Source organism: Rhamphochromis longiceps, linkage group LG10, assembly GCF_057381845.1.
Source record: "Rhamphochromis longiceps isolate RC_006_pf linkage group LG10, R_longiceps_female_GT1.1, whole genome shotgun sequence".
Classification (NCBI taxonomy): Eukaryota; Metazoa; Chordata; class Actinopteri; order Cichliformes; family Cichlidae; genus Rhamphochromis; species Rhamphochromis longiceps.
In genome coordinates this window covers 3225830-3474943 of record NC_140566.1, presented here as the reverse complement: position 1 = coordinate 3474943, position 249114 = coordinate 3225830, and the positions used below count along the sequence as shown (strand labels likewise).

At 42.0% G+C, this 249114-nt stretch overlaps 11 protein-coding genes across 21 annotated transcripts in view; 8 read left to right on the top strand and 3 right to left on the bottom strand.

The window, feature by feature from the left end:
• Positions 1 to 18741: 18741 nt before the first annotated feature.
• hmgn1b (high mobility group nucleosome binding domain 1b) lies at positions 18742 to 21875 on the top strand. 2 transcript variants are annotated; one of them, XM_085419895.1, is made up of 6 exons: positions 18742 to 18919; positions 20220 to 20240; positions 20396 to 20425; positions 20514 to 20555; positions 20641 to 20748; positions 21143 to 21875. In XM_085419895.1, the coding sequence occupies exons 1-6, from the start codon at positions 18902 to 18904 to the stop codon at positions 21149 to 21151; spliced, it is 228 nt and encodes a 75-aa protein (XP_085276021.1). In that variant the 5' UTR covers positions 18742 to 18901; the 3' UTR covers positions 21152 to 21875. The 2 variants fall into 2 exon arrangements, with proteins under 2 accessions (XP_085276021.1, XP_085276020.1); XM_085419894.1 differs by having other exon boundaries at positions 18744 to 18919; positions 20832 to 21875.
• A 7775-nt stretch (positions 21876 to 29650) lies between these two features.
• slc37a4b (solute carrier family 37 member 4b) lies at positions 29651 to 42740 on the bottom strand. 6 transcript variants are annotated; one of them, XM_085419887.1, is made up of 10 exons: positions 40465 to 42740; positions 39388 to 39801; positions 38215 to 38447; positions 37025 to 37271; positions 32924 to 33076; positions 32753 to 32838; positions 31465 to 31578; positions 31318 to 31383; positions 30533 to 30671; positions 29651 to 30453 (listed from the first exon to the last, which is right to left on the bottom strand). In XM_085419887.1, exons 2-10 carry the CDS (start codon positions 39533 to 39535, stop codon positions 30287 to 30289), a joined length of 1353 nt encoding a protein of 450 aa, XP_085276013.1. In that variant the 5' UTR covers positions 39536 to 39801; positions 40465 to 42740; the 3' UTR covers positions 29651 to 30286. The 6 variants fall into 6 exon arrangements, with proteins under 6 accessions (XP_085276013.1, XP_085276015.1, XP_085276017.1 ...); XM_085419889.1 differs by lacking the exon at positions 40465 to 42740 and adding an exon at positions 39901 to 40450; XM_085419891.1 differs by lacking the exon at positions 40465 to 42740 and adding an exon at positions 39949 to 40450.
• A 72094-nt stretch (positions 42741 to 114834) lies between these two features.
• Positions 114835 to 167349, top strand: b3gat1b (beta-1,3-glucuronyltransferase 1 (glucuronosyltransferase P) b). Its single transcript, XM_085419524.1, has 7 exons — positions 114835 to 114953; positions 137716 to 137816; positions 154543 to 154685; positions 155678 to 156189; positions 157239 to 157535; positions 157881 to 157986; positions 165913 to 167349. The coding sequence occupies exons 3-6, from the start codon at positions 154574 to 154576 to the stop codon at positions 157965 to 157967; spliced, it is 1008 nt and encodes a 335-aa protein (XP_085275650.1). The 5' UTR covers positions 114835 to 114953; positions 137716 to 137816; positions 154543 to 154573; the 3' UTR covers positions 157968 to 157986; positions 165913 to 167349.
• A 315-nt stretch (positions 167350 to 167664) lies between these two features.
• On the bottom strand, positions 167665 to 179929 carry LOC146660148 (beta-galactosidase-1-like protein 2). 4 transcript variants are annotated; one of them, XM_085419885.1, is made up of 19 exons: positions 179793 to 179929; positions 179200 to 179385; positions 179044 to 179112; positions 178558 to 178653; positions 178103 to 178211; positions 177927 to 178019; positions 177764 to 177845; positions 177634 to 177698; positions 177463 to 177547; positions 176466 to 176603; positions 176203 to 176286; positions 176018 to 176133; positions 175777 to 175923; positions 173015 to 173086; positions 170994 to 171072; positions 170803 to 170890; positions 170608 to 170719; positions 169590 to 169706; positions 167665 to 167960 (listed from the first exon to the last, which is right to left on the bottom strand). In XM_085419885.1, the coding sequence occupies exons 1-19, from the start codon at positions 179882 to 179884 to the stop codon at positions 167874 to 167876; spliced, it is 1917 nt and encodes a 638-aa protein (XP_085276011.1). In that variant the 5' UTR covers positions 179885 to 179929; the 3' UTR covers positions 167665 to 167873. The 4 variants fall into 4 exon arrangements, 3 of the variants coding, with proteins under 3 accessions (XP_085276011.1, XP_085276012.1, XP_085276010.1); XM_085419886.1 differs by having other exon boundaries at positions 176018 to 176130; XM_085419884.1 differs by having other exon boundaries at positions 176018 to 176286.
• A 2261-nt stretch (positions 179930 to 182190) lies between these two features.
• ei24 (EI24 autophagy associated transmembrane protein) lies at positions 182191 to 193596 on the top strand. Its single transcript, XM_085419883.1, has 11 exons — positions 182191 to 182353; positions 183469 to 183605; positions 184978 to 185123; positions 185333 to 185393; positions 185537 to 185603; positions 185689 to 185813; positions 187959 to 188078; positions 188178 to 188289; positions 188698 to 188809; positions 192030 to 192104; positions 192188 to 193596. Exons 2-11 carry the CDS (start codon positions 183564 to 183566, stop codon positions 192348 to 192350), a joined length of 1023 nt encoding a protein of 340 aa, XP_085276009.1. The 5' UTR covers positions 182191 to 182353; positions 183469 to 183563; the 3' UTR covers positions 192351 to 193596.
• Positions 193597 to 194113: 517 nt separating this feature from the next.
• On the top strand, positions 194114 to 201102 carry stt3a (STT3 oligosaccharyltransferase complex catalytic subunit A). 2 transcript variants are annotated; one of them, XM_085419880.1, is made up of 18 exons: positions 194114 to 194246; positions 194958 to 195078; positions 195173 to 195233; positions 195323 to 195444; positions 195561 to 195706; positions 196163 to 196253; positions 196422 to 196528; positions 196614 to 196778; positions 196936 to 197116; positions 197201 to 197356; positions 197445 to 197536; positions 197778 to 197933; positions 199016 to 199204; positions 199336 to 199452; positions 199529 to 199631; positions 199824 to 200012; positions 200173 to 200288; positions 200737 to 201102. In XM_085419880.1, exons 2-18 carry the CDS (start codon positions 194991 to 194993, stop codon positions 200773 to 200775), a joined length of 2118 nt encoding a protein of 705 aa, XP_085276006.1. In that variant the 5' UTR covers positions 194114 to 194246; positions 194958 to 194990; the 3' UTR covers positions 200776 to 201102. The 2 variants fall into 2 exon arrangements, with proteins under 2 accessions (XP_085276006.1, XP_085276007.1); XM_085419881.1 differs by lacking the exon at positions 194114 to 194246 and adding an exon at positions 194384 to 194408.
• Positions 201103 to 201554: 452 nt separating this feature from the next.
• LOC146660145 (uncharacterized) lies at positions 201555 to 204282 on the bottom strand. The gene is made up of 7 exons (XM_085419882.1): positions 204157 to 204282; positions 203808 to 203888; positions 203033 to 203718; positions 202624 to 202942; positions 202473 to 202533; positions 202141 to 202396; positions 201555 to 202044 (listed from the first exon to the last, which is right to left on the bottom strand). The coding sequence occupies exons 2-7, from the start codon at positions 203847 to 203849 to the stop codon at positions 201780 to 201782; spliced, it is 1629 nt and encodes a 542-aa protein (XP_085276008.1). The 5' UTR covers positions 203850 to 203888; positions 204157 to 204282; the 3' UTR covers positions 201555 to 201779.
• Positions 204283 to 205180: 898 nt separating this feature from the next.
• thap12a (THAP domain containing 12a) lies at positions 205181 to 211272 on the top strand. The gene is made up of 5 exons (XM_085419877.1): positions 205181 to 205371; positions 206179 to 206296; positions 206455 to 206553; positions 209000 to 209036; positions 209165 to 211272. Exons 1-5 carry the CDS (start codon positions 205286 to 205288, stop codon positions 210979 to 210981), a joined length of 2157 nt encoding a protein of 718 aa, XP_085276003.1. The 5' UTR covers positions 205181 to 205285; the 3' UTR covers positions 210982 to 211272.
• A 1204-nt stretch (positions 211273 to 212476) lies between these two features.
• LOC146660143 (uncharacterized) lies at positions 212477 to 225709 on the top strand. Its single transcript, XM_085419876.1, has 11 exons — positions 212477 to 212853; positions 214508 to 214628; positions 215257 to 215364; positions 215466 to 215502; positions 215610 to 217414; positions 217516 to 217546; positions 219394 to 221162; positions 221251 to 221299; positions 221392 to 223190; positions 223392 to 223428; positions 223545 to 225709. The coding sequence occupies exons 1-11, from the start codon at positions 212759 to 212761 to the stop codon at positions 225077 to 225079; spliced, it is 7386 nt and encodes a 2461-aa protein (XP_085276002.1). The 5' UTR covers positions 212477 to 212758; the 3' UTR covers positions 225080 to 225709.
• A 4587-nt stretch (positions 225710 to 230296) lies between these two features.
• LOC146660142 (paraneoplastic antigen Ma3 homolog) lies at positions 230297 to 233365 on the top strand. The gene is made up of 2 exons (XM_085421624.1): positions 230297 to 230488; positions 230887 to 233365. The coding sequence occupies exon 2, from the start codon at positions 231647 to 231649 to the stop codon at positions 233363 to 233365; it is 1719 nt and encodes a 572-aa protein (XP_085277750.1). The 5' UTR covers positions 230297 to 230488; positions 230887 to 231646.
• A 7627-nt stretch (positions 233366 to 240992) lies between these two features.
• Positions 240993 to 249114, top strand: part of wnt11 (wingless-type MMTV integration site family, member 11) — a 10251-nt gene continuing 2129 nt past the window's right edge. Inside the window, exons 1-5 of the mRNA XM_085419858.1 lie at positions 240993 to 241242; positions 242778 to 242973; positions 245154 to 245398; positions 247245 to 247522; positions 247616 to 247908. Of these exons, the coding sequence (XP_085275984.1) occupies positions 242891 to 242973; positions 245154 to 245398; positions 247245 to 247522; positions 247616 to 247908 (899 nt within the window). The 5' untranslated portion in view covers positions 240993 to 241242; positions 242778 to 242890. The remainder of the gene's footprint in view (positions 241243 to 242777; positions 242974 to 245153; positions 245399 to 247244; positions 247523 to 247615; positions 247909 to 249114) is intronic.

Genomic DNA, 249114 nt, shown 5'->3' with positions numbered 1-249114 from the left:
ATTAATGAACTCGTCCTCCACAAAACTTATCCCAAATGAGTCTCTTAACGATAAACAAAAACGCGGCGGTACGGCCGTATTCACACTGAAGCTTGGGATCCGAACAAACTTTGATTAACAGAGAGCAACGTGGCAGTGACTTACCTCCGGCCATGCTGAAAGGAGCTGTGACCGGGGCACACATGCACGCGCCTACGTCACCACGCAGCGCACACACGCACATGAACGCACACAGACCGAACACACAGATAGGAGAGTGAGATGCAAAAAAATGACATATTTATTCCAAAAAAGAAAGTATTTTGGGTGAAATTCACAAGTGTTTAACACATATGTTACATTCACCCCCCCTGAATTTCACCAAAATCACCACACATCTGAATGGTACTGCAGTACCAAGAGGCACAACAACGCTGAACTACCATCACCTCCGGAACAGGTAACCCAAGGATCTTATCCCATAGTTCAGTTAAAAACTATCCATAAATGGATTAAAAGAAGTTGGATAGGTTGATCAGGCCTCCAACCCTTTCAGAACACAAAGGTGCAGCCTACACCTCATCAAACGTGGTCCCATAAAAACGCCCAGGGTGGGTGTCATGATGCCTCAAGCAAGTACAACACATTCATAATACACAATGGGATGACCCAAAAAAAACAGTCTATGTCAGAGGCCGAGCCTCCCGTGGCGGTAACAGGCCCCATGTAATAGGCTTCTGGACCATGTTTTCTATCAGCCTGTTGACTGACTTTACCACCCGACCTGCTCTGGTAACCACTCGGCTTCGAACATTGGCATGGTCAGAGTCATGTCTTGGCAAGTTGGATGGCTGCCCAGTATACGGCTGACCAGAGGTCTGATTGATGTCTGAACCAGAAACAGGAACAGTCTGCGGAACAACAGCGTCCCCATGACAGGCACCTGGAACAGAATCTGTGCCAGACTGTGTCGAATCAGAGGTAGCGGAACAGTTAACCGGAGTAGGAAGAGCAAAGTGCTGGGCCTGACCAGCAGGGCTTGCTGGAATGTCCGTTGTGCAAGTCTGAGAATCAGGTGGGGCATTGTCCACATCCGCACCATCACATGAACCATGCTGACGATCCGTGGACTGTGAGGCATGCTCTCCTGCCGCGGAATCCACATCCACTCCATGGCTCAAATCCGAAAGGACCCACAAAGAAGTCCTCGCTGCGGTAGACTCTGTCCCTAGACTGCCAGGGTCCTCCAGATCCCCATCAGCACTGAGATCCCCCTCACTGGAGAAAACGTCTAAGGACTGACTTCCCAACGAATCCTGGACAGGAAGGAAACTCACGTCCAACAGAAGGTTTCTGTGTACAACCTTACTCTGGCCTGAAGAGTCACTGATCCTGTAAATGTGGGTCCTGGGGTGCCTCTCCACAACAGTGTAAACCTGAGGCTCCCACTTGTCTGCAAGTTTCTTCCTGCCCCGCTCGCCTTTATTGGCAAGCAGGACGCGATCCCCAACGTTCAGAGACACACCTTTGATTTTCTTATTGTATTGACGAGCCTGATGCTCCTGCTCATTGCTGGTGTGCTCCTGGGCGATCCTGGCAGCCTCAGACAAGTACGACAGAAGAAGCTTGGAGTAGCCGTTAAAGTCCACCACAATGGGATCATGCAAAACAGACTTGAACATAACGTCGACCGGTAGTCGTGGGACACGGCCGAACATCAAATAGAATGGGGCATATCCAGTAGTCTCGTGAACAGTTGCATTATAAGCAAAGGTCAATGTCTGAATCTGCTGCGGCCATTCCTGTTTGGCTCTGAGAGGGAGAGCTCGCAGCATGTTGCCAAGTGTGCGGTTGAACCGCTCCGTGCCCCCATTCCCCATAGGGTGATAAGCTGTAGTGTGAGACTTGGCAACGCCCGAAATCTGCAGAAGCTCAGAAAATAGTTCACTCTCAAAGCTGGGACCTTGGTCTGAGTGAATACGCTCAGGGAAACCATATACACAAAAAACACAGTCCCACAACTTTCTGGCAACCTGCTTGGCAGTCTGATTCCTGCACGGGAAAGCAAAGGCCATTTTCGTGAAGTGGTCAGTTGCCACAAGCACATCCACAGAGCGCTTCTTTTTGTCCTCTGCTGACCAAAAGTCAATGCAGATGAGCTCCATGGGAACAGAGGTCTTAATGCTCTCTAATGGGGCTCGTGCTGCAGGCTCTGGAGTCTTGGCAAGTATGCACCTTCCACAGCACCGAACATGCTCCTTCACATCCCTCTCCATATTGGGCCAGAAAAAACGTTGCCTTGCTAGGTGGAGGGTGCGAACTTGACCCTGGTGCCCTGCCAAATCATGGACACCTTTCAAGGCCTGCACCCGTAAATTCACTGGCAACACCAACTGGAGTCTCTTTGTTTTGCTCACAGGGTCTCTCGTCTCCCTGTAGAGAATGCCATCTCGAACCTTGAGCCTCTCCCAGTGCTTCAATAGGGCCAGTGCCCTGGAATCCATATCATGTCTCTCACGCCTGGAAGGGCGCCTCCTGCGGGCTACAAGCGGCAGGACAGCGGAGATGATGGGATCCTGAAGTTGGTGGTCCTCCAGCTCATATAAGGTAAGTGAGGGCAGTACATCATTGCCAACTGGCTGCAACTGCTGAACAAGGTGGAGAATGGAGGCAGCTCTATTCTCCGCAGCGGTTTCCCAGTAATCATGGTGAGCCAAGGTAGCCGTGACTTCCGACGAACTGTAGAAATCTTCTGAGGCCAGAGCTGGAACAGGTTGTTGGACAACCCGAATATTTTGGACACCAAACCTGAAAGCGTCCTGCACCTCATGAGCCGCCGCACCTTCTGCATTCCGCACCAAGTGCTCGTAGGGCTCTTGAAGCAAGCGCCCACCGATAGGTTGATAGGTGAAGGGGTCACGACTAAGTGCATCTGCTACAACATTCTTTCGACCTGGGATGTACCTCAAATCAAAGTTGTAGGATGACAGCTTGGCCACCCACCTTTGTTCATAAGCGTCCAGCTTGGGTTTGGTCAATACATGAACGAGCGGGTTGTTGTCAGTCCACACTGTGAACTTGTGCCCCATCAACCAGTGGCTGAACTTTTCAGAGATGCTCCACTTTAGGGCCATGAACTCAAGGCGATGGGCTGGGTATCTCTGCTGTGACCTGCTTAGCGCCTTGCTCGCGAAAGCAATAGGGCGTGCCTTATCCCCGTCGATAGGCAATTGTGACAGAACCGCTCCCAGTCCATCCAGAGAAGCATCCACAGACAAAATGAACGGTCGTGAAAAGTCAGGATGAGCCAACACGGCACAGTTAAGGAGGTCGTCCTTCAGTTTATGAAAGGCCTTGTCACATGCAGGGCTCCAATCTGCAGCAGTCAACTTTCTGAACATGCCAGCACCCCTCCCAGCGTGACTAGTCCGTCCCTTCCTCTTCTGACCAGCCGTCAGAGCAAACAGAGGCTTGGCAATGGCTGAGCAACCAGGGATGAAGCACTGATAGAAAAAGACCATTCCTAGAAAGGACTTAATCCTCTTCACAGAAGGAGTGCAACCATCCTTCTCCATTAGAGCCTCCCTTGGCATCTTGGAAACCACTTCCACCTTAGCTGGGTCCACAGCCACTCCGGTCTGGTCGATGACATGGCCCAGAAACCTGACTGACTTCCGCAGCAGATGACACTTCTTTGGACCCAACTTGAGATTGTTGTCTCTCAACCTTTGAAAAACAGTTCGGAGCCGGCACAGGGCTTCCTCTTCAGTGGGAGCAAAGACCAGGAGGTCATCCAAGTAGCAGAGCAGACTGGTGAAGTTGAGGTCACCAAAGATGTTCAGCATCATGCGCATGAATGAAGCTGGGCTATTGCAAAGCCCTTGTGGCATCCGGTTGTATTCGTAGAGGCCAACAGGCGTCGTGAAAGCGGTGTACTTCTTATCCTCCTCACACATTGGGATGTTGTAAAACCCAGAGGTTAAGTCCATCGTGCTGAAGAAGGCATTGCCCCCAAGCGCGGCAAGGCAATCCGCTTGGTGAGGGAGTGGATGCGCATCCTTTAGAGTCCGCGCATTCAACCACCTGAAGTCCGTACAAATCCGCAATCCGCCATCCTTTTTCCAGACCATGACGAGGGGGGATGCATACTCGCTGATGGATTTGCGAATAATCCCTTTCTCCTCCATGTCAGTGAGTACCTGCCTTAGTTGTTGGTAATGAGCAGGGGGTACTCTTCTGTAAGGCATACGGAATGGGCGTTCATCAGTCAGGTGGATCCGATGTACAAAGCGTCTAGCTTCGCCACAGTCAAGCGGGTGTCTAGAGAAGATGTCCTCATACTGCTCAATTAGCTCAACGAGCTCTCTCTTTGATTGTAAGCTGGCATGGCATGAGTCAATGTCAAGATCACCCAAACCTAGGGAGCACAACCTGTCATTCAAGTCGGCCTCAGTAGCAGCTGGCCCACTGGCTGGTACCTGGGCCATACTCGCCATCTTGCAGGAGTCCTGCTGGAAATCAAGGTCCTCCACCGCAAGGCAAGATGAAACAACAGCAACCCTCGAGTTGCGTTTCAAGGTCAGTGGTTTTGAGGAGAGATTGGTCATCTTCAATGGCACCCACCGATCACCCCACATGGATGTGATCACCCGGCCAACAAGAACGTCTCTCGGCCCAGACCCAGAGGTGCACGGTTCCACGATGATCGTGCTGCCTGGAGAGACTGGCACATTGCTGGGTAGCCTGCCCCATACCAGATGTTCACACCGTGGGAGTAGTGTCACAGCACGAGGCAGTTTCACAGTGCCAATTTTGTCGGGAACCTCCTCACCCCTCCATCTGGTGGTGCACGACATCATGTCCAAGAAGTGCTCATAGTCAAGAAGCGAGTGCTTGCTTCCCACAGACACAAGCTTCCAATAGTCATCAGAATGTTTCATAACTCGCATCAGGTACTTGAGAACGTTGGAGCCAATGATGAGCTCATCACGCTGGCCCGACACTACCAAAACTGGTACAATGCATTTCACACCGTGGACAGTAAGTGTCAAGTCATAAACGTACTTTGGGTGGGTCTGCTTCCCACCACAGCCAACCAGCACAATCCGTTCGGCCGACTGCGGTCCACTCACAAGAGCCCCAGCCTCTCTAAGTGACTTCTCGGCCTCTTCACTCATAGTGCAAGCCATAGACCCGGAATCCATCATGCCCCTCAAGTTAACCTTGTCATTCACTGCAACTTGGGTGTAGAACAATTCACTAAATGTGGGCACTACTGCTGGTCCCTGAACCACGACACGGTACCCCTCTGGCATTGTTGAACAGGTGTTGACATAAAGAATTTCGAGATCCGATTCATCATGATTGAGGGTATTAGGTTCTTCCCCCACACTGCCCCTCTCCAAATGTGGGTGATTCAGTTTTCCGAAGGCCAACCCTGCCTCGCGACAGCCCCGGCCTCCCGTCCCTCACGACGACTGTGACAGTCCTTTTTCCAATGACCAGGAGCAAAACATGCAAGACAGAGATTCTCTCTCCTGCAGTGCATGTGAGTGGAATGACCAGTGTTGCCACAGACCTGACAATTCTTCTTAAGAAAGGGCCCGCGGGTAAGACGCTGCGAAGGTGTAGATGCAGGGGCTGCAGTCTGCACATTCTGACATGCAATCACGCGATCCAAGAGGCTGATCAGAGCGCGCATGCCAGTCACATCAAAAGCTTGGGTGTCAGTCGAACCAAGCTCGCAACCAACTGACTGCTGACTAGGTTGAGTGGTCACAGTGTATGTTGGTGACTGTTGGAACTGAGGAGTAGGCGTAGGCACCGGACAAGAAGACACTGATGTCCCAGAAGGATAGGTCGTCGAAACATCAGCTAGAACAGGAGTGAAGCAAGTTGCTGTGGGCGAAAGCTGACAAGCGAGGTTTGAGGCTGCTGCTGTAGGCTGAGACTGCAAGGCGACACTGGCCTGACCAGGCTGTGGCGCCATCGCTTCTTGAGGCACAACAGAGCAGTTGTGGCTAACCTCTCTCCTCTGTGAGGTGTGGGAACTGCCCTGACTGCGTGCCCTGAGTTCACGCTGGAAGCTATCAATGCGTTCTTGAACCTCAGTGGTTGTCCACTCCTCAGCTGCTTTGATGCTGAGCCTGTTCAAGAGGATGGGGTCGGGGCAATACTTGATGAACATCATCGAGACCTCACGCCCTGGGTCCTCAACATTACGCCCCTGCCTACGCAAGCACTCGTCAGCAGCGTCAATAGCATTGTTTAGCCTTATCCAATATTCCATCACTCCCTCATGTTGTAATGGTTTGGTGTTATAGAAGTCAGCCATAGGCATAGAGGAGTAAGTCAATACGCTAAAGTGCTGTTTCAGAATGTCAAATATCAATTCAGGAACCTGGACATGGTCAAGTGAGGGGTTGTGACGTAGGGTGACCCTCACTACATCCTTAGCCTTCCCCATCAACCTAGCCAATATGTCACGTGATCGCTGGTCTGTTGGTGTGTTGCGTTTTACAAAGTACATTTCCATCATCTCGACCCATTCATGAATGGAAAATTTATCACTGCCATCACCCCTGAAAACTGGTGGCTCCTTGACGTCTGATTGCAAGACCAGTTTCACCCCAGACAAATTTAGCTCAGGGGGTCCCTGCTCAGCCTTAGAGCTTTCAGTAGGCATACTGCTCCCCTTATCACCTTGCAGCTGGGCTACGATGGACTGACCAATCTGATTGGCCAAGTCTGAGATGAGTGTACTCAACTCAGCGCTGCCAGCTGTCTGCGGGATCTGAATGTCACAGGGGGGAACCTGGAGACGAGTGGAACAAAACTTGGGAGCAAATGACACACCAACTTTAGGTGTCTGAGCCCCATCCCCAAGAAACCACCCTCGCCCCAAACCAACATTAGAGGAAACCTCCTCATCAGGAACACCAGTTGCCTCCGAACCAGATGCTGGCTCCATAATGATGAATAAAGCACAATCACAAGAAACAAAATTCCAAATAGTGCAACTGAACAAAAGCAAACACAGTATTCTTAACTAGCACTTAATGTTATTCAGGATGAGAATTGAGCAGATTAAATGTCCAAGCTCATTCAAAAAGTCCCGCACAAGTTAGGAAAAGCAACCAACTTGGAACGAGGGCAATCGCGAAGAGCTCCCCACGGTGATCGAGACGACGCCGATGCTTGATGAATCCAAAGGGTCACGGCACCAATGTAACCCGTGTAATTGTTACGCCTGCTGTTCTGCGTTGTGTTTTGGTGTTGAAGCAAGAGGCAGGAGACAGTGTCGAATCTTTGGCTCTTTACTGCACATCTGCAACACAGAGACACATGTTCGATCCGTGCATGTCACGCGACTGCCCGTAACCCTCTCCTCCGGCCATGCTGAAAGGAGCTGTGTTTAATGTACATTAATGTAACGAACCAAATACAACAAATTATTTCAAACCATTGACTTAAACTCTCAAAAAACAAAAAGCACAAAATAAACAATATGTCACTAAAAAACATCAAAACAACTTATAAGAACAATAAATGAAAGACTGCATCTCCAAAACATAAAAACATCTCCATACCTGCAACACAGAGACACATGTTCGATCCGTGCATGTCACGCGACTGCCCGTAACCCTCTCCTGACGAAGAAAAAAAAGGTGCATGCTGTTACACAAAAGGAGAGACTGACGCGAGTAAACTCTCAAGCCGCTAGCGATACGGACTAGCTTAGCATGCTAGCATATTAGCCGAGTTCTCGGCTATAACTCATTATAATTGTGTATTAATGAACTCGTCCTCCACAAAACTTATCCCAAATGAGTCTCTTAACGATAAACAAAAACGCGGCGGTACGGCCGTATTCACACTGAAGCTTGGGATCCGAACAAACTTTGATTAACAGAGAGCAACGTGGCAGTGACTTACCTCCGGCCATGCTGAAAGGAGCTGTGACCGGGGCACACATGCACGCGCCTACGTCACCACGCAGCGCACACACGCACATGAACGCACACAGACCGAACACACAGATAGGAGAGTGAGATGCAAAAAAATGACATATTTATTCCAAAAAAGAAAGTATTTTGGGTGAAATTCACAAGTGTTTAACACATATGTTACACATGCATGCAAATGCTACCTCCTTGGAGAAGATAACAATGTAAATGCAAAACAGTGGGAAACCAGAGCTGACAGCTGAAAGTCAACGAGCGAAACAGCTATAGGCAGTTTAGAACTGGACTGCTGGCAAGTTAACAATGCAGGCTTTGTAATATTCCCCAAATTCAGCTTTATGAGTACATTATGAAGGAGGCATGTATTAACACACTTAATATACACCTCGTAGATACAAACAGTGCCATTTGGCAGCTAATGCTGAATGTTAATATAACTTCTGTTTACTTACATAAAACCTCCACAGGGCACCTTTGAGATGTGGTGCCAAGTTTTCAGGGATTTCAAGAGCCTCATCACACCTCAGGAACTCCGCAGAGGAGATATCCACTATCTAAAATTATTTCCTAACCTTACATCTATCATCCTTCCTGGAAAGGTAGTTTGTTAATTCGTTAATACAACAGTGAGTTGATACTAGCTAATACTGGCACAGTTTAATATAATTAACATGCTGAAGACAAGACTTTGATTGGTAATTGATCATGTTACAGTGTTGCTACTTGTACTCGACTGAAAGCACAGGATACTTCTTTCACCTTTCAGTCACTGCAATAAGTTCATGCAGTGTCACTGTCAGCTCCAACCCCAAGGTGGGCTGGAATTAGCTCAGCCAGGTTTCCACGGCATTTTTATCCCTCGTCTCCTCACCCTGCATAATAAGAAAACAAATATGTCTCACAAGCAACAGTGGCTATTAAAACCAAAGATGGTTAGAAGGCAGAACAGCGACTGAATATGGCAGTGCATGTAAAAAACAACTTTATTTTTCACTAATTGGTTATATTAATATTTATGTTTGTTTATCAGACTACTCCTCAACATTAGTAAAGGGACATTAACTCTGTTTATCTCTGATGTCCACAGTGCTTATGTCTTAATTGTTCATGGAAAGGTGATTCAGATCTGTATATGACCTTGATTTATGATTGCTTCAGAAATCAGATGATGATAACTTATAATAAATATAAGAATATTGTGCAGTTAGAATAGTCTAGTGTAAGTCTTTTCCAAAAACGTAATCTTGTCTGGATTCAGTCTCGTTTGCACAGTAAGATCAACAAACTTTAGAGATTACATAGCCGCTCATTAAGCGCTACCTAACTGCTCTAAACACTAATCACACACTTGTCTTCCTTATTGCTGCTTAGACTGTAAAAGCAGTTCCCCAGATTACCCTGTAAGCCTGCAGCATGCTTATGAATGATGGTGGGAGGTTTGTGTGTGTAGATTCTTAAAGCCGTGCAGCCTGTGGACCTGTGATACATTTCAATGAGTGTCTTCATCAACATCAAAGACATGCAGATTGCTTAGTGTTTGATTTGCAAGCTAGGGGTTTGACACTGGGTCAGTCAGGGTTTCCTGGTTGACCACTAGAGGTCACTGTGGGATCACGTTCTTCTTATATAAAAGGCTGGGGTAGAAATTGCGCATATGGCAGCATTTTACGCGCACTTACTGCTTGTTGCTTGCTTGTTAACTTGTGAACCACAGTTGCATATGTTGGAAAAATTCAATTTTCATGCATTAAAGCAGGGAAGTGAATTTTGCAATTATGAATAAAAAAATTTATGTAAAAAGTAAAATATGTTTTTGTGTTTCTGTGGATTTGGGACTTGTTTTCTATGCATGAAGATGAATTAAATATTTGAACAAAGAGGTGGCAACAGGTAATTTACTCAAATTACCTGTTGCCACAATAGAAAAAGAAAAAGAGTTTATTACAGGGCGTTTATCCAAATGTGTTCAAAGTGGAAGAACAGAAAGAAAAAGATGTCTCCCAGGTCTCAAAATTATACATAAATTTAAACCTGGCTTCTGTTACTATAGTGAATTATTTGTAGGTTGTTTGCTATACGTTTAAAATGTAAACTTTAAATTGTAATGGAGTGAAATGTCTAATATTTCCTACTGAAACGTAGTGATGGCAAAATAAACATTACACTGTAGCTATACTAGTACATTTGTTCTTATGCAGAACCTGATAAAATATACCAAAACGATCTTTCTGAAGATGAACATGTGATTGAAAGGAGGCCTTTGGTTGGAACAGCCGCCTGACTGATGGACAGCTGAAGATGCCAACATGACCGGCCTTTCCGCTTAAATAAAAGGCTGATGTGGGCCACAATTTCTGAATGCAGCAGTGTAGTAGGAGCTGGAACATCTCCAGACACAGTTGGTATTGTATAGGCATAAGTGAGCAGACAACCATGAAACACAGGAAGTAGATCGGTGGGGGGAGGGTCAACTGATCCCTGCATATGACCGACTCTGCTGTAATTCAGATGGCCTTCTCTGCCACCAGGTTTGCTCTGTCAGGGATCACCAGTCACAGTGTATCACTCATCTGCTGCTTCACTTAACTAGCCTTTTGTTTCCATACATTGTTTGCAACCACAGATTATTTCTACTTCTCACTTCCTTTATCTGTGAGAAGAAAATATGATATGACCCCATGATGGAACACATTCCTTACAAAGAAATTCAGAGCAACATTAATTACCATTGTAAGATTTGTTTTTGTTGTGTCAGCTGTCGGCTAATCAATGGTTAAAGCCGACTAAGGTTTTTTGTTCCTGAGCTTATTAAGCTATGTTGTCACTGGGACATGCCGCCGCCCTCTTTCACCTGTAAAATACTGTTAAAGGCAAAACATGGACACTCCCTTGTTTAGACTGCAACAGTTTCCTGGACAAATACAATTCAGTGTTCTTTTTTTAGAAAATATATTTTTCCATTCTCAACTGTACTATTATTACTTTCTGAATAGTTTTGAATCAATGAATCAATATAGACATGTATATTAAATACAAACAAATATGTATCAGTCAAAAGGATTTTTTAAAAAAGATTTTTTTTCATCAAAAAATATCCAACTTTATATTAAGTGTCCCACAAAAAATTGGCTTGTTACAAAGCCTAGAACATTAGCCTGTCAGCAAAGAGCGTACTGTCTGGCTACACAAACGACCTGTGCAGATGCTGTTATTGTGCCCCATAATGTCACGTTCTTGGGTTCACACTGTGAGCTCTGGTCGTGCTGGAGCCCCCCTCACACAAACTGCAATAATCTGGCTTTACCCGGTGCTCCATATGGGAAGCCTACCATTCGCTGATAGGTTAAATCCACTTAGTGAGAGGGAGAGGGAGCGACTCAGCTTTTCCTTACGTCCAGCTGACCAGTCTGTCACGTCTCTGCCTGGCTGCATCAAGGACCACATGGTAGTTTTACAGCTGAGCAGAAGTAAAGAGAAGTATGCACAAAAGCAGCTGTGGAGTCTCACCTGCTCCAATCCTGTTTACTAGACTTAACCAGCTGCTACTGACTGACTGACGGTTAGGAAGATAAACAAGTTGCCCTCTGTCAAAGAGGCTTTGGATGAGGTCACCTTTCCCTTCATCCTGTCACCCTTCAACTAGGATTATGACAGCACTTGTGGTCCAGTTACCTCTGAGAACTTCCTTAAATACAACATATTAACTGTTTGTGCCTAAAAAACAAAGATCAGAGGGGTCAGTTTGCAACGCTGCCTTCTGTGAGGTAAAACAGTCATTTTTCATACATTTGCAGTAAGACTCCTTTCCACAGTCGTCTGAGGTGTTGCTCCCTCCTCCCACTGTTCTTACAACTCAGGAGGGAAAATGAGTGGGCCAAAAGGAGGGGAAAGACAGCAACATGCAGCGGCTGTGATGGAAGGGCTCCTCCACACTCAACACAACAACACCATTGTTATTTGAGACTTACCTAATGCCCTTACCCCTCCCTGTGCCCTTCCTTCATTTTTTCACCTCCCTCTGTTATGTACATATATTACTTTAAAGAAAGACTTTTGCAGAGAGCTGCAGAATGTTCTTAAGGACATCCAGATTATCAAGTCCTGCAAAGCCAGAAGTTCAAGACAAGACAGAGCTGCAACTACTGCTGTGCAACATGCTTTTCAGTTCATAATCATGCAATAGGGAAGCCTTTAATACTTGATTGTGCTCCACACTCCTTCACTTTGAGGTTTATTTTTCTTGAAGCCAAATAGACTTTACAGTTAATCATGTTGTTCAACAAGTTCCAATTCTGCTGTGTTGGGATCCAGATTTCTTTTACTAATGCACACATTACATTTTTTTCAGAGTAGAATCTTGTTGGGAACTAAAAAATACACAAATAGACTAGATTTGTTTTTTAAGCTTAAGATGAAATATTGCAACATGCAGCTAATGCATTTGTAGCAACTGCTACAATCTGTGAGGAATGTTTCAGGCACTCACCAAAAGGTGATCCAAGAAGAAGCTAGCTAGGTGTACCTAATAAAGCATCCAGTGAGTGTACAACAACAAATACACACTGAGGACACGAATATAGAGTTTCTATCATAAAAGAATGTTGCATATTGTTATATTTTTTTAAGCATTGACAATTACTACCATTATAGCTTCTTTTCCATTTTGCCTCAGTCTGTTTTAAATGAGTCCAGCAAAGATTTCCAGGGATCTCATGTGCACATATGCAATGATTTCCATGATGGAATCATTCCTGGCTTCAATGCAGTGTCACTTGAGGGTCCACAGATCCATGTTGGATTTTTGGTTTTGTCCATTTCTGCATCAGTTTTTAATTAATGAGCTATAAGTGCAATATAATGGTTCTTCGTCCTAAATCGGCTCTGAGAGGTCCTTCACAGTGAACATAGTTTGCAAAGTGAAGCAGTAAATAGAAAGATTAAAAACCTGTGGAACTGGTTGCTGTCATTCAGTTTTATACCTTTAACAGAGAACACAAACTCCTGATGCTTCGATTAAGATGGTTGTTTAGGAAGCAAAAAAAGAGATTGCAACAGATTACACATCACTGAGTGGGGCAGTGGGTGCCAGAATACAATATAAATAGCAAACAGGAGAAATATATATAATGAAGAGGAATACATACAAAAACAATAGAAATATATATGTATAAAAATAAAATAAATGAATCAATGTCTATTGACATCACCTTCTCTTTTATCCATAGAGAACAGACGTTTTGATTCCCTTCTGTCCTGCTGTTGCCACACAAGCTACAGAAACATCAGTTCCCGCCTGTCTGGCTGTTCAAGCATGTCTCGTGGAATGAAAAGTAGACCTCGGGTAATAACACCTCTTTGACTCATTAGCTGATTTCACTTTCTCACTAATACTTGGCTCTTATACGGATAAGCTCAAATCTAACATATGGTAGCTTTTGTTAGGGCTGAGGTGTGATGTGGGTTTTACATAAACAAAAAGAAAGGAGTTGGTGAGTTCTCAAACTGCTGTTGAATGGACACCTCCAGGAAATAGCACTTCACTGTGAATCAGGACTGTTTGTTTAATGGTAGTAGCACCAATAAACAAATAGACATGTGCAGGTCCTCCTCCTGAATCAAACAGCTACAAGGCGTTGGGAGTGTGTGGTCTCTGCTGGGACTGAGATGTTGGCGGAGGATCCTTTGGGTTCCGCAGGGTTTGGGCTTTAAGCCACCATGCACATCTCGATCTGTTTGGGATCTAATAAATTGGAGTCCAGGCTGCTACTCTGGGCTCTTTTACTTTTTTGCAGTGCTCTGAGCAATTCTATTTACAATATACATGCTATACATGCTTCCTTTTATCATTCGAAAACATAGCATACATTTTTAGTTAGAAACATGGTGTCTAGCCATATTCTTACCCTGGATGGTACGACCTTGGCCTCCAGGAACACTGTGAGGAATCGTTTTGACCAGGATATGTCTGTCAATGTGCACATTAAACAAATATGTAATTTAAACAATATCTCTAAAAGTAGAAACATCTTGTCTCAGAGTGATGCTAAAAAACTAGTTCATGCATTTATAACTTCTAGGATCAACTATTGTAATGATCAGGTTGTTCTAATGGTGCGTTACAGAAAAAATCTGAAATTCCGAGTTCCCAGTCTGAATTTTTTTTGTGGAAGACTCACTCACCTCAGACTTTCCAATCTGCAAATCGAAGCAGCAAAAGTTAGCAATCAAAGATGGCGGCACTGAATGTAAACAATAGTAACCTGTAACCTTTTAATCTGTACTGCACCTGCTGTGTATCGGGCCCCTGGGACCTTTCTGAAAGGTGACTGCAGGTCTGCAGGCCCCATCTTATCTTAAAGACCTCATAGTAACGAATCGCCCCAATAGAGCACTTCAGTCTCAGGCAACGTCCACACTCGCCCAGATAGATTTGAAAATGGCGTTTTCGTTTGAAAACGCTCCGTGCCCACACTAGCGTTGCAGTTGTGCGTCCACATTGAAACGGTCAAAAACGCTTACCTTCCAGTCCTGCACATGCGTGAAGCGCAAGAAGATTCAACTTGCCTCATTTCTGTCTGCTGCTTATTTACTTTCCTTCCGGCTCTTTGAAAAGTCGCGGCAAAATGTCGAGGAAAAGCACCGAGTTTTTTAAATGGACTAACAATGAGGTGCTGTTGCTGCGGGTAACACAAAAACACAAAGTTGCAAACGCGAGTGAGAGTTAAAGAATTTTAAGTAAAGCTATCTGGAGCGTGTACATACTGAATTTAATCTTTAATAGGGCTGTCAAACTGAGAGCAAACAAAACAACTGCTGTGTAATGCCCTCCGTTATCTTAGTTTAATTGGTCACATGACTGCATCACATGACTAACATGCCTCATCGTTTTAGAAAGTCTGTGTTTTCACTGTACACACTGCGACGCAAAAGCACCGTTTTCAAATGTATGCGTTTACGAGAGCGTTTCCAAAACGCTGCGTTTTCCATGAGCAAAAGCGCCGTCTCAGTGTGGACGGGAGGCCAAAACGGAGAGAAAATGATGCGTTTACAAATGAAAACACACGTGGACTGCTGGTTTACTTGTGGTTCCTCGGGTATTTAAAAGTAGAATTTGAGGCAGCGCCCTCAGCTTCCAGACTCCTCTTCTGTGGAACCAGCTTCCAGTTTGGATTTGGGAGACAGACACCCTCTCTACTTTAGGCATAAAGCCTTCCTTTCTGACAAAGCATCTAGTTAAGGTTGGATCAGGGGACCCTGTATCCTTTGTTATGCTATAATAGACCTACGCTGCTGCTTTATCTTACAATATAAAGTGCCTTGACACAACTGATGTTATGATTAGCCCTTTATTGTCATTGTTAATGTACAATTTGAAATGAAATTGAATGAAATAATGGTTTCGTTGTACATTCTGAAAACTGAATTGAATTTACAAACACATTTTACAGATGTCTGTTTACACTGAATAATAGATATAAATAGAATGTAATGAAATACTCCAAAGGAAATTCAATTTCCAACAACAAGACTGCACAGCAATACATATGGCTGCAAACCGAGCACTTTTACTTTTGATCTGTTTTGCTTAGTTAGAATTTTAAATGCAAGGTTTTTTGTTGTTCAGAGTATTTTTACATATTGATATTTTAGCTTTTACTTAAGGAAAAAACAAAATACTTATTCCAGTATAATTTCATACACAGTGTGCTCTACAGTGCAAAATACATTATTGCAGCACACAGAGGTATTACACTGGTTGTTGCTTCTTTTACAAATAATGATGCAAAATTGGAAGAAATTGTGGTGTTTTTGCATTTACTGCAGATTACAAATATGAAACTATTCTAGGAGAATGGTAACCCTGCTGGACAACTTTGTGCCCAGAACAACATGATTAACAGCAAAGTGTTTTTGGCTTTGGGGCAGGCATAGTCAAAATAGTACATAGTGCCAACCAGAGATGCGCAGTAACGCATTACTGTAATCTGATTACTTTTTTCAAGTAACGAGTAAAGTAAGGGATTACTATTGCAAAAACGGTAATTAGATTACCGTTACTTTCCTGTAGTACCTCTGCGTTACTAAAACTGTGATTTTTGCGAGAATGTCTCACGACAGTGACGTAAGCGAGTGCGCAGTTAGGCTACGTTCACACTGCAGGCGAAAGCGCATCAAATCCGATTTTTTTGACCCTATGCGACCCATTTCCGATCCTGGGCTGACAGTGTAAACGGCACAAATCCGATATTTTCAAATCCGATCTGGGTCACTTTCGTATGTGGTACTGAATCCGATGTCTCAGAAAGCGACTGCTGTGTGAACGGTCAAGTTGCATTAAATCCGTCTTTTACGTCACTGACACAAGACAGAGGCCAATTATCAGCGCCAGAGAAGACACCGTGAACGCTTCCTGGCCATCCAGTGAAACTGCTGGGAAGACAACGTTGGAGAAACGTTAACATTTTATTTGTACTGCATAACCTGCAGGTTCTGACAGAAATCTGCAACTATCCTTTGAAGCACCGCTCCTCTAAAACAGCAATAAGGATCATTATTAGGTTATCTACATTATTATGTAAATAACAAAATAACTTAAAGCAAAAATCGGGAAACATGAAGTCCGAAGTCTTTATATTAAGGCCATCAGTCAAACAATATAGTTTGTTCTGGGTCTAAACAGAGCGCGTTGTGTGTGGCGTCTTCTTTTGCGCATGCGGCTGCTTTGAGCGTTCACACTAGAGCGCGTTTGCTGTCGCATTTTATTTGTAGTGTGAACGAGCAGACAAAAAAATCGGATTTGATCAAAAAATCGGAATTGAGCATTAAGACCTGCAGTGTGAACGTAGCCTTAGTGACAACAGCTGTGTGCAGATCAACAATGGATCACATATCGATTGTGGGAGAGAGTATGAGCGTGCAGCGTTTAAAGCGTGGAAGTACTGACCTTACTTTGAGTTTGATTCCATAAAAAGTGACAAAAACATTAGTGTCCGCTGTGCGTGGGAAGAAAACTTCTTTTTACAGCGAAAAAAACCCCTAAACTTCTGAGCAAGCACCGAGTAGCTACGACGTAATGGGAAACTCACAGAGAAACTCGCGGATTCTTCCACTGACCGCGGCACACCTGCACCAGGGTAAACCTCCGCCTACCGCAGTCCTGCTTTACAGGTGAAAATAGAGCAACAGGACCGCTGAGTCTTTGACTTTATTTATTTTCTGCTGTGTTTTACTTGCATCTATTTGAAAGAGTGAGTGTAAACACAAAAAAATATTTTATTTTATGTGCTGGAATGTGCAGAAAATAAGTTTAAATGTTAAACGAATTTATTCAAGTCAGAGAATGTTGCATATAATTAAATTTTTGTTTGATGCATAAAGTTAAAAGATTAAAACTAATAAAACAAGTTTTAAAAAGAGACTTTTCCATTTGATTACATTTTGTATGATGGATTATGCAGAAAAAGTAGAATTGGGCTGAAAGATCTATCGCTTTATCACCTCTTCAGGTTGTAAATCGTGTTTTTAAAAAGTAACTAAGTAATTAATTACTTTTGAAAATAAGTAATCAGTAAAGTAACGGGATTACTTTTTTGGGTAAGTAATCAGTAATTAGTTACTGATTACTTTTTTCAAAGTAACTTTACCAACACTGGTGCCAACAGTCCCGTGTCCATGGCCTGACACGTCTATTTTGGCAGCACAGGGTGCACCTACACAATATTGTGCAATATAATATATACCATATTATGGTTATGCTTCCTGATCACTGTATCTAGGGAATTATTGTAATTATCCCGGTAATACACCCAAATGCAGTGTTTGTATGCTAAATTTATTTCAATTCTCTATTACAGTAGCCTGTCTAGAGACATTATTCTTTGCAAAATTGAAGAAAATTCTAATAGGAAGAGAGTCTAGAAATGGGATAAATTAACAATTATTAATTTAAGAAATTACAGAAACGGTTATGAGCTAAAAAAAAAAAAAAAAAAAAAAAAGTAAATAAATAAATCATTTGTCACTTACACACAGAAACAGTTTAGTTTATCATAGTATTCATCTGTTCCAGAAAATATTTAAACATTTCCCATGTATGTAGTTGATCATGAGCAGTTGTATTTTTGCAGCTGTATTTTTCTCAGGGCGGTAAAGAAGTAAGAGGTAACCGTGTCAGGGTAGTGTCATTCACTCAGGGGAAATGAATAAATGTCCCCTGCCGAACCGTGAGAAATGACTTCAGCACAAAGCCAACGCACTTGTTTCCAGTGAAGTCATGTTTGGACTGTATGCACACCATTGAGCAAGTGGACGATGACTGCATGAGAAGGGCTGCACAAGAGCACACACAGAGGCAAGAAGCTGTACCCACACGTATCCTGTCGCCATTTTCCCAAGCTAAACTACAAAGACTTGGCTCGAGGAGTACACACCCCTCTCACAGTCATATGCCAATGGATAGTCTTTCCACACTAGCACTGTAAACGCAAAATGTGTTTTGTTTTCGCGCACATAGACATAATTCAAAGCCGTGGAACGTTTAGAGAGAAAATTAAGACGTTTCTGGCCAGCTGAAAGACGGCTTTAATGACAATTTTGCCTTGTTTAGCAGACGGCTGCACAGAAAGACAAATACCTCACCATAATCGTTGACTGACGTGTCACGTATCCACACGGATAAGGGCACAGATTTGAAATGGTGTTGCCGACTGCTGTGTTCTCCAATCAGCGTGCAGCGTGGGCGGGCAGAAGCGCCGTCAATCATGCAGGAACTATAACTGTTTGAACAGGGAGGTAGGGGGAGAATCCAATCCGGTTTGAGCTAGTTTTTCTTCCAATGGAACATTAACGTCTCCCTGCGCTGTATTAGACTGTACTGGCAAAGCTTTATCCAGAATATACCACTGTACTTTCTCCTGTATTCAGTTACATTTAGCTATTTTTAAACCCACAAACCAACCATGCCTAAAAGGAGCAAAGTGAGTAGACCATTATCTTTCATGCCTTTAATAACACAGTATTTATAACCCACAACTAAAATTTGTTAAGGGGCTTGTGGCGAGAGTTGTTCAAACGTTGCTGCAATATGTCCGTTTTATGTACCAAGTGAACGTCAACAGCAGTGTTGTGTATCGCGGAGTTTAGTTAGCATGTAGTGTCTGTTTTGATTTTGTCAAGCGGCTAATTATTGAAGCTTCTCTTTCGTGCAGTGACTGTCGGCTGCAAGTGGTTGCCCGTTTTATAGCAGAAAAACAGTTTGTGCAGCTGCATCGAATTCATTTACCGTGCCGATAGATGGCTTTTCTGCGCAGAAAGTTGGCGGCATATCGATTGTTTTCTGTTGGGGTCGTCACCCTGGATGCGAAAGTTTTCCTGAAAGAAGACCCAGTAGCGAAAAAAAAAACGTACAAAATTCCTAATTGGTTTATTATTCTGTGGCGGTTGGCTGTAACGTTATTTTTAATGCGGGCACAAAGTGGCCTCTGTAGTTCTTTTGTTGGACAAAACAAACAAACACATAATACGCTTTGATTAGCGATATTGTTTTATAAAGTTAGTGTGCAGGCGTTGTTTATTAATGCACGGCAAGCGAAAACGCAGTTCTTGGAAGGCGTACGGCTCGTTAGCCGAGAGGCTTTCTGTGTATTGTCGGCTCAGGCCAGTTGTAGGTTATGCAATGGCGAGCCTCCGTCAGCACAGCGCTGCTCCTGTTGCTGGGGGTTCTAGTAGATTCTGCATGCAGACCGACAGAGTCGCAGAGCATCTCGGAGATATTCTTTTTCAAATTCGTGGCGGGAACACTGGCTACGCTGCTCGGGTTTCTCCGGCCACTGGCAATCCCATTTATTACCAATGAATGAATGTGTCGTGAGGAGGCGGAGTCGGCCCCCTCCTCCACTGAAGTATTACTGTAGGCAAATCACTAGCAGGAGCTGGGAGAGCAGCACCACGTGACTCAGTTTAAACTACATTATGCTATTATATTGCCCTGACTTTTGTAGGCCAGCATGTTACAGGGCACTTTATTCCTGCTCAGTTATCGTTGCGCTGGAAAATGTAGTTCCTGAAGGAGTAGCATTTAGTGTTAACATGCTGATTAAACTGCTTTTAGTTTTTAAATGGCCTTGCATGTATTACCTTACTCAACTCAAATAGGATAATAACTTATTAAAAAAAACTGTCCTCACCCAGTACCAGATAAATCAATCAGAGGCACAGCAGAATGCAGACAGTTATCATAATCTGATTTATTTACTTTTTCTCTTGTTCTCCTTACAGGCAGGTGCAGGTGACTCAGAGGTAAGCAGTCATTTCTGAATTTCTTGTTTTTTGGTTTTAGATATTTTAACAGTTAGCCTCCACACTCACCAGGGGTCAGTAATATCTCATCTTTCAAAGCCATTGCCTGAGACTGACTGTTAAAAGTAATCACTATGTTTGTTTATTCTCTGCAGCCCAAGAGGAGATCTCTCAGGTTGAAAGATGTAAGTATGGAGAAGCATAGATAAAATGCTGTCTTTTTACTGTGTTATTTTTTTTGGTTTAAAAGAAAATGATCTTCTTTACTCACAGAGACCTGAAACTGCAAAGCCAGAGCCCAAACCTAAGCCAAAGGTAGGGTCTCATTTTAATTACTTCTCATAAGACCTGAACTGTTAGCATATGGTGGCTAATATGTGGTTAATATTTGTTTTTGCAGAAGGGACCTGCTAAGCCTAAGAAAGCTAAGGAGGTGGAAAAGGCCAAGCCAGAAGAGAAGGCGCCGGAGGCTCCTGCTGAGAATGGCGAAGCCAAAGCTGAGGAAGAGGTAAGTGCTGCGACACGTTTAAACACATCGAAAGATAATAGTCTTCTTGGCGGTGCTGTTAAACTCTGAATGTCATCTTACAGGCACCCACTACAGATGGAGCTGAACAAAAAGATAAGGCAGCAGAATAACATCTCTCAAGCCACGTCTTTTACCAGTGCTCCCTGTACCTCTTTTCTTGTACAATTCAGGGGAATATTTTTATCAACTATTTTCTAAATACAGGTTTTTTTAGTAGTTTGATTGTAGAGAACACTTTTTTAAATGAAAGAGGGGAAAAAAACAAGTCAATTGGAGACGGGGAATTTCATCACATCTCACAATTGTGCATCGCCATGAAAATTGCGGTCATTGTTGTTACTGTCAGTGGATTTTTTTTTTTTTTTTTTTTCAGTTTGTGTAAATGTGAAGGAGTGGAGGGTGCGGGACAGGTTACCGTGTCGGCACACAAGCATGACGTTCACAGGAGCTGGGGAAACAACTGGAAGAGCTTGCCTGCGTGGATTACATTCCATATGCTTTATAAGGGACAGTGTGTGTAATCTGTGCCGGGGTGGGGCTTGACAAAGTCACAGGGCACCTCATTCTCTTATTGTTTTTATTGAAGAACAGTGTTTTAGGGTGTGTGTAAAAGCTTTGTTCCTATTTGTTAACTCTTGTACTGATGCAGTTTTCTTAACAAATCTGACCAATAAACCTAAAACCCCTAGTACTGCGGCTCTCTCTTTCAGAACTGTGCATTGCGTGTGTTGGTTGTGTCTGTTCTGTGATAGCATTGCAATGAATTTGTATAGTTGCTGTGAAAAAGGATTTCAATCTTTCTGTATGCAGTGTGTAATGGTACTTTGTAAGGATGGTAAAAATGGAATTTGTTCCTCTTTTTTTTTTTCTTTTCTTTTTGGGCCACATTAATGTGGTATGTAACCGTTAAAAAAATAGATTGGCTTAAAGGCCAACAAACTGTACATTTATTTGAAATGTCAAATTCATACCAGCAGTAGCAATATTCATGTGGGTTTTAGGTATTTGTGTCAAGTACAAGTGTGCGGTTTCTCATGATTTGTTTATAGATGTAACTGTGTATGATTGTTATCAACAAACCAATAAAACTCAGTTGGTAGTTGTTACACTGTTTTATTCTAAGAGCGTAATAATGCAGAAAAAAACAAGAACTAACATTCAATTCAATCTATAACAGCAATAAAATATCTGATAATTAAACTTTAAAGCTGATTAAAAAAAATGATTAAAACAAAACCTGTTTAACAGATTTTAGTAATTGGATTGTGCAAAATGAATTACAGCTTTTGACGCTTAACTAAAATCTGTAAGACAAGTATTAATACCACCATAAGTGATGTTGTATTATCGATTTTAAGGATTGTTGCTTTAATATTGACACAAATCAACATTTTTCTTTTAAATAATATTATAAATAATTTGTATATTTAGAAAAGCTAACTTATTCTTCTAGATAATAGAAAAAAAAATAATAAAAGGGTGGTTTCAGAAGGAATCCAACTAAAGTATTTGCCAGCTCAGGTTTTTCATTCCATAAGTTGTCAAAAAACAAAAGAGAGAGAAGGTAAAGGCAGTTTTCAGCACCACGGACAGCTCCGCACCACGGTGGGCTGTTCTTTATCCTGCGCTGCCCATTTCATCCATTTTACGAAAATAATATTAACTCGGTGTTAGCAAACAAACTGATAATGTTTGTCCTGACGTGTGAATGACGCACTCGCGGCCTCGCGTTCTGATAGGTTTGCACAAACCGTAAAAGTGCGGGCCTTTATAACGTGTGGTGTTACACACCCAATCACCCCCCGCCCCCCAGTGTTGTAAATGTTTAGTAGTTACTTACATTTAAGATTCCACCTACAGCAAGTGAATATGGAGACAACACGTGACAATTCAATAATGGATTCGCGAGCTTTTAATTATGGGTTTTTAATTAAGCCTTATTCATTACTGATCGGAAAAGTGACATTTCTATTTAAATTTAAAGCTTGATTTGACTAGTGATTCCTGCATTTGCTTTTAGGTCTTTCTGATCACTGAAATAAATGTGCATTCAAAACATTTTGTAAAAAGCCCACGTAAATGCATAGAGGTGTTTTAAGATGGCTATAGGGTCAGGAATTGCTTCTGGGAGAAGTTTGGCATTACTGATGCATCATACTGGGCATATCAGGCCAGTGTGGCCAGAGACTGAGTAGATTCACTTTTTGTTTTTCCTCTTTAAGACGCTACTGAAACACACTGATACAAATATGATACTGAACATGAGTTTAAAAATACAACCCAACTCCCAAAAATGTTGGGACACTGGCTAAAATGTAAGTAAAATCAGAATACTACGATTTGAAAGTTTCATAAGTTTCATATTTTATTCAAAGTAAAAAAATAGAAAACATATCAAATGTTTAAATAGATACATTTTACTAGTTCATAAAGAGCAATTAGCTCATTTTGTAATTTATGCCAGCAACATGTCTAAAAAAAATGGGGAGCAGGTAACTAAAGCTCACAAAAAATAATAAATAAAAAAAACATTTTTTCAATGTATTAATACACATTACATGAGCGATTTAAGATGACATAGCAACAAGATACAGCCACATTGAGTCTCTAGTTCAATTTGGGTTGAAAGTGCAGACTTCAAACTATACACGTTTTAAATTGTGTGGATGTTGTGGAAATTGTGTTCCCACCTCTCTGGGGACATCTCAGGCTCTCCGAGTTATGGAGGCCTGTCTCCCCTCACCACACTCCCTGCCAGTGGCTGATGCCCTCAGACGTTGGTGTGTTGGTGGTTCTTGGTGTCTGGGCGCTCATTTATGTACCGACTCACTCCTGGTGGCCGATTGGCGGGGCCTGGCGCCTGTGGCCCGGCTGGGCCTCTTCCAGGGGGTGGGGTGCCCTCAGGCCTGTGGCCTCTGGGCCCGAGGCCTGGTCCTCTCTGTCACAGCTGGCTACCGGCAGAGCCCACGGGCATGTCACTGCAACCCCCTCTGGCCTCTGCTCCGTGGCTGCTGAGTGACCTCTCATTTGGGGCTCTCCTCAGCTCTTCCCAGGAGGGTGGCACAGTTGCCCCTGTGGTGGTCCTCCTTGGGTCCTCGTACTCTGGGGCCGCTGGATGTCTGGGGCCTGGATCTTCTTCATACCTGCTTCATGCCCTGGGGGACGGGGCTATGAGTCCCCACACTCCCTACTAGATCGATACATGGAGAAACCTTTTGAATACAAGCATGCTGATCCACACAAGTGTTCACAGACACAAACTACACCTTTCTTGGCTGCTACCTCAAAGCACATTGTGCGCTGTCGATCTTGTGTGCTGCACAATAACATGTAATATTAGTTAGTTGATATTAGTATCTACTGTTATCTACTGTTAGCTAGTATATTGTGATGGTGTTGTATTTATTATGTTGCTCTTTCTTGTTTGTTTTCTCTTCTGTTTTTTTCTCATCTCCATACAGGTGATCCAGGTGTTTTGTTTGCTTTTCTTTCTTCTTCCCCCCTTTCTCACCGTCTCTTCTCTCCTCTGGTTTTCTTTCTCTCCCTCTCTTTCTTTCATTCTTTCTCCCTGTCCTATCCCCCAGTCATGTCTGTCCCGTTTGTAGCAACTGAAAATCAAATCAAATAAATACATAATTATAATAAAGGTCAACCAAACGACCAATATGGCAAGGCCATGATGATCCACTTGGTAAAGTAAATCCGCTTGGCATCTTTCTTGGCCTTCAGACAACAATTCTGATGGCTAAAGATCCAAACGGGACAGGTAAAAATAAATAAATAAATAAATAGTGTGGATGGACCACGTAAAACCAGAGTTATGATAAAAATAAATATACTCAATCCTTTTTCCTCAATACTATCGTCACTTTTAGTGTGGGAAGAAACGATAAGAACGGCATTTTCTAAGAGCAGCGTGGGAAAACGCAAGAAAAGAAAAACACAAAACCCCTTTCCTATGCAGGAAAACATTGTACCATGTCGACTAATATACTGATACACCTGCTGTCAGGCTCATGATGTGCTCCTCTGTCTTGTGGTGGACAGAAACTATTTTTTGTAGTGGCACAAATGATTTGTGTGCCATCTTATTGTGACACCTTATTGTATAAATTTACAATTTATATTTGAATTCCTACATGTTTGTTGTTTTTACACTAATAAATATTGTTTTTTCCTACTCTGATTTTAGTTTGTGTGTGTGTGTGTGTGTGTGTGTGTGTGTGTGTGTGTGTGTGTGTGTGTGTGTGTGTGTGTGTGTGTGTGTGTGTGTGTGATTTTAGATCAATTGTGCTCATACAGCATGTCGAAACACAAATTAAATTCAGACATGTAAAATAAAATGAAAGTAGGTTGTCTTTAAAGTTAAAATCAAAAATAGTAAAAAGACAGCCAGTTATACCCTGAAGTCCAGAAGTTGTAAAATATTAAGTAAAGATGGATAGAGGTTCACAAATCTGCAAAAAAAAAAAAAAAAAAAATCAAAAAAATCAAAATAAAATCTAGAAATTGTGAAACTATTTCAGAACAATTTTCCTGTAGTGGTTTGTTGTTAATAAACCCTCAGACAGGATGGGATACAAGGCGTATTCTCAGTGGCAGGGGAACAATATTAGAACAGCTCCACCAAGACAGGAGATGGAGAAATAGGGGAAGAGCATACTGAAGAAGGACAAAACCCATAACAGCAATCCACAGTGGCTAGTGGATCTAAGAGCAGATCACAGCAACCTCCCTGAACCGGATCCAGTAAGCATCACAGTGGCAGGCATCTAAGAAAGGGTCTCCAGTATGATGAGCTGGATAGCATCACATGATGATTGACATCAAGACATGATTCACGCCTACTGGCTGAAGAGCCGGACTGCACTCCATGAAACATACAGGGAGTGCAGAATTATTAGGCAAATGAGTATTTTGTCCACATCATCCTCCACATGCATGTTGTCTTACTCCAAGCTGTATAGGCTCGAAAGCCTACTACCAATTAAGCATATTAGGTGATGTGCATCTCTGTAATGAGAAGGGGTGTGGTCTAATGGCTGGAAGGCTGAAAGACGACCACCACTGAACAAGACACACAAGCTGAAACGTCAAGACTGGGCCAAGAAATATCTCAAGACTGGTTTTTCTAAGGTTTTATGGACTGATGAAATGAGAGTGAGTCTTGATGGGCCAGATGGATGGGCCCGTGGCTGGATTGGTAAAGGGCAGAGAGCTCCAGTCCGACTCAGACGCCAGCAAGGTGGAGGTGGAGTACTGGTTTGGGCTGGTATCATCAAAGATGAGCTTGTGGGGCCTTTTCGGGTTGAGGATGGAGTCAAGCTCAACTCCCAGTCCTACTGCCAGTTTCTGGAAGACACCAGGTCGCTGATTTGTTTTTGTTTTGTTTTTGAATGTCAGAAATGTATATTTGTGAATGTGGAGATGTTATATTGGTTTCACTGGTAAAAATAAATAATTGAAATGGGTATATATTTGTTTTTTGTTAAGTTGCCTAATAATTATGCACAGTAATAGTCACCTGCACACACAGATATCCCCCTAAAATAGCTAAAACTAAAAACAAACTAAAAACTACTTCCAAAAACATTCAGCTTTGATATTGAGTTTTTTGGGTTGTTCAATAATAAAATTATTCCTCACAAATACAACTTGCCTAATAATTCTGCACTCCCTGTAAATTAGCCAGCTGCTAGTACACTGGTACTGGCATACCAGTAGCTGATGGTTTCTACCACAAATCCAGCTCCCTGAGACTGTATGCTAAGCAAAAGGAAGGAGGACGAGGACTAGTGGGTGTCAGAACCACTGAGACAAACATCTATGAGTACATCAGCAAGATGGCCACAACTGACCGCATGCTTATTTATTTATCTCAGGCGGCAGAAACCGGAGAAAGAAATGGAGCAAGGAGAGGAACCATCGTGGAAGGACAGGCTGCTGTACGGTATGTACAGCAGCCTGTCAGTTAGAAGAAGTGGCTGACATCCAGAAATACTACCAGATCCTGTGGGACTTCCAGATACAGACAGACAAACTGGTGATGACTAAGCAACCGCACATAGTAGTGATGGACAAGCAGAGGAAAGCAGTTGTAGTGATACATGTAGCTTCATCGATTGATAGCAACATCAGGAAAAAGGAACATGAGAAGCTTGAGAAATACCGAGGCCTGAGAAAAGAGCTCGAGAAGATTTGGAGGGTGAAGTTAACAGTGGCAGTAATCGGAGCACTCGGTCCAGTGACTCCCAAGCTGGGTGAGTGGCTCCAGCAGATCCCAGGAACAACATCCAAGATCTTTGTCCATAAGAGCGCAGTCCAGACGTTCACCAACTTAAAACGTTTGGTACATAATGAAATCAAAGATACAGGACCAAGCTAAAATCCTATATCAGACAAGACTAGCACAACATCTCCCAAAAGTCAAGCTAGTCTTCTGGGAGTTCCCCACTCCCAGAAGTTTGATCCCAGAAGTTTGTTGTTCAAAGAAGAGGGGACAATACACAGTGGTAAAAATGGCCCCCGTCCCAGCTTTTTCTGAGATGTGCTGCTGGCATGAAAATTTACAATTACATAATTTTTTTAAATCTACAAAAAGTTCTGTTCACGGTAAATATTTCTATTCCTGTTTCCACAAGTTACTTCCTTTACCTTAGTTATCTCTGTGCCTTCCTCTTTTTTTCTCATTGTTGTGTTACTGTGTGTTACCTTGGCACACATTTGTTAAGGACCACACCTTCATTTAATTTTTTTACCTCCATATGGGACAGCAGTTACACTACTAATCCTTTCCTATCCTCGGTTAACAACTACGTTTGAAAGTTAATTATTAGCATATTTTCTTATTTTTCCTGTTGCGAGTAATTCACCTTTGTTCCTCATGTTCATTCACACTTTTGAAAGTTAAAAAAAACAACATATAATCAGTGAAACATAATTTGATGGCTTTATTTTTTCATACATTCTCACTGCATACTACCCTAAACCTTCACCTCTGAACCTTGTGGTTAAAAGAATACTGCAAATAATATTGCAGCTTGTTCCACATTTGGTCATGTTACAGCCTTATTCCAAAATGGATTCAATTCATTTTTAACCTCAAAATTAACCACAACACCCCATTATGAAAAAGTGGAAAAGGTTAGTTTGAAATTTTTGCAAATGCATAAAAACAACAAAATATACCATATATAAATATTCACAGTAGTTGCTCAATACTTAACTATTATAGCATTAAGTCTTTTTGAGTATGAAGCTACACGCTTGGCCACACCTATTTTTGGGCAGGTTCTCACATTGTTCTTTGCAGAACCTCTCAGGCTCAGGTTGGATGGGGAGTGTCAGTGCACAGAGTCTGGGCTCTCGCTGGGGCAGTCAAGGACCTGAAGCCACTCCTTTGTTATCTTGGCTGTGTGCTTAGGGTTGTTGTCCTGTTGGAAGATGAACCTTTAAGGTTTTCCTTGGGTTCTTGGCCACCTCACTAATGCCCTTCTACCTTAAGTACTCAGATTGGCCAGTATCCAGCTCTAGGAAGAGTCCTGTTGAATCCAAATTTCTCCCGTTTATGGATGATGGAGGACACTGTGCTCACTGGGACCTTCAATGCTGCAGAAATCTTTTGTACCTCTTTCCAGATCTGTGCCTCGAAACAATCCTGTTTCTGAAGTCTGCAGACAATTCCTTGGACTTCATGTCTTTGTTTTTGCTCTGACATGTGTTGTTGGACTTTAAATAGACTGGTGTGTATCTCATGAAATCATGTGCAGACAACTGAATATACCACAGGTGGAGTCCAATCAAATTGTAGAAACATCTGACATGTAAATTACGTTCGATATGGTTTCTTGGCATTTTGTTTTTCCAAGATCAACTTTGACCTTGGGCACCAACAGTGAAGGTCAAAGTCAAATGCTTAGCCATCCTAAGTACGCATGTCCCCCAAGGCCTCATGTATCATTGTCAAGTTTGAAGACGACTCATTAAAAAAAAAAGTTTTTACCCGATTCTCGAATTTGGGTTAGGACCGACCTTTACCCAATTCTCACCAAAATTATATCAGCTCAAACTGTTACTGGTGTCTACCGTCACTCAAAATATGGCTGTAAATAAAATAAGGTTGTAATGTGACAACATGTGGAACAAGTAAAGAACTGAAATGTACCACAGGTAGCCCTGGTTCAGAGTCATAGTTAAACGTTTACCAAGACTTCTTATTTTTAATATCATCCCATTTTTAGTATTATTTTTTTCTTCCAATTATCCACAAATTATTCTCCAAACTCAAGCAGCTGCTATCTGGTTCACTCATTAAAATAAATAAATAAATCAGTAAGTATGAAAGCATTCCCACATCCCACCATTTAGAAATACTTACAAACGTGTCTTTGCTCTAACTCACTCTATTTAAATTAAACCTTGGGTTATCATTAAATGTAATGGCTGTGTGTACTTATTGTTCTTCGAGGGATCAGGTGGGATTCAAACTGGTAACACTTGGATTGGGGGCTTTTTGCAGACCACGTCCATCCCTTTATGTATTCATTCAAGCAAAGGCGTCTGTTTTTACTCCGCATTTGTTCCTGCCCGTTTTTTGGACTTTTACCTGTCAGACACTGAAGGTGCAAAGGTCAACAACACTTTGTAGATAAAGAAAATGAAGCTTTTATTAGATCTTTACCTCTTTGAAAACCAGCACAACTCCAGTAAGACATGGCAAAGCAACACGTGCTGTAACCTTTCAGTTGACAAAGATCAGGTGGTCGAGAGATTTTATTAACAGTTTATAGTCCAGATGATATGTACTTTGTTTATCCCAAAAATTAAGAAATCTGCTCCACAAAACTACAATGGCAGTGACATTATCATCTGTATTTATCTGTTCTAAAAACAAATAAATAAACATGCCAGATCAGAAAAGCTGACATAACCAGAGAACAAACTATCATTTAGCAAACGACTGTGTAGAAAAATACGGTCTCCAAATGCTTCATGTCAGTGAACACGTTAATGAAAAGAAGTTTTACAAATACTTGAGGTATAAGTGAACAATGTTACCTTTAATGTACAGACCCTTCAGTCAACATTCACTGTGTTAAACAGAAACGACCTGCACTGTAGGCAGGATGTGAAAATGGGCTCTACATACGGTTCAACTCAAGAAAACCGACTCACAGCTTTTGATACTTTGGTGTCGGTACGTTTTCTGAAACATACATCTTTAGACCATTTGTAAGCACATCGATATGAGAAACTTTTTCTATTGATTGGCTGATTAAGTTGAAGTGTTAAAACAGAAGCTTTTGATGAGCATGGATCTACAGGACCTTTGTGCACTTTAATATTAATCCATGCATGTGGGATTACCTGGGACTAAATAAGTGATTCCATGATCGGCATCAGCCCTGAGGATGCCGTCAAAGATTTCATGATTAGTCTTGTTTTGGCTGGTCAAACTGGATCTGTATTAATGTGCGGTATTTTGCATATAGAGTCACCAGCAGTACCAACAGGGACTTTAGTCCACTTTCTCTGTGATCCGTCCCATTTTGGTGCGCATGTTACGTACAAGGAAGAATCCGATGGTGGTGACGCCCATTATCACCTCAGCTACCCAGAACGCCACGTCCCAGCTGTGCTGCTTGGCAATAGTGCTGAAGGGCAGCCCTGCCATGAAAGCTCCCACTGCAACAAAAAGAAAGCTTGTGTGTTCATATCAAAGGGTCAAAACCTGAAACATGACAATGATTTTACTGCAGCTCACCGTTAGCCATTAGAGCTACAACAGCATGAGATGTTCCACAGAAGTTTGAAGGAGCACTTTCACTGGCTATCACCCCGAACAGGGCGACTGGTCCATAAGAAGAAAATCCAAACATGGCACCAAGCAAGAGGATCCAAATCTGTGAATGAGAGAAAACATACATAAAATAAAAGCCTTCTGGTGGAAAAATAATTTTCTAGGGTGTCCACAGGTACCGATACTGAAACTGGGACATTTTTAAACCTTTAGGTGAATCTTAAAGTTCATTTGAAGCTCAAAAGAGAATGAACTCTTTTAAAGTGAACGGGTAAAAAGGTAAAAAGACATATTTTGGTTGAGTTTGTCCAAATGCTGATTTTCCCAAATGAAATCCCAAATGTTGCAAGCTTGAAAATTTATTTTATGCAACACAGTTTGCTTCAGAAGCAGTTTCTTTTAAAGGTACAGGTGTTAAACACCAACAACATTTGCCATTAAACATCTATTGTCCCAGTTCCACAGACTAATAAATGCCTTTTTCTTCATCAGCTTCAGGGTTTCCATCACTGCAAGCTGAACGGGTAACTGGGCCCTAACTGGCCCCCTGCTGGGCCGGAGTGTAACCCACATCTCTTCCCAGAAATAGTCAGTGGATGGCACTGTAACACTGGGTAGTGTGTCTGAGTCTGCTGTAGAGAACAACATAGAGCCGCTATGCTCGCTGTTCAGAACAACTCACCAGCTAGCCTTTTGATAAGTAGCTACATTGTTTTTATTCACATGGAATGATTCTTTCCGGAGCATACCTCTTTCTCTGACACACCAATGAGGACGGATACAGGATGAATGACTTGGACCCAAAGTGGAGGCTCCTGAACAAAGACATTTACTCTTAGAGTTTTTTGAGGACTGAAAGGTATACATTTCACGTGGATTACAAAATGATGAATTACCTTTGGGATTTCAGGTGTGATGGTCACTCTGAAGAGGTACATTGACACATACATGCCAGCCATCATGACAATAAGCAGGCCATGGCGAGGGTTGCCATGGGTGCCCAAGCCTTTCTAGAAAAAGGCAAAGAAAGGAGCAAAACACTAAAATCAACACCCTTCATACTGAAACATGTGATGTATCAAAACCAGGTTTAAGTCTAAAACCTAAATAAATAATAATAATTTAAAAAAAAAAAAAGTCAGACTTCAACCTTGGAAAATTCGAGCAGTATGTTAATTTGAAATCAACCCTAACCCTGCTTATTCTCTCACTCATAAAATCAAACTGTGGTGAAAATGTAGCCACAAATGCACAGGAGGACTCAACATCACTGAACAGGCCAGTCGCAATAGTTGCGAGCTGCATTGACACGCAGTGCAGTTACATTTCTATGGAGGTGCACATCAGGTTACGGTGTTGGGCTTTGCACTTATTGTGTAAATATCCTGCTACATCCCCGGTAACCTGATGTGCACCTTCCAGAAATGTCACCAGCTGTGTCTGTGTCGACACAGTGCTTTCAGTGCTCAAGTAAAGAACCAGTCCATTTAACTATTGGATTGGCCTGTGCATCCTGAACTCTACAAAGATTCATAGCAGTAGGTTAAAGAGGGCCTTAGATGAAATGTAACCATAGGTAAGTTACATTCTAAGGTTTCAGAGGGGTTTGCTGTTACAATGTAGCTACAGTCCGACTGTGTGGCTGTGCTGAGTGGGAACTCCCACTCACAGCCGAGAGGCTTGCTGGAGAAGGATTTTGGGGGAAATAGTGTGCAGTGTATTTATAGTTTAGGCATCAGAAACTGCGAAATAAACTACATTTTTTCTGTATTTGCTATATTTGCTAACTGTTAATTCATACTTGGCTAACAATTTAATTGCTAGCCAAATGTTTAGCAAAATATTTACTACTTTTATTCACAGTTTGGCAATAATAAGATTTCAAGTGTCTATCCATTTCTGTTAGCTTTCGAAGAATTTGTTTTTTAATGAATTTCAAATACCAGTGATACCTTAAGCAGAGAATTCCAACTATTTCTTTGTTAATATTACATAACTTATGGTTATTTCCGTTACTTTTAGTAGAGCTTTTTGCTTAAACTTTTTAAAGGCTCATTCAAGCCTTTAATTATTTGAAATAGTTGAGCTAACTAATCCACTTAACCAATCGCTACTCGTATGCTTGTTCAAGAATCCCTTTAACTGACCCAAGTTGTTTTAATTCAACTCCTATCGGTTACTCACCCGAGCCACAGCTCTGTCTGAAATGAAGCCTGACGTAAGGCTGCCCACAAAGCCTCCAACCTCCAAGGCACTCATGTAGGTACTGCCTGTTAGCAACAGAGCTTCCGTCATCACCCACAACCAGTCAGATGACGTGAAAACTATGTGGGAAGCAACAATGAACACACGCACCCATGAGAGCAGTCTGGCCTTTCTCCTGCATGAGGAACAGCTGTCCCCAGTCGGTGGCAGCCGTCTTCACTCCAAACACCACCAAGTAACCCAGAGACAGCACCCACAGGAAAGGAGACAGGAGGAATTCACTCAGGGTGCTTTCACTGCTTCCTGGTGAGCACGGACACAAAAAGAGCTCATGAATACTTAACAGTCCAAATAATGTAAAGAATGAAGTTTTTTCAATTATTCTACAAAGCATGCCTGTCACATGGTATGGTCATAAAGGGATGGACATATTCAGCAACTGTGGCATTTAAACAATGATCAATTGGTGCTAACATACAAAGTGTGTCAAGAAAGGGACCTCCAGACTGCTCATCCAAAGCAGGATGAAGCCATGCTTTCATGATGTTTACACCAAATTCTGACCTTACATCTGAATGTCACAACAGAAACGGAGAGTTTTTCAGTTTCTGATGACAAGTCACATGTTCGACATAACTTGGTTGTAACGAGTGGTTGAGTTACTGAAGCGTTCCTATTGGATCAGTCTGAGCATTCGCCTTTGAATTCCCACATCTATCCAGAGAACTGCCGCTCACTGGATATTTTCTCTTCTTCACACCATTCTGTGAGGATTGTGCAGAAAGATCCCAGCAGTTCAGCGATTTCTGAAAATACTCAGACCAACTCGTCTCGGACCAACAACTGTGCCATGTTTAAAGTCAATTAAACCACTTCTTTCCCATTCTGATGCTCAATTTCAACCTTTAGCAGGTGCCCCTCACTACCCGACTCACTGGACCCTCTACAGTTCGCATACCGCCACAACAGGTCCACTGATGATGCCATAGCCCTGACACTACATACTGCCCTGTCACACCTGGAGAAGAGAGACACGTATGTGAGGATGCTGTTTGTAGATTACAGCTCAGCATTCAATACCATCGTTCCCTCGAAGCTGGACAGGAAACTGCAGGATCTAGGACTGAGCAGCTCCCTCTGCAGCTGGATCCTTAGCTTCCTGTCTGACAGATGCCAAGTGGTCAGACTGGGCAGCATCACCTCATCCCCCGTCACACTGAACACTGGTGCTCCACAGGGGTGTGCACTGAGCCCTCTCCTGTACTCACTCTACACCTACGACTGCACAGCCACTAACAGCTCCAACATCAGTGTGAAGTTTGCGGACGACACTACAGTGGTGGGTCTTATCACCAACAGTGATGAGACAGCTTACAGGGAGGAGGTCAGCGCCCTGACCCACTGGTGTCAAGACAACCATCTCACCCTCAACGTCGCAAAGACAAAGGAGTTGATAGTGGACTTCCGGAGGTGCAGAGAAGTACACACCCCCATCACCATCAGCGGCGCTGCTGTGGAGAGAGTGAGCAGCTTCCAGTTCCTTGGTGTACATCTGGCTGAGGATCTTACGTGGTCAGTACACACAAACAAAACAGTGAAGAAGGCGCAGCAGCGCCTCTTCTTTCTCAGGAGACTGAAAAGATTCGGCATGAGCCCCCGCATCCTCAGGACCTTCTATCGCTGTGCCATTGAGAGCATCCTCACTGGATGCATCACCACCTGGTATGGCAACAGCACCGCCTACAACTGCAAAGCTCTCCAGCGAGTAGTGCGGTGCTCTGAACGGATAATTGGAGGTGAGCTTCCCTCCCTCCAAGACATCTACAGGAAGCGGTGCCTGAGGAAAGCGGGGAGGATCATCAAGGACTCCAGTCACCCCAGCCATAAACTGTTCAGACTACTTCCATCAGGAAGGAGGTTCTGCAGCATCCGGTCCCGTACCAGCAGACTGAGAGACAGCTTTTTCCATCAGGCCATCAGACTGCTGAACACTTCATAGACACCTCAGCTTCACTACTGGAACTTCAACATTATGCACTCCACACTGTATATAAATGCCACTGTTTTGCACATGTCTCACTCTGTATATTTTATTTTATTTATTTTATATATTCTATTCATTGTTTACTCTATTTAATTTGTAAAATATGTGTACACACACACACACACACACACACACACAGAAAAATATTTAGTATACACATCCAGAAATGCATATACTATTATATATTGTACATATATTTATTAGTTTCAGATGTAGCCATTCTTGTATTTTGCTTGTTTACATTATTGTATTTTGCACAACTCTGTTGCTTGTGAAGCTCGCACACAAGAATTTCACTCACATGTGCTGTACCAATGTACCTGCACATGTGATGTGACAATAAAAGTGATTTGATTTGATTTGACTACTGTGATGGCCTCAACCACATGTTGGTAACAATCAGTCCAGACACTCACCTCATTAGTTTGTTTTGTGTTTAAACATTTATTTCAGGAATGTCATTCATTCATTTATTTACTTAAACCTAACAGTGACGTTATGAAGCGTGCACATATTAGCACTGTGTGATTCTGTTATATTAATTATGTTTCTCTTTCTTTTGAGTTTTCTCTTTGGGCAAAAGGCGTGGCCAAGGGCCGAGGACTATGAAAGCCAACCACACCCCCTACAAACAAGGTGGGTGTTTTAGGTTTGGTTAAGTTAATTTGTGCTTAGATAGTCTTCATGTTTAATTCGGTTTCCTCTATTGTGTCTAAATGATTTGGCCAAACCACTATAAAAAGTTACCCGCCTGTGTCTTTGCGTTTAAGTCAGTCTGTGAGTTAATTCTGTATATTTTGTTTGCTTAGTTACTTTTATGTTACTTTTTGAGCAGAGTTGTATTTAGTTGACCTCTTTTATGGGCCCATTAATTATATTTTGAACTTTGGTGTGGAATAAAAACACACCATGAAGACATTTTTCCTGTGTCCTCTATGCCTTTACTGCTTGATCCCTCAAAAATGCATACCTAAATGCAGTGAGCTGCTGTCATGTGACCGGCTGATTAGATATTTATTTTAACTAGCAATTGAACAGGTGTACCTAACAAAGTGGCTGGTGAGTATAAGCGTACCAGCAAGTGAGAGTAACATCTACAGTACGAAGTTTACAGACAGTGAGAAAGAGAAAAATATTTTTACAGTAATAGCTACTGCAGCAAAAAGAGCTAATGGGCACAGTTGTGAGTGAAATGTTAGCATTCAGCTGTACACTGTGTTCATCGCCTGCAGAGGATCAAAGTTCTGCTGGTGTAAACTTCTGATGCCTCACTTGGATATAAGTTGACCCAAACCTGAAAGCTAGTGAGCAGCTATGAGCCAAGCTCAGAACACTAAGCATCCGCCAGAGGTCTCTGTACTACAGAGCTGCAGATCTGGCAAAAAAATCTGCCATTATGACACTTATGTGCACATGAAAAAAATATGCTTTCCATATGGGTTGCAAATGTGTACGATATCCACAAGTAATGATTTGTCCACGTCTGTTTCACACTGGGACTTGAACCCAGCTTACCTTTATGAATCTTTGCAATGCCGGCAGCATTAAACGTGCCTCGAAACCCCACGTGGGCACGCGACGTGATCAGTTTGTCCACATGTATTTAAGGTTTGGTGAGCAAGCGAGAGCGAGGTTTCATGTAGTTCTACACATTTGTACACACAGAAAGGTTTTTGAAAGTGTAAATTATCAGATTCAGAGCTGAACTTAATAAATGATCAGTATTTATTCTGGTTTGGATGTATGCGTTTTGTATAATAGTTTCACGTGTGGTCAGGCTGCTTTGTATTTGTGTGTGGATTGAAGCATGTACTATGAGTCCTATAAGTTACACACAAATCATTACACACAAGCTTAGTTTATGCTTGTAGATCATACTGTATGCATTTGTAACTCTATTGAGACGTGTTTTCCCATATTTTGGGAGTCCTGTCCATCTTTGGCTCCACATACCAATGCAAGCAGGTTTTTGCTCTAATTGTCCAATACAGTTCACCTTCATGAGCATCAAAGAAATTCACTGTAGGAATTCTGACAGGGATTCATCCATCATCCATTGGTTCAGGATAATAATGTCACTACTTAAAAAAGAGGAAAATTAGCTTACAAGTGAGTTGTTTGCATCCCTGAACACGTCCCCGTGTGACTGACATGATGATCGTTTAAAGCTACACAGGAAGTGACCTTTCTGTTCTTGGTTCTCTCACCTCCTTTCGCTCCCTTCTTGGCCGCTGCCTCCATGCTGGGCAGGCCCACATCCTTTGGCTCATTCTTTACAAACACTAGACAAACAAATGAGAAGGCAGCACAGAAAATGCCCGACATGGTCAGGATGGTCCTCCAGTCGTAGTAATGCAGCAGCACTGAGACCAAGATTGGACCCAGACTCCCAGCCAGGTTCATGCTGCAGGACAGCACAGACCACCATGTTCCAAACTGGGAAGGCTCATACCACTGACGGAGAACAGACACAAAGAATCAAATATTAAAGCCTATTTAAGCACAACTTGAAACCACATATTGCTCATATTAGCTACTTTCCATTTGCTGAGGCAACCCACAAGTTATGGAACTAAATGTCACTGAGTGCAGTTTATCTTAAAAGATTATATGTGAGCTGTGCAGAGAGATTATTGCAAATCTAATAATCAACAGAATTGTAGCACAATGACAGCACAGACAAAAAGCGTAATCTGTTTTTGACATCAGAGCCACACGCCCTCAAGACGTAATCGACCTAAACGCGACCATAAATAGTCCTCATACCGTACCCCTGAAAGATTGTCCTGTAACTTCAGAATCTACTGGGCAAATATTTAAAGTTGATTTAAATCTTTTTCTTCTCCATCGCGTGTGAATGTAAACTCAAGTATGGAACACACTTGGAGGGATGAAACGTGTTTGCTCTGACTGGGGATGGGAAACTCTTCTGAACAATGTTACTATTCTTCAAAAACATCTCCTGAGGATCTTCCATAAATACATTGACCTGTAATCTGATCCCCTGCCACATGCTGAACATATGCCAAAGCCTATTTATTGCCCAGCTGTTCCTAACCGCTACGTTTAAGAGAGCTTCTTACTTTAAGATACCTTCCAACGTATCTCAGAGTCTAATGGATTAGCATTTGCTCGAACATATGACTGTAGGACCGTAGTCCTACCAAAGGTGAGTCCTATATATGTCAAGGAATCCAATTACTGCAAATAAAATAGGAAATATACATGTTTAATGCACCGGAGTAAAGAATCCAAACACACAACATACAGGTAGTCCTCCCCTGTAAGTGATGTCTTTTCACTAGTTGCGAAAGCATTACAAGCATCATGGGCACCCTGCGTGCTGACAGCATTACACTTATACTGGTGCACGAGGTGGCAGACAGGATGATATTACCTTGCGGAGCACTTTCCCACATGGGGGCCAGCCACAGCCTTGTCCCAGGCCGTTGATGAACCACAGCAGAGAGAACATGGATACAGTAGAGGACCAGGAGAAGACCACATTGATGCCCCCTACCAGGAAAAGGCCAATGGAGAAAAGCCAGCGGGCGCTGATCTTATCTGACAGCACGCCGCTGATGAACTTACTGATGGCATAGGCCATAGTCTGGCTGCTGGTGATCAGACCTGCAGAGACACAGTGCAGATTGCTATTTCAGTATGATGCAAACTGTCTACTGAAGAAGATTTGGGTTGCTACAAAGTATACACATTAATAACTCAGTATCACAACATTTTACTTTTTTCTTTACCTGTGTGACTGAGCGATTAGCTTGCTCTGAATTAGGAGCTAGCTTTGTAAAGCTGACGTTTTGGTTGAGCCGACTTAATTTCAGTTTTCTTGTGTAACGTTATCTCGGGATGGTGATGAGATGAGGCCCCTTGTTCATAGCATTCCCTGACATTTGGTGCTCCTGTATTGAAATGCAAAATATCACTATGCTACGTTTTATCAATTTTTTCCCCAACCATAATCTATAGTCACAAATTGATGAGCTTTTGAGTGGATTTACAGAAGGAAAAACATCCTTCCCACTTTGAAATTACTCATGCAATATCCACAGCCCAGAGGCCTCGAGTGAGGAGCAGGATTTTGTCTTATCCAGGTAACTGTGTGTGGAGTCTCAGAAGTGTAACATGACCTGTTCTTATCAGGTGAACTAATTCATCATTTGTATAAACAAATAAACAAAAAGCATGTCCAATGTGCTTTTTCAACAGGAAACATGAACGTGTGTAAAGCTGTTTCTAAATTCTTCATGCTGTGGGTTGGACCAGCCCTTTGTGAACACCACAAAATAAGCACAAATTGATGGACATGTTTATAAATGTTATCTTTTTGGGACCATTTTTAAACCAAAACTCTCCCCAGTGGAAATTTTGAGGTCAAATCAGTGCAAGTGACATAATAAGCACTCTGGTGGGTGTAGCAGCAATCAAACAAACACTTCACATAGCAACGCTTGTGCAACTGCTTGATTAAAGGCTTAAATGCTTGCTAAAGAAGCTTTTCCTTACACTCAACAGCCTAAAAAATAAAAGCATCCTGTTATTGTTTCCATCTTACCCAGATCATCTTTGTCCAGTTCTATCTCCTCCATCACAGAGGGCATGACAAATGAGAAGGTCTTTCTGTTAAAGAAATAGAGCGAGTAGCCGATGAACATGCAAATGAAGATGACTAAACGATAGTAGCCGTAGCCTGTAGCCCCCATGATTACAGTCAATGCAAATAATTATAATAATAATATTTGTTCTTCAGTGGAGTCTTGTTTCTGGGCCCTCTGGAATCAGCTAGATGCTGACACTACTGGTAAAGGGTTGTTTGCAGCAGGAGGTCTAAAATAAGATGTAGCATGGGATAAAATATTCTCCATGAGGTGACGCTCTACAGCAGGCTCCGTGCTGGCTGGTAGCTTTGCCTATCTGTGAGGCTGCTGCTTGGGGACACCGGGACGGAGGACAGGAACTTTAAGGCAGCCTGAAAAATGAGAGCAAGAAAACACACATTATTTTAGACAGAAGCAGCTTCATCAGGTCATCCAATTTATTACATCAAGCTGGAATGGCACAGACTGACTATCTGCAGTTTCTTTTCTTCAGGTCAAAAAATTGCCACGGTGCTGACCAGGTCAGGTGCAGGAGCTACAGCCCAGCTTGCTCAGTTTCACTGCTCTAGCATGCTGCCCTATAAATGTCAGAGTTGAAGGCTCCAGTTAGCAACCCTCAAACTATCAGATGTCAGAAAACCTGCAAGACTAGTCAGCTTGTAGCACACGGTACGATACGAAAAGCTTAATTGTCAAATACTTAGAATTCCACCATAAGCTCTGTGGTTTTACACTTTAATGGCATTCTGTACGTGTCCATTTAAACTCACTAAACCCTGGCTGCTGACGCCTAAAGCGTCTTAAACAACCGAACAAGTCGCTAATAGCAGTTGAATTACTCAAATGGCAGCGGTCTTGCTAACAAACATCGGCGAACTGATTTGTGGGACTTTCCGTGTCTGTCAACGCTCCCCGGGCTCCTTTAACCAAACCCCGACGTAAAGCGAGCTATAACCCCCGTCAGTGCCGCGGGGCACAGCAACCTAGCGGCTCGCTGAAGCGCTGAATGGAGAAATGCCGGCAGAGCCCGTTACCTTTCATTCGTGTCCCTCGTCCGTGCTGAAACACGGTGCGCGTTCGTGAATCTGCAGTCCCGGGAGCGCGGCTGCGCGACATACATGGAGTGGGCACATCCACGACACACAAAGACAACACAGCGTGGCAGGTTATCAGTTACTATGCTGCACTGCCAGTCACTAAAACAGACAATATCAAGTATTCGCACTTAGGTAGAGGTCGGTTTTCATGCCGCCAAACTCCAGTGAAAAATATCTGAATTTAAGCTTGTGATGCCTCGCAAAACAACTAGCCCCATATTACTGTTGAGCTGGCATATCTTAGGAATCACTCGGGCCTGCAGAATAATACGGCACAGCCAGCCTTCTATTATTACACGAAGACATCAATATTTAGCTCGCATTGCTCACTACCGCCCTCCTCTGCAAACTAGTGTGAAGAGCAACTGAAAGAGGGGGTCTAGAGAAATTCCTCAGATCCCCACAGAATCTTTATTACATATAAAAGTCTCACATTCACTAGTTAAAGTACACATTCTGCATTAAAATATTTGTTTTTGACAGTAAAACTAACTTTATATGGAGAAAACAAAGAGTACTGACAGAAACATGACAAGGCCAAAATACCCAGTGCTGCTGGCATTTAGACATGTAAAGATGACCTGTTCAAAAGGCACATCAGAATAAGAAGGAAAGATGAGATAAAAGACTTTGAACGTGCCATTGTTATTTTCACCAAGCATGCTAGGGTGAGTATTTCATAAACTGCTGATCTAATAGGATTACAGTGAATGGCTATATATATCCTTGTCGATATTTGAAGTCAGAGGAGAATGGCCAGACAGCTTCAAGCTGAGAGTACAACCAATACAACCATACCTTTGAACAAAGGTATGGTTGGTTCACCTCACCTTGGTTGTAACATTACAACCAAGGTGAGGTGAAGAGCATCTCCGAATCACTGCTCCGAATCTAGTTTTCAGTCCTTCATTCGTCCTCATATGACGACTGAAGGTTTGCAAAATCGCTCATGTCAAGTAGTCAAAATAGCAAAATGATATCTAAGTGGGATTTCAGTGTTTTTAAAAACATGAACTTCTACAAAATAATTTGCTCCTCTATGTGCTTTGATTGCAGCTTTATGAATGGATGGCCAACATGCTCATGAATCAGAATGTCAGCTAGTTTGTTCAGGTGCAGCAGGAGGGGCGGAGTCAGAGAGAAAGTCAGAGTTTGTTGAAGAAAACCTGACAGTGAGGCTTAGTTCACAGTCTGTAACTGACTCGGAGTTGAAGTGAACTCTCTTACTTAACAGAAAACCTGGAGCTTTCCCTCTGCTCGCCACTCTGTTCTTCACTCACTGTTCTGTGTGAGGTTACAGACACTCACTGGTCGTTTGTATAATCACAGCTGAAGCTTCGTTATCAACAACATGCCATTAACATTATTTTTTCTCAATTGGGGGGAATCTTTTCCTGTACACACTGCTGGGTTGACACAGGAAGGAAATATCAACAGGATATTGTTTCAAAGATTTCTGAATGTGCCCTCGTCAGGCAGTACTCTCTCACGATGCAATTCACGTAGAGAACGAAGGAGCCTCTAACAGTGGGGGGAAATGAGTGTAATTATAGATAGTCCTGGAGCTGTTTCACTATTATCAAAGAAAGTGTAAAAAAGCGCTGAGGATTATATGGCAGTGACAGCTACAGATGTTCTGTGCCAGTATTTTTTTAGCTTATGAAGTGGAGCGTAAAGATTTCCCTTATGCAAAGTTTTTACTACAAAACACCGATAACATGTGGAACAATAGATGGTGTGCTGACAAAACACTTTTTTGTGATTTACATTTTATTAATTTTATATATAAATGTTTGTGTTGTGCTTGTACATATGCAGGTAGTTATAGAATAGAACAGAATAGAATAGGCTTTTACTGTCATTGTCTATGTACAGCAAAATTGTGGATAAATTATTATAAACTGCTCCAAGTGAGCTGTAAGCAGGTGAAGGTGGTTGTCTATTTGGTGATTAATGTGTCCTATACTGCACTGCAGTAAAAAGACACGCAGCATTGTTGTGATTCATTTCATTTCATAGCAAAGCTGGAGATGAGAATGAGTTTCAACTAAAGCACTGTTACTGAGTCAGTGATATTGGATTGTTATTAACGCTGATGAAAGATTTTTGATGAGGTGGACGACACTTAACCTGTGTCAAAGTTCTGCCAAGAGCGTCCTTTACAGTTTTACCTTATGGATGTGGGATAGTTGCTGTGGTTCAGGTTAAGTCCCACAGTAGTGCATTTCAACTGTCACAGACACACGATATACAGTAGAGTAATGCATGCACAATACTGAAATCCTGAAATCCTGAAATTCATTAGCAACGTCAAACACAGGCCTGAACATTATGAACAATTAATGTTTAACAACGTGAACTACCCTACACAAGCATCTTTGATTGGGTGCTCATTTGCTCTCACCTCAGGCCTCTGTGAGTGATTAATCCTTGAGCAGAGTGAGAAAAGAAATAATCTATGTAATGGCAAAAACAGGGAAAAGGAAACCTATTTCCCTGGATTACCTCAGTTTATCAGCCTGAAGTAACAATTTCCTCTAAATCACAACCTCAGTGTGTTTCGGTATGAAAAGACTGCTTCTTTCTAATTTGGTACTCTTAAATATATTTCTAATATATTGTAGAATAGTGGATTCTGATCTTTACTTTGAGCTCTTTTTATCTCTAGTCTAGTCAATCAGTCAAGCTCTAGTTATACAGTTTTTTTTCATACAAATCAAATGCAATTCGAAAATTCTGGGAAACTCAGGTGTAAAAAAATACACACATCAAAAATGACAGAACTCACTTAAGAAGAAGACACCAACTGAGGTAATCAAAAATAATAAAGAAGGAAAAACAGCAACAAAAATAAACCATAGTGACAAAGACATGGCCCATCTGAGTGTATTATAAAGCACATTACACACAATATTGTATGAACATTTATGAGCCGACAAGTCTGTTGATGTCCAGTGATTCCTTTTGTCAGTGGTACAAAATAAGTTGACCTATTATTATGAGTTTGATTCATTTATTTTTTGACAAATTGCACGAATTCGTAGTTTAACATTGTGTTCCTGTTTTGAGATTTCAAACCAGACAAATGAGCAATTGGAAAAGAAGACTAAAGACAAAAGAAGCACCATCAGTGCTTCAGCACACTTCCTGCCAAAAGATGGAGCTAAAGTAACGTGTTCATTGTTGCCGATGTACTAGACTGCAGTCATTATACAGTCTGCCTCAGAGAGAGGTAAAAGCTGTTTTGTGTCTTCTAGAGACAGATGCTGTTGTATTAAACATGTCTCTGTTCTCTTTCCTTGAAATGCATTTCTGTGTGGTACCTCTTAAGCAGTTATACTGGCAAAAGTGAGGGCTCGCTGTGTTAGGACACTGAAGACATTTTAGAGCGTCTCGTTACCACTCAGCTGATGTTCATAAGCCAGCTTTTATGTTTGCAGAGAACAGCAACATGCAATACATGATACATACATGATCCTTTTTCATTCTTTTTTTCTTGCAGAAAAAATGGATTTAATGCAAAAAAATCTTCAGAGTGCCACACAGTGTTGTCTTCTGCTGCTGTAGCTCTGTAGTAGCTTTACTGTTTATTTGTGTTGTCAAAGCAGTGGAGTCCCATCATTGCAAGCAAGGCAAACAGTGCTTATCTAATGAAATCTAAAAATAAACATCAGTTACAACATACCAAAGTGAAATGGATCTTTCTCCTTTCATCTCAGTGTTCTGCGAAGCTTCTCAAAAGCCTGTTAGTGTCCACAACAACACTCAGGAACAGGACAGCAAGAGAGTGTCAGTTTGTTTTAATGTGGTCCAACTGGTCTGGTTGAATGAATTTGTTTGTTTGTTTGTTTTTGCTTGCCTTTTGCATTGCCCCCAGAGACATCATTTAGCCCTTGACTCTGGATTTACTACTGCTGACACCTGTCACCACTGTCAGCCATACGAAATGGTCTGAGATCGTCAATAAAACCAAAAGGCATCAGTAGATGTGTGACTTCAAATAATTGATTTGGCTGTTATGATATTCTGATATATAATATATATGCAAAGTATAAGAGTGGAATAAGAGTCTCTCAAAGCTGGTTATCATTTGGCTCTGACTGTCCGAGTGATGGCAGAGGGCATCCTTTTATAAAATGATATTTTGACTGGGCACTTCTTTCCTTCCTAATTCATGTTTCTTTGAGTCCATGATCAGTTGTTTCTGGACAACGGCGCATTAGCCAGGGTGGTTAAAAAAGCAACAACAACAATAATAAAAAAAATAATAATAATGGATTGCATTTATATAGCGCTTTTCGGGACCCCTCAAAGCGCTTTACAATTCCACTATTCATTCACTCTCACATTCATACACTGGTGAAGGCAGCTACAGTTGTAGCTACAGCTGCCCTGGGGCAGACTGACAACAACAAATCAGTCTTCTTCATCAGCGTGCAAGCACTGAAATATCCTGAAGTGGGTTGCACCAACATTGCAAATAAGTACACAGTAAGAACTGGGAAACAGCATGTGGCATAGACCAGTTACAGGTGTCAAGAAAAAGGTAATTGAAATCCATAACAGGATCATTTTCATGACCCTACAACGCCTCTGTGGTAATGACCAATTCTGATCCAGGTCCAAACAAGAGTTATTATTTCTTCCCTGTTTAGTCTTGTGAAGTGCAGTGTGCTTTGTTTGTGCTTTTTGGCTGTGTTCGTAAAAAAGCTTTTATTTTTAAAATAACAAACTAGCTACTTTCAGTTGTTCCCTTATTCACATGGTGGTCGTCACAGCAAGTAGGTCCACATGATTTTTTTTCCCACACTAGACGCCTTTCCTGACACAAGCCCAAAGGGATTTGTGTCTCCTCTCTGAATCAAGAATGAACAGCGCCGCTCATTTCCATAACTGTTCAGTAAAAGGTTGGTTTTTTTAATGCTTTTAAAGTTTTATTTTGTATAATGAAATTAAATGTCATTTTGATTCTTTACTATTTTTATGTTAACTCTTTTCTTTTTGTGGTTTTGCTTTAACAAACTTTGCATTGTGCTTTCAGGTCCATCTCAGACCTAATAACTGTGACTGCAGAATACAAGCCAGTTTGGTTCCTCTGGAGACCCTCTGATATTTTTAATGACACTCATTGTTGTGACACTATTGATGTGTGTGTGAATGGGTGAATGACTGAATGTAGTGTAAAGCGCTTTGGGGTCCTATGGACTAGAAAAGCGCTATACAAATGCAGGCCATTTACCATTTACCATATTAACCCTTGTGTGGTGTTCGTATTTTTGTTACTCAGCCAGTGTTCATGGGTCTGGTGGACCCGCTAGAGTTTTGGCTTTCCAAATTAACACTATCAAACAATTTTATGTTAAATTACTCAACAGATGTTTACTTCATCCCAATTACAAGACATATGAACAGCAAACATGGTTAATTTTTTCCCTTTACCTTTGTTAGATCACATTTATGAATTAATGTGCTTCTCGTTTTTCTTTTATATAAAATGTTATAAATAAATCAGTTATAATCAAGTGGAGTGAGTGGAAAGACACAACACATTTACACGTGAAAAAATAATTAATTGTTTAATTTTTCTTTTGAAAAAAACTGAACACGGGTCTCACAGACCCGAACACCATACAAGGGTTAATAATGATCGGCTTTGTCATTAAAGAAAATGTGATTGTCCTCCTTTGTATGCTTGATATCCATTTAAAGTCATCGGCAGCTCAAATGTCAAAGCAGCTTGAAAGAGAAAAATAATGAGTCTGGGACCGTTACGCCCAACCAGATGAGCTACAGCTTCTTCAATCACTTCTTACCAACAGCAATCATAGTTTCTCAGCAGGAGAGACGGGCCACAGAGCAGGATTTAGCTTTGCGTCGCAATTAATGCATCAAAACCAGCCTCAGAGGCTTGAGACAGGGCCTTTACAAATCTCCATTTTTCCATTCTTCTCTCACTGTGTTTGGGCATGGAGCTGCCCCCTGTGGTTACATGTACTGTACTCACTGGGCTTCACCTGTCTGCAGTACTCACAGCTTTTCTCTTACAATCGTTATAACCATATTTCTGGTGAAGGGGGAGCTGATGAAGGCTTAGAACAGTTATGCATTCATCATCATGTTCAGATAGGCTGACGTAAGTTGTAACTGTCCATGGGTGGATATCTAACAGACTGATCATCTTGCTCCTGCCAGATCAAATACTTGGCCTTGGGCACAAGGGCTAAGAAGCCTTTGACTACTTGAAATTACAAGCCATCTTTGAAAGTGTCTGATATTTAAAGTGCAATGGTCAACAGAAAACTTCATTCATTGTCTGTGTAACCAGCTGTGCAATGCATTTTAGTAGTGCTGCATTTCGACAGACTCAGAATCAGAATACTTTATTAATCCCAGAGAAAATGATGCAAAGACAGGGAAGAGACAGGGCATCAAGTTGTCTGCGGACACAGTGCCTCTGGAAACTCAAAATCTCTGAAATTAGTTGTTATCAGTCTAAAATAAAAACAGATTCAACAGCTGGAAGCCTTTCTTCTCAGCTCTTCAGAAACACATGAAACTTGACTAGATCCAGGCAAGTGTGCTGCCGTGATGGTTTCAGTTTGATACGCAGGAGCAGTCAGACACCACGAAGTGTCCGTCCACTCAAGTGAGGCACAGTGTTTTCATGCACTTGTATGATATTCTAGGAGAGGAAGAACACCTGTCAGTTAACTGCCATTACAACAACGCTTTGGTTGTTAGCATTTAAGCTGAAGACACTACACAATCTCCAAGCATAGTTCACTCTCTAGCTTTGCCAACTATCCACAAAGCCCTGTGCAGAACATCTGCTGCAGGTGTAAATACTTAAAGGACACATTCAGTTACATATGTGCTCCCCAAACATGCTGAATATCCTGGACATTTAGTGCAGCCATAGTGTCAGTGTGCCAACATCACAGACAGGATGGCAGAAATCAAAGGGCTGCAACTCTAGTGAGTCTAACAGACTCTCCAAAAGAACTTGAACAACCTAATAAATGTGAGTCTCTGATGGATAGGTGGGTCAGCTCCTGCTGGGATCTGTAGCCTGCATCTTCCCACAATCACAGTCCCAAATCTCATGATGGTGCTCTAAACATTCAGTGACTGGCTGTTGTTTTTCATACTGAAACAGGGTTTACAGCTGGGCCAAGTTCAGATGTTGTAACCAACCTGAGCACTCTACGAACATCCAACTGTTCCCAACTTCTTGTTAACCACATTCTCATCACTGCTATTTTATGTTAAATGCCACTACATTGACCCATCATATGTGGTATTAGTGGACACAGATAGATAACGGGTTCTAGTTTAAATAGAAAAAACGTCCATATTTGGAGTTTGGAGCAGGTGAAACGAAATGACTCAAGTTTGCGAAGCAGGAGACCAGAGTTTGTGTCCCATCTGGGATTTTATTTACCTTCAGTTTTACTTGTTCGTGCTTTCTTCTCTCTTTAGTACTTGGACCGGTTTTTGAAGCAGAGGTGTTTATGTGAGAATCTTCCCCACCGTAACAATCAATTCTGTCACGGTTGTGGGTCTTTGACCCAGTGTTTTCTGTTTTGGACTTATGAATCTTGTGTTTTTTACTGTTTGATCTTGAACAGTGGGTTATGTTTCATAATTTAGTTTTCTCGTGCTTGTGTGTTTCTGATTATGTTGTTTATCTCTGTTGATTCAGGCTGATTTTAGGTTCCCTTTCTGTCTGGTCCTCAGTGTCTTGTCTCCATGCTTATGTTCCTCCCTGTGTCTGTATCTCGCTCCCTCTCAGTCTGTCTCGCGCTCTTTCCCTGTGTCTCTCTATCACTCTCTCTCATCCCAGTCATGTCTCATTGTTCTGTCTCCTTTACCTGTTCCCATGCTCTTTTCTCTGTGTTTCATCCTTGTCCCCCCCAATCTGTCGTGGGTTTACATGTTGTTTCACTATGTCTTATTATCAAGCTCACGAGTTGGTGTCTGTGTCCTGGTGTTTGTACTACTTCCTGTTTTATTTTGATAGTCCTTGTCTAATGTTAACTCCTGTGTCCATGTGTCCATATTTAGGTCCTCCCCTCAGCGCCACACAATCTACTGCCACAGATCATGAATAATGGAAAAATCCTCTGTGCTTTAATGTGATGCTATCCCACACACAGGTGTTAGAGTGTCTGTGTCTAGGGTCTGGTTGGATCTCAGTAGCACTATTTTGCCCTCACCTGGTGTGTGCGAGGGTCAACACAGATGTCCATCTGCCTCCCAATTTTTGTGACCATGTGGACTCTTTGGAGACTTTAAATTACAACGTACCAACTATGCATGTGGTTCAGGCAGACTTCAAAGAAATATAGCAGAAATAAATGCAGTTCAGTTATGGTCTCCAGGTGTCCATGTCTGCACAAGAGTATAATTGAGGCCTTACAGGCATCCATGTTTATTTAAAGAGTGTGAGACTCGGCTTGCTATTACCATAACCTGGTGTATTGCTGGATGATGCCAGAGGCTTTGCCACAACTGCAGTATTTGACACCCAGGGGAAAAAAGTGTGCAGTAATGTAATGGGAGAGGAGAAAGTAGCAATTTCTACCCAGAGTGGAAGAAGCCCACCAACAAGCCCCAGGTTCCTTTGCCATTAGTATAAACTCCTGTTTTGGCTGGATGCATATCTGCTGGCTTCTACATTATATATTCATTATTGGAAAGAAAGCAAAAAATATATCTGCATTTATAAATTATTTAAAAACTCAAACATAGTTTTATATCAAAAGGTACTCACTGAAATTGATACTAGCTCCTCCAAGTAAGTACCTAAAGCTGTAGGGCAGAGAGCAAAGGGAAGCGAGGAAGCAGAGGAGCAAAGAAAAAAGACATCCTCACATAAAGATGGAAATTTAATAAAAATGTAAATTTCTTTCAACAGCAAAGAAGGAGTTTGAGAATCTCAGAGCAACTTTTGTATAATTGGTACAAGTGTGCAGATGGGTTTCAGTGATTGTTTATTGAATGGAGGCAGCAGAAAGCCGGTCTTGGTATTAGATCCACGGGCTGGTAAACCCTACTGTGTAAGATGCAACATGCAATCATCCCAAGAGAATTACCAGTGACATGGACAAGTGGCCACATCAGTGAAACACTGACATGTATTGAAGGTAAGTGTGGCCACCCACTCAGTGTGATCTGGTTTTTTATACCTACTGTCTAAATTCCTCTTTGTAATAACTGTATTCCACAAAACTGAACAATACTGCAATCACTGGCTGTCTGCACCATTATAAATTAGGTAACCTTTGTTAAGTTATTCAGCAATAGGTTGACACAAGATTTATGTAAATTTTAACTGAATAAATGCAAATATCATCAAAGTGGACTAGAGTGGGAGGGAAGGAAAGCAAGCAATAATAAAGGAAGAGGGAGAAAGAAAGCTGCTGTCTCTTGACATGTACAAGCCCACTTTTCCACAAACTTACAAAGCATAATTCATAATGAGCGCTCAAATAATTTTAGGCTGCCAAAATGTACTTTGTAGTGCACCAATTAGGCAATCAATCTCAGTGAAATTTATATGAGAGCTCGTTCCAAGTTTAATAATCATAAAGAAGTGAATCACTGTGTGCAGAGAGAAAGGATATTGTCATATAATTACTGATTAAGTCAGATGAAGTCTCCATCACACTAATCAAACAACAAGGTTAGTTTAAATGTCAGTAGAGAGAGCGGATTGACCTGCCATGGAGTGCCTTATAGTGTTGTACACTATGTTAGCCGTGCTAACTCGAACATGAGAGGCTGAGTGCCACATGAACTCCATGGCTGTTAAACTGACAAATTACGCCTGCCGATTTTTGTCCAGGGGCGGCGAGCTGACATTTATGTAGGCTCTTATACAAGAGGAAAAGATTTTTCCTTTTATGGTGTCACTCTTTGTAAAATGTGTTTGAAAAGTGGGTTACATTTGAAATTTGCATTTCAACACAGTGTCCTTTTCAAGTCTTCTACAGCCATGCTTGCAGCTCTGTGGGACTCTAAAAACACACAGTATTTCCTAAACGCTAATGTTAGCATGTTCAAAATGCCAATATATATTGTTTACCATGTCCGGCAGCTCTGTTTACCACTAAATACAAAGTAGAGCTTTGTTCAGTTTTTGGAAAACAAGTACAATTCAGTTTAATTTATATAGCATCAAATCATAACAGCATTTGCCTTAAAGAGCTTTGTATTGTAAGGTTGAGACCCTACAATAATACAGAGAAAACCCCAACAATCAGACAGCCTCCTTTGAGCAAGCACTCGGTGACAGTGGGAAGGAAAAAATGCCTTTTAACAGGAAGAAACCTCTGACAGAACCAGGCTCAGGGAGGGGCGGGGCCATCTGCCACAACAGGTTAGGGGTGAAGGGAGGAAGAGGGGACACAGCCAGAGATGAATAGTAACTAATGACTGAATGCAAATTGGTATTTAAACACAAAGTCAGTGAAAAAAGGTGAACGATGAAGAAACACTCAGTTCATTAAACCCCAGCAACCTTGGCCTATTGCAGCGATACTAAGGGAGGATCTAGGGTCACCTGATGGATACAAACTAAATATTTTGACCAAAATTAGTGTATTCATTCAGATCCATGGGCTCCATGGCAACAAGTGCTCCAACCAATCAGTTATTTGGTCTTGCTATTGAAATAACTCACGTATACATTTCTGAAACTATTTAAAGGAATGTTTTAAGAATGAGTAACACAGTCAGTCACAGCGGTATGTCTCATGGTTCTGGGTCATTTTGACCCAGCGTTTTGAGTTTCTTGTGTTTTGGTGTCATTTTGTAGGTTGTTGTGGTTTTAGGTTCATTAGTTGTCTTAAGTTTAGTCTGTTTTGAGTTTCTTATATTCCCTGTTTGGTTCCTTGTGCATTAGGTTCCCCTTGTGTCTCTGTCCTATGTGTCCCACTCTGTGTGTTTATGTGCGCGTGTGTCCTTGTCTCTCGTTTCCCTTTCCTGTTCCCACGTTCCCCTCCGTGTGTTTCATTCCTGGTTTCCCCGGCCCTGTCATGTCTCTCTCCCTTGCACTCTCTCATGTTTTTTCACCCTCTCTCATCCCCTCTCGCTCTCTTGTGCTCTCTCTCCCTCTCGGTTCTTTGCTCCCTCGTTCACTCTCTCTGTCTCGTCTCCCTTTACTGTTTCTGCGTCCCCCTCGTTGTCTCCTCCCGTTGTCTCCCAGCTCCGTGTCATGTTGTCATGTTGTGTGAATTAGTTTGCGTCTCAGTGCTTCGTGTTTTACTTTGATAGTCTCCTGTCTGGTGTCCGTCATGCTCAGTTTTGTTTCCCCCGTCTCGTTAGCTAGATTACGTACAGCTGTGTTTTCTCCTGAGGTTCGTTTCCTCGTTTGCCCTTGTGTGTATTTATGTCAGGCTCTCCCTCTGTTCTGTGGCGCGATCTCCCTCATTCCTAGCTGTGTGTTTCCATGTATTCGTTTAGGGTCCAATCCTGTCTGTCGCACACAGCTACATATGACAGCACGAGGTTCACCTAAGTTGTCTGTAAAGGTTCTCAGTCATCCAGGTCATTGTAGTCTAAGGAGCTTGGAAAGAAAAAGCGTCTGGACTTCTTCAGATTGCTTGTTCCAACCAGGACAATAGAGTGTTACACCGAATGTGATAGACGCGACCAGAGCTTCAGGTTTACATGTAAAGGAACGCGATGAAGCGGATTTGCGTCGCAAAAACGCTTTTCTGCCTGATTTAGCAACCAAGTAGCGCGACTGGCATGTTTGAAGCGCGAAGTAAAAATACGCGCTGCAGTTTTTGTGTTGTATTTTGTGCATTCGTGCTTATCACATCTACCACTCGAGTTGGAAAAATCTGAACTCCAGCGTCAAGTCGCGCCACAACAACCAATCAGGAGCCTGGTGACGTGATGCTCTGACCTAGTTCAAAGGGTCCGGCCAAAGCCCTTCATTCTAGCAATGAAGTAAGCTGTAAGCTGGGTCCTTTTTATTCCTGTCTCTCTGTAAATAGTTATATTTTATATATTTATGTTTAATGTTTTTCTGTTTGAACATCTTAATATTATTTCAAATACATTTTTGTAATGACTACTGTGTAAAGGGTCCTCTACGCCGCTGCTCTGCTCTCCACAGTGAACAGAGAAGGGAGACTCTCTCTTCAAGCCCTATACCGACAGCTGCCGTCTTGCAAACATACTGTGTGGCACTACTTCCTCCCACATTTCCGCTTCACGCACGTGAAAATTGCATATTTTAAAGCGCGACCAGATCGCTTTGGATGCGCTTCGAGGTGCAAATGTGCACGCGACCAGCTAGGGGAGTGTGGCGCTTTTTGGTCGCGTTTACCCCGTTCGAGGTGAACGCACCGTTATTTGGGCCGATTTTCAAGGGTTTTTTTCTGTTTTTGTTTTGAGTCAGTACCACTTCTGGTCAGACCAAGTAAAAGTACTTAGTACTTTATACTGAGTACATTTATTCTTCTTCCCAGTAATGTTAGATATTTAACAAAGAGAGAAAGAATTATGGGATAGATTTATGAAAATAACTTGTGCAATCCGCTAATAGGTTTTTCAGGAGATTCACAAAAGTTGTGCTATTTTCTAAACACAAGCACAGTCAGTTCATTTCTTTTTGATATCAAGCTTAAAAAATAAGACGTGTTTTTCTGTGTTAAACACGAGCACATCAACAATAAATTCAGCAACGTCAGTAAATCAGTTTGCGTGCTTGATTTAAATATTCTCCTCTCTATTTTGTGCGCTTTTGAGTTCCCTTCATGTCACTTTGCTTTCTTTGACCAACTAGTTAAACTGCCCTGTAAGTGTTAAGGAAGCAGGAAGATCTCTAAATCAAGAGCCTCTATTACCAAAGAACCAAAGATTATTCCAAGAAGGGTTTTCCAAAGGCAAGGTGGCTACACAAAGGGATCTCCAAAAGGTTTAGTGGTAGGTAGGGAATGAAAACAGAATGAAAAGATGAAAACACTGGAACCTGGAGACCATAATAATGGAAGAGTAACAGCACTGAAAGAATCCTGAATTTAAATTGATGGAATAAATCTGCAACAGAAAATATGGTGGCAGAAATATAATGTTCATGGTAGAAGTCCATTAAGTGAGTGAGAAAAGGCGTCTCATCTTTTACTCTCACAGCAGCTTCTTCTTCATGCCTCTTTAGTCCACAGGTTCTAAGAGGCAACCAAGCATCAGCGAATGGGGTTGTTTTATGTGCCGACATGTTTGGGTACTAAAAATGCTCGGTGCTTGAAAAATGTTAACTGATACATTTAAAATAACGATGAAATGGTTCTGAAATGGACATTTTGCCTCTCTGTCCCCAAGTGAATTTAACTTACACATGTTCTCACTCGTTTTAATTGAAAATAATGACAACAATCACCAGATTTCAACGAATCTCACAAAGTAAGTTGTAACGAATATAAAGGCTGCTCTTTGTTAAAGGTTTTGGGTATCACAGTCTATCCATTTGATGCCAAATCGCAGAGCATTATCAAAGACTCAAAGAACAGTGGTGAGCTTGCTGTGAGACTGACACAGAGCAGGAAAGAAATATTTAATTCACTTTAATTTGCTCCTGATTTTTTTATTAACTTCTTTTACCCAAATCTGCACATTACTTATCACTGCCTTCTTAATCATTTAAAAGACTAACACGGGAGGAAGCACTTCAGCCGTTTTACCACAAAGCAAAGAAGGTTCTTTGTCAGTTCGTCATTTTCTTCTCGTCTTTATTGATAATAGTCCTCTGCTGAGGGAGTGCTGCAGCAGATGTTTGCTTGCTTTCTGGAATAAGCAGGATGACGATCACTAACCATGAGTCTACTTTCACAGGCCCCGATTAATCATCGAGTCCCAACATATCTATTTGCATGATATGCACTGAATGTTAAATGCCAGAAAGACTCATTATCACTTACATTCTTATTAAAAGTGAATACCACTGATGATGCTTTCCTCATGGGAAATAAGAAAGTGAGTTCTTACACTGTATAAATGAGCCGTCATTTCAATTCCAGCAGCTCTTCCTTGTCACGGATGTGAGAAGTTGGGAACTAATAAGAATCTGACACCCACACTCATGACTGCTTGAATATGCATGAATAAGACATTCTGTGGGTAAGTTAAAGGTTGATGAAATGTGTGTAGTTTATTTAAGACTACACAGAGATTTATTTGTGCATTTTCTGGATCTTCATTAGAGAAAAAAAAGACTTTAATAACGCTGGCTGCTCATTTATACACCGATCACTGCTCACGATTCACAGTACCCGGTCTCTGAGTAGCACTTCTTACTGTGTTATAAGAAGATGAAGTATCTTTAGAAGGTGCGTTCACAGTTCAACCATCTGCTCAAAAGTGTTTTCAAGCATGAACAAGCCTTTGAGGCTGTCTGTGCAGGGCGTTTTTCTTTCTGCATTTGAAGCTGTTAAATACTAAAGAGTATTAGGGTCACGTTAAGAAAAAAACATTGTGTCCATTTTGAGATTGAAGTCTAAATTTTCTTGATTAAACTGGAAATATTAATGAAAGCATGGAAATCAGATTTTGTGAGTAAAGCTGACATGTGCAGATTAAAGTTGCTGCTTCAAGCCAAACAACTGCCACACAGTGCTCTGTGTAGATCAGCCATCTTCATTGTGTCTTGTGATACAACATACATCCTCTTTTTTTTGCACGAGGGTGTAACCACCAGTATCCTCGCATCTGTCCACTGCCAGCCATTTCATTTCTACAAATTTTTGTGTTTTTTTCTTCTGACCAGATTCAGTTTTCTGCTCCATCTTTTCAGCGTCCTGATACTCATCACCACACTGTGTTTGTAATAAAAGAGAAATAATTTCCTTGTAACTAAAACCAATTCTGAAGTATGATTCACATTTAACTCAGCTAAAGGCATTTTGTGGAGGGTATAGCAGCCGTGACAGTTTGCCTTGAAACAACTTTAATCTTTGTATTTTGACTTTTTTCTCAAAATAAAGAATTATTCTTTTTATGTGGCCCTAATACACGTTGGTAAATAAAAGCACAATTCTTTTTATTATTTTGCTTTTTTAAAATTTTTAAGTGGAGGCCTCTCTTGCCACACTTTTAATAACTGTCTGCATTCATCTACAGTATTTGCCTCATAATGTCTGATTATTTCAGTGTCAGTGCTCCTTGAAGGAACGTCTAAACTTCATGTAGAATTTTAAATGTAACACACATTTCACATACTGTTTATTTACTTTGCAGAATAAAACTAAAATATTCTATTGTCACGATACGTACGTGTGTTTCAGATCTTGATTTAATATTCTTTGACTATTGTTATTCCTGGTGATCTTAGTTCTCTCTCCTTTGTATTTTTCTTAGCCTGTGTTTAGTCTCTGTCCTCACGTCTTCTCTGTGCTTGTCCTGGTCCCACGTCTCATGTCTATGTTCCCTCCTCTCCTGAGTCAGTAATGTCTCAGTATGAAGCCCGTGTCTCTGAGTATGCATCTTTGTCTCGTGCTTCCTGTTTTATTTTGATAGTCCTTGTCCTATGTCAGCGTTTTCTACTTTGTTCCCTGTCTCGTGATGTCTGAATAGCTCCAGCTGTGTGTCCCTCCCATTTCCCATTCCTTCATTGTGTATTTAAGTCCTGTGTCTTCCTCTGTTTGTTGCTGGTTCGTCTGTGTTTTCTCCTGCATTTCTCTTGTGTATCACCTGCTTTCTTCATGTTCCCGGATTCCTTTTTTTCAGCATTGGTCTTCATGTTCCATGTTTCTCTGTCTCAGGTTTCATGTCTAAGTTTCTAGTCCCAGACTTTAGTTCCTTTGTGTTAAACAGGTGCTCCCAGATACACCTGCATCCACACACACACGCACACACCCACACATACCTGCCAGTACACAAGCATGGAACACAGGAACAGCAGCAGTGCAGAAGACACACACATCAAATAATCACAATAACAATAATAGTAATAATAATAATCAGGGATGCACCGATACCACTTTTTTGGAAACGAGTACGAGTACTTGCATTTCAGTACTCGCCGATACCGAGTACTTAATAAAAACATGATTTAAATTTGCAGGTAACAGCTTTAGTCCTATAATTTAACAACAAACAAACAAGGGACTAGTTTGGAATTAAGAACATTTATTTAAAATGAAAAGCAACTGGTTTCATAAAAGGTAGGCACTCATCAACAAATACACGTAGATTACTTAATTTGATAGACTACTCATACAGTAAAAACTAGAGATGGCACGATACCACTTTTTTATGTCCGATACCGATATCATAAATTTGGATATCTGCCGATACCGATATGAATCCGATATAGTGTTTTTTAATCAACAAAACTGTTTTTTAAATATCTTGCTGCATTTTGTATAAGTTCATACTCAAGTTTAAAACAACAACTACACTAAAGCTATTCTGTTATACCTGTATGCAAAAAAAAATATTTCATAGTTCAGCAATACTGATCAATCTAATAAACTTAAACCTACACCATCCTCCCTATTCTGGTATTTTAAAGAGTACTTAGCATAAATATTAAGCAACCTAACTAATAGGGTTCCAACTCCCAGCAACAATAAAAATAAATAAATAAAAAATAGGGAACCACCCCTCACGCTCCACCTCATGATGCTTAATCGACGTAATCAACCTTAATTTGATGCAGTGTGAAAAAAAATGCACAGAAATCAATTATTTTTCAAGAAATATTAAATAGATTCAACATCTTTCTTCAACAAAATTGCAGACTGCACAGATGGTACCTTCCCAAAGGAAAAAGTACTATAGCTTACTAGGGTATATATATATATATATTAGACTTAATAGTCACTATATACAGTAATTGACTTCTATTCATTTTGCATCAAATTAAAACTTTGGGTGTCAGATAATTATTTATTAAAAGCTAGACATTTTAAATGAGAATAAGAAAGAAAAGTATGTCTTTGTGCCCCCTTTTCCCTGTTCATGCCCTATCGGCCCCCCTGGCTAAACTTTGCTAGATCCGCCCCTGCACAGTTACCAGCGTCAGCTACGTAGAAAAAGATCCTGGAGTAGAAAGTAATATTAAATAAATTCTAACAATAGCTGATCAAGCTTAAACGTGCTGCTGTTGTTCAGCCGCTGGTTTCCTCTTTCTGGTGCAAAGTGGGCCAAAAGCAAACTAGAGTCACGGACTCGCGACAGAAAAGCCGATCAGCTGATCGTTAAGCAGTTTCATGATTGAAGTAGCAGCAAGAAGAGGCAGTCGTTTGTTAAGCTTAACGCAGGAATGCTTTACAAACATTCAGAGATGGACTTACACACTTGCTTTACTTCTCTCGGGATAACTTTATCGGAGATGAAATGCCGGGTTGCTAGCGAAGCTCCACATGCTATCCAGACCACTGACAGCATGCCACAGCCGCTCCAACGTGCTAACGTTCTGAGGTGAGTTACGGGGTGTTGCAAGTTTTGTGAGGTGCTTTCGTGATATTTAATGGATCGGATTACATTTTTTATTTTTCTCCGATATCCGATCCAGTAATTTAGGTCAGTATCGGACCGATACCGATACGTAATATCGGATCGGTCCATCTCTAGTAAAAACCTAGAAACTACAATATTCTCTTTAGACGCATTTGACAGAGTTAACTGGAAATTTCTATTTGCAACTTTACACAAATTTGGTTTTGGATCCTCTTTCATAAACTGGTTAAAAATATTATATAATTCCCCAACAGCTTGTGTTAGAACAAATGACCAGACATCCTCCAGCTTCTGTCTCTTGAGGGGCACCAGGCAGGGATGCCCACTCTCCCCTTCACTATTTGCAATTTTTATTGGACCACTAGCAGCAGCAATTAGACAGAAGTCAGTAATTAAGGGCATAAAATGCAAGAACGTGGAACATAAAATCAGCCTTTATGCGGATGATGTGTTACTCTTTCTCCAAAATTCACAAACCAATATCTCTGGGGTGATTGAATTGATAAACTCTTTTGCAAGAATATCAGATTACTCAATTAACTGGTCAAAATCTACAGTCCTACCGATTAATTGCTCCCTCCATAATTCCTCTTCTACACCACTGCAATCGGGAAATATAAAATATTTAGGTATTAATGTTTCTCCCAAGCTTGCAGATCTAACTAAATTAAACCATATCCCACTTTTAAAGAAGGTAGAAGATGATCTGGCTAGATGGAAATGTCTACCCATATCACTCATGGGAAGGGTTGCTGCTATAAAAATGATGGTCTTACCAAAAATAAATTATTTATTCTCAAAGATCCCAACTAAACCGCCACAAGATTGGTTCAGATCTCTAGATTCATGTATGTCCAAATTCCTTTGGAAAAATAAACCCCCACGTATAAGCTTAAAAACACTACAAAAGACCAAGGATAAAGGAGGACTAGAACTGCCTAACTTTCAGCACTACTTCTTAGCCAACAGGCTTCAGTTTATCTCAGGATGGCTAAAACATACCCTCTTAGATGAACCTTGGCTAGATGTAGAACAAGCACTCTGCAATAATCTAGAGATCTCAGACCTACCATTTATCAGCTCAAACATCCAATGACATGAATGCTTTAAAAGCATCAACATCAGCTCTTCTCTGACAGCATGGTGGGAGTTTCTAAAATTGACGGCGTCTTCATTAATCCCATGCAAACGTACACCTATCTGGAACAACCCTGACATATTACAAAACAATAATATGATAAACTTTTCAGATTGGAGTGATAAAGGAATCAAATATTTAGAACATATACTAGAAGGAACAGAATTTATTTCATTTGACGGACTAGTTACACAATATGGGATCAACAAGAAAAGATTTTTAGAATATCAACAAATTAAATCCATAGTAAAAAAGAAATTTAAACCGGGTCAAGTTGAACTACAAACACCACCAAGTGTGGTTCAATTTCTTACTCTTAAAACCCCCAAATTACTATCCAAAATATACAGAATGCTTTCTAAAACAGATGAATCAACATCACTTCCTATTGCAAAATGGGAAGCGGATTTATCAGTTAACTTAGACCTAAACTTCTGGTCTCAGATTTGCTTAAAAACCTTTCATCTAATTAGAAATCCCAGTCTTCAATTAATTCAATACAAAATATTACATAGAGTGCACTATACAGGTCATCGGATGTTCAAGATGGGCTTTACGTCTACCAACAACTGCTCACACTGCCAAACCAATTCACCGGACAATTATATCCACGCTCTTTGGTTCTGTCCACCAGTTCAGAAGTTTTGGCGCGAGATATGTGAAGACTTATCAAAGTGTCTGAAATGTAACATTCCAACTTCCCCCTTAGTGTGTTTGTTGGGCAGCTTAGATAATGTCACTTCAGAAAAGAATATCGCCCATATGGTTTTCATTGCCCTATGCATAGCCAAGAAAACAGTCCTCATGAACTGGAAAAATAAAAATAATCTTAATTCTAACCAATATAGAAATTATCTATTAGATTACATTAGTCTTGATACAGCCTCTGCCACCACATCAGATCAATTGCTCTGGGCTCCTTTGATCAGCTCCATCACCTAGTGGGGGTGGGGGGTCATAGTTTGGTCCCGCCTTCACTGTTGTGATTGGTGTGGGGGTAGGGACAGGCTTAGGGCATCGGGGGGTTCCCCGGAGGCATCTTCCTTGGGGGGCTCAACCCGGGGTAGCGGTCATGTCCGGTTAGGGGCTCTGTTGGCTCTCAGGTGACTGTTTCCTCGCGGCTGCGTGCAGCGGGGCTAGGGGAGGGTCTGTGCTGACGGACGTGGGTTACTGACCTGGTAGCCTGGCTGCCCCTGGGTGGGTCCGGGATGGGCGTGAGGTTCTGGGGGCGCTCCGTCTCTGGGCTGGGGCTCGGGCCGGGCCTCGGGGGCTTGGGTCCTGGTTGGTGTGTTGCCGGGGTTGTGGGCGGGTGGGTGCATGGGGGCCCAGCCCTGGAGCAGGGTGCCGCCGGTGCATCGAGCCACCTGGGGGGCTCTTCAACTGGTGGGGGAGATTGTCACAGAGGTGGGACCAAGTCATTGTTTTGCAAGTCTCAAGTAAGTCTCAAGTCTTTATCCTCAAGTCTCAAGTCAAGTCTCAAGTAATGTCAGGCAAGTCAGAGTCGAGTCTCAAGTCACTGGTGTAAAAGTCCGAGTCAAGTCACAAGTCTGAAACTTTGAATTTCAAGTCCTTTCGAGTCTTTAAAAAAAAAAACGAAAAAATAATGTTGCAGTTATGCTAAATGTAAATATTAGACCATGTAATTTTAAAATCTGTGTTTTTCTCAACACATGACAAAATAGTGAACTTAGAAAATATACACAAATTGTGAAATTGCACCTCTTTAGAATGCAGCTCAATTAAACCTAGCTCCAAGAATAATTTTCACCGACAGTTCTGAGATAAGCTGCATGTTATTCTTGGATGCGGTTGTAGGACCGGCTTTAAAATCGCATGACAAAAATATCATACACATTAAAAAAAACTGTATCACCAACGTAGCCTGGACAACATTTGCTAGTTAGATGAAGTCAGCTATCTCATTGTAGCACATTTATATGCATATTTATAATCATACGGTTCTTGGAGTGAGTGCATACACTCGTGAAGTTTAGTAACTTCAGGTCACTGCAACAAGCCCAGGTACAGTTTACCGACGGATGGGTGCAGGACCTTGAAATGCACCGTGTAGAAAGTAAAGACCATCGTACATATCATAAGTTTACCAGTCTCACAAATCGTCGTCATAAATACACATTCCTTAACCGTTTATTAATAGGACCTTTGAGCTCAACGGTAATTAATTAGTAGTGGAAATAATTTCTGGTAGCATCACAGAAATGTAGCAGTGACAATAATACTGTATGCTGTAATCGTACTGGGCAATTAGTGATACAAAAAACCTGTTTTATCCTGTGAATAAAAGTATATGTTTTTGTCAATGTACCATAATAACAGAAGCGAAACGCAATATTGTGTCAGGACAATTCACTATTTATGCACAATAAACAAAGGAGCATAGCGCGACAATTTCTGTTCAGCGCCAGACTTGCTTGTAACCTATATCACCAATTATGTTATGAAAATGACGTATTAAGTACTAAAAAACACTGACCTTCGTGTAAATGCTTGGAGCAGACTAACCTGTGAGCTGGAGTGTTCGGGGACGTTATATTTGATCTTTGAATGGCTGCAATCCAGGCCATCCGTCGCGTCTTTGTTACTTCGGAAACATGGCTCGAACAATTTCTCTTCAACGACGTAATCCGATAACAACCGATCTCTTTACCCGTCGGCTTCCCGTGGCTGTCATGCGACCGGCTATTGCAGTTAATAATACAACAGCTTCTTGACATTTTTGTGTTTCTTTTTATCACTGTGTAACTGATTTTAATTGAAAGCCTGCGTGCGCTAGTACCGCTTGCCACGAGTTCCCAGAATCCTTTGCGGTTCTACCTGTGAATAACGTCACATTTTCAATCTCTATATAATATGCATGTTAAATTTTATATTTGGGGTAAAATATCAAGTCTTTTCAAGTAAACTGGTTCAAGTCCAATTCAAGTCCCAAGTCATTGGTGTAAAAGTCCAAGTCAAGTCACAAGTCTTAGAACATTTTTTCAAGTCAAGTCTAAAGTCATAAAATTAATGACTCGAGTCTGACTCGAGTCCAAGTCATGTGACTCGAGTCCACACCTCTGGATTGTCACATCTTGCAGGAACTTTCCTCTCTTCAGGAGCTCCCTCTGCAGGAGGGGGAGATACAGGAGAGGTGGAGGAAGATCTCAGCCTGGGCGTTTATTGTCTTATGTAGTCTGGAAGATGAGTGGATGGTGGGGTGGGTGCAGTTTTCTCTGTGGTGGGGTTGGGTGGACTGTCCTGGGCTCTGTGGGGCCGGGAGGTGCTGCTGCACTTGGCCCCGGTCTGGATGGGCCTGGGCCCCCTTTCCCTGGCGGGTCACGGAGTATGGGGGTGCCTACTGAGGTCAGCGGGGGAGCTGGCCCCAGGGAGGGGTCACTTGCCCCTCCCTTCCTTCCCTCCCCATCTCCAGCTACCTCCCTCTTCCCGCTACACATGCAGGACCTTGGAGTAGGGGTATGTCACCAGGGTGCAGAGGAGGCTACCCCCCCCCCCCCCCCCCCCCCCGTCCCCTTCTGGCTGCCTCTGCCTCAATTTTATCCCACAACTTAGACATTCACATTACTCACACTCTCATAACACATACATATAGGATCTTGGGGGTGGGCACGATACACGGAGTCCAAATTACCATCAGGGTGTACACCTCACCCCTGGCGTCGTTGCCCACCTCTCAATTTTATTTTTTTATTTTTTTATTTTTTTTTATTTTTTTTGGCCTGTCCCGTTTGGCTCTTTTGCCATCAGAATTGTTGTCTAAAGGCAAAGAAAGATGCCCAACGGATTTACTTTACCAAATTGACCATCCCAGCCTTGCCACAATGGTCCATTTGATTCACCTTTTATTGTTTATTTTATTTTCACTTACTGAATATGGGACAGACTTGACTGGGGGAAAGAAGGGGAGAAAGAAAGAGGGAAAGAGAAACAGCTGAGAAGAGGGACGGGGGAGAAGGGCAAAAGACAAAAACTAACAGAATGAGCAGAAAAAAAAAAAGAAATAAAAAATGCATATATCAATCACCTGGGTCACCTGCTGAGAAAGAAAAAAGAAAACAAGCAGAAGAGAAGAAGAGTAATAGAATAAACAACATCACAATGATATATGGGAATATGACAGTAAATACTAAATATTAAACATTATTGTGCAGCACATAAGATCAACAGAACACAGTGTGCTTTGAGGTAGGAGCCAAAAAGGGTGTAGTTTGTGGGTGTGATCACCCGTGTGTACACCTGTGAGCATGGACGCGTTTGTTTTTTGTTTTTTAAAAGGTTCCTTCATGTAATGATCTGCTAGAGGGTGTGGGGGGGGGGGCCACAGCCCCATCCTCCAGGGCATGAAGCAGGTATGGAGGAGATCAAAACTCCAGACATCCAGAGGCCCCCAGAACACAAGAGACCAAGGAAGACCAACAGAGGGGCAGCCGCGCCACTGTCCCAGAAAGAGCTGAGGAGAGTCCCAGATGAGGGCTCACTCAGCAGCCGCGGAGCAGAAACCAGGGGGAGTTGCAGTGACGCGCCCGTGAGCTCCGCCGGCAGCCAGCCGTGCCTGAGTGACCGAGCCCCAGGCCGAGAGGCCGGGGGCACCCCACCTCCGAAGTGGCCCGAGCAAGCCCCAGGCTCCAGGCCCTGATAAGCGGCCGCCAAGGAGTGAGCCGGTGTGTACCTGGACGCCCATCCCCGGACACAAAGAACCTCCAACGCACCGATGTCTGAGGGAGTCCGCCACTGGCAGGGGAAGTGGTGGTAGGGGGAGATAGGCCTCCATACCTTGGAGGGCCTAAGATGTCCCCAGAGAGGTGGTGCCTGACACCCAACCTGACATATAGACACAGACATACAGGCACACACAGACACAAACATCCATTCCCACCCTCATGCTCTCATATACACTTACTCCACACTCAACCAACGTGGAGACAGACATAAAGAGACGCTGTACACACGATCACACTCCCCAAGCGTACTCTAAGCCCCGGGTCTAGGTACCCTTGCCCCTGGAGGGGGGGAACTGCCCCCAGACCCAGGTGGTGTTACCCTTTTCCCTGCGGTGGGGGGAGGCAGACCGCCCCGACTCCGCAGCAGCAGGGAGGCCCCACACTCCAGACCGCAGTCGGACGGCCAACTCCTCCTCCTAGCCCCCCCGCTCCAGCAGGTCGCAGAGAATGGGGGTGAGAGAAGACTCCAAACCTCCCTACACCCGCTCATTGTAGTGTTGATGCATGTTTGTTGTAAGGTGCATTTAAAACCCAGGAGGGCATGGAGCTACCTGCCAGAGAGCAGCAGGTAAGCGCATGGTCCCTCCTGCTGGCCCTCAATGTCTACGTGTATTTAACATTGAGAGGTGGGCAACGATGCCAGGGGTGGGGTGTACACCCTGATGGTACTTTGGATTCCGTGTATCGTGCCCACCCCCAAGATCCTATATGTATGTGTAATGAGAGTGTGAGTAATGTGAATGTCTAAGTTGTGGGATAAAATTGAGGCAGAGGCAGCCAGAAGGGGACGGGGGGTGGTGGCCTCCTCTGCACCCTGGTGACATACCCCTACTCCAAGGTCCTGCATGTGTGGGTGGTTGTGGTGGAGCGGGAAGAGGGAGGCAGCTGGAGATGGGGAGGGAAGGAAGGGAGGGGCAAGTGACCCCTCCCTGGGGCCAGCTTCCCCGCTGACCCCAGTAGGCACCCCCATACTCCGCGACCCACCAGGGAAAGGGCCCCCTTTCCCTGGTGGGTCCATTCACATTACTCACACTCTCATAACACATACATATAGGATCTTGGGGGTGGGCACGATACACGGAGTCCAAATTACCATCAGGGTGTACACCTCACCCCTGGCGTCGTTGCCCACCTCTCAATTTTAAATACACGTAGACATTGAGGGCTAGCAGGAGGGACTATGCGCTTACCTGCTGCTCTCTGGCAGGTAGCTCCATGCCCTCCTGGGTTTTAAATGCACCTTAGAACACACATGCATCAACACTACAATGAGTGGGTGGAGGGAGGTTTGGAGTCTTCTCTCACCCCCATTCTCTGCGGCCTGCTGGAGCGGGGGGGCTAGGAGGAGGAGTTGGCCGTCCGACTGCGGTCTGGAGTGTGGGGCCTCCCTGCTGCTGCGGAGTCGGGGCGGTCTGCCTCCCCCCACCGCAGGGAAAAGGGTAATACCACCTGGGTCTGGGTGCAGTTCCCCCCTCCAGGGGCAAGGGTACCTAGACCTGGTTCGTAGAGTACGCTTGGGGAGTGTGATCGTGTGTACAGCGTCTCTTTATGTCTGTCTCCACGTTGGTTGAGTGTGGAGTAAGTGCATATGAGAGCATGAGGGTGGGAATGGATGTTTGTATCTGTGTGTGCCTGTATGTCTGTGTCTATATGTCAGGTTGGGTGTCAGGCGCCACCTCTCTGGGGACATCTCAGGCCCTCCAAGGTTTGGAGGTCTATCTCCCCCCACCACCACTTCCCCTGCCAGTGGCGGACTCCCTCAGACATCGGTGCGTTGGTGGTTCTTTGTGTCCAGGGATGGGCGTCCAGATACACACCGGCTCACTCCTTGGCGGCCGCTTATCGGGGCCTGGAGCCTGGGGCTCGGTCACTCAGGCACGGCTGGCTGCCGGCGGAGCTCACGGGCGTGTTACGTAAGGCCCAAAATGGCCTCCGTACAAGAAAGTAGTAGTTCTAATATTGACCAGTAACGAACCACCACACGCATACTGTAATGGGTTACACAAGATTTATTTGTTCTTTCTACGGGTAAAACTACTGGCTGAAGACACAACTCTGGCCAGGAATCCAAGGCCCAAAGCCACCGCGGTCAGGGTTGTTAGCCTGGTTACAAACAGGGGAAAGGTGGTCACTTGGAAGAACAAGCAGCCAAAACGTATCAATCCTGCAGCTTCCTCAAAAAGGCTTGCCACCCACCTTTTCAGGCCTGACTTCGTTCGAGGCTGGGTCTCCACATCACATCCTGGGAGCTGGAACTTCCCCAAAACTGGTCCAGTTTCCTTGTCAGGGGCACAGAGAGTCTCCAGTCCAGTGTTTGTTTTCCTGCCTTCCAGCACATCCACTCACATCCCAATAAGAATGAGTCCTCCCTCCAACATCCTCAGTTTATTTTAAAAGCAAAACCAGGCCAGGTTAAAAATCTTTTCCATTAAAATGTGCACACTTCATCCTGGATCTTCGAGGCTTCCCTGCTTCACCAGTGTCCTACTAAAAAAACAACGACAACCCCTACTTCCTGTTTCCTCTCCCCTTTATAGAGAAGGGCTCCAATCCTCCCCAATCAGCTGCTCCCTGTATTCAACTCCAAATAGCTGGCAGCTGGACTAGAGTAGAATCTCCACTCCCACATGGGTGTGGCCCACACCTCACATCAAACACAAAAAAAACACCAAAGCATGCAATTAATACAAAACAAAATCTAAAGAAATGCCAACCCAAAAGCTTAGTGGGGGATTCTCTCCATCCTTTTCCACCATGCTATACTCTGTAACAGGCGCGTCACTGCAACTCCCCCTGGCTTCTGCTCCGCGGCTGCTGAGTGAGCCCTCATCTGGGACTCTCCTTTTATTTCTTTTTTTTTTTTCTGCCCGTTCTGTTGGTTTTTGTCTTTTGCCCTTCTCCCCCGTCCCTCTTCTCAGCTGTTTCTCTTTCCCTCTTTCTTTCTCCCAGTCAAGTCTGTCCCGTATTCAGTAAGTGAAAATAAAATAAACAATAAAAGGTGAATCAAATGGACCATTACGGCAAGGCTGGGATGGTCAATTTGGTAAAGTAAATCCATTGGGCATCTTTCTTTGCCTTTAGACAACAATTCTGATGGCAAAAGAGCCAAATGGGACAGGCCAAAAAAAAAAAAAAAAAAAAATGAAAAGCATGTTGTCTGCAACATATTACAGAATAAATAATTTAAAAAAAAACCCAAAATTTAATTTTAAATTTGTTCGTCTGTTTCTCTGTTTAGAAGTCACACTAGCACAGTCACAGCTGGGATGACATCAGAGGCTAGTGCATCGGAGCTGCTCCCTTTTTTAGTTATTTCCTCAAAGGGGGCGAGGATGGCAACAGTTGTCTCCATAAGAGCCCATTGGTGAGCGGTGAGATAGTCAGGGAGTTCGTGCACTCGCTTTTGCTCAATGAGGGACTGGAGCATGTAATACGTGCTGTTCCAGCGCGTCTGTACGTCCTGCTGCAGTCTCTTTCTTGGCTGGTTGAGCTGTCCCTGAATGTCCTCGAGGCGGGAGTAGGTAAGGCGGAATGTTTAAAATGCCCAACTATTTTCCGTCCCACTGCTATAGCATCAGCTATGCTCCTCTGTGCTAATAAGCGTGGGTAAATAAGTGTGGGTAAACTCTTTGTACTCGTTGTCGTGTTGGGATTTTAGGTGCTTGATTAAATTACTTGTGTTAAATGCGCTACCTTTAGAGCCTCCTCTGGACAATTTCGCTGAGCACAATTTGCAGTCCGCCTTTGTTTTCGTGTCTTCATTCACTTGGAAATAGTTCCACACAGCTGTTGGGCGATCGTGGCTCAAGAGTTGGGTGTTCGTCTTGTAATCGGAAGGTTGCTGGTTCGAGCCCCGGCTCGGACAGGCTTGCTCGTTGTGTCCTTGGGCAAGACACTTCACCTACCGCCTACTGGTGATGGCCAGATGGCGCGATATGGCAGCCTGGCTTCTGTCAGTCTGCCCCAGGGCAGCTGTGGCTACAACTGTAGCTACCTCCACCAGTGTGCGAATGTGAGAGTGAATGAACAATGGAACTGTAAAGTGCTTTGAGGGGTCCTGAAAAGCGCTATATAAATGCAATCTATTATTATTATTAATATGTCTCGCCTCGCTTTCTCCCCGCTCTGAGCTGCAGCCGGGGCCTGGGGGCGGGCACTCGGAGCCTGTGATTAACCCCTTACATGCCACTCAAACATAGACAGGTCTCAGACCGTGGTATCGGTCCTCGGAATCGGGGGACTTTTAACGAGTACGAGTACTTTAGAAAATGTGGTATCGAGGCCGATACCCGATACCGGTATCGGTGCATCCCTAATAATAATAATGATAATAGGCCCCACTGCTCACGGACCCCGAGTCCTCGGATCCGGGTCCGTGACACTGGGACAGATTTGCAGCACATTCTGTGTTTGTGTGTACGTGGGTGGTGCAGCTGGTGCATAAATACTGAACAGGAATCACTGAGGTAGGATTATGTTATTTTTTTCCACTTTAGGATATTGATTTGTATGTATTGGTTTTCATTCATTATCATGCAAAACTGCCAGTTCTATCTGCAGTAAAAGTAAGCCCAGTATCACAGGAAAACTGCTGAACTAGACTTCATATTTTAGTCTGATTATTCTAGTAAACAAATAAGAATTCATCTCACAGTTCTTCCAAGTTCAAAGTTTATGAATTTTGCTTCTGACTTTTTAAAGATGTTATCTGCAGCCCACTAAGGTCATGGCAGTCAGTCCATACAGGAGATGCAGTATTATACGTGGACTGGGGAAAAAGACAGATAAGACCTTAAAAAAATTAACTCAAGGAAAAGATGCTCTGAAGCTTAAGAGCACTCGCGCCGTGCTGCAGATCAGCGATCTGTGACACACCAGCAAGTCCACCTGAATGGCTCAAAAAACCAAAAACAATACAAAGGTTTTGGTTTGGGGCAATTACCTTTTCACATAGGGTCAGGTAGATCTGTGCTTAATAAATGAAATCATTTAAAAATGCATGTTGCATTTACTTGGGTTATGTTTTTCTAATATTAATATCTGGTTTGTTTGAATATCTGAAATAATTAAGTGCGACAAAAATGTATGCCAAAAATAAGAGACCACGATGGGGGCAAATACTATCTCACAGCACTGTAAGTGAACTGTACTTTGGGTTACATAGCACACATATTCAAACCAGGTACAATGTTTCTCCTAAGTTAATCAGGGAGCAACATAGCAAGACTTTAAATGATTTATCAGTTATTTATTGCCTACATGTGTGTTCATTTGCATTACATTCATCCTTTACTTATCCAGCTGTCACTGAGTGAAAACCTGGACATAGAGATAAACCATTTACACTTAAATTTGCCCCTATGAGTCTCTATTTGTACCTCTGAATGAGCCCCCGAGTGGTGCAAAAGCAGCGACATCAGTCAATATAGTTTTGATCAATAGTCATTGTTTTGTGATTTTCCAGGTGCATGTATCCACATGAGCAGCAGGCTCCACATTCTTTGTAGAGAGAGTCCTTTAATGAAAACCTTAAAAACCTTCTGCCTCTACTTATCTTATCTTAATGGAGCCTCACAGAAAAGCTGCAATGATGAAAGAAGAAAACGGTTTTTATCTTTTCATTTGCCATTAAAGTCACTGCAGTCAGAGCTGGAGCACCAGAGTACGTCCACATTTTTCATCCATGTGATGGAAAGTCTCTCGTCCTTGTTTCAGATTGATGAGGTTTGTACACGGCCCTTGAAAAACTATTTTAATTGAGCGGGAGAATGGGGAAATTACTTCTGGTGTAAAAACTCATATTTGGACACATAAGTGTGTCTTTAAGAGCATTTCACTTACACGAAAACCCGTAGCAGGTAGCCCACAGGTTTATATTGACTATATGGGGTTTCTGTAATACATCTGGGTTCCTTCCCCAGTGATTCATATAAAGTGTCATAAAGTTCTAGCAGACTGAAGGAAAATATTTTTCCAATAAAGTGTTTCACTGAGGGAAGGATCACGGTGTCACTGTGAGAGAGGAACGTAAAATATCAGGCAATCAGCAATCTTGGGTTATTTTCTGGTCACCTGGTGAAAAGCATTTAGGTCAACGCTTTCACAGAGGGACCGATTTTGTTTTCAAGAGCATTTTCAAAGTAAAATCCTGTGAAATGACCTGCGGTGATGTGTGAGCCTTTTCACAAGCCTCAGCTCAGCAACATTATTTCCTGGTCATATACAGCGCTCACCTGTTGAAGCTATTTATATGACAGCTTCATTAATGTCCGTGAGTGGAAAGCAACATCCTATCTCTGAATAATGCTGTGACATGTTCATTAATATTTATTTATTTATTTTTTTAAATTAATCAAAAGTGCCTGTGATAATAAAGGGAGGTGGTGTTTCTCTACACACCCTCTGTGGAAATGTACAATCTTTTCTCCAAGCTTATATCAAACAGGCCAATAAATTCATTAGAGGGTTTGGTTGCTGTGACAACCACATCGTTTCAATACGTGGTGTAAATATGTTTGGTTATATTCAGCTCACTCGAGAAGAGAGACAGTACAACAAATATTTTATGTTACGTATTTGAATGTGCAAACTACATGTAAGTGTATAATGTGATCATTTTTTTGTATTTATAGTATTTATGCAAGTATAAAACATACATAAATTCTGCAAAATTATCAAAAAAGTTGTGTTTCAAATGCAGTCCCACCCAAACATTTAGTCTATTGAACTCTGAACACAGAGCAAAATCTCCCCGTGCTGTGGTGCAACAATGTTATTGATTGATGGCATCTCCTTCTCACATCCAGCTGAGAAGAGCTCTTCTCCTTGTTACCATCTGGCAGACGTTACAGGAGTCTGTCTACTCGGACTACAAGACTTAAAAACAGTTTCTACCATCAAGCCATACGACACCTCAACCACAACACTTAAACACACACACTCCACAGGACGCACTCAGAAGCTACCCTGCAGCTTCACAAGTACTCTGTTTAATCCGCACTGGTCACTCCACTTTACTGATATTTATATTTTTTTAAAAAGTGCAGTACTGTAACAACTGCCACAAAAAACAAAAACTTTTGCACTGTTTAGTTGTACTGCTGCTCATTCCTGTGCAATATCCCATCTGCCCCCCCCCCCCCCCCCCCCCCCCACATTCCTATTTAAGATTTTCTTTATTTAATCACTAGTGTGTACATATATTTATATATACACACATATATATATATATATATATATATATAAATATATATTTAGTCAGTTAACTGAAAATCTCTTTTTTCTTTTACTACATCTTATTAATATTTTGCTCTTACTATTTTTCTATTTATTTTTATTATTTTTTTCTACTGTACCATTCTGCTGAGTGACTGTCTTCTGCTCGTCAAATACATTTCATTGCGATGTTGTCCCTGTGCTAACTTGCATATGACAAATAAAACTGAAAACTGAATATGTTGTTGCACACAAAAGCAATGCATGGTTCACAGGCACTAAACACACCTTGGTCTGAACTTTGCCCCAGCATCATGTTGAAGATTTTGGTGTTCATTTATTTATTTAGTTGAAACGAATTAATATTTCACCTAATATGTTCTAGCAAGTTCCTTCTGTTTCAGGCTTACATACTTGTGATGATGCACTGCTGCATCATAGCAAGATGTTCTGCATTTCACCCTTCCTGTCATGGTTCTGGATCTTTGACCCAGCGTTAAGGTTTTTGACATTATTGTTGTATTCTTAGAGTGACTTATGCTTCCTAGTTTAGTTTTCTTGTGCTTATGAGTTTTCTGCTTATTGTGTTTATCGCTTATGGTTCTGATTTAGTTCCATTAGGGTTTCTCTTTCCCTGTGTTTTGTCCGCAGTGTCTCCTGTGGATGTCAGTCTTGTTGTCATGTCTCATCTGTCATGGTCTTCTCGCCTTCTGTTAACTCCTGTCTTCACGCATCTGCATTTGGGTTCTCTCTTGGACTCGCACCATCTGCCTGCTTCAGATCTTGACACTCCTGAACCTTTGTGTGCCTAGTGGACTTTGTGCCGTTGTTTCTTTCTGTAATCCAAAAGCATGCATGTTAGGTTTGTCTGTAATTTTCAGTTGGCCATACTATAGGTACATCTGTGAGATGATCTGTCACTAAGACTAGAAAAGTGATATACAAATGCCATTTCCAAGTGTACAAAAGATTAAAAGTGTACAATAACAATTATAAACTACTCCTGCACTTTTAAATGTTCTACTTGCCAATATTTTCAGAGGTTCCTATAACGGTACAAAAAAGTACCCCCTGTCAAGATGACAATACCTTAGATACTAGCACACCACTAACAAGGCCTTGTAGCATGAAATGCATAATGGCATACTTCCTTTTCTAAGGTTGTCCTGTTACACCCCCCTCGCCTGCAACGTCTAGGAGACACAAAGAGTGTAACACAAAGTGTCAGCAGTGCAGACCATAGACTGAGCCTCCAAACAAATTATCCATGCGTCAAAGGAATTCATGTAACAATTTTACAATGAACTATTTACAATTATTGAACTATGTACAATTACCCAACACCATAAAATTAATAGGAGGGGGAAAAGAAGCAAATGAGCATCACGGTTTCCAAGGCCAAAATAACAAACCCCGACTCTTACTAGAAAGAAAAGAAACGTCTCCCGATTAAAACCAAACATATACTGCCTAGTCTCCCTGGCAGGCCACAAAACAGGACAAAAATATATACTTTCAATTCTATCTATCACTATATATCTACATACAAACACTAATCCAGCAGCCACACACTTCTCAGAGCCCAGTAGCCAAATGGCTACTGGAGCTATATGTGAACCTCTCACGAATGATCTGAACGGTGTCCAGCTGTGGAAATCAGGTGTGGGAAATCTGGAACAGAGATGGAAGTAGAAAGCAGTTTTCTTTCAGATAGAGGCCAAAAAGGTCAGTGAATGTAGTATGTCCTAAACAACACTGACACTCCTGCTAAATGAAAAACAGGGACCTCATTAAACTAAATGAAGAGGCTGTTTTTTTCTGACACATAGCTGAAAGCAGTATGAATGTAGCCTGTATAAATGATTTTCAGCACGATCCCACCTCCCACCAACTTTTGGATGAACTGGGATGGTAAAGACTACGTAGCAGCATGCTTCATTTGTGTATGCAGTAACTCCCAACGATCTTTGGGTTTGCTCCAACCACAAGCTTCGCCTCAAAGGCCCTGGTCCCACACAGCTTTCGACTTCATTACTGGTCTACCATCTTTCTCCGGGACGACCGTAATCCTCTCCATAATAGACAGATTCTGAAAATCCGCACATTTTGTAGCCTTGGAGAAATTGATCATGTTTTCGGTGTTTTCAGGCTCCATATATTTCATAATCCATCCATAATTTCCCCCAGGGATCAATAAAGTATTCTGATTCTGATTCTGATGGCATACCTCTGGAGATTGTTTCAGACAGGCACCCTCAATTCACCTCCCAAGTCTGGAAATATTTCTGCACTGGGCCAACCTGAGTTCTGGATTCTGTCCGCAGACCAACGGCCAAACTGAGAGGCTCAATCAAGAGCTAGAATCGGGCATCGGCTGCATTACAACTCAAAACCTAGCCACCTGGTCCTCACAGTTCCCACGGGGAGAGTACACATACAATTCACGTATTTGGGCACGTATTCAGGAGGCCCCACTCCACACCGTCGATTGGCGGCACCACTCTGCGGATCCCCTCTGAACACCCACTCCCAGATATGAACCTGGACAGAAGGTGTGGTAAGCAGTGAAGGACATTCCTCTAAAACCCTTCTCGTAAGCGCACTCACGGTTTATTCAGACCGTATGAGATCGAGGCCCTTTGGCAGTTAGATTCAAGCTGCAAGCATCTATGCGCATCCGCCGCACATTCCCAGGTCAAGCCCGTCTACAACAGCCCATTGTGCCGTCCATCCGACTCCCCGCCATCCAGCTGGCTCGTTGACGGTCGCCTGACCTACACAGGATTGTTTTTGCCTATTTTGTGTTCTGTGTTTCAAGCTGAATTAAGGTTCATGAACCTGTCAAGTCATTTTTAATCCAGGTAATAAAAGAGAGCAGATGTATTACATTTTACTACAAAGTAAATGATCTCATAATAACTAATAAAATGTTTAATGGACCTCATCTTAAATTGTACCTTAGTAGATAACAAACAAAGCTTATGGCGTCATTTAATGAACAGAAGGAATATACTATACTCTTGATTTGGTCAAAAAATTATTTATGGCAGTTACGGATGGAAAGGGAGGCTGCTTGGTACTACAGGAGCGTTAGCTGTGCTCTACAAGTGTTCAGTGGCTTGTGTGGACACATAAAGTGCCCTTATAAAGTCCACTCGTCACATTATTACTGCCACAACATGCTAATGTGGTAATACTGCACCTACTGAGAGCTTCCACATCATGGAGCCTCTTCTTAATGGATAAAATAATAGCTTACTGTGCAAAATCTGAAACCCTCGGAGCGATATATAATGCAGTCAGAAGAGGGATGAATCATTTTGACAGTGATGCAGTAGCGCTGTCATGTCCAAAGGTGTCCTAAACACCCATTGCCTGTTTTGTGCTGCAAGATGTATTCTCATGTTTCTTCGAATCTGAGCCCTCTCAGTTTGACAATGTTATTTGTTACCTACGTGTGTCAGAAACTCAGATGGAGAAGAATGGATCACATGTGTGGGGCTGGCAAATAATGTGTTTCCCCCTGATAGAGATATTCGCTTTGTTTTATCGAAACAACAGCAGCTTTGGAAATAGAGGCTGCCTTTGTGTGGCCTTTAAATTATTCTAGATTCCAACTGTGGGTGGAAGTTTGCTTTGTTTACTTAACTAAAATTAGCACTCTGTGACAGTGCTTATGTAAATATATACAAATCCTTCATAAAAAATAAAAAGGAAAGCAGCATTATATTTACAATATAAGAGAAATACATTTCCAGTTCTGAAAATGTTGAACATACTGTGTCTAGATTTGCACTTTGATGTCATGTTTCAACTTCTTAATCTACTTGTGTTTAGATATGTGGCTGAATTTTACAAGTATCCAGTGATGATGCTGATGATAATAATAATAAACATAAACAATATAAAGCAGGACATTTAAATTTGTCTCAAAATTGGACAGTGCTAGAGAAAATGTACGGTTGAGAAAAATGTGTGTGCTCAATGTGAGATTAGTTGTGTAGAAACAGGAAATGTTTCCACCTCTTTGTGCTTATTGTGTCTCTGACATGGTTTCACAGGGTTCTGCATCTCTGTATTTCCCTTTGGTTGTTAAATTGAATTTCTTCTTCTTTCTCATCGGTGTATTTATTTTGCATTTCTGCATGGCTTCAAAAACTCTATATCTGGCTTTTTTGCGCCTCATTGTTACTGTAATGCATCTTTTTGTTGTTGTTTTGCATATCATTGTGTTTATTTTGTATCTCGTTGCAGCTGTTTTGAAGTTCTCTTTTGTTCGTTTGCTCTCTTTGTTGTTGTTATTCATCTTCTGGTGGCTGTTTTGTGTCTCTTTGTTGTTGTTGGATCTTTTTGAGGCTGTTTTGCACCTCTCTGTAGTTGTTATGAATCTCTTTGGTTGTTTTGGTTCTTTTTGTAGTTTTGCATCTTATTGACTATTTTGAATTTTGTTGTATCTCTTTTGTATCTATTTCTTGCCGTTTCTCATCTCCCTGCTTTTATGCATCAAATTGTGAGTATTTTGTATGGATTCTTTTTTTTTGTTGCTTGTTTTGAATCTTTTTTGCATAATTTGCCTGCTCTGTATCATTTTATCTCTTGAGGATTTTGTAGTTTTTCTCACGAGACATATTAGTAGTCACTTCAAACCTCTGTTAACTTATGTGTGAGTTTAAAAAACTAGTGTGTGTGTGTGTGGGGGGGGGGGGGGGGGGGGGATAAAAACACACTTGACATGACATGACAGCTGTCACAAGAGCTTCTTTCACATTTGACAGATTACATTTCAATTTCAGTCCGTGTTTGTGGGAGGCTGTCAGTGTGAAATAGTCATACTAGTGATATGGAGACATATTTATCTTACATTAGCCTCCTAGGACCTGGCGTCCACATGTGTGGACATCACATTTTGGGTTATTTAGACTAAAATACTCAATTTTGCTCTACAAGGGCCTGATATCCACTTACGAGGACATTATATGCTACTGTTCTATCAAAATTTTAAACGAATATCCTCATATGTGGCTCTCATTTTTCTTAAAAACAAAAATAAGGTAAAAAAAAAAAATCTGGTAATTCTTTGTTTTTACATTCATCGGGCCCCAATATGCCCAAATATCAAAGAGAAATTAAAAATGCATGCTGTGGAAGAGTTCGGGTCTTAGGAGGTTAAAATCCCTGCTGACAGTATGAGAACTGCATTAGATGATTGTCGCAAAGAGGAGAGCGTGACAAAAATGCTGTAGGATGAATGAGTTAGATTGTTGAGTTAAGGGATGTTATTGAAATGACAATAACAGTTCAAGCTGTGAGGCTCAATAACATCAACAATTTCCTGGAAGCTCGATAATAGATTGCCAGGGTGATGATAATGCAAAATAGTAGATGATAAACATGTGTTCCTGCAGCGAACCACATGCAGTAGGAGGAAAATGTCAGGTTGATTTCTGGACCTGTTTTCACCATTGATAGCAGAGCCATTTACAAAACAGCAGGGGATACTCGCCTTGTCAAAAATAACCCACTTCTCAATAGCTGATTACAGCCAAACTTTCAAGCTAATTTGCAATGAGCTTCTGATGTCTCGAGCTCTTCAAGCAACAGACTCTTTCAACATTTTTTTATTCGAGAGCTGAGGACTGTACTGAAATCAATATTACATTCTCCTCTCATGACCACATGCTGTTTCTAAGGAAATGTGGAAAGCTGTGTGTTGCCTGTTTTTCTGGACTGCAGTTTTATTAGAATCATATGTGGCCAAAGGTAGTTATTGCACGTAAGCTACAACAAACTATAAAGCCATCCTCCACATTAAGCAGCCACGCAGCTGTGCGCCTCTATTTGTCATGGTAAAGTGGCCTAGATAAAGGCGTTAACCTGGCTGATCTAATATATGCTGTGTGAGCTGTCAAAAGATAATGATCACGCCTCCCTTTTTGTTGGTATTCATAAATTATCCAGACATGGTGATTTATTGCAGGCTGCTCCAGTGACACGAGGTGTGCCGCAGTAATGTGACACAGCTATAGCATTAAATGAACATTTAACTCCAAGTTGATGATTTTACAAAGATGACTTATTTCTCCTCGTTCATGTCTGAGACGCAGTTTAAGTTACCGTTGCTGTGTAAATTCTGTTTTTCATTTAAGGTGGATTTTACAACAGACGCTATAGCAAATTCAAATCTAATAAAAGAAAATACGAAGAGTAAATGCAAGCACAGATCCAGTACTTCATTAAAAGCAGTCTGGTTTTCTATTATCGACTTTGCTTTCCCGTTCTTTGAAAACAGTCACCATTGTGAGCAAGCATGTCGAACTAGACAGCAATGTCAATTTAGGTAGAGGAGGAGGTGGCTGGAAAGACTGCCAGGGTTGTGAATCAAGGATGTGAAAAGATGCCAGCCCTGTCCATGGTGCCCATGGTGGTTCAGTTAGAAAAGTGGGAGTGGTGTAAAGGTCTTGGGTTAGGACTCTTGCCTGTTTGATTGGCCAAATCTCATCATACTGACCTCTTATCAGCATTTATATCGAATGCTTTATGTCAAATCCAAGTGCCAGTGGAGAAGGAGAGATTAGGTCTGATGGCAGCTTTCACTCATGATCTGGAAATGGTAGAAGAAGTGAAGGGGGTGATGCAATCTAAATTCGCCTTAACCTGGTTTACAGTCTGTACACCTAAAAAATTGTCTACCACTAAATCTGTGCCTTGAATATGAACAGAAGAGAGAATAGAAATTATATTCAAACAGAACATTTAATTTCATGGAAACTCAGGTTCTTACACAAAAAGAAATGTGTCCAAAACCACCAATTAACCTAACATACGTATGAAGCCAGAGAGCCCAGAGACAACCCACACAGTTACAGGGGAGCACTGAACCTTCTGCTGTGACAGCATGGGTGAAACTGAGTTTATTTTTTATTGAATTTCGTTATTGTCCCTGTGGTTTTTACCCTTTGTGAATAGTTGGCTCCACCAGGATATATGGCTGAGTTCTCTCTCGTTATGTAAGGTCAGTTTGTTTTGCTAACTAGTATTTTTGAGTAACACTCTGATTAGTAGGCCTACTTAATCCTTTGAATAATGCAATTGACTGTTCAAGGTTAGAGAAAAAGACAGCTGAATACTCTTTCTTCACTTATACCTTTGGAGAGTCTAGAAAGCACAAGTAAGCCTGCCATCTGAAAGCAAAGTGCTCTTTTGGGCTATTAGGAGATTTTTTTTAGATTTAAAAGCTTTAGGTTTTTACTTTGCTAACCTAACATCTCCCTATGCTCATAAAAATATCTTGTCTTTCATCTCTGACCCCACGCAGCAGATGGCCACGCCCCTCCCTGAGCCTGGTTCTGCTGGAGGTTTCTTCCTGTTAAAAGAGAGTTTTTCCTTCCCACTGTCGCCAAAGTGCTTGCTCATAGGGGGTCATATGACTGTTGGGTTTTTCTCTGTATGTATTATTGTAGGGTCTACCTTACAATATAAAGTGCCTTTAGGCGACTGTTGTTGTGATTTGTTGCTGTATAAATAAAACTGAAATTAATTTAATTTAATTGAATAAAAAGAAAAGAAAAGAAAATTTTGCCAACTTTGTTCAAATCATCTGTTTTCCAGAAAGAGGGGAGGATGCATTATTAGATCATCTGTGTTTATTATTCATCTAACAGAAGAACCGTCTCATCCAGCTGTTAAAGTTTTCCTCCCCAGTTACATGATCATTTCAATTATCCAAATGTACCTGTATAAGAAAAGAGGTCACTTTTAAGCCATGAGGGCGTGATATATATTCCAGGTATGAAGTGAGCATTGCTAAGTTTTGTTTGTTGCTTAGAGGCTTTGTTTGCTCAGGTATGAGATTATACTTCCTGAATCCAACATCAAACAGGAGCCGCTAGGATATGTTTTATTAATGAGCCTCTAAAGTTAAATCCATGCCCCTGTGTCCACAGGAAAAGACAGGAAATTTGTGCTTGCTGTGAATTTCCATGGCATTAGTGAACAAACAGACAGAGTTGACTCATTGTGGGGCAACTACAGTGTTATGTTTTATTCAAATTAAATATTAAAAAGCAGATGTAGTAGCGGGAGCTTGCTGGGTCATTTGTCTTTTAGTACAGTGAAATCCAATTTAGAGTTACACTGCAATAACAGCAGCAGCTTTATTAACCAGAAATCCATCATCCATCATCATTTTCCAGGACAGTAGCGCAGGAATGCTGGGTCTATTGATTTTATAACAACTCTGCCATTTGCTGAAACGGCGGACAATCACAGTCAGGTTGATATCAGAGCTTTATTAAAGTAAACATGTGATCCCATATGGAAAAGAAATAGTAAAAACTTATATGATTTACTCATGAAAGTGGCCACTTTCTCATTACTTTCATACATTGTTTTAGTAAGTATCCAAAACATACAAGTTTCATTATATAATTTTTCAAGGGATCTTATATCTGTTTTCACTCTTATATGCTTTTCATACAAGTTTCACACAAGACAGATACAAACTTTATAAGATTTATATATATCTTTTCCATATGGGATGGACTGCAGGCATATAAAAAGCGACGTGAGAGTGAAGAAGGCAATAAAACATAAAATATTTATAATCTTTGCACAGAACAGTGACAATTATGTTAAACAGTCTTTGCATTATAACTATCCACTCAGCATCTACTACTGAACATATTTAAAGCTTTTCTTTCTCATCACATAAAAAGAAAAAAGAAAACAAAAATATTCAGGAATTAGAAAAAAAAATCAAATCACTAGAAGAAGCCTACGCGTCCCACCAAGATCAGGAAACATTGAACAAAATACGCAAAACAAAACTAGAATTAAATGAGATAATTGATAAAAAAAAACAAAATTCTTAGTACAAAGACTACGCCTACAAAATTATGAACATGGTAATAAATCCGGTCAATTTCTAGCAAACCAGCTAAAAATAAAGAAAGAAAAAACAACTATATGTGCTGTTCAAGATTCATCTGGGAACACAATATATGAACCGATACAAATAAACAACATTTTCAGGGATTTCTATAAAACGTTGTATTCACCACAAATAAACCCATCTAAAAAAGAAATTGATCAGTTTTTGGACAACATAACTCTTCCAAAATTATTGGACACTCAAGCAATGGCACTGGATTCACCACTGACACCAGGTGAACTCCAGGAAGCCCTGATAAGTATGCACAATAATAAGGCTCCAGGTCCAGATGGCTTTCCTGCAGAATTCTACAAAGAATTCTGGTCGATTCTAGCACCAGTTTTCTACAGAACGTTGTTGGAAATTAAAGAAAAGGGCAGACTTCCATCAAATATGAATTCTGCAAACATTAATCTCCTGCTAAAACCAGGCAAAGACCCTGTATATCCCTCAAGCTATCGTCCAATATCCCTTATAAATGTAGACCTTAAAATAATCTGCAAAGCTCTCTCAAAGAGACTGGAGAAAATAACCCCCCTCTTAATTCATCCTGACCAAACTGGTTTCATAAAAGGTAGGCACTCATCAACAAATACACGTAGATTACTTAATTTGATAGACTACTCATACGATAAAAACCTAGAAACTACAATATTCTCTTTAGACGCAGAAAAGGCATTTGACAGAGTTAACTGGAAATTTCTATTTGCAACTTTACACAAATTTGGTTTTGGATCCTCTTTCATAAACTGGTTAAAAATATTATATAATTCCCCAACAGCTTGTGTTAGAACAAATGACCAGACATCCTCCAGCTTCTGTCTCTTGAGGGGCACCAGGCAGGGATGCCCACTCTCCCCTTCACTATTTGCAATTTTTATTGAACCACTAGCAGCAGCAATTAGACAGAATTCAGTAATTAAGGGCATAAAATGCAAGAACGTGGAACATAAAATCAGCCTTTATGCGGATGATGTGTTACTCTTTCTCCAAAATTCACAAACCAATATCTCTGGGGTGATTGAATTGATAAACTCTTTTGCAAGAATATCAGATTACTCAATTAACTGGTCAAAATCTACAGTTCTACCGATTAATTGCTCCTTCCATAATTCCTCTTCTACACCACTGCAATCGGGAAATATAAAATATTTAGGTATTAATGTTTCTCTCAAGCTTGCAGATCTAACTAAATTAAACCATATCCCACTTTTAAAGAAGGTAGAAGATGATCTGGCTAGATGGAAATGTCTACCCATATCACTCATGGGAAGGGTTGCCGCTATAAAAATGATGGTCTTACCAAAAATAAATTATTTATTCTCAATGATCCCAACTAAACCGCCACAAGATTGGTTCAGATCTCTAGATTCATGTATGTCCAAATTCCTTTGGAAAAATAAACCCCCACGTATAAGCTTAAAAACACTACAAAAGACCAAGGATAAAGGAGGACTAGAACTGCCTAACTTTCAGCACTACTTCTTAGCCAACAGGCTTCAGTTTATCTCAGGATGGCTAAAACATACCCTCTTAGATGAACCTTGGCTAGATGTAGAACAAGCACTCTGCAATAATCTAGAGATCTCAGACCTACCATTTATCAGCTCAAACATCCAACGACATGAATGCTTTAAAAGCATCAACATCAGCTCTTCTCTGACAGCATGGTGGGAGTTTCTAAAATTGACGGCGTCTTCATTAATCCCATGCAAACGTACACCTATCTGGAACAACCCTGACATATTACAAAACAATAATATGATAAACTTTTCAGATTGGAGTGATAAAGGAATCAAATATTTAGAACATATACTAGAAGGAACAGAATTTATTTCATTTGACGGACTAGTTACACAATATGGGATCAACAAGAAAAGATTTTTAGAATATCAACAAATTAAATCCATAGTAAAAAAGAAATTTAAACCGGGTCAAGTTGAACTACAAACACCACCAAGTGTGGTTCAATTTCTTACTCTTAAAACCCCCAAATTACTATCCAAAATATACAGAATGCTTTCTAAAACAGATGAATCAATATCACTTCCTATTGCAAAATGGGAAGCGGATTTATCAGTTAACTTAGACCTAAACTTCTGGTCTCAGATTTGCTTAAAAACCTTTCATCTAATTAGAAATCCCAGTCTTCAATTAATTCAATACAAAATATTACATAGAGTGCACTATACAGGTCATCGGATGTTCAAGATGGGCTTTACGTCTACCAACAACTGCTCACACTGCCAAACCAATTCACCGGACAATTATATCCACGCTCTTTGGTTCTGTCCACCAGTTCAGAAGTTTTGGCGCGAGATATGTGAAGACTTATCGAAGTGTCTGAAATGTAACATTCCAACTTCCCCCTTAGTGTGTTTGTTGGGCAGCTTAGATAATGTCACTTCAGAAAAGAATATCGCCCATATGGTTTTCATTGCCCTATGCATAGCCAAGAAAACAGTCCTCATGAACTGGAAAAATAAAAATAATCTTAATTCTAACCAATATAGAAATTATCTATTAGATTACATTAGTCTTGATACAGCCTCTGCCACCACATCAGATCAATTGCTCTGGGCTCCTTTGATCAGCTCCATCACCTAGTGGGGGTGGGGGGTCATAGTTTGGTCCCGCCTTCACTGTTGTGATTGGTGTGGGGGTAGGGACAGGCTTAGGGCGTCGGGGGGTTCCCCGGAGGCATCTTCCTCGGGGGGCTCAACCCGGGGTAGCGGTCATGTCCGGTTAGGGGCTCTGTTGGCTCTCAGGTGACTGTTTCCTCGCGGCTGCGTGCAGCGGGGCTAGGGGAGGGTCTGTGCTGACGGACGTGGGTTACTGACCTGGTAGCCTGGCTGCCCCTGGGTGGGTCCGGGATGGGCGTGAGGTTCTGGGGGCGCTCCGTCTCTGGGCTGGGACCCGGACCGGGCCTCGGGGGCTTGGGTCCTGGTTGGTGTGTTGCCGGGGTTGTGGGCGGGTGGGTGCATGGGGGCCCAGCCCTGGAGCAGGGTGCCGCCGGTGCGTCGAGCCACCTGGGGGGCTCTTCAACTGGTGGGGGAGATTGTCACATCTTGCAGGAGCTTTCCTCTCTTCAGGAGCTCCCTCTGCAGGAGGGGGAGATACAGGAGAGGTGGAGGAAGATCTCAGCCTGGGTGTTTATTGTCTTATGTAGTCTGGAAGATGAGTGGATGGTGGGGTGGGTGCAGTTTTCTCTGTGGTGGGGTTGGGTGGACTGTCCCGGGCTCTGTGGGGCCGGGCGGCGCTGCTGCACTGGGCCCGGTCTGGATGGGCCTGGGCCCCCTTTCCCTGGCGGGTCGCGGAGTATGGGGGTGCCTACTGGGGTCAGCGGGGGAGCTGGCCCCAGGGAGGGGTCACTTGCCCCTCCCTTCCTTCCCTCCCCATCTCCAGCTGCCTCCCTCTTCCCGCTCCACCACAACCACCCACACATGCAGGGCCTTGGAGTAGGGGTATGTCACCAGGGTGCAGAGGAGGCTACCCCCCCCCCCCGTCCCCTTCTGGCTGCCTCTGCCTCAATTTTATCCCACAACTTAGACATTCACATTACTCACACTCTCATTACACATACATATAGGATCTTGGGGGTGGGCACGATACACGGAGTCCAAAGTACCATCAGGGTGTACACCCCACCCCTGGCATCGTTGCCCACCTCTCAATTTTAAATACACGTAGACATTGAGGGCTAGCAGGAGGGACCATGCGCTTACCTGCTGCTCTCTGGCAGGTAGCTCCAAGCCCTCCTGGGTTTTAAATGCACCTTAGAACACACATGCATCAACACTACAATGAGCGGGTGGAGGGAGGTTTGGAGTCTTCTCTCACCCCCATTCTCTGCGACCTGCTGGAGCAGGGGGGCTAGGAGGAGGAGTTGGCCGTCCGACTGCGGTCTGGAGTGTGGAGCCTTCCTGCTGCTGCGGAGTCGGGGAGGTCTGCCTCCCCCCACCGCAGGGAAAAGGGAAACACCACCTGGGTCTGGGTGCAGTTCCCCCCTCCAGGGGCAAGGGCACCTAGACCCGGTTTGTAGAGTACGCTTGGGGAGTGTGATCGTGTGTACAGCGTCTCTTTATGTCTGTCTCCACGTTGGTTGAGTGTGGAGTAAGTGCATATGAGAGCATGAGGGTGGGAATGGATGTTTGTATCTGTGTGTGCCTGTATGTCTGTGTCTATATGTCAGGTTGGGTGTCAGGCGCCACCTCTCTGGGGACATCTCAGGCCCTCCAAGGTTTGGAGGCCTATCTCCCCCTACCACCACGTCCCCTGCCAGTGGCGGACCCCCTCAGACATCGGTGCGTTGGTGGTTCTTTGTGTCCGGGGATGGGCGTCCAGGTACACACCGGCTCACTCCTTGGCGGCCGCTTATCGGGGCCTGGAGCCTGGGGCTCGCTCGGGCCACTTCGGAGGTGGGGTGCCCCCGGCCTCTCGGCCTGGGGCTCGGTCACTCAGGCGCAGCTGGCTGCCGGCGGAGCTCACGGGCGCGTCACTGCAACTCCCCCTGGCTTCTGCTCCGCGGCTGCTGAGTGAGCCCTCATCTGGGACTCTCCTCAGCTCTTTCTGGGACAGTGGCGTGGCAGCCCCTCTGTTGGTCTTCCTTGGTCTCTTGTGTTCTGGGGGCCTCTGGATGTCTGGAGTTTTGATCTCCTCCACACCTGCTTCACGCCCTGGAGGACGGGGCTGTGGCCCCCCCACACCCTCTAGCAGATTATTACATGAAGGAACCTTTTAAAAAACAAAAAACAAGCGCGTCCATGCTCACAGGTGTACACACGGGTGATCACACCCACAAACTACACCCTTTTTGGCTCCTACCTCAAAGCACACTGTGTTCTGTTGATCTTATGTGCTGCACAATAATGTTTAATATTTAGTATTTACTGTCATATTCCCATATATCATTGTGATGCTGTTTATTCTATTACTCTTGTTCTCTTCTGCTTGCTTTCTTTTTTCTTTCTCAGCAGGTGATCCAGGTGATCGATATATGCATTTTTTATTTCTTTTTTTTTTTCTGCCCATTCTGTTGGTTTTTGTCTTTTGCCCTTCTCCCCCGTCCCTCTTCTCAGCTGTTTCTCTTTCCCTCTTTCTTTCTCCCCTTCTTTCCCCCAGTCAAGTCTGTCCCGTATTCAGTAAGTGAAAATAAAATAAACAATAAAAGGTGAATCAAATGGACCATTACGGCAAGGCTGGGATGGTCAGTTTGGTAAAGTAAATCCGTTGGGCATCTTTCTTTGCCTTTAGACAACAATTCTGATGGCAAAAGAGCCAAACGGGACAGGCCAAAAAAAAAAAAAAGAACATATTTAAAGCTGCAGTACCCAACATGTTTTGTGAGTAACTGGACAAAAAGTCCATAAAAAATCTTTGGCTTAATGAGAAAGGATTAGACTTCTGCTCTTAGTTGTGACAAAACTTTCAAACAATTTTTTTTGTTAATTTCATTCAATCTGTTTACATGTTTTGTTTTTTGCACAAAGTACCAGATGATTGTTCAGGAATACAAACAAAGAAGCACTTTAGGAAACCTCACTTCAGTGTAAGCACTTTTAAAAGAGCAAAATGACTTTGTTATTTTAGATCTGCATCTTTTTAGTTTACATTTTACATTTAGTTTACAATTTTTAGCTTTTTGTTATGTATGAAAAGAAAAAAAAATGGAGCATTATTATTTAATAAATGCTGACAATTTATTTTGACAATTTTTTCAAGTACATCTACAGTTGTATCTTAATAAAAGTAACATGTGTGACATCTGGGACAAGTACCTTTGACCAAGAACTCTCATTTTTGCTCTTACTTTATGGGACTAAAAAAATATCGAGATATATATCTTATATCGCCATCCAGCTAAAAAATACCGAGATATGAATATTGGTCCATATCGCCCAGCTCTAACCAGGACAAAAACCACATAGTTCCACCTGTATCCGAGGTTCGACTAACGGATGGACTCTCCTTTCCAGCACCCTGGCATAGACTTTCCCAGGGAGGCTGAGCAGTGTGATTCCCCCTGTAGTTGGAGCACACTCTCCAGTCCCCCTTCTTAAAAATGGGGACCACCACCCCAGTCTACCAGTCCAGAGGTACCGCCCCTGATCTCCACGCAACCTTGTAGAGGCGTGTCAGCCAGGACAGCCCTAAGACATCCAGAGCCTTCAAGAACTCGCGGCGGATTTAATCCACATCAGGGTCTCTGCCACCAAGGAGTTGTTTAACTGCCTCAGTGACCTCAACCCTGGAAATTGGCGAGTCATCCCCAGACTCTGCTTCCTCCTCGGAAGACATGTCAGTGGGATTAAGGAGGTCCTCAAAGTATTCCTTCCACCGCCCAACAATTTTCTCAGTCGAAGTCAGCAGTGCTCCACCAGCACTGTACACAGTACAGGGAGAGCACCACTTTCCCCTTCTGAGTTGCCTGACGGTTTGCCAGAATCTCTTCGAGGCAGTCTGAAAGTCTTTTTCCATGGCCTCTCCGAACTCCTCCCACACCCAAGTTTTTGCTCCAGTCACTGCCCGAGCCACATTCCGCTTGGCCTGTCGGTACCTATCAGCTGCCTATCAGAAATCCCAAAGGCTAATCAAGCCCAATAGGACTCCTTCTTCAGCCTGGTGGCTCCCTTCACCTCTGGTGTCCACCATTTGGTTCGGGGGTTACAGGCACCAACCACCTTGCGACCGTAGCTCATTGCAGCAGCTTCGGCAATGGAGATGCTGAACATGGTACATTTGGACTCAATGTCCCCAGTCTCTCTCGGAATACTGTTGAAGCTCTGCCGGAGGTGTGCGTTGAAGATTTCGAACTGGGGCCTCTGCTAGGTGTTCCCAGCGCACCCTCACTATACGTTTAGGCGCATCGGGTCTGTCCAGCGTCCTCCCACGCTATCTGATCAAACAGCTCAGCCCATCTCTTTACCTGAGTGTCCAAAACATATGGCCGCAGGTCTGGTGATACAATCGATGAAAAATATCCTGCTAATTTTTTTACACTTACTCTCTATCAATACCTAAAAGATTAGGAAAGATAGAATTCTGACTTTTTTCCCAGAATTCTTTTTTCTCAGAATTGTGACTCAGAATCAAAAATAGCATTTTTCCCAACATGTTGCAGTCAGTCTGAGTCCATCTACACTGATGGGTATAATCGCATACATGTTGTAATGCATGTTTTTGCAGTAGGGCACTTGACTGGTTATATTCCAAATGCCAAAATATTACAGAACAAAATAAAATTTGCTGTCCTTCAGGCTAGAATGTAATTAGTTAATGTAATTTTTTCTATTTAATGTGAATTTCTATTTGTGTCGATGGAACGAGATTTGCAACAGACAGTCCCACATTTGCGATTTTTGCAGATTTATCACAATTTATTGCTGTGTTGTCTCAAAGAGATTGCTGTAGAATACTGTAGAATTAGGTAATGATCAATTACAGTGTATTGGTAATATATCTGTATTATTAACTACATAGCATGTACTTGCAATTGTCAACCATCTGTCTGAGAGTGATTGCAGCCAGCCCGAAATGCACCTCAGCTGTTTGGTGATGCATTGCAATCACCTGTGCAATTTCCTTGTGATTGAAAGTGGTGTGAAAGTTACAAAAATTCAGTGCAATCATCAGACAACCATCAATTTTACCTTGACGCACGGTTGCCATGGTATTTTTATTCTAGTATGACTGAGATATAATGCAGGTTTGTCATGGTAACAGGCTAATAGGTTATAGAACAACTGATCCCACTTATTTTACATCACACTAACAAAACATAACAGATCAGACTTTGTTTCACATCAAAACTACAAATTTACAAATGTTCTTTCTTAGAAGTAAACACACACTGAGGGACTATAACATCAAATTACTGTTTTTGGACACTAAATCCTGATATTACTCCAAAAGCTGTTTTGGGGACAGCCTACCTGTCTGATTTATATCAAGTGCCCATCCAACCATTTAAGTGGGCAGCACTTGATTGGTAATAATAAAAAATCATGTTACATGGAGTACCATGTCTCCAATGTCAAAAAATGGTGTGAATGACTCTTTGAGCTGTAGTGTGATTTAAGAAATAAATCTTTTAAGAACATAGACAGCAATGCAAGGAGTCACATCTTACACTTAAACATGTCTATTTAAATTCCTTGGTAACCACGTTTGCTCCTATAGAAGACTTAAACTTGTGTAGATATAAAAAAAATTGCTCATAAGCTCACAATAAATGGCAATTTCGGACAAAAATCATAAAAAATATGATGCAAAAATGAAGAAGAAAAGAAACAGGTGCAAAAACCCCCACTTAAATTCAAACTCAGAATGGCTCAAAATGTAGTTTACTTATCAAAAAATTCAGTCATGAAAAGTTTTGTTTTTTTAAAATATTGATTTGTTACCTAGGGCTTGATTCTTACACGATCCCAAAACGACAACACATCTACATGGACAAGACAGACACTGTTTCTTATTGAATAATGAAGCTAGGCCATTTGGTTCATTAATAATTTATCCTACAATAGAAAATAACCTTGGGCTTAGCCTTGGCTAAAAAGATGAAATAAGAATGTCAGCTGGATTGTGGTTTTACTGCAGCAAACACAAGAGGCAGAGCCAACTGAAAACTTCTGCATTTGGCTTCTTTTTAACACCAATACCTTTTGAATATGTGTAATTACCACTCCAATTAAATTTCATCACTTTTGTGGAGCTCTGCTTTAAAGTTAAGCACCATTTTTCAACCAGAAAAAAAAATTATGAGTGCCAGGAAACAGACTCAGATGAAACAGCTACACAGCATCCTGAAAAATAAAAGAACATTCACAGAGGTGAAACCGGTTGTGTAATTTAAAGCTCTTCAAATGAGAAATAAAGATCAGTGTTTCTGAAAGCTTGGCTGCAGGGGTTTTGCACATCCTAACGCAGCCTAATGTTGTTTTAAGTGTAAAGCGACAGCCTGACAGAGACGTTGCAAAACCCTAAACTTTTTCCAGCAGTGCTTGAATTTGTAAGCTGTAGATGCTACGTAGTGTTAAACTAGACTTCAGTTTTTATCATTTAGCTTATTTTAGACCAACATGTTCAATTCTGAGATGCTTGAGCAAAGAAAAAATAGACACATTGCACATACTGCTGGGAGCAGAGGCTGTATAGCAACTATATTACTGTGCATGTCATTAATAGCTGTAGTAGAAAATAAACAGCATGCACACAAAAAATAAAACAGTTTTATACCAACGAGACCCACAGTGACTCTGTTTTGCTCTGTTTTGCTTCCAAGTGTCTACTGTACCAGGGAAAAACTGCTCCTTTAATCACATACTCGTTATTATGCAAAGAAAAGAAAAAATGTTGGCACTGTAGGGATCAGCCAATAAATTCATGTCAACATCAGGTAAGCAATTAAACTACCAAGTTTATTACAAAATCACCACTTTGTCTGTTTACTGTATGCAGCTTTAGCATTGTAGCTAAAGAGCCAGTTAGCCCAGTGTTTCAGAATGTGCAGCACTTTTACTGGAGCACCACTTTATATCTTAGCTGGGACTTTAGCAGCTTTGTATGAAGCACCCAACCTAGGTGAATGGAAAAGTGTTATATTTTTGTGACAAGACAGATGTTAGATGATTAGATAATTAGGTGATAGTCCTATTGAATATGGATGGATTGTGATGGTTCTGGGTCCTTTTGACCCAGCATTTTGTGTTTCTTTTGTTTTTATGACTTGTTGTGTTATGATTTATTATTCTTTATTAATCTATTCTTATCTAGAATAATCTCGGGATTACCACTATGTTTACCGTTGTACATTTAGGCTCCCCTCATGTCTTTGCTCCCTATCTGTATTTGTATTTGCGTCTTGTTCCCCCTCCTTGTGGTTTATCCATGTTTCCCCAGTCCACCATGTCTCGCTCTCATCTGCCTCTTCTTCACTCCTGTGTCATGTTCCCCAGTTTCCTGTTTTATTGTGAAAGGTATTAGGAGCTGGTGTGTTTATGTGTGGCGTTCTTGGGCTTGTTTTTCTTTTTCGGCGCAGGTAGGCAGGGCTGTACTTTGCGGGATCCCCGGCACGCATCAGACGTCATCAGAGGGAGAGTTTTTAAAGAGCTCTGTGACGGACGTCTGGTGTCGGTGTATTGTTGCTTTCACAAGTAGAAACGTGTTTTGCATAAAGACTCTCAAGACTGACGCTACATCTGCTAAGTATTCAGGATTCGTCTCCTTGCCTGTGTTTCCTTGCACTAGCCTGTCCCGCTACCCGCTCGCCTGCCTGTTGCTTTGGAGATTGTTTTCCCTGAACTAAAACAGAAATCTACCTCGCCTCTGCCTGTGGCTGCAGAAGGTCACGGTCCATGTCTGTATTTTCAGTGTGTCAAGTAAGCTCTCCAACTCTCCCTGTTGGCACACGTTTTGTGCTCGGCTTTCGGAGTCACCCCCTTAACTCTGTTTTGTCCTTCTTCCTTAGATCGCTCCAGTACGCCACCAATCCTCCGACACACCCTGGCTCTGTGTTTTGCTTTCTCCCCGTCCCACATGTACCACTGTAAATAGCCCCAACCCTTGTAAATACCCCTATCACTGCAAATAAACAACATTCACTGCAACTTCCTGAGCCTCTGTGTGTTTCTGCAACTTGAGTCCACCCGTTAGAGTCACCTAACAGAATACTCCAACCACTCTTTGATTCAGGTTTCCCTGCTCTTTCAGCATTTCCCTCATGCGTTTTCTGATAACACCTCCAAGATCTTGTGTGTGGGTTCTCAGTATTGAAGATCTTGCATATTATCGGTGCCCTCCATGATCGTGCTCTGAGTAGGGCCGAATTGTATCTCGCCCTCTATCTTCTCGAGACTGTCACCTATGTACAATTTGTTCAGGGTTTTAAGGCCGTGTTTCCTCATCGCTGCGCACTGGCGAAGCCACGTGGCAGGTGCTCGGGCTCCGGCAGGGCAGTCAATCGGTAGCCGAGTTTTCCATCAATTTCCGCATTAAGTCGCTGGCTCAAGTCGCTGCCCACAGTCACTCACGAGACTGAACCTGTTTCATTAACACGTTCCAGTAATCATCGCAAGCTTCTCTGTTTTGTTTTGTTTTTCCTCCCTTGAGTTTCCCGTCGTTTTAGGTTACCCATGGTTCGAGTGCCATAATCCCCACATTAACTGGTCCACCCGCCATATTGAGAGTTGGAGTAGCCCCTGCTTGTCACACTGTTTACAGTCTGCCTTACTACCTCCACCTGTCTTCAGTTCTAAGCTGGAACCTGAGACTTTGGATCTTTTGTCCGTACCAGAGGTGATCTGGGGCCTGTTTTCTCTCACTTCCCCCTCACCGTTGATATGACTGTTCCGTTGAACTGTTACTTGGAGACCAGCTGCCTACCAGTCGGCCTCTCCGACCCTAAGAAGGCGGCCACGGACAGGTATATCACGGAGTCGCTGGAGGCGGGCTTAATTCGCCTGTCCCCTTTGCCTTTGGTGGTTTTTTTCTTTGTAGGAAAGAAAGATTAATCTCTCAGGCTCTGTATTGACTATCGGGGTCTCAGTGTAATAACTGTGAAGAATAAATATCCCCTCCCACTGATCTCTTCTGCTATTGAACCTCTACAGGAAGCCATCATTTTCACAAAAAAGGACCTTCGGAACGCATATCCAGATGAGTAGAAAATGGCCTTCAACACTCCTCGAGGACATTACGAACAGTGTTGGGCAAGTTACTTTGAAAAAGTGATTAATTATAGTTACTAGTTACTTCTTCAAAAAAGTAACTGAGTTAGTAACTGAGTTACAATATGCTAAAAGTAATTAATTACTTGAAAAGTAACTATTGCGTTACTTTAAAAAAAACGTTTAACCCTCTGGGGTCCAGGGTATAATTGGCCATTTTTAACTACTTTTGATTTTCCCTCCACATTTTAGCTTTAAAAACGATTTACTTTGTCTTGTTTGGTGTCATTCTTTTCAGCACAACCTCACATGTCTGAATTTACAGTTATGTTTTCATTTTGACTACTGTGTTAACACAATTGATCTAAAATCAGACAAAAAACATAAAATCAGAGTAGAAAATTTATATTTTTACTGTAACAACCACAAACATGTTTAATGAATCATATTTCGTAACTTTCAACGCAAAAATAAATTGTCAATATTAAAATCCTATGCACAAGTTTTGCAAACAAAGTTATTTGCATTCAAAGGAGCTTGCAAAAAAAAGTGTCTTGACTTCTTTACTTACTTCTTTTCTTTGCAAGCTCCTTTGACTACGATGACCTGGATGACTGAGAACCTTCACAGACAAAGTTATTTACATCCATTTACCTTTTACCTTGATTTTTTAAATAACCATTTCAAACTATTTACAGAACAATCAGCTGTTCTGCATTCAGTAAGATGCCGCACAAATTATTTGTGCCACTCCAAAAACATAATTTCTGTCCACTATAAAGGAGAACATCACAGCCTGATTCCTGCAGGTCTGACAGCAGCAGGTGTCTGTTTCTACCTGGAGACAGCAGTCGCCTCATTGTTCTGACACACAACACAAAACTGTCCACAACACTACACACTAATTACACAAGACAACACATTAACTACACACTCCAAACACGCTAAACGTCACAAATCTCTCACATCTCAAAACTCTCTCTCTCTCTTTTTCTGCTCTCTCTCTCGCCGTCACTCCTAAAACTTCCCGTTTTTAATTTTTGCTCATAAGCAGAGAGGTCTCGCTGCGCTGTCCTTAGACAGTAAACGTGACGAAACTATTGAGGAAAAACAGGCGCATATCTTGTTTATCATGACTCTGGTTTTACGTGGCCTATCAACACAGTTTATAAACTGGTATATGTCACCTTGTTGCTTTGTCTTGAAGTGGTCATGTGATTGTCTTACCACGACTACTTTATTCATCGTCAGTCAAACAGCAGCACTCATGCGATTGTTTTGCCCCCTGAGCTCCAGGTGTTGTGCTAGACAGTGATCGCGATTACCGTCCGCGGGAGCGCGAAGCTGCTCAAAGCTGTAGCGTCCACATTACTTACAGCTACTTCTGTGCAGCTGATATAAGATGCAGCAAGCTGAACACAGCTTCAATCGTCTGTTTGTTGAAAAATAGCAACAGAGCTCATTTTCTTGTTAGTAACTGTAACAGCATTGTAACGATAGGAATAGTAATTACTTAGATTACTCGTTACTGAAAAAAGTAACGCCATTACTTGTAACGCCATTATTCCCATCACTGATTACGAATACCTGGTAATGCCTTTCGGTCTGACTAATGTACCGTCAGTGTTTCAGGCTTTGACTAATGATGTGTTACAGGACTTTTTGAATAATTTTGTGTACTTGTATCTGGATGATATTCTTATTTTTTCCAGATCTTTTGATAAAATTGTGCAGCAGGTGCACAGTGTGTTGCAGCGGCTTTTAGAAAACAAATTTACAGTCATAGGTAATGGCCCATGTGAAAAACGTCACTCCCCAGTAACATAAAAAGGTTTGCTAATCATAATTACCTATAATGATCATTTCCTAACTCAAACCAAGTCATTTTTGACTAATTAGCTGTGCAGCCCAAACCAAAGTGCAACTGGATCCAAAACTTGAATGAATCCTTTGTCAAAACGCTTTGTCACTTACCTGTCTGTGAAGGTTCCCAGTCATCCAGGTCATCGTAGCCAAAGGCGCTTGAAACGTCTTCAAGCAACTTAAAGAAGTCCAGACGCTTTTCTTTGCAAGCACCTTTGACTTGTCACTTACCTGCATCTCAGTAACAACTCATGATGCTCATTAGAGTAGTGTGAACTAAATCAATAATAGTGAAGGAAAGTAAAACATCAAAACAATAAACTGATGTTAAAACAACTGAAAATGAATGAGGTGATGACAGTGGTTTTCTGAGCTACTATTAACTTAAAATAATTTTATTGCTGCAGGAAACCAGATTAGACCAGACTCTGACTAGAATGTGGTTTAGCAAAACGTTAACCTTTAGCATTGTTTTATGGATAACTTAATTAGCACTAAATAAGAGCCTATAAAAATATCCACTCTCTCACACAGTTATAATAAAGACATTTTTAGAGCTATATCATAATAAATTAAGCAGCAGTGCTCCCAAAACAGATATTAAATGAGGATTTATGAATGAAATGAAAGAGTGGAATCACAGGCTGCTAACAGCTAATTAAATTTTACTTAAATGGACTGCTAACGGCAGAATAGTTTACTTCATCTCAACACAGAGGTGGTATTTGTCTCAATATAGACAGGAAAAAAATTATATAGACTCAAAACGAGGACATTCTGTTTGTGTGTGAGGTATTTCAATCAAAGCGATCCCTGAGTAAACCGCACCTTCAACTTAAATCTGTTTCTTATTCCGCTGCTCATTTCCCTACACAAAGACCTGAGAATCATCCTCAGAATACCAATGGAGAGGGAGAGAAGTGATTTGTTTGCTGGTTTGGGAAAGCCTCGCTTCAAGGCTCTTTGTGAGGGATGAATTAACACACATTGTGGGCTGCCCATTGAGACATGCAGAGACAAAATACCCGGCCTTTCAGCAAGGCTGAGCCTTTTTTTCCCCTGCAACTTCCTTTTCCTTGTTCTCTCTCCAATGCAGCCCCTCTTACCACCATTGCTCCAGTTTGTGCAAGCTGTTGTCCGGTAACAGTGGCAAGGTGGGTTTTGCTTTTAGTGAGGGACTAGAATTAGCAATGCAATGATTGTACCGTACTTACAGTAACACAATAATAATGATGCGTATCATCTCTCAACAAGCAGATGAGTGCTTCAGCGATTCATGTGTATGTCTTACCTTAATGAAGCTAGCCTAGCTTTATCACATTGAGCATTTATTTCCCTTTATTTGAAATACTTTCATGTTCCCAGTTTTTTAATGCATTAGCTGAAGGAAGGAGATTACTGTGCAGGGGTTTGCCCTAAATATTGCCTACACCCCTCTGGAGACCAACTTCCAGAAGATCTGGAAGTCTGTCAAAATGCTTACAGAGTCCCGAGGCGCTTTGACCTACTTGTTCTTCTTGCAAGGCAAACTGTAGAGACACAGACACACTGAAAATATTCCACAATTGTAAAGCCATCCTTCACCACCACCAGCACTCTAAAAAGAGCAATATGATATTATTCTGAGCTAGCGTGAACACAACACGCTGTACGCACTCAAACCTTCCTCTCTGAACACAACTAGTAATTTGCTTTTTTTCCCCTTTAAGAGTGAGATTAAAAAACTGTTAGACATATATTTATTGGTGAGTAAGTGAGGTGAGTTATTATTTAAAATAACTTTAAAATGACATTCTGACTGTGTTTGGCCCGCTACAAACTGTAATCAAATATTTAAAAGGTTTAATATTGAAAAATCCAGAGCAGTCACTTGTTTTAGCCAGTGGCCACAGGCTGACGTTTATATAATACTTTTCTTTCATTATAAACAATGGTTTAACAACTAGAGGCCTCACAGCTGAAAAAAAAATAGCAATTAGGTTTTTAGCTCCACACAACCAATGTCAGTAAACGACTGCAGCTTTTCTTCTTTGCCTTGCAAGACAAGCAGTGTTGGTCAAGTTACTTGAAAAAAGTAATCAGTAACTAATTACTGATTACTTCCCCCAAAAAGTAATCCCGTTACTTTACTGATTACTTATTTTTCAAAAGTAATTAATTACTTAGTTACTTAGTTACTTTTTAAAAACACGATTTACAACCTGAATAGGTGATAAAGTGATAGATCTTTCAGCCCAATTCTACTTTTTCTGCATCATCATCATACAAAATGTAATCAAATGGAAAAGTCTCTTTTTAAAACTTGTTTTATTAGTTTTAATCTTTTAACTTTATGCATCAAGCAAAAATTTAATTATCTGCAACATTCTCTGACTGGAAGAAATTAGTTTAACATTTAAACTTATTTTCTGCACATTCCAGCACATAAATTTTTTTTGTGTTTACACTCAGTCTTTCAAATAGATGCAAGTAAAACACAGCAGAAAATAAATAAAGTCAAAGACTCAGCGGTCCTGTTGCTCTATTTTCACCTGTAAAGCAGGAGAGGGGTAGGCGGAGGTTTACCCTGGTGCAGGTGTGCCGCGGTCAGTGGAAGAATCCGCGAGTTTCTCTGTGAGTTTCCCATTACGTCGTAGCTACTCGGTGCTTGTTTGGAAGTTTAGGGGGTTTTTCGCTGTAAAAAGAAGTTTTCTTCCCACGCACAGCGGACACTAATGTTTTTGTCACTTTTTATGGAATCAAACTCAAAGTAAGGTCAGTACTTCCACGCTTTAAACGCTGCACGCTCATACTCTCTCCCACACTCGATATATTATCCACTGTTGATCTGCACACAGCTGTTGTCACCAACGTCGCACTCGCTTACGTCACTGTCGTGAGACATTCTCGCAAAAAAATCACGGTTTTAGTAACGCAGTAACGCAGCGTTCCTACGGGAAAGTAACGGTAATCTAATTACCGTTTTTGCAATAGTAATCCCTTACTTTACTCGTTACTTGAGTAAAGTCAGGGATTACAGTAACGTGTAATCGGATTACAGTAACGCGTTATAAGTAACGCGTTACTCTGTGAGTTACAAGTAACGTGTTACTGCCCACCTCTGAAGACAAGTGAAGTTGATCACATTTAGTCTTACTTACGAATCTCTGTGACTGGGGACAAACTTTAAAGTTCAACATTCAAAGTTTGAAATGCCACAGCTGTTGCACTGTCCAGGCTCATTTTGATGAAACTAGATGGATGATGCCTGTGCTGCTTTAAAAAGAAAATACACAACCAGACAGAGCACAAATAACAACTACTCGTGACATTTTATTTTGGAAACTAAGCAACAGCCTTGTTGGACATGTATTGCCATAATAGATGGAAAAGACAATCATTTAGACTCTCATAGATGTTTAAATGCTTCTAGTCAGAAGTGTGTGTATGTGAAGCGAAGCAAAAATGGCATCAGAGTGGAAATATTTCACAACGTGACTGATGGCTTTAGGAGAGTTATTTCACCTCATCGCTTCCAGACTGGAGCGCATGTCTTCTTTAAAGCAACATTGTTTTCTTGCGTTTAATAAATATACATGACTGAGTGAACTAAAGTGCACACAGCTGTGGACTTACAACTGTCGAAGCGAACCTCTGGAATTTTCATATTGTTTTTCAATTACTGAGGTGTCACATGATTCACAGCCACAATCCATTATTTAGTAAAGGTTAGATTCAAGTTTAGTGGCTAAGCATTTCTTCTAAATGTCACACCTTTCAAAAAGAGGAAAAGTAGCACTTAAGGGTTCCAGAGAGGTGATTCTTCACTGTCAAAAAATGTAATTGTGTCCAAGGTAATTTTATGCTTCTTTAAATCACCAGCTCCTCATTGTGTGCACCTTAGATCTCGAAGACACGGGAGGCTCTTTCATTCTCCTCTTCTTGTACGAAGTCGGCTGTTCATCCCTCTCTGATACATGCCAGTAGCTGTTTGTCTCAGAGAGGATGGTCCTTCCCTCAAAAGCAGAGATTCTCCTTCAGTTTCATATAAATACTCTCTCACAGATGGCTTGCTTCAAGTCGTGTCTGCCTCTCTCTCACGTACACCGTCTTGCTGGAATAAGACAATTACTTACACTCATAATTACAGCAAGACAAGAGGAAGCCGAGCAGTTGCTTTGAGGGGAAAGGCAGGGGATAAAAAGGTGAATAAGAGAGGAGACAGTGACAGAGAGAGGAACGGGAGGAGAGTAGACCAGAGGGAGGGTGGGATGATAATGCCAAATAAGCTGCCCTCTCTTCTTCCACGTCTCAGTCTGTGAGCGCTGGAGCACGCCATGAGCTCTGGCAGCGCTCTCCCGACATGTACACCTGTAAGCTCTATTCATTCATTCAGGGTTGCAGCGTTTGTGTATGAACGGCAGTGACTGCAGCAAAGAGTGTCTGAAATCTGCTTTGGCAAGATCGTTTGAGCTTGGAAGCAGAAGCAGTGCAGGAGAAGGCAACACGCAGAGAAGTGGATGCTGAGCAGCTCCGGTCTGCAATTAAGGTTTGAACCCTTTTTATCTTTTCTCCTTTGAGTCATCCATCTTTTCAAATATGTAGGATCAACAGATAAGACACGTTTTCTGCATGTTTATAGGTTTTTCACGCCGTGTCAGTGCTTATCGAACTATAGACTAAAGTGTAATAGAGATCATCTTGACAAATCCTCCGGTGCTCTGAATAGCTCAAATACAGAGAACTTTTGAGGATCACAGGTGCGTCAGTTAGGAGTTAATGGGGTCAATGTTTTATACTTTTACGGATCATTAAATCTGTTTTGATTCTGAAATAAAGAGTGACACCGAGTGATTCGTGTCTTGTGATACAGTCTGTCATCTTTGACTGCACAGTACTGCTGATATCTACGTCTGTTAATTAGACTTTGGAAGATATTCAAGGAGTCTTAGCTGCCAACTTGTCTTTCTCAAAATATTGTCACTGATGAATATGCAGTATAACGCTTAAGCATCTTTTACCGTTTCACAAAGCCTTGCAGCATTTTAGATGTACTATTATAAAACTATATTGCCATCAACTGTGTCTTAACCACTGGCATAAACAGCACAGTAAAAGCAATAAAGATAAATAAAGAAAACTGCACTAAAAATGTAAATCAAACTGAAAAAAAAAAAGATATCATCAGAGCTAATTAAGATGTTTTATTCAAGTCAGTGTTTCAGTTTTGCTCATTTGCAGGTTTGAAACTTTCAGTTTTGCGACATTAAAGATTAAGTTGGCTTTAATGGTTTCAAGTATCACCAACAATTTATCAAATGATGGAGCAAATTATTAGTGTGCTGATTACTTGAGGAAAACTTGTTGTAAAAAGTTACAGTACATTATTATCTTTATTGTAACCAGCAGCACGTTTAGAAATAAGTTATTTTACGGGCGACAAACACTGAGCATGACACATGAAAGAAACACAGACTGATTAGGTAATACGGTAAAAACATATGAACTAGTGCTGTCAACGTTAATCTCATTAAAATGACGTTAATGCCATAACTGCATTAACGCGGCAAATCTCCGTTAGCGAGTTATCGTGTTAAAACAAGCTAACCCCGCTAACGCTTTGACGCCGTGCAGCTCCACGCACGGGCGGTTATGGCATTAATGTCATTTTAACCAGATTAACGGTGACAGCACTAATATGAACATAATATACAGGAAAATCCAAAGAATTTATATTAAATTTATAATTATTAAAATATTTATAATTATTAAAATATTTATAATAAATATTTGAATAATTGTAATAATAGTTCTTTTTAAAAACACAGAGGTGTGAATAATCGCTGTACTGGTGACTTGAACAAATTTCCACACTGAATGTGCCAAGTGATACAAGTGGACAGTGTAACATTGAAGGATGATGAATATGAATCAATATAAAGATTTTTGTAATAACATATAGATGTTAATCATCGCTGTATGTGTGACGATGTTCTTGCAAACTAGGATTCAACCTTTTAAGTAGGAGATAGGGTGCATGTATACATACATACACTACTATCATCACACTAAGATTTGTAGCGATGTTCAATATTTTACCTCGCCATTTGTGCTTCACCTTATGTTGTCGAACAAATGAGTCTTGTTGAAAAATCTTCACTGGAATTAAGATTTGTCTGGAAATTTAATAATAATAATGGATTGGATTTATATAGCGCTTATCGGGGCCCCCAAAGCACTTTACAATTCCACTATTCATTCACACGCTGGTGGAGGCAGCTACAGATGTAGCTACAGCTGCCCTGGGGCAGACTGACATAAGCGAGGCTGCCATATCGCGCCATCGACCCCTCTGGCCATCACCAGTAGGCGGTAGGTGAAGTGTCTTGCCCAAGGACACAACAACACAGACTGTCCAAGCCGGGGCTCGAACCGGCGACCTTCCGGTTACAAGATGAACTGCCAACTCTTGAGCCACGATCGCCCCAATGGAATGACATTTCACTTTGAAATCCTCCTGAACTATTTTGAGTTTGCATCAACTTGTGTTAGATCGGTATAAAGCAGAATTAAGGGTAGCTCTGATGGATAGGCCATTCAGAGGGTAAATCATTACCCTTTGAACCACTATTGGAGGCTTGCTTTTTTTCTGCACACTCTGCTACTCTATTGATGTACATTACAAAAAAAAGTGCCTTTGAGTCAGATTGTTTTTACCCACTTGAAAGTTGGTTCAGATCAGAGGCAAATTCTCACACGAAGTAGAGGGAATAGTGCATGAGCAGATCAATACACAGAGCGGTTCCTCGCCAAACCAGCACTATCACGCTATGAAGCAGGATGCCAGGTCCTCTGAAGTTTACTCTGAACTGTACTCTCTCATGTCAGATACACTGAAAAAAAAAGTGTAGACAATAGAGTGCTAACTGAGTGAGCGTTTTGTGTGCAATGACTACGAAGCAAGAGCACAGATCTATAGAATTTTGGACAATGACACTCTTTGCAAAATCAAACAGTCACAAAGTGAATGTTGAGCTCAGAGGCTGAAGAAAAATCCTGCACTCAAGAATACTTTGAAGGAAACTGGCATATTATTGTCAAGGTCTACATCAAAAGGGTGCATTCATGAATGGATATACAAACGGTTACGACAAGGTGTAAGGTGCAGCTGTTTTCACTCTTAGCCATCGGAAAGCGAGTTATGAAACACTTTATTGGACAGAGGAAATAATATAACCTGTAAAACATGGTGGAGGCAGTGTTATGGCATCAGCATATGTGGCTGCATACAGCAGCGTAGTGGAAGTGGGTCAGCGAAGTAGCAAGATTATTTTATTAGTGGTGGGTCCAAATTTATTGAGATGTGTGCTTGCTGTTGTGTTATGTTTTGCTGTTTCTTCTTAGTTTATCATTTCCTTGAGAGGCTTTGCCTTTTCCAGGCCACCATTCTGACATAAGGTCAATCACTTCTTCACAATTTGTTGACAGCTTTAGTTAATAAGGTTCAATTTTTTTGTCTCAACTCCATCATGTACTTTTCTGTATAATTAAATGCTCTCAAAATAGGGCTTCCCCATAGTTCTTGTAGAGTATGAACCTGATCACTGCTGAAACTGTGAACCACAGTTTGTGAGGGCGCGATTTCAGAAAGCAAACACTGTACCTGGTTGTCCTTTTGTGAACAATTGTAGGTGTAAATTTGTTATTAATTACGATATCAAAATAACTTTTTTTGCATTTTATTTTGGAGAAAAAAGTTATGGGGAGTCATATCTGGAAAGTGGTGTGAGCACTGAGCTTGAATTGTATTAAGGCCCAAACATGCCAGAGTTCATGTTATTTTCACTGGAAACTTTTCCTCTGAATCTTTGAGGATGTTACAGGACATTTTATTGTTGACAGCTGGATGACAGCATGTTGACTGAGAGTTCTGTGAGTGAGAATGTGACTGTCAAAAAAACACTTTTTTGTTTTTGTTTTGTAAATTGCAGGCTGTGCCCTAAAAACCTTCTCCTTGGTCCTTGAGTTGTAGCTGGCTAGCTTTCTGGAAGTGGCTAGTTATTTTAGTTAGGTTGCTAAAGTACCCGATTTCCCTTAAAACAGTCAACCTACAAAAATAACTTTGTGTTATGGTAAGAAAATAGAAGCAAAACTTGAAGATATTTGAAATTTAAATACATTATTGTAAAAAACAAACAAACAAACAAACATTTCCACTGGTGTTAAGATGGAGGAAGGAGCTGAGTTTGCATATTCTGACTACAAATGGCAACCACCAATTGCATACTTAGTGCTGGAGATCAGAGTATGGTTCAGGTAACATACTGACAAGCTAGATAGCCCTCACTTCCTCCAGAACAATGCAAACCTACAAACCCGACTGACTACGCTAGCAGCAGCCAGAAAGCTTTGTAATTCAATTCAATGCATTTTATGTTAGACTTGGACGATATAAGAGAAATGCATTTCTTTTGTATTACACTCAAATTTGTGCAGCATTCTCCATTTGTACTGACACTAAAGTGTTCAGCCCGACTGTGACTCAGTCTTACCAAATGCCAAGAAGATACAGAACGTCATCCTGCTGATTCATGATGAGCTAACGAGCTTCACACATGGGAAGACAGAAAATGGGCCTTTTTCTGAACGTGAGCAAATGTCTTACTAAAGCTGACTATTTCTTTTCTTATTTTATTTTTACACGCTCTTTGTGGGATGATTTTATAATATGACTGCATTATATTGATAACAATACATGGCTGGAGACAGGGAGAGTCCTGAGACAAGCAGCTTGCCACTAAAGTTGTGAGGTCTTATGGTAAAACTGCACCCACTTTACCTGCTAAATAGAAACAAAGCAATATTTTAATCTAGGCTAATGGTATTGCAGTGTCTGATACATTTCATACAGGACATGCTGGTGCTATTTGGCTAGTGTTTTTGTAGTTCACAAAATGGATCACTAACACAGAAAACACAATATTTGGCACATTTTGTTATTGGGAACTGCTGATTGGCTCATCATTGGTTGTGTCATTGCACATTTTCTGGCTGATGATTCCAATTAAAAGTGTTGAAACCGAGCAACAACATGTATATTTTCACACATCCAAATTAAACATAGGCATAACATACTGTAAGTGTAATGGTGTGATGCGTTTGCCAAGTCTTGTTTGAGTTTATTTCAAACATGCTGCAGTTTTCAGCCCCTATAACTACACTCTGCCCTTTTCTTTAGAACTCAGATTTGATTAAATGTAACATCTCTGAAGTAATTTTGATTCACAGGAACAGAATTACACAAGACTACAAAACTACATGTGTGTATCATATGCTCATAGGGGATCAGCTGATCATTGGGGTCTTTAGCCTGACTTGTTATTTTAATATTGTAGTTTTGCTACATTTACAAATAATTTATTACCCAGCCCACTTCTCAACTTGTTCTTTTTTTTCGAATCATCCATATTTTAAAAAAATAAATGAATTATTATTAGGCCAGTTGTTATTCATTATGTCAGCATGATAAAGTGTCATTTGGCAGTTTCCCCATAGTGTTGTTGCCCCTAAATACCAAGCTGCTCTGAGGTCACATAACATTATAAATCGACCAAATTTTCCCACACTCAAAAACGATCCAGATACTTATAAATGATTAAACATGAAACAAACGATAAACAGATGCTGCAGTTTATCAGCTGCTTTGTGATACTGTGTAGTGCAGTAATAGCGCTGCATTAAAATGATTCTGCTTTTCCAAAAACAACATTGCAGCAGCGTGTCTGTTTGCCAAGCACATCCTCCACATCCAGTTAAAGCTGAACTTGAAGGAGCCGGGGCCTGAATGGGATAAACCCCCTCTTCAGTATCGGTGAAGTGGAGCAGCAGTGTGTCCTTCTTCCACTAAATGACCCATTCTGGCATCTGAGATCGGTCTACTTAAAAGTTATTGCACTACTTTTAAAGTCCCCCCCGAAGCAATCGCAACAACCGGGAAACTAGTAAACAAGTTAATGTATGCATATTGTGTATCTATGTGTTTTTGTAATCAGGATGAGTGGCATGGATAAAGTGGCTGTATATAATGGAAACGGCTGCGGCTGTGTGCATACATTTCCTTCTTGATTGTAGGATGATTGTATATGTGCTTCTGATTGTTTTGAGTCTATTTTTAAAGCCACTGAAAGATAAAATTGCCTCTATGTGTGGATATCGGGGGTGGGGACAAACTTCCATTCAGCGAAATGTGAGTGAATGCTAATTTATTTAAATTTAACATGAGGGTTGTACACACATGAATAATACATGTGGTTTTATCCCTATAGTTTGACTTTTCCAGTTGTTTTAAGTCTGTACTTCATGTTGATTGCACCACTCTCTTTTTAAAGGTCGGGACAGCACTGGTTTTTAATTCATCCCAATCTGCACTGATCTCCTGTTAGAGAATATTACCAGTTATCTTTCAGATGTAAAGACAAGCATGTTGTGATGTCACTTCACTGCAACTCACTAGCTGCTAAATGAGCATAAACCACTTGCAGAGACTTGTTGTTTCTCACTTTGATCATAAGAATAATTGGATTATCTCATTACATGTCTTGCAGAATATTACAATTCATGTATACACTGAGTTTTGATGGAACTGATTGTCATTTGCCTCTGGCTGCTGATTTGATTTCCGTTATAAGAATGGTCACATAAGTAGCTTAAAATAATTACTACTTCATTAAGGCCATATTAAATTAATTGATACACCGATAAGACATGAATTTTGATGAATACTGATTGCCTCGGGGAAAACAAGCAGATAAATTTTTACTCCGTCATCAAATATGCAAGTATGCAAAACAGCAAAAAAAAAAAAAAAAAAAAAAGGGAATATTAACAGAAGGACTCCAACTAGAGGCTGTAATCGGATTATGGTGTGCCCAAAACCAAAGTGAATGAGAGTAGGCGTAGACGGTGCCAGTGGTGATTTTGTGGTTGCATATTATGCTGACAACAGTTGCCAATGTTAAACATATTTTAAACATACAAACTCTTTAAATTGCAATCAATCAATCAATCAAGGCTTTATTCGCCATGTGCAGGTTGCCCTGCAGTGAAATAGGGCACCCCCCCCCCCCACAACACAGACATCACATGGGGATACAGGTCGGAGATCGGTAGCGTTACAGAAAAAAACACTGAAATATACACTACAATGGGAAAGTACAAGAGGAAAAAAAGAGACCTCTACTCATGCTGGGCTCCTGGGAGGACAGCATGAGAACAGGAAACAAAAAAACTCCTCTGCACAAAAAGCACATAAATGTCCACAGCACAACATTATGGAACGCGTGACAAGTCACAGGGTCGGGTGGGGGGTGAGGAGTAATCCGAAGCAAACACAGCAGCCATCCTGCCCAGCGCTACCATTCCAGCGTGGGCTCAGACCCGCCGTGTTCCCAGGAGGGAACAAGCATCGAAGGAAAGGGAGGGGGGGATGAGTGTGTGCATATCAGTGTATATGTGTGTGTGTGTGTGTGTCCAGAGTTCAGCTGAGACAGTGTCCTTCGCCCTGCTAGGCTAAGTAAACAGTCTTCCAGCCAACCCAGGTGGCCTTGCATGGAATGGGAAGAACAGTCTAAACACAGTCGTTATCAGGGTGTTTTTGTTCGGCGCCAGCTGCGGTCGCAAGGCGGGAGCCGAAGGGTCTCCGCATGAAGTGATGGTGCTTTTTACTTTAGTGCGAACAGCTCATATGAATTTCAAAGCAGTTCTAACAGTCCAACACTGGTCTCTCAATCTGCCGTTGGAGAGCCGTGAGCTTCTCCATGATGTTATCAAACTTGCGCTCAGTGATGTTGTCATTCTTGTGCTCAAAGAGCCGATTCTGAGAACTCACGACCACAGTGAGCCTCCCCAAGATGTAATCCAGTCTGCACTCAGAGATCTTATTCTGAGTATTCACGGCAGCTGTAAGCTTCTCCAAGATCTTATCCGTGCTGCACTCAATGAGCCCGTTTTGAGAAACTCACGCCTCGTCCATCGTTTCAATCCCAGCGGGCAGCCTTGTGGAGGTTTGAACAGCCGGTTCCGCTTTCTTAATTCTTTGATAAGTCAGGGCCAAGCCAGCTCCGATCAGCAAGAACCCTGTTACCATGGTTCCAAATAGGTAGATATCTTCAGCAGTCAGGCTCACCCAAGCCCAAACTTCTCGTTGAGAAAAGGGTGTCAATTGCATTTAGGGACCAGTTGATCAAATCCATAATTCCTCTTTTAGGTTTTAGAGAACAGACTGTGAGAGAGTGTTCCAGGGAAAAGTAATACAAAAAACACGAGACTAGACAAGGACATAAGAGGCTAAGCAGGAAAGCTAAGTTAGAGGAGGAGGAGAAAAGTGCGACCGCCTTCGTCAAGAGCAAGAGCTGGCATCAAGGTCTTGCTGCTATTTGACAGTGTAACACTTTCACTCCTCATCTTCTCATTGTTAGTGTCAGTGGGGTGGCCTCGTGCTTTGCCCAGGCAGCACAAGAAGGTTGTTCAGCATTCTCTATAGAGAGGAAATGAAAACAGACAACAATCTAAATCCACATTTCATTTCAAATGACTGTATAAATCTTTGAACGAATTTTATTAAGAGTGTTTGATGAAGGTTCCCCATCATGCGAGGATGAGACTACATAAAGGTATTGCAGAGAAGCTCGCTCTCCCTGAGCTCTCAGTTAATTCCAGCCTGAGGTGTGACAACTGCTTTGGCATCTTATTTTTGGTACATATGATTTTAAATGGCAATTATATTATTACAATGCTATGTGGGTTTTTCACAACAAACTGTAGATGTAGAATGGCATGTGTACAATTTGCCTTGATATGTAGGACTGTAGTGGCCAAAAAGTACTTGATTGCCAAGTAGAGTTGGAGTTTTTGGCTTGCTGTTTATATCAGGCTCCAAAGGCTGATAGCTGGCAATACATTACTCTATGAGGAGGCTGGTCGTGTGCATAATTAGATACAGTAACAGTGCAGCATGTTTCCTTGTTAAATGGTGGACAGAAAATGAATCCTCAGAGCCGCCAAGGCTTCAGATCTCTAATGTTATAATTACAATTTCAGGCTAATGCTTCCTTACTGTTCTTTAGAATTTAGCTTAAATTTCACGCTATTGTGCATTTACACATTACACCTACAGGAGCTGCTCGTCCATGAAAACTCATGCCAAGGTGTCTCAGGACACCGCTTTTGTGCTGATGTTAATACCACAGGAGGTTTGGAGCTCTGCAATCATTGAGTCAGCAGAGTGTTGGTGACAGTTCAGCACAGTGACCCTGCTCTGTAACTATGAGGTCTGCCACTGAGTTGCTGGGGTTCCTAAATGCTTCCACTTTGCAATAACACCACTTAAAGCTGATGCTGGAATAACCAGGAAGGAAGAAATGTCCCAAACGGACTAGTTGCAATGGTAGTATCCTATTATAATACCACTCTCAGTATGTTCTTTAGAACACGTTCTTTCACAAATATTGTAAAGACTTCATTTATTAGTGTCACGGTGTTTATTGTTTAGTCTATATTTTCTTATAGCAATCTCAGTATCATTATGAGCTGTGATATATACATCTCATCGGTTCCCGACTGCAGGGTGTATGGTTCCAGAGTTGATGATTTTCTAATTAAACTAATAAGATGATGCTTGTTGCAAACACAAACTGTGCTGAAAGTAGGAACATTTTGCCTGTCTGAGCTGTGAAATGTACTGTTGGCACAGCACTATCCGGTACTCATTAACGCTTTCACTGAAATGTTAGACTTCACACCGTCTGTACTTGTAAACATCTTCACAGTAGAAAGCTGTAATCACATACACCCACATATAAAATTATTAAACTCTCACTTGCTACACTTTTTTAATAACTCATATATACTAAATTCTTTTAAAACTATTTCTCAGGTTTTAGATATCTCAGGCTTATCTGATTTATTTTTCCCCTCCAAACCCAAACATCCCACTTGCTGATGTGAAATTCACTTTAGTAATTCTATTTCATCTGTAGAAAGTTTGTGTATGTGGAGGTCAGAGTTAACGGCTTCATCTATCAGGTATAATCAGAATAAAGTCAGTGCAATGTAGATTCAGCAGATCAGGATTTCAGGATGCTAAACTTTTCATAAGTCCTTAATTGCCTTGTGATTTGAACAGTAATGCGATTGTTCATTATCACTTGATTTAATACAGTCACCATTTAACTGCCCATTCATTAGCCATCCACAGCTGCAATCAAAAGCATGTTATTGTATAGTGTAAGTTTTCAGTGAGTTTAAAAAAGCAACAGTTGTGTGCACAAGTTGAAAGTCATTAAAGATGAAAAAAAAAAAACAGTTTAAAGACATCATTCAGACTTTGCACCTTGGTTTCTGACTCCAGCTACTGGTGGCATTCCCATGCAATACTCATCCATCCTATGTTGTTGTGTTTAATTAAGTGAAATTACTTTCTATACATCAACATGTAAGCATTTTTATTTTAAGCATAAGCTTTCTGATATTAGTATTTAAATTACATTATCAAGTCTATCAAGTCTATGAAAATTCCAAGTCTGTCCATGTAAGTCTTTGTTATTGTCTTTTCAAGAAAATGCACTGCTATCCTTGAAGATAGCATTTCTACAGGGGCATAAAATGCATTGAAGTTCAAAAAGAATATTTCTAGTTCTTGACAAAAGGTAATATAGCTGCTTCGTTGCAAAACTCAAATCCTAAAACTGTAACATGAATGGAGTCGTGTGAGTCTGTTTGCCAGGAAATGTAACTCAAGCTTTCTGCATAAGCATAAGAAAAATGTATTACTAGGAAATTTTAACATTCCGGATTCCCTGACTTTTGTTCTAATGCTGTAATTGGATTAATTTTGGTAAATTAACAAAAATGTAAAAAATAATAAAAAAGTGTCGATTCAATCATGCAATCATTCATAATAAGGCTTCTGAAGCAGAAACCCAAAAATGAATACCCCCTCCAGCGTCCTGCAACAATGAAGCTAGATTTGTATGTATGATGCAATAATTACGTCTCTGCAAACCAATAAGTGTTTATACAAATTCTAAAGCAGAAAAAACACTTTCAGAGGAAGAAATGTTGCCATTAAAAGCACATGTCAGTGTTGTCATGGCCAGCTTAAGAAAATATTTATTGAATGTGAGACTAGGGATTTATGTTTTAATACTGTATCAAGGCTTCTTCTTTCTCTATATGACACCTTTGAAATTGTATCACAGTATCATTAATCTGATCTGACAAATTCTCACCTCAGGAATAAAAATCACAGGATGTTACATTCTTTCCTAGCAGGTTAAACTTGTGCATACTTTTACTCAACTTTTCCTTATTAACAAAAACCTTCTCAACATGCCAAGCACAGTGAAATGTCAAAAGAAGAAAAGAAAGAAAAAAAGACAGTTTTTTTCACACTCTTGATTGATGAAGAGAAGCCCACATCAAGAGGACTGAGATGTGTTCTTCTCTGATTAGTCTGTTTATATGCGCACATTATTTTGAATAGTTTCTTTTTCTAAACACCATCATCTGCTCTCTAATAACATGCACAAACACACAGGAAGGTGTTTCCAGCTGAAAATGAGGCTGACACACATAATAAAAATCCAAACAGGTGATCATCTGTACACATTTCTAAACAGTCTTTTTAATGAATAAGAAATATTGTTGATGACTGAATGGAATTTGATGCAGGGATACAGACACTGAATATATGAAAGGTTCATTCACTTGAAATTAAACTGAGCCTGAATACTGCTGCCTTATATCTTCAGAATGAATAATTTTCATATTTAAGCTTGCCAATGAAAAGGATAAATGATAATTCAGCATCAGTTGTTTGACCTGAAATAACAATCTAACTTTAATCTTCATGTTATAGTGTTTCAACCTTATTCTCAAAATGAACAATACATTTTTATTTCTTAATGTGGTCCTAATACTCCATCACACTCTTAGGAAAGCTTTCTCGTAATTCCTTAAAGCAGACTTCAGGAATAGTTCTCCAGGCTTGTTGAAGGACATTCAAAGCTGGTCTTTGTGCCAGTCTATCAAGATGATCCCACGCTGCTTCAGTAATGTGGAGGCACTGACATCCATCCATGTTTTTGCTGCATTTGGATTGTGTTTCGTGCTAAAAAATGAAATTGATGCCAATCAGATTTTTTCCGAATGGTATTGTATAGCAGATATTGTCTTCATTTAAATTTGATCTATATTGACTAGGTCGCCAACACAACTGGCTGACATGCAGCCCCAAATATGACCAAACTTCAACCATGTTTGACAGATACGCTCACTGTTGTACCTCCTCTTTATATGCTGATGACAATTTGAACTAAATTTCAAATTAAGATTCATCACTCCATAAGATCGGTTTTCATTTCAGTTCTCGTATAAACTAGCATACGTCATGCTTTTCTCCTGGTTTCCCTTCTTTAAGAATGGCTTCTTGAAAGCCGAGAACTGAGAGTATTTCTGATCAGGCTTCAGTAAACAGTAGATATATCAATTGAAAATCCAGATGTATGTAGATATGACTTTCAGATACTGTTCATCAGCTATTGATAGTTAAACTTGCCAACTGACCACCACTTGTCCGGTTTCCTTGAATTTTTTAGGGACACCCTGCTAAACCTTTGACTAATTGCTCTTTGGGAATCACCTTAGTGGTGCCACGATACAATTTTTGTCAAGTGCGTGCAGGCAGGAATGGTGGACCCAAAGTGCAGACTAGGGCTGGGCTATATCATACCGTTCATGATAATACCGGTGTAATGTTGGTCAACGATAGGAAAATGAAATATGGCGATAGCATATGGGTAAAACGCACATGCGCAGTGCCTTTGCTTTCATACGCACATGGCGGCGACGCAGAATGAGAAGAGCGAAAGTGGATCGTTGAATGAAACAATGAACCAGAACTGGTTTGTAAAAATGCTGCAGCTTCACTGGTGGAACTGGTTTAGCTTTCGTCCGTCAGATACACAACAAAGCACTATTTTTGGTAGAGCATGCTAGCGGGCCGTCGTTATTACCGTGTTGTTTGGAAAATACGGCACACTTAAAATCAATCCTTTGATTTTTCTGAAAGTCGACAGAGCCCCTTATAATCCCGTGTGCCTTATGTATGAACTCTGGTTGTGTTTACTGATTTTATGTGCACGGCGCTCGAAAATCTGTCAAATGTTTCAGTACAACTTTGCTAAGCTACGAAGCCGCACCGCTTGATGGATTGTCGGAGCATTACGGCTATCGTAGGCGGAGCCTCGCGGAGTGATACGTACTGTGCTTCAACATAATCTGTCACGATCTGGTACAGGGATTCAAACGCAGAGCGGTAAGGTATCTCCAAGGTGTAGTTTATTTACAGTGCCAGTGCAATATATGTACAGTGAAGGGATCCAAAACTCCGGGGGAATCACAGGGTAACTCGCTCACGTCTTCTTCGCTCACACTCACACACGTTCCCGCAGCAGGGAGGTCGCAGGTCCCGGGGGGGGAAGATCTGAGGCAGACGAGAAGGCAGGTCACCAACTAATCACAAATCACGAATATGAAGCACAAGAGCTGTGAGAACACTAACGTTAGGGGTACAATCATCCAGCGACGAGAGGATCTGTGTTCCAGCCTCAAATAGTGCTCCCGGTGATGATGGGTGAGTGTTGTCAGGTGTGTGTGTGGGCCAAGGGCGGGAGCCCACAGTGAGCTCCGCCCAGGCAGAGAGGGAGAGAACAGAAACAGCAATTGTAGCCTTGTGGGGCCGACCGGGCAGGCACGGAGACCATGACATAATATTACCGTATTGTGTGTGTATAACCCCTTTTTAAGTTTTGTGGATGTTATACATGGTTATGCTGAGGATATGTCGGCCAGTTTCCACTGGAAATGCCTTTTGGTTAAACTGTCAGCGAGGAATTTGCATTTGCACTGTTACATTTTTATATAACTTTAATGCACATAAAAAACAGCTGCTTGTTTAAGTGAAAATACATTGATGGGGTTTTTTGCACTAATAAAGTTGTGGAGTTGTAAAGTATTTTGTCTAGTGTCAGTTATATCGTTATCGCAAATTTTCAAACGTATATCGTGATAAATACTTTTGGTCATATCGCCCTGCTCTAGTGCAGACTCACGGAAACAAAATGACAAAACACAAGTCCACAAGAAGCCGAGGAGCTCAAGAAAACCAAAAGTCCGTGAAGAGCACTGGAACTCAAAAAACTGTCCATAAAGCTCTCCGGGGATTGCCCGGAGCAACACAGGCGAGGCAAATCCGGGATTTTTACAAACCAATTCTGGTTCATCAGTTACATTTAACGATCCGCTTACGCTCTTCTCATTCTGCGTCACCGCTATGTGCGTATGTAAACAAAGGCACTGCGCATGCGCGTTTTACCCATATTCTATTGCAATATTTCATTTTCCTATCGTTGCCCAAAATTACACCGGTATTACCGTGAACGGTATGATATAGCCCAGCCCTAATGCAAACTGGGGGAGCTAGGGATCGAACCACCAACCTTCTGATCAGCAACTAACCTGCTCTACGTCCTGAGTTACAGCCAGCCAGGTTGTGGACCAGACGACGGCGTGGCAGCAGCAGGACCAGATGAGGCAGGACCAGACTTAATTGATTAGTCTCTGATTGATTTAATGTTCATGTAATCCAAACATACAGTGTCTGAGTTTGTTGGTTCGGGCAGAACTGAATCCCGAGAGGAAAACAGTCTGATTCACAGTGAATGAAATGTCAGAAGGTTCGGGACCGGGATGCTCAAGCGGAACATTCAGCAAACAGTCACTCTTACTCACCGATGAAGTTAGCTCAGCAGCCCTGGAGTGACAGCGGCGTGAGCGACGCCTTCCCTTGTGGAAGGGGGAGGCGGCGAGAGAGAGGACGGACCAGTTCGCAAGTCATCCAGCGGATTGAGCTGCGACTGCTCCAGTTGATCGGGCTGCAAATCCTCCGGCTCCTCACACTGAAGCGGTTAACCTCCAGCAGAAACGCCGTCCTGCTGTGGCAAACGCAGCTGCTTCACAGAGAACTCTGTCTGGTGCTGCTGTGTTGGCGTGGAAAGAAAGATAGCTAGCTCACTGGCTCTTACGTGCTCCCTCCATGCAGCTATGGTGCTGCTCAGTTTAGTGTTCAAGGAGAATTGATGAAGCCGGGGTTGTTCTTAATCATTGCGTCCACTGCGCTCAGTCCCACAGACATAGCCTGTAAGCTATCGGCCTGAGAGATGCGGTCCAGCAAATTAACCAACCTCTCCATTTCGGAATCAACCTCAGAGGCGGAACAATCTGCGGGGTCCATGTTCTGGTCATGATCTTATGTCAAGTGCAGGTGAACTTAAATACAGCTTTAATGCTGGACGGCAAAACAGAAAACTGGCTGCATTAGAATACAAAATAAACAGAACACACAGTACAGAATGAGGGTAGATCGCGACACTGACACAGAGAAACACAAGGCTAAAATACACAGAGGGAGCTTTCTGGGAATGAGAGACAGAAGCGAAACACAGCTGGGACAAATCATACATGACGAGACCAAAGGGAAGCAAAACTCAATACATTAACCCAGACTTTCAAAGTAAACCAGGAAACATAACAGACTGAACTTGTATACATAGACTCACAGGCAGACACTGAAACCATAGACACTACAAAGGGAACACGGAAATCACAACCAAAACCTAAGAATTAATAAAGAAATATATTTAAAAACAAAATACTGGGTCAGCGACTCAGGCACCCCAACAATTTTACCCCTGTGAATCTGTGTCTTTGACCTTTTTTCTTAAACTGATGTGAACAAATGCTGGGTGTAACTCAGTTAAATTTAATAAATTCTGTTTTCATGGATGCCTGGATGTTAAAGCAGCAACACTGATCATTTTATTAAAGATGAAAGAATTTAGCCAGTGTTTAACTCTCAGTGATGCCGCAGTGTTCGTTTGACTTTGGGACCTGAAGGTCGATGGAGTTTAGGACCCAGATTACTCAGCGAGGCTCCATCACGCAGTGCCACCAAAGTCGTACTAAAACATTTGACAGATTTTTGAGCGCCATGTAGCACATAAAATCAGTTTGAGGTCAGTAAGCACAACCAGAATTTATACATAAGGCGCACCGGATTATAAGGCAAACTGTCGATTTTTGAGAAGATTAAAGGATTTTAAGTGTGCCTTATTGTGCGGAAAATACGGTACTAAGGTTTTCAGCATCTCTGCCATGGCATCAGACTACACAGGCCCCCCTTCCCAAGTTCATCAGTGAGTCCTGATCGCCTAAGGCACTGTCACAGGTTTATCAGTTGGACCAATACCTCTGTTTACTTGTAAACAGACCTAACTGTTGTTGATGATGTCTGTTGATTTAAAATTAGCTTTTGCCTTTTATTTAAATGCAGTTGTCCATAATGAGTGGTTTTCACAAAGTACATGGCAGCTCCTGGTATCTTCCAATTTTAAGGCTGAACTAGTAAGTTTTTTTCCTCTTGGCTAATTGCATCTGTGGTTTTACTGATATTGCCTGAATGTGGCTTTACATCTGGGATTTTACCAATGTCATGTTTCCCCATACATTTTCTTCCCATAGTGTATGTGTAGACAAACGTGTATGACTGCAGTGTCCCATGTGTGATGTCAAAAGACTTACGCAGGCTTGAAGTTAGAGTCTCTTGTCTAAACCACCTGCTGTAAGCACCATCAGCCATGTACCAGTCCTCCTTAGTTCCTGATATGAGCGTTCCTCAGATTGTAGGCATATTTTTACCCTATTTCTCTTTAGGAGTTTTCAAGCAAAAAGAGTCTATTCAAAGTGCACTCCTTTCATACGCCTGTCAGGAAATGAAAAGAAATGCCCTTACTGTCTGACTAGTGGGCCATGTGACTAGCTTTTTTTTCTTTTGCCTTAGATAAACAACTCTCAGTTTTTTGAAATCCAGCTTCATCCCCAAGCAAAATTTCCATTTGTGTGGCTGTGACATTTTTTATGTGATTTATTCTATTGTCCCGAATCCCCCGGCCTTTGCTGCCCCTCCACCTCGTCCCCTTGCCATCAGCTTGACAATCCCAGCCTTTGTTTTTGCAATGAGAAGCAGCATTCTTCCAGAGGGATGACCTCCTCTGTCTCTATAGAGGCTGGCACTGGGGACACGACCCTCCCCGATGATTGGATAGCACCCGCCGGATGCTGTGAATGAAATCCACTAGTTGTCACCCCAATGCTGCCCACATGTGCGCCAAACACAAGCTCATTCCCGAGAAAGAGAACTCGAGGGATCCCTCTGTTCATCCCAGCTGATGCTCCCAAGCCTCAGCACCGCTATCAGGACCATTAGCACAGAACACAGGATCCAACTCTGTGGATCATCATTCGTTTCTGTGAGTATCCATTTGATGCTTTTTAACCGTAGTTTTTAACAATATACTTTAGAGTCAGGACTCCAGTGATCATTATATTATTGTTCTTAACAACTGCCAAGCAGGGCAAATTAATTTCTTCCTTTTTAGAAGAAAAGAAAAGAGGAGGTTTTAGCAGCACCATAAGAGGAGGCTGAAATGAAAGGTACTGAAGTGAAAAACTATTTCAGAGAGACTTAAAATCCCAAAGCACACTCATTATTAGAATTCCAAGCCAGCAGTACATCAAGGCACCCAGCTCAAGTTTTATACCTCAAACCAGCTGAAAGGGATGAGTGCAAACACAGGAACATCAAAAACCAGAAACAGTAATGCATTAGGCTACCTGCAGCGATGCAGGTATCTGTCATACACGGACACCTGCACAGATCTGGATTCAGGTTATTATGCAGTTATGTAGGTAGGGATAAGTGAATTTACTTTGCAATACCTGTATTGTACTTTTATTAAATACACAGCACATAATAACTGTTGCCGTTATGGCTGTCTGTGTGCCACCTGGCTTGAGGACTGTAGGGTGGGAATAGGAACTGCTTTGTAATGAGGATTTGCCGTGGATACATGGATGCTATAACACAGAGTTAGCTGGGCATTCACAGAAATGCAAAGCTGTGGTCAATGGTGCTATTTATTGAAATTCCATATCATGAGTGTATCTGTGCGACACAGTGCTTGTAAGGCTTGTTACCCTTTAAATTGTGGCTCTTTCATCAGTATGCCTTCAGTGTGTACATGTCACATAGCCCCCAGCAGTGCCTGCCATTTGACTCTCATTAGCACAAACAACATTTGTATGGATTTCCCAGCTGAAACCGAATTTATGTTTCAGGGAGTTTTGATACCAAGAGAGACCTATTTATAGTGTTTATGAGCTCGTCCATACATTTTAAAGACATGGTCAGACACTTTCAATCCTTTTAAGTGCGGCATGAGGCCTGCCTGTCCTCCTTCCACTCATTGCTCTTTAAACCAGTCAGAGTCTATCAATAATGAGCACTGCATTAGAATCATTTGGTTTGATTTGTAGATGTGCGTCTCTTTCCAGCACAGCTTTACTGCCAAGTCCCATTATGTACTTGAATTGATTTACAGCTATTCTATCATTTCTTATAGGTAACGCCATAAAAAAGGCACATTAAAAGAACACAAGAAGATTGCAGTCACATTAAAACACTGGTGCCGTAGTAAATGTGTAGTAGTGGTCAGTTGTGTGTTATATAAACAAACTATCAGCCTGTTGTTGCTGATTGGTGTTCTAACAGGCACAATCATCGGCATGCTTCAGTGCTCGCACACAGTGCTATTGTTCACGGCTGAGCTGAAGAAAATAATACTACATTATGTAGATGGATCAAAAATGAATCATTCCATGAAAGAACCTTCAAATTGTTAAAAAATTGTTTTATGTCTGAGTTTCATGCAATGTTCGTGTGCTGACTCATCTGCCCCCAGCAAAGGTCATTAGCAAGTGGCAGACCCGTGTGCTTAGTGATGTGTATGGACACGGGTGCTGCGCCAAGAGGATTCTGAAAACCAATCAAGAGAGCACTTTCTCAGCTGATGGGATTTAATGAAAAAATCAATTTGAAACAAACACTGCCAGCACGACCCATGTTATTTTATTTTCTCCTTATCCTTCAAAGTGCTTCCAGTAGCGATGGTAGCGGTACTGTCATGAGCCATGTCTTTGATTATGCGCATTTTCATCATGTAAAATTATTCAATAAGAAATATTGTATTTGTCATTTTTTTAATGTTTTCTTATCAGTCGCAGTATTGGGTCGATTGCCTGATAGTTTTATAAAGACAGAAATATCATTTGTTAACTCTCTTTTTCCTAAGATAATTTTTATTTGACATTGTTGGCTCTGTTTGTCAGTTGTTGGTGTAAGGAAACAGGAAACAGGGAAAGGGTGTCACGGCGAGTGAGATGAGCCGTATAAAAATAATAAATGAGGATCCAATTGCAGGCAGTAGTGGAGGAGTGAAGGTGGTTTATTGGACACGAAATAAATATAGACAAACAGCAAATGGAGCACGAACTAAACTAGACTGGAGACAACTAAACTACTGAGTACAAACCGGAACTCAAACATGAAGCAAGGTGGACGACGGTACAAGATGGTGACGGCAGGGAAACACACAGATGACGCAGGGTGGAAACACAGACAGACCAGCCACAACAATGACTGAAGACATGACTTAAATACACAGAGAACCACAGGGGAATTACACACAGGTGGTGGACACAGCTGGGAATAATCAACAAGACGAGACAAAGGTAAAACTGAACACACTCACATGAGACGCAGACCTTCACAATAAAACAGGAAACAAAACACACTTTACTAAGACACAGACTAGACAGAGACAGACTTGAAATGACATATGAAACTAAACCCACATCTTAAACCCAGATAAACAGAACATGGAACTCTAATAATAGACATAAACATTACCATAACACGACAAGAGAACAAGAACACAATCCCTGATGCAAACTTAAATCAAAACACAATAAACTCAAAATACTGGGTCCAACGGACCCAGAACCGTGACAAAGGGTATGACATGCAACCTGCTGGGAGGAACAGTGAAAGCTGCAGGCACAGCATGGGGTATGTGCCTTATCCGTTAGACCAATGCACACTTTCAGCTATTTGATTTTAATTGCAAATACTTGTAAATACTTAAACGTTGTGGGTTTAACATTAGTAAAGGGACTCAGGCAGCTGGAAACCATATATCTATGTATGGATGGATGTATGGATAGATGAGGTGTTTTGTGATGTTCTCAAATTGATCTCCCTGTTGGAGCTCAGTCTGGGGGAGTTTTTTTTCTCCTCGTCTTTCCTCATGTTGTGCAGTTTCCATTGTTATACCTCTCTGACCTGCCTTCCCCATGTGATGTTTGTGTAATGTATGTATGGTCGGAAGGGTAAGATGGTGCTGGCAAGGCTGGCAGCCTTAACCCAATTTCCCTCGGGATGAATAAAGTATTATCAATCAATTAATCAATCAATAGCCTGGCTGCAATTACACTTTTTCAACTTTATATTTGAGCTTGTAACAGACATTTATGCAATATAATGAAGGAAATGTAGAATAAACATAAAGAATGTTAAATGCTTAAATTCAAAGAGAATTTGAATAGTTTTCTTCAGTCTGTTAGCACAGGCTCTCTCCTGTGAAATGCAACTTTTTTAAAAACCTATATACTAATAGGTAAGTATACATTAATATATAATATACACTGAACAAAAATATAAACACAACACTTTTGTTACTGCTCCCATTCCCCATGGGATGGACGTAGAGACCTAAAATTCATTCCAGATACACAATATAACCATCCCTCCCAAACAGTGGTCACAAATCAGTCCAAATGTGTGGTAGTGGGCACATCTGCTATATTGAGATAATCCATCCCACCTCACAGGTGTGCCACATCAGGATGCTGATCTGACATCATGAGTAGTGCACAGGTGTACCTCAGACTGCCCACAACAAAAGGCCACCCTGGAAGTTTACAGTTTTTTGTTCTATTGTGGGTCTGGGGACCCAGAACCGGTCAGTATCTGGTGTGACCAACATTTGCCTCATGCAGTGCAACACATCGTCGCATGGAGTCTATCAGATTGTCAATTGTGGCCTGTGGAATGTTGGTCCACTCCACTTCAATGGCTGTGCGAGGTTGTTGGATATTCGTGGGAACTGGTACACGCTGTCGTATACGCCGGTCAAGCACATCCCGAACATGCTCAATGGGTGACATGTCTGGTGAGTATGCTGGCCATGCAAGAACTGGGACATTCTCAGCTGCCATCTGCCCTGAACAATGTGAACCATGATTCATCCGTGAAGCGCACACCTCTCCAACGTGCCAGACGCCATCAAATGTGAGCATTTGCCCACACAAGTCTGTTACGGCGACGAGCTGGAGTCAGGTCAAGACCCCGATGAGGACGACGGGCATGCAGTTGAGCGTCCCTGAGACGGTTTCTGACAGTTTGTGCAGAAATTGTTTGGTTGTGCAAACCAATTGTTCCAGCAGCTGTCTGGGTGGCTGGTCTCAGACGATCTTGGAGGTGAACCTGCTGGATGTGGAGGTCCTGGGCTGATGTGGTTACACGAGGTCTGCGGTTGTGAGGCCGGTTGGATGTGCTGCCATATTCTCTGAAACGCCTGTGGAGACGGCTTATGGTTGAGAAATGAACATTCAATGCACGGGCGACAGATCTGGTTGACATTCCTGCTGTCAGCATGCCAATTGCACGCTCCCTCATTGCTTGTGGCATCTGTGGCATTTTGCTGTGAGACAAAACTGCACATTCCAGGGTGGCCTTTTGTTGTGGGCAGTCTGAGGTACACCTGTGCACTACTCATGATGTCAGATCAGCATCCTGATGTGGCACACCTGTGGGGTGGGATGGATTATCTCAATATAGCAGATGTGCCCACTACCACACATTTAGACTGATTTGTGACCACTGTTTGGGAGGGATGGTTATATTGTGTATCTGGAATGAATTTTAGGTCTCTACGTCCATCCCATGGGGAATGGGAGCAAAAACAAAAGTGTTGCGTTTATATTTTTGTTCAGTGTATATTAGTGCTGCCAAACAATTAAAGTGTTTAATCAGATTCATCACAGGGTTACTGTGGATTAATTTTGATTAAATATCATGTTTATTCTATATTAATCAGATTTCATTTTGCATGAGCAAACAGACTCGAGAAAAAAGGGAAAATATACGAACTTAATATGTTTATTGAACATTTGGAACATTCATGTTAACAGAAACCTCTGTAAACGTTCATCCTCTCTCTCTGTCACTCCTGGGGAGGCTTCAAGTCCTTGAAACGAGGACCTGTGTAAAGGTTCTCAGTGATGTTAACAGGTCTGCAGTTTGTTGCAATCCCCTCGGCGTCAGTCGATGTGTCCGAGGTCGACTTACTGAGTCCCCGATGCTCCGTGAGGGGTTTGTCGCAATTGTGGTTTGACATATATATCTATCTATCTATATATATCTATATCTATATATATATATATATATCTCTATATATATATATATATATATATATATATATATATATATATATATATACACACAGCAAATCCAGCATGTCCAAATTAACACTGTCGGATTTGATTTCAACACTATTAAAGTGTCTATATGGGTCCACACCAGAGAGTGTTAATTTAACTCTTTTTGGAGAGTTGGTACGTTAACTCTGATTTAGTGTTAAACACCAAATCTGTCTGGAGTTGATAATTTAACACTTGGTGTTAAGAGTTTATATATTAACTCTCAAAGAGTATTTTAGTTTAACTACGTAAGAGTTATCTTCTAATTCATTCTAAAAAGCGGGAATTTTACTGTTCTGAACTTCTAGAAATTTCTTTTGGAAATAAACATTTACTAAAAAGATGCAATGGTTTTTGAAAAACATTTATTCTGAACTGTGCACCACAATTTCAAAACATTTTCTGAAAGATGTAACAGTATACATGTTCTCACTTTCATTAGAATTTTGTTTATCAAAAGGTCTGACATAGGTGAGCTGGTAAATGCAAATAACAGCATTCTCAACACTTATTTCTTCAATACAATATGCATGTCCTTCATTCATCCCTTTGTGGAACTTCAACGCACTTCTGCTCTCCCCCATGTTCCATCTTCACAAGCATATCCTGTGCGGAGATCGAATAAAAATTAGTTGACACTAATTAATGGCACAAATAATCCAGTAAACAATTGCAGCACAGTAAAAAAAAAAAAAAAAAAAAAGGAATCCTCTTTGAGCCAGGTAATACTGAACTAAATGTAAAACTTTTTCATTTTTACCTAAACCGTGTGCACAAAACTCTGGAGGGATCTATGCTAACGTAGAATCCAGTCAGGACGTGTGCTACTGCTGTTTGCTCGTTTTTTTTTTTATTATGGGCGATCGTTTTCAGGCTTCAAGTAGCACCATTACACCAACATTTCACATTGTACACATTGTTTTAGGTGTATTTGACCAAAGATTTGACTGAAAATTCACATGCAAGCTTTTTTTCAAGGCTGTGGTATTTGCCCGCAAACAATACCTTTCAGCTAGCTAAAACAGAATATTATGCTATCAGCGAGCAACATGGCTAATGCCTTTCACACAGCTTTGTCTCAACTCCAAAGAGCCACAGAAGTAAAAGCTCATAATAATAATTGAAACAATCTTTGAAAAAATGACTTACCAAGCATGGCAAACAACTCAAACATGTAGAGCAAAATGTTCTGAAACGGCTTCACTTCAGCTTCGATTGGAGCCGTGCTGGGGGCGGAGTCTGTGAATTTACTCTGTTGGTGTCATAGCCCCTGTAGGAGTTCAGAGTTAAGAGGTCAAGAGTTAATGTTTCCATTGTAACACCTCCAGATTTGACAGAGAAAGACTCATTTTTAACACTCGATTTTAACTACTATCATTTTACACCTCAGAGTTACATTAAAAGAATGTGACTCTGCTTAGAGTAAAATTAACTCTACTTTTGCAAGAAGACTATTAACACCAAAAAATGTAACACTTTTGAATTTGCTGTGTAGATATATATATATATATATATATATATATATATATATATATATATATATATATATATATAGTTAAACATGGTGAAATGTTCGTGTATTGTAGACCAATAGAAACCAAAGTGTCTCTACTGTAGCGGATTTGTGTGTTTTGCATGATGCCCATGCAAGATTATCGCAGATATAGCAAAAAGTGACAAAAAACTGCAAAAAGTGGAGAAGTTGGGGCAGAGCATCCAGCACGGCAGCCGACCTCACCGGCGCCATTTTGTAATTATGCTTAACTATATGAAGCTTATTAGACATTATGAAATAGATTGTATGTAAAAGCAAATTTTGCCAAAGTGCTTAAAAGAGTTTTTTTCCTTAGCAAATTTTCTACTTAAATTTTGTATTAATTTAACAAATTTTTGGATATCATGTGTGATTTCCATTGCAAATATTAATCAAAGTTATATTTATGGGGCTTGGCAGAAAAAACACTGGAGCGGCGCTGTGATGATATCAAGTACACTGCTGTTCCAACTGCAGAATGATCGCGCTGCGTTCTCCCGTTCACTGAAGTACAGACGAGCAAGGAAGCAGCGGACTTCAGAGTGCTTGAAACACAGAGGCCATGAGACCATACTCTCACAGTCACTGTTCACTCCATGGTGTGTGTGTGTGTGTGTGTGTGTGTGTGTGTGTGTGTGTGTGTGTGTGTGTGTGTGTGTGTGTGTGTGTGTGTGTGTGTGTGTGTGTGAGGGGTGTTTAGCTGCCCTGAATCAGAAACTGCTTGCTGTTTACATAGAGCGTTTATAGATTCACACTGAGTTTATTTTAGGTCTTTTTCTCTCGTTCAGCATTTGTTTCAGTTCTTCTTCATCTTGATGAGCTTCAGCTCCGGATTTTGCATCTTTTTTTTTTCATTTGAAAAATAAAATGTCACTGGCTCTTAGTTTTCACACTTAAGATGGCTGATATTTTTGAAAAGCTTATTCAATTAAATTAAACTTATTCCTCAAGTTCAGCTTTGAATATTTAAAATATTTAATATATATTGCATAATATATCAATATATAACTTCCTCCTCATCTGTTCTGCACAGTCGTTCTACTCTGTATCTATGCAGACTGCTCATGAACCCCATTAGCAGCTCCTTGGTGTTGGTGCTGTTCAGTTCTTTTTACTCCAGTCACTGAATTTTGTGATGCTTCAGTTTATATGCTGGCTGTTCTTTCCCACTTTTCTGACAATTTCTCACAGTTGAATAAGTTGTTTAGCGGTAACTTCAGCTTCTTCAGCAGTTTTCAGCTGAAAAAGTTTTATTTTATTATAAATTACTGAATTCACACTGCATTTTCACAGGAAATGGCTATTTTTCTAGTTGAGAAACAGAAACACAATCGTATGAATGCACTTTTGTGTTCCTGTTTCTTTTTATTCTTTAGTATTATTCGTCCTCAAGTAGCTTTCGTACTTCTGCATACTTTTAGCAATTCAAGTTTTACAGTATTTTGCTACTTCTGCTCTTTCTGGTCATATTTTCTGCTATTTCTGACTTTTTATACTTTTTAAAACATTCAGGTTTTTATGGATTTTCTGCCCCCGTTATGGAAAGCTTCCAGAAATCTGTTAAAACGTGGCTGTTTTTTAAACGTCACTATTTCCACATCCTTTCACTTAGAAGCACTATTTAAACTCAAAATGCTCTCAAACCATTTGGTTATTATGGCATAATTCAGCTTTTGCTTATCTTTTACCGTTTTCATAAAATCCCTGCTCAGGTTTTTTGTCGCATCATGATGATTTTTTATAAAACACGTGATTTGCTATGTTTTCTCTGCAGTTAAGCTAGAGTGCACAACTCTCTCTGAATCTGTTCCTCATGTCCAAATAAATTCTTCTTACTCGCTCAATTTTAACTCGTCCAACACAAATTATATACCGAAACATAGGTTTTTATGTTTTGATACATTGATGTGGGAGTTAAAGGGAAGTGATACAAATTTCACTCAAACCAGAGCTGGAAGTCTCTATTTCCAGTCGTCCCATCTCCTAAATGAAGTAGCCACAGTTGTTTTGGTGCGAAAAAGTAAACAAGCTGCTTCTGCTTGGTGGATTCAAATTCAGTAGATTCACACCAACGACTGTATAGAAGGCAGACATTGATTCAGACATGATTGGCATTGAAACACAGAGGCCACACTCTCACAATCACTGTTCACTCCATGGTGCGTGTGTGTGTCCATATTTGTAAACATTGTTTGGTGGAGATGTATACGCGTGTGCGTTTGTGTCAGAGGGGTGTTCACAAGCTGCCACCAATCAGAAACTGCCTGTTTAGAGTTTAGAGATTCAGGCTGAGCTTATTTCAGGCCTTTTTCACTCGTTCAGCACTTGTTTCAGTTCTTCTTCATCTTTATGAGCTTCAGTTCCAGGTTTTGCATCTTTTTGTGTTGTTTTTTTTTGAAAATGTAAATTTCACTAAATGCTCAGTTTAGATACTTTGTTGGCTTTATTTAGCATATTTTTCTCTTTTTTTGTACTCGCAGTTTTCACACTTAAGCTGATATTTTGAAAATCTTTTGCAATTAAGCTCATTCACCAAGTTCAGCTTTGAATATTTCAAATTTTATATATATTGCATAATATAGCAAAATATCAATATATATCTTGGTTAACTTCCTCCTCATCTACTCTGCACAGTGTCTATCTGCTCTCTGTCTATCCAGATTGACCGGCACAGTATTTTAGGTCCTGAACTTCATTAGCAGCTTCTTGGTGTTCGTGCTGTTCAGGAGGAGGCAGTTCTTATTATTCCAGTTATTGCAATTTTTAGCTTAATTTTGTTATGCTTTAGTTTATCTGCTGGCTGCTCTTGTCTGTTTGTCATAATCGGATGTGTGGCAGGGAGATTAGAACCCAAACGCAGGTCTCCAAAAATCACAAGGGTAAGTCCAAAACAGCTTTATTGCTGAGCTCTCCCAAAACACAAGATACAAAAAACTGAAATTCAATTGTAACCTGGAACTACTCGGCTCAAGACACACAGGCACACAGCTAGATGGATGACATGAGCAAGAGCAGAGGGAAATTCAGACAATACGTAAACACAGGATAATGAGGGAACAAATCCAGGTTAATGAGACAATGGAAGCAAAATTGAACATCGTACACATGAGGCAGGAGACTATCAAAGTAAAACAGGAAGTAACAGACACAGGAGCACATTAAGACACACAACTTGACCAGGGAAGACAAAAGCACAAACATGGCAGACAGAGCTGAAAGGCAGACAGAGCCAGGGAGCTAGAGACACGAGCGAACGCTAGAGAACCGAGGACAAGGGAGACAAAGAGACAGAGAGACAGAGACACCAAACTTGACATTCATAAAACAACATCATGGATAACACAGACACATGACAGAAGTGGCAGACAATTAAAATAGCGACAAAACTGACTTCAAAGAGAGACAACAATAACTAACACAGGAAACTAGACATAAGAAGACAGGAAACGCCAATTTAACCACATAATAACAAGCCTGAAAACAACAAATATAAAATACAGAACTATAATATAAGTAAACTAGAAAACTCCTGAGTAGAACTCAAAACCTTAGGTCATAGACGCAGGACCAGGACACTGCTTTTTTTAAAGTTTCTGCTATTTTTTTTTAAATTTCAATAATGTTTTTTAGCTCTGACCACAGCATCTTGTGTCATTTTTAGCTAAATGTCGTGTTTCTTTATCTTATCTGCGGGTGATTCTTTCTTGCCTTTTTAAAGTTGCTGGCAGTCTTCCACATTTCAACAACTGTTGAAATGTTCAACAACATTGCATTCTCCTCAGAGTGACAGAGCATGTTCATTATCTGATCACATGGAGAGACAGAAGAACCCTAAAATTTTAGCACCCAACATTATACAAAGAATGGCTAACATGATAATATTATCCCAAAATGTTGTGTGTGTGTGTGTGTGTGTGTGTGTGTGTGTGTGTGTGTGTGTGTGTGTGTGTGTGTGTGTGTGTGTGTGTGTGTGTGCGTGTGTGCATGTGTGTGTGTGTGTGTGTAATTCTGTTTATATGGACGTAGCATTCCCTTATAAACAGTACATTTGCACAATGACTGAAACCAGCCCACTGAATGAACAATGGGCTGTGAGGTCAGTTCCTTGATCATTAATATGCAAATTCTCATGACCATTGATCAACAACCACTGATCAAACACCATTGATCAATGATCAAAGACATTCACAGAGAGTTGGTTAACCCTTTAAAGCCGGTCGGAGCGGACACGCTTCATTTTGCGTAACTATTTTTAAATCCTGGTAGCACTGCAACCACGTAAGCTAGCGCAATAATTTTTTTTGCATATGAAACCGTCAGCTTGTCCTCGGTCACAGTTTCCTTCCACATATAGCTTTGCCAAAACTGCATAAAAAGCACTTGCAGCAACAAAAACATAATATTCCAGAAACACGCTTTGCCGATCCGATCAGCTGTTTGTAACACTTCCTAGATCCATCAGCGTGAACTATCGCATGTCCGGCATGACCTGCCCGAAACCGGAAGTGACGTCATTTTGCGGAAATGTAGTTTTTTACCATCGTGGCCTTGTGAGCCTATACTTGTGTTTTTAAAAGTTATGTTTGACTTTATGACTTTCTGTGTCGTTTCTGGGATGCTGAGGACTCATATTGCACTGCTGGAAATATTTTATTTTGATGCAGATGCTGTTATTTTGCAAATTTGCACTATAATATATTTTTTCGTTTTTCCTGCAGTATATGAAAATTGGTGTATCTCAAAAATAAAACTATGAAGACACTTAAAATAAATTTCCTTTGGTGGGAAACTAGTTTGTGCAACTTTTTTGTATTTACAGTTTTGAGGGATAAGCCTCTTAAATTTCTCTAGCTAGAAATATATGTTAAAAAAACAAAAACGATTTAAAAATTTTTTTGTAGTTTATTGCACTTTTTTGCAATTTATGTAATTACTATGCACTTAATGCAGACATATTATTAAAATTTGGGCTATAATGGTTGTATTGATGTATAGCAACTTGAAATGCTCCAAAAAATGGCTCCACAGCATGTAAAAATATACTATAAGCTCTGGCGGACTTGGTTCTATGGTAGGTCTTAAAGGGTTAATGGCTGCGATCACAGCATTGTAAGATGGCGAAAGATGTACCCTTACGGTGTGTTCACACCGAACGCGATGGACGCGAATAGAGCGTCAGGTTTACATGTAAAGTCAATGGAAAGGCGCGATGACGCGCGATTGCGGGTCCCGCGACAATTCGGAAGCAGATTTGCGTCGCGAAAACGCCAAAACGCGTGAAACGCGCGTCAGTGCAGCGCGTCTGGCGCGTTTGACTCGCGAATAAAACCACGCGCGTGAGTTTTTGTGTTGCATTTTGTGCATACGCGCGTTTCGCGTCTACCGCTCGAGTTGGAAAAATCTGAACTCCAGCGTCAAATCGCGCCGCGACAACCAATCAGGAGCCTGGTGACGTGGCTGTTACCTAGGTCAAAGGGGCAGATCCAGCCAAAGCCTTTCATACTTCAATGGAGGGGAAGGCTAATCAATGCGGTAGCAAACAACTCGGAGCTGTACAACACCAGCTGCTTTCAGTACCGAGACAGGAATAAAAAGGACCGAGCTTGGAGGAAGATATGTGAAGAGATCGGGCAACCTGGTAAGTTCATTCATTTCTCTTTTGAAAGTTTTCACTGACCCGGGGAAGCCGCACAAAAGCTAGCAAGCCACCGCTATTTTCCCACTGACGTACAAATACCGTTCTGCTTTTATGCATGTTGTCATTTAGGAATATATTTTATTGTTTATTAATAAACAGCACACAGTGGTCCCGCTGTTCATCCGTCACTGCTTTGCTTTTTCGCTGATTTTTTATTGCACAGTACAGCATTGCATTCTGCAGCCTGATTGACAAATCTCCTGCGCTTGCCAAATTTATCACGTTTGGTTTTGATAACCATCGCGTCCAATAGAAAAAACAACACAAAAACACCCATAACTATGAGCCTCATTCAGAAATAGACACCTGCACCGTGAGGGAAAAAGGCGCACGAAAGTGGCGGGCAGATGAAGACAAACCGCGGCATAATAATACTTTTACGTTTTGCAATCTACAAAGGTTTGCACTTTGAGAATCAATTGTGAGAACTGTGACCAATGTTCATGAGTGTGGGGAAAACAGTGTATAAAGTGTGTGGCCAGGGGCTAGTTATTCTGAGAACCCCTGCAATAAATGAGGGACCACTGTCTACTCTACGATTATTATATCCAACCTGTTAACATTTAATACTGTATTGATAGAACGAACTGATTCTGCAGCAGAGCATCCCCAGTCCCTGAGCTCCTGCTGCTGCACCCACAGATATGTACAGCAAGCACTGATACCTTTTTAGTCGGTGGGATTCCCTTGTGATCACCTTTACTAAATATCTACAACCAATCTGATTATATCCTGTTATTGTTTTGTTTTTTTTCTCAATGTTGAAATTAAAATCTAGTAGCAGCCTTCTCATTTCTTTGTGTTTTGTGCTGTTTTACAGGCCCACAGAGGAGGACGGCTCCGAGGCAGATGAGGGATGGGTCCCAGGACGGTCCATCGGCGGTGGAGCTGGCCATCCTGGAGTCCCTGAAGAGTCCACACCAGTCTCCAATGGAGCATTTCCTCCTCAGCCTTGTTCCTGCTCTGGAGAGCAGCTGGTCCTTTTTATTCCTGTCTCTCTGTAAATTCTTATATTTTATATATTTATGTTTAATGTTTTTCTGTTTGAGACTTTTAATATTATTTCAAATAAATTTTTATAATGACTAATGTCTCAGTTCTACTACACAGCAAATGTTGGCACACAACTTGACACATGTAGAATTTATTTCATATTATACTAATGACAAAATATACTGATACAGTGGGATGCAGAAGTTTGGGCAACCTTGTTAATAGCCATTATTTTCCTGTATAAATCGTTGGTTGTTACAATAAAAAAATGTCAGTTAAATATCATACAGGAGACACACACAGTGATATTTGAGAAGTGAAAAGAAGTTTACTGGATTTACAGAAAGTGTGCAATAATTGTTTAAACAAAATCAAGCAGGTGCATCAATTTGGGCACCACAAAAAAGAAATGAAATGAATATTTAGTGTATATCAATGTGTGTGTCTCCTATATGATATATGGGGTGCCTTTGTCTGGACGTGCTTCCCATCCAGAGCTGCACAGCACAGAGGAAAGTTCCAGCGCTCCTGGAATCCCTCTGTGATGGACAGCCAGTCTCCAGGTGAAGGCACAGCCATGAAGTCGTCCACTAGACAGTCCCAGATGGACGTCGCTGCCTGGGGGGTGATCTGACACACCGACTCTGAAACTGAACGCGATGGTCCTGAAGGAGTCCCCGGTGACAAGGAACCTGGACAAAATTGTTCAAAATCAGTATTATGTGTACTGCAGTTACAAAATACATTATTCAAATTCCAAAATACTTTTGTGATGTCAGATATAAATCACAAAACATGAATCTTACATAAAACATTTTGTAATTATAAGGATAATTACAAAATGTATATTAGATCATATCTAAAACAGTTGTGTTTTGTTTTAACTTTAACATATCATAATTTGATTGGTAGCAACTTTCACAACTACAGTGAGCCAATCACTCATAATTCCTAAACATGTCAATCAGGTAGGAATGAAGTAAGACATTAATAGAAATAAAGAGTTGTGTGTTGACATGTAGCCCTTTCCTTGCTTAAATCATTAATATTTTTGAAAAATTAATCTGTGATAAGACAGCTTATCAAGATAGAACCATGTAACTAGAGATGAATCAAACTGTTCACAGTTTTATCTAACTCTGTTTTAATAAAGGCTGTGACCCCTGCTATAGAGTCTGACAGCTGCAGGGATTATATACAAATATTCAACTATCCCAGAATTAAACCAGGTCTAAATAAAAAGGAGTGAGTATCACTACAAGGTTAACTCAGTGGTCCTAATGCTACAGTTTGATATCAGCAAACACCGAGCGCATACATTGATGTGACACCACAGCCATGCTATCATTCAAACACTGATAACAGCATAAATCGAATTAAATCGGGGCTTGATGAGAGCTTCTGAGTATCACTAGAAATATTATAAAGAGTCGTCTCTGTACCACAGTTTGCTTTCAGTAAACACCGACAGCATTCACTGTTAGCATAGCACATCCATGTTAGCAGTGTATAACTGGATGGATTAGCATATTAGCACAGATATCAATAAAGGACTACCGTATTAAATAGTTTTACTAACCTCAGGCAGACGGACAGGCGCTCTGCAGGTGGGATTGAGCGCCTGTAGTTGGTGTCTAGGCGGGCGATGCTGGGACCGACGAGGGAAAGCAGGTCCTCAAACTGGCCGAGTGAATGACGGTGATAGCGCTGGAATCGGCCGTCATCCAGGCGCAGCTCCTGGAGCAAGTGGTGAAACTCACCAAACTGCTCATGCCTCTGGAGGACCTGATGGACCCAGGTACGGCGAGGATGTCCTTTACGCCGCTACTCTGCTCTCCACAGTACATAGAGAAGGGAGACTCTCTCTTCAAGCGCTAGCTCGATAGCTGCCATCTTGCAAAGATACCGGTCTGGCACAACTCCCTCCCACATTCCTCCCACATTTCCGGTTCACGCGCGTCAAAATATCATATTTTGACGCGCGATGGATTTTTCTTGGACACGCGTTGAGACGCGAATGTACACGCGTCAAATTAGGGGCGTTTGGGGCGTTTTATTCGCGTCCATCGCGTTCGGTGTGAACACACCGTTAGGCCCCCTCCTTCATTCAGAGATGGTCTTTCCTTTTTCATGTACCAAAGTGCAACAGCTCCATAGGCCCTCTCTGATGCATCACAGAATACATGAAGTTGTCCATGTTGTCTATGAGTATTGTCAGGGAATGTGTAGGTGCGGAAGATGAGCAAGTTCCCTCTGTCAGGTCAACCACTGGTCGAGAAAGTGCTGCGGTTTAATCTGGTCATCCCAGCCTAGGTCTTGTTTCCAGAGATCCCGGATAACAATTGTCACACTGGCTAGCGAGTGTCTTATACAGTTTCTTGAGAGTAGGCGCTGTCAGGTTTCCTGGGTCGTTGACCCAGCATTTTCAGTTTTATCATGTTCAGTTTATTTCCCACATTCAGTTTTCTCACTTCCTGTTTTCTGTGCCAGCATACCGCCTGTGTATTGTGTTCCAGTTATTTCCATGTATCATTAGTCAGACTAAGTTCAGCTGTGTACTCACTGGTCTCCAATCGTCATCATCAGTCAGAGTATTTAAGTCCTCAGTTTCCTTCTGTTCACTGTCGCGTCATTGATGTTATGTTGTTGCTGTTAGGTTGTCCCAGTTCTGTCAGTTCTGTCAGTCAGTCTTTCATTCAGTCAGCCGTCCAGCCAACCAGCCATTTCCTACTTCTGTTCTGTTCACTCTGTCTACAATAAACACCAACCTTCACCCACCTGTGAGTCCAGCGTTTGGGTCCTCCTTCCCTCATCCGCACTGCAACTCCTGACAGACGCAAAGTCACTGGATTGTTGTTTATAGCCCAGTGTGAGACAGTTCCACTGCATGCCAAGGGTTAGCGTTTGAAGGCCACTACTGCTCTTTGACAGCCAGAGGTCACTAGCTGTGGACCTGGCTGCAGGTGGAAGATGTTCAGTGGTAGCGGAAATATTACAGGACCATTGACTTATCTCAAATCCTCCTTCTGCTAACAACTGTTCCAGGCTGTCCACCAAGCACTTGGCCTCTTCTGCTTTGGTCATACATTTTTGTCAACATAAAATGACTCGACTATGTTAGCCAGGTTGGTGGTTACATCCCTGCTCTCCTTGACACGGCGTTGAAAGGCCTATACTGCACAACAAGGGCTGCAATTTCTCCCTAATGTTAATACTTGCCACTCATATACGGATGGCTCCTCTTCTCTGTGCATCTCTTTCCAGAGGAAGCGCAAGAGTGGTCTGTCTTGGGGTGATAGGCGTACTTGGTGGAACATTCCTTTAATTTCGCCACTCACGGCCACAGCGTGCTGGCAAAATAAAATGAGTACACCAAGGAGTGAAGGAACTAGGGCCTTGGTAAAAGCTGGTCATCCAGTGACCGACCATGGTATTGCAATGAACAGTTAAAGACTATCCTGTTCTTACCATTATGCTGCACCATGTGATGTGCAATAAAACACGATTCCTCTGTCTGGCCAGCTTCTTTCAATGAGATCTTGGCTACGTAGTCTTCCTGTTCCAGTTTGTGGATTTCAGAGCAGCAGGAATCTGCCTGGCTGGGGGCCCAAGCAAGCCTACATTCAGTGCCGCAAAGACTAGATATTACAGCTTCCTTTGGGGCATAAAGACTGGTGATGGGTGTCCACTGCAGCAAAGGTCTGGCATAAGATAATGCAAAAGCATCAAAGGCAATTGCATCTCCTATTTTCAGTGCTGGAGTGCTTCAGATTGCACTCAACTCTGACTCGACTGGCTGTCTTGGCTGGCCATACTTCTGCTCTACATTCAAAACACGCAAGGACACTATACAATAGATAAAAACACATAATAGAACAATAACACAATGAAGAACAATAAAACAAAAGCACAAGATAAAATTAACAAACAGTGGGTTCACAGTGAATATGCAGATGTGAACAGATGGGTTTTGAGTTGAGATGTAAACTGGGAGAGGGCACCAGTGTTTCCTATATGTGGGGGTAGAGAGTTCCACAGCCTGGGAGCAGAGCAGCTAAAAGCTCTGCTTCCCATGGTGGTGAGGCGGAAGCAAGGCACAGAAAGCTGGATAGAAGAAGAAGATTGAAGTGAGCGTCAGAAAAGGTAGCGCTTAACAGGTCAGACACGTAAGGAGGTGCGAGGTTATGAATGGCCTTGAAGGTGAACAGAAGAAGTTTGTATATTATCCGGAATTTCACTGGGAGCCAGTGAAGTTCCTGAAGAACAGGGCTGATGTGCTGGTAGGAGGGGTTCTGGTGATAATGCGAGCAGCAGAGTTCTGAACCAGTTGAAGCTTATGGAGGGATTTTTGGGGGAGACCATGCAAAAGAGAATTGCAGTAGTCAATACGGAAGGTAACAAGACTGTGGACAAGAATGGACGTAGACTGGGTGGAAAGAGAAGGAAGCAATCTGTTAATGTTACGTAGATGGAAATAGATGTGATGTGAGATTTATAGGAAAGTGAACTGTCTAGGATGACACCAAGGCTCTTAACCTGAGGAGAAGGGAAAACTGAGTTATGGATAGTGAGTGAGAAACAGTTCGCCTTCAAAAGGTTGGATTTGGTGAGAATAAGGAGGATTTCAGTTTTTCCTCATTGAGCTTGAAGAAAATTAGAGCTAAACCAGGATTTAAATTCAGATAGACATTCTGTTAGAGAGAAGGTGGGAGGGAGGAATCAGGTCCGCAGGAGAAATATGACTGGATGTCATCAGCAAGTGAAAGTGAAGATCAAATTTGCGGAAAATGGTACCTAGAGGGAGGATGTATATTATGAAGAGAAGAGGGCCTAAGACTGGACCTTGGGGTACACCAGAAGTGACCAGGAATAGACAAGAGCAGAATGATTTCAGTTGAATAAACTGGGAGCGGTCAAGGAGATATGATTGAAACCAGGCTAGGGGTGTGTCAGAGATGCCGAGAGAGGAAAGTCTGTTTACAAGGACGGAAGGAGAGATGGTGTCAAAGGCTGAGCTCAGATCCAAGAGGATGAGAATGGTGAGAAGACCAGAGTCAGCTCCGATTACAAGATCATTAGTGACTTTAAGTAAAGCAGTTTCTGTACTGTGACATGAACGAAAACCAGATTGAAATCTCTCGTAGATGTTATTATTAACCAGGTGTGAATGAAGTTCAGCTGCAACTACTTTTTCAAGTATTTTAGAGATGAAGGGCAGATTAGAAATCAGACGGAGGTTGTTAAAGTTGTTACGGTCTAAAGAAGGTTTTTTCAGTATGGGAGTGACTGAAGCAATCTTGAATAAAGAGGGAACGATACCGCTGGTGAGTGAAGACTGGATGATAGCAAAGATGAGTGGGAGTAAGCAAGAGAGGCAGGATTTCCCTGTAGACATAGGGTCAAGATGACATGTGGCAGGCTTTGACCTACATATAAACTCAGAAATAGCAGATAAATAAGGAAGATGAAAAGTGGAAAACAGCTCAAAATAGAGAAAAGGTTCTGGAGAGGGGATAGACACAACATTTGAACTGAGTTGCTGGTGAATGTTATTAATTTTTGTACTAAAGGAACAGCATCAAGGAGTTACGGGTTTCAGAAGAATAGAAGTGTGGTGGTAAAGCGCTGGGGGGTTGAATTTGTTTTTTTGAGAACTGAAAACAAAATCCTTGCGTTACCCTCATAAGAACTGACAATACCTGAGTAGAAACTTTGTTTGGCCTTGTTGATGGAGTCTTTATACTGAAGTACATGGAATTTGTAGATTTCTGCATCAACAATTAAACCAGATTTCTTGTATCTACCTGGTGTCATTTTCTTTCTCTAGCTGCCGAGCTTTGGCCTTTAATGCTCGGAGGTCAGAGGTAAACAAGGGAGCAGAGCGAGCGAAGGAAACAGAGTGAGCTTTTACAGGAGCCAGAGAATCAAGGACATTGAGTAAACAATTATTATAATATAACAACAAATCACCAGGAGTAGAATAGAAGTCCGTCCATCCATCCATTCACTTCCGCTTATCCTTTTCAGGGTCGCGGGGGGCGCTGGAGCCTATCCCAGCTGTCATAGGGCGACAGGCGGGGTACACCCTGGACAGGTCGCCAGTCTGTCACAGGGCCAACACACAGGGACAGACAACCATTCACTCGCACATTCACACCTAGTGGCTCCGGCTTCCTCCCACCGTCCAAAGACATGCAGCTTGTGGGGATAGGTTAATTGGATAATCCAAATTGCCACTAAGTTTGAATGTGCGAGTGAATGTGAGTGTGAATGGTTGTTTGTCTCTGTGTGTTGGCCCTGCGACAGATTGGCGACCTGTCCAGGGTGTACCCCGCCTCTCGCCCTATGACAGCCTGGGATAGGCTCCAGCGCCCCCCGCGACCCTGAAAAGGATAAGCGGAAGTGAATGGATGGATGGATAGAGGAAAATCCTGCGGGACCCACAATGGATGTATCTCCAACAAGGCTGGAAAGTGATGTCCGGGTGGTAGTGGAGCTCTGCCGGCGAAGGGAGCGACAGCTGACCGCAAAGGCGCAGGAGCTCAGTGGCCGTATAGCGGAGCAGTCCAGCCATAGGAGCCAGACGAGCATCAGGAGAATCCACAATAGTGCCGACCAGCTCAAAAACATCTTCGCCCACATCTTGGACGATGTGGAGGAAAAGGAGCCGTGCTGGCCGGAGCGATGAATGGGTAGTCTAAAATAGCTCAAACAGTTAAGCTAGTGCAGCTCACTGGGAATAAGATGTCAGAGCACATTCAGCTGAAATAGCAGACGTTGAGGAAAATTGTTACAAATCAATATCTGGCAGAGATTGATCTGGCCTGAGTGTGAATGTCCCTTTTCATTCAAATCTGAATCCAAATAATCCAAATAATCGAAAATGTACCGGTGAGTAGCGACAGCCAGATGCACCAGCGTTGACTCAAGCCGGAAGTTCAAGTTGTGTTTGCCATTTGTAAAGCACTAGGGAGTTTTAAATGCCTGGCTAAGAAACACCTGATTTTTATACTGCTCACCAAGGTGGGTGTGACTACTCAGCAGGTCGTCCAATGCCATCTTGAGTAGAGCAAAATCACTCTCCCTTCCACTTTCAAATACCGGTAATGTAGGTCTGGGAATGCCATAAACAGAAGCAATTAGAAGTTCTGGTCCAGCGGATGGAATATGACTAGTATGGAGGGATAGACAGCATTAACCGGCAGTGTTTGAAGAGTAGGGATGATTGAAGGCTGGCCTGAACTGAACTGAACAGACTGAGCCACCGGTGGGACTGGTGCTATGCTCGCGGATGTGGAGATGGAAACCAAAGGTCCAGAGTCGATTTGCCTTGCCAAGCCAGGTGACCGAGTAGCTGAAGATGCAGCCACAGCTGACCTCCCTAGAGAAATAACTTCAGGACCCAGTGGGTGTTGTACAGAGGCCGCAGGGGTACCTCTCATGAATAATGCCAGTGGCCCAGCGGCAGGTGTTGGGACAGATGTTCCCATTTAGCAGTATTGGTAGGAACATTATGGTAAACTGGGGGACACTCATAGCAATTTGAGCATGCCCTGTCCTTATTTGGGAGGGTGAAGCTAGCGTACGGAAGCTGTCTGTGAAAATTGTGGCATTTCTGGTGAGATATCGCTCCTCTCTGACTTGAGGAGAGAAGTAAGAGGTTTGGCTCTTTCCAACTCTTTCTCTGCTTCCTTTAAACGGTGACTCCTGTCAAAGCGCTTAGTTAAGGTCTCCCTGCCCTGTGGTGCCTCCTCCTGCATTCATTGAGCTTCTCTCAACTGGGTCTAACGTTGCTGATATTCCAAATCAGCCTGAGTCCTCTTCAAACTGTTGACAGAGATTATCAAGCTCCATTTGTTTCATTCTCTCCTCCAAAAGTGCAGTCTTTTTTAGGGGAGATCTCCAGTGCATGGTAAGCCTCAGAATCTCCATCTAAACCATGCTGCTGAAGCTGAAAGGGCTGAAAGGGGGTGGCTGTGGGGTGGCTGTAGCTCAGGTGGCAGAGCAGATCAGCCACTAACCAGAAGGTCGGCGGTTCGATCCCAGGCTGCATGCCAAATATCCTTGGGCAAGATACTAACCCCATGTTGCTCTCCGATGCATCCATCGGAGTGTGGATGTGTATGAATGTTAGATACTTAGCACTTAAGCTTAGAAGTGATTGTGTGAATGAATTAGTTGTATAAAGTGCTTTGAGTGCTCAGACAGAGTAGAAAAGCGCTATATAAGAACCAGTCCATTTACCACGAAAGGGCAAACAGCCATGTGATGGCGATTAAACCTTTTGTCACTGCTAGGCTGACACCTTTATGTTATATCATTTCACATCTGTGGCTATTCTCAACCATGAGCTTAATTAGGCTTCAAATAGGGCTGCAAAATGGTGGTGAGGTGGAGTCATTGCTTTTCAGCTTGATGTGTATAGAAAATTAGCTTGTCTGTATCAATGACATGCTGTTCAAACATGACCGTATTAGTCCTGTTCTGATGTGTTAATTAGCTGGCATAACCTTTGATCTCAGACTGGGATTGATCTTCTTTAATCAAGGATTAATGATGTCTAAAGACTTGTGATTAACCAGCAGAGGATATGCCTCATGAAGAGAGGCCTAAAGAGAAGAGGAAAATGAAAGCATACAGAGTGGATGGCTGTATTGTCAGGATATCTGTGTAGATTGAAAGCTGTGGGGCCTAGACTGCAGAAAACAGTTAAAACACCCAAGTACACATGATGAAAGTCTTCTATAAAGCATTTGTTTTTGCAATCATCCATATGGACTAGTCCTCAAACATAAATCACTTCTGTTAATGAATCTCACCAAAAGCACACAAAAAATGCTAATGAAAAAGTGATTTATCTTATTTTAAGCGGGATGGTAAACATTTGGTTCACATATGGAAGTCTAGAGGGAGCCAATTATAAAATATAATCACATATGCAATGCAGCCCAAACCTTTCTAGGTGATATTCGACATGCATTTGCTTTATGCATCAAATGCAGTCAGTTCAGGTCATTAAATACTTTCATTTTAACACATTTAACAGGTTCTCTGAGGGTTCCCTACTAGAAAGTCAGTATAGTGTCTGGATGACCTCATTTGAGAACAGAGCAGGAGAATTCACAACGAGTGTCCGACCTCATATATGCTGGACACATGAACCCTTGTCCTGTTAGCTGTGAGACTTTTGAACAATGTCTAAACCCTGATCTTCCCATCATTTCCTGGCATTGATGTCTGAGAGCAGCTTTAGTTTTATTAGAGATCGCATCATTTTAATTAAAGACTTGAAATGCTGATCATGCAGGACATTTGACCAAGAATGCTCTTTAACAGATCTTTTGTCTCATTAATTTTCTGTTGTGCCATCAGTTGAATCTAAACCCTCTGTATGTTTTCTTCTTTCTAGAGTTAAATGACATCACTGAACTGCTGGTCCTCAAGTTTATGCATACGGAGTGGAGCAGCATCTGTTGTTGGAATGGTCATGTCTGTTAGCTGTAAACATAGGTAAGGTAAGAATTCGCATTTGCATTTATGGACTCCATTCATCCATAATTATACAACATACATGCATTATTTGTTGTTGTATATTTACGTATACAACATCCATTCCTACAACATTCATCCCTATTTATTCCTGTACCACACACACAAATAACTGACTCTAAACTAATGGGTTCAATCCTAAACCACAGTATTGTGACCCATTATAATAGTTAAGTAGCTTTCATACAAGGTACACAAGGTATACATTTGAGTCTTCCTACAGATAAATTTGCCTGACTTGTAGTTAGAATACTTTTCAAGTATTTCCATTATCAGACTAATTCATGCAAAATTATAAAATATATATATATATATATATATATATATATATATATATATATATATATATATATATATATATATATATATATATATATATATAAAAAACACCCAGCACGCCCCTGCGGGCGGTTTATCCTTCAAGCTCGGGTCCTCTACCAGAGGCCTGGGAGCTTGAGGGTCCTGCGCAGTATCTTAGCTGTTCCCAGGACTGCGCTCTTCTGGACAGAGATCTCTGATGTTATTCCCGGGATCTGCTGGAGCCACTCGCCTAGCTTGGGAGTCACCGCACCTAGTGCTCCGATTACCACGGGGACCACCGTTACCTTCACCCTCCACATCCTCTCGAGCTCTTCTCTGAGCCCTTGGTATTTCTCCAGCTTCTCGTGTTCCTTCTTCCTGATATTGCTGTCATTCGGAACCGCTACATCGATCACTACGGCCGTCTTCTTCTGTTTGTCTACCACCACTATGTCCGGTTGGTTAGCCACCACCATTTTGTCCGTCTGTATCTGGAAGTCCCACAGGATCTTAGCTCGGTCATTCTCCACCACCCTTGGGGGCATCTCCCATTTTGACCTCGGGACTTCTAGGTTATACTCGGCACAGATGTTCCTGTACACTATGCCGGCCACTTGGTTATGGCGTTCCATGTATGCCTTGCCTGCTAGCATCTTGCACCCTGCTGTTATGTGCTGGATTGTCTCTGGGGCATCTTTACACAGCCTGCACCTGGGGTCTTGCCTGGTGTGATAGACCCCAGCCTCTATGGATCTTGTACTCAGAGCTTGTTCTTGTGCTGCCATGATTAGTGCCTCTGTGCTGTCTTTCAGTCCAGCTTTGTCCAGCCACTGGTAGGATTTCTGGATATCAGCCACCTCCTCTATCTGCCGGTGGTACATACCGTGCAGGGGCCTGTCCTTCCATGATGGTTCCTCGTCTCCCTCCTCTTTCTTGGGTTTCTGCTGCCTGAGGTATTCACTGAGCACTCGGTCAGTTGGGGCCATCTTCCTTATTCCTTTCTGTGTCCCGCTCATGTATTGACCCATGTGCCTGTTCATCTTAGCCGATATGATGCCTGACAGGAGCTTCCATGTAGTACTGAGGCAGCTGGATAGCGTAGTGGTTAAACTACACGCCTTTGGAACAGAGGATCGCAAGTTCGATTCCTGCCTGGGGCGTCTGTATCCAGTAAGGGTCCTAAGGCTAGACCCCCTATGCTAAGCAAGCCTACCGCAGACATGAGCGAGACAGATAAATATGAAGGCATGCCGGCTCGGACGTCGCCCGGATCAACAAGGTCCGCGTCAGGTGTTGAGGAACCAGGGCACCCTGACGAAAAGTGGGCTACTGGAACAAGAAGGCATCGGTGGGCAAGGGACGAAAACAGGGCGTTGTTGGAATGCTACTACGCAAGTAACCCCGGCGGAAGGGGCTACATGAATAGGATGAGGGACCTATGGATTCTTCGATACCCAACATCCACAATGACAGCGAAACAACTAGTAGCTCAGTGTTCCAACATTCGAAAGAAGGGACTGCTCTCACAGCTAGAGATTGACGAGGTACAACACAAATGCTACGGCAAGGAGGAGTCAGGACGCCAGGTCAGGGGGGAGATATCATCACCCCCACCCGAGATTGGGTACATAGCCCCAAGTGCGATAGGAGAAGGATCGTTGAGTGCGAGAGGAGCTGACCTGAAAAATAGGATCATGGCCAAGCTTGAAACCTGGATCCCCCGTAGCCGGTTACCAAGATTACGTGAAGTACCCTCAGAAGGTCTGCTAGATGATGTTAATGCAGCACTACGGGCAATACCTACAACCACGATTACCGACACTAACAAGCTGATCTACAATACGGCAGCAGTGATCAGTGAGATGCTTGGCTACAAGTTGAACAGCCACAAGGGGCAGTACCCTCCATGGAGAAGGAGGCTAGAGGGCAAGATCAAAGTAGCACGGAGGGAGGTTAGCCATATATATATATATATATATATATATATATATGATTCACTATATAAAACTCTCCTGAAACTCAAGTTCATCTCAGTGTTGGGTTCAGAAATTTCTCCATTATCCTGAAAATAATTAGCCATCAAGAATTTTCGACTGTCCCATAGCCTGGCTCTAAAAGAGAGAGTTATTAGCTTTAACTCCAATAACAAGGCAAAACTCTTCCAGATATTCTTAGCATCTCAAAACTCTCGTTCCAAACAACAAATAAAACTGATCCTCTTCCAGGTAGAGGCAAAAGCAGAGCATGCCTTGCAGCTTCATAAGCAACCTGAAGCAAGTTTAGTTAACAGAAAAAGATTCCTTCTCCCCTCCACCAAGCTGCCAAAATGCTATCTACCATTACATGCAGCTGCCTCTTACCTCTAATTCAGTCTATGCTGTTGGCCCCACAATATCAGTTCCATTCTTAACCATTCCTCCATTACAGCTTTCCTCTGCTACCATATCTGACACCCAGATTCCAGTTTTTCAGTCCTCCATCCAACTACAGCTTCCATTATCCTACTCAAAAGCCCACTTAGCTCCAAGTGCCCTCCCAAAACTCCTGAACCCATATTGTTAGCATGCTAGCAAGATAGCATGCTACTGCAACAAAGTATAGATCAGAATGTTACATCCACCATGCACTTCGGAGACTGCACAATTTGCAGTAATTTCAACAACTTTGGATGCTCAGTGTCAAAGTGTTGCTACCTTCATTCCAGTGGCCATTTCTGCCCAGCCTGCCCACACATTCCCACTAAGCAATTACGACTTACTATTAGTATTCAACCAACGAAAGAAGCCTTAAAAAATTATCTAAACCATATTTCATCAATTTTTCAATAAAAGGTTTTTCATGAAAGACGTTTACGAGGGATTCATGATTAGGCCTTTCCTTAATCGCCTTTTCTCAACAGTTTATTAGGCACTGCAACCAAAAAAATATTCCAGAAAAAAATCATTATAGATATCAGACTCATCCCAAACAATAATAGCTTAATTCCTAGAGATGACTTTTCCCTGAAATGCAAATAATCGTAGGTCACGCTAGTCAAAATTACAAGCGCCTTCAAAGTCCTGCCAATCCACCCTGAATTCAGGTTCCTCTTTAGAATCAAATGGAAGGCAGTTTGCTATTTTAGAGTTGGGCTTACATTTGGAAAGACAGCAGCCCCAAAATGTTCAGCTGTCTTTCCAAAGCCTTGTGCTGGATAATTACCAACAAGACAACAACCAGATGTTGCCATATCTAATTTATGAAATTTCCCCTTGTGGGACTAATAAAGGTATATCAAATCATATCTGGTCCATCTGATGATTTTCGAGTTTTTATCAGCCTGGATTTATCTCCTCCCACATCACCTCCAGCGCAAGGGTTAACCACCCTGATGTCAGTTTTCACTTAATTAAGCAATCTCTTGTCAGAAGACAAAACAGAAGGCCCTTGGACATCCCTGTAGTGTGCTGGCATGACCCTCAACACTATTTGGTTTCAGGCTTCTATGCCCTTGGAGAAACTCAGTGACATTAAACCCCCCAAAAACTTTTGACTTGCTCACTCTTGCACCAAACAGCAGCAGAAAGATTAATCCTTATTCACTAAACATGATCTCTGATAACAACGAGACGGCCTACCTGAAGGAGATTAGGAATCTGGAGAACTGGTGCCAGAGGAGCAACCTCCTTCTAAACGTCAGTAAGACAAAGGAGCTGATAGTGGACTTCAGCACTAAGCAGGAGAGGAACTACCAGACCCCTGTCATCAACGAGTGCCCAGTGGAGAGAGTGGACAGCTTCAAATACCTCGGAGTTCACATCACGCAGGACCTGTCATGGTCCTGTCACATCAACACCGTGGTGAAAAAGGCTCGTCAGCGTCTCTACCACCTCAGACGCATGAGAGACTTCCAACTGCCCTCCAAGGTGCTCAGGAACTTTTACTCGTGCACCATAGAGAGCATCCTGACGGGAAACATCTTAACCTGGTTCGGGAACAGCACCATGCAGTACAGACGAGCTCTACAGAGGGTTGTGCGGTCAGCTAAGCGCACCATCCGCTCCGAGCTCCCTGACCTGCACTCAATCTACAGCAGGCGGTGCTGGACCAAGGCCAGGAAGATCGTGAAGGACCTCAGCCATCCCAACAACAGACTGTTCTCTCTGTTGAGGTCAGGAAAGCGATTCCGCTCCCTGAAGACCAACACAGAGAGACTGAGGAGGAGCTTCTTCCCGCAGGCGATACGGTCTCTCAATCACACCACCGCACAGTACTGACCCACACATAGAGTTCTTACACACACACACTGGACATTCTGGACATTGTCTTCACTTCATCTGTCCTCTGTCAGTGCGCCCCAGGGTGGCTGTGGCTACATTGTAGCTTGCCATCACCAGTGTGTGAATGTGTGTATGAATGGGTGGATGACAGGTTGTGTAAAGCGCTTTGGGGTCCTTAGGGACTAGAAAAGCGCTATACAAATACAGGCCATTTACCATTTACCATTCATCACTTAAATCACTTTAAGCATATTTGCACTGCACAAGACATAATGTGGATTGCACAACACTGGTCACTATATTCTTCATTTCCAGTTAATACTTGTACAGCTGCTGTTATTGTGTATATATATATATATATTTATTTATATTTCTTCATACATTCTTATATAGTTCTATACTGTGTATTGTGTATTTTGTTGTACAGTTATTTTATTTTCAACTTTAATTTATATATTTTCTTATTCTTTCCCAGTTAAATTTACCCTTCATTCTAATTTGTGTTGTACAGTTATTTCATTTTTAACCTTAATTTATATTTTATTCCTTCCTAGTTAAATTTACCCTTTTTAATTTTTCATATTTATTTCCTATCTTATTCATAGCCTTTTCCTTTTTTTTTCTTTAGGTCACGAGCAGTTGTCTAAGCATTTCACTGCATATCGTACTGTGTATGACTGTGTACGTGACAAATAAAATTTGAATTTTGAATTTGAATAGCAAAGGCTGAAGCAACTCCCCATCTATCATGTCCTTCATGCATCACTTTACGTGGCTGTCGGTCACCCACCAATTCTTACTCAGAGCAGATGATGTTCCAGGCCGTCTCTTGTTGTCTCTTTCTCCAGACAGATCCTTGCCCCACATGCAGAATTAGACACAATCCAAGTACTTTAATATTCACCCATAATATTTAAGATTTAAACCCTAGCTTTGCAGAGGTCATTAGCTTAATCTCAGGAAGCCATCATTAACAGCCTTACTCACAGCACTTTGCCCACTGACTGAACCTCTTGGAATTCATTTCATTCCTTTCGTTCCTGTTTCAACCTACTCTTTCCGTCCTTCAAGATCATTACATTGCGTAGTTTTTTCCTCAAATACACATCAAACCCTTTCTATCAAAATCCCCACAATAAAATCTTACCTTAGTTGCATTTCTTCTTCAAAATCTCTCACAGATTCCCCTTGCTTATTTCTCCACGTTACCTCAGCTATCACTACTCATTGAAAAACTCCAGTATCAGAAGCTCCCTTCAACTTCTCTTCATCTTTGTAATTTGACCAAATTACAAATTTCAGATCATCACCTCTACATCAATGACCTTCACTTAATCTTCAAATGTTTGCCTCACATTCTCCAAAGAAGTAAGAAGTAACCAGTCAGGGCACCCCCTGTCCATATTGTATGTCAACAGAAAGTTACTCCTGAGCCCTCTCGAGCCCATTACCAACAGCTTTAAAATGTCATCATGCTTCCCCTTCATATCCTCTGTTTACCACTAGGTATGGGCAGGTTGCTTCCTCATTCAGTTTCTCTCAAACTTCAACTTTTTTCATTGTCCCGAATTTCTCCTGATCGCTTTTCCCAACATTTTTTCTGTATGAGTACGGAGGGCTACAGGCTAGGCTAAAGCTACCACCACACCGGCTGCCTTTACCCAGCATTTTCCTCGCCAATGTCCGTTCTCTGGCAAGCAAAATGGATGAGATACGGCTCTCTATCACCAACAACAGACCAGGGTTTTAATAGTTTTGCAATTTTCATTAGTTTTTATTTTTATTTAGTTTTGACTTCAGATTTTCAATTTTATATCAGTTTTAATTAGTTTTTACCAATTGTTTGCTAGTTTAGTTTAGTTTTTATTTTTTTGAAAATCCTTAGTTTCAGTTATAGTTTTAGTTGTGTTTGCAATAATTAAGTGCAACAAAATCCCAGTTTCATCATATCAGTCATGCTCTTCTGCTTATCCTTGGGTATGTTGCTATTCAAGCTACCATACCCTGCACTCTGGACAGGTCGCCTGTCTGTCGCAGGGCTAACACGCAGAGACAGACAACTCACATTCCCACCTATGGGTTCTTTAAATAAATAAATAAAGGCAGATGAACAACCATTGATACCAGGCAAATATAAAATTTATATCTTGGCCCCAATGAGACTATTAACTCTTGCAGCACCGGGTGTTCGTAATTTTGGTTCAAGTGAATTGATAAACCTTTTGAAGGCAATTGACTCACACAGTTATGTAGATATCCCCGTCCTGTTGTCTCGGGATGCATCACGCTGCCTTGCCTGGGGTTAGCTTCTGTTTTCTGGGGATGAGGTTTGAGTGCGCTCCCTTACCTTCTCAAGGTAAGCTAGGTTAGCCTTCTTGTGTGAGCTTTTCAAGTGCACTTTAAGGTTTATGGGATTTTTTTCCCCTTTAGAAATGTCCCTCATAATTTGTCTCTTTCCACTACAAGACACTTGCTTTATCCAAAACACAGTCATCCATCCATCCATTCATTCGCTTCCGCTTATCCTTTTCAGGGTCGCGGGGGGCGCTGGAGCCTATCCCAGCTGTCATAGGGCGAAAGGCGGGGTACACCCTGGACAGGTCGCCAGTCTGTCGCAGGGCCAACACACAGGGACAGACAACCATTCACACTCACATTCACTCGCACATTCACACCTAGTGGCAATTTGGATTATCCAATTAACCTATCCCCACAAGCTGCATGTCTTTGGACGGTGGGAGGAAGCCAGAGTACCCGGAGAGAACCCACACAAACACGGGGAGAACATGCAAACTCCACACAGAAAGACCCCGGCCTGATGGTGGAATTGAACTCAGGACCTTCTTGCTGTGCGGCAACAGTGCTAACCACCGTGCCACCGTGCTGCCCCCAAAAAAACACAGTCATATTCAAAGTAATCCCAAATTGGACTCTGGCGCTTTCTCCCGACTTTTCCTGACATGATTCTGCGCGTGGACGAAGCAGCAACACAGACGACTCGACTAACGTACTGCCACCTGCTGGCATAATGAGACACAACAAGGAAAAAAAATCTGGAAACTAAACTTCATTTTCACCCTTGACTATTGTATGACACGCACACATCTACGAAAACTAAACACATTTTTGCTATAAATTCAGTTAATTTTAGTTAGTTTTGTGAACACTCATTACAGTTTTAGTTAGTTTTCCTTTTTTTTGTTTTTATTTTTATTTCCGTTAACGAAAATGTTTTTTCACTTCTAGTTTTCGTTATTTCGTTAGTTTTCGTTAACGATAATAACCTTGCAACAGACGGATTATGGACTCAAATGTCATGTTTTTCACTGAAACATGGTTGAACAAAAGCTGTCCGGACAATGCTATTGAGTTAGCAGGACGCTACACACACCAAGCCGACAGGCTAGCAGATGACTCCGGCAAGACCAGAGGTGGAGGTTTGTGCATTTATATTAACAATGCTTGGTGCATGAACTCTACTACCACTGAGAGTCACTGCTCACCTAATGCAGTGTTTTTAATGGTCAAATGCAGACCTTATTATCTCCCCAGAGAACTCACCTCTATCATACTCACTGCAGTGCATATCCCCCTGATGCTAATGCTAGGCTGGCCATGAAAGAACTTTCTGCAGCCATTAACAAACACCAGAATAAACACCCCGAGGCTGCTTTTATTGTTGCTGGCGACTTCAACCACACCAACTTAAAGACAGTCCTCCCCAGATTCCACCAACATGTCTCCTGCCACACCAGAGGAGACAAGACTTTAGACCATGTGTATTCCAACCTGGCTGGAGCCTACAAAGCAACACCCCTCCCCCACATTGGACAATCGGACCATCTCTCCCTGTTCCTCACACCTAGGTATTCACCACTCATCCAACGTGTGAAACCTGCTGTGAGGACAATTAAAGTGTGGCCAGAGGGGACAGACGCAGTGTTCCAGGACAGATTCAAAAACACAGACTGGAATACGTTCACCCACACAGACTTGGACCAGTATGCCTCATCTGTACTGGATTACATCTCCAAAACTACAGACAGTGTCACCACCCAGAAACGGATCATCATGTACTCCAACCAGAGGCCTTGGATGAACCGGGATGTTTGTCTCCTCCTAAAGGCCCGCAACACCGCCTTTAGGTCAGGAGATGCACACACCTACAGTACAGCCAGGGCTAAGCTAAAAAGGGGTATAAAAAAAGCCAAACACCATTACAACAAGAAGGTAGAAGAACACTTCTCCAACTACAACCCCCGACGCATGTGGCAAGGACTCCAGACCATTACAGACTACAGGACCACCAAACCCTCCCCCGCATCCTCTGATGTCTCCTTCCTCAACGAGCTCAACAACTTTTATGCTCGTTTTGAGCGAGGGAATCCAACAACTACAACCAAAGCAGATGTGACGCCAGACCACCACCCACTGATTCTCTCCCCCACCGATGTAGGAGCGGTGCTGAGCAGGATTAATGTCCACAAGGCTGCAGGTCCTGATGGCATCCCCGGGCGTGTTCTCAGAGCGTGTTCTGGGGAGCTTGCAGGAGTCCTGACAGACATATTCAACCTGTCCTTGACCCACGCTGAGATACCGCCCTGCTTCAAATCCACCTCCATCGTCCCGATACCCAAAAACTCCAACCCACCAAGCCTCAACGACTACCGCCCAGTAGCACTCACCCCCATCATTACAAAGTGCTTAGAGCAGCTGGTCCTAGCACACTTCAAATCCTGTCTCCCCCCACCAATTCACATACAGTCAGAACAGGAGCACAGAGGATCTCCATCGCACTGCACTCTGTCCTCTCACACCTGGACAACAACAACAACACCTGCGCCAGAATGCTGTTTATAGACTTCAGTTCAGCATTCAATACAATCCACCCCTCACAACTCATCAGGAAACTGACAGACCTGGGCATCAGTTCCCTCATGTGCAAATGGTTACTGGACTTCCTGACCAACCGCCCCCAACATGTCCAGCTGGATAACCGCTGCTCATCTACAATCACAATGAACACCGGTGTACCACAAGGCTGTGTGATGAGCCCTTTCCTCTACTCCCTCTTCACCCATGACTGCAGACCTACCGATGGTTCCAACATCATCATTAAGTTTGCAGATGACACCACGGTGATTGGTCTCATCAGTGACAACGATGGGAGGAGGTGGATCATCTGGCTGAGTGGTGCGACACAAACAACCTGCTGCTCAACACAGAGAAGACCAAGGAGCTCATCGTGGACTACAAGAGGAATGCTGACCCACATCCACCCATCTACATTAAAGGGACGGCTATGGAGCGTGTGAGCAGCTTCAAGTTCCTGGGAGTTCACATCTCATCTGGACGACCAACTGCTCTAAGCTGGTCAAGAAGGCTCACTAGTGCCTCTTCTTCCTGAGGACTCTGAGGAAGAACCACCTGTCCTCAGACATCCTGGTGAACTTCTATCGCTGCACCATCGAGAGCATCCTGGCCAACTGTATAACAGTCTGGGAACTGCTCTGTCTCGGACCGGAAGGCGTTGCAGAGGGTCGTGAAAACTGCCCAGCGCATCACCGGAGCTCCACTTCCTGCCATAAATGACATCTACAGTAGGCAGTGTCTGAAAAGGGCTGGGAAAATCATCAAAGACCCCAGTCACCCATCACATGGACTCTTCACCCTCCTGCCCTCTGGGAGGCGCTACAGGAGCCTCCAGACTAAGACCACCAGGTACCGGAACAGCTTCTTCCCCACAGCTGTCAGACTCCTGAACTCTGCCACCTGACATCTGACCCATGTCAAAATAATGGAATGAACATACACACACCCACAACCACTAGCACTTTATATAGCCTCTGTAGAAATTAGCCACATATTTCACTTATCTTAACTGCACTACTGTATAATTCTGTGTAAATAATCATTCTGTACAATACGATAATTATAATTCTACAACTGTTTATAACTGTTTATAACATGCATATTTCTGTATAGCTTTATATTTCATATTTCTGTATAGTTTCATATTTATATCCTGTTCATAGCCTGCAGATAGCTTGTATACCCACTACAGCCTGTACATACTTATAGTTATAGCATATTCATAACATACATTCATACCGTGTACATTGTAACATACCCATAGTAGACCCATTTTTGTACCCTCATACCTATAACAGACCCTCCATCCATCCATCCATTCGCTTCCGCTTATCCTTTTCAGGGCCCCCGGGGGGGGGGGCTGGAGCCTATCCCAGCTGTCATAGGGCGAGAGGCGGGGTACACCCTGGACAGGTCGCCAGTCTGTCGCAGGGCCAACACACAGGGACAGACAACCATTCGCACTCACATTCACTCGCACATTCAAACTTAATGGCAATTTGGATTTTCCAATTAACCTATCCCCACAAGCTGCATGTCTTTGGACGGTGGGAGGAAGCCGGAGTACCCGGAGGGAACCCACGCAAACACGGGGAGAACATGCAAACTCCACACAGAAAGACCCCGGCCTGATGATGGAATTGAACTCAGGACCTTCTTGCTGTGCGGCAACAGTGCTAACCACCATGCCACCGTGCTGCCCTATAACAGACCCATTTCTGTAATATATCTATATACCTATATTATTGCTAATATATATTTTGTAATATATCTATATTGGCTAAAGCACTTCTGGATGGATGCAAACTGCATTTCGTTGCCTTGTACTTGTGACGGATGCAATGACAATAAAGTTGAATTCTATGCTACAGTGGGGCAAAAAAGTATTTAGTCAGCCACCGATTGTGCAAGTTCCCCCACTTAAAATGATGACAGAGGTCAGTAATTTGCACCAGAGGTACACTTCAACTGTGAGAGACAGAATGTGAAAAAAAAATCCATGAATCCACATGGTAGGATTTGTAAAGAATTTATTCGTAAATCAGGGTGGAAAATAAGTATTTGGTCACCTCAAACAAGGAAAATCTCTGGCTCTCACAGACCTGTAACGTCTTCTGTAAGAAGCTTTTCTGTCCCCCACTCTTTACCTGTATGAATGGCACCTGTTTGAACTCATCATCTGTATAAAAGACACCTGTCCACAGCCTCAAACAGTCAGACTCCAAACTCCGCCATGGCCAAGACCAAAGAGCTTTCGAAGGACACCAGGAAAAGTATTGTAGACCTGCACCAGACTGGGAAGAGTGAATCTACAATAGGCAAGCAGCTTGGTGTGAAAAAATCAACTGTGGGAGCAATCATCAGAAAATGGAAGACATACAAGACCACTGATAATCTCCCTCGATCTGGGGCTCCACGCAAGATCTCATCCCGTGGGGTCAAAATGATCATGAGAACGGTGAGCAAAGATCCCAGAACCACACGGGGGGACCTGGTGAATGACCTGCAGAGAGCTGGGACCAAAGTAACAAAGGTCACCATCAGTAACACACTACAACGGCAGGGAATCAAATCCCGCAGTGCCAGACATGTTCCGCTGCTGAAGCCAGTGCATGTCCAGGCCCGTCTGAAGTTTGCCAGAGAGCACATGGATGATACAGCAGAGGATTGGGAGAATGTCATGTGGTCAGATGAAACCAAAGTAGAACTTTTTGGTATAAACTCAACTCGTCGTGTTTGGAGGAAGAAGAATACTGAGTTGCATCCCAAGAACACCATACCTACTGTGAAGCATGGGGGTGGAAACATCATGCTACGGGGCTGTTTTTCTGCCAAGGGGACAGGACGACTGATCCGTGTTAAGGACAGAATGAATGGGGCCATGTATCGTGAGATTTTGAGCCAAAACCTCCTTCCATCAGTGAGAACTTTGAAGATGAAACGAGGCTGGGTCTTCCAACATGACAATGATCCAAAACACACCGCCCGGGCAACAAAGGAGTGGCTCCGTAAGAAGCATTTGAAAGTCCTGGAGTGGCCTAGCCAGTCTCCAGACCTCAACCCCATAGAAAATCTGTGGCGGGAGTTGAAAGTCCGTGTTGCTCGGCGACAGCCCCAAAACATCACTGCTCTCGAGAAGATCTGCATGGAGGAATGGGCCAAAATACCAGCTACTGTGTGTGCAAACCTGGTGAAGACCTATAGTAAACGTTTGACCTCTGTAACATAACCTTTGTTGGCAATAACAAAGTATTGAGTTGTATTTTTGTTATTGACCAAATACTTATTTTCCACCCTAATTTACGAATAAATTCTTTACAAATCCTACCATGTGGATTCATGGATTTTTTTTTCACATTCTGTCTCTCACAGTTGAAGTGTACCTCTGGTGCAAATTACTGACCTCTGTCATCATTTTAGGTGGGGGAACTTGCACAATCGGTGGCTGACTAAATACTTTTTTGCCCCACTGTATTCTATTCTATTCTATCTCTGCCTCATACAAGGAGATCCTTGACCACCTGACCAAGGTCATTGTAAGCCTACCAGTTATATATTCAAAACAATTTTCAAACTCTTCATAACACTCAGTTATCACTGCTTTTGGGGATGCTGGCTCTGGTCCTTACTGAGTCCTTGCCCAAACCACAGTCTCGTCCAAGATGGTCTTCATTAACATGGTAATAACTGCTATGATGGAAAGAAGGCTTAAGTCAGCTCACTTTTAAACTATACAAATATATATATATCTATATATATCTATATATATCTATATCTATATATATATATATATCTCCTCTGGTAGAGGACCCGAGCTTGAAGGATAAACCGCCCGCAGGGGCGTGCTGGGTGTTGGGTGTGCTGGGTGTTTATATATATATATATATATATATATATATATATATATATATATATATATATATTGATATATATTGATGTAATAATGTGTAATGGGTATATACATATTCATTGTGAATTCATGACAACTACTGTCTGTCTGTGCCCACTGTGTTGAGAAGCACGGTAGCCCTCTTCAAATCATTAGCTTAATTGCTATAATAGTACACCAGTACATCTTCAGCTGTGATAAAATAGGAAGCTTAGAGCAGTCTCTGACCTATATTCGGCCTGCTCCAGCAGACTGTGACTATTTATTAACAAAATTCCTCTTTCCTTGAAGTTTGTGCCTTGCAGCTACAGCATGACAGTGTTAAATTGAGGGCCACCGTGTTCTATGCAACATACACTTCAAAATGTAATCCACCTCTAGCAAAGGGCCATTATATCTACAGACTCAAAAACCAGCTCATCCACTCATGTTAAAGAGAATCTGCTACTACTTTTGAAAGAAGGGAATGTTTGAAAAGCACTTCAAACCCAATTATACAGGGAGTGCAGAATTATTAGGCAAGTTGTATTTTTGAGGAATAATTTTATTATTGAACAACAACCATGTTTTCAATGAACCCAAAAAACTCATTAATATCAAAGCTGAATGTTTTTGGAAGTAGTTTTTAGTTTGTTTTTAGTTTTAGCTATTTTAGGGGGATATCTGTGTGTGCAGGTGACTATTACTGTGCATAATTATTAGGCAACTTAACAAAAAACAAATATATACCCATTTCAATGATTTATTTTTACCAGTGAAACCAATATAATCAGAATCAGAATCAGAATACTTTATTGATCCCTGGGGGAAATTATTTTTTGTTAGAGTGCTCCATTATAAACCAACATAAACCAACATTAAGACAAGACAGACAATACGCTAACTAAGAATAGTATAATATATACATATATATACATACATACATAAGTCACTCATAAATAAATAGCTGGAAAAGAAACGTGTAGTTGTAGCAATAACCAGTGTGTTAAGTGGATGCGTTGTACAGGGAGATGGCCACAGGCAGGAAAGATTTCCTGTGTCGTTCAGTGGTGCTTTTCGGTAATCTCAGTCTCTCACTGAACGTGCTCCTGTGACTGACCAGCATGTCATGGAGTGGGTGGGAGGTGTTATCCAACATTGTCTTTATCTTGGACAGCATCCGCCTCTCCGACACCACCTTGAGGGAGTCCAGCTCCATCCCCACAACATTACTGGCCTTACGGATTAGTTTATTAACATCTCCACATTCACAAATATACATTTCTGACATTCAAAAACAAAACAAAAACAAATCAGCGACCAATATAGCCACCTTTCTTTGCAAGGACACTCAAAAGCCTGCCATCCATGGATTCTGTCAGTGTTTTGATCTGTTCACCATCAACATTGCGTGCAGCAGCAACCACAGCCTCCCAGACACTGTTCAGAGAGGTGTACTGTTTTCCCTCCTTGTAAATCTCACATTTGATGATGGACCACAGGTTCTCAATGGGTTCAGATCAGGTGAACAAGGTGGCCATGTCATTAGTTTTTCTTCTTTTATACCCTTTCTTGCCAGCCACGCTGTGGAGTACTTGGACGCGTGTGATGGAGCATTGTCCTGCATGAAAATCATGTTTTTCTTGAAGGATGCAGACTTCTTCCTGTACCACTGCTTGAAGAAGGTGTCTTCCAGAAACTGGCAGTAGGACTGGGAGTTGAGCTTGACTCCATCCTCAACCCGAAAAGGCCCCACAAGCTCATCTTTGATGATACCAACCCAAACCAGTACTCCACCTCCACCTTGCTGGCGTCTGAGTCGGACTGGAGCTCTCTGCCCTTTACCAATCCAGCCACGGGCCCATCCATCTGGCCCATCAAGACTCACTCTCATTTCATCAGTCCATAAAACCTTAGAAAAACCAGTCTTGAGATATTTCTTGGCCCAGTCTTGACGTTTCAGCTTGTGTGTCTTGTTCAGTGGTGGTCGTCTTTCAGCCTTTCTTACCTTGGCCATGTCTCTGAGTATTGCACACCTTGTGCTTTTGGGCACTCCAGTGATGTTGCAGCTCTGAAATATGGCAAAACTGGTGGCAAGTGGCATCTTGGCAGCTGCACGCTTGACTTTTCTCAGTTCATGGGCAGTTATTTTGCGCCTTGGTTTTTCCACACGCTTCTTGCGACCCTGTTGACTATTTTGAATGAAACGCTTGATTGTTCGATGATCACGCTTCAGAAGCTTTGCAATTTTGAGACTGCTGCATCCCTCTGCAAGATATCTCACTATTTTTGACTTTTCTGAGCCTGTCAAGTCCTTCTTTTGACCCATTTTGCCAAAGGAAAGGACGTTGCCTAATAATTATGCACACCTGATATAGGGTGTTGGTGTCATTAGACCACACCCCTTCTCATTACAGAGATGCACATCACCTAATATGCTTAATTGGTAGTAGGCTTTCGAGCCTATACAGCTTGGAGTAAGACGACATGCATGAAGAGGATGATGTGGACAAAATACTCATTTGCCTAATAATTCTGCACTTCCTGTATACCTTAGAATACAAATTGAAATGACTTACATATTGGCGTGGTCCTGGGTCCTTGACCCAGAATTCAGAGTTTTGGACTGTTCATGTTTAGCTAGTATTGTGTGTTAGTATTACTTAGCATTACTACATTAAGACTTAGTTATTACAAGTAGTTGAGTTTTTTTTTTTGGAATTCTCTTTATTATTGTAAAGTTTCTGTGTTTAGTTTCTTGTTCTTGCTACCTTTGTTATCTGGTTTTCTTTTAGACTTTACTATTGTTTATACTTTGATCTTTAAAATTTGAGTTTATTTTCCCCAATATCTTTTTTATGTGTTGTTTAGTTACTTCATGTTTTATTTTGGTAATTATTTGTTTCCTGTGTCTCGTATTTCGTCTTACTTCCCTTGTCTTGTCATGATTAGTTTCAGCTGTTATTGTTTTCCAGGTGTTTCCACTAACAATAATTTGTCCTCATTGTGTTGATATATATCTAGCCCAATTTTCTTTTGTTCTTTATCTGAGTGTCTGTTAACCAATCTTCAGTTTCCTGCCTGTGTATTGTGTGTCTGTTTGAGATTTTGGATTTATTTATGGACTTTGGCATTCCAGCTAATAGAAGGCTGTTTTTTAGTTTATTCGTATGTGTCTGTGACTTCTGTTTGGGTCCCACCTGCCCACCTTTGACGTAAAATTAGTTTATGTCATAATGAATGCCTCAGTTTATTCAATGTATTAAATATAGGAAACAAAATAAAGACCTTTTAATTGGTTCAGTGAGATGCAAGTATGATCTCAGACAATTCACAGCTTTCTAGTTCTTATAACTGTGCACCCATCATGTGTTACACACCCTTGCAGGTAGGAACATGATTCAGGTCTGACCCTGGAGATGCCGAAGAGACGAGACATCGTTGCCATTATATTGATCGTGTTGCCTTGGACACTACTCATCACTGTTTGGCACCAGAGCACCCTCACTCCTCTGCTTACCACTCGAAAGGGTAAAAAAAAAATGTGTGTTGAAAAAACTTAAGTTCAGACAGTCAAAAAAGACTGAAATTTACATCTGCAGCAAATTAAACTTTGTGGCATAGTGTAGCTTAGTGTAGTATAGTATGTCAAAGGCAGCAAGACCCAGTATATAGCAGAGAAAGAGATATCAACACTGAATAAGTCAGATACAGATTTAAAGGAACAGCTGGTCTAGAGGCAGGTTACAAAGTAGCTTGCAGTTGTACAACAACTGTGAGCAGGTTATAGAACCTTAAAGCATGCATTTTATATTAGATTTGCTCATTGGAAAATCTTATATACAAGTGTTAACTGATTTGGCCTGAGCTGTGACTGCCTTTGTGGCTTACATTTTGAGTGGAATGCATTTCTCCTAGATTCTATATGTGACATATAAATATGTTTGTTATCAACATGCCGTTATTTTTGCTATTTTGTCATTTCTTACTCGTTTTACTCAAAATACCAAGAAACTGGAGAGCTACTGAAAGTGATTAAAATGTGCAAGGGTCTCTTCTCACCCAATGCATGCTCTGTTCCTAAATGTAATCATGTTTTTTTTAACAAATAGAGTATGGAAAACAAAAGTCTGTTGGAGGAAGGTCTTCTGCCTCCTAATGCAGTCTTTGTCTTTTGGAGAGAAAATACATTTTAAATGTTATTGTGAATGTATTTCACCTATACAGGAATGCATTTGTTAGGAGACCAGGTTGGATATAGTGCATATTTTTTATATTGTCGTCAAAGTTGTACGCAGGAAAGTAAGTTACTTCTAGTGTGTACCTCAGCAAGTGTTGAAAATATTACATCTCTTTATTGATGCAGCTTAGCATCTGATCAAAGAGTATTAACATTGTCTCACATAGTAAAATTAATTATCAAGAAATAAATCTTACTGTACAGAAATATACTGTAGCATGAATGCCAATCCATATTTGTGAGCACACAGAAGCTCATTGTAATGTGTTTTCTTACTGACTAGATGACAGGACTGATGGTCACTCCAACTCCAGAAACACCTTTGCTTTTAAGGAGTCATGCTCGCTTCAGAACCGGGACATTGTGGAGGTGGTACGCACGGAATATATATACAGCCGCCCTCCACCCTGGTCGGATATATTGCCCACTATCCACATCATCACTCCCACTTACAGCCGCCCGGTGCAGAAAGCAGAGCTGACACGGCTGGCCAACACTTTGCTTCATGTGGTCAACTTGCATTGGATCCTGGTAGAAGACTCCCAGAGGCGGACCAGTCTGGTTAGTCATCTTCTCCACAACACAGGGCTCAACTACACCCACCTCAATGTGGAGACACCTAGGAACTATAAGGTACGCGGGGACACCAGGGACCCCCGAATACCACGTGGTACCATACAGAGGAACCTAGCTCTCCGGTGGTTACGGGAGACCTTCAGCGTAAATAACAGCCAGCCTGGGGTTGTCTACTTTGCAGATGATGACAACACATATAGCTTGGAGCTGTTTGAGGAGGTGAGGAAATTTAATTTGGCTTTCTTAATCTACGACTTCATGAAACACTTTTCCAGTGAGTTTATGGTTTTAGTTGCTAGTTACAAGTCTTATTTATATATATATATATATATATATATATATATATATATATATATATATATATATATATATATATATACATATAAACGTGTGTGTGTGTGTGTGTGTGTGTTACACCTCACATAGGCATAGGTAACCTCCAGTAGCTAAGGAAAAAATGTGTATATCTCAAGTAATTGATGAAGGCTTGCAGAAGGTTACTGGCTTCTGTTATGTGAAAATGATTGCATAGAGGTTTCTGCACAACAAACAGGAGAAGTAAACGTTCTCAATGTTTTGTGTTGCTACACACTTCACTGCTGCGTAGCTAGTGAAAGTACCTGCAAACAAGCTAGCATTTTTCATGTTACTACAAGCAAATGTAATAATATGTTAATAATAAGCAATAACAAAGAGACTTTCAGTACAGCTTTATACTCTTCTTTATAACCAGTTTCACACTAGCAACTGCCAGAAACCGCACCCTAACCGTTTGCAGAATAAACACTTTTACTTTGGCAACCAGTGACTAGCAGCAGGTCAGTGACTGTCTCCAGCCCTGCGTTTTTGGGAGCTTTAGCAAACAGTTTCTTTCAGCAACTACTAACAGCTGGTCAGGGGAGTGCACATTTTTCCCTAGTGACTGGTGATTGCCAGATGGTCGCCGACAGGTCTGTGCGACTTGCTTTAAAACTCTTATATTTTCTAAATGATGATTCCATTAGAGTCAAAAAGCAACTAGAGGACAGTAGGCGTGTGCATTAGCACGTCATTGACAAGCACCATCCCGTGCTCATTGCAGTGTCCTCAGCTCTAACTTTTTAAGTCCCTTTTCTAAACACCAAGTTTGTGATGCAGATTTCACAAACTGACATCACACTACGTCCATTTTTTACCATCTGTGATCTTTAGCTAAATGTAATCTTTTGTATGGGTTTTTAAATGACTTGCATAAGTGGTTTATTTCTGTGTCTGTTTTCAACTAACAGATGCGTTCCACTAAAAAGGTGTCGGTGTGGCCCGTGGCTTTTGTGGGTGGCCTGCGTTATGAGTCACCCAAAGTAAACACCTTGGGGAAGGTGTTTGGCTGGAAAACTGTATTTGACCCGCACCGGCCCTTTGCTATTGACATGGCTGGGTTTGCGGTGAACCTGCAGCTCATTCTGTCCAAACCTCAGGCTTATTTCAAGCTGCGTGGGGTAAAGGGAGGATATCAGGAGAGCAGCTTATTAAAAGAGCTGGTCACTCTCAGTGACTTGGAGCCTAAAGCTGCTAACTGTACTAAGGTAAGAAGAGGAGGCTTTCTATATGTTTAAAATGTCATGCAATGCCAGTGAAATGACAATGAAACAAGCTGCATCTGGAAATGCTGGTAGAATAAGAAGACGAGTCTTAGGATCTTGTGTTGTCAGAAGAATTTGTTCTTAAAGTCATTAAACTGTCAGCTTAGCGCCAACCCTTTAAGCTCAGAGGCTCATTTTAAATATGTTATGTTCTGCGTCTGGATATTGTGTAGCAGATATGAGGCAGCCTATTACCAGCAAACAGCATTTCTAGCCAAAATGTCTGTATTAGTATCTCATCATATTGAGTATTTTTTTGCTCGTCCATGCCTTTCTCCTTACCTCTAGGTATTAGTATGGCACACAAGGACAGAGAAGCCTGTGCTGGTAAATGAGGGCAAGAAAGGATTTACAGACTCTAACGTAGAGATATGACATCCTTCACGTGACACAGGTAATAACGGAGATTTAGAAATGCAAATTACTGCATTTCAACACAGTGATTACTTTGGGTGTGCGGGAATGGAAAAGCAACTTCAAACCCAAAGAATATGGGCACCCAGAATACACACCTAATTTGAAATGAATGTCTGACCTTTGTATGTAATACATTTTCAAAGCAATTCATTTTGTCTTAGTGGACCATCAGTGCATAGACCTGAAGAAATAGTTCACCGGGGTTTTTAGTCATAGTTGCCACTATAAGACTTTAATGATAACTGAACAGATGGCTAATACGGCTATCAGACTGGCCGCTCCCTGATTTCCAAAGGGGCTGCCGCATTGGATGTCTGCCCAAGTATCTCGGCGTGGGTCTGGCACAAGAAGCTTGTGACCCCCTGAGGTTGGGTTTGTGACTATGCGGCAATTGCTCATTGTTAACCAGCTAACATTTACATGCCATTTCAGCCAGATTAACATTTATGATAACTTATCTGTATCTCATTGTTCTTCTAACAGAAGCTGTACTGACCCCCAGAATTCTTCAAACTGTTGTTCAATGTTGTTAACGTCACCAAGTTTAGTTGCTAGAGAGGAGAGGAGCTGCGTGTCTGCCTGTCTGCAGCGTGCTGTGTGAAGTTAAGTCAAATAGAAACGGCAAAGATTGCACTGTTGTTATTGATACTATTGCAAATGAGCATCTACATTTTTAGTATCTATTGGTATCTGAGAATTTTTTTTTATGACAGCCATAATAGGAACCCTGTTTCTAGGTCAAGTATCTACTTTGTTGGATGAGGCTTTTCTCTTAGCTCTGCTGTATTTTAATAAATTCAAGCCTCCAAATAATATTCTGCCCCTCCAGATTGTTATCAGTGCCAAAACAGAAATGTCACAGGAAGTCAAATTTTGCCTTAAATTTTCAATAAATTTGGTTTTCTAGAATTTTTGCAGCTATTGAGACAAATGTGTGATACATATCCATAGTTAAACAGAAGTAGTGACCTGGATGAGCTCCCTTCTCTTATATTTTCCCACGCGTGGAATCACAGATATTACAGGTTGTTTCAAATGTTTTTTAGAAGCTTTTTTAGAAGTTTTTTTATTGAAATGAAAAACATTAAAAAAAAATAATATTTAAACAATATAAATAAAAACACAATTTAAATATTTACTAATATTTTTCAAAACCTCTCAGTTTAAATATTTGATATGTTTTCTGAGTTCTATTGTGAATAAAATATAGGTTTATGACATGCAAATCAATAGATTCTGCTTTTATTCACATATTAACCTGTAATATAGTATAGTTTGTTCTTTGTTCATATTTTGCTTATAGAACTCTTTTGAGTTGTAAAAACTATTCCCACAGAAATATTTTGAAAGGCTGTTTCTCCACATTTCTCTTAAAGCTTTCACACTACTAGGGCTGAACGATATATCGCATTTGCGATAATATCGCGACATGATCAAGTGCAATTTTCTAACCGCAAAGGCTGCGATTATACTGCGATTATATTATACAATTCATGGGCTGCATCCTCCTGAGGCCGCATTTGTAGACCGATTACGTCACAGCGACGCGCCGAAGGCTGTCCAAATTACTACCATATCCCAGAATTCATAGCGCGGCCCAGCCAAACTCCAGTTTCCAGCAATGGCGGCCGCTACTAAGTTTTAAAATTACTCATACTAATCTTTCTGGGTCACAAAATAAACTTTTAACATATTTTCAGGTGAGAAAGTAGTTGTGTAAACATCAAATATCTGCTCGGTTTATCAAGATATCCCATATTTGCAAAAGTGCTTCGACGTTTTCAGAGGCGTCTGCTACCCACCAGCTCGACAGCTAGCCAGGAGCTCGAGGGTTACTGATGCGGCCGAGAACGGCACAACTCCCGGCACATCATTTTCAGATCACCGCGGAGTTTCGCTGCTCGGGTTAAACGTAATATATAAGTCACTTAGACAACCTAAAAATGTTATTGTTGGGCTTTTTTCAGTGTTTTGTTTGTTCGTGAGTAAATCGGTTTGGCTGAGATTAAAGTTATTAGATTAGATAAAATAAAACTTTATTAATCCCCCGGGTGGGTTCCTCCTTGGTTTTCACACAGCTGACTAAACGTCAAACAGAAAACTTATTAAACAGAAGTATGAGACAGTCGAGAATTTACACCAGTGTCTGGTTATATTTTAGATAGCAAGAAGCAGACGGCCGAGTTTATTAAACTCCACCGAGACAGCGGTGACGCTAATCAGAACTAGACCGTCCAATTTCACGCCTTTAAACTTTAAAGGCGTGTTTGTGTGTGTGTTTACACAATTGCTATTATGTTTGCACTTTATGTGTAATGTTACTGACTGCAGAGATCAGTAAGATGTGTGTATTTTTTATTTATTAGTTTTATTTATTTAATATTATTTTTTAATTGAATGACTGTCTAGTAGTTCACAGATGTCGAAAAACTGAGTGTGGTAAAGCCACTGATTTTTTTTATGTATATTTCTGCAATCTGCACATTGTACTGACTTTCATTTTAATGTTTACACCAGGGTTCCTTGTCAGCACTTTATGCTCAGATGTTTGTAAGCTAAAAATAAACTATTGTGTATGTTCAAATATACTGTTGTGATTGAAGAAGTTAAATAAAAATGTCAGTCATCAATTCATGCATCACCTCATGTCATCATAACAGAGGTCTGTCTTCCAGGAAAGAACAGTTTAAAATTAATGTAATATAGTATTGGCCATACTATATGATGTATTGCTTGTCTTTGTTTAATAATACAGAAGACAAAGACCTTAAAAAATAATCGCATATCGCATCGCAATCGCAATATTGGGGCAAAAAATCGCAATTAGATTATTTTCCATAATTGTTCAGCCCTACACACTACTGTTGATCACTGAAGTTGCCTTGATTATTGTCATATTGACCTTGGTTCTAATGTGGGTTTATAACTTTTGGGACATTGGGCACCATAATTATTTTGACAATATACCCTCCAACATGGTGTCATAGTTCATTCCATGGGGCTTTGCATGTCTTACACTATTTTTCTCAAACAAGTCAGACAACATATATTGAACACAGGCAGCTGACTGTTTTCTGCTGTCTACAGCATGTAAAAAATGTTCTACTGACACATTCAGTGTGACTGAAGTGAAAGAGCCAGTGTGTCCATACAGAAGAAAAGTATGATGTGAATATGTGAGTGGAGTGTCAGAAACGAAACGAGGGACAGTGTCAGCATATGTAACAAAACCACTTTTCATTTACCAAACCCAGGTTACTGAGCTGAGAGGAAACGTATGGTCTAGACTTTTGTATGAGTGTTGTTCAGTTTGTATTTCTGACTGGGTAGACTTTCAGTAAACAAACGTCAGATGAAAATTGTTGTCACAACAAAGTCCCTGAAGCCATTTCTGAGCTCTCTAAGGCTACGTCCACACGTACCCGGGTATTTTTGAAAACGCCGATTTTTCTATGCGTTTGCGCCTTTCATGCAAACGTAAACGGCGTTTTCAGTCACTGAAAACTGAGATTTTTTAAAAACTCCGGCCAGGGTGGATATTTTTGAAAACTCTGTTTTTGCATTTACGTGTGGACGAGAAAAACGCAGAAAACGCAGCGTCAAAGGTGTGCGCCTTTTTTGACGTCACACAGTGCGCCGCGTTATTGTTTCAGTGAAATGAATTTCTACAATACTGTTAATTCTACTCTCTGCAGTGTTTAAATGCTTACATATACACACAGTTACTGTCCCTCCACACATACGACTCGGTTCTGCTTCTATGTCCCAGCTTTGTTTACTTTTTCCCACCGAGGCTTCTAGACTTCTGATTGGCCAACATTTCTACAGGTTAGGAATATATCGCCACCTGTTGCTTTGGCATGTTCCTAGCACCGTTTTCCTTCATTTCTGCGTTTACGTGTGGACGGGATTATTTTTTAAAACGAAAACGGAAAATCTCCGTTTTCAAAAATACCCATGTACGTGTGGACGTAGCCTAAAATGGATAACCATTGACTTTAGCATAATATGAAATAATGTGTATTTACTGTTGGAAATGTGGATCTAATCTGAAAGTTATCCATATTTTTATTTTTATAGTTTTCCTTTTGAGTTTAGATGCATGGCCGATTCTCTGATGTATATCTGTTTCTACCTGTGCTGATGCTAGCATGGCTAAAGCTAGCCAAGCAGAAGTAAAATGTGAAGCAAGACAGAAGGATATACTCACACACACCAACGAGCACAGCAGATGTAACAAAAATATGTTGACATCAAATAGTATGTTGTTTGAAATCTATATGAAAAAATTACATATCTAGTTTTTCAAACATTATTTTCTTTTTCTTTTTCACAATGTTATCCAATTGTTCTAATTAGTGTGTGATTAGCCTTAGTGCCCTAGAAATCATTTTTATATACAACTAAAAAGGACTCGCAAATATGTTTGAGGATAATACCTCAACTTTATGATGAATTGCTAAGTCCTAAATTTGATGCCAGTGGTTGGTTTTAAAAAAGCCCCAACAATCTAAAGATCCATATGAGCAACACTTGGCAATAGTAGGGAGGAAAAACTCCCTTTTAATGGGAAGAAACCTCCAGCAGAACCAGGCTCAGGGAGGGGCGCCATCAGTGATTTGTTCACTGACAATTTTTTTCCTGCACCCAATTTTTTAACCACTATAAACTAGAGATGGACCGATCCGATATTACGTATCGGTCCGATACTGACCTAAATTACTGGATCGGATATCGGAGAAAAATAAAAAATGTAATCCGATCCATTAAATATCACGAAAGCACCTCACAAAACTTGCCACACGCCGTAACTCACCTCAGAACGTTAGCACTCGGAGCAGTATGCATCACGTGATAGAGCAGCTGTGGCATGCGGGACCTGTCGGTGGTCTGGATAGCATTTGGAGCTTCGCTAGCAACCCAGCATTTCATCTCCGACAAAGTTATCCCGAGAGAAGTAAAGCAAGTGTGTAAGTCCATCTCTGAATGTAAAGCATTCCTGCGTTAAGCTTAACAAACGATATATGGAGCGACTGCCTCTTCTTGCTGCTACTTCAATCATGAAACTGCTTAACGATCAGCTGATCAGCTTTTCTGTCGCGAGTCCGTGTCTCTAGTTTGCTTTTGGCCCACTTTGCACCAGAAAGAGGAAACCAGCGGCTGAACAACAGCAGCACGTTTAAGCTTGATAAGCTGTTGTTAGAATTTATTTAATATTACTTTCTACACCAGGATCTTTTTCTACGTAGCTGACGGCTGGTAACTGTGCAGGGGCGGATCTAGCAAAGTTTAGCCAGGGGGCCGATAGGGCATGAACAGGGAAAAGGGGGCACAAACATACATACTTTTCTTTCTTATTCTCATTTAAAATGTCTAGCTTTTAATAAATAATTATCTGACACCCAAAGTTTTAATTTGATGCAAAATGAATAGAAGTCAATTACTGTACATAGTAACTATTAAGTCTAATATATATACCCTAGTAAGCTATAGTACTTTTTCCTTTGGGAAGGTACCATCTGTGCAGTCTGCAATTTTGTTGAAGAAAGATGTTGAATCTATTTAATATTTCTTGAAAAATAATTGATTTCTGTGCATTTTTTTTTCACACTGCATCAAATTAAGGTTGATTACGTCGATTAAGCATCATGAGGTGGAGCGTGAGGGGTGGTTCCCTATTTTTTATTTATTTATTTTTGTTGTTGCTGGGAGTTGGAACACTATTAGTTAGGTTGCTTAATATTTACGCTAAGTACTCTTTAAAATACCAGAATAGGGAGGATGGTGTAGGTTTAAGTTTATTAGATTGATCAGTATTGCTGAACTATGAAATTTTTTTTTTGCATACAGGTATAACAGAATAGCTTTAGTGTAGTTGTTGTTTTAAACTTGAGTATGAACTTATACAAAATGCAGCAAGATATTTAAAAAACAGTTTTGTTGATTAAAAAACACTATATCGGATTCATATCGGTATCGGCAGATATCCAAATTTATGATATCGGTATCGGACATAAAAAAGTGGTATCGTGCCATCTCTACTATAAACATGTAGTTGTATATAAATATGATTTTTAAGACACAATGTTGAAACGAGTTAGGTGAAAAGCCAAAGCAGCCACTTTTGCTTCTTCTTTTTTTATTTAGTTTCAGTTTCGAGTTCAGATAGCTTGATAGTATAAATTTGCTGTCTGTCTTTCTTTGCAAAGAGTCATGTAGAGACAGTCGGTGGCAATAAGTCCTTTTTCTTCCTTGTCTTGTTCTTCTGTGTCTTTTTCTTTCAGAGGCTCCCGCAGAGAGTTTGTGGTCTCATAAGCTCTCCTGTGATATTTAGAGCTTGAGCTAGCCTCATAAATTAGTCAGTAGCTTAATCTGATACAAATCATGTTTTCTGTTTGTGTGATTAACACAGTCCCTGAAAGAAATAAACAATAAAGATGCAGTATCATGAGAGAAAATCTTGAGAGAAAAAAAGATGGGGAAAAACTGCACGCATAGCCTTCTGGATAAACCCTCAACTACAGAGTGTTGTAATAAACATAATGACATAGGTAAAATGAACGTTGGATGAGAGACTGTCAGAATAAAACAGGAAACATACTGAGATGCAGACTAAAACACACAGGCTTGACACTGGAACTGGGGGAAGTACAGACATGCATGCACATAACAGGCAGGGAAGACATGGAATGAAACACAAGGAGGGGAACATGGGAACAGGAAAGGGAGACGAGCCATAGAGGGAGACACGGACATAACACAGGAAACATATACAAAGGACTGACAGGCTCTCACAGGAGATACAAGAGGAACCTAATGCAAGAAACCATAAACAAGGCTGACTGTAAAACTTTAACTGAACCCATCCTTAAAATGGAAAAAGTGACAAAAACCCTGATGCATAGCACAGTTTGTCCAGCCAACATTTAAGAAGGCTGTCCAGCATACAGTGACATGGTATTGCAGACACCCGTGAAACTTTCTTTTTGGAATAATTTTTTCAACCAAGATTAGATAATGAGAAAGAAGATCAGCTGATGAACATTCAGCAATCATTTAAATGGTGAATGTTAGCTGGCACCACAAAAGTCCTAATTTATTGCATTTAAATGAACACTCCTTCAGGTGTTGTTGAAACAGCTATGTTAGCATTTGGCGCATACACAGTAAAAAGAAATCGATTGAAAATATATGCAAATCTGGTAATAATTTCACCATTATTAATATATATTAATGAGAAGAAGAAAAGAAAAGATGGAACGTTGCCATTCTTGCATAATAATATCAGCCATCTCCATCTTTTTTCAAACATAAAGGAGACTGCTAATTACCGCTTGTTAATATGTGAACCATTTGCACTTGTGAAAATTACAGGTATATAAAAATAAACCTGTAAATTTTATACATGATTTTAATGTCATATTTATGATTCTTTACGAGCATCTACAGACAAATTCCCCGAGGTAATTCTTTTCCATGCAGTGGCAAAACAACATAGCCCTGTGATAGACCACTGAGCCTGTCTCTTCCCCTACATCAGCTAGGATGCAGGCTCACATGGATCATTGGACAAGTTATGGATTACTTATAAAAACAAATTAGTTACAATATTAGAAACAGGTCATTTAAAGCCTGTGCACACAGATTATATTGCTGTATTTTTAAAGGGATTATATACAAACAGTGTTTGGCAGAACCTGTACTTAAAAATCTGAGGTTTCGCATTGTAATTATGACACATGGAAGTCAGTTTGCATGCTACTGCCATGCTGGAAACTTGGGAGTATGATATTTTGAACATCATATTGCATTGATAAAGCTTTACATGGCCTCTATCATGGCTAATAATTCATTTTCTTTTTTTCCTGATTGCACTTATTAAGTGTAAACTTTTTTGTTTCAGGGGAGGAATGTTTCTACTGAGCTCTCCCTGGATTCAAACCAACCTGAGCTCCGAAAAAGCAACAGTCACGGTCAAAAGTATTACCAGGACGCAGCAGCTGTATTTCACCACAGCTTAGCATGAAGCTACGCGTGTCCAGTTTAAGAGGCAGAGCAAAGCCATGTGTGCTTGAGCGACCACAGAGTATCAAAGCACAACTGCACAAAAACGACTGGTGTGTTCTGGAGCAGCACTGAAAGGAGTTTGCCACCTGAGGTCTCCTCTGAGATAAGGGATGTCACATGACTTAGCTGCAGGAAGAGATGGTACAGCAAGCAATAAAGAGCCTTGTGAGCGACATCAACACCAGCCAACCATCCAATCAGAACTGAATGGGGCCCTTTTGTTTTGATGCAAGTTGGCTGTCGGGGAAAGAGCTGCACAGGGAAATAAAAGAAGTCCTTGTTTCAAGAGAGTCAGCACCGACTGTTAGACAGCACTGATGGGATCTGAGCCCTCCCCCTTTTTGTACTGTACAACAGTGAACCCAGTACTAATTAGGAGCCCTGCTACTTTTGAACATACATTTGCGCACACTGAGCTGTCACACTGCTCACAGACACACATGCACACAAAAACATGGAGCAGTGGCTTATTAACAGCAGCGTCCTCTCTCGCATTCATTTACTACAAGCTTAACATGCTGTAACAGCGCTGACATGCACTCATATTTAAAAGAGGATCCAGTATTGCTGTTAGCCTGTCAAACTCAAAGACTTCCTCATAAGCTAATTAAGACTGCGCTGGGTGAAGGTTTCTTAGCAGTTATTTATTGTTTCAGAGTAATTTGTAGCATTGGTATGTTAGTTGTGAACAGTACGTGTGAGAGTCGATGGAATGTAAAGCCATTACTCTGAAAATCAGAAGTGCATTCTTTCAAATAGCTGTGTTATACATTCTAATTATTCTCACCGTGGATGGAAGGCTTGCGAGTAATGAGTTCATACTCCACTGACTTGCAGCAACACCACTTAAGAATGCAAATGTTCTGTATGACTTTGTATCGTTTTAAGAGTTCCGTCAGTTCTCAGTGTTAATTTGCAGACATTTGAAACATTCAAACACTTGAAACATTGAACTTTGACTTGACTTGATTAGGGTCTGATGCTACTGCTATGTTGCTTGTGTTTCATTTGACAGCTGCTCAAACTACAGCCTCATGAAGCTGATTTTTGCTTTACAGACCTAAGATTGCAGTAACTGCTACTTGATACATACTCAAGTATATTCACATAGGCAATACAGATTTAACAATCTGACACACCGGCCACAGCCAGACTCCCTAAAATTGTTACTCTAAGACTGTAAATTCACAGAACGTGATCATTGCTTAATAATTCTGCTGTATGTGTAAAGATTTATTGTAAATAAGGGTACTGTATGTACATAGGTTTAAACTGCTCCCATACAATCGTGACTCTGTCTTTGATTTAAAGAGTCATGTCTCTCTCTCTCTCTCTCTCTCTCTCTCTCTCTCTATATATATATATATATATATATATATATATATGTATGTGTGTGTGTGTGTGTGTGTGTGTGTGTGTGTGTGTGTGTGTGTGTGTGTGCATATATGTATATGCCCATTTCACCAGAGTTCTAAATTCGCTTTTCATGGATTTAGACACAGAGATTTCAAAATGTGAGGCAACTGCACATAAATCATATTTCCTTCGTACATCAAGCTGTTATAAAGTAGGATTAGCTATAAAATCTACCAGACTAAACTGTGCCATATTCAAAATGAATCCCGAATGAGCCCCCAATATATATGTAGGTGAAATTTATTGGATTTGACAGAATTTATTGTTTCCCTGTATTTCAATTCCTCCTGATATGATAAACACCTAGTAATACAAAAGAAATGCAAATTTTACATACATACACACATAAACACAAACATTGGAATTGTGACGTGATGTTGGTCACTGGATGTCAGCAGCCATGCCAAGATCAGCCTGATCCTCAAAGTGGACCTTGAAGTCTCCCTCTTGTTCCTCAAACACAATGACCTAATTTATTTGAGTGTGAAAAAAAAACACAGACAAGTGTTAGAGATTTGTTTGGTTTTTGCAATTATAGTACAAAAATACATTAAGAGTACAGCAGTTTACAAAGCTAGAGCCAGCAGATATTTAGTATAAAGAGTGTGAAGAGGAGGAAACGGCTAACCTGAGTCGCCCAGAAGGTAACAAAATCATCTTACAAGCAAATATGAATGAAACATACAACAAACAACATGTAAATTAGCTATGGTGATCCTAGGCTGGGCTAAGCTATTGGAAGCCTTGGAAAACCTAAACACATTAATATCGTCAGTCTTCTCGTCTAACACTAGATAAGAGAGAGCAAGTAAGCAGTGTTAATTTTGTAGACCAATAATTTTCATCATATTTTTAGTCAACAACCTTTTTTCTGACAAAAACAAGACAATAACTACATAAAAGCTAAAGTCACAGGGACAAAAACTATGATGATGTCTATTGACTCTTTCATCAATTATTAAAACGGGATGAAGATATTATAGAGAGAGAGAGAAATCCAATCAGAACTAATTTAGTTGTGTAGAAAGATGGGACGAGTGGGAGTGATCCAATCAGAAGTATGTCCTTGTGCCATCACTTTAGATGCAAACATATGGAAACGGAGAAAATAAGACACATTGTAACCTGTGTGGCACAACTTTCACTATTACAACACTTTAACAACTATTACACTTCATGTTTTAGTCAAACTACAATTTTTACTCTGAGTATTGCTATCAGTCTCAAGTAGTTATGACCAGATGGCTACACAGCCAGATCCATTCCTGGGTGACATCATGGTGGCTGCAACCATCTTTTACATAAGTCTATATTCTGTCTTATACTTTTTTAAGAAATTCTTTGTCATCTATTTCCTATTCTAGCAAACCTTTAAACCAATCATCTTTCTGCCTCCACATAGCATCATCGCCAATGATCGATGAAGCTATGTGGAGGTTTTTTGGAGGACTGCATGCAAGCACGTCTGCTTTGGCTGTGTAGTTAAAGACCTACAAGAAAGGACACAAGCGCTGTACCATTTTGTATTTATGAGAATAAAAAATATTCTAGAACAGAATATTAGCCTAAAAAATTGTGTTGCTCTACTTTTTTATTTAAATTACTTTCAGTTCTTCTGCTGTAATTCTTATATGAAATGATAATCGCTTGCATCCAGGGAAACAATCATACAAAGCCACTATTGCAAAAGCTAACTTAGTATATAAGCAAAAAAAGAAAAGAAATGAAGCAAAACAAAACACAAAGGCTGAAACAGTTTAACAGTAAATCAGGTCACGGTTGTCAGATACAGAAACAAAAGCAATAATTAAAATTCTTAATTAAACTAAGGAGAAAAAAATGTGAAACACATTTACATATTTGAACTTTTGGGATCAACAACTCATTAGAACCAACATTACAAACGCCAACAACAGCTGTTTACAATCATACTGTGACAGCAGATATCAAACTACAAGCTCGTTTTATTAAAATTAGCTGTTCTCCGACCTGAAGGATGTATCCACGGACTCTGGATGTAGCTGTAAGCGGCGCTCACACAGACTAACAAAGTGCTACAATCATCATAATTCATCATTTGCTTCTGAACAGTTATACCTGATTGATTCCACTATTGAGAAAAGGACCTGGGAGGTAGAGAGTCTGCTGGGGGCCAATGGACCAGTAGCGCCCAAGGTTCAACCCATTGATAAACACAACACCTTTCTCCCAGCCCTGCGGATCCCAGACACATACATTTATTAAAACAAATTCAAAAAATAAGTATAAACACACCTGGCTTCTTTATGTATGTTTTTAACATATTTAGATGAGGAAACATTTGACTATTTTAAAAATGCCGCAGACAAAAGATGTTTTATAGTACTTGAAGGACAGCACAAATGGTAATTCTTCAGTGGTTCATTGAATAAGATTACCAACAGATCTCAGATACTTCTGTTTAAAATGAAATAAATTACACCCACAGTATCAGAAGCTCATTTTGCCCCCATTGGCACTCCTTGTAGGAGTTTTGTGTACGTCCACCAGTACCTGCTTTCTAAACTCTCTTCCCTGTAAAATGATTCTCCTTGGTTTAAATGCCCATTCAACATTTCAGTGACACTGAAGGTTTTATTATTTTCAACCAAGTCATTGCATGACCTTCCATTTCTTCTTTCTGAGCCATTCTTTCACGAATGTGCTTCAGATCATTATCCTTTCAAAAAGGTCCACTTTCAGCTCACTTTTCAGATAAACGGATTCACATTACTGTATATTCAGGCGATGCTGAAGAATGCAAAGCTGAATCAATGCCTGCAAGCTACCCAGCGGTGAACTGGCAGTAATTTGATTTTCTTTACAGTTAATTTTGTTATTTCAAATAATTTGAAGAGCTTTTTATACCCTCTTCCAGACTGAAGACTCACAGGCAGACACTTCAACAGGATAGAGCACAAAAGATCCTAATGACAGACATTTAAAAGTCAGTTTCCACCTGCTACTCCACAAGGAGGTTTCAGTCATCGGAATTCCTTCTTCTAATTTATTGGATTTCAAGGTGTAACAATGTGATTAGTCTTTTCCGTTCATTTAAATGTCATTTACTTATTTTTTAACATAGCTGTTTACTTACTGGCAGCTTCACAAACGTGTCACTTGGATACCCATATGCAAACAGTCTGCCCATGAAAAATCCAGGGAAGCTGGGTGTTTCAGAAAGACTTTTCCAGGGTGCTTGATAAAGACTGAAATAAGGCCACATCAAACACACTATTACAGACAAAAGCAAGTAATATGCAGCGTATTAGATTTAATAAAGTCTACAAACCTATCAAGGAAGCTGGGTTTCATATCCAGGCTGTATATTGTAAAATCTCTCAAGGGGATATTGTTTAATAAAATGTCTCCCACTAGTCCTGCAAAAACACAAATCGAAATTGGCTTGCCCTCTACAAACTGATTGCTTGAGTGATTTAAAAGCAGGCAGAGCGATGAACAGCAAAAATTTCAGTCAGTCACCTTTACGTTGCTTGTCAAGCTCCCTTCCCTGGTGAACTCGTCCACAGTTCTCCACCAATAAACTCAAGGTACGACGTCCCTGTAGGGATCAATCACATTTATGTTTTTTGATCGTTTTAACAGCCAGACAGCTGCCTCTCCAGCATCCATCACCAGTGTTGGGTAAGTTACTTTAAAATAGTAACTTAGTTACATTACTAGTTACTTCTCTCAAAAGTAACTCAGTTACTTCAAGTTACTCGTTACTTTCAAAGTAACTAGTTACTAGGGAAAGTAACTTTGGTTTTACTCAGAATTCTCTTGTTAATGTGTTGCTTCCATAACTTTGCCAGTCTTCTAGCTTGCTTACTTGCCACAAGTGCACTGTGCCACCTACCAATAGAAAGGAAAAGATAATGTGCATATTTCCACGAGAGAAATCCCACGCCTGGACCGTCATTGACTGCTGCCATGATTCTAGCCTACGTCACAGTGTCATCTGCGCCTTTTACATCCAACACAAAAACTGCAGTCGTGGTGCTTTCGATTGTACTCAGAACTCGGAAATTCTGCCTTCCGAATAGGAAGATGTAGGTAACACCAGACTGCAGATGAGCTGCATACAGAGCTGGACTGGGACAAAAAAATCATCCCGGGCATTTTGACTAGAGACTGGCCCACCATTATAGGAAAAATCATAAAGCCTTTGAATGAAAACAAACGCTGTTGTGACAGTGATGTTCACTGTTTTGATGGTATATATGCATCAATCTATCAATCGTTTGTTGTAAGATTCAGATAATTATTTTTTAAAAGCTAGACATTTTAAATGAGAATAAGAAAGAAAAGTATTTCTTTGTGCCCCCCTTTCCCTGTTAATGCCCTACCTGCCCCCCTGGCAACACTTTGCTAGACCCGCCCCTGCACAGTTACCAGCTGTCAGCTACTTAGAAAAGGATCCTGGTGTTATTTGTCTCTCAGAAACAGTTCATAACTTCAACTCATTCATGTCACCTAAAAGGTAAACCTGTTTCTCCATCACCTGTTCAGCTCTGATGATCCAGTAAGGACATCTCCTGGTTTCATCTTCATGTTTCCCTCTCACCAGATAACCAAACCATATCATGACCAGCAGCTTTTTTGCAGCTGTGGCTCCAGCAAACATCAGCTGATACTAGAAATTAATATTAAATAAATTCTAACAACAGCTGATCAAGCTTAAACGTGCTGCTGTTGTTTAGTGCGACATCCGCTGGTTTCCTCTTTCAGCGCAAAGTGGGCGATAAACAAACAAGAGAGCCGATCAGCTGATCATTGATCAGTTTTCATGATTGAAGTAGAAACGGGAGAGGGAGGGGGAGAATGAAAGAAGAAGAGGCAGCTGTGCAGCGTAAACACAGAATAACTCCAGCTTTGTGCCTTTTTCATTGTAGCTGAAGTCCGGGACAAACTGTTCCTTTTCACCTCAATAAGAAACGCGTAATATTTTCTCTGAATACCAGGCGGGACGGTTGGCAACTCTAATAACTTATGAACAAAATAAAGTTAAACATCATTAACTTCATAGCACCCACCCAGCTGTATAGAAACTCCGTCATGCTAGCTAGCACGCAGTACGGAAAAAGTCAGAATAACGAAAATAAACTCCACCTAAACTTGGTTCATATCTGACCCAGAGAGACTGCAGGTCATAACTTCTTACCTGAAGTTCAGTTCACACTTGGACCGGCGGCCGCCTCGGGTCTCTTTTCCTTCTGCGTCCCCTTTCCTTCATCCACCTGCTGGCCTCCACCACTTGCTAATGTTACTGAATCTGTGGAAGCTCCGCGATAGCCACCACACGAAGTAACGAGTAACGACCCCATCTAAATCCCAGTAACGAGTAACGCGTTCCTGATTTTGGCATAATAACTAGTTACCGTGCTCGTTACCACAATAATAACGTAGTTACTGTAACGCGTTACTTAATAACGCGTTAGTCCCAACACTGTCCATCACACTGAATGAAGCCTTTCTCTTCACTGTTCAACTTGATATCATACCTTACCATCAGGAACCGCCAGCTCCAGACTCTGGCGCTTGAAAAGGCCAATGTAGCTTCTGTCTACAAACACCTGGAGTAAAAAACATTAGTGTCAAATAACTGTAGTAATTTAGTTTAAACTGTGTCCTGCTGGAAGGCACCAGAGCAACGCTCCACCCCTTTTTCTTTGAAGAATGAAATATCCACTTAAGCCGAAGTTTAATTGGTTGGTCCTCACTTTAAGAGCATTTCATGCAATAAAACTGGTAAAGACAGCATGAGTGGTCAAACCTGTCAGTTTAATATCTCAAACCAGATGTACTAATATCTGGGCCAGTGCTAAACCCTCTTTTAGGGCTTACCAAAAAGGCCGAGTGTCAGTGTTGTAGGGCAAATTAGCATGATGATGCATTTACAAAAGTGTGTCCATGGAAGTGGAAAGATCATATGGTGATGCAAACAGTGAGCTATCTTTATATCCAAAGATGCAGTCAGCTTATTTTAGTAATTACCTGACAAGAGGTGTACGAATTAGTGTCTAAAAATAAAGGCCTTTGATGAGGGAGTGCAAAAGAAGCGAATGAGGGTCTGACAAAAATAATACAATTTAAGCTAATGCTGTACACATGGTTCTTTATGAAAACAGTGTGACTATGTAGAGAAATGAAAAGAAGAGGAAGAAGAATCAGGATGATTTTCTTTGGGGGGAACTCATCTGTGAAAGTGCTAAAACTGTGTGAGTTTGAGGACTAAGCCTCAGGTGGACCTCAGGATTTATCCAGAGGAGAGCGGCGTTATGATAAACCATAACCCTGAATTAACCTGAAACCATGGGACCTGCATGATGTGCAGAAGAACACTAAACATTATTTACCAGAGAGATGTTTAGATCTCTATGTATGTGACTAAAAACACTGTTCAGTTCACTTCTGTTTGGTTTCAATTAAATAATAGACTGAAAGGGAGTCTGCAAGCATGCAGGTCGAGGACAGGGCCAAGGTTTTAGCAGTGTGCTCAGCTTTGACTGATCCAATTAATGCTTACTTTAATAAATATCTAGCATTATATGTTATATATATATAAACAATGGTAATTTGCACAACTGCAATATCCAGACAGGTCAGGAACTATAATGGAATTACAAGATTTTGTAATCCTTTTTTTATTTGTGGAAAAAACAATGAACTGTCTGAAGATTTTCTGCACACCGTAGGAGCACAAATCTCAGATTTACACAGTGGAATAGTTTGTCATAAAGCAGTCCTCCTCTGGCTCAATCCTGCGCTGCACCTGAGCTGTCAGATATAGCTGTGGCTGACATTAACTTTGAGAAAATTGGTAGAATTTAAAATTCACCAGAGAATATGTGAGGGAGAGAAGCCCATCAAGTGTAGAGACAGAGCGGGCAACTATCCCGCAGGAACAAATGAAAGTGAGAGAGGAAAAAGCTGGAAACGACATCCACGAGCAGAGAGCTGTAAACAATACATAAGAACTTGTGAAGATGGTCAAACAGATGAGTTTAGGTTTATAACTTCAGTGTGACATTTGATCACATTTGTTCAGTTGTTGAATAACGTAAGCAGTTCTGACATCGAACTGAAGTAAGCTGTTGGTAAACAATTCACAACTGAAATATGTGCCTTTAATGGAACTACAAGATTTTGTAATCTTGAGTAACAGTGAGCGAACTGGACAGAGTCACTGTTTCCCAGTGTTTTTGCTCTGCTAAGACCTCAGTCAGGGCTAAAGTGGCAAACTCTAGAGGAAAGTGTATAAAATGTATATTCCCCAACATGTGCTAGCTGACCACTCAGAGGTAGTGTTTGCAGACAAGTCGGCATCTCAGTACAAACTACAGGTGGCCCTGGCAACAGTGACCAAAGCAATCACAGCACTCAGATAACTGGTTACCATGAAGTCACTGATTGTCTTTTTCAGGAATGAATAGCTTATACTTAACAGCTTAACAACTCACAGCCGGCTGCGAAATAGTAATTTTCTTATAATGACCAGCAGTTGCCGCGTGGTTGTTAACTTGTCTGTTGGCCTGTGTGACTGATGTAAACTAGGTTAACTGTCCTCTGGCTCCTGCTTATATTTGATCGTTCAAATTTTCAGCAAGAAGGAATCATTTTGTTCTTGCAGGGTTTTTTCTTATTATTTATTTATTTGCTGTTCATTTTATGAACAATATCAAAAATGTTTAATGAATGAGCTATTAGGAGGATATTTTTAACCCTTGGACAGAGTCTGGTTAGCTGTTTTCCCATATTTGCAGTTTTTCTATGCTGACTATCTTATGCCACTAGGTTTAAGATAAGATAACCTTTATTAGTCCCACACGTGGAAAATTTGTTTTGTCACAGCAGGAAGTGGACAGTGCAAAAGTTATGACGCAAAAATTAGAATACAATAAGAATAAATACAGTACACAGCTGTACAGAATAGAATAAAATAATATACTATATACAGTAGAATAAAATAGAATAAAAATATACAATAAGATAAAAATAGAATACGAATGCTATATACAACTGAGTAAAAATACAACGATGCCAGAAAAGATTATTGCACTTAGTGTTATTGCACATGTGTGGATGTGTGTGTTTGTTCAGTTAAAGTTCAGTTCATATTTAACAGACATATATCTTTTAGCAGTAAGACATGACTTCCTTGTTTTTAATAAATTTGTTTTCAGCAGCTACAAACACATTATGGAAGCTAAGCAATTAGCTTATGGATAAATATCATGCACATGTATAGTGTGCATTAACTCACCAGGGCACGGTCTCTGACATTGTCCCCTGACTGTAACAGCCCTCCCCTCGTGATGATAGTCTCATACAGAGTGTAGCCATAGGACTGTCCATTTCTGTTGTTCACGGGTAGATTTTCCATGTTTACTGGTTTGGTGGACTTAAATGGCTGCAGAGACAATTGAAACAGTTGAACTGTCTGAAAAGCAAAATTCTTTACATTGCAGGATACGTACGTCACAGATAATCTCACATAAACGTACTCCTTCTGTGAAGCTTAAAGCATCCCATAATGAAAGGTGCTGGTACATAATGGCTGGTTCATAAGCCTCCCTGTAATGCAGGACTGGCATGTCCGGGAGACTGTCAGAGCCTCCTGCTGCACAGAGAGGCAAAGAGGTCAGTAACTGAATAAAATAATGTGCTGCATATCTCGTGTTTTTCTTACTGTTTTTGTATCGGGAAAGTAAATCCCTGAGAAGATGGTACTTTGAAGTGTATTCCCCAGATTCAGACAGAGGAGCGTCATAATCTGCGGAACATCAACAGTGTGCGAAAACTGTCATTTGCTGCCACCTGCTGGGTGTTAAGGTCAACAGTACAGAACACGACATTTTCCAGCTCTCATACGGCAGTTATTAATCACTCAAACGTCTTTGTGAATTTGCATGAGAGTCTATTTGAGACTGAGCACAGTACAAAGGAACCAACCATAGCTGGGGACTAAAGCTCTGTATGAGGGATTGGCGAGTGCTCCGCTCATGAAGCCAAAACTGGATCCTCCGTGGAACATGTACAAGTTGACAGACATGCCTCTCCTCAGAATTTCCCTTACAGTGGATACCATATCTGACAAGAAATGAGACGTGTTCACAGTGTTTAGAAAAATGGATTCATGCAAATACAAATTTTGAATCCCGAAACTCTTCTGACTCATTTTCTTAAATGCTTTAAGTGACTCATTCAAAAGCAGCATGACCCTGACATTTGCATGTCCACTGTGGGCATGTAGCTGCCATTTCTCATGCAAAAATCTACACTGGGGTGAGAAAGAAAGCACATTTACAGCAGTTTAGAGGAACTGGAGATAGAGTAGCACTAGTGAAACAGACAATAACGCTACCCTTTGATTGGTTTTACTCATATATGCATTTCTTTCAAGGGTTAGTAAAGTATTCGTAAAGTAAGAGTATAGATTTCTGTATCCAAATTTCTTTTCACAAGCAGGTTTTCCATGTTTACTGGTTTGGTTGATGTAAACGACTGTTTTTAAAACAAATTTGCTTTAAAGCAGTAATTATAAGACAAAAACCCAACAGATTTCAATTTCCAAATTTGGTTTCTGAAGCAGGAGATTTAGACCGATTTGTATTTCACTGCACAAGCTGCACACAAATGTATAAAAACGAATGAAAGACTAATAAAATAACTACAGGCAATGATTTCCACAATATTTTTCTTTTCATTTTATAAAATATAAGAAGAATTCAATTTGCACAAGACACTTTATGCCTGTTTTTTGCTAATGTAACATCACTATGTAGCATTGGCTTTCAGAGATACTAAGAGAAGGATGTGTACGCTTCTTTTACCACCTCGCTGAATTATGAAGACTCCCTTGAGCGACACTCCATTGTTAGACCACCCAGGTTGATTATGAATAGCAGGGGAGCAACATGCCACTAGCAGCACAGAGAACCCTCCTTACCCTCTGGGGGCAGCACATGGTGGAGCTCTCCCCAGATATCATACCAGCCGGTCCAGTAATCCATCACCATGGTGGGGTTGTTGGGCTGAAAAGCAGCACGCACACAGTCAGCTTGCATCTCCTTACTGTCATCAGTGATGGATACAAGTGATGTGGAAAGGTGAGACTCACCTGGATAGCAGTCAGCTCCTGGATGTTTCTCTGATTTAGCTTCTGAAGCTTCACTGTCCTGAGGGCTACACGAGATTAGGTTAACTCTGTGTGTGCATGTTTATGTTTAGGTGTGTGATTATTAATATACCTCCATCCACACCCCCAGACTTTAACGTTTTGTGCTTGTCTGATGTGAGCAGCAGTTCGCTGATCCCTCTGGATTGCAGAGCCTTTCAAAATAAAACACAAAGGAAGAAGTGAAAATAATCCTATTGATCCGTTCTATCCCATCAAGTTTCATGTGTAGTCACCTCTTTAATGAAAAGCATGTAACTCTGATCCTTTGCAAAGGAGCCATACTCGTTTTCCACTTGCACGGCAATGATTGGACCTCCTTTCTTGAACTAGAAAAACACAAACAAGCATTTTTTTTTTTAATTAAAAAGATTAACAGACTCTGCTTCAGCTGGTATGTTTCCAGCCTGACCTGCAATGGAACCATTTTTGGTATCAGCTTGTCAAAAAAAGTGTTGACAGCCTGAATGAACCCTGGGTGCGTCGTCCGCAGTCTCATGCTGCTGTCTTGGAGGAGCCAGCTGCAAAGACATAGAAAACATGCTCAGTTAACACTTAACAACAGAGCCACAGTGAGTCTAAAATACTGGACAAAGCTTGAGACACTGAGCAAGCCTTTACTTTAAACAAGATGCGACTCTTCCACCCTGATTTCATTCAGAAAGCAAAAATGGCACTTTGTGCGTTAGATCAAGTAACTCTTGTGCTGTCCGGTTAAATTCACTTAAATACAAATCTATTTACTCAGGACAGGCACTGAACAGACTTGCAGTTTAAACTAACGTCCCTTTTCATACCATATGAATATACACACAAAAAAATTCTGAATTTCTACATAAACCTACATACAGAGAACACCGTGACTACCTCGGCAGTCCTCCTAGGTCCAGCTCAGAGGAAATGTAGGGTCCTGGACGCAAAATCACCCACAGTTCCATCTCGGCTGCAAGACTGATATAGGCTCTGAAATCCAAACAGAAAAGAAAATCAACAAGCAACTTTTTCCTGTGCAAACCCAAAGTTTAGACTCACAGTGAGGCTCCATTTCTTATTGTTTGGTGAGTCTGAAAAGTGCCTGGCAACAACACTGGCAGAGGCAGGACCTCTCTCTTCGCTTATCATCGCTGTGCAGTTAATTGCTCGATAAGCTGCTTTTGTTATGGAGATGCTGCTGTTGTCAGGTGGGACTCTCTGCCTCTAGCATCTCCCCTGAGCACTGAGGACTTAGATGATGAGGAGAAAATGAAGAATATATCCAAAATACCTTAGAGCAGGTAATATTGTTAGAGAAGCTAGGAAGGTGGTGTGAAGGATGCTGTGTGGTGATTAATCATATAAGAACATTCTCCTTACTGTAAATCCAGCTGTGTCTGGAAGCTAAAAACCTCTCTTTCCGGCTGGTGCAGATTCCACGGCACATATCTGCAAGGATGGAGGGCGCCCACAGTTAACATTCAGCAGTGACAGTGCTTGTGATTCTAAACTCAATCACTGGAGCAGTGTTCGTACGTAGTGAGGGTATTAATCCCACAGGCTTTCATCTTCATCAGGCGGTCCCTCCAGTAGGCCCTGGGCACACGGAAATAGTGGATGGATCCCCCAATGATGCGGAAGGGCTCTCCCTCGAGGGTGAACTGGGACGTGTTGGCACACAAGCCGACCTTTCGGCTCATCCTCCTCCCCCTTCCCGACATGCTGGAAGAGGAGTTCCACTCAGTGTGTCACAGTCACTTAATGCCTAACACAGGCTATTGTACTCTAACTGACCACATGACATGCTTGGCAGGAATTTGCAGATGTCTTGAGTTGAGCAGGAGGACATCAGACTTCAGTAAACTCATAAGAGCTTCTTTTACATTTTCTTCATCATCCATTAGTTTCTTATTATTCACTTCCCAAAATAAATAAAGTTTCTTATGACAACCGTCAAACTGTGTGTAATACAATGACACTGTTGTACTGTTATAGAAGCCACACAAACAATATTACTATTGAGACTGTTTGAATTGTGTGTCTGTGAAAACTACATCAAGCTGAATCGTTGCATTGAGGGGAAAACAACAGCCTCTTACTGGAACATACGTAACATTTTAAGAACTTACCCAAGATATCTGTACATGATGAATCCAGCAATGCACAGGCAGATGAGTGCATATTTCCTTTTGTGCACATTTCTTATCCTGAGGACAACCATGGATGGAGAGCGAGATCCCTTCTGGCAACATAAGCAACAGTCGAGTTAAGTTCACAGCAGCATCTGTGTGCAGATGAACGCATGATGCTGGTCTGAACAGTGCACCGCCTCGTGGGAGTGCCTCTGCGCGGAGCCATGGAAATCTAACTCACCTCATTAGCAGCAGGGTTTGTCTTCGGTATTGTTTGGCTTGTAAGAACTACTACACAGCTTCCTTTTTCTTTTCTTCTTTTTTTAGAGCTTTACCAGAAAAAACAACAAACAAAATGAAAACATTTAATCCTGAAAAAGTTTCTTCCATCTTAAAAATAGTGTCTAGTAATCTAAAATATAAAAATAACGAGAAATGCGGCAAGTTATATCATATCTCCAAAGTGTTCATTATTTTATCTTCTTTTGAAACTTGTCTAGATGTGTGGAGCTAATTGCATATTGCTGCCCTTCATTCGTCATTCATAACTCATTCTATGGAGTTGGTCCTTATTTCTACATGTGCTGGGGACCATAACAACCCCACAGTGGTGCCCAGTTCATGTTCTTCACTTGACACATGTTGAAATGGGGTATTTTGCTTTGTTTGCCTCTACTATCCCTACCTTTAAGTGCCATTAGTAGTCCAATAGACTCTACACAGGCCTGTACATTTCTTAACCTCTCCCAGCCACTCACGATCCACCCAGGTTCCCACAAGCTCTGTACCACCACAACACTCATATATGACTTAGCTAGTGGCCAGCAAGCAGCAACTCTTGTAAGTGGGAAATGGCTCTTCGATCCCTTATCTTATGACCCCTGTAAATACTTTCCTGATGCGTTTTTTCAACTTTAGTTGCTACTGCTCTGGTTTCAAGACAGAAAAGATGATTATTTGTGCTCCTCAGCAAAGGAAGACAAACCAGGGTTAGCTGTTAGAGCCACTAGCTACAGCTAATTGTTTCTATTGGTTTCATAGTCGGAATAGCCCTGCACACGTAACTTTGTGGTGGTTAGTGGTCGTGTCGATTTTCAATATGCAGCTGTAGAAGCTGTTAGAGTCACGTGTGTAAACCTGCCCTCCTTTTCTTTTTGGTGTGCTCTTTCTCTTCCACTGTGAAAACACACTCACTCATAAAATTTCTCAAACTCTTAATGAGTTTTATTTAGGAAGGTTCCTAAATAATTGTCATGACCTGGAATTATCTGCATGGCCACAAGAGCTGGTGGAATTCTCTAAAAACTAAGGAATGCTGCTTCATTGCTTTCTTTCTTTCCCTTCTTTAGGAAAGTATGCAGTGGATTAATTTATAAAAGAAGATGATGTCTGGCCACAGTTCATATGTTATACACGGACCCACCATCATTACAAAGGTGGAGCAGCTAGACAACACTGCATTTTCAGTTTTAAGCAATATGCTGTTTATGTCTCTGTGATAGAAATGGCTCCTTATCAAGTTATTATAATAAAACTCCCATATTTACATTCCAAATTTATATAAAGTTCTTGGGCGCTTTATTAAAATAATCAAATCGAATTTAAGATTGATCATAACACATTTTGCATTAGTTATGTTTGTTGTTGTAGTATTTTTAAATAATTGACTGTAGGCCTCTTCTTTAGCTTTATATTCGTCCTTGAAGTTGTCAGTGCTTCAAAAAAAGACACTTTGCAGGTATTTAAGGAGCTTTAGGTCAGCGTTTCAAACGCAGCTTGCTCTTTCTCTGCCCCACTGCAGCTTCTCCATTTCAATTACAAGCTCATATGTGCTGCAGCTTTTAGTCTTTTACCTCCACCCCTAACCTCAACCTTTCTTTATCTGCTCCTCAGTCAGTTCCCAGGCTTTCACACATTTTCTCTGCATGAGGTCTCTCCAAGGCGTCCTCACTTCAAACACACACGTGAATTTGAATATGCTAACTTTCATTGTTATACAGCCCGAGGCCCAGCTGTGCTGCATTTTTCTAACACCACGTACTTTGCGTGTGAGATTTAAAAATTCCATTTATCTTGTCATGCTAATCGTTGCTTTATTCACTACCTGCTGCAGTTGCATGTGGATATGTTCTAAATTTATTTCCTTTTATTCCATCGTGAGCCGATAGCAACACAGCAAAACTTAATTCTGCAACCTTATAACAAAGCTAACAAAGCTATCTAGCTTCTCTCACAATCATATAACATCAGAGATATAGAAAATAAAATATCGCTGTCGTCTTAATAACTTATTATAAATACGTAATGAATGCTCGACACATGCGTCATAAAGTGGACACACCCCTTAGCATTTTAATGAGCTTTTACTCCACTTTCTGTCTTCGCCTTCCAGTATTGAGGACTACGCTTCCCATGCTCCTTCGAGGTTGGAGCTTGCGCAATTTGTTTTCCACGGCCCTAGCTGCTGGCAGTGGCTGTATGCTGTTTGTTGTGTTTACATTAAGGAAGAGAAAGAAAGAATTTCCCAAGCTATTGTAACACCGTGGCTGTCGCATGAGGTAAGCACCAGACCTTTGTTAAATGTGTGCTCTATCTGTCTGTTAATCATTTGTATGGACGTTATCAGGAAGAAAAAGTCTACAGTTAAATTAGTTGTTGAGCGATAATTTAGCTAGCATCACAAACAGACAAGCTAGTTGAACACTAAAGAAGCGAAAGTCATCGATTACAGGGCCATAGTCAACATGCTGAACTCTATATATGAGATTATGCCAGTTTTAGAGGATTTTTAAGCAGACCACAATGAGCCAGTTAGCCTGAGTGTGTGTTATCATCTTTTTTGCGCTAACCCACTGAGTCAGCTTGCTAGCGTTGAATAAAACAGTATCGCACAGAGACAATAGGTGGACAAACGTTTGCATCTTAAGACAAAGGAGAGGACATCGCTGGTGTATAATGTCACCATGCAACAAATAAGACGATAGCAGCGTTTATGAAACGCACATAAGCTTTGCTTCTCTTAGCAAGGCATTAGATGCTGATAGATTTTGTCCAGAAGTTATTAAGTTGTGATCTATATGAAACTCGTTAGGTATTCTGTAAGAGCACGTGTTTAGTGTGCGGACAAGTATTTTTAGAAAGATATATATCTATATCTATATAGATATAGATATCTATATGTCAAATGTTGCTGATAATGGTTTTTAAAATAAAGACTTACATCATCATCAGCTTGTGAAACACTAAAAACGGTGACCAAATATCAAAACTCTGAGAGAATTTGCCAAACATTGTATTGTTGAACTTTCTTAGTATTAGAAGGCTTTTTCTGATGTATGTAAAACACAAACTAATGGAGGTTTATTTTTATGGATGTGCATGGAAAACTACCAGGTTTAGAAAGGCTACTGTTTGTAAAAGCCAAATGATATTATTATTATTATTATTATTATTATTATAAGCTTGTTATACAGGTAGCTGATTCATTGAAGAGGTAAAAACATTAAATATTATGTGACAGTTGAGTTAACAAAAATCACAAGAAAATAGGTCTTCAAGCAGTTGTGTGTCTTAGCAAAGCAAGTAGCAAGAGCTGTTAGCATCTGCATTTCAAAGGTTGAAGGTTTTCCATTCAGCCCCTCACTTTGTTTCCTTGGGTTTTGGTTTGTTGCAGGTTACTGGGTGAGCCCCTCCCTGCCATGAGAGCGGACCACCAGGTCACCAGCCCCCCCTCCTTCTGCAGTTGATGGATCTGCAGCTGGTGCAGAGATGACAGACAGCGTCAGGGCTTTCCTCCGCGATGTTGCGACGGTTAGCAAACACAAAGACACTGCACTCATAAATAATTTATGACATAATGTGCAAGTATGTAGTGTATGCAAACTGAAACAGAAACATTCAAAACAATGGACCCATTCAGCCCTGCTGGTTGAAACAGTAGAAAGAGCGAGCTGAAGATCGTAATTCTGACTGATTTCTGTGACATACACATGATTTAGCAATCTTAATGTAGATAGTATGTTCCATCCATTTGGTGTCAGAGTTTTGGATGTTAAAGTTCTGCGAGTAGCCAGTTTTGAAACTTGGCAGCCGACATCTTGGAATAAGCCCAGACTCTCATTTTTAAGTCTCTTTCTAAATAAAAGTCGAGCGATCATTTCAGTGGTCACTGGGACAGAAAAACTGCTTGTACAGAAACACAAGTCATATTCAATAAAAACAATTTCACAAGTTTGGAAACTTTGCTCTAAGTTTAAAGAGCTTTTTTGCCTCTTAAGTTACACTGTTTAACATCATTAATGCTTCAGTAACGGTCCAGTGCAGAGCCAAAATGAACAGCTTCTCTACTCAACAAATGTCACGCTAATTCACAATGTGGATCCACAGTAGGGACATAACGAGCAGAGAGAGGTGCCTCCATGCAGCAGAAACTGTGTTGAAACCTCTGCTGTGTCCATGCATCTGCGCAAACACGAGGTTGTTTCCAGTTTCAGCACTCACTGAGTGCATAGAAATACTCATCAGAAATTGAATCTGTGACTGAAGTGTAAGAAGAAGAGAAACTCAACCAGACAAAACCTCCAAAGACACAATAATGTTTGCATATGTTTCTCTAAAGAGCTTTACTGTGAAGCAAGTTCATCATAGCCAGGTTTTCTGTGGATTAGCTGGCTTCACAAAACCTAAAACCCCAGGCATTGGTCAAATCAGGACATCATCAGCTCACCCATGGAAATGCATGCAATGAAGCTTGCATCACACAGTTTGAGCTGATGTTAATGCCAGAGGTGGATGTTGCTCTGCAGTTACTGATTCAGCAGATCATTGGCAATGTTTAGGCATTATTCAGTAAGGTCTTTAGAATGACTCATTCTTTTACAAATGTTGGTAAAACCAGACTGCATGGCCATGAGACTGACAGTGTTTGACTTCAAAGATTAAGATGTGTGGCCATGACCATGCAAAGCACAGCTGGGCTCCAGTGACGGTGTTATTAAGCCATACTTTGAACCTGTGCAGCCTGAACGTGTCCGGGTTACTTCAAGAGCCTCCAGAAATAATATTTGTCTTTGAAATAATGTCAAATGTTCTTTACTGACCTCACGGGGATCATTCATTACAGAGAAGATTTAAGACTTGTAGAAATGCTCCGACTGTCTCTTTTTGTATTTATGCTCTACAGGGGATCAAGGACTCCATATTGGGGATTGGAACAATCTCCAAGCTGGATGCTCGTATCCAGCAGAAAAGGGAAGAGCAGCGGAGGAGAAGGGCCAGCGGGGCCCTGGCACAGAGACGGGCACAGAGTGAGGAGCGCAAACCGGACAAGTAAGCACCCGAACACATTTTGGTCGCATTTTGTTTTCTTCACTAGTAAATATAATAATGTGTGAATTACAATATGTTATCTAGTTGGGGCCATCATCATATCCACCCTGCAAACTGCAGCACGCTGACAGTTCTCAGGAGTTTGTTTAGAAGCAATGAAATCAAGTCATGCGAAAGTGAAACATTAGTGTTGTTCATTTTTCTTCTAGTGATCCCAAAGTAGCCAGCAGGATTTTTCAATGCTGTGCCTGGAATGGAGGAGTGTTCTGGGTAAGCTTAAACTGTTACTGCCTCAAATGTGAAACATCATTATCCACTAAAGTATCAAAGCTGAATACCAAAGTTAAACAACCACGCTATGCAGGGAAGCACAAGTTAAAGAATAACAAAGGTATTTCTCTTTCTCTTCTCAGCTCAGTCTGTTTCTCTTTTACCGGGTGTTTATTCCACTCCTGCAGGCTCTCACGGCAAAAATCATTGGTATGTATGGCTGCTGCTCAATCTGGACCAAGTTTTCCGGTGTGTTACGGGAAGCAGATAATTAACAAAGCTGTTTTTACTCCAGGTGACCCCTCCCTCCATGGCAGTGTGTGGTCCTGGTTAGAGTTCATCCTGACGTCCGTCTTCAGTGCTCTCTGGGTCCTCCCCTTGTTTGTCCTCAGCAAGATCGTCAATGCCATCTGGTTCCAGGTCAGGCCCTTCTTTAAAATCAGACTTCCACGCCATGCACACGAGATGGTAACTTTTTTTGTCCCCTTCAGGCATCGGAGACTGTTATTACTTCTGGTGTACGATTTTCTGTAGTAGCATTCCACTTTAGCTCACAGCGCAGTAGACTATACTGAATCAGTGTCAGCTGCTGAGATTTATAAAGCCAGCGCTGCCTCAAGGGCTGCTGACTCTTCCTTTGCAATAGTTCAGACTGCTCTCTCATCAGAAATAGCCCCAAAATGTAAAGAAAGACAGAGGATACAGAGAAGAAGGGGTGTTTAATAATGTTCCCTCTAAACTGCGCGTGTGCACAATTGCGCACTGCTGGCACGGTCTCTGCGCACAGAAAATCTGCGTTGCACACAAAAAAAAATCTAACCTGAATTGAAATTAAAATTAAAACTTTAACAATTCTGTTTTGCAGTGTTAGTCAGTGAGTGACTGGCTGCTCCCGTATGGGATTACAACGATGCCACCTTATCCCATAATCCAGCCAATAATGCGATTCACATTCGTATATACGCAGCTAATCAACGTGGTTGACAGGCTATGACAGCGTCCTTATGTGCCGACGCTGGTGTTTTAGCAAAGTGGCTGATGTGGAGTGAAGCCACGTTAATGACAACGTGTACAACCATTGGAGATGTGAGCAGGACAGACGGAACAACTGACGGAAAAAGTGCACACGTCTGCTGTTGCTCACAGTGGTCCAAGTGTCCGCTCAGGGAGTTTGTGTGTTCGCTCAGACACATGAAAAATTAGAGGGAACATTGGTGTTTAATAAAGTCAGCTGTTAGATGGTATTGCAGCGCTTTATTAATAAAGAAGCTGTAGACACAGATGTTGCTTCTATTCATGGATGAGGCCATATGTGACGTTTAATTATACAGAAACAGTCTAAGGTTAAATTTTTGGTGTCCTTCCTGTACAACTATTTTTAATACAAATTTGGATATTGTGTAAAATGGAAATAAAAGCTAAATATGATTATTTGCAAATTATAAAAGCAACTATTACAAACTAAAAAATGTTGTAATAAAAAACCCCTGAAGTTATGCAATGCTGTGTGCACCTCATAACTATGTTCTTTAGCAAGAGATAAGTAAGTGTAACAGAGCATCCTGGTAAGTTAGAATGGGGTCGTGATTTTTAATAACTCAACCATACGGTTACAGAATAATGTTTCTCACAGTAAAGAAAGTCGTGATTGGTTTATGCTAGGGTCCCACAGCTTAAAAAAATAACTTTAATCAACCCAACACCAGAAGTAGCACATCCAACACACCACACTGCTGACCACCAGAGGAGACTACCAGCTCATCATCAGGTGTGATTTCCACACGTAGGAGCAGATGAGCCAGGGAAAGGAAAGAGGTCTCCAGAGCACTCACCGATTCAGCAGAACCTAGTGGCATGTGTGCATCATGTCTTTGATCTAACTGAATATGAATCAATTTGTGACTACCACACTAACAACAGAAAACCGAAAATATTGTAAAGTATTTTTTAATGGTTAAAACAGATTAATCACCCTGCTTCCACAAGAAAGGGCTAATCACACACCCTTCTTCTGGCTGATGGAACAAGCACAGTGCCACACACTGTCAGAGAAATGGCCCACTGGTGCTGCCGGCGACTTTCATTGGTCTCATACTCCTGACTCTGATGAGCAAGTGGAAACCAACTGTGCTCAATCACAGAGCTGCAGAAAGGGTGATACATGAAGAGACAGGAGAAAGCAGAAGCACTATGGGATGTAAAATAATATGGCACATAATATTATTCAAATATTCCCTCTATTAATTCAAGTCTTTGTGCACAATATACAAGGCTGAAAATCAATGTGAAATGAGCATTCTATTAAGATCTTAAAAAAGGGCATCTTTGTCAAACAAGACCGGGCTGTTTTCAGCACGATAATGCCAAAGCACAAAACCTCAGACCTGTCGATGAACTTCTGACAAACATTTGTTGTTGTGGTTATTTTGAGAGGATGATATTCGAAAATAAGAACTGGAAAACATTTCCCCAGCAGGGTCAGATGTCCATTACAGAGTTAAAAGCAGTTATACGTCCTGTTTGGCTGCAGTGACACTGATATCATTACGTTGCTCTGTGTTATAGGACATAGCTGACCTTGCATTTGAAGTGTCTGGCTGTAAAGCTCAGCCATTCCCCAGCGTCAGTAAGATCATCGCAGACATGCTTTTTAACCTCCTCCTCCAGGCGCTCTTCCTCATTCAGGTACATTTTATCCTTTCTTTAAAATAAATCTGCATAGCTGCCTGTGTTTCTCACTTTATTCCAACGAGTGTCGCTGTGTGTATTTTTGTGGTCCTCCAGGGTATGATCGTTAGTCTCTTCCCCATCGATGCTATTGGACAGATGGTTAGCCTCCTCCACATGTCTCTGCTCTACTCCCTGTACTGCTTTGAGTATCGCTGGTTCAACCATGGTGAGTCCTCTGTCAGCTTCTATACAGACACAGACTCATCTGAATTCAATGGGAACCTCTAAACCAGGGGTGTCAAACTCAAATACACAGTGGGCCAAAATTCAAAATGGAACAAAGTCGCAGGCTAACATTAATATTTATTGAAAAAAAAAATCTTCCTCCAGATGTAAGAATGAATCTTTTCTTATGGACTCAAACAAGTTTTGCTGAAAAACTGAATATGGAACAAGCAAAGCTTAATACTAAACAATATATATATTAGCTGTATAATACCAGTAGGCCAGCTCTAATAGTAATTTGGTATGGCTTCGCGGGCCAAATGTAATTAGGCTGTGGGCCAAATTTGGCCCGCGGGCCAGAGTTTGACACCTATGCTCTAAACGATGTGTTTTTTTGTGTTTGTCTAAGGCATCGAGATGCACCAGCGGCTGTCCAACATTGAGAGGAACTGGCCATATTACTTTGGCTTCGGCTTACCCATGGCTCTGCTGACTGCCATGCCCTCATCATACATCATCAGGTTAACACTGCGTGATTTTTTTGTGATCATTATTACAAGTATTATTTTGTTTGTGGTCCATTTTCCAGTCATGTTTTTTTTATTACACTTTATATATACAGTGGGGCAAAAAAGTATTTAGTCAGCCACCGATTGTGCAAGTTCCCCCACCTAAAATGATGACAGAGGTCAGTAATTTGCACCAGAGGTACACTTCAACTGTGAGAGACAGAATGTGAAAAAAAAATCCATGAATCCACATGGTAGGATTTGTAAAGAATTTATTGGTAAATCAGGGTGGAAAATAAGTATTTGGTCACCTCAAACAAGGAAAATCTCTGGCTCTCACAGACCTGTAACGTCTTCTGTAAGAAGCTTTTCTGTCCCCCACTCGTTACCTGTATGAATGGCACCTGTTTGAACTCATCATCTGTATAAAAGACACCTGTCCACAGCCTCAAACAGTCAGACTCCAAACTCCGCCATGGCCAAGACCAAAGAGCTTTCGAAGGACACCAGGAAAAGTATTGTAGACCTGCACCAGACTGGGAAGAGTGAATCTACAATAGGCAAGCAGCTTGGTGTGAAAAAATCAACTGTGGGAGCAATCATCAGAAAATGGAAGACATACAAGACCACTGATAATCTCCCTCGATCTGGGGCTCCACGCAAGATCTCATCCCGTGGGGTCAAAATGATCATGAGAACGGTGAGCAAAGATCCCAGAACCACACGGGGGGACCTGGTGAATGACCTGCAGAGAGCTGGGACCAAAGTAACAAAGGTCACCATCAGTAACACACTACAACGGCAGGGAATCAAATCCCGCAGTGCCAGACATGTTCCGCTGCTGAAGCCAGTGCATGTCCAGGCCCGTCTGAAGTTTGCCAGAGAGCACATGGATGATACAGCAGAGGATTGGGAGAATGTCATGTGGTCAGATGAAACCAAAGTAGAACTTTTTGGTATAAACTCAACTCGTCGTGTTTGGAGGAAGAAGAATACTGAGTTGCATCCCAAGAACACCATACCTACTGTGAAGCATGGGGGTGGAAACATCATGCTATGGGGCTGTTTTTCTGCCAAGGGGACAGGACGACTGATCCGTGTTAAGGACAGAATGAATGGGGCCATGTATCGTGAGATTTTGAGCCAAAACCTCCTTCCATCAGTGAGAACTTTGAAGATGAAACGAGGCTGGGTCTTCCAACATGACAATGATCCAAAACACACCGCCCGGGCAACAAAGGAGTGGCTCCGTAAGAAGCATTTGAAAGTCCTGGAGTGGCCTAGCCAGTCTCCAGACCTCAACCCCATAGAAAATCTGTGGCGGGAGTTGAAAGTCCGTGTTGCTCGGCGACAGCCCCAAAACATCACTGCTCTCGAGAAGATCTGCATGGAGGAATGGGCCAAAATACCAGCTACTGTGTGTGCAAACCTGGTAAAGACCTATAGTAAACGTTTGACCTCTGTTATTGCCAACAAAGGTTATGTTACAAAGTATTGAGTTGTATTTTTGTTATTGACCAAATACTTATTTTCCACCCTGATTTACGAATAAATTCTTTACAAATCCTACCATGTGGATTCATGGATTTTTTTTTTTTCACATTCTGTCTCTCACAGTTGAAGTGTACCTCTGGTGCAAATTACTGACCTCTGTCATCATTTTAAGTGGGGGAACTTGCACAATCAGTGGCTGACTAAATACTTTTTTGCCCCACTGTGTGTGTGTGTGTGTGTGTGTGTGTGTGTGTGTGTGTGTGTGTGTGTGTGTGTGTGTGTACACACACACACACACACACACACACACACAAACTACAGAAATATATTCAAAACTAATGAAAGGCACATATTGGAGAACAAAGTGCTCAGAAGTAGGTGCAAAGGACTTGGTCTGAGTAGAGAGTCCGTATGTGAGTGGCCTGAGTGATGGGGGTTACTAAGACCATGGCTCCGACTGGTGAAGAGGGTGGGGGGATAGTGTTTGTTAACAGTCCGAATGGCTCAGGGGAAGAAGCTGTTTGTGAGAGTGGAGGTGTGGGACCTGATTGACCTGAGGTGCCGACCAGCGAGTCAAACAGTTGTTGGGCGGGGTGCAAGGGGTCACGTGGGATGGCCCTGGTTTTCCTGAGACAGGAGGATCTGGTGATGGCCTCCAGGGGTGGCTGAGGGCAGCCAGTGATTTTTAGGGCAGTGTTAATTACCCTCAGTACAGCCGTCCTGTTCTCATTATTGTCCCCTGTGTACCAAACACCCAGGCAGTAGGAGAGCACACTCTCCACTGAGGAGCGGTGAAGGCCAGCAGCAGCTTCTGGTCCAGGTTATTCTTCCTCAGGACAGGAGGAAGTGCAGCTGCTGTTGGGCCTTCTTTACCAGCGCGTTGGTGTTGTGGGTCCAGATCAGATCAGCGGAGATGTGGCGTGCCCAGAAAACTGAAGGTGGAGACAGATTCCGCCTGTTCTGCGTTTATAATGAGAGGTGGACCTGTCTGTGTCTCCTGAAGTTCATTATGAGTTCTTATGTTTTAAGGACGTTCAGCTTTGGGTTATTTCTTGAGCACCACCGGGACAAGTTTTCTACCTCCACCCTTTATGCTGTCTCATCTCCATCAGAGTATGGCAGTGACAAATAGCAAACATCAGAGTCCACACTGATGCCTGGCAGGTGTGTTCACACGTAACAAGGAGGAGTTACTGTACAGTTTTATAGATAATGATAGGAATGATTTCCTGAAGTGTTCTTTATGGCAACGCTGTTGAATTATTCTGAGGGAGATGGAGCTGTGCTGCCTCAGAAGTGCGCAATAGAGATGGGCTGTCCATGATGGAGAGCAGTTTGTTCAGCGACCTCCTAAACCTCACTGACTCAAACGCCTCCAGATTCTGGTCAGTGATGGTTCCAGCATCTCTGGGTCTGTTGCTGACCCTTCTCCCCAGCATATAACAGCAAAACAGATGTAACTCGCTACCACAGACTGGTAGATCTCCACCATCCTGCTGCACTCATTAAAGCTTCCTGAGCTTCATCAGGAAACAGTCTGCTCATCCCCTTCACTTTGAGAAGGAGAGGAACTCCACTATTTATAATTACAATATATTACAAAGGAGTAATTAGTTATAAATAAATATAGTGAATGGTCACAAACATGTCAGAACTTTCTAATAGAGAGGAATCTGGAATTTGGACCTTCTGCTCTGTTTTTAATGGTTTTTAAATGCTATCTTTGTTTCCTATGCAGCGGTTGCTTGTTCTCCATCCTTTTCCCTCTGTTCATCATCAGTGCTAATGAGGCAAAGACACCAACAAAGCTGTAGTGAGTGTCCAACAACACACTGTAAGAACAATAAATAAAAGGATCTATTTCACAAGTGACTGATGTCGATTTCACTCTTCCAGCCACTTCCAACTGCGTCTCTTCTCCCTGGTCGTGCTGATCAGCAACAAGCTTTTCCACAAGACTGTCCACCTGCAGTCATCACTGACGTCATCTGCCTCCACAGAGAGGCTGTCAACACCTCACACCTCCCCGACCCGCCAGAGGCTGCTGCCCACCCAGTGAAGGAGATAGGATAGTCACCAACAAGCGGTTTCACTGAAAAAAATTTTTTTTTCTTTTTCTAGAAGGATCGCCCTTAATGAAGATGAGTTCAGCTGGTTCATGTGGTTCAGGACAAAGGGTTTACATGTTTTTGTGTAATCTGTGCCGCCTCAGTTACTCATTTTTATCCACATATTCTGTGTGACACAAAAATCGACTGACCTGTGCCTCACACTCAAAACACTTTAAATACTAAGATCCAGACTTCTTTTTACTTTTCTTTCTTTCTTTGCATAATGTGCCATTTGAGTGACTCTCCTTTTAATAAATTACAGCACAAGACATCACAAAGTTTTAATTTCTTTAACCAAACGTGACTAAAGAAGGATATTTTTCTCTTTGAAGGGGCTTTTTTGTGTTCAGAAGCAAAGCACAGGTGTGTTTTCTTAAAAGTCACATTCCTCCCTCACAGATCCAACACTTTCTTGCACACGGACGTGTTTCTCTATTAAATTCTGCTCTCCTCACAGTCCCGTCTGCAACCTTGTACAGTTATAAAGGGAGGCTTTTTAGTTTGAAATCCCCACAGCTTTGTTTTCAGTAGAGTACAAGCATCGTTTCAGGAGCTGCTATTAAAAGGCAGAGTGACCTTTTTGTAACGGAAATCAACCAGAAATTCACTTGTGTGCATTGACATAACTGTTCCTCTGCGTCCCATCCCAAAAATAAAAAGTCTGGATTCTGCTGTCTAACGTCACAATACACACGGCTACACCGGCAAAGGGCAAGCTTCATTAGAGCTTTTAGTGTATTGATAGATGAGACGACACTGCCAAACCGCTGCATCTTTAACTTTACTTTGACCACTTCAACGCTAAGCTCTGTCACAAAGGAGTCATGTAGCTCGTAGCTTTACAACAGACGGGTGATCAGCCTCGACTCGCTTGCTGTAGTGCCCCTTGCACCTTAAAGAGAGCTTGATGCAAATATAACTGATCCCCAAATATCATTGGCTGTTTGGTTATTTGTGCTGTACATAATGTTAATACCTCCTGAATGTTCAGTCAGAAGCCCAGCGCCACACAGTGACCCCACCCCAACCTTTGTCTCATCAGAGCTCGTGGATGTGGAGCGGGGCCATGATTTTAAACAGTGTGCAATTATTGTAAGAAGAGCATAGTGTTTGTGCAGACTGATATTTGTGAGTGAGGTTTTGTAAAAGTAATACTTCTAATTTGAATAAAATTGGTCAGTATTCAATATTTGAGCTCTTGTGTTTCTGTGTTTTTTGTTTCTCTACGACATTTCAAACTCAGCATTGCAAAGATAAGGATAGATAAAGGATTTATATCACTGAAAATCAGATTAGGTCCTTGGGTTGCACTCCAAATTGTTCATGGTTGATAAAAAAAAAATGTTTCAGGCATCTAACAGAAAGGTATCAGAGATGTTTTGAAAACTGGCTTAACACAGATGCAGATGGACTTTTGTACTTGATTGAGCTAAAAAAGACCTGTGATTAACTAATCACCAAAAGATACAGTGGGAGGATTAATTATTTTTGGGCAGTTTTATTTTAATAGAGAGAGAAAGAAAAACTTTACTCAAAAGTAACACGTTGATTTGTAAGAGGAAACAACGTGAAAAATAATGAGAATGAATCTACACCAACGAAATGAGGTGAAAGTATTTTCAACCAACAGGGGGCTGTGTTCTTTTCTCGGTAAGGACACGTCACTACACTACAGCGGCGGGGTAAGGAACAAAATCTGATTGACATCCAAAGAACCAATAAGATACGAGAAAATAAAACGTTGAATGACACATAACCAATAAGCACGCAGTATGTTCTAGTCGGGGCGGGATTAGCTCTTGGTGAGGGTTGTGTGTGAAAAGTGAGTAGCAGGAGCGGAGCGGGTAAGTGTCTGAAGATTACATATTAAAAAGCGTTAGCTTTTCCAGGACTACCAGTTTTTATTTTCTGTTGCTATATATGAAGGAGATGCAGATACTTCTTTTTAAAAAATAAGCCAGGGAGTTGGCGCGTGACTGTGGTTTTCATTAAAAAGAGGCTAGCAGGTTAGCCTAGCAACTAACACACTTTGAAGTGGATGCAAGCCGGCCTGACGCTAACTAGCAATAAGACGCTGCACAAACTACAACTATGCCTGAATGCACTTTATATGTGCAGTTGTTGAGATCTGGTTTAACCGTATTAGCTGCCGTTCATTTGCTCTTTCGGTGATGTGGGTTAGCTGTCAGCACTTGAGGCTCGTTCTGATAGTGGTGCTGTCTTGAAAGCATGAGGGCTCGTTGGAGCTTAGTGGTTCGACACTTTTCGTAAAACCTTTTTAATGCACATGTGAAATAGACGGGCACAAATCCATGCAAACGGTTTCCAGAGTGTCTACTTCCTGCTTTGTGACGCCACACGTTAGTGCGTGGCCTTATGTGGTTGGGCTGGACGTGGAAGTTAACTCCTGACATCTGGATTGCTGATTCTGTTTCTTAGAACCTGACTTGGAAACATATTCCGCGGGATTTTTATACATGCATAAACATATGTCTAAAAGTGCATTTGTAGTGCCTTTTCTATTGTGCTTAGAACCATTGTCTTTCTCCCATTAGGTAGTACGGGTAGCTTTCCCTAACCTCGCCAAGATGACTAAGCTGGGCTTCCTGCGTTTGTCCTATGAGAAACAGGACACGCTGCTGAAGCTACTGATCCTGTCTATGGCCGCTGTCCTCTGTGAGTCCTCTGCTCGCTGAATATGATAGCATGGACAACACTATACAACACACACATCACAATGATCCATGTAATCTTTCTTTTCCCTCCTCAGCATTCTCCACCAGGCTCTTCTCCGTGTTGAGGTTTGAAAGTGTCATCCATGAGTTTGACCCGTAAGTACTGTCTGCATCATCATTCATTACATTAATAGTTTTTCCTCCTGAAGAGTCCTGTCTCACCTTCACCTTAATGTCACAACCAGGTACTTCAACTACCGTACCACCCGCTTCTTGGCAGAAGAAGGATTTTATAAGTTTCACAACTGGTTTGATGACAGGGCTTGGTATCCTCTGGGGAGGATCATTGGTGGCACCATTTATCCGGGTAAGACCATAAATTGTCGTAAGATTCTCCTGTCGTGTGGAGCAGTTTGTGTGTTACGTGAGTTTTTGAAGGCTCACGTCAAATTATGATGGTGTGCTTCTGTTTTCTTTCTCCAGGACTGATGATCACGTCTGCTGTCCTGTACCATGTCCTACATTTTTTCCACATCACAATTGACATCCGTAATGTCTGCGTCTTCCTGGCTCCCCTGTTCTCCTCATTCACCGCCATAGTCACGTACCACTTAACCAAGGAGCTGAAGGTAAAAAGAAAATCACCCTATAACACAGACACATTGTTCATTAAGAATCATGTTACAGGAAAACAGAGGCGGTGGTTTACGACACCAACTGTCTGCCATCTATAATCCAGTTTTGAGATCCTTCCCAGACGCCTTAACACCTACTCACATCCTGGGCCATCTGACCTCAGGAAATCGCATGATAGGGTGGGGCCAGGTTTCCCAATGAGCTCACCCAAAACCTTGGCTGATTGTGACCCACACCCATTTTCACACCTTGGCTCATGTGATTAGGTAGAGGACCATTAGGGGGTCCATTCTCCCTCTCAGACTTAAGCTCCCACAGAGCTTAAATGAAAGTGTGTGAAAGTGGCTTAAGACTGTTAGAACAAAACTGAACATGGTAAAGACTCTTTATTGCAGGACTGTGGTGTTAACCTACACTAGTTTTAACTAAGTGTGTTTTTGTCTCTTCAGGATGCAGGTGCTGGGCTCCTGGCAGCTGCCATGATTGCAGTGGTACCTGGTTACATCTCTCGTTCTGTTGCTGGCTCCTACGATAATGAAGGTAACAGAAACTCAGTGGCTGCTCATTTTATTCATCAGTCAGAAAGTGCTTTTTCCCTGGTAAACTATGTTATATATTCAGTCAATAATGAAAGTAAAGCTGTAGCATTAGAGGATATACACCGAAAGTGCAAAACAGTATAATAAGAAAATGATCCTCCCTGCTCAGGTATTGCCATCTTCTGCATGCTGTTGACCTACTACATGTGGATCAAGGCTGTGAAAACAGGCTCAGTGTATTGGTCGTCCATGTGTGCGCTGGCTTACTTCTACATGGTGAGGAGATGCAGCTGATCTGCATGTTGTACTGAGTGCATTACGAGGTGACTTTGGTCATGAAATGGTCTCTGTGTGCATTTAGGTTTCCTCCTGGGGTGGCTACGTGTTCCTCATCAACCTTATTCCCCTCCACGTCCTGGTTCTGATGCTCACAGGCCGATTCTCACACCGCATATATGTGGCTTACTGCACAGTCTACTGCCTGGGCACCATCCTCTCCATGCAAATCTCTTTTGTTGGTTTCCAGGTAAAAAGAACAATCTCATTTCATCACCTGACACACCCTCCTTCCAGGACGGTTTTTTGTTAAAGATTAAAAAGTAGTGATATTCTCATGATGAGAAGTTTCACTTTGCTTTGTATCACACTGTTCAGTTCCTTGTCTCCCTTTTTTCATTTACCAGCCGGTGCAGTCATCGGAGCACATGGCAGCCTTTGGCGTGTTTGGTCTGTGCCAGATCCATGCTTTTGTGGACTACCTGCGCAGCAAACTCAATGCTCAGCAATTTGAGGTGCTGTTCAAGAGCGTCATCTCTCTGGTGGGCTTTATCCTGTTGTCTGTAGGTGCTGTTCTCATGCTGACAGGTAAGAGGATTAACAATAACAGTAATGAATGGGAAAACCTTTCTAAAAGCTTTTGACGTGACATGATAAGCACGTTTCTGTCAGGTAAAATCTCTCCGTGGACCGGGCGTTTCTACTCCTTGCTGGACCCTTCCTATGCCAAGAACAATATTCCCATCATCGCCTCTGTGTCCGAGCACCAGCCTACCACCTGGTCCTCATACTACTTTGATCTGCAGCTCCTAGTCTTCATGTTCCCAGGCAAGGCAGCAAAAGCACAGCGTAGCACTGGTTTAATATTCTGTAATCACTCTATATTTCATTCCAGTTTACCTTTCTCTTCTTACAGTCGGTCTGTACTACTGTTTTAACAACCTGTCGGATGCCAGGATCTTCATCATCATGTACGGCGTCACCAGCATGTACTTCTCAGCTGTCATGGTACTGCTGCCTAAATGCCCTTCTTTTATTTTCTGTAAACGCGTGTGTGTGTGTTACACATGCCATCTGAGACAGTTGTTTGCTTCTGGGATTTTAAAAGCAACCTGATAGCATCACTTTTACACCATTAAATGTAACCGAAGCAAACAAGAAATGGTGTCTAGGATGTTGTATGCGCCCCGTCTGTGTCATATGTTGGTTGTTTTTGTTTTTTTAACTGCACTGCTTGTTTCCTCCTCAGGTGCGTCTGATGCTGGTACTCGCTCCGGTCATGTGCATCCTGTCAGGCATCGGCGTGTCCCAGGTTCTAACCACTTACATGAAGAATTTGGACGTCAGCCGGCCAGACAAAAAGAGCAAGAAGCAGCAGGATTCCACCTACCCAATCAAAAATGAGGTGAGTTGGCTGACAGGATAAGCTTGCTGTGTAAGGTGGTGACAGTGACTTTTGTTATGCCATGGTCGTGTTGTGACATGAAATCTGTGCATTCGGACAGGTTGAACCTGTACAAAAAAAAAGAACTACTGATTATTTTAAATAATCCATCATTGTCAAGCTCTCAGCTCAGTGTTTTATAGTCTTGATTTTCATGTTTAAAATCTTGTCCAAGAGAACACAAACCTTTTCTTCTCTTCTTGTATTTGATATTTCATGCAACTTGAAACAGATACTACACTTAAAGGTGAATTGTTGTATAATTACTGTTAGGTTTACAAACAATTGTGGGATAGGTACACTGCATTGTTGAAGGTTCACAACCTTGACCAAATAAATGTGTTTAGTTGAGATTCTTCCTCATGATTTAGATGATTTTTCAGTGTAGCGATGGGTGCAAAGCTACACCAGTCTGACCTGCACCTGCCAAGAAATATAACTATGCATTTACACAGATCTCAACAGCTATGATAGATCTGCTTGATGGTAATATGCAGTGTGACCTCAGTGTGTTGACAGCACAAAGATGAGACCTCTATAAAACAAAATGGAATTTGCTGCAATTGCATCTAGTTTGTGCTAATGTTAGTATCCTGGCAGTCTTGATGTGCTGTTGACAAAATGTATAGACTCAGTGTTTCCTCCTTCGTGCGTCTCAGTGTCAGTAAATGTTGTTCAAAATTTGTTTGCTCCAAGTCAACATAAGCACTCCATTTTACTTGTGCCTGCAGAGCAATGCAGACACTCCCACAAAAATTATAAGTGCAACAACAACGTTACTCACTAGAGGGAATTAAACACACAAATGAGACTTTAGAAGGTTCTCTCTACACTTTCTCACTTGAGTATTTGGCTGTTTTCACCTTTGAGACAAAACTCAAAGATCAGAGAAATCTCCTCCCATTCTTTATTTCACACTCCCTCAATTTATTCCATTACCCGTTAAGTGGCCCAGTTCCTGGTTTTAAACTACCTGATCCCAAATAAAGTGTAGTAATAATGAATATAAAAGCATGTTGACATGGTCTGTGTAAACCTACCAGGTTGCCAGTGGGATGATTCTGGTAATGGCTTTCTTCCTCATCACGTACACGTTCCACTCTACCTGGGTGACCAGCGAAGCCTACTCCTCTCCATCGATTGTCCTGTCAGCCCGTGGAGGTGACGGCAGCCGCATCATCTTTGATGACTTCAGAGAGGCCTACTACTGGCTCCGCCACAACACACCTGAGGTCAGTTAATCCCACGTGAGGAAGAAAAGGTTGATCATTAAACTATAGATCGTTGTCATGAGTGATCAGCAGTCACAGCCGTTTGATCAGATTTCCCATCTACGTGTCTGAGTGTTATTTTTCCTATCCAGGATGCCAAAGTCATGTCATGGTGGGATTACGGATATCAGATAACTGCCATGGCTAATCGAACCATTCTAGTGGACAACAACACATGGAACAATACTCACATCTCCAGAGTTGGACAGGTGAGCTGGGTGACCTTTAAGGTGAAATTGTCTATGAAATGCTGCTGTGCTGACCATGCTGCCGTTTCTTTTGCAGGCCATGGCATCGACAGAGGAAAGGGCCTACGAGATTATGAGAGAGCTCGACGTCAGTTATGTTCTGGTCATCTTTGGAGGGCTGACGGGCTACTCTTCAGATGGTACGCCGCCTAATACTTTATAACTAGTGCAGCATGTAAGGTGTTGTGTTTTTAAGCTTCTAAATAAGTGAAATTGAATTTTAGGAGTTCCATTTTTTGTCAACTCATTAAACATTCAGCACATGAAGTAAGACATTGCTGTTTGGACGGTTATGAGCACCTTTCTAATTGGTGTATGTGTTTGCATGACAGACATCAACAAGTTTCTGTGGATGGTCCGTATTGGAGGAAGTACAGACACCGGCAAGCATATCAAGGAGCACGACTACTACACTCCCACCGGAGAGTTCAGGGTGGACCGCGAGGGCTCGCCAGTCCTGCTTAACTGCCTCATGTACAAGATGTGTTACTACCGCTTTGGCCAGGTCTACACAGAGGCCAGTGAGTGCTTCTAGTACCTTCTACCCCTAGTCTGATCTATTTATCACTTTATATGAGCCTCCTAAATTCCAACTGGAGGAATGTGATTCAGAAATTAAAAAAACAAAACAAATACACAGCCAGTGGTTTTTCTGATTAATTCTGGTTCCCTCTTTTGCAGAGCGCCCACCTGGTTATGACAGAGTGAGGAATGCCGAGATTGGGAACAAAGACTTTGAACTGGATGTACTGGAGGAGGCTTACACAACAGAGCACTGGCTGGTTAGGATATACAAGGTAAACAAGCTAACTTTGTCTCTATAACAGTTGTTATAGTTCTGTATTTTCATGTTGAGTGTTTGGTTCCAGATTGTTTCCATTATAGGTTTACTCATTTCAGTTTTTATCACTTTGTTTTTCTGATTATTAGAATATGAGGGGAATTATTGCTTAAAACTGAATCAAGCTTCTCACATGCTTATCTTACATTATAGTAAACATTGTTTTTAATTTAATGAAATGTTATATGACTAAACTATAAAAGCTTAAGTTTACTGATTAATGCAAATTCTTGTGATTTTACCTTTTAAATCACTCAAAGATTAGTTTGTTTGAGGACGGGCTTTTTTTGTTTTTTGTCTTTTTAATAAAGTGACCTTTCCACAGTTTAAAGTTAAACTGTGTAAACATCTAAAATCAGTTTCAGAACAGAACTTTCTAAGCTAAGTGTTCTCCTGTTCTTTAGGTGAAAGATCTGGACAATCGGGGTCTTTCAAGGACATAAGGCGCACAGACAGCAGTGAAAACGGCCTTTAAGCGCACTGAACGCCTTCCTCTGTGGTCAGCAGTTGAGCGGGAAAAGAGTACCTTTTTTATATGCCTTTTGTTTGGGGGAAGAAAATGGCATCACACATGTCTCCTTTTTCTTTATAGATGATTTTCATTTTTTTAAATTTTGTTTATAATGAAACATCTCATCTGGGATCAGAGGGAGATGATGTCAAAACGTCCAGTTTGATCTAGGAAGTGTATTTTGCCAAGAGGTGGTCATTTGTGAGCGGTTGAATTTTTACAATGTGGTCAATTAAAGTGGGATTAAATCGGAATACAACTGAGTGTCTTTTTTTTTTTTCCTTCCCCGTCACTGAAATGAAATGCAGTGTAGGCTGTAGTCAGCTGTTGATATTCAGTTGGATCAGTTTTGTTGGCTGCCCGATCCTCTTGTTTCTCACGCTTTGAACAGTAGGCTAGGAGCAAAAATGTTTGTAGAGTTTACTGCTGACCAACCACGCTTGAGCAGGTAATGGTTCATATGGAAAGCAAGAAAATGATTGGATTTACTTTCGTTTTAGTCTCCCCACTCATTTTCTGCCAGGGAACAAATTATCCATGAGCTACTCTGGAATCTCTGAAATGTGATGGTCCGACATCAGTGAACAACAGCCAATTAGCTGCCAGAATGTAGGGTTACTTATCATAATTTTAACTCTTGCTCACTTTATAGATGGAAGACAGTTTCAATTCATTACATAGGTTCTATAAAAAGATGCACTCAAGACTTCATTTTTTAAAGACAACTTCAGAAAAGTGTTTAATTGTCGTAAAGTGTTAACTTTAGAAAAGTTAGTATTCAAGGAAACAAAGCAGGACAGCATGAACATAAATACAGTAAAATATTTCATATTAGGACAATTCAATATTAAAATCATCTTTAAAGTGTCAATTAGGTTGAGTACCAAGCATTGCTGAATACACCCCCCCTTAGAAATAGTACAAATATAGGTTTCTTTAGAGGCTGGACTTGTCCGGGAGATCCGCGACGAGTGCAGTGTTCTTTCTGTAGATGTAGGCGTTAGGATTATCATCCAGCTTCACCAGCTCAGCCAGCGATGACACGCAGGGATCGTGATCGACGAGCATCTTGGGCAGCTGGCTGGATTTGTTGTGGATGCGGGAGGAGCGGCGCACAGGTGTCAGAAACTTGAGATCATTAATGTTGCTCTTTCTCCTGGATGCACTCGTGCCGACCTCGCCTTCAATTGTTTTTCTGACACTGAAATGTTGAGAGAATCATTTTGTAAGAGTTAAGAACGAAGTGGCTCAAATACTCAACTGAATAGATTTGCTAAGACAAAGTTGACCGGCTCACCTTTGCAAGTATGGCGTTGTTTTCACGCTGTATTTGATCACTGATGCATCCTCCATCTCTGGAGTCGTCTCTATCACGTCGTCATCATCACTTTCTACATAATCCATCTCCACTTTCTGATCATCGCTTTCTTCTGCTTCATCCTTCACCTGCTTACCAGCATCCTCAGGCATGTCAATCTTCAGTTCCTCCGCTTTACATTCATTTATGCTGTCCTCCATTTCACTGTTGCATTTATCTGTCAAACCTGTGAGTTCTTATCAACACAAATGACAAATATGTAAACAAAGGCATCAGATATTTAAAGAACTGCATAATGCTGATTATTTTACCATTGCTACATCTCGATGGCGTTTCCATGGCCTCCAAGGCATCACAGAGATTCACAACAATCTATAAAACAAAGGGAGATCTTTGATGTTCAATATTATACATTTTAATCGAGCTAATTAGAGGATGAAACCATGCTCCATTTCTGCTTACATCATCCACTCTGTCTTGTGACTCAGCAGACAGATCCCCATCAGAAGTTTCTAGGTCTAGTGTAGTGTTCATGATCACTGGAGTTTGGCTGGATGCTGTTGGTCCTGCCCTCTGAGTATCTCCACAGGAAACAGTGCCTACAGCAGTGTCAGCGTTGTACATTTCCAGTCTTGGCTCAGGCATGTGGCGTGCAGCAGGCTGAGTTTGAAGTTTGACGACAGGTTTTGTAGAAACGTTGGTTTTGGAGGGCTTTGCTGTCGACATGGCTGGTCTCTTGAGAGCCTTACCCTTTGAAGCCAGCCACTCAGCCAGTTTTGCTCTGTAGAAAGCACATAAATAAATTACCTTTTTTTTTTTTTTTTTTAATTGTTATATAGCAAACATCGCATGTATGTGTGGAACATCTTACTTTCTCTCTTCTGCAGTCTCCATAGTAAATCTGTATTGACTGATAGTGTTTGAGGCAAGAGGCTTGCTGACCTTCTTGTCAGGTTCTGAAATCTGTGTCTTTGGGTTGTGAGTCCCACCTGCCTTGGTGGGAGCCACAGTAGTGTTTCTAGAGCCAGCAGTGGTTAGTGTTGCTGGGACGATTCTTGCAGGTGGGCGAGCAGAGGAGAATCCAGCAGGACGACGACTGCTGGCAGCAGGCTTGGAAACCTGAGCAGGTCCATCAGACACAGACTTGGACCTCACTGGTGCAGGTTTTTGAGTACCATGTCTCTGCATCTCAGCAGCAGATTTGGACCTTCTTCTTGCCATTTTTCCAGGCCTTTGGTTCTCCATTTTCAGTGCTGATGGGTTAGGATCCATCATACCTGCACTTGCCTTCCAAATACACCCAATTTTTGACTGGACAATCTTTCCTTTATACATTCCTAGAGCATTCCTTGATAACGACACAGCAGCTGGTGCCAGTTTCTGGGCCTCAGGCACTGACCTAGTGTCAGTTTGTTTAGCCTTAGCTCTAAGGGGCTGACTCTTTGGTAGGGTCTGCTGTTTTGGGCCATTTTTCAGTTGGAATGGCACAACAGAAGTTTTCTCTCCTTTTATAATTAACTTTCTTTCATGTGCAGGCTGGGCATTTTCCTTGTTTTCCTGTTACAAAAACAACAACAACATTACATCATGATATCTTCTAAATTCAAGATGGGCTTTCAAAAAAATGTCATGTTATGTCAGCTTACTTTCTTACTGATGTGGTTCCGTCTTGAAACTGCAACTTCCATTGTGTAGCCCCTCAAAACTGCTTAAATTAGTCAGGAATGCTGGAATGTGAGCAAAGCAAGGAATACACTGCGTGATTAGTTATTAACATCATCTTGCACGCGAAGTGCTCGAAACTCAATAATTTAGTAAAACCGACGAACTTAAACTTCACTTTACGTGTTGAATACGCATATGCAGTACTCTGTCGTAAATTAACGTTAGCTAGCTAATATAACCTTAAAGAATACAAGTTGGACATAATGAAAATTTGCCGTTAGTCTCCGATAGTGGGCTAAAGTAATGCTTATATATGAAACACTGACTTACCCCTTCGTTATAATCTTCCAAGAAACCCCTCCACCTCAGCCCCACAGCTCAATCTGAGGGAAAAACACGCCTCGTTTTGCTTCTTCAGGATTTGACTTGGCGCTGCAGCGCTCCAATTGGCCACCTCTGTATCGCGAGAAACCAAAACCAACCAATAAAATATCTCCAAACTAAGCGCGAGAACAACAGATAACGTTATTCTTCCAGCCCTTAGGTTTTTATCCCCCCTTCTGTTTAAATGTTTGAACCCAAATAAAATTCCTGTAATACCGGTCCGTGCTGACCGATACACACCCAATGTTGCCCTTAAAAAAAGAAGTCGAGACAGTTAAACACCAGCTGTCAGGAAATAGAGTTGGAACAAACGAATACACGAGAGTGTGACTTATGAAAGCCTCTACTGTATTAAGCGGTGCTTTTATGCCAGTCTTCACAAGCCTTTAACTTTGTTTTCTGCACAAGTACATAAAAGCTAATTATCTTTTTAAAATAAGCATAACAGTCAATGACTGTGTGTGATATATTAATATTACGGATCCCACGCCTCAGCACAAACACAAGATACATTTGGGATTATGCCTCGGCATGTTTTCAGAGTTTGAAAAGACCGCTGAGGATTATGGGACAGAAAAGAAACGCGCGCTCATTTGATGCACGTTATTTTCCAAGTCAAGCTACTCAATAACAGCCTTCAGAATAAAGTCGTATGAGCACATAATGGCATATATTGCATACCGAGGCGGCAATTTATAATTTTATCCATGCATTTGTTATTTGTTTGCTTATATGTGTCGCGTTCTAGGCATTTTCATTAGGTCTATTTAAATTCATAAACCTTTTTTGTGCGTAAGCTAGAAATATAGAGTAGTTTTTAAAAAAGCCTTGAAAACTGTAAAGAAGTACAGTAGTTTTTGAGTTGATAAGGAACAAAAATCTTTTTCTTAAAAATACTAAAAGTATTTTATAAAATTATATAAAATTATTACCCAGTTAGCCCAAAGTATTTTATTTTGAAAGCACAACTCGGAAGCTCTTTTAAGCTTCCGCTATTGACGTTAGCAGTTCTTTTGCTACCCTCTGAAAATAAAACGATTTTTATAAAAAGGGTTTCTTTCGTAAAATATATAGAATGCAAAATCACTGCGCTGTGCCGAACTGTCCCAGTGGCAAATCTGACCCTCAGCCCCTCTTCCGGTTCCCGAATGATGCAGAAAGGTAACTGATGTTAGCATCGCAAACAGTAACCCCAAGCTAGCAAGAAGTGAGACTTTGTTATAGAGGAAACTATGGCACGCTTTTTGCAACCTTTGCATTTAACTGTTTAGTACCGTTTTTATTCAAAAGCATTTGGTAGTAAAAATGTTCGTAGGTTTGCTTTTTTGCATATTGCTAAGCACATCTGGAAGATCACGGTTTGTCATAACAGTTTGGTAAAAGCAGTGTTACAAGATTTAAGCAGGGTAGGAAATAAAGTTTTAAAAATGTAAATATCAACGAGTCAATGGCAGTTAGGTGTTCAAACTCACCGGCCAATCCTTGTAAAACTTTAATTAGTGTCTGAATTCTACCAGCAGCTTCTATAGTTTGTGAGACATATAGTCTCACAAAGAAGTATCATGTGCAGTATCCTGTGTAGAGCATGTTGGTTCACTTAGTATACAATAAAGAACTAATTGCCGATCTCCTGCATCGTTCCTCGAGAATACACAAAGCTATAACGTTGAATTTGTTACTGGAAGCTTTTGAAAATTGCCTTGTGTGATCTATATGCACTGAAGCTTCTGTGTGCATTCATAGCTTTCATATTCAAAACATTGTAAAAGCATCTCTTGTAAGACAGTCACTATACTTCTAACCCAATCTAGCAATTGTTTCCAAATTCAATAAAAATCTGTTTTTCAACATTGTATATTCAGTCAGTCTCTGTATCATTTTAATATCTGCAAATGTGCAATAAAGGATCTTGTTTAATTAGTATACAGTACTGTTGAAGTTTGTCCACAGTTTGGTTCCTTGTTTCAGGTCCAAGAAGTGGGCTGAAAAATGCCAGAGGCAAGACCTGATTGACAGATCACCAGAGCACCTGTACAGATACTACAGAGTTTGTGGGAAACATTTTGAAACGTCTTTGATTGACAGTGTAAGTACTATTGGTCCAAATTGTCCGTATTACAAGAAACAATGGAGTTTTCAGTCCTTATATAAAATCTGAAAAAATAAATTGGGGTTTCAGTTTATTTTTGTTGTAGTTCAGGTTTTACCTCATTAACGAGGTCATCGTATGTGTTTTGGTTACAGGATGCTCAGAGTACAGTGCTGAAGGATGATTCCATACCAACTGCTTTTGATATGTCAAGCCAACCTCAGAATGGACAGGCGAAGCGCACTAAACCGACGGTGGGTTAAATTAATCAGAAGTGTTCAGGGATTCCCATCAGGGATGCGAATCCCTGATAAAGTCAGACATTTTTAATTATTGATGATCTATTCTGGTTTTGCAGTATACTCAGGCTTTAATGCACCAAAGTTAAAAGAATAAATATACATGAAAATATATTTGATATAGAGCATACCAAAAACTAAACGAGCAAACCATCTTGGTGGATGGGAGGATAAATAGAGGAATATTTGTGACAGAAATGCCTACCAAAAGCAAAATGAGATAAATGCAGTTACATGGGGCACGTGACATTTAGTGTGTGTCAGCACAAAAAGAGAGGAAGAGGAAAAGCAGTCATTCTGTGCTCTCACAAAGTGAGAGAGGCATTTTGTGTTTGCATATAAGGGGTGAAGATAATAGTAGCCGTTGCATGTTATACAAACCAAAAAGAATGAATAACTACTGTATTTTTAACACAACGTGGTTCAAAAGATAGTCAACAGTTCTTGTATGGAGCAATAAGAGTGAGCAATACAGCTCCAAAATTATATCACGATATTTCCATCCTTCTTTTCCACTGAACTACTGTCAGTTATGACAGACTGCCTAATTTGTAATGTGAGTCTACTGACACACGGCCCCAACAGCACCGTTATAGTGCAATAATAAAGACACAGGAGTATATCCAGTGACAAATGTAAGCGTAGGCAGTTTTTTTGCTGCACATTTTAAGTAGAAAATAACTGCGTGACACTTAAACAGTAACTAAAGTAAACGTCTAACTCTTCAGGAGCCTGAACAATATTGTAACACAATAAAACTGGAAAATATTGGGATTAGGATGCTGTATCTTGGGCTGAGCTTTTTAACCAGCTGCTTAAAGCCCTGCATGTCCACCATTTAACTGCAACAGTAGTTTCCATGAGCCTTTTGGTCTTCCTGTCCTATGGAGTGTAACTCTCTTGTGCTCCAGCAGTGCTCGGTGGAGTCATTTGTATATGATGGTGTGTTTTTAAGTAATGTGCTTTGTTTGTAGTGAATGATCAACAGAGGCTGACACGCAGCTCTCAGACATGTCTGCGCTTGTCTCATGGTTGCACAGTATGAAATGTAAACGCATGGCTGTGTTATAGCAATGAAGTCGAAAAATGACTTTTTTTATATCACAAAAAATGTATACCAGCATTACACAAATGAAGACTTTATTCATGTTTAACATTATGTCTTTAAAATTGAGGAAAGATTTTAATATTCATTACAAAGACAGCTGAGAAAGGACACATACCTTTATTCATAATTAAACATCTGGATCTTGTAGTAATAGAATAGAATAGAATTCAACTTTATTGTCATTGCACATGTCACAGGTACAGGGCAACGAAATGCAGTTTGCATCCATCCAGAAGTGCTTTAGCCATGATATAGACATATTACAATATATATTAGCAATAATATAGATATGTGAGTATATTACAGAAATGGGTCTATTATGGTATGTTATAATGTACACGGTATGAAGTATGTTGTGAATATTCTATAACTATAAGTATGTACAGGCTGTAGTGAGTACAAGCTATGAACAGGATATAAATATGAAATAAAAAACTATACAGAAACATGATATCTCATGTTTCTGTATAGTTTTTTATTTCATATTAAAAAAAAAAAAGCATCTCATTACAGCATACATCTGTAATGAATTCCGAAAATACAAGAATTTGGTGCAGAACTTTGAATTTCTTTTGAATTTTCTTTAATTCACACAGGTTTGAAATTGGACATATTTGATTAAATAGCAAGTTTCACCTTGACCACATGCCTTTGGTAGTCATTAACAAGCATCTAGGATAGTTCTGGTAGAATATTTGATCACTCTTGGCAGAACTGGTTGGCTTCCTGGCATGGAGCTGTTTTTTACTACTATAGTCCACAAATATTCAGGAGGGTTCAGTTCTGGGCTTTGGGCCTTGCTTTTATCCACGAAGGAAGACATTCTCATGTGTGTCAGGAATCACTGTGCTGTTGATCGTACTCTGTTTAGCCACACCACAGTGCAATATCATCAACACATCAACATGCACACTCTCTTTCCTTTAGTTCACTGGGTTTCTACTGTGAATAGCTTACTCTACTAAAGCTGGGAGACTTCTGTAATATAATTGTGCTGCAAGTGTTTTGTTTCCTTCTTTTTGTTTGGTGTTATCTTCACTAAAGCTAAAAACGTGTCTGAATAACAGGCACTGCTTTTTATTTAGCACAAGCTCCTCAAGCTGGGCAGTCAGTTAAGTACTCTGTTATTCATCTTAGGAAAAGGACACTTTAAAAGAATTATTAAAGGCCTAAAATTACCATAACAATCATGCATGTTTGTAAACTTCTGACCACATGTGTATATTATGATTGTATCTCAGTGGCATTTTAAGTGGTATATATTAACTCTTTTTTTTATATCTTTTTTGGTAGACCAAAGACAATGAAATGGAAAGCAAGGGAAGGAAGAGTAAGTAGAAACATCAACACACACACAGATATTTATTAATGAAAAATGGCACTATAAACATCCCACAGGCTCATTTGTTACAGAGGAGTTGTTGAGTTTTCCTTCAAGCGTTTCCTTTTCTTTTTCAGAAATGAAAAAGTCTCAAGCAGCAACAGCTAAGGAAGACATCCCGACGTTATCAGAGGAAGAAGAATACAAAGAGTATCTGAAGTCATTATTTGAAGTCCTTCTCCTGCTGGGAGAGCAAAGCATTCCTCCTATGGGGCCTGCCAATAATAAGGACCAAGGCCTTGGGTCCAGCAGCTTTCAGGCATTGCTAGATAATCGCATCATGTGTGGAGATGAAGTCCTAAAGAAGAGGTACAATGACAACAAGGAGTGCTGCTCCACCGAACAGCTGAATCAGCTGATTGAGGTGTGTGAGAAATTCGTCCGCAGTAAGCTTGTGGAGGAAATTAAACAAAGCAGTTTTTTCTCTTTACTCACTGGTGATCCAGTGAAGATCTCGGGAGAATGGCAGCTCCCTGTCTTTGTTCGCTACGTGGACGAGTCTAACTTTCAGAGGGAAAGGTTTGTCGGATTCTTGAACTTCGAAGGAGATAGAGATATCCTTGCAGAGAAACTGCTGTCTGAAATGACTGACAAATGGGGGTTAGATATGGAAAAGTGTAGAGGACAAGCTCACTCCTGCTCAGGGACGCATTTTAATCAAATAAAAATATTGGCTGCCAAACTAATGGAGATGCATCCGAGGGCTGTGCTCACACTGAGCTCCAGTCAGTCCTTGAACATGTCGCTGGCCAGTGGGATGGCTCAGTCAGGGGTTCAGCTTGTCATGTTTACCTTTAAGAAGATTGAGTCTTTTTTCGGTCAGTCAGCGTTACTGCAGCTGGAGCTCGAGAACGCAATTTCGATTTTCTACCCTGACAACGAGGAGAAAGCCAACGAACTGAAAGAGATCTGTCGCACCGGATGGACCAGAAGAAATGATGCGTTTGAAGTGGCAGTGGATATCCTGGAGGCACTGCTACTCTGTATAGACAGCGTGCATGACAATGAAGATATGAAATGGAGTGATCAAGTCTCACAAAACGCTTTAGAGATTTCAAAAGCACTGACCGACTTTGAGTTCGTGATAGCGTTGGTTGTTCTGAAAAACGTGATGACGCTCACCCAAGCCTTTGGGAAAAATATACAAGGGAACGCAACAGAAACCCATTTAGCTGCAGCCAGTTTAAAAGCTGTGTTGCATTCTCTGAAAGAGGTGTCTGACAACATCGACGTGTATCACGAATTCTGGAACGATGAGGCTCTTACCATAGCTGCAACCATGGAAATTTCAGCGAAGCTTCCTCGGTCGTTCTTGAGGAAGCATCAGGCAGAATGTGGATCCATGCGGCCAGAGAGTTACTACAAGGAACACCTGTCTGTTCCTGTGGTGAATCACACCATCCGAGAAATGAATCGACTCTTCTGTGAAGACCACCTGAAGCTTCTCAGGTGTCTGTCGCTGATCCCTGCTGTCATAGAGCAGCACAAATCCACAGAGCCCGAAGAGGTGAATGTGCAGGCATTTAATAATGACATCCCAAATGCAGGAACCCTTTCTGCAGAGTTGCACTGTTGGTGGGTTAAATGGAACAAAAAGGGGAAAGGTGAGACTTTTCCCTCCAGTCTCCATGAAACACTGCAGCTGGCTGACGTCAAGTTCTTCCCAAACATGCTGGCGGTCTTCAGACTGATCGGTGTCCTGCCTGCCTTGGCTTTAGAGGACAACTGCAACGTGGCATACAAGCGCTTCACAATGTACATGGAGAGCACGCCTGACAGATTTAAGTCCAAAAGCCTTGCTCTTTTGAACATTAACTATGATGTTAGGTTTGATCTGGATTCATTGGCTGATACCTACGTGAAGACATACCTTGAGGTGCAGCAGGAGTCGTAGTCGGGAATCACGCTCAGCGGAGCAGAGACAGGTGTTAGATACTTCCTAACACATACAAGCGTCGCTGTGCTGGCTCCAGAAACCGAAGAAAAAATGACAAGTTCACCATCTTGTTTTGCCGATGACGGCCCTCCCTTTACAGGAAAACGGCCTCCTGTGCTGCAGCGTGGCTGCTTGGTGAACGTTGAGTGCAGCCCTGAACGCTGTTCAGGTTTTGTTTTTGTTTTCTTACACAGGTTTCCATAATTTGGATGCATTTTCTTTGTTAAAAAAAATAAAGCCATAAAATTATTCAGACGAGTGATTTCTTGCTTGAACATATCCCCTTTTACTGTGGACATTTAAAACAGCAGAAGAAGAATTTTGGCATAGTTCTTTATCGCCTTCTTCTAAATAAACCCAGTGTTCACTCCATAATAATTTAACATCAGTGACTCTTTTATGGGCGGATAGGTTAATTGGAAAATCCAAATAGGCACTAGGTGTGAATGTGCGAGTGAGTGTGAATGATTGTCTGTCCCTGTGTGTTGGCCCTGCGACAGACTGGCGACCTGTCCAGGGTGTACCCCGCCTCTCGCCCTATGACAGCTGGGTTAGGCTCCAGCACCCCCCGCGACCCTGAAAAGGGTAAGCGGAAGCGAATGGATGGATGGATGGACTCTTTTATAGCCAAACAACTTGCTGGAGTGCCTGTAGAATTGTATATATAACCTAAAAGAAGACAATTAGGTCAATTACATGCTATGTTCATTGTAAATATTACTTATAAGGGTAAAAAGCCAGTAAAGTATACTTAAGGTGAGCCATAGTCATCAAACCTGATGCTGTGTCCTCAGAAGTCTGGACTCTTGAGTGTACTTGCCAAAGAGGAACTAGCGAGCATGCAAGGACAAACTCTGCACTTTAAACTGACAAACGCCGACTGAAAAAAAACAACTCCCGGCCAATTCAAAGGCTGATTACTTTGATGGCTAAGGTCGAAGGATAGAATTAATTCATGATGCAGCACAGAAACAATTGAGTAATTAAAAATGTAAATTATTAGATATGTCAAATTTGTATTAATTCTTATTTTGGAAAACTATTCATAAATGATTTATTTCCACATTTTATTTAATGAATTGTCTGGCGTTTCACAGACAGGAGGTATTTCACTGAAATGAAAGAAACAATCAAATGTGCTCAAAGAAAAGGAAGCGCCAAGTCAAATTCAAAGAGTGTTCAGTTAGAACAAGAAAAGTACGACACCTGTGCTTGATGTTTGTGTAATGCCATTTTATTGAACTGTACCAGTAGCTGATGCATACGGAGGATTTTAACGACGCCATGCCAAAAGTTGTGAATTTAAACCTCGTTTATTTGTATATCCCAACAAAACAAACCTTACTTTTATTTAATTCCTGCGCGCATTTTCAGGCTACATCAGAATAGGGAGTAAGTCATCTTGACAATAAGGCTCTTTGGTCATGGTATTCTGCCCTCTGCTGGTGAATATTTTTATTGCAGCACTCAGTTCCTGGTTGATGGGATAACACGCTTTTGGCGACTTTGGCTCAGCACGCAGCATCAACTTTTGAAAGCATGGAATTAGTAGGTTCTTAGTCTGGCAAAGAGGCAATAAGCGAGAATAACAGTGAAAGTCAACTGTGTTGGTTGCAGGTTTTGCCCAAGGCATGACTCTGTAGACTGTCCTACAGGTTTGCTCACAGTAGGCTTGCCAGCTTGCAACCGCCAGCTAAGCTAGCTAACTTGCTTGCTAGCTTCATTGCAATCCAAAATGACTGACTGCTGCGCCGCAGCGAACTGTGATTACCAGCAGCGGGGATCCGAAAAGACCACTCCACTTTTTAGCTTTCCATTGGATCCGGAGCGGTAAGACTTATGCTTATTTCATTGAGATGCAGCTAGAGAAACGAGTCGCTGAGCATGCAGAATAAATGTGTTGGCTACAGGCTGTTAGCACTGGCGTTAGCCTAACATCATGTTGGCTAATAGTGACACAACTCGGTGGAAAATGGCGCAGACTTAACGTTACTCCTGAAAGAAAAGTCCGTGTGAAATAACACTCCGGTCACTCGTTCAGCCTCAGAAACGGACACCGACGTGAAAAACGGCCTTTTGGGAATTTCCTTTAAGTTCAGTCATTTCACACACGCTGAGAAGCCTTAGTTAAAAACTTTTTTTTGTGCTCTATTTAAATCACCATCAGTGCACAGCACTTACCATCCCAGCGGTGCGGCAATATGAGAATGACTCGCGTTAGCTTAGCACAATTAAAACACCTGTAATTAATAATGCTTTTGGTGGTGTTTTGGTTGTTGCTCACAAAGCTGCGCAGTTCCATAGTAATTTTCCATCGCAGCTCATTGTGTAGCGTATAAATATTACAATATTTAAGCAGTGTCCACGTGATCGCCCTGTGAATTAATAGTTATCTCGTCCGTCCTTTTAGCTTTTTGTTGTCGTGAATCATAACTGGCTCTGTTGACCGACTTACAAATAAATTCGAGAATTAATAAGGACTGTGGCTGAGTGACAGATGCACGCTAGCTGACTGAATCAAGGTACAGTGTCTGTGGACAGGAAGTCCTCCATGCCAGAGGAAATACTGCCTACTAGCAGATCATGAGGTCTAAGACATATTTAAAGGAGTTTGCCTTCAGCTTTGGCTTAAGTGTAAATAAGCGCCCATCTGATGTCAAAACAGCTAATAATGCACTACTAAAGCAATTTAGTAGAGATGAATAATAATAAGGCTGTGTCAGAGGGAAACGAGCGCATGTGAATCAGCCACGGCAGTCATTCACACTTAATTCATTTAATTTGTTCCAGTAGTGCCAAAGAATAAAACTGCATTGGCTGTAAGTTTCAGTGTTCATAAAAACACAAGCAGTGCAGTCATAGTTCTGCTTCACAGTGAACAGCGTTGAAGTGAAAGTAAACAGGAGCTGCTTAGGCCAGGTGATCTGAACTGTGCCACATCTACAAGGTGGACCCCAGTTTATTTGTGATCACCTAGCAGCTAGGTGAGCCTGAGCATAGCACGGGAACAGCGCCCAAACACTACACTCCAAATGCTCTTCAGCAGCTGCTGTCCTGCGTTAAGTAATTCATTAATCTATGCGGTGTGTGTGTGTGTGTGCCACTGCTTCCAGAAATGGCCTCAGTTAAACCACAATGCATAAAATCATGAACCTCATTGTGCCCCTTAAGAGAGCTTTCCAAATACACGTGTGTGTGTGTGTGTGTGAGAGAGAGAGAGGCGGGTTTGGGCGCTGTGACAAACTGTTCATTATGCTCACTGTGAGTGAAGTTCATCAGGGGAGTTGGGTGGGTGACGGCCGTGCTTGGATACAGCGCATAATTAAGTACATCCTAAGACATTTCAATGCTTTGAGAACCCAAATGATGTTTGGGGGCTTTTATGGGTTTTTTGTTTCTGCTCGGTGTTTCGCTGGTGTCCGTTTTACTCTGTATTTGTTTGTGCCTCCAACAACTGACACCTTTGTCCTCTTGTGTTTTGCAGCTGCAACCAATGGTTGGAGAACTGTCTTCGTCCAGATTTGGCTTCAGAACCTCCTGAACAGCTGCATAAGCTTTACAGACTTTGTGCAAAGCACTTTGAGCCGTCTATGATCTCTCACCAGGTGAGAAGCGGGTCTGCTGCTCATTGCTCTCAGTTAAGATCAACGAACTAAACAAAAGGCTCTTTTGCAGTAACACCTACTCGGTTTTTAGACTTTTCCATTAGGTGGTAGAACCTGGTACCGGGTACTGTTTTAGTACCTACACAGCCGGGGTTCCAAGCAAGCAGAGGTTTTTGTGCCACCGACAGAATCCAGAGGGATTGTAAGGATGTAGTATGCAAATGATGTCACAGGGCTTTCAGCCCCACCCACACTGAGGTGACACTCGGTGTGGGGCGAGTAGGTGCTAGTAGAGAATTCCAGTTCATTAGGTACACGTGGGCAGCCTGATATCATACAACAGGAGATTAAAAATCCCCATGTTTGTGCAGCTTATTGATGTCAAACACAAGTGCTTTTTTGCAAGCACATCTGTGCAATCAGCATAATGCAACTTAATAAAACTATAAAAGATTCTTCAGTTTTATCAACACCACTCAAACTATAAGTGCAAAAATCTGCTTTGTTTACAAATGTCAGATCATTTTGATTTCTTTGTTATAATCCCCTGTATTGACATTTTGATAGTAGAGAAATGCATCAGTGTGATGCTTCATATTTTTGTTTGTGTGCATGTTTGTTTTGTCAGAGTTCATCCAGTTGTGTGTTAAAGGAAGATGCTGTTCCAACAATATTTGACGTCACAAGGCCTGCGAACAATCAGTCGACCTACAGCAGGAAGCGAGCCAGAGATCCTGTAAGTGTCTGTCCAGGTCTTTGAATTGCTCTTGTTGGAATGTTTTTTAAATCAAACATTAACATCCTAAAAATGTTTAATTATCCATTTCACCAAACTAGTCAGAAGAGGATGATACTGCTGTGAAAAAGACAAAAGGTACAGTAACTGCTTCGATTCATTTTTTCGTGTATTTTAACGAATGTGCTCGTGTTGTAAACGCTGACGGACTGTTTTTGAAATCAGTATGTCTTCTCATGCTTAAGAAAACACAGCCGCAGAAGTAACGGAGGAGACGAAAGAAGAGAGCGGATGTGGAGAGAACAGCGCAGCAAGTGAACTGCAAAAAGAAAACCAAACCCAAGAGGATGCAGCCACCTCCAAAGCAAAAGAGACTCTGAAAGTCTACTTTAAGGAAATCCTGGCATTGACGGGATTCAGCATCAACGGTGCAAACATCAATGCCGACGAGCCGATCGGAGGCGCGAGGGGTCAGCGGGCGCTCAGTCAGGTCTGTTTGGAAAAGATCGACAAGAAAGAGATCCTGCAGTTCAGCGAAGGTCTGATGCGAGAGGAGATCCAGAACAGCCTCAGGCTGGCAAGGTTCTTCTCCATTCTGCTTCAGGATGTGACCAAGATAGAAGGAAAGGAGCAGATCCCGGTGTTCATCAGGTCCGTCACAGTAGCTGGGTTTCCACAAAAGCACCTCGTCGGGTTCTTGCCGTGCGACATGGATGGAGAGAATCTGTTTTACATGCTCCTGTCTGAGCTGCGAAACAAGTGGGGGCTCAGAATGGAGCACTGCAGAGGACTCACTTATCTCGTTACAGGTAGCATGTGTCAGAAAATGCGAGATCTCACTTGCCGAATTCTGCAGGAGTTTCCACAAGTCGTGCTGTCGCCAAGCGACCCGTACGCTTTCAACATATGGATCATTCGCTGCATGCCCGTGCCCTCCATCCAGACGGTTGCAGACACTGTAGAGGAAGTGGCCTCGTTACTCAGGAGAACACCAGAGCTGTGCAAGCGACTGGAGGGAAAGATCCAGATGACATACGGGCACATAAAAGGGGAAGTGGACAGGATCAAGGCAGCTATTAGTGGGAACTGGGAATACGGCACTGATGGCTTCCAGACCATGCTAGATATTCTTGAGCCATTCCTGAACTGCATCAATGAGATCATTTCAAAGGTAGATGAAGACACTGCTGAGCAGATGGCCAAGCTCAAGCCCATTTTGAAGAATTTCAATTTCATTATGACACTCGTTGTTCTGAAGAACACCCTCTGCTGTGTGAGCATACTCAACTCAAGTCTCAGGGGAATAATTAGCATCAGCAGTACTTTGCAGTACACAATTTCCAATGCCTTAAAGTTGGTAAGCAAATACCAACAAGAGCTTGCAATATTCCACAGGAAGTGGTTTTCAGACGCAGTCGGTCGAGCGAAGAAGCTGGGAGTGGAGGTCACCAAACCGGAGATGGCTCAGGGGGACGCCACCGAGACGCCGCTGGAAGACTTTTACAGAGAAACTCTGAGCCGGCCCATCTTGCAGTACCTCGTCGCAGAGGTGAAGAGAGTGTTCAGCACAGAGATGGTGAGGATTCTCAGATGGCTCTCGTTGGTGCCGTCTTACATGGCCGACCATAATTTCAGCATCCGCAGGGATAAAGTAGCAGACGCCAACTTGAACAACCTCGCGCGGCCCGACACGTTCTACGAAGAGCTCGGCTGCTGGGAAGTGAAGTGGAGGCACGCGAGCAAGCGCAGGATTCTTCCAACCACGGTCTTTGCTACCCTCAAGATTCCAGATATCGGATTTTACCCGAACGTGCAGAGCTTGCTGAGGGTCTTGGGAACTGTTCCCTGCGTAAACGCGGAGGCAGACGTGTATGGTCAATACCACATGGTGCTGGAGCGCTGCCACTCGTACCTGAGAGCCACGCCAGATGATCAAAGACAGTGCAGCATGGCGTACGTCTACGTTAACCAGGACGTGCACTTCAGTGTTGAACAAATGGTGGATTCGTATGTCCAGAAGCACCCAGACATCCTACTGATGCTGAAAATGGTGAGTTGATAAGCTGAGCAAATTTCATATCTGACTTTAATCAGTGGTGATCGTTTATTTATCCTGACATGACGTCACATTGGTGCCTGTTTGTGTTACAGGATGATGATACAAAAGAGAAGCCTCCACAAGGTGAGATTATGAAAAAGCAAATCATGAAATAATTTTCTGCTTGTTGTTCACACATTATTTATCAGCCATTGAATATAGTTAAATGCAGCTGTATATAGGAAAAGTGCTCATTGTGCACAATGTAAGTAAGTAAGTGGTCCTGTAACAGAAGTCAACTAAACAGAACTTTATTCACAACAAAATACGGTCAGCATGGTTGGCCTCTGCACTTGAACCAGCTCCATGCTCGGCCTCCTCCAAGAAACTACTGCAACGTACACGAGTCACTGACTCAACAATGTAAGCCAAATATGCACACCATCATTTAGAGAAGCGGTCCCTAACCACCGGGTCACGGACCGGTACCGGGCTGCGAGAGTTGTGGCTCAGGTGTGAAATTTATGGTTTTCAGGGTTTTTATCATTAACTCGCTTTCCCTGGGTCTTTTCCCCTGGTGTAGTTGTCTTATTTAAGAAATATTTACACGTTACCATAGCGTCCAGAGAGCATTAAGGGGCAGAGAGGAGGACGTTACTCTCAGTGTTGTTGGTGCATTTCAGGAGGGCGCTGCTAATAAAGTTACACAATTACACACTGAATTCGCATTTATTATTATATTTACAAAATACCTGCGTTTTTGTCTTGTTGTATCATTTTATTTTGTTGTATTTATCCGCGACACCTTAAAGGCCGGTCCGTGAAAATATTGACCGACATTAAACTGGTCCGTAGCACAAAGAAAGGTTGCTGGTTTAGAGTATAGAGTAATCTCATTATGTAATAAAACAAATTAACCACATTAAATCAACTGTTTGCTATTTAACTTTGGTGACTCCAAATAGGCCTGTTCGATATGATGATATGTATCTGATGACGATATAAAAACATCGTTTCATTTTACGCTATCGTTTGTTTCATGGTGTCACAAAATAAACTATTTATGGCAATATTTTATCGTTTTGATGGTCACTGCAGCAGCTATATTAATTTCTTAAAGTTCTCTCTTTCTCTTATATTTAAAATAACCACACTACGGACGGACAAGCGACTGTTTTTATGTGTTGTCGTTAGCAACAACGACGATAAACCCAGCGTGTGGCTCTGCCGTCCCCTTGTTTATTTTCCACATAAACCTTTCACAATAAAGCTGAAGATCCTGTTGAGTCTTTTCAAAATAAACTAAAATGATGACAAACGGAAAAACCAGTCAAAACAAACCAGGACCTTATTCCTAAACGAGGGGCTGCCTCTGTAGCACGGACATGGGTTGGTTATGAAAAGTCTGACACGGACCAGAAAACTGTACTCTGCAAATTATGCAGGAAGCCGGCCCCCACCTCAGACTCAAACACAGCAAACCTCTTCAACCACCTATGCAGGAATCACGTGAAAGAGTGTGGAGAGAGTTTACGGACGAGAAGCAAAAAAAAGAGCCGTCAGGTGCTCCAGATAACCTCAGACTCAAACGTTAGAGCACGCTTTTTCCCCGCAGCACGCCGTGTAATAAAGACTCACAAAGAAAATGGCTGTTAAAACTATGCTTTTTCAGACATAAGTTTGTATGCTCGACGCCAGGTACATGACGCCCAGCTGAAAACACTTCATGCAAGTCGAGTGTGTAAAAAAAAAAAAAAAAAAAAAAAAAAAAAAAAAAAAAAAAAAAAATTAAAATTTTTGTGATTATTTATCGTCGTTGGGATGATAAATGTCTTATATCAGGATGTAAAAAATTAGGTCATATCGCACAGCCCTAACTCCAAACTAACTCAATGAGGTTGAAGTGTAAAACTTTACTCCGATTACATTCATTTATATTTCAAATTCAAATTTTCAAAATCAAATCAGAAACATTGTTCCTGTTTTTTCAGTGACTTCCTTTGGAAACCACGCAGAGAAGGACACTGAGGAAGAACTGCAGCTCATAAACCTGGAGATGGATCCAGACAGGCTTGTGGAGATGAAATGTGCAGAAACCGACAGAGAAGCTCTGAAGTCGGCGCTACAGGCTGCAGTGACCTCTGCATACAGCAGCCAAAGCAGGCTCCACGGTGACGCCTGTCCTCCTCAGGATGGAGAAGTCGAGTACGTGACCAAGTCTGAAATGAAAGAAGTTCTCAGTGTGTGCGAGAACGTTGTCAGGGAGGGAATCATCATGGAGGTGGGGAGCTCGTTCTTTTCCTTGTTTATTGACCGCGTTGTGAAGCTGGGCGAGAGAGACTATCTTCCGCTCTTTCTGCGGTTTGTGGACAGTTTCGATGTCATGCGCTTAGAGCTGATGGGATTCCTCGAGGCGGATCTGGAATGCGATGTCATGGTACAGCGTCTTATGGGAATAGTCACCGTGGAGTGGCATCTCGATTTGAAAAATTGCAGAGGTCAAGCGTACCTGGGCTCTGGTGATGTTTCCTACAAGCTGAAAGCCTTTGCTTGCAAAGTGCAAGAGAAGTATCCTCTGGCTATAAGCACACACTGCTCCTGCTATTCTTTCAACACGTGGTGGTCAAAATCTATCCCAGTGCCTGCTGTTAAAAGAGCCCTGGATACATTTGAAGAGGTGTTGATGTTTTTTGGCAGTAGCGTTGCTCTAGAAAAGCAGCTCGACCACGTGATAGACTTTGGTCTCAGAGAGAGCTACGAAAAAGTCCAGGAGTTGCAGGGCAAGTTCTGTTCCTGTTGGCAAGAGAAGCACGACTCTTACGAGGTGTTTGTGCAGATGCTGGAGCCTCTGGTCGAATGTCTGGAGAAAGTCAAAAACAACCCACAGAGATGGAAAGCGTCTGTATCGGAACTAGCTGGAGCACTTCTCCACAAGGTCATGGAGTTTGATTTCATCATCGCCATGGTGGTGCTGAAGAACGCGTCCTCTTTTACCAGAGAGCTGAGTGCTGGTATCCAGAAGGACCAGTTCACTGCTGCATCCCAGCTTTGTCAGATCAGCGGTATTGTGGCCACTCTGAACCGAGTGAAAACAAACATGAAGGTGTTTCACCAGAACTGGTTCGACGAGGCCTGTGCGATGGCACAGAGTCTGAGAGTGCAGATTGAAGTGCCTGAGAACTCTTTACCACGGGACAGCATGATAAAGCCGGTCGGTTATTATAAAGATGGCCTAAGCGTGCCACTGGTAGACAACCTGATCAATACTGTGAAGGATCATTTCTCAGAAGACCACAAAGAAGCTCTGAACTTCCTGTCCCTGGTCCCGTGCTCGGTCACAGTGAGTTACGTGTTTGAGAGCTTGAAATCAAAGCCGCCCCTCTACAGCAGCGATCTGCCCGACGCTGACAACTTCTTCACCGAGCTGTGCTGTTGGAGAGTGACGTGGAAGACCAAAGTGGCGTCCGTGACCATCCCGAGCTCCATATTTCACACGTTACGCCTGTCGCTCATGCAGTACTTTGGGAACATCAACACACTGCTGAGGATTATGTCGGTGCTGCCCAGCACAGCGCTGGAGGACTGCGGCGTTGTAATGCGCCACAAGAAGTTCCAAGAGTACCTGAGGGATACGAATCCCAAAGATAGGTCGCCGTGCTTGGCTCTGCTGCAGGTGGGCACGGACTTCAGCAGAGACTTGGACCGCATGGTGACCCAGTGTTTGAAGGTTACGCCACAAGCCTTGGAGGGTATCTGTCTGGTATGTGCTTCTGTTTTTTTAATAGAGTTTGTTTTATTTTGGGTTTCTTTAATGAACACTGGAATAATATACCTCGGTATTCTTACAGGATAAGGAATCCAAGAGCTTCAACAAGAACACTGAAAATAATATGGAAGGTACGGTTGCTGTGAGACATTATGGGTTTTTTTTGCCATGTTTCTAATACTTGTCAAAGTCACTGTGTTGTTGTTTTTTTCTCGTTTATTAGTTGAATACATAAAGGTGGAGGCTGAGGAGCTCCAAATCCCCCAATCTCCAGACAAGATGGAGGAGCCCGAGCTGAAACTGGCAGATGAGAATGGGAGCAAAGGTGATAATCGTCAGAGTCTGGCAACACTTTTCCGGCTGGCTGCACTACTGGGGAAAAAGAATAGCACTCTTTGTGAGCTCTCAGAAGAAGACCAAGAACTTTTTGTCCAGGAATTAAGGATGTGTCACTGGTTTGGATGTGAGGGAAAAAACACATCTTCTATAGGCAGTGACGAAATGGTGAAGCTCCTCATGAATGGAATCAGAGACGTCATACTGAAAGAAATACAGGAGTCTCCTTTCTTCTCGCTCATCACAGACAAGGCTGTTAAAATTGGTGACAAGACCCATCTACCTGTTTTTGTGAGGTACGTTGGAGAGTCGGCTCCAAAAGTCGAGCTCCTGGGCTTTCTGCCGTTCGATGAAAACTGCCATGTTGATAGACAAGCGAACAACCTTGCAAAGATTCTCACGGAAGACTGGAGCTTGCCTATGTCGCAGTGCCGGGGGCAGGCATTCATGCAGCTGGGCCCAGGTTATCAAAGCTTGAAGAAAATGTCTTTGGAATTCCTCAGGAGCTACCCGCTTTGTGTTGTGACACCCAGTGAGTCTTGTGGCCTTGCCCATTGGCTGGCGAGAAGTGTGCCTTGCTCATCGGTTGCAAAAATGCTGGATGTTACAGAAGACCTGCTGCTGTTCTTTGACGAGTCTCCGAGTTTGGAAAGACAGTTGGCACAGGCTATCGACGGGCTTTTAAATATGCCGAGGGAGGCCCTGGAGGAAATTCCAGAAACCTGTTGTTCGAGGTGGAAAAAGAGGGAGGACTTCTTTGACATACTCGCTGACACATTAGAGGGTGTTCTTAGCTGCCTAGACGCTGTGAGCTCTACTGCCACAGGTGCCAAATCAATGCATGCGCAAGTTTTGTCTACTGCTCTGAGAAATATGGATTACATCGTCACCCTTGTAATACTGAAGAACGCGTGCGCTCCTCTTCGTAACTGTAGCACTGTTTTTCGCTGTGGAAACCCTGCTGATATTCTCTGTGAAGTGGAAAAAATCCCCTCCGTCATAGAGATTCTCAACAAAATGTTAGAAAATGTTAGCGCTATGCACTCCACTTGGTTTGAGCAAGCATTCCAGCTGGCGACCAGGGTCGCTCCGGAGCAAGTGTGCTTCTCAGAGGAAGCCAACAGCTATGAATCACCGGAAATATATTACAGAGAAAATCTCAGCATCCCTCTTCTGCAAAGTCTAATTGATGAAATGAAGTACAGCTTCTCAGACAGCCACCTAAAGGCTCTGTCAGTCCTGTCGTTGCTGCCTTCTTGCAATCCACAGCCTGTATTGTCCGAGTCCACATACAAGCCTTTCAGTCTCTACCTTACAGATCTACCCGAGCCCGAAGTTGCCGAACAAGAGCTCAACACCTGGGCAGCCATGTGGAGGGAGAACTACCAAGATGTTGCTCTTCCAACATCCATCGCTGAAACGCTAGTCCACCCCGAGTCCAAGAGCCATCCAACTGTTACCTTACTGCTTAGGCTAGTAGCTGTCCTGCCTAGTGTCAGTATGGAGTGTGATCTGATGAAGACCACCCTGAATTCGATGAGGGACCTGTTGAGAAACACTGTATGCAAAGGAAGCAAAACAGATCATGTGATGCTCCTCTCTCACTGCACAACACTAACGAGGCTGCCAGAGGTCATTGAGAAGTGCGTGGAGGTTGATCCAGAGAGCAGCCCATGCCTGTCCCAGGTAACTTTAATACACTCTTCATTTTGATTAACTAGCTCTGCCGTTAATTCATCCCACCAAGTGTTCAAGTCAAGACTCTTTGCCAGTTTGGAAAAAGCTGCTATTTTATAGCTCAAACGACTAATGCAGCCATAGCTGCATTAGTCAAACAAACAAACTGCAAACAACAAACAACTCACATGGTTGTACATTTATTTTCAGGTAATGGAATTTCTGCAAAAACACAGGCTGGACAGCGGTAAGTGCTTTATTGGCAACAAAATATCGGTAGAGTAGTTCTAACAGACACCAAGAGTAGAAATTTGTGTGTGTGTGTTAATTAATATTTGAATACATTTGTTATCTTTTAAATAGCCGCCATTGAAAGAAAACCAGCAGCCCCAACAGAGTCAGATGGCTCCAGTGTAGCAGAGAAAGCCAAAGACGGTGAGGTGAAATCCGCCGAGGATGACGTGATACCGGAGATGGTTCCAGGACCGAGAACAGCCGTGTCCTTCTACGAACCCCAGCTACGTGAAGAAATCCTCAAGGAACTCTGGGACTCTCAGTTCTTCACAGTTATAACTGAGCAATCAGTTGCAATTGACGGTGAGCTCTATGTCCCGTTGTGCATCAGGTACTTGAACAAAGAGGACATCCAGTGTGAGGAAACGCTGGCCTTTATCCCCTTTAGCGAAGACCCAGCCACCCTTGCGAATGCTATCGAAAACGCCCTGTCGGAGAAGTGGGGGCTCAACATGGAGTACTGTAGAGGTCAGGCCTCGCTGAGTGTTGGTGAAGTGGGAGCTCAGATGAGGGCTGTAAGTTTAGCGATAGCTAAGAAATACCCGCATGCCATTAGAACTGTCAGCTCTGCTTTGTCTCTCAACGTGTGGCTCGCTAGGTCTTGTCCCGCCGAAGAGGCAGCCGATGGAGCGGTTCTCATCGGTAAGCTGTTGCATTGGCTCACAGAAGACGCGAAACACCAGAACAAGCTGGAAGACGTGATCATTCAAGTGTTCCGGCACGATGAGGGAAAGGGCAACGAGTTGAGGGACAGGCTCATGAAGAACTGGGAGAAGAGTCACGACATGCACGAGGTGATTGTAGATATCCTAGAAGCAATCATGCTGTGCTTGAATGAGCTGAAAGTGGAGGGCAGTACTTCAAACCAGCAACAAGCATCTCAGTTCTTTGACACAATCAGAAACTTTGAGTTCATTCTGTCAACGGTGGTGCAGAAGAACGTCTTGGTTGTTACAAAAAAGCTAAGCCAGTCGCTTCAGGGCAAACCCTTAGATATGTTGCTCGCCGTGAACAACTTGCCTGATGTCAAAGCATCCCTCAGTAAACTGAAGAGTGATCTTGACAGCCATCACAAAGTGTGGTTTGAGGAAGCTGTTGCCCTGGCGTCTAAACTCCACGTTACGATGTTGCATTCAGCGCTCCTCGAGCCGTTGAGCGAGTTTTACAAAGAATCTTTAAGCATGAAAATTGTAGAGCATTCAATAGCAGAAATCGATGACCTCTTTGCAGAAAAGGTGTTGGATACCTTAAGGTGTCTGGAGATTGTGCCTTACGCAATGTCCAAAGTAGAAACCAGCATTCTTAGTGGTCTTGTGTTCCGCCTGTACAAGGAGGACCTGCCAGATCAGGCCTCCCTTCACTCTGAGATGAAGTCATGGAAGGAGAAATGGCTGGATCCTCTGGCAGGCTATCTTCCAACTACTGTGCTCGACACACTCAAGACGTCACACATTAGAAGTTTCAGCAACATTGAAACTCTCCTCCGACTTCAGGTCATCTTACCGTTTTCAAGGAGGGAGAGCAACTTCAGGCAGGGAAGGAGGAGTTTACAGGAGTTTTGTGAACAGGAAAAGAGATCCCTCGCTGAGCTGCATCCTCTGTAGCGGCTAGCACATTTGAGCAGTGAGAGTCAGTGCGATGTCACCCCCTACCATACTGAAGAACTCGACACAGGTGGAGGTCCCAAGATCTGAACTCAATATTGCTGTGTACATTTATCGATCCGAATTCTTTGAGATTCCCTTTGGTTATAATCATGCAATGTCCTATCTTATGCTTTTTTGGTTTGTTTTTATTCTGTAGTTTGTACAGCTGTACTGCCAAGTGGGACCAGTGTCTTGGCAAAAAAATCAAGAAAACAAATGATGCTCCACTGACAGTTATCAATGCTTGTGTGCCTTGATGCAAAACTAATAATTCACCCCACCAAATCATAACACGGATGTTTAAAGACGTCCCATTGGCATTCAAAAATACTTGTTTTTTGGGTTTGTTTTTCATTATCAGAAATGACTATACTGATTTTTGTGTCACTGTTATCAGTTGATTCTAATGATTAAATTGCACCCTTGCATTTTACTGGGCACAAATAGAAATGGTTAGCTCCATCATATCTGTTTCCTGTCTCTTTGCAGGAATGAATTTGCTGTAAACTTATCTTTGAAAGAATGTTTCCTTAATAGGAAAACCTTCATATATATTTGTCAAAAAAGTAATAAAATGCTCCAAAAAGATGCTTTGGGTCTTGGACTTGTGGTTTCCTGTCTTTGTACATGAGGTAAGAACTGCTTTAAGCCTGTTGCCATATCAGTGTGTTAACACAAGATGGCGCAATGGGGCCATCAGAAATACTTGACTGGTATGAAGTGACTGATGAATGCTGGGATGTGTGGGGTTGGTTATAATGTGTATGTTTTCTTCTGAGCCAGGTTTTATAATAACTATGCGTTCTTCCTGAAGCTACTTGATGATACATCCATGATTGCTAAATGCTGGTCAGACTGTTGTATTCAGTGGAGCGTGACTTGCATGATTCACTTACTGATCAACAAGGATGTGGGTTTAAAGGGAGGTTTGTTATTAAGGTCATACAACCACTAAGTTATCTGTGGACAGCAGGTAAATGTGTGTTACACAATTTCTGTTTGTCCTCCAGCTATGAGTAAAAGCACTGCAACGCTCGGCATGTAAGAGACTGCCGGCTACTTTCCGCTAGTGATGCAAATCGGCGCTCTTTGCCTGCATTGTTACAACTACGCTTTGGTTAATGTGTGATGCTTTCAGTGTAGATGCATTGTGTAGGTCTGCTGCAGGGCATTGTCTGACTTTCTTGTCAATTATTTGCTATTAATTCCAACATGGTGAAGAAGCAAAAATTTCAAAAAAAACCCTGCCGTGCTGGAAATTGGAGAAACAAGGTTATGTAGCTGTTAGCATTTAAGACTTTGTTTGAGCAGTAGGTTAATACTTTCTGTCTGGCTGTTGGAACAATGGCAATATTGTTGCTCCACATTATAAACTAAATTTAAAGTGGCGTTGCACAATATTTTAATTTCCTCTGGGTTATTCCAAGTCTTCCTGGGAACCTGCTTATTTACTGACAGAATCTATACCGACAAACACCAGAGCTTGTTTCAGATCTGATCAGATTTTCAGTTTGTGTTTTGATTTGACTAAATGACTTCTGTGTCTGATTGTTTCTGTGACAAAGTGGCTACATTTCCAGGTTTCGTGACTTATTGAAACACGTTTGCTGACATGAAAAGCTTCTATCATCTAACATTTTTTTAAATAGTCATGTATTCTTCCTATGAGCAGGAACAGCACGTCTCCCTGACAATGGCCCAATTGTCGGTGCCCAGCTCGGTGTGTAAGGAGGCTCTCTGTCCCCTCTCAGCTGCTGATTCTGCCTCTGCTGTGGGCCACCAGCCACAGGGTTTGAGGGCCTCGCTGCAGCAGCACGTATATATGCTGTTTTGCAATAACTCTCCACACTCCCCTGTGAGCTGTACACCTCCTACAAGCTGCGCTTTATTTATTTACATGCTGGATGTGGAGCTGGACGCTGTTACTCTCAGGTGTGGCCCGTACGTTTGAGCATAAAGAGCACATCCTATTGCCATAATTGACCCGTGGACCGGGTTTCCTGCTGGAAGTCAGGGTTCTGCGCTGATGTAAGATCCGTGACACTCTGTAATTATGTCCATACACAGCAAGGATTTAACTGCACTCTGGAGGGAAAGACAGGGGGCTTAAGTGGATTTTATTTCAAGGTTCCCTTTCAGGGAAAATTGGCAGCAGGGGCAAGAATTCAGATCCTTCTTGTACTAAGAGCAAAACTTTTGGTTTGAATTATTCAGATGTCAGCTTATTGATTTTATTTTTCAAGAACACTTCATCTGTACTTGCCATTGTAAAACTATATTGTTTGAGACAGTAAGTAATATGTGGAGGATTGTACTTGAGTGTGCTCCTTTACCAGCAAGTTGTAGAAGACATCCTCTGATCATGAATAATGATTCTATGCTCACAAGCTTCATTTGTGTCTCTGAAGTGACCCGTGTCAGGTCGGCTCGCTTCCTGAACCTGCGCAAAGCGCGACTTGGTGTTTGCCCTGAACCGTTTCCGCAGAGCAACGGGCACACAGCTCGCAATTTCAAATTCTTTTGTATTCCTTGAAGAAGTTGGCTTTGATCATTTATAAGGATGCTCTGGTGCTCTCACGCCTCCATCAACCACAATCTAAAGGGGTATATTCATAAGAACCAGATGTATCTGCACAATTTATCTATTGTGCTGTTTGGAGGCCTGCAGCCAGGCTGGTGCCTGTCCTAGTGATTCTTCTATCGCTCTTGGGTTTTCTGTTTACCAGGAGGGGTGCGGGCGGAGAGACGGCGCGTCCCAAGCTGCTGAAGTCATCTCCCCACCCACAGGGTTCACTTCAATCCCCTCTGCCCTCAGCACCTTTTGCTGCTCTTCAGCAGCACCTCTGCAGACACACTGAGATGGCGTCACACACGCAGTGATTAAGGATCCGTGCGAGGCGGCGCTGCTGTCCTCGACACGGGGAAAAATGTCTCTTTTTCTAAAGGGGGAACTCAACCCCCCCAAGCCCCGAAAAACAGAATCCACATTTGTTCGTTTTCGAGCTCCGTTTTAATTGATGGCTCGAACTGGCCGAGCAGGGACGAGTCAGACTGTAGCGGTGATGTCAGGAGACAAATCCTGCAGCTGCTCTGTAGACGGTAAATAACAGAACAGACCCTGAGACGTTTTAATGGATTATAGACACATATTGTAATTCGCAGCTGTAGGTTGCGGCTCTGTGTTCAAGTATAGCTCGGATAACGTGAAGCGGGAGAGGATAAAAAGGCATTTGTGATGAAATCGTTAATTGTCCTGATCTTCTCATTTCCATCTTTGGTGACAGTGTTTTGTGCTCACTGCAGAGAAAAAGAAGTATTTGAGCGTGTTTGCTCTTTTCCGTGCCACAACTGGACTCGTTTAGCTCTGATATTTATGATGTTCTGATGATATGGCAGGCCTGTAATGCGTTTGATTAGCTGCATTACTGGAATCCACTCCTCCTTTGGATGGTTAACCCATAATGTAGGCGAGTTTTATGCCCCAAGCTCAGGTCACCGCAATCATAGTGATGGTATTTATTTCGGGAATGATCGTGCGGTGGCTTCGCGAACACACAGCTCATCGTGGTTGAAGCGCAGTCCGAGCGCTCCTGGAGGACCACATGACATGTTTCAAAAAGTGCATCCCATCTGTCGCTTGATGAAAGGGCCCCGTCTTCAAAGCCCACTACAGACCAGGGTTGTAAACACATGGCAAACGAAAGATGTGGGCCCAGGTTTGTGCTGCGAGGCACAGACTTTACAAAGGTCGCCGTTTCTGAGGTGAGCCCCACTGTGAGCTCTGGCAGGCCTTCACAGCGGGGACACCACAGAGTGATGGGATTTTCACCTGACTGATGTGAAGCTGTCACGGTCTCTCGCCACGTCAGATTGGATGATTTTCACCCCTCCGAGGAGGCTTTGACATCCCGTTCTCGTTATTCGTCGACAGTCAGTCAGAGCAGAGCCCTGCGCTGTTCAGTGTTTGGTTGGTGATGAGAGGCAAAATGAAAACTAAACGATACGGTTCACTGTTTCCATTTGAACGTTCCCTTTCAAGTTTTTGGCTTTATTGCATTCATGATGGCTGTTAATCAGACTCCTGGTTTGAATTTGAATATGGAATGCTATCTGTTGTGAGAGCAATTACACTGGTGAACAGGCAGATGTGTATGTAGGGCCACCTCATCAGTTAAACCTTTATCGTTTTTATCACAGCGCTTTGCATATTTCTGTCATTTTAGCAAACAGACAAAATGGAAGGGACCAGATTTAAAAAATAAAAACATGACTGAGCTTTTTTATTTGTACTAAAATCAAAGAGATCTCATCTTATTTTACATCATCTTGAAACATTAAGAACGCGTGATTTAATTCTGCGCTTTATTTTAACATGAAACTTTTTTCTTTTGCACTGCGCCCTTGGTCGAAGGTTTAGTTTTGCAACTCAGCAGCAGCATGGGAATATTTTCCCCAGGCATAATAGCAGCTCTGCACCCATTCAGCCCCTGATCCTCCTGGGTGAAAGTCGAGTGTCCTTATTCCACTTCCCCCAGTGAGCCTCCTGACTCACGATATTGGCTCGATCCTCTTGAGATCCACGAGACAATGGCCCAGCGCTGTGAGACTCATTCTTCATCAGACATTAATACTTTATTGAGCCGGAGTCGGGCCACTCCGCGACAGAGCAAAAACAAGAAAGAAAAAACTCAAACATTTACACTGTGGTGAAAGTTTTGCAAAACAAAAACTGCGATGTGCAATTTGCACATACAATATTTCTCCGCGGCTGATAAATGACCCTTTCTATTTATGCACATTTTACATGTTTTGGTTTTTTGAAGTATTTCACTGTAATCTGAGGGGATTTATCTCATTTGCTGCTTGGCTCATTTGAAAATAAACTCCCAAGCTCAGGCTCAAACCACTGGGTTAAACAACAGTGCCATACAAATGCCGGTTTTGGGAACTGTAATTATAGAAGGTATTTCCATAGACACTGGTGCTCACCAGTGATCCCAGCATGTCTAAAGCTGATTACAGTGACAGTTAAAAAAAAGAGCGTGTAAGTGTAACCCTGGTAAGATTTACAGCAATCAGAAGTACAGGGTTCTTTGAATGCATCGTAGTCCTTGTCTGATAGTTTAATTTCTGGGCTTGCCCTGAAGGCACCATCTGCGGCTCCGTGCACGTGAAGGTGTGGTGTAGAGGAAAAAGGACGGCAAGGAAAAACTCCATGCTGCCGCGGAGCACGGTTTTTTCCAGTTGAAAGAGAGGGAAGAGGTTTAATTAACATTTGTGAGAGAGCTGTCGTTAGCGGTGAACCACAGACGGGTACCTACCTGAAAGGAGTCGGAGTATTTCTTCGAACTTTTTTGAACTATTCTGGTGAGTTAGCCTAGCTCACTTAGCACCGCTATTGCAGTTCAATGCACTGGAAAAAATAACTAACCAGTCAGAATAGTAGTAAATGTGTTTAATGATGTTTAAGATGTGTTTTCATAGTATTGCAATGTTGTGACAGTTTTGGTTATTATGAGTGTCTAGTGTTTTACTTTCTTGGGCCTGCTAGTTCAGCCGCGGCCAGCTAAGTGGTTATGCGCAGTTCACGTGCAATAGCTGTGCTGTTACTGTAACTGCGGGTGATGCACAGTAATACCGGTGTATTTACTTTTAATGTGTCACAAGATGCAAATTTATTTTAATATTTCAAAAGAACCAAGGACATTAGGAACAAGGACATTTAAGGAATGTGGACATCTAACATTCTGCATATTTGTGTGCAGACTGGTTTTTTTTTGAGGTACAGTTCCATGGGTGCCAAGTGAGGAGCTGGTATCGTGGGTCTAAGACACTGTTGCTGCTGTGGAGGCCTTCTCTGTGTCAGGACGCTACACGTTGATGCCTGCCGTACCAGGAGGGCGGTAGGAAAAAAAACAAAAGGAAGCCCACCTGAGAGATACCTTATCATTTTCTTTTGCTACTTTTTCTCCGCCTGAGATTCAGGTCGTTTTCAGTTCTTAACCCAGGACAGTGGGTAACTGAATAAACTGACACCATAAGGAACTGGACACTCACATGCTATTTTCTTTTCTTTTTCCTTTTCTTTGGGGTGTTGAAATATTGTGTTTCTTGTCTTACATCTATTTTGATTGTTTCAATTATTTTGTGATGCATTTGAGATGGTTACTGCATTTGGAGGTATCCCTACATTGAGGATGAGCAAAGGGAACTGATCCAAAAGGAAATATATAAAGCAAACTTTGTTTCATAAACCTGTGGTCGTGCGTGTTATGTGGGTTGGAAGTCTCATTGCTCTTACAGAGTTGCTACCGCCAATCTCCTTCCCAAACCTAGATTCGGATATTGTAGACATTGCACTTGGGCGAGCAGTATAGATCATCTCTTTATAGATAGAGGGACACACGTCCAGGTTACATAAAAAGTGGCGAGCCAGCCAGGAGATTGGTTAATAGTAGCTTTCTGATCTTCCACCCCACACTACGCACGTTTGAGATTTTTGAGATTTGTTCCACTGAGTCAGGTATGGATATTTGCAATCGTTTTGAGGTTAATGGTCAAAACTCCCTGTATGTAACAGGTATAGGACCAGAATACACAGATGAGGAAATAACTGCTGTGTTCAAAGTTAATGGAGATATTTCTAAATTAGTGAGGATCCCTGACGAATCAGGACAACCAGAGGGTAGAGCCCTGGTCCAGTATGCATCTGACAGGTCTATCTCTAGAATCGACCCCATTACTTTGGGTACCGTACCAAGTCCAAAGGACCCAGCTGTGATGTGGTTTGCGAGGACCATTAGAGATGTTTGTCAGGAAGTGGTGGGGAGGGAGATAGCTTGCAGATACCTGGACGAACTAAAGTCTGTCGCAGGCAGTGGCAGGAAAGGTTTCTTGAATGTGCTTCAGGAGGAACTGCATGGGAACCAGGGCACATCACATGACGTACACAGTAATGCTACACAGCCCTATGCAGCTCAAAATGCTAACACACCTAATAATGATCAAAATGAGCCTGCAGAGCCCACACATGTTTATAGTGCATCTGCTAGTTTACCAACGAGCCCAGTCCACATCAGTGAGGATGTTTTTAACCCCCCCCAGATCCAGAGAGTGATTGTGGAGCATGTCATCCGAAGTGAGTCCACCACTTCACCATCCCCACAAATAAGGTTGCGCACCTTCTCTGGGCGGATGCCAAGGCCAAACGGTGAGGTGGACTACGAAACATGGCACACCCAAGTTGATCTTCTCCTTAACGATCCTTCCTTGAATGATGCTCACAAGGTGAGAAGGATTCTTGAGAGCTTGCTGAGTCCAGCAGCTGATGTTGTGAAGCCTCTTGGCATCTCTTCACCACCAAGTGTCTACATCACTCAACTTGATTCTGCTTTTGGTGTTGTGGAGGATGGAGAGGAGTTGTTTGCGGCATTTCTCGGCTCTAACCAAGATAGTGGAGAGAAGCCATCAACATACTTGAACAGGCTCCATAGCCTCCTCACAAGAGCAATTTCTAGAGGGGGAGCCTCAGCTGGAAATTCCAATGATCATTTGCTCAGACAGTTTTGTAGGGGCTGTTGGGATCAGAGCATCATCATCGGCTTACAGTTAGAGTGCAAAAAGGGAAATCCACCAACATTTCCTGAATTCCTCCTCATGCTGAGGACTGAGGAAGACCGCCGTTCCACAAAGCTAGATAGGATGAAAAAGCATTTAGGTGCTTCGAAAGCTAACATGTATGCCCACCATGTTTTTGATATGCCCTCTTATGACTGTGAGCCTGTCCCACTGCCTAACTCAAAGCCGAATGAGACATCAAAGCTTGAAAAGAAAGTAAATGAGCTAACTAAACAGTTGGAAAAGCTAAACAAAAAGCCACCGAGCCTCACTCATGATAGTAATCCTCCCCTAGTGGTAAAAGCAAAGCGAGATGAAACCTCTGATATTGAGAACAAGATAGCTGAACTGACAAAGCAAGTTGAAAAACTAGCACAAAATCAGAGAGAGAGTACTGGAAAGACCGACTGCTTTGCAATCAGTAGTAGTAACATGAAGAGGGGCCTTAAGGTGCCTGGAATGCCGAGGCCGTGGTTTTGTTTTAAGTGTGGGGAAGACAACCACATTGCTGCTCACTGCTCCAATGAACCCAACCCCGCACTGGTTCGCAAGAAAAATGCAGAACTCCGGGAGAGGCAGGATAAGTTTTTAGCTCAGCAGGCTGCTTCCCCATTCACTTTAAACTAGTAGCAGCTCCTGTTGTGGGACGTCCAGGAGCTGCAGTTGATGATAACCCCTGTCCCAACAGATCAGTTGATGGTGCTGGAACACAGAAGAAAGTCATAACCCACACAATGACTGAAACCTACCGTTGCACAGAGCGATCTATACCTGCAGGGCTTGTAGGTCCTCGTTGTGCGGCTTCTGTCTTTCTTGAGGGTGTACAGTGTGAGTCCATAATGGACACCGGCTCACAAGTTACAACAGTGTCCGAGTGTTTCCATAAGAACCATCTGTCTCACTTACCTATACATCCAATTCATGCCCTTCTTGAAATCGAAGGAGCAGGTGGACAGCAGGTCCCCTATCTTGGTTACATAGAAGCGCGTGTCACTTTCCCGCTGTCTGTTCCTGGCAGGAAAGAGGAGCTAGTCGTGTTAGCACTTGTGGTGCCAGAGTGTCAGTTCAACAGCAGGACCCCCCTGTTGATTGGTACCAATGTGTTATTACGACTTTATGAACAAGTACTTGAACAGGATGGTCCAGAGGTTGTTTGCAGACTCTTCTCTAGAGATTTTGCAGTGATCTTCCAGCATATTGCCCAGATCCATGACCTCAACAACCATGCTCATCCTGTCAGGTTACATGGTGGAAACCCCATCACCATCCCTGCAAAACAAAAGTGCTGCATCACAGGTGATGTCAGGTTGAAAAGGAACAGTCAGACCACATTTGTGCTTGAACCCAATGAACATCACAGGTTGCCAGGTGGCGTGTTCCTTGAGGCTGCTCTGATGGACATTCCATTTAAGTCTAGCTGCAAGGTCCCGGTCGTCCTGCGCAATCTTAGTGACCATGATGTTACGCTGCAGCCAAAATGCATCATTGCTCAAATATGTGCAGCTCAGCAGGTCACATCACTTGGACCAGTGAAAGGTGACTCTCATCACAATAAGCCTGACAGTGACAACCTCGAGTTCAATCTTGATGATTCACCAATATCTGAACAATGGAAAGATCGTATCATCACCAAGCTTAGATCTATTCCAGAAGTCTTTGCTGTGGATGACCTGTCATATGGTCACACCACTGCAGTGAAACATCACATCAGGCTACATGACGAGACTCCTTTTAAGGAGAGGCCAAGGCCTATTCATCCCAGTGACAGGGAGGCAGTCAAGGAGCATCTTAAAGAACTGCTTGATGCAGGAATTATTAAAGAGTCACAGAGCCCTTTTGCATCCCCAGTGGTCTTGGTCCGGAAAAAGAATGGTTCTATCAGGTTATGCATCGACTACAGGAAGCTAAATGCTCGAACCATCAGAGATGCATACGCTCTTCCGAACATTGAGGAGACCTTTGCTGCCCTTAGCGGTGCTAAATGGTTCTCCGTCATGGACCTTAAATCTGGTTATTACCAGGTTGAGATGGCCGAAGAAGACAAGCCTAAAACCGCTTTCACGTGTCCCCTCGGCTTCTTTGAATTCAATCGCATGCCTCAGGGTGTCACGAACGCACCAAGCACTTTTCAGCGCCTTATGGAAAGGTGTGTCGGTGACTTGCATCTCAATGAGGTATTGGTGTTTCTGGACGACTTGATTGTCTTTTCAGACACATTGGAAGAACATGAAGCACGACTCATGAAGGTGCTGAACCGTCTTAAAGATTTCGGTCTAAAGCTTTCTCCGGAGAAATGTCACTTCTTTAAGACGTCAGTAAAGTATCTTGGTCATGTCGTGGATGCACGAGGAGTTCATACTGACCCTGACAAGATATCCGCCTTGAGAGACTGGCCTCGTCCTTCAAATAGGAAAGAGCTTAAATGTTTCTTAGGCTTCGCTGGGTATTATCGGCGGTTTGTCGAAGGATATTCCCAGATAGCCAAACCTCTTAATAGCCTGACAGCAGGCTACTATCCACCAAAGAAAAGGGGCAAAGTGTACAAGAGGGAACGCTTCACGACTCTTGTGAGCCCTAATGCACCGCTCGGTGAGGAGTGGACTTCGGAGTGTGAGAGTGCATTCAGAACCCTGATCAAGAAACTGACGTCTGCGCCCATCCTTGCTTTTGCGAATCCACAACTACCATATGTTGTACATACTGACGCTTGTCGCGATGGATTGGGGGCAGCGCTCTATCAAGAGCAGGAGGGGAAGCTCAGAGTTGTCGCGTATGCCAGTCGAGGTCTTTCCAAGAGCGAGAGAAACTACCCTACGCACAAACTCGAATTCTTGGCCTTAAAGTGGGCCGTTTGTGAAAAGTTCAGTGATTTCCTTTATGGGTCAAGTTTCACTGTGCTTACCGACAACAACCCCCTCACATACGTCTTGACATCTGCGAAGTTAGATGCTGCTGGTCATCGCTGGTTAGCCGCTCTTTCTACTTACCAGTTTACCATCAAGTACAGAGCAGGGCAGGCCAACCGCGATGCAGATGGGTTATCCCGGCGGCCTCAAGGTCCGCCTCTTGAGGATGAAGCTTTCACTAAAGAAAGAGAGAGAATAGAGGACATGAAAAAACGGTTCATGGAAGCAGGAGATGACATGGATCATGAGGTGTTCTCTGCATTATGTCAACGTCATCTTGTGATGGTTAAAGATGAACGTCACCCTCATTCAGAGCAGCCTGTCATTGCGGAGTCTCTTGTTGTCGACCCTTCTGTAGTGCCTGATGTTTTCGATGAGGGCACTTTACCATCCATGGCTAACTCTGACTGGTGTAATGCTCAAAATAATGATCCGTCTCTCTCACGTGTCATCACCTTTGTGAGGAGAGCTGTAAAACCCAGTTTCAGAGAGACAAACCTTGAACATCCCGATGTCAAACTTCTTTTTAGGGAGTGGAAAAAACTTGAACTCAGGGATGGTGTCCTGTACAGGAAGTGGTCTGAGCGAGGCGAACTGGTGTATCAGTTGGTCTTACCCGAACAGTTCAGAGAGAGGGCACTGCAAGGAGTGCATGATGATGTTGGCCATCTCGGTTCTGAGCGTGCACTTCAGCTTGCTCGTGCCAGGTTCTACTGGCCGAGAATGGCCAGAGACATCGAGGAGAAGTGCAAAAAGTGCGAACGCTGTTTCAGGCGGAAGGCTGTGCCTCAGAGGGCCGCGCCTTTGGAAAACATTTCTGCTACTTATCCACTTGAACTTCTTTGTATGGATTATCTATCCCTTGAGCCGGATGATAGAGACACGAGAAACATTTTAGTCATCACCGACCACTTTACAAAATTTGCTGTGGCGGTGCCGACTAGGGATCAGAAAGCCAGAACTGTTGCGAAGGCTTTATGGGAGAACTTTATTGTTCACTACGGGTTCCCCAGTCGTCTGCTCAGCGACCAGGGCAGGGACTTTGAGTCTAAGACGATCAGAGAACTCTGCACACTGATTGGAGCAGACAAAGTTCGTACCACCCCGTACCATCCCCGGGGAAACCCAGTGGAACGATTTAACCGGACCCTCCTTGGTATGCTAGGGACCCTGGAAGAGAGAGACAAATATCATTGGAGAGATTTTGTCAAACCTCTGGTCCACGCATACAATTGCACGAGAAACAGTACAACAGGCTATTCGCCTTACGAACTAATGTTTGGTAGGCAGCCCAGACTGCCGATTGATCTTGTCCTGGGAATCCAACCTGATATGGCAAGTCACAAGACCCACTCAGAGTATGTCAAGGGCCTTCGTCAACGCCTACAGGAGAGCTACTCATTAGCTGCTAAAAATGCCAAGAAGATGGGAGAGAAGAACAAGGCTAGGTTTGACAGGGAGGTCAGGGCAGCTGAACTCTTAGAAGGGGATAGGGTCTTAGTGAGAAACGTGAATATCAGGGGGAAACACAAACTGGCAGATCGGTGGGAACAGAAAATCCATGTTGTTGTCAGACGGATTAGCGACAGTCCTGTTTATGTAGTCAAACCTGAGACAGGGGAGGGGCCACACCGTACGTTGCATAGAGACCTTCTTTTGCCGTGCGGGTTCCTACCTGTAACTGAGATCAGAGAGCAAAGTTCTTCCACTGACGCATCGAGGAAAATGAGACTGAGGGGCAAAACAACAAAAGGCGTGCAAGGGGACACTGATTGTCAGGAGGACGAGTCGTACAGTGATGAAGATGAACTGTATCCTAATACATGGATGCCAGAAATCATCACGAAGGGTCCTTTCCTGCAGAGGGAAGGAGGCTTCAATGAGCCTCAGCCAGTTTCCAGGGTATTAAACCCAGACACCCCTTCTTTTGTGCCCCAAAGTTCCGCACACTTACCTGAAAGACCTACTCACGAGCTTCAACCAGGAACTCCTTATGTTAGCTCTGAGAATAGTGGTTCAGTTACACATCCTACTTCACACTGTAGGACTCCGGACCATATTGTCATTGATATTCCTGAACCTGATGTGACACAAATCTCACCTGATGAAGAGAACACAGATCTCATCACCACAGACCCTGTAGTTGCAGACACTGACAATGTAGTATCTGAGAGTCAAGAGTCCGAGAACGCAAGTGTCCGGCGTTCTACTAGGGAGAGACGTCCGCCTCGGAAACTCACCTACGATGAGCTGGGGGAGCCTTTAACCTTGGCCATTAGTTCATTCTTTCAGGCTTTAGGGGCTGCTATTTCACATGTGTCTGTACCGGTAGGGGCAGGTATGCATGCTGGGACTCATGCAGTCTAGAGGGGGAGAATGTAACCCTGGTAAGATTTACAGCAATCAGAAGTACAGGGTTCTTTGAATGCATCGTAGTCCTTGTCTGATAGTTTAATTTCTGGGCTTGCCCTGAAGGCACCATCTGCGGCTCCGTGCACGTGAAGGTGTGGTGTAGAGGAAAAAGGACGGCAAGGAAAAACTCCATGCTGCCGCGGAGCACGGTTTTTTCCAGTTGAAAGAGAGGGAAGAGGTTTAATTAACATTTGTGAGAGAGCTGTCGTTAGCGGTGAACCACAGACGGGTACCTACCTGAAAGGAGTCGGAGTATTTCTTCGAACTTTTTTGAACTATTCTGGTGAGTTAGCCTAGCTCACTTAGCACCGCTATTGCAGTTCAATGCACTGGAAAAAATAACTAACCAGTCAGAATAGTAGTAAATGTGTTTAATGATGTTTAAGATGTGTTTTCATAGTATTGCAATGTTGTGACAGTTTTGGTTATTATGAGTGTCTAGTGTTTTACTTTCTTGGGCCTGCTAGTTCAGCCGCGGCCAGCTAAGTGGTTATGCGCAGTTCACGTGCAATAGCTGTGCTGTTACTGTAACTGCGGGTGATGCACAGTAATACCGGTGTATTTACTTTTAATGTGTCACAAGATGCAAATTTATTTTAATATTTCAAAAGAACCAAGGACATTAGGAACAAGGACATTTAAGGAATGTGGACATCTAACATTCTGCATATTTGTGTGCAGACTGGTTTTTTTTTGAGGTACAGTTCCATGGGTGCCAAGTGAGGAGCTGGTATCGTGGGTCTAAGACACTGTTGCTGCTGTGGAGGCCTTCTCTGTGTCAGGACGCTACACGTTGATGCCTGCCGTACCAGGAGGGCGGTAGGAAAAAAAACAAAAGGAAGCCCACCTGAGAGATACCTTATCATTTTCTTTTGCTACTTTTTCTCCGCCTGAGATTCAGGTCGTTTTCAGTTCTTAACCCAGGACAGTGGGTAACTGAATAAACTGACACCATAAGGAACTGGACACTCACATGCTATTTTCTTTTCTTTTTCCTTTTCTTTGGGGTGTTGAAATATTGTGTTTCTTGTCTTACATCTATTTTGATTGTTTCAATTATTTTGTGATGCATTTGAGATGGTTACTGCATTTGGAGGTATCCCTACATTGAGGATGAGCAAAGGGAACTGATCCAAAAGGAAATATATAAAGCAAACTTTGTTTCATAAACCTGTGGTCGTGCGTGTTATGTGGGTTGGAAGTCTCATTGCTCTTACAGAGTTGCTACCGCCAATCTCCTTCCCAAACCTAGATTCGGATATTGTAGACATTGCACTTGGGCGAGCAGTATAGATCATCTCTTTATAGATAGAGGGACACACGTCCAGGTTACATAAGTGTAACCCTATCTGCGTAAAGCTGGTTTTCATCTAAGATGTAGATTATCTGTCATTCCTCTGCTGGTATATGACATGAGTTATTTCGCTATCATGAACTCCAGTGGCTCTCTTCTGTAGTCAGAAGAGTTGCTTGGAAGACAAGATGTGGAGATCAAGGGCCGGCGTGTTGATCTTAAACTCAGGAATGGAGAGCCTGTGTGTAAAATGTCTCTGTAGACGGGCCCGGTCCTGCTGGAAGCTCCACGACTCCCACACACACCCCGACGCCGTGCCCATTCACAGTTGACTGCCATGTAAAACACATCGAATCTCTCTTGGAACCGAGGATCGCATACCTTTGTCCCGTGAAAAAGATACATACATGCAACGCTATCGTATGCCTTGATCTGTTTGGCAAACAAATTTTTACAGAGAGCAGAGGCAGAGGGCTCGTTGTGGTCTGTAAATGCTCCAGAGGACAGCATGACAGCACCTGGCCTGCTGCTCCCTGCAGTGCACCAGGCCAGCCGTGCTTAGCTGCACCAGTTGCAAGGTCAAGGTCTGGACAACAGCTCAGTACTGGCTTCTTGTCTGGGCGTTGGAGGTGCAGGAGAGTCTCAGGGAAACTATACATTACTTTCCCACAGCTGGCTCGGCGACGTATCACTTTCAGTGTGGTTAAGATTTAAGGAAATCAGCCAGTGAGGGAAAGCTTGCTGTAACTTTAGGAGGCTTTTATTTGATTTTTTTTTTCTCAAATAATATAAGCTGGAGCGCATTTCTGTCTGTGTGCATATGTGTGTGTGTGTGTGTGTGAGTACCACAATATCATGTCACACTGTATTATAGTATATATATTGTAACATTTTTATGGGATCCACTCTTAATAAATAAAAGCTGTCACTGTGAATTCAGAGCATCGTTTACCTTTCGCACTGGTTCCAATTTAAAAGTTTTAGTGAAGATTTATATTTCACGTCAGGGCGTGTCCACCGCTAGGACATTTCCTTTATTCCATTATTTCCAAGATTTAATACAAACACAAAAAAGAGAGAAGGACCAAACAGAGATATTCTCCTGCCATGCCCCTGTTGTATAGTTGGTGACTTGACTTTGATGCAAAGCATGAGACAAGTATAGAAAATAAAAGTGTCCACACACCAGTTTGACACAGTTTTTGAATTTCTTTCTATTTTTAACCACATTTAATATAATAAATAAGTCATAATAAAATACGTTATTACTTTAAAACATGAGAACAGAGCAGGATTGTGGCATGAGAATAAGAATCCACAAACAATCTGTTCATATGAAGTCTAATATTTGCCACAGGCTGTGTTTAAAAAGCTTCAGGAATACCGGGATGTCGCGGGAGCATGACAAGCCTGAGACACTGTAAATGCTTTTAAAATAAGATCAGCGCGTGGACCATTCATCATCAGTGACACGCTGTAAGTCAGTCCAGCTCCCTGTTCCGGAGCACTTTCAGTCCAGCAACATTTCCCAGTAGCCCTGCATGCTCGGCTCTGGACTGCTTTCTTATGCTAATGCAGGTCTGACATCAGCAGTGAGATCAAAGTGGGGCAGGGGTACTTTAGAGCTGAGTCTGCCCTCATTCAGGCTCACTCACTCATTCTCCTCTAGCCCAACCTTGCTCTGTCCCGCTCGCACTCACTGACCGACACGGCTGTGGTACACACCATGCGTACCTGCCCGGAGCTATTCTGCCACCCCGTGCTGGATTTTACTAAAGCGTCTGGCTGACTGCGCCACGGACAGCTCTGTTGAAAGGATACTGAGACTGGGACTGGACTTTTCTCCGCTTCTGTTGATTTATTGAACGGGAAAGCCGAGATCGACGGCAAAGGTGAGCCCCAGTTTGGCTGCAGAAAAAGCCCCACGGGCTGTCTGAGAACTCAGTGCGTAAAAGTTTAGGATAGAAATAGAGGAAGGGAGTTTTTGCTGGGAAAAAACGGCAGGAGGAATTTTTACTAAAAATATATGAAGACTATTGAACCCTGTTACTTTGGTTTGCTGGCACAGATTAAAATTTAAATTTGGTGTTTAAAATATAAAAACGTCGACATCAGCGTGCGTCGTGAGATTTGACTAACAGCGTTACAGACTGATGATAAGATGACATTAGATTTAATTACATTAAAATATGATTGTTTTGCATTGAGTGTTAGTAGCCAAGCTTCAGAGGCCACAGTCGTTCGAGGGGGAAAAGAAGGACTAAATAATCCACGATGCGCCCTGGCTCGCTTAGCCTATCTCGGCGTGATGAGGGGCTCACGTCTGGTGTGTGTGTGTGTGTGTGTGTGTGTGAGTGAGTGAGTGAGTGAGAGAGAGAGAGAGATAAAAAAAAAAAAAAAAGGTTATCAGCCGTCATCTTTTAGAGAGAAACACGAGCTGCCCCTTAGACCGCTTTAACCAGCAGGGCCCGCAGAAGTAAATCTGGACAGAGGGAATTACGCATTTGACGCCAAACTGCAAACAAGGGCCGACGCTGTTCTGGAAACTTTTTTTATTCGATTTAAAAAAAAATCTTAGAGCATAAAGTAGGCGTTTGAAAGGTTATTAGTCACACCGCTAATTAATATGTGTAATTTTGAAGGGGCCAGTGAGCGGCGAGGAGCGGAACTGTGCCTTCACAGAGCGCCGTTTATCAGCCGTTTATTACCTGCAGCGATAACGCGCTCACTTTAAGCTGCCTTCAAAGAGCTTTCAAATCAGCGGGCAGATAAACGCCTGTGACGCGCTCCCTGTCCGCTGGCCCTCCATCTCTGCCTTGATCCTCGCTGGTGTTCTCCTAATGCCAGTCTAAATTGTTGAGATTTTTCCGCAATTTTTACAGCCGAAGAGAGCAAAAAAAACTAAAAAATCTTAAATATAAAAATTAAAAATATTACTTTCTCCAGAGCGTTTAATTAAAGGTTCTCCTTCTGCCTCGAACCAAAAAAAAATATCTCCCTAAACATCACATCAGGAATGATCCTGCGCTTTGTGGTTAGTATCAATGATTAACTGTCTTTTCCAGGTTTTTCCAAAATAACCAAAAGTAGGCAAGAAATAATTTTGACTTCTTTAGTTTCTAGTGTGTGTATCTGCATATTTAAGCTGAATGGATTTTCTCTGTCCTGTCCTTGAGTGCTTACATTGATGCCAAACTGTTTTCTTAAGAAGCGCAGGCTTACTCATTTCCATTTTGTCTGTCTTTGGTATTGTGCGTGTGTGAGACTGCTGTCAGAAAACTCATCTCATCCCTTTTTATGATCATTGCTTCAAAACTCAAACACGCAGTGTTTTCATCTCCCTCTTCACAAAAAGTCTGGAAATGCTTCAGCTTGGCGCATCACGGCAGCTCTAAATCATTGATGTTTTCTTTGTGATTTATCACAGGGTTTAGAAGAAGGGGCATCGTGCCGTGAGCGCTGACCTTTGAGTCTGAGCCGAGAAGTTCATCGAGTCTTTTGTGTTTTGTGTCCTGCGTAAGCCGGAGCTACTGTCCAACCATGAGGGGCAGCTCTCATGTCCTGCCTCTTGGTGTGATCGCGGCTCTGATGCTGTCTCAGGTCTGCTCTGGCATCAAATGGCTGTAAGTATTCTGTCGTTTTGCCATTTTTACACAACGCTTTGCTTTCAAGGAGCGTCAAAACAGATGACATCATGAAGATACACCACACTGCTCTTTGCTGCATGTTTCATAGAGGGGAGGGCTCATGGCAGCTTTGAAATGGGCCCCAGCATTCCTGCACTGTTTCTGCTGGTGGTGGTGGCGGTGGTGGGGAGCTCTGTCCATGTGTGGTGATGAGTGCTCCAGCGTATGAAACCATGCCAGCAACTATTTTGTGTTATTGATTGTAATGTGGCCTAAGTAAGAAAAAAGAAGAAAAGACTGCATGAATATTTCAGTTTTAATTTACCATCCACAGTATTCAAAGGCAGAGAGCAGGAAATAAAATCGGGCTGGCGAGGCCTCATGGTGGCGCAGACAGTGATGTCACTGCTTTCTGCGTGTTGTCCAGTTTTTTCCTCAAATCATAAAAAACAGCTCGCTGCAGAAAGACGCAGTGCAAGCTGAAAGAAAGGACCATTGCAACTACTTTCTGGTACATGCAAACAATAACTTCCCAACGAACAAGTCCACAGACATCCAGGTTTTATTTATGTTCGTCAATCTTACGAACCCTGGAAGGTTTTCTTCACCGTTTTCATGTCGCTTTGTGTGTTAACATTTTCCGTCCTTTTTTGGTGTTTGTCTTGTTTCTCTGACCTTCTGGGAAAAGTCTGCATTTAGCTGTAGCAAAAATATCTGTGACTTCCTATCAGAATGAAAAGTTGCAATGCTCATAGTGGGAGCGCTTGAGCAGATGTGCCAACGAGCGGTGGGATGGCACGCACCAAGTCCCAGTGAGAAGTCTTACAGTCTTCATAAGGACGGAGGTGCAATGCCAAACGGATGCGGCTGTAAACACCTGTGGGTGCCAAAAACTGATTTCCAATGTTTCTGTGTCATTTTTTTCTGTGTAATATCTTTATGTTGGTAAATAGACTTGGTGAACAGGGTTTACAAAGGGGGCTTATATATAGAATTAAAACATTATCTGTGTTTCAAGTATCTTTATAACTCTGTGTTATTGTACTCACATTATAACCAATCCGGTCCTTTATCCCCACTTACAATATTTTTACTGAACTATTGTAATATTTCCTCTTGGCCAACTTACTCTTACAAAAGACATTTTTAATGTTAATGAGATTTTTTTAACTGCATAAATAAAGGTTATATAAAAGTCGCTGCCAAAAACTGATAGCAGCTTCTACCTTGTTACACGAATGTTGTTTGTGGCTCAAGATAACTTTATATCATCCATGAGGGATGCATTTGACATATGTTTCACATATTATAGTCCAACAAGTTACTTATAGCAGTTTAAATACGAGCAATCAGTTTTTGGCAAATACCGGAAATCAGTTTTTGGCAGACGATCACTTTTTGGCACAACACCGGCACAACACCAGGTTACTGCGAGCCCAGTGGAGTCACAGCTTTTCATGGGGCACAGAGCGGCGGCTCCTCGGCCTCCTAATGCAAAACAGGCCATGGTGCAGGCTGCCCTGCTCGGTTCTCACAAACCAATCAGCAGTGTGCAAAGGGACAGATCCCACAGATCTAACCTGCTCCACCTGTGCTTCCTCTGTCACATTCATTCCCAGTAAATTGTTCAAATCAAATATGTGCTCCCTTTGATAGTGATTTATGTCAAACCGAGGCCACAGAGGGCAATGCTTCCTGCAGAAACACTCAGACGATAAGGGGATCTACAATTTTCTATCTGGCTTCTAGATTTTTTGGCATATCCTCGAGGCCTCTCGTGCACTTTAACCAAAGACCAAGAACGTGTCACGTGTATTTTATGAATCTGCAGCTGACTTTCCTCTGGAATTCTCACCGTGATAAGATGGTTTTCTGCTGCAACGCATGCCAAAAACGTTTCCCTGCCCGGAGCGTTATCTGCTGCAGTTTTCCAATTGTTTGTTAACAGCCAACGTGTCTCACTGTGGGCTTGAATTGTGCCTGCGCATGGAATTCAAATTGCTTACACACCATTCCAAATAAAACTCACGGCGTGCCTGCATTTCCACAAACGCGATAATTTAACAAGTCATAAAACAAGCCTTTGTTGCCGTCACCATGGCAATGAAAAGAATAAGTACTAAATAATGTATGCTGACACAAAAGCTTTTGTTTCTGCTTCTTTCCACTCCACGCAGAGCGCTGTCTCATACTCCCGCATCATTACACATCAACCAGACCCAGCACTGTAAGCAACTGCCCGGCATGGTGTCCTCCCAAGCTCAGCTGTGTCGCAGCAACCTGGAACTCATGCAGACCATCATCCAAGCTGCTCGAGAAGTCAAGAAGACGTGTCAGAAGACTTTCGCCGACATGCGCTGGAACTGCTCCTCCATTGACATACCCATCGATGCCCCGAAGTACCGACCAGACCTCGACCGAGGTACGCTTTATAAACCGAACAGAAGAACGGGGCAGAAGGGGCTGTTGCCTTTAAAAACATGCTCCTCGTGTTTTATGCCCACGATTCTATATAGTTTGATACAGAGAGCCAAATCACAACAACAGTTGCCTCAAGCTGCTCTATATTATAAGGTAAAGACCCCACGATAATACAGAGAAACCCCAACAATCAGGCCGTGCCGTATGAACAAGCACTTGGCGACAGTGGGAAGGAAAAACTCCCTTTTTAACAGGAGGAAGCGTCCGGGCTCGGGGGAGGTATACACATGTCTGCTGCATATGTGGTTCCTGTCTAAAAATAACCCCTGACACAGATTTTGGCCTTTTGTAAACAATTTTTAGTTTAAAGACTTTCTTTTCCTGCCAGCATGTGTTCCTGCAGAGCTGTACGTTCAGCGATATATAAATTATGTCACTATTTCTGAAATCTCCTAAAAAGAAATTCATGCTGCACTATTGCTTACAGTGTGACAGTTTTATTTTGCTAAAAGTATTTTTGAACCAGCAACAGGTGTGGATGGGATTGGATGGGGCGAGAGGGGTAGCCATGGCTGCCATTTGCCAAATGAACAGGAAATGGCTCATCTCTGTCTTTGATCTAACAGCCCACGCTCATACGTGATTTCTTCCCCTTATTTGCAATTGCCCCCCATCCTATAGCATGTGTGCTTCCCATGTGCGCACATCACCACCAATTACATCAGCGCTCACTCTGTGTTAGAGCATGACCACCGATGTTTGAGACAGAGAGAGATAGAGAGCTTGAACACAGACTGTAGAGAAGGTGGCCATGCAGAAGAAACCTGATGAGTCTTTTTCTTTTGTCTTGTTTAAAAGAATCATTTTACATATATAATCTTGCAACGATTATACGGAAAATTTGAGCGTTATATGTCTGTGTAAATAGACTTTAAGGTACTTTTTCTTGTGAGGTTCCACATAATGAGAGAAGACTCCACATTTTCATTGGCTATGTGCAAAAGAAAATCACAAGTCACCACAAAGTCAGAATGTATGCAGATTTCTGCATAAATGCGATGGCCACTACCACAGAGAAAATTAAATCCAGCTACAACAAAAACTACTGAGATGAGGGGAAGTGGGTGGAAGGCGATTCTCTGGTTTTATTTATTACTTTTTTCAGTTATTTTGAATTTCACAGGAGGATAGCACGACACAGTACATGTGAAGCTCACATTATCACGAAGATATATCGAAATTTCAGACTCACCCTTAGATTTGGTGATACATTGCTCTAAATAAGTATACTCTGCGCTCCACATTTAGTTTGTTGGGATATGGTGAGGAAGGAGCAGCTATCTCGGAGTTATTTACAAGAGATGGCAAAAATAGGACAAGAAGAAAACGGCAAAACACAGAGAGAAAAGTTAACAAGCAGTAAAGGCTTATAAACTCGTGGGAATCCCCCCAGCAGCCTGAGCTTTATAGCAGAATAACAAAATAATGGGTCAGGGTCACCTGACCCAGTATGTCCTATTAGCTTTACTAAAAGGAAAGCCTGAAGCACAGGCCTAAAACCTCGTGGTTACTTCTTTGATTATAGTATCGCTAAGTTTTATTACTTTCATTTTTCTTGTTTGTAAACTCTTGGAGAAGAAGAAGCTGTCCGATGACATCGCACTAGTCTTTAGCCTGGTGACGATGATAGGGAGTGTAATCACTGGTTTCATACTAACAAGGGTTACTGATTTCCAAACACTTGATTTGAGAGCAAAAGTTGTCTTTTGAACTGCTTTGAATGTCAGCGCTGCTATTTTACGTGGCATATTTTGCCTTTTCACCTTTGCTGTTTCTGTTTCCATCAGGAACAAGGGAGGCTGCGTTCGTCTACGCCCTGTCTGCGGCTACCATCAGCCACACCATAGCGCGGGCGTGCACCACTGGAGATCTGCGGCTTTGCTCGTGTGGTCCCGTCCCGGCTGAGATTCCAGAGCCCGGCTATCGCTGGGGCGGCTGTGGTGACAACCTGCACTACGGTTTGATTATGGGCTCCAAATTCTCTGATGCTCCCATGAAGATGAAGCGCTCAAGCTCTCACGCCAACAAACTGATGCACCTACACAACAGTGAAGTTGGCAGACAGGTACAGAGTAGAAGAGTGAAAAAAATGCAGACTCGTTTCCATATTTGCCTGTCCCGTATGTCGTGGTTTAACTCCCTCCATCTTCATGTCTAGGTACTGAGAGAGTCAGTAGTGATGAAGTGTAAGTGCCACGGTGTGTCTGGATCCTGCTCTATAAGGACCTGCTGGAAAGGACTGCAAGACCTTAGGGATATCGCCATGGACCTTAAGACCAAGTACCTGTCTGCCACCAAAGTGGTTCACCGGCCCATGGGGACACGTAAGCAGCTGGTGCCCAAAGACATTGACATCAGGCCGGTGAGGGACAATGAGCTCGTCTACCTGCAGAGCTCTCCGGACTTCTGCTCCAGGAATGAAAAACAGGGCTCTGTTGGAACGCAGGGCAGGTAAGACAGCCACGATGCACCAGTTTGTGCGTATGTGTGTGTGTGTGTGGGGGGGGGGGTTATTATAGCTCTCTGAGCATGAGTCAAATGAACACCACAGCTATGTAGCTGACAAAGAGGAAATGATCAGCTCTGAATGTCCGCTCATCCAGGATGTTGACTCAAGTGCTGTCCTGCTTGGTGGCAGTGTTTGATTTACAGGCTGGCTGATAACAAGTGCTTGCCCCTGAGAGAGCCTCGTCTGTGGTGTGTCTGAGCATGTGCCACTGAAAGGCCCACTGTGACTGGAGTCCTTGTCCCGCTATCTGAAATGAATACGAATGTGGTTATTCTTAGGGCCGAGGGCACTATAGCTGATATTGATTTGAGAGGGCCACACAAACAGGGAAATCTTTCATTGCGCCACACAGATAAAGATTTACTTTGACTGCTCACCTTCAGTATTTGACAGGGAGGGTGCTCCTTTGTTAGAAGTTAAAGGGAGAGGTTGGGCTAAGAGATGCCAGAATAATAAGACACACATAAGTTTATTTAATTTCTCTAGTGTATGTTGCTGGAGACCGTTCAGGTCCATTATTTCTTTGTGAATTACAGTACAGGAGGATAAAGTTCCTGCTGTAAAGACCTGATCTTACACAGATTCACTTCAAGTCCTTTCAGAAGTGTCGTTTAAGCTAAACTGATAAAAGAACAATGACCATTGAATGCTTATAAAAACCTCTCAAAAAGACTTTTTTTGTTTTAAGGTTTTAAAATGTTTGTTGTTGCACAATTCCCCAGCAGATTTCAGGGTTTCAGGAGTGCCATGCCTCTCTTTTATGGTATGTGAGACGAGATGCGCACTGGTTTACAGGAACACATGTAGTTTTGTGGACTGGAATACTTCCATTATACCAGAATACAATCCTGGCTGTATGAGCTATGGAGGATATAAATATATAAATAAGACCACCAGACATGTGTGCACATATAGCATGTGACTAGCAAATCATGCGTCCTTCAGCCTGATGTCACTGTACAGATAAACATGGACATGCTTCATGTCAAGGACACTCACTGTGCTTGCTGCATCCTTTTGGCAGGCTGATAACTGCAGCAGCCTCACAGTCTGCAGCATTAGCGCTCCTGCAAAGTCACCAGACAGCTGTTTTGCTGTTGTTATTAATTTAAGTGTTGATCTGATGCTAACTGTTAAGCGTTCCTGTG

What these genes read in the sequence shown, in the direction of transcription:
- hmgn1b (XM_085419894.1), top strand. An exon ending in CAGGTGCAGGTGACTCAGAG is followed by an intron (nt 20,241 to 20,395) that starts GTAAGCAGTCAT and finishes TATTCTCTGCAG; the next exon opens with CCCAAGAGGAGATCTCTCAG. An exon ending in AGCCCAAACCTAAGCCAAAG is followed by an intron (nt 20,556 to 20,640) that starts GTAGGGTCTCAT and finishes TTGTTTTTGCAG; the next exon opens with AAGGGACCTGCTAAGCCTAA.
- slc37a4b (XM_085419887.1), bottom strand. Translation starts at nt 39,535, where the DNA reads ATGGGGGCTACAGGCTACGGCTACTATCGTTTAGTCATCTTCATTTGC. An exon ending in ACTGGACAAAGATGATCTGG is followed by an intron (nt 38,448 to 39,387) that starts GTAAGATGGAAA and finishes GTGTCTCTGCAG; the next exon opens with GTCTGATCACCAGCAGCCAG. An exon ending in TCACACCTGAAATCCCAAAG is followed by an intron (nt 31,384 to 31,464) that starts GTAATTCATCAT and finishes GTCTTTGTTCAG; the next exon opens with GAGCCTCCACTTTGGGTCCA.
- b3gat1b (XM_085419524.1), top strand. Translation starts at nt 154,574, where the DNA reads ATGCCGAAGAGACGAGACATCGTTGCCATTATATTGATCGTGTTGCCT. An exon ending in TCTGCTTACCACTCGAAAGG is followed by an intron (nt 154,686 to 155,677) that starts GTAAAAAAAAAA and finishes CTTACTGACTAG; the next exon opens with ATGACAGGACTGATGGTCAC. An exon ending in AAGCTGCTAACTGTACTAAG is followed by an intron (nt 157,536 to 157,880) that starts GTAAGAAGAGGA and finishes CCTTACCTCTAG; the next exon opens with GTATTAGTATGGCACACAAG.
- LOC146660148 (XM_085419884.1), bottom strand. Translation starts at nt 179,884, where the DNA reads ATGGTTGTCCTCAGGATAAGAAATGTGCACAAAAGGAAATATGCACTC. An exon ending in ACATGCTTTTCATTAAAGAG is followed by an intron (nt 177,846 to 177,926) that starts GTGACTACACAT and finishes TTATTTTGAAAG; the next exon opens with GCTCTGCAATCCAGAGGGAT. An exon ending in AGGAGCTGACTGCTATCCAG is followed by an intron (nt 177,548 to 177,633) that starts GTGAGTCTCACC and finishes GCTGCTTTTCAG; the next exon opens with CCCAACAACCCCACCATGGT.
- ei24 (XM_085419883.1), top strand. Translation starts at nt 183,564, where the DNA reads ATGACAGACAGCGTCAGGGCTTTCCTCCGCGATGTTGCGACG. An exon ending in GGAATGGAGGAGTGTTCTGG is followed by an intron (nt 185,394 to 185,536) that starts GTAAGCTTAAAC and finishes TTCTCTTCTCAG; the next exon opens with CTCAGTCTGTTTCTCTTTTA. An exon ending in TCAATGCCATCTGGTTCCAG is followed by an intron (nt 185,814 to 187,958) that starts GTCAGGCCCTTC and finishes TCTGTGTTATAG; the next exon opens with GACATAGCTGACCTTGCATT.
- stt3a (XM_085419880.1), top strand. Translation starts at nt 194,991, where the DNA reads ATGACTAAGCTGGGCTTCCTGCGTTTGTCCTATGAGAAACAGGACACG. An exon ending in GTCTATGGCCGCTGTCCTCT is followed by an intron (nt 195,079 to 195,172) that starts GTGAGTCCTCTG and finishes TTCCCTCCTCAG; the next exon opens with CATTCTCCACCAGGCTCTTC. An exon ending in GACGGGCTACTCTTCAGATG is followed by an intron (nt 199,632 to 199,823) that starts GTACGCCGCCTA and finishes TTTGCATGACAG; the next exon opens with ACATCAACAAGTTTCTGTGG.
- LOC146660145 (XM_085419882.1), bottom strand. Translation starts at nt 203,849, where the DNA reads ATGGAAGTTGCAGTTTCAAGACGGAACCACATCAGTAAGAAA. An exon ending in GGAACCACATCAGTAAGAAA is followed by an intron (nt 203,719 to 203,807) that starts GTAAGCTGACAT and finishes TTTTTGTAACAG; the next exon opens with GAAAACAAGGAAAATGCCCA. An exon ending in GAGACTGCAGAAGAGAGAAA is followed by an intron (nt 202,943 to 203,032) that starts GTAAGATGTTCC and finishes TGCTTTCTACAG; the next exon opens with AGCAAAACTGGCTGAGTGGC.
- thap12a (XM_085419877.1), top strand. Translation starts at nt 205,286, where the DNA reads ATGCAAAATCACTGCGCTGTGCCGAACTGTCCCAGTGGCAAATCTGAC. An exon ending in AAACGTCTTTGATTGACAGT is followed by an intron (nt 206,297 to 206,454) that starts GTAAGTACTATT and finishes TTTTGGTTACAG; the next exon opens with GATGCTCAGAGTACAGTGCT. An exon ending in CGAAGCGCACTAAACCGACG is followed by an intron (nt 206,554 to 208,999) that starts GTGGGTTAAATT and finishes CTTTTTTGGTAG; the next exon opens with ACCAAAGACAATGAAATGGA.
- LOC146660143 (XM_085419876.1), top strand. Translation starts at nt 212,759, where the DNA reads ATGACTGACTGCTGCGCCGCAGCGAACTGTGATTACCAGCAGCGGGGA. An exon ending in GGAAGCGAGCCAGAGATCCT is followed by an intron (nt 215,365 to 215,465) that starts GTAAGTGTCTGT and finishes TCACCAAACTAG; the next exon opens with TCAGAAGAGGATGATACTGC. An exon ending in CCTTGGAGGGTATCTGTCTG is followed by an intron (nt 221,163 to 221,250) that starts GTATGTGCTTCT and finishes GTATTCTTACAG; the next exon opens with GATAAGGAATCCAAGAGCTT.
- LOC146660142 (XM_085421624.1), top strand. Translation starts at nt 231,647, where the DNA reads ATGGATATTTGCAATCGTTTTGAGGTTAATGGTCAAAACTCCCTGTAT.